Consider the following 288,358-nt stretch of genomic DNA (forward strand, 5'->3'; position numbering starts at 1 on the left):
AATTCCTCTTAAAGTTGGACCCGCATTCACCATTTAAGGACTCTTACTTGATTTTTAAAAATTTTCTCTGTATTGCACAGTTTGTTTACATTTGTTATCTGTTTACAATTCTTTATTTGTTGACATGTATACGCAGTGTAGTTATTTTTGCAGTACCAATAAGTGGTAATCCTGTCTCGCCTGCAGAAGAAGGAATCTCAGGGTTGTACATGTACATGTATGTACTCTGACAATAAATCTGAAATAGATTGAAGGTGAGAGGGGAAAGATTGAACTGAAGTCTGAGGGACAACTCTTTCCACAGAGAGGGTGGTGGGTATATTGAGCAAGCTGACAGAGGAAGTGGTACAGGCTGGTACTTTAAAAATGTTTTAAAGATATTTGAATAGGTATATGCAAAGGAGTGGTGCACAAGGATATGGACCACACAAGTAAACTAGACCAAGTCAGGTAGGCACCTTGGTCGGCAGAGATGAGATAGGCTGCAGGGCCTGTTTCCACGCTGTACAACTCTGACTCTACAAATGTTAAGGGGTGACTTTAATTGAAATAAATTTTTATGACATTTTTCATGACCTTTAAATATTTGAAAACATATTTTTACATTGATATGGATTATGGAATAGATGGATTTGTGGATAAATTTCCAGATGATACAAAAACAGGTGGTAGAGTGGGTGGTGCTGAGGATACCTGAAGGCTGTGGAGAGAATTGGATAGATGCGGAGAACAGTCAAAGAGGTGACAGATGATATGCAGTATTGGAAAGTGTGTGGTCATGCACTTTGGGAGAAGAAATTGACCGGTAGACTATTATTTAGATAGTGAGAACATTCAAAGTTCCGAGGTGCAAAGGGACTCGGGAGTCCTCCTGCTGGATACCATGAAGGTTGACCACCAGGTTGAGTTGGCGGTGAAGAAGGTGAATGTAATATTGCCATTCATTTCTAAAGGAATAGCATACAAGAGCAGGAATGTGATGTTAAGATTATGAAGCCCTGGTGAGACCTCGCTTGGAGTACTGTGTACAGTTTTGGCACCTTTTTTGACAAAAATACACACTGGCATTGGAGAGGATTTGGAGAAGATTTACTGGAATGATACCAGGAATGAAAGGTTAGCATATGAGGAACAATGCATTTTGAAAGCTGAAAGGTCTGGACAGATTAGATGTAGCAAGGATGTTTCCCATGGTAGGGGATTATAGGACAAGATGACATAACTTCAGAATAGTACACTGTTTGACCCATTGAGGTTCTCTAGCATTGTATTTTTACTTCAATCAGAGCATCTGCAGACTTCTGTGTTTTATTCAGGGTGCGTGCGTGTGTGTGTGTGTGTGTGTGTGTGTGTGTGTGTGTGTGTGTGTGTGTGTGTGTGTGTGTGTGTGTGTGTGTGTGTGTGTGTTTCCATACTGGATGCAGGTGCAGGCAGCATGCTGGGTACCTGCTTGACGGTATACTGTCTGGCTCATATCCCTTCCTTTGATAAGGCTTGAATTGTTGTTAAGTGACTGGTGGCAGTGACCCATTCTCTCCGCATCGTGACTTCTCAACTGCTCCCTCGTTGTCGCACACAGACGTCCTATTGAGAAAAAAGGGAGCTGAACTCTGACCCATATCTCCTGATACCCTTAAGGAGTGCAAACCCAGTGACGTCCTCTTTTTTCATGCTTCAGCTGCAAGAAAAAAAAACAGGAAACACGCCTGCTCCAGTACAAGCTTCTCAGCCAGTTGTGTGTCTGCGTGTGTGTGTATATGTGAGGAGAGAAAGAGACCGACAGAGAGAGGGTCAGGAGCTGAACTCCTCTTGCAATGAGCTTGCTAAGTCCTGTCTGTCGCGGCTGTATTGTGAAGAATCCAAGACCGATGTATTGCCATTGACATTTCCTGCTCCAGGGGCCAGCCAATACGCTTGTAGCAGTGCTGGAGCGACGACACATGAAATATGATAATTTGGTTCTTGATAGCCATAGAGAGAAGCAGAGTTCTATTGCGATGGTTTCCCTGACAGGGCCATGTAGATGGGGCTCCTTTTCAATGAATGCCAGAATGCAGGGGTGCTAAGTTACAGTACCTCTGGGAGAGTCCATCACTCACACAGAGCAGAGGACACTGTTATCCAGGTGAGTCGGGAGGGGGGGGGGGGGCAGCTGATGTGTGTGTGTGTGTGTGTGTGTGTGTGTGTGTGTGTGTGTGTGTGTGTGTGTGTGTGTGTGTGTGTGTGTGTGTGTGTGTGTGAGATGTCTTGAATATTTCTCTGCCTGCTGATGTCCCTGCCAGTATGTTATTCGGTTTATTCATCCAATTTGTAATGAATGATTTCTCTCTCTCTCTCCTTTTGAAAAATAATTTAAATCCTTCCGCCCCCTCCTTCCACTGTTCTTTTTTGCCTGAGCTGCTGTTAATCATTTCCACTACTCTTCCCTCCCCACACCCCACTGCCGTCTCCATTCACCCTCCCCTCCTGCTCCCAAAGAAAAATGAAATCAAATATCCTCTCCAGCATGCTGCTGCTGTCTGAAGGCAGGTGCCTGCAGGAGTGGTGGAAGACGTTACAACATTGTGCAGCTGGCAAGATATTACAGTGCAGAGAGGCGGGGGGAAGGTTAGAGAGAGGGTGGGAATGAGAGGGGGTAAAGAGAGGGATTAGACTTCACCCAGGAGTCAGCTTGTGTTGCAATCCGCATTTGGCTAGGTGGAATAAAATGAATGCCGACTCCTGGTGTTTTTCGCTGTCAGTTTCGCTGCCTTTGGCTTTTATGTTGCCTCGCGATTGAGTTCAGCCACTCTTGTATTTGACTGGGAGCATGCTGAGCTAACTCGCTCACCTTAAGACCATTCCAGAGGCCTCGAGTGAACCTCAGAGCAGTGACAGAACAGAGAAAGAGGGAATAAGTATAAATCTGCTTTATTGTAACCCTTAAGGTACCGGTCGATAGTGTTGATACCATAGCAACACATCACTCGTTACATGGTATTGGCCAGTAATCATTCATTTAATAGGAGGATGATGACATCATTGCACAAGTCTGTAGCTTTATTTTAAGAATGAAAATAATAGTGATTTTTTTCTAAACAGGAAAGTACATATTTACACACATCTGTTCATATACCTTCGTCATTTGAAATTTTGAACAAATGCATTTTAATTGAACAAAGTCATCATTTGTATTTTAAATTCTGAAGTATAATGTGGTTCCTGTATTTATTCAATGATCACATTTGCTTTTCCTTTCACAAACCTTAACAAGCCACTTGCTGGGTGAAAGGAATCAGCGCCCTCTGGGCAGAACACTACTTGTGCACATTTCAAGTGTGCGTTGACAACAGATTGGTCAGTGGCAGGTGGGTGTGTGACCCAGTGGAGGTGTTTAGATCGGTGATGGGGTTCATAGACATTGCCTCAGAGATGCATCTTCCATTTACAAGGGAGCAATCAGGGGCCAGGAATGTATGACGTGGCTCTGTAAACAGAGACATAACAGAGAGAATGAGCATACTGCAGAGATTCGTTCAGACAAGAGCATAGTTCTGTTTCAGGGAATATCGATGTGGGAGAAGAGGGTGGATAAAGAAGGGTGGTCAACCTAGTCTTTTGCTCCAGATAAACTGATTTTATGTTGAGTTCTGGAGGTATAGCATTTACAAACAGTGATGCTGGAAATCATCAATGAGGTTTATTTAGTGTGTCTTTGTTTGACCCACAGCTCAGTGATGTGGTCCAGTTCCATTAAAGCCATTAGTCACTCAGGCCCCATTGGTTGAGCTCTCTTGAAGACAACCTATCAACAACTACATTCTGAGTCTGCTGCAGAGGAGCACTTATGGCTTCCTTTGATCCCATTCGTCAGCCTTGCTCGCTGTGTTGCTCTTCTACTTTACCAACCCTGCCCATTTCTTCCATTCTTTAATGTTCCATGCATCAAACATCAAACTCTTTCAGTTTCTGGCTGATCACCATGGCCCTTTGGGGACAAAAAAGTTTTAATCAGTCCAGAACTGATTAGTTTGTTCTCCTTGCTATCCATGGGATTCTCCTAACTCCACATTTCAAATTAGTTTAGTTTTTTCTCTCTCTCTCTCTCTCTCTCTCTCTCTCTCTCTCTCTCATTCAGAGTGAGGACTAATGGCGCATCTCTTCCCTACTTGTAATGGTCATTCAGGCAAGTTGAGGTCACTTTTGCCTGAAGAACATAATAAGAGAGGTAGTGGGCGATTCATTCCTTATCCCCAACCCCAACTCAATTTGAAGATGGTGAATTTTTGGCCTCACTTTCATTTTCCCACCTTATAATGTTGTGATCCAAAAATGTACTCTTCCACAATAACTCAAAATCTACAGCTCTCTGAGGTGTAAATGTCACAGATGCACATCTTTTTGAGAGAAGAAATGTGTCTTTATTGCAATCTTAATCAGGATTCTCTTTACCTTAAGAACATGCCCTTTCATTCCAATCTCATCTCTTAGTGGGAAAAAAAAACAAAGAATGGTTCAAACTGACCATTCAATATGTTACATGGTTTCTCATTTTTCCCATCTCCAGATAATTTTAGATCCAATTTACTCAACTCCATCCAAATTAAAGTATTAGGCCTTTGGATATTCTTTAAAATACAAGGAACTATTTATAGGAAGATAATCAATGATGTACAAGATCTTGAAAATGTGTGAGTGACAGCCTTACCATCCAGTTTTATGACCTTGTGCATCTCATCAAATAAACTCCAGTCCCCAGACGATCACTAAAGGAAGTATTCCCCAACCTGTTATCCACAGATGAGCAAAGGTTCCTGGGTTTGTCATGGGTGGTCTCTGATGGGGCAGTGAAAATAATAAACAAGTAATATGTAAAAGAAGTTTGTAAATTGGACAAACAATAAAAATTCTCAAAGAAGTTTTCCACCAAAGTGCTCTCAAAATGCCATCGCCGGTCTGGGAAAGGTCTTGGCCTCCCGAGCTACCCCAACCCCTCTCACTCTGTGTTCCTAGGGTTTGGTCAATAAAGGTACAGGTATACCCCGCTTTACAGAATTAGAGTATTCCTATGAAACTTTTCATAAGCCGGAATGGCATAAAGTGAAGACCAATTCACTACTATAGAAGGCTATTTGCATAAAACCCATTTATAACTTATTCAAATCCTTTCATAAAAGCCAACACAGGTTTCTTCGTAAAAACGAATGTTCATAAAGCGACTATTCGTAAAAAAAAAGGGTGTAGACCTGTGTACTTAAGGTGGAATACAGAAACTTGCTGGAGAAACTTAACAGGTCACATGAGATCCATAGACAGTAAGGGGCAACCAAGGTTCAGGTCTAGCCCCTTCACCAGGTATAGGTAAAGACAGGGAGGTGAAATAATAAAATGGTATGGGAGGAGGAGAAGAGAGGAGGGAGGAAGGGGCAGGGGAAGAACGGAGGCCAACAGGTATGAGGTCACAGGAGGATACAGGTGGGAGGGTAGAAGAGAAAAGCTGAATAGTGAGAGGGGAAGAGAGTAGTTTTCTTTGGCCTGCCTGTTCTTGCTTATATCTGACAAAGGGGCCAGGCCTGAAATGGTGGTTACTAAGATGCTGCATGACCTGCTGAGTTACTCCAACATGTTTGTGTATTGCGCTCGACCCCAGCATCTGCAGACTTCCTTGTGTGCTGGTCTGCGATTAAGAAATAATGAAAGCCAATATTCAGATATTTAAAAAAATGAAGGCGGGTAAGACAAAAATCCAGAGAATGACTCTCTGATGGGCATTTGTCATGAAAACTGGGTCAGGAATTGACTCTGCTACAGATTTCCCTGCCTTTGGTGAGTAATCAATTGCTACCTCAAAGGTTTGGTGTTGGAGAAGAGTCTAAATCATAGGGTGGTATAGACAAGTGTATCTCCTGGGTCACAGTGTAATTCATGATGCCATTCATTCTCTTTACCTGTCAGCGAACTCTTTCCTTGTGCATTGTACAGTTGAAGACATTTCAAGATAGAGTGTGGGCATTGTAGAGCGCGTCGAAAGAACCAAAGATTCGTTGATCCAAACCAAGGCTTTTATTAACTAAAAGACTGGAGCATATCACAAGTAGGTCGACCAGTCCAGAGTGACCTGGTCTGGCTAGGAGCAATCCTTTAAGACCTGCCAGTAGGTGTGGCTACACTCTCAGCCAATCACAGTCATCCTACACTACCATCTGTACATATGTACATATACACATTGGTGATAGAATCTGTACAATCACATTCACCCCTTCTTTGAGAACCGACCCCAGGGTGAATGAAGGTTAGGGGCTGTACCGGTCAGGCGGTCTGACCATCCGCGTGACCGCCGTGGCACCGGGATTGGGGTCGCCGGAGTCATGTCGCCGGCAGGCCTGTAGGGTGCGGCCACTGCTTTGCTCAATTCCCCAACGCCGTTGTCGACAGTCTGGCCTGAGCTGGTGGGGTTCAAGCACATGATCTGAGGGAGAAGGAATAGAGGGAGGTTAGGTTAAAGGCATTGCTGCGTCTGATCCAACTTGGGCAAGGTCCCTTACCGAGACTGTGTCCTCCCGTCCGTCTGGGTAGTCAACGTAGGAATAATGCGGGTTCGCAGAGTCACTCGGTCAACCAAGGGGTCGTTCTTAGAGTACCGGAAGTGGTGTCGTAAAAGGACTGGACCGGGAACTGTGAGCCATGCTGGTATGGTCGTACCCGACTCGGATTTCCTCGGGAAAGAGAACACCCTTTCGTGGGGGGTGACATTGACTGTGGTGCATAGGAAGGAGCAGATGGAGTGTAGGGCACTAGTGAGCACGTCCTGCCAGCGAGAGGTGGGGAGACCTTTGGACCGGAGGGCAAGCGTAACCGTCACGCCGGATGGTCAAACCCCCTGACCGGTACAGCCCCTAACCTCCATCCACCCTGGGGTCGGTTCTCAAAGAAGGGGTGAATGTGATAGGTACAGATTCTATCACCAATGTGTATATGTACAGATTGGTGATTGAATCTGTACTATCACAGGCTTATATAGAATTTAAATCTGCTTCCTTTTGAAGAGCTACAGCCAAATATGGACAAACATGAAATACTCCAATTATTTTTTTACCACAATCCGCAGAGAACCATAGAGCACTACAGCACAGAAACAGGCCCTTTGGCCCTTCTTGTCTGTGCCAAACTGTTTTTCCTGTCTAGTCCCACTGACCTGCACCTGGACCATATCCCTCCATACCCATTCATGTACCTGTCCAAATTTTTCTTAAATGTCTTAATTTCTTAACTGAGCCTGTATTCGGCTGGCAGCTGGTTCCACACCCCAACCATTCTCTGCATGAAGAAGTTCCCCCTAATGCAGCCTTTAAACTTTTCCCCTTTCACCTTTAACCCATGACCTCTAGTTTTTATTACACCTAACCTCAGTGGAAAATGCCTGCTTGCATTTCCTCTATCTATGCCCATCATAATTTTACATACCTCTATCAAATCTCCCCTCATTCTTCTACGTTCCAGGGAATAAAATCCTAACCTGTTTAATCTTTCCTTGAGGCTCAGTTCTTCAAATCCTAGCAAAATCCTTGTAAATCTTCCCTGTCCCACAATAGGGGTTTTTAGACTGCAGGCATGTAATGGCAAAATCAAGGAATTTTGCTGCTACACGGCCAGTCAAAAAAGGAATGTGCAGGAATTTTGAGTCAATTCCTACACTGCGATTTATCCTGCAGGAACCCTACAACTTCTTGGAGGAAGCCTACAGTGTAAATCATACTGGAAAAATTTGTGGTCAGTCATCCACTCTACTGCACGTCCAAACCAAGACTGTTGCACTCAGGTTTTTGCAGTCTAAAAAGATGCCCAGTGTGAACAACAACATGGGCAGTAATTATGTTAATTTTTTCAGCGATTTTCCCAACATTGCAGTCTGTAAAACATTATTGAAGCTTTTTTCCCTCTGATAGTATCATTCAGTGCGTGCGTGCGTGCGAGTTATATAAACTGTATTGAGCAATATTGCCACATTTGCTCTTTAATGCAAAATGTTTTCTTATTTACAATGATCATTTGCTTGGTCTCACCCACATTATTCAGCTGGCTCGTAACACCCACTGTAATTATCACGGACTGTGATCATTAAACGGGTTGTTTTAGTTGTTTAGTAATTCTGAGGGGTGCAAATGCTGGAGTTGGATCAGCGGTCAGAATAGTGGGATGTATTATTATTATCTGCTGTGATTTGCCACACATTATATTCCGACCTAGTAAAGTCTCTGGTAAAGTCCATGTGGTGGTGTGGTGCATGAGATACTATAAGTACAATCTGTGTGAGATCAGCATTGCTTTGGTTTGGGTGTTAAGACATATCTGTTATATCATCAGAATGTTTATTCATGGTCTGTGCTGTGATATTTAAGTCCAGCTCTAGACATGCAGGAGCATTATGTGGCTGTATGTGTGTGTTTGTCATCAGAAGACCCTGCTATAAGTTAAAGCCGTTGCTGTCTTCAGTGATAACTTGTATCATTAATGCTTGAATGATGATATCCTTGTGTAACATGTGTTGACAAATGACACTCTGATGTGAAGGCGCAATCTGAGTAGATGGTGTTTACTGTTCAGTTTTGTCAGTAGATTATTCGGTGAGAAAGAAGAACAGGAGTCGGCCACAATTTATTTTAATGCCTGCTCTGACACAAGCCAAGATCACGTTTGATCTTCCATCAGTTTCCATTCATTGGTCCCCAAAGTGCTGGTGATTTCAATCTTCAACATTTGCATTTAACGAACACCCACAATTCTCTGGGAAAGAGTGAGTGTTGTAGATAATTGGGGCCCTTGAAGTCTAAACACTTCTTATCTTAATCCTAAATAGCGAACAACACTTCGAAGAAGATGGTCTTGAGTTTTAGCTTTATTAGCTAGGAGAATGCACCTCTCAGCATGCACCCTGTGAAGTTCCCTAAGATCATATTCCATTGAAGTTATTTGGTACATGGCGTAACTACAGCACCCTGTCATCTCTAGAATCTCCCTAGAGTCGCTGAGGGTCCGTGGATTCACCTCCAGCACTCCCACAGTCTCTCCAGCCGTACAAGACACTAGTTTTGTCAAACCATTGGCAACCTGATCCCAGATCCAAACCTACGACACGAGTTTGGGGGTCCACCTTGACCTTTCAAATCCTGGTTCCAGGACCTGGTTGTCATGAGCCAGTCTCCAGCAGCCCACAGTCTAGTGTGAGTCCTTTGACCTCAAGTCCCTGGCTGCCCGCAGCCTGTGTGGCTTCCTCGCCAACAGGTCACCAATTGTCTGTGTCCTTCAGCCACAGAGCTCCTCTCTGGTTTGCTGCTGTGGTCACCATCCTTTTGGCTTATCTCGTCTGCTTCTCCTGTGCCACTCTACTGCTCCCTTAGAGTCGTCATCCCCCTCGAGACCGCTGCCAAACACTGCGGCCACTTTGGGCCCAGACCTCATGGTCGCAGGATTTTAAATAAAACACCATCAGCTCCTTTAACAGGCCGTTTAAAGCCAATACGGAGCTGATGACAGTAGGACTGAGTGGTAGGACCCTGTGGGGGAGCGCTGTGTCTCGGCTTTCCCGAGTGTGCACCAGAGCAGTGCTGCCATCACAACAGCTCCAGAATTGCCACCATTTTGTTTGAGGTTTAAACAAGTTTAATAGCTCAAACCATCAGGGTGCCAGATGACTCTCACAACAGTAACCTCATGCTGCCCTTGCTTGGTATTCACTCTACAAGATTGTGACATGCTCTTTTTCTTCTACTTTGTACTGCAAAGTTGACTTGCTGGATGATTCGTAAAGAAATGGACATAGAACACTACAGCACAGTTCAGGCCCTTCGGCCCTCAATGTTGTGCCCACCTGTATATTCCTACCAAACAAAATAAAAAGGTACTCTACCCTTCCTACCTTGTAGCCCTCTGTTTTTCTTTCATCCATATGCTTATCCAAGAGTTGAATATTTCATTCTCCACCACCATCCCTGGCATTCCAGGCACCCACCACTCTCTGTGTAAAACACTTACCCACTGATGTCTCCCATAAACTTCCCTCCCTTTATTTTGGAGAGAAACTGGTATTTGCTATTCCTGTCCACCATATCTATGTGTCTCAGAATCTTGTAGATCTCTATTAAGTCTCTTCTGCACCCTCTCCATAGGGTAAAAGAACCCTTTCTCACGGTACCATGTGTAGGTGACCATGCATTTGAACTTGAAATATGCCCCAAGAGTGTTTTAGGGTGGTTGACAAAGAGCCAGTTAAATGGGGCTACTTTGTTTTGGCTGGTGTCAACCTTCTTGGGAGGTACTGAATTTATCTTCATTCAGGTAAGTGGAGAGTCCTGCATCATGCTCCAAGCTTGCACCCTGTACGTGGTAGCAGGGTGATTTTCTGATTTCAGGATATTTAGCCTTTGATCTGCTGTCATAGCAATGATGTACATGTAGTTTAGTTGGTCCTGTTCAGTTTCTTATGAATGATTGTGGTGGGGTACTTAGTGATGCTAAGGAACAACTCTTACTTGTGGCAAAAATTCATGTCTGGTATTTTTGCTTGTGAATGTAACTGACTACTTTTGGAAGGTGAGGACATGGTAAATTCTATTGTGTTTTGGTTTGGAGAAGAGGTGCCATTTATAGTGGGATTCTGCCATTTGGACTTGTTGAGCCTGCTTCGCCATCTAATAAGATAATGGCTAACGCGGTCATTGATACAGCTCCATCAATCTTCTATTTCAACATCACCCTTAATTCCCCCACCATGCAAAAGCCTATCCAACTGTGTCTTAAATGGGTTTAATAAGGTAGCCTCCACTGCTTCCTTGGGTAGATAATTTTACAGATTCACTACTCTCTGGTTGTTCGATCTCATCTCTGTCCTAAATCTACTCTCCCAAATCTTGAGGCGATGTCCCCTAGATTTAGTCTCATCTACCAGTGGAAACTTTTCTGGCTCTATTGCATCTATGCCTATCATAATTTAAAATCTTTTTATCAGATCCCCTTTAATTCCTCTGATTTCCAGTGAGTACTGAATATCCCCAAGCAACAGAATCTCTCCTTATAGGCCAATCTTCTCATCTCTGAAACCCACCTGGTGAACCTCTTCTGCACCACCTTCAAAGCCAGTACACCCTTTCTTAAGTAAGGAGACCAGGACTGCATGCGGTACTCCAGGAGAGGCCTCACCAGTGCCCTGTACATATTTGGCAGAACCTCCCTCATCCTAAATTCAGTCCCTCCTGCAAGGAAGGCCAACATTCTATTTGCCTTCTTAATAACCTGTTGCGTCTGTGAACCTTTTGCAATTTGTTCACATGCACTCTCAAGTCCCTCTGCTTAACAACATATTAAGATTTTTAAGATTTTAACATTTTAAGATTAACAATTTTTCACCATTTAAATAATTAATCCGATCTTCTCTTTTCCTTTCCAAAGTGGATGACCTTGCATTTACCAACATCGTATTCCATCTGATTGATCCTTGCCCACTCACTTAACCTATCCATATCTCTCTTTACCCTCTACACAATTTCCTTTTCCAATCAAATATAAAAAAATGTACAATCTGATTTTATATATCATGCTCATTTATTTTCATAATCTATTTTCCCTTTTTTATTGCTTGCTCAGTGATGATTTGTTGCTTTTTAAAGTTTTGCCTCTCTTCCAGTTTCCCACTACTCTTGGCAACTTTATATGCATGAGCTTTTAGTTTTGATTCCTTCCATTATCTCTGTAGTTATCCAAGGCTTTTGGATAATAGGTCCACCTATTATTACTGTCCTTGCTTTTAAGTGGAATCAACTTTTGTTGAGCACAGTGAGACATTTGAACAAAGTTCTTCCACAGTTTCTCAACTGTCCTGTCATATGGCCTGTGCTCCCAGGCTACCTTAGCAAACTGCTCCCTCATCCCACATCGAGCCATAATGCACTGGTTTTAGATCAACCTAATATTCCCTCTATTTGCTTGAGAAATTTAATCATACTGTCATCACTTTTTTTCTGGATGATACCTAACTACCAGAGTAATTTTACTTGTCTCATTGCACTGGACCAGATCTAAGCGAGCATATTCCCTTGTCAGTTCAGAAACATGGTGTTCAAGAAAGTTGAGTCAATTCAAGTTTATTGTCATCTGATTGCACAAGTACAACCCGATGAAACAGCATTCTCCAGTGAAAAAAATGCCGACACACAACACACATACAGACAAACAATACATAATGTGGACAAGTCTACATTTATGCAAGTAAATAAATAAATAATGAGAGTCTCGGATGGTCAGTGTGAGCAGTTCCTTTGGAAGTTCAACATTCTCAGTGCCCGTGGGAAGAAGCTGTTTCTCAGCTTGGTGGTGCTGGCTCTAATACTCCTGTATCTCTTTCCTGACAGGAGCTGTTGAGAGATGCTTTGTGTGGGGTGGAAGGGGTCCTCAATGATTTTTCGTGCCCTCTTTGATGATCCCGGTAGATTATGTCAATGGTGGGGTCGGGTGGGGGGGGGGGTTGGTGGAGGAAACTCCATTAATCCTCTCTGCAGCTCTTAATAACCTGTGGATTGATCCAATCCTTTCCTCTGCAGCAACCATTCCACACTGTGATGCAGCCAGCCAGGTCACTCTTGATAGAGTACCTGTAGAAGGTTGACATGATGGTGGCCGGTAGCCTTTCCTGCTTCAGTGTTCTCTGGAAGTGCAGTCATGAGACTACCTTGGCTAACTTGATTCACCCACTCAATGTGTAAGTTAAGATAACTACTATTTCTTCTTATATTTGTCAGATATTTCTTGGTTTATTGTCTATGCCACTAGAATGTTATTATTTGTGGCCTATAGACAACTACCGATGGAGATGTGGGGGGGCTGGTAGTCATGGTGGGGAGCTGGCTGATGGAGGACTTCAGTTTTCTTCAGGCTGACTTCCAGGCCAAACATTTTGGCAGTTTCCGCAAAGCAGGACGTCAAGCGCTGAAGAGCTGGCTCTGAATGGGCAACTAAACCGGCATCGTCTGCAAAGAGTAGTTCACGGACAAGTTTCTCTTGTGTCTTGGTGTGAGCGTGCAGGCGCCTCAGATTGAAGAGACTGCCATCCGTGCGGTACCGGATGTAAACAGCGTCTTCATTGTTGGGGTCTTTCATGGCTTGGTTCAGCATCATGCTGAAGAAGATTGAAAAGAGGGTTGGTGCGAGAACACAGCCTTGCTTCACGCCATTGTTAATGGAGAAGGGTTCAGAGAGCTCATTGCTGTATCTGACCCGACCTTGTTGGTTTTCGTGCAGTTGGATAATCGGGCACACAAAACTCAAAACGGTCAACCAGTTTACCTATCTCGGCTGCACCATTTCATCAGATGCAAGGATCGACAATGAGATAGACAACAGACTCGCCAAGGCAAATAGCGCCTTTGGAAGACTACACAAAAGAGTCTGGAAAAACAACCAACTGAAAAACCTCACAAAGATTAGCGTATACAGAGCCGTTGTCATACCCACACTCCTGTTCGGCTCCGAATCATGGGTCCTCTACCGGCATCACCTACAGCTCCTAGAACGCTTCCACCAGTGTTGTCTCCGCTCCATCCTCAACATCCATTGGAGCGCTTTCATCCCTAACGTCGAAGTACTCAAGATGGCAGAGGTCGACAGCATCGAGTCCACGCTGCTGAAGATCCAGCTGCGCTGGGTGGGTCACGTCTCCAGAATGGAGGACCATCGCCTTCCCAACATCGTGTTATATGGCGAGCTCTCCACTGGCCACCGTGACAGAGGTGCACCAAAGAAGAGGTACAAGGACTGCCTAAAGAAATCTCTTGGTGCCTGCCACATTGACCACCGCCAGTGGGCTGATATCGCCTCAAACCGTGCATCTTAGCGCCTCACAGTTTGGCGGGCAGCAACCTCCTTTGAAGAAGACCGCAGAGCCCACCTCACTGACAAAAGGCAAAGGAGGAAAAACCCAACACCCAACCCCAACCAACCAATTTTCCCCTGCAGCCGCTGCAACCGTGTCTGCCTGTCCCGCATCGGACTTGTCAGCCACAAACGAGCCTGCAGCTGACGTGGACTTTTACCCCCTCCATAAATCTTCGTCCGCGAAGCCAAGCCAAAGAAATAGACAACTACCACAAGTTACTTTTTTCCCCTTTACTATTCCTAATCTCTGAGTGAAACATAAAAATCTGCTAACGGTATGATTGTCGTAAAAACACACCGAAATGCTGAAGGAACTCAGCCAGTCATTTCAGCGTCCATAGGAGACAAAGATATATCGCCGACGTTTTGGGCCTGAGCCCTTCAAGGAATAAGCCGTGTTGGAGCCAAAGCTGTGTGGTTGATGGCCATTGGTTTGGCTGGGGGCATCGGGGTCCAGAGGCTGCGTGCGTTCTGTTCCTTCCAATGCACATGATTGATTCACTTGGGTGGTTTCCTCATGCAAGGGGGTTTCGAAGGGTTCGAGAGTGGTTAGCCCGTATGGACTGGTATGGTGTGATGGAGACGAGGAGGGTGAGTATGGCTCTGATATTTTCTGTCGACCGTTACCACAGTTGTTCCCACGCTGCATGGACGTTCCCACACTACCATGGATGTTACGAGTGCTTTTGTGTTCATTAATGAACCGTTTAAAACGTATCTGGACTTTGCTATGAATTTGTTCTAATGCATCACAGTTAAGAGCCTCCTTAGTCTCTGAGCAGCCTTTTGATGGATAGTTGTCACTATAGGCAAGAATGAGCCAAAAGGAAGAAATCTCAGAAAGTCTTATAAATCAGACAATGCCGGCTGGGGGTGGAATCCTGACCAGCAAAAGGTGTGAATTGGATATGATGAGGGATAAAGTAAGAATTTACGCTGATGCAAAAGGAGATGGAAGGGAGAGACAGAGCTGGGGAGGGGGGGTGACAAAGGAAGAAATGAGTGGGGGGTGGGGTGGGGTGTGGTTTAACGAAAGCCAGAGAAGTTGGTATTAATGCCATCTGGTTGAAGGGTACCCAGTCGGAAGATGAGGTGTTGTTCCTCCAGTTTGCGAGTGGTCTCAGTCTGGCAGTGCATGAAACCATGGACAGACATGTCAGCAAGGGAATGGGATTGGGAATTGAAATGCGTGGCCACTGGGAACATTGCGGCAGGCAGCACCAAGGTGCTCACAAAGCAATCTCTCAGTCTGCGTCCAGTCTGTCCATTGCAGCACCGGGTGCAGTAGGTGACCCCTGCTGATTCACAAATGTAATGTTGCTTCACTTGGAAGGACTGTTTGGGGCCCCGAATGGTGGTGAGGGAGGAGGTGTGGGAATCTCCTGTGGTCACTGGGGTAAGTCACAAGGGGACGATTGGTGGGAAGGGAGAAGTGGACAAGGGAGTCACAGAGGGAGCGGACCCTGCAGAAGGGGGAGAGGGGAGGAGAAAGGAATATGTATCTAGTGGTAGGATCATGTAATAGGTGGCAGAAATGGCCAAAGAGGATGTGTTGGATTTGGAGATTGGTAGGTAAGGACAAGAAGAATTCTGTCCTTGTCACTGTTGAGCATGGGGGCGGCGGAGGCCAGGGCAGATGTGCAGGTAATGGAGGATATGTGCATATGCACCAAGTTGATGATAGTAGAGAGAAAACTGTGTAATTTGAAAAAGGAAGGCATTTATGATGATCTGGCGTGGATGATCTCATCCTGGGTGTAGATTCGATGGAGACAGAGGAATTGAGAGAATGGAATGGGATCCTTACAAGGGACAGCATGGGAAGAAATGTAGGCGAGGTAGCTGTGGGAGTTGATGGGTTTATAGAAGATGGCTGTTGAGAATTTGTCTCCCGAAATGGAGTCAGAGATCAAGGAAAGGGGGAGTGTTGCTAGAGATGGGCCAAATGAATTTGAGGTGGGGGTGAAAGTTGTCAGCAAAGTGAATGAAGTAAAATAGGTCATCATGTTTACATGAGGCAGCACCAAAGTAGTCGTCATGCAACAGAGGAAGAGTTGATGGGCCTTGCCTTTGTAGTCTTCTTGTTGGCTATGTGGGGCAATCCATGCTACAAGCCTACATAGGCAAGGCCCTGGCACCATCTGTCCCCACATGCAACAAGGACTGGATTCCACATCCTCACCTACCACCACACCAGCCTCCGCATCCAACATATCCTCCTCTGCCATTTCTACCACCTACTACATGATCCCACCACTACACACATATTCCCCTTTCTGCCTTCTGCAGGGACCGCTCCCTCTGTGACTCCCTTGTCCACTCCTCCCTTTCCAGCAATTGTCCCCTTGGGACCTACCCCTGTGACCACAGGAGATGCTCCACTTGTGCCCACACCTCCTCCCTCATCACCGTTCGGGGCCCAAAACAATCCTTCCAAGTGAAGCAACATTTCACTTGTGAATCTGCAGGGGTCATCTGCTGGGTGCTCTCGTTGTGGTCTCATCTGCATTGGAGAGCTTGGTCGCAGATTGGGAGATTGCTTTGTGGAGCACCTCAGCTCTGTCCACCACAATAGTGTGGATCTCCTAGTGGCCACCCTTTTCAATTCCCTGTCCTATTCCCTTTCTAACATTTCTGTCCACCTGAAAATTGGAGGGACAACACTTCATCTTTTGACTGGGCACCCTCCAACCGGATGGCATTAATATCGACTTATAACTTATCGACTTTTGTTAAACCCCAGACCATCCTCACTTTTTCCCCTGTCGCACCCCCTCCTCCCCAAGCTCTGTCTCTCCCTTCTGTCTCCATTAGCACAAACATGATGAATTCTTACCTTATCCCTTATCATGTCCAATTAACATCTATTGTTGGTCTGGATTCCTTCCCTAGCCAGCATTGTCTGAATTCTGAGACTTCCTGCTTCTGCCTCATTCTGCTTATTCCTTGAACAAGGGCTCAGGACGTCGGCAATATACCTTGGCCTCCTATGGATGCTGAAAAGACCCACTCTCCAGCATTTTGATGTGTCTTTAGTTCCTAATCTCTACCGATTTCCCTACTTCGGTCCATTGCATCCGATGCTCATACTGTGGACTCCTTTGCAATAGAGACTCCAAACTCAAATAGGTTGATTGCTTTGTGGTTGCCTCCATTCAGGCTGCAGGAGTGGGCATGAGCTTCCAGACATCTGTCACTTCTGATTTTCCGCATCACTCTGACTGAGCTTTCTGTCTTCAGCTTCTCAGATCGCTCCAGATCTGCCCAATATAAACTCAAGGACAAAACCACATTTTCAGTCTGGCCTTTTGCAACCTTGGGACTTGATACTGAATTTTAAAATTCCAAATAGCCACCTTTTTTTTGTCTCCACAGGTGTGGCTATATTCCTCTCTTTCAACTTGATCTTTTTTTTTTGTCTCCAGCTGGAGCTTTTCCTTAAGATTGTCCCCATGAAAACTGTGGTCTGCACCCTGTCACAGACGTTCTCCCTCTTCGAAGTAACACAAACACTGCAGATGCTGGAATCTTGAGCAAGCAATGAGATGCTAGAGGGACTCAAGGGGCCAGTCAGCGTCCGTGGGTAGAAACGGTTGGTTGATGTTTTTGTCGAGTTCTTTATCAAGACCGAAGTAGGATGGAGGTGACATCAAGGGGAAAAAAGAGAAAAGAGCGGAGGAAGATGCTGGTGAAGAGCTGCGGAGAGACTCTCTTCTCTCTGTCCCTTTCTTCAACTCAGCACCTTCATCTTCTCATTTTTTCAGTTCTGAAGTAGGACATGAACCCGAAACGTCAAGTCTCTTGCTCTCCTTGGTTCAGCAGCTTGACCTGCCAAGCACGTCCAGCAATTCCTGTTTCTCTTTCAGAACTCCAATGTCTGCAGTTTCCTCTTCAATTGAAGGAATGAACGTTTCCAACACAGTCCCTGCTACCATGTCATTTGGAGGCAAGATCAGTGCCCAGCGTGATTCCTTTTTCAGTCCACGTCAGTATGTATATTATTTTCGGAAAGGGCCATTGATCTTCCAAAAATCAAGAAAAGGACGTTTGTCCGGTTTTAGCTTTCTTTGCCTCTTCCCCAACTGAGGTCATGAATGCCATTTACGGTCAAAGAAGGTAAAGAAGTAGTTTAATAGGGTAAATAAGGAAATGTTCCTGTAGAGTTGATTGAGTAAATAAGGAAAAATGCTGGAGATGCAGCATCCATAGGACCTAATGGGTAACCAAGATTTTGGCCTTGAGCCCTTTGTCAGGTATAGCCTGAAACATTGGTTACCCTTTATTTCCAATGAACACTGCATGACCTGCTGAGTTTCTCCAGCATGTTTGAGTATTGTACTCAACCCCAGCATCTGTAGACACTCTTGTTTAACTCCAAATATATAAGGAATTGTTTCTCCAGACACAGGTGAAGAAATACAACACTGGGGTAACTGGAGAAAGAGGAATGCTTTGTAGAGCAAGTAGCTATTACTGGACTGCATGGTTTGAATTGGTGGTGGAACCAGATACAGTACAAATGATCGGAGGAGAGTATTGGACAGGTTTAGAGCAATGAAATGGACAACATTTTCAAGGACCTGGCACAGACATGATGGGCAGAGTGTCCTCACCTTGTACTGTATATTTCACTGACTGAACCACAGGAGTGAACCACTCCAACCATCTTGATGAGCATAGCCCAGTCATCGCTTCTGGGCTCCAAGGACCAGAAATCACTTGAAGGGATCTGGCCAAAAGGTTGACCAGTCTTATTCTCCCACTGATGCTGCATGACCCACCGAGTTCCTCCAGTGGATTGGTTGTTGCTCTAAATTCCAACCTCTGCAGTCTCCTGTGCGTCTCAAGCAGGAATGACTGCCCCTTGTGAAACCATTTCACTGGCATCATTCACTGGAAAATGCACAAGCTTCACTGATGAAGTTACTGGTAATGAGAAAGATGCATGGGTCATTTGCGATCATTTCCAAGTAGTTGCAATTCAAAGTCAAGATGCCTCAGAGTGGGTGTTTGTTTTCTCTGGAAAGCCCAAAATCTTTGCACTGAAGGAGGTGACGATAACTTGCGACCTTGCTGCAATCTTGTCATTTCAAACAGTAGATCAACCGACACCAAGTTCTGAATTAAATATCACGGTTGGTTCTGTTATGAGGAAGTGCACAAGTTATAATTGTTCTCAGTGAAGCTTTAAAATGATGATCATCATTTCATAACTCCTTAGTATTCCAGGAATTCTTTTAGACATCCTGCATGGTAATGGGCATTTCAGGCCCATGAGCCCATACCACCTATTCGCACCCAATGGACCTACAACCCTGGTACATGTTGAAGGGTGGGAGGTAACTGGAGCATCTGGAGGAAATCCATGCAGACATTGGGAGAACATACAAATTGCTTACAGGCAGCGCTGGATTCGAGCCCCGGATGCTGGTATTTTGCAGACAGCGTGATGAAAGCTGGGACATTGCGCTCATGTTTCAGGTATAGCCATGAATTATACTCAGCCATGCATGAGTGGATAGATGAGGGAATACCATCTAGGAATAGGGGACAGTCATTCGACCCCGTAACCCCAGCACATTCACTATCTATTTTGTCATTGTACTTCATGTAACCCTAACTGAATGACAAATTTTTGAGTATAGAATTGATTAATCTCCCCCCCCCCTCCCCCATTAATAACAGACTGAACAGATCTGAGGGAGAGAATGTTCCAGATCTACATACAAAGAGGTGCATCCTGGTATAACATTGTATCTCCTCGCTCTGATTTGATGATTACGCCTCGTCACTCGGAGCTTTCCTCCCCCAGCCCTCCCTGCACGTGAGGAAGTAATTTTCATCCATCTGTGGAGCCGGCTTCAGGGGCTCAGTCACTGGCTCCTGCTTCTGTTTCTTCAGCACGCTGTCCATGATAATCAACTAACACACATTAATTAGATTACTCCTTGAAATTGTGAATTCAGGGCAATGCTTTCATTGCCTAGGAAACCTGTCCTTAATTTAACCCTTGTTGCACATTTCCAACTGCTCGTTTTTTAGCTCTCTTGTAAGCTGCAGCTTTGTTGCTGCCACTTCTTTCGACTGTCATTTTTACTTACTCTGCCCTGACACCATTCAGTCTTTGCACTCACCACCATCCACCCCCCCACTCGCCTACCTCAATGTCTGTGGCCAAGATCAACACTGCATTTCTGGTGTGTTGTTGCTCCCTTCTGTTCCCCATGCACCAATGGCCTTGGACATTGACGCCTCCTCACTTAACTTTTCCTCTCCGTATAAACAGCCAGACTGCTTGTCAGTTCATTCTGACTGGGTAGAAATGTCCGCCGCGGTTTTTGGTCCCCATTGTGATTGATCCAGTCCCTCCCCACTGATACTCTCCCTGGCAAATGTCAGAAGCTGAATTAGAATGTTCACATTTTTGGGGTTGCATTGGAGATGGGCATTGAACCACATTTTCATTCCATCACAAAACCTTACTTGGCATAACTTTATAGCACTTGGCAGTTGTGCCACAGTGTAAAATGTTGTTTGATAGTGCTTTGTGATGCCAATGCTTTGCTGTGTTAACAATACCCCACACAATAATTTCCTCGTTTTTCTACCCTCCAGGGGTAGAAAGTCCTAAATATCAAATCTCCCCTTGTTCATCTACCCTCTGGGGGAATAAATATCAATTCTCCCCTCATTCATCTACCCTCTGGGGGAATAAATATCAATACTCCCCTCGTTCTTCTACCCTCCAAGGAATAAATATCAAATCTCCCCTCGTTCTTCTACCTTCCAGGGAATAAATATCAAATCTCCCCTCGTTCTTCTACCTTCCAGGGAATAAATATCAATGCTCCCCTCGTTCTTCTACCCTCCAGGGAATAAATATCAATTCTCCCCTCGTTCTTCTACCCTCCAGGGAATAAATATCAAATCTCTCCTCGTTCTTCTACCCTCCAGGGAATAAATATCAAATCTCCCCTCATTCATCTACCCTCTGGGGGAATAAATATCAATACTCCCCTCGTTCTTCTACCCTCCAAGGAATAAATATCAAATCTCCCCTCGTTCTTCTACCTTCCAGGGAATAAATATCAATTCTCCCCTCGTTCCTCTACCCTCCAAGGAATAAATATCAAATCTCCCCTCATTCTTCTACCCTCCAGGGAATAAATATCAATTCTCCCCTCGTTCCTCTACCCTCCAGGGAATAAATATGAAATCTCTCCTCGTTCTTCTACCCTCCAGGGAATAAATAACAAATCTCCCCTCATTCTTCTACCCTTCAAGGCGACAGGCTACTGATTCTGAGGTTTGTGTCAATGGTAGACAGAGGCAATGTTACTATAGTGAATAGTGCACCACTCATGGTGTTTGGGAAGACATTGCACTTAAATTCTCAGGATGTCTTTTGTCCATCTGTTTGATTCATGAAACTTTGCTGAACAAATATTTTCCAAGATACCCCTTTCATGAGTCAAAGAATGTCTGCTAATACCAGAAATTATCATTAGGATGGCAAGGCAGTTATCAAACACTGGAAGTAAATAATACAGGGAGTATTGTTTCCAGAGATTGAATTGTGCAGAGGATTCGTGAATTTTCCAGGTACTGTCAAAAACTAATTTTATGTCGTACTTTGGTGATCTGTCAAGCTTCAGAAGGCAGCTGGAACAAATGGTGAGGCAGAAAGTAACAGCTCGTGAGATTTGGAGTTGGGGTAGAGATGGTGGATGATTCTCACCCCTGTCATAGGATTGGGCTCGCAGGAACTGCATCACAAATGGCCTCTCCAGTATGATACCGATGGAGCGAGACACCTGGAGACAGCTTCACACCAAAGTCTGGTCCACCGTTCCAGTCAGGCAAATTTTGAAGAAGAGGAGAGGGCTTATCCCAGTGGAATATTTATTCCTCAATGAGCATCAGACAAAGAGACTTTAGTGTTTGTAGGTGAGTGCTGTGCTAAAATTGGCTGCTGCATGCCTCACTACAAGGAGGGGCAATGATAATGAGTCATTGCCATGTTATCATGTAAAGCCAATTTTTTTTTAGAACTACAGCGCTGTAACAGGCCCTTTCAGCCCATGAGCTCATGCCGCCCAAATACAGGTAAACCCCGTTTTCTGAATACTCGCTTTACACAAATTTGCTTTTTTGAAGAAACCTCTGTTCGGTATACGAAAGAAACTTAAATGGGTTTTTACTTTGATGAAAATAGCCTGCAATGTTAGTGAATGGGTTCACTTTGTGCCACTTCGGCTTACGAAAAGTTTCATAGGAACTCTCTACTTTTGTAAAGCGGGGTATACCGATACACCCATTTAACCTCCCATTCCCGTGTGTTTTTTTTAAAATTTTTTATTTTTCACACTATAAACCATATAGATCAAGATAAACCATATAGATCAATGACACTGTGTCATTTTCTCCCCCCCTTCCCTCCTCCCCTCCCTCCCTCCCTACCTCCCCTCCCATTTATTTAAAGTTCAGAAAATAAGATACATTAAACCCGTCAAACAATGTGTGTTTTTTGAAGGGTGGGAGGAAACTGGAGCACCAGGAGAAAACCCATGCAGACATGGAGAGAATGTACAAACTCCTTACAGACAGTGCCGGATTCGAACCCAGGTTGCTGGCCCTGTAATAGCGTTGCGCTTACCACGGTGCTAACCATGCCGATGAGTAGCATTTCCTTCACTACTTTGCTCTTTGCAACCTGAGCCTGATAAAGCAGTTGTGCGATTAGAGTTCATTTGTACCTGAGTTACATAATCTTCTATTCGCCCCTGGGCTCACAGCTTTTGGAGGGAACTCTGTATTTCTTCCACTTGTGCATGAGCAATTGTTTCCTGAAGGACGAATTCTAAATCTAAGGTAATGACCCAGTTGTAAACTTCCACCACCATATAACTTCACAAGTCCCTTCAAAGAGAAAGAATAATTTCAAATATACATCTCTCACAACCCCAGGAGGCAAAAACAATCTTTACAATTGAACAAGTGCTTCTGAGATGCAGTCGTTATTGTAAAACTAGGCATATATTAACATTACTGTTCAATAAAATCTCACAGGCCACTGTCTGATCGTGACATAATTATGTTATCTTTCTTTGGCTTGGCTTCGCGGACGAAGATTTATGGAGGGGGTAAAAAGTCCACGTCAGCTGCAGGCTCGTTTGTGGCTGACAAGTCCGATGCGGGACAGGCAGACACGATTGCAGCGGTTGCAAGGGAAAATTGGTTGGTTGGGGTTGGGTGTTGGGTTTTATAGAGTATTATTTATAGCATGTTGATTGAAAGATAACTGTCAGCCAGGATACTGTGAAATGAGTCGGTGGATGCTCTCACAATAGTGCGATATTGCTTCTCACATTTGTCAGAGGGGGTCAACAGAACCTTGGACTCGTGTCTCACCCTAGAGGTGGCACTTCCAACAGTGCAGCCCTTCCCAACTACTGCAAGGCTTTTGACTTGGAGGTATGGCCCGAATCTTGGGTATCAAGGAGCAATGTCTTCATGGAACTAGAGACATTTTATGCACTCAAGAGGCATTAGGTCTCTTTCCATCCTTGACAGACTAATGGGATGTTGCAGCCAAAGAATGAATCTCCTGGTAATTATCTTACCACTGTACACGACAGGAGAGCTTGATATGCTAGGGTGCTCTTCATCGACTTCAGCTTGGCATTTATATGATCATTCCCCTGAGGATGGAGAAACTGTCCTCTCTTGGACTCAACACCCCTTTCTGGACTATCTAACAGAAAGACCAAAGGCTGTCCAGGTTGGTAACAGAATATTGAACACCATCACTCTGTGCACTGGCGCACCTCAGGGCTGTGTGCTCAGCCCGCTTCTGTTCACACTACTGACCCACGACTGCATCACCAGATCCTGCTCCTACAGTGTCATCAAGTTTGCAGATGACACAACAGTCGTCGGCCTCATCAGCACCAACAATGAGTCGCACCACAGAGAAGAGGTGGAAAATCTCATGAAAGTCAACCTGAGTCTCAACATGGACAAGATCATGGACTTCTGGAAGACTAGGAATGATCCTTGACACTATGTCAGTCTTCTACAGGAGCTTCATTGAGACAGTCCTGGCTGGCTTCATCACAGTGTGTGACAGTTGCTGCAGAGAAATGGATCAGAGATCAATCCACAGGATCAGAAGAGCAGCAGAGAGGATCACTGGAGTCTCCCTTCCCACTATTGATGTGATCTATTGAAATTATTATTTGAAGAGGGCACGCAAAATCACCTTCCACTCTGCACACAGCATCTTACAGCTTTGGCATAGAGATACAGAAGTATCAGGGCCAGCACCACTAGGCTAAGAAATTACCCATTCCCACAGGCAGTGAGAATGCTGGACAACCAAACGAACTGCTCACACGAACCATCTGAGACTCACATATTACAATTTTAAAAAAATTATTGTGTACATGAATGCTACATACAGTATGGTTTGTCTATATGTGTGTTAGTCTGGTTGTGTGTCCATGTGTTTTGCACTGAGGACCGGAGAATGTTGTTTCGTCTGGTTATACTTGTGCAATCTGATGACAATAAACTTGACTTGACTTGGACTTGGATCTTACCAAGAATGGTGTGATTTCCTTTTTGACTGGCCAAATTTCAAATTTCCTCCTGTATGCTTTGCACCGTGTCACTGATGTATATCCACACTTTTTCTCTTTCCTGCTTTAGTTTCCCAATGTGTATCATCTGAAAACAGCCATTTGTCAAGGCTCATTTACACATCCACCTTTTCTAGCCAGATCTGCTAAAGGATATTTTGCAGCCAGTGCCTGTTTGCTATTAATGTTTGGCTGTAAACCTGATCAATTATTCAATTTTCCCGTAAAACCTGAAAGATGTGTTGAGCAAAATTTTGTGTGCTTTATGTTCTCCACCTGCACGAAGAATTCACAAAACAGATGACGGGAAAACAAATGAAATATGCAGACTTTTGATCTGAGAACCACTGAGTTGGTTGAATCAGCGGAGTGGGAGATGGGGGATTGCTCAAGTAGAAGTGTCTGGTTGGATGTAGAATCCTTCACTGTCCTTTCCCCTAGTCTAAGCCTTGGAAGGAAACTGTGCAGCTCGTTCTTCTTTGCTCTGACTGTTGAGAATCACTGCCTCCAGAAAGGGAGCAGAATTCGTTGAAATGATCCCGCTGGGATGCATCACCGGGTAGTATAGCAGCTGCTCTTCCCAAGTCCACACGAAAGTGCGGAGGGTTTGTGAATGCAGCCCAAACCCCCTTCCCTCCATTAACTCCTGCTACCTCAGAAAAGCAGGCCAACAAAATAAAAGACTCATTCCACCCCGACCACCCTCTTTACTCCCTTCTGCTGTCAGATGGGCAATTCACAAGCATGAGATCATGTATCGCCAGATTCCAATTCAATTCTTTTCCCCCTCATCATCAGACTCTTGATCGAACCTCAGACTCGTTGCATTTGTTCTGTAACTCTGCACTTTGTACTGTGCTTTTACTGGTGTACCATCTATGAGCTGACTAGCCATACATTTGCCAAAGGAACTTTCTCATTGTGGCTCAGTTCACGTGACAACAAACTTGAATTCAGCCAGAAGAACGTACAAGGGAGAGGGGGGTTTAGGATAAGGATATGCTGATGGGTTTCGAACAAGAGTTCTATGAAGCACATTCACTGGCCAGTTGGACCAAGTGATCTGCTTCTGTTTTGTAAATCCTCGGTGACCCTGACACTTTTTGAGACACGCTGAAGGGAACAGAGCAGGAAATGAAACTAGAATTCATATCACCTGCTCTTTGCCACTCATTCATGTGGTCCAATTACTCCAGGGCCAGAGGCAAAATGAGTTGCTTTCATAGGCGACCTATCTGCCTGGGCACACCAAATTTAACAGGCAGACTGAATGGTCAGCTTGAAGTTATCACACAGCTAATACCAATCAATGACATTATTTGAAACTCACGTATAATAATGAAACATATCACTGTGTAAATAGCTCATAAATTGTTGATCGAAGATGGACATTGGAAAGTTATAGAGGGCTCATTAAGTTTGTTTGTCGAGCTGCTGAATCAAACAGGCCTGGAATGAACCACGTTTGATATTTGACCTGTGCTGACAGAAGATACTTTGGTCAAGGGACAAAAGTAAGGGAGCTTTCGTTGAGTTTAGGATGTCTATGCTTCTGGTCCAGGTCACTTTGCAGTGATGATTCTGGTTGTGTGTGTTTGATGATTGATTAATTGATTCAGCTTTGTGTCCATTTTATAGAGCACGTCTCTGAAGATGATCAAATACACCGCAGGAAAGAAATTGATCCTGAGGAGGCATCAGGATATATTCATAGGGTGAAAAGATAAAGAAAGGGAAAGATGAGGAAGAAGGAAACAAGGGATTTGCGGCCTGGATAGGTGAAGTCATGGCTGCTATGAATTGGTGGAAGTGAGGGAGTGGGGCGATGGGGTTATCATGAGTCTTGCATTGAAGGATGGGACTCCTTTCCCAGAAATTTGTAGGGATCATCCAGATCACGGTCACGCAGAGAACTGAAAGCAAGGATAAGATTTTCAGCAGCGATTGCCTTTGCAGTTGCTGGAAACAAAGGGCATGTTTGCTGGGCAGAGAATTAATTTAAGAGTTTTTCTCCTGGCAAAAGTCGAATCCTTCAGAAGGCGGAGGTTATGTTTAAACAAATAAATAAATGCCACAGGAGAGCAAAGAATGACCACATTTTATTCTAAATATAATTTCTCGTGCACTTGTGGGAGGTAAAAATCTGGTGATTTCCATCTTTATGATATTTGCATATCTCTGTTTCCTGAATGCTTTTCACACCTTTTGTGAGCTCCTGTACCCAGTTCAAAACCAGTTTTACAATTCAAACTTCTGGGAGTTAGGGGAGGGGTGGTATGGGGATGAGCAGGATGGGGAGAGAACTTCCTAGTTCAGGTTTTGTCTTGCATAATGTGTTTAAAGCATTGGCCTGTTCTTTTGAAAGCTGTAACAATGTGATTAGTCTTGCTCTCCTGGAGCGCGGTAAAAGAATGAGCCAGCCTGCTAACCTGGCACTTCAAATTTTTCCAATGCAGGGTTTAAACCGGAAACATCAATTGTCCTTTGACCTCCACAGATACTGCCTGGCCACAGAGTTCTTCTAGCAGTTTCAGAGGAGTAAAAAATGAAAGTCTACAGTGACCGTGATTGAAGTAAAAACACAGTGCTGGAGAAACTCGACAGGCCAAACAGTAGACTTTGGACAGCAAAGGTAAAGATTCATAACCAATGTTTTGGGCTTGGACCCTCGATGAAGTGTCATGTATCTTTATCTTTATTTGATAAAATACACTCTATGACCTGCTGAGTTTCCCCAGGTTTGTGTTTTTATTCCAGTAGTTTGTTCCTTGTTCTATATTCCAGCATCTGCAGACTAATATTTCTTCAAATTTTCCATATGGGCTATCAAAATTTACCTTTTTATTGGAGTCAAGGGAACTGATTATCAGAATGGTCAGTGGTTGACTATTCATTAATTCAGTTGAGCCAACTGATCTGTGATGTCCTTGCAGTGTTGTTATGGCAATACACAACAGATTGGAATTGGCGAGAAACGCAAAAGCTGTAGATGCTGGAATCTTCGAGCAGGCAAAGAATTGCCAGAAAAACTCAGGTTTAAGTTTATTATCATCCAATTGTACAAGTTCAACCTGAGGAAATAGCGTTCTCCGGTCCTTGGTGCAACACACTGCAAACACACATCCAGACAAATGATACTTATGCATAGTACGTATGGACATATATTAAAATAAATAAATATTATTGGTGAAATAAATAGTAGAGTCACGGAGAGTTTTTATATGCAGTTCATCAGTCATTTGGTAATCTCACTGTTTATGGGAAGAAGCTGTTCCTTAACCTGGGTTGTTCTGGCTTTGATACTTCTGTATCTCTTTGCTGATGGGAGTAGCTGGAAGATGCCATGTGTGGGGTGGTAGGGGCCCTCACTAATTTTGCATGCCCTCTTTTTACAATGATTCCAATGATCATGCTGAATGAGGGGGTGGAGGTGGGGAAGGAGACCCCAGTGATCTTCTCTTATGGTCCTGTGGATTGACCTTCAATCAAATGCACTACTGTAATTGTACTGCAATCTGATGCAGCCGGCCAGGACGCTCTCAATAGAGTAGAAAGTAGGCAAGATGGTGGCCAATAGCCTTGGATGCCTCTATTTTCTTAGGAAGTGCAGTCACTGTTGCACCTTCCTGACAAGTGAGGAGATGTTTTGAGTCCAGGATAGGTCATTTCTTAAGTGGTCTCTGAGGAACTTGGTGTTTTCTACTCTCTCCACTACTGAGCTATTAATGTGTGGTAGAGGGTGGTCACCCCTGGTCCTCCAGTCTACAATCATCTCCTTCATTTTGTCGTTGTTGAGACTCGGTTGTTTCTCACACCATTTCATGAGATTTTCCACCTCTGCTCTGTGGTGCGACTCATTGTTGCCGATGAAGCCAACTACTGTCGTGTCATCTGCAAATTTGATGACTCAGTTGGAGCTGGGTCTGGCATGAACAGGAGCTGACATGATGGTTTTTGACATTCTGCTGCCAATCGGGGCAGTCTGCGGTGTTTTCGTTAGGAAGACCAGAATCCAGTTACAGAGAGAGGTGTTAAGTCCCAGCGAGTCCCAACTCAGCAGGTCAGACAGCATCCAAGAATAGAAATGGTCAGTTAATGTCAAGCCTTGATAAGGGTTCTACCCCGAAACGTTGACGAACCATTTCTACATTAGAATTATTCATTGATGATTGACCACCACCCATGTTGCCTGCGTGGCTGATGAATATAAATTATTTATTTTTTTCACATTTCCAGCATTAGCAATTTTTTTCACTTTCCAATAACATTTGCATAGTAAAATTCTGGATAAATTTTTGTGATAATTCCAGATCAACCTGTTTGTTTCATAATTCACCACCAGCAGAAACACTTTTGCCTGCTTACTTTTCCCACTGTTCCTTTATTTTAAATCATTTTTTTCCAACCAACTTTACAGCTGCTTTTGCAATTAGTCTAGCTGAATTCTGTCAGTCTGTCAAGTTTAAATAACTTTATTAACTGCATTAGTCAGGAACCGTTTGTCTTTGATTTGAATGTAGATTGGCCAGTCATAATCATTGTACAAAAACTTTTGAAGTCAATTAACTGAGAAAAGCTACAGTCCTGACCCATGCTGAGCCCATTTCACTCATCATACCTGTGTTGCTTTGGCTCCTTGGCAAGCAATAAATCCCTATTTCTTCAGATCTTTACGCCTTGCAGTCTAGCAAACTTCTACCAGCCATATACCTCTCCAGGATATTCATTCATGCTCAGAATGGATCGCTTGATCGCTGTTCAATCACTGGTTGTTGTACTCTCTTCTCCAAGAGAGTTACATCATTCTGAGCTCTTCGGTCTCCACAGCTCTCTCCTTTTCTCAAGCCATCATTCCGTTATCTTCTCCCTTCCCTCCTTCAAAGAGCACTTTCCAATCTATGGCGCTGTATGCGGTTAGTTCAAATGTGATTGCTTCTACGTTGGAGAAGGCAGACAGAGTGGGTGAGGCACCTTTGCAGAGGAGTGCCCGTACTATCAATTGCTTGCCAGTTTTCTTCTCGGCACAATTTCCACTCTGACTTATCTCCTGCACTGTTATAACAATGCCCAAAGTGAAAATAAGGACAGCACCTCATCTTCTGTCAAGGCATATTCATTATCGAATTCTATAAACTTCCGGTGCCACAAGTGCACCAGATTTGGAGCAGCTGCTGCCCTTCCACCATCAGACTCCAACAATAAATTCAATCAGGGACTTTTTAAAGGATTCTTACTTTTGAACCTTATTGATTTTTTTTCTTACTGTATTGCAGTTTGTTTACATTTTCTTTATTTGTTTACACGTGTGCGTTGAGTCATTTTTTCCCTCACAGCCAATAAGTGGTAATTTTTCCTCGCCCGTGGGAAAAAGAATCTCAGGGTTGTATGTGATGTCATGTATGTACTCTGCTTTAAATCTGAATCAGAATCTGTTCTGACTCATGTTCTTTGGCTGTAAAAGAACTGGCCTTTCCAACTGTAAGTCCTCCATATTGGCTCTGTTTCTCTCCACGAAATTAAATCAACATTTTGTGTGTGTGTGTGTGTGTGTGTGTGTGTGTGTGTGTGTGTGTGTGTGTGTGTGTGTGTGTGTGTGTGTGTGTGTGTGTGTGTGTGTGTGTGTGTGAGTGTGTGTGTGTGTGAGAGGGTTCTAACGAGCTCTCACCTCATTTCACGATCTGAAAGTGTAATCTATTCTGACGGAATGTCACACTGGGAGAACATGGCCTTACCCTGACCCAAAACTGGATGAGGCATTAAGCATGTCTTTCAAATTGTTCAAAGGTCACAAACTCTGTGGACATATACAGATCAAGTTGCTACTCTCAAGACTTGATTAATTTTAACCTGATGATAATGTGAGTGAAAAATGAAAAAGGAGTGACATTTTACGTGCAGAATTTTTGCAAATATCATTTGCAAGATTTACAGTTTCCATGGCTGTTGAGCTTTATTACTTCACATATCAGCATCACCCTTTTTGTATAGTATCCTTTCACAATTGGCAACCAGTTCAAATTTGGTGCATTTGGTCCTTGGGAGCCAAAGTGGCTTTGACAGGATTTACATCAATCTCACAGAATGCATTTTTGCCTTCCATTGATGAGATGCATTAGATTCAAGATTCCATTATTGTTCTGGCTCAAGAAATATGCAATAAAGGTTTTTTTTTTCTTTTGTTTGTCCTGAGAAGGAGTGCAAAGACATGCATTGCCACAATCAAGACAAGAAAGAGAAGTCTTTCAGCATCTCCAAGTGCCTGTAGATCTTATCTCCTTCGACGATGCCGCATCCTGCACTCCATTAACTTCTGTGGCTGCACAGACTCCTGTCCAGTCCAACAGTGAACCTCAGCTCCAGGCATCCAAGTCACCCTCCTTGACCCCTGATTCTAAACTCCCTGAGCACTTGCCTATTCTGTAGCCCTGTTTGCCATTGGCACCTTGGCGAATTGTGGTCCCGCTACCCAATTCGCAGTCTGCTGGAAGGCTTGGCTGCTGAGACTGGAGATGAATCATGGTCTACTGCTGTGGTTTCCTATCCTGTTCGGTCCACTACAAAGCTTCTCCTTGGTGGGGACTGTAACAACTGAGGTAGTGGCAGCTCTCAGTTAAACCCGCCAATTGATGAGTGCTGTTTTATCGGATTTTACTTGTGCAATAATGAACTTGAACTTGTGGGCTGAACCACTGATGTACCTTCTTTATGGACTGCTTACCCTCCCCCCCCACCCCCACCATGGCTGTAGCTTAAACGTAGGAAGTGCTGATGTAGTTGTAAGGGATGGTTCAAAGTCACTTTACTTGAGATTTTGAATGCTTGGATTTGAATGCTTGGATATTGTGGGATATAAGTTGATATTCTAATTGATTGTTGTATAAAATAACAGAACCTAAGCATTTTCATGTCATAAAAGAGAGTGATGACAAGCTGGACAACTGAGAAGCTGCAGTAATTTTAGTGAGGATTTTTCAGGTGTACCTGTTACTGTTCTCCTTATACTAACTACAAAATGTTTGGCTCTCCAGAAGGGACACACTTTCACTATCTGTTCACAAGTATCAGTTTGGTGGTTTCCTTCAGTGTACGGGAGCCCCTACGCCTGGTCAACTATTGCGGTACATGGTGAAATAGCAGGGAACAGTGGGTGAGACCCAGCCATCGCTCCAATGGGTAAGGAAGTATTCCTGGAATTCTGTCTCTAACCCCTCCCCATCTCTCTCTTTGAAATTCTTCTGCGTCTGCTTGTCCTTCCACCATTTTAGTCATCTTCCCTCATTTCTCCTTCAGTTCAGCACCTGTGAAGTGCTGTGGGATATAAATAGACAAGATGCTGAACCAAACCTCCAAGTGGAAGTTCTGGGTTTGAGAGCAGAGTTCTGAAGAACTGGGAAGAGAAGTGTGATGGATTGCTCAAATCATCAGCTGATTGTACAAGTACAACCCGATGAAACAGCATTCTCCACTCCTTAGTGCAAAGCATGCAGACACACACCCAGACATAGCACATATAAAGACAAAATAATACATATGCAGGACAAGTATTTTATCTATAAAAATAAATAAATAACTATTGTTTTGTACTAATGAGAGGCTCAGATGGTTAGTGTGACCATTTCCTTTAGTAGTTCAGCATTCTCATGGGAAGAGGCCATTCCTCAGCCTGGTGGTGCTGGCTCTGATACTCCTGTATCTCTTTCCCAATAGGAGCAACTGAAAGATGATATGTACAGGGTGGAAGGGCTCCTCATTGGTTTTGCACACCCTCTTCAGACAATGATGCTATTAGATCACGTCGCTGGGAGAGAGGGAGACTACAGTGATCTTTTCTGCCACTCTTATGGTCCTGTGGATTGACCTCTGATCTATTTCTCTGCACCAACTGTACCACATTGTATGAAACCAGGCAGGATGCTCTTGAAAGAACTCCTATAGAAGATTGACATAATGGTGGCCTCGCCTGTTTCAGTCTTCTCAGGAAGTGCAGTAACTGATGCACCTTCCTGACAAGTGAAGATTTGTTGAATGTCCACAACAGGTCATGAGTTAGAACCATAGAACCATACAACATTACAGCACAGAAACAGCCTCTTTGGCCCTTCTAGTCTGTGCCAAACCATTTTTTTTGCCTTGTCCCACGGACCTGCTCCCAGTCCATAGGCCTCCATACCTCTCCCATCCATGTATCTGTTCAAATTCCTCAAATATTAAAATTGAGCTTGTGTTCACCATTTCAGCTGGCAGCTCATTCCGCACCCCACCACTCACTGTGTGAAGAAGCGCCCCTTCATGTTCCCCCTAAACTTTTCCCCTTTCACTCTTAACCCATGACCTCAGGTTTGTATTTTACCTTCTTTTTCTTTGGCTTGGCTTCGCGGACGAAGATTTATGGAGGGGGTAAAAAAAAGTCCACGTCAGCTGCAGGCTCGTTTGTGGCTGACAAGTCCGATGCGGGACAGGCAGACACGATTGCAGCGGTTGCAGGGGAAAATTGGTTGGTTGGGGTTGGGTGTTGGGTTTTTCCTCCTTTGCCTTTTGTCAGTGAGGTGGGCTCTGCGGTCTTCTTCAAAGGAGGTTGCTGCCCGCCAAACTGTGAGGCGCCAAGATGCACGGTTTGAGGCGTTATCAGCCCACTGGCGGTGGTCAATGTGGCAGGCACCAAGAGATTTCTTTAGGCAGTCCTTGTACCTTTTCTTTGGTGCACCTCTGTCACGGTGGCCAGTGGAGAGCTCGCCATATAACACGATGTTGGGAAGGCGATGGTCCTCCATTCTGGAGACGTGACCCATCCAGCGCAGCTGGATCTTCAGCAGCGTGGACTCGATGCTGTCGACCTCTGCCATCTCGAGTACTTCGACGTTAGGGATGTAAGCTCTCCAATGGATGTTGAGGATGGAGCGGAGACAACGCTGGTGGAAGCGTTCTAGGAGCCGTAGGTGGTGCCGGTAGAGGACCCATGATTCGGAGCCGAACAGGAGTGTGGGTATGACAACGGCTCTGTATACGCTAATCTTTGTGAGGTTTTTCAGTTGGTTGTTTTTCCAGACTCTTTTGTGTAGTCTTCCAAAGGCGCTATTTGCCTTGGCGAGTCTGTTGTCTATCTCATTGTCGATCCTTGCATCTGATGAAATGGTGCAGCCGAGATAGGTAAACTGGTTGACCGTTTTGAGTTTTGTGTGCCCGATGGAGATGTGGGGGGGCTGGTAATCATGGTGGGGAGCTGGCTGATGGAGGACCTCAGTTTTCTTCAGGCTGACTTCCAGGCCAAACATTTTGGCAGTTTCCGCAAAGCAGGACGTCCCTCAGTGGAAAAAGCTTATTTACATTTACTCTGTCTATCCCCCTCATAATTTTAAATACCTCTATAAAATCTCCCCTCATTCTTCTATGCTCCAGGGAATAATGTCCTAACCTGTTTAACATTTCCCTGTAAATTAGTTCCTGAAATCCAGGCAACATCCTAGTCAGTCTTCTCTGCACTCTTTCCATCTGATTGATATCTTTACTGTAACTGGGTGACCAAAACTGCACACAATACTCCAAATTTGGCATCACCAATGTCTTATACAATTTTACCATAACATCCAAACTCCTGTACACAATAACTCTAAGGAAGTGAAATGTAAGGAAGTTCAGGTGTCCTGGTTGGAATTTCTAACTCATCAATCCAACAACAGTTTGCCTGGACGTTATTGCTCTGTAGAACTTGCTGTGTTGAAATCGGCTGCTCTTTTTTCTATGTTTTAGGTCTTCTTGAGTCAGTAGAAATGGAAGTGTGACAGTCAGTTCTGGCAAACAGTCTTTATAATTCTTTGTGACCATTGGGGCATGCGTAAACATTTCTTGATGCTACCATCAATTTGAGGTGTGTTGATCATGGGCAACAATTAAATTGTTGCAATTCAGAAACCCTCTTCTTTGGCTTGGCTTTGCGGATGAAGATTTATGGAGGGGTAATGCCCTAAGGCTGTGATAAATATCGTGGAAGAATAGCCCAAATATCTTGGGTTACACCATGGGCCAAAGGGCCTGTTCTGTGCTGTAATGTTCAATGTTCTAAAAGTAACTGAAACCTTTGAGTTGGTTTGTTGACTTACCTATTTTATATTTTTTGTATAGAACACTCAGCAGCAAAATATTTTCCAACTTGTATTCCTGGCATGAGCATCAAACGTTGAGTTTGGATGTTGCTCAGTGACATCCCAAAACCTGTTCAAAACAGAGAAATTCTGGAGGAACTCATCTGGCCTCGTAGAGTCCATAGGAGGTAAAGATATATTACCAACATTTTGGGTATGAGTGAAACCTTGAAGAAGGGCTCAGGCCCGAAATGTCAGTAATATATCTTTACCTCCTATGGATGCTGCGAGACCGGCTGAGTTCCTCCAGTATTTCTGTGATTTGACACCTATCGCAGCATCTGAAGACTTTTTGTGTTTCACTCCCTAATCCTGTCTCACAAATTGCTCTCATTCTTACTCAGAAGATCCTTGGGTCTGCTGATAAAATTATTCTTCTCCTTCTGTATCAGCTACTCTGTGGAATGTCTTCAGCCAATAATTTGTGTTCCTCCACTTCCTGTCCCTTGCATTTTCACCCCATCTCAGCATGAAATGTGCCAACTGCTTCGGCACTGAGCTCTTGGACCCCAATCCACCTCTTTCAAGAACTGTTGATCATAAATCTTAATCTGTATTTATGAAGCTGAGTGTCAATTTGAAAGATGATAATGATTTTGTGAGTGTATCAGTTACAACACAGGCATGGCATAATATAAAAATTTTGTTGAATGAGGTGCATATTTTGGAGTTGAGTGCACAGGGAATTAGAAGGAGCAGATGAAAACTCAGAGCACAGACCTTAAACCTGTCAATATGAACCAAGGATCCATCAGCTCACTTGCTGAAATGTGGATTATGTAAGTGAACAACATGAACCTGGGACAGGCAGCATCAATGGGTGGAAATGGTCCATCAACATTTGAGGTCGGGACCCTTAATCAAATTTAAAGTAGGAAGGGGTAATAAAATTCACTGACCATAGAACCACAGAACACGACATCACAGACGCTCTTCATCGACTACAGCTCAGCCTTCAATACCATTATTCCCTCAGTGCTGGTCAAGAGGCTACAAACACAAGGCCTCTGTACTCTCCTCTGCAAATGGATCGTTGACTTTCTCATCGGAAGACCGCAGTCAGTACGAATTGGAAACAACGTCTCCTCTGCACTGATTAGTAACACAGGTGCACCCCAAGGATGTGTGCTTAGCCCACTGCTCTACTCAGTATATACCCACAACTGTTTGGCCAGGCATGATTCAAATGCTATCTACAAGTTTGCTGGTGACACCACAGTTGTTGGCAAAATCACAAATGGCAATGAGGAAGTGTACAGGAAGGAGATAGATCAGCTCTTTGAGGGGTGTCACATCAAAAACCTTGCACTCAATTTTAATAAAACCAAAATGATGATTGTGGACTTCAGGATGGAGTCTGGGGAGCACAAACCAGTCCTTATAAAGGACTCAGTAATGGAGAGAATCAAGAGCTTCAAATTTATGGGTGTCATCATCTCTGAGGATCTGTCCTGGGGCTTCCGTGTTGATGCAATCATGAAGAAGGCTCGCCAGTGGTATTTTGTGAGGTGTTTGAGGAGATTCGGTAGGTCACCGAAGACTCTCGGAAAGTTCTACAGGTGTACGGTGGAGAGCATTCTGGCTGGTTGCATTACTGACTGGTAGGGAGGCGCCAAATCTCAGTACAAGAATAAACTCCATAATATTAACTCGGCCCGCGGCAACACAAGCACCAAACTTCACTCGAGGATAACAACATGAGGCAGTGTCTTAAAAAAGCAGCCTCCGTCCTCAAGGACCCCCACCACCCAGGCCATACCGCTTCACTCTGCTACCATCAGGGAAAAGGTGCAAGAGCCTAAAGACGAGCACTGAGAGGCACAAGGACAGCTTCTTCCCCATCAGATTCGTGAATAATCAATGAACGAAAGGCACTGCTTTACTTTTCGTGCACTACTATTTTAATTTTAAAAATATATATATTATTGTTGTAAGATGGTTCTTAATATGAAGGTTTGCTCGATGATGCTGCACAAACACCAAATTTCGTGACAATAAATTCTGATGAAACAGGCCCTTCTAGACTGTGCCAAACTATTTTCTGTCTAATCCCACTGACTTGCACACAGACCATATCCCTTCATACCCCTCTTGTCCATGTACTTGTCCAAATTTGTCTTAAGTGTCAAAATTGACCGTTTACCAATTCAGCAAGGCAGCTCGTTCCACACTCCCACCATCCTCTGTGTGAAGGTTCCTCCTAATATTCCCTTGAAACTTTTCCCCTTTCACCCTGAACCCATGGCCCTCTACTTTTTTATCTCACCCAACCTTAGTGGAACATTTTCTATGTGCTGACTCATCCCAGCTTCTCTTTGCTCAAAATCCCAGCATCTGCAGTTCTTTGTGTTTCTCTGTTGATTAATTAATTTTGATTCCAATTTTTGCCAAAATAATTGTTTTGCTATTATGCTGTTTCCAGTTGAAATAGTCCTAACATTTTTGTTGCATTCAGACTTGAAGTTGCATTCCCAGAAATCTGAGAACACTTGATCTGTTACATTTTTAGCTCCTTAATTGATTTCCCCCCCCCCCCCCCCCTTCATATTAATAGTTTTTTGAAAGTATTTGGGATGACTAATTATTTGCCAAGCATCATGGACAAGAACTACTATCAGTTACCAGTCAACAGTTATGTGAACAACTTGGCCTGCTGGCACATGCTCGGATTAGCTACCTCGTGATTTAACCATTTCACCATCCTTGCTGTGCATTTTAAGTCACATTGCAAGTATCAACATCATCTAAAACGATCAGCCAGCACATTATAACTCAGTCAGGCACAAGACAGGTGAATAGAGCATGGAATTGTTTGCACTGAAGAAGAGCCAAATGAAACTAACTCTTCTGTTCGCACATGAACCATATCCGTCTATTCCCTGGATTCTCCAATGTTCATTCAGAAGCCTCATAAATGCTACTGTCACATCTGGCTGCATCACTTCCCCTGGTCAGTTGTTCTAGGCACCCAATGCTCTCTGTGCGGCTGTAAAAAGAAAACTTGCCCCCCTCACTCTCCACATATTCTCTCCGGTATTTTCTCCAATGTTTCCTTCCCCTTTCCGGTGCACTGGGCTGAGGCACTGCTCCCTCGGAGTCTGCAAACCCTCGTGGCCGCTGCCCAGCACTGGGGGTGCCGTCTTGGGATTTTACTGACCGCCAACCGTCAGCTCCTTTAACAGGATGCTTTGAGACGGCACGGAGCCACCAGGCTGTAACAACGTCAGGAGGTTGAACCCTTCGGAGCAGCATGGTGTCTCCGCTCTCCTGCTCCGCACCGTCGGGCATCACTGCTGCCAATGCAGCTCCGGCAACATACTGAAGTTCTGTTATTTGATTTTTGTTTTATTAAATATTTCTCATACATCCAGCATGTTTCTTCTCTTTTCCTGAAGTATGACAGGCAGAAGGGAATTTCATGTAGTATTACACGTTCAATACTATTACATGAAAATAAAAGAACTCTTGATTCTTGAAATGCCTTCGATGTGATCCAAGCTGTGAATGCAGTTTTCTAACTGCCAGTTATCTCTGGTGAGGTTTTTGGGCTCAATATTTACTGCTGGTGATTTTTGTTGCTGAGATTCACCTTCCTACTTTTGTTTGAGTGTTGATGGTCTCCTTTAAGAAAGAGCCTTCCCTCACTCTGACCTTCTCGTGTTTACACTGCAGCTGGGAGAGTTGGATTCGAGTCCAATTACAATGCTGTATCGACATTTGTCTTTTTTTAAAACTAATCCTTACGAGGTTTGAGATGGATGTTCCACAGATTCGACACCTTCCATCTGAAGACACACAGTGCCAGCATTACCTCCTCCCAGGCATTGGGATTCAGATTAATCTGGCAGTGCATCCGGATTGAAACGCCAGAGGAAAATTCTGAAGCTCAACTGGAGATGGTTTTGTGAGTAATGGCATTACATTGTATTGGGGCTTCTTCTGAACTGGTGTCATTTCCAATCAGAAATGGAGCATCGAGTAAAAGCCCAAGTGCTCTTCCACTGGAACCGCAGGCATGCAATGACTTTGCGAGAAAGGAATCGTCGTGTAAAACCACCCAACTCTCCAGTGGTGTGATGATACGGATCAACCATGCTCTAATTCAACCATTCTCAAAGGGGGCCATGCAACCCCACTGGGGGCCACAGCACTTTTAAGGGAGACCACAGACTGAAATCATAAAATATTTTTTATGTTTTATGTAGTTAGTAGGAGAGAAATGGGGAAGAAACCAAACTAAACTTGACTGCTTCAGAGGGATTTAGGCCCATAAACTTTGAGCAGAGACCCAAGGGGACCAGAGCCGAAAGAAGAAAACAGGCTGAGAATAGCTGTTCTGATTGAATGGCAGAACAGGGACAAAATGCCGAACAGCCTTTGCCCACTCCGCCGTTTCGATCTTAGTGTTGGGTAGATTTCAGCTGTGGCAGCAGCTGTCCGGCAGCTAGTTGCATTTGATTTATAGGGCTGTGGGAGTGAGAAGGAGCTGGAGTGAAGGCAGCAGAAATTCTGTCAGAGAATGTGCAGGTAGCACAGACTTTAACAAATGCAGAAAGTGCTGGAAACATTCAGCAGGTCAAGTGGCATCTGTGGATTGAGAAAACTGGAGTGGAAGATGATCTCTCTCTCTCTCTCTCTCTCTCTCTCTCTCTCTCTCTCTCTCCACGAGATGCTGCCTGACCTGCTCAGTGTTTCCAGCATTTTCTGTTTTCATTATATATTTTCACTCTCTGCTGTTGTTTTAATTTTCAGTTATCTTAGGGATGAGATGATTTTAAAACTTTAAGCCATTTACTGCAAGTGAAAACTTCTGTCTCTTGCTGCTCAAAAGACATCTCAATCCATTTGGCAAGCACCCTCCCCCCCCCCCCCAACCCATGCCACACCAGCTTTCTCCCTGCTCGTAAACCCAGGAAGGATACTGATTTGATAGCCTTATGTTACCAGAGACCAGAGATAATCAAAAATGCCTGAGTGAGATTGTTCCTATTGTTCCCAAAGGTCAGCATGCCCCAGTGATGATATCCAGTTTGCATTTGAAGTGAAATAAGGGCAGTGAAGCGCAGGAGGAGAATACGTTCCCTTCATTTTCAAGCAGTAATTAGTTGGTGGTGTACCTAGCTTTGCGGTTTACCTCCTGTCCCTCCTGTCCTAACAGTTCTACCAATATGAACGCCCTACATTTTCTGAATGTGCAGATAAGTGCACTGACCAGTGCAATCATGATCTAGTACGGGGACACCAATGCCCCTGAGTCTAAAGCCCTGCAGGAGGTACTGGACGCGGACGGACCAGGGCACCACAGGCAAAACCTTCCCCACAGTTGAGAACATCTGCAGAGAACGCTGCTGTCAGAGAGCAGCAGCAATCCTCAAAGATCCACATTGCCCAGCGTACACTTAGTTCTCGCTGCTGGCGTCAGGATAGAGATAGAGGTGCCACAAGACTCGCGCCACCAGCTTCAGGAGAAGCTGCTACCCCTCCACCATCAGACTCCTCAACAATAAACTTAATCAGGGACTCATTTAAGATCTCTTACTTTGCACTTATTGATTTTTTTCGTCTCCGTATTGCACATTTTGTTTTCATTTCTTTCGTTTGTTTACGTGTACATTATGTCCAATTTTTTTGAACTACCTTTCAGTGATCATTCTACCTCACCCACAGGAAAAAAACAATTGGAGGATGGCATGTACGTACTCTGACAATAAATCTGAAATACCTTCAGCAGTTTCATCACAAAATGGAAAACCGTGCAAACGAGTTGGTAGCAATTGGTGGTGTGATGTTGATCTTACTGACGCATTCATTCTCAATGTGTTGCTCATTTACTAAAGGGTCCTGATCTGGATATTGCTACTTGATTGAGAGGGCTGCGATACTTCTGGATCGTAGAGCTGTCAACAAGTAGAAGCATTTATTGTGTTAAACAGGAAAGACTGCAGACACTGTGATTGCAGTGCAATACACGAGAGTGCTGGAGAAGGTCAGTAGATCGCACAGCATCGCACTGGACATAAACGGCAACCAAAGTTTCAGGCTTAAGCCCTTCATCAGCAAAAAGCAGGTAGACACTTGAATAAATATAAATCCTATCTCCCCCGATATTTTATTTAGGCGCCTGCCTGCTTTTTGCTTATAGCCTGATGGAGAGCTCAGGCCTGAAACTTTGGTTACTGTTTACGTCCTGTGGCCTGCTGCTTGACTTGGTGAGTTTCTCCAGCACTTTTATGTATTCTGAAGCATTTATTGTGGCTTAATGTGCTGCACGTTCAGGGAGTGATTCTTTAACATTCTGCTGGTTAGACAATGGAACAGCCATCCCAGTAAATCGAGCATCAACAATGTTTGATGTCCCTGATATCATTCAGTGCTGTGACCTTGATCGAATTTTTTTTTTTTGGATGACCGCAGGTTATTTAGTCTGCTGGGTGTGTACTGCCTCTTGGAATGAGCTGCTATTTCCAGCCATGCACTACTTGCCAAAGTGTTGACTTTAGTTGCAGTTTTCTATCACCGTGTGGCAGCTCGTTGATGGAGACACCCCTTGCTTTGCTGCATTCCTGTGAGTCAGCACGTGCACATAAACAGATGCCCAATGGTTATTCTAACCCAGTGCTTTTCAAACGTTTTCTTTCCACTCACATACTACCTTAAATAATCTCTTACTAATCACAGTGCACCTCTGGCATAGGGATTACTTAAATTAGTATGTGAGTGGAAAGAAAACGTTTGAAAACCAGTGCTCTAACCCAAAGCAGGTAAGGACACCCATCCCAAAAGGAATGACACAAGTTGGAGAACTGCAAGCTACACGTGCCTTTATTGAAGCAGAAAGTGCTGGAAACACTCAGCAGGTCAGACAGCATCTGGAGAAAGAACATTTCAGGTCAAACAGCATTTTCTGTTCTTTCAGACTTCCAGCAGCTGGATTTCTTCTGCTGTACTCTGCTCAATCCTGTTCTAGCACTGCCATCTTCTGACCAGCTATAACAGCCACCAAAGATCACTTCTGATTTTCAGTATTCCCAAGATATCCAGATTTCAGATTTATTGTCAGAGTACGTACATAACACCACATACAACCCTGAGATTCCCTTTTCCTGCGGGCACAACAGAATTACCACTAATTGGTAGCGCAAAAATAACTGTACACAGCATAAACATGTAATCAAATAAAACAACTATAAACAGATAATGAATGTAAACAAACTGACTGTGCATTACAGAGAGAACAAAAGAAAATCTATAAAGTGCACAAGAGCCTTAAATGAGTCCCTGATTGGGTTTGTTCTTGGAGGGGTAGAAGCTGTTCCTGAACCTGGTGGTGCGAGTCTTGTGGCACCTATATCTCTTTCCTGATGACAGCAGCAAGAATTGAGCATGTGCTGGGTGGTGTGGGTCTTTGATGATTGCTGCTGTCCTCTGATGGCAGCGCTAACTGTAGGTGTACTCAATAGTGGGGAGGGGTTTGCCTGTGATGTCCTGGGCTATGTCCACTACCTTTTGGAGGGCTTTACACTCAGGAATATTGGTGTCCCCCCTACCCGACCATGATGCAGCTGGTCAGCACACCTCTGTAGAAATTAGCCAGGGTTTCTGGTGTCATTACCAAACTTCTGCAAACTCCTGAGGAAGTAGAGAAGCTGTCATGCTTTCTTCATGATGCCATTAATGTGTTGGATCCAGGAAAGGTCCTCTGATATAGTGATTCCCATGAACTTAAATTTGCTCACCCTCTCCACCTCTGATCCCCAATGATCACTGGATTGTATACCTCTGGCTTTCCTTTCCTGAAGTCAACAATCAGCTCCTTAGTTTTGGTGACATTGAGTGCAAGGTTGTTATTGGTGCACCATTCAGCCAAGTTTTCAATCTCCATCCTGTATGTTGACTCATCCTTTTCCTTTATACAACCCACAATCATTAAGTTAAGTGTGGAAGTCGACCAGGCACTGAACATGATGTGGGAAGGAGTCTAATAGGGAACTGAGGTGGTCCTGGCCTTGGTGTGCCCAACCATCAGTCACAGCTAGTCTTTGCCTCACACAGCTGGTAGCAGATGGCAGACTATATGACCAAAGCCCTGCTCTGGACCCTTTGCTTCTCTGGATTGTATGTAAGGTTTAAGGAACATTTTGAAGGGCTGTTCCAGATGATGATGTGCTATGAAAATCGTTCTGATCCAAAGACATTTTTATTCTAAACACTAGTTGAGAGCAGTGAGGTGAGAGTCTGTGAGTCTGACTGGTGCTGAGGTCAATAGCTATACCTGTTTTCCACAGGATTTGAAGTTGTCAATTCCTCGTCAAATTGTAGGAAAGGGCACAATAGGCAAACCTAAATGGAGGTCAATCAACAAGACCATAAGGGTGGAAGAAAGGATCACTGGAATCACCCTCCCCCCATCGACATGAACTCCCGGTATTATTATCTGTGGGACAAAATCATTAGGGATCCCTTCCACTCTACACACAGAATCCTTCAGTTGCTCCCATTGGGGAAGAGATTCAGGAGTATCAGAGCCAGCGCCACCAGGATGAGGAACAGGTTCTTCCCACAGGCAGTAAGAATGTTGAACGACCAAAGGAACTGCTCACACTAACCATCCAAAACTCTCAGGTGTACAAAACAATATCTATCTATCTATCTATTTATTTATTTATTTATGTGTACAGATGAAATACTTGTCCTGCATAAGTATTGTTTGTCTATATGTGTGTTATGCCTGGATGTGTGTGTGTGTGTGTGTGTTTTGGACTGAGGACCAGAGAACGCTGTTTTTTCAGGTTGTAATTGTACAATCAGATGATAATAAACTTGACTTGATAATCTCACACCATTCCTTCTCTCTTCCCCTCTCGTGTACACAGTTGCACTCCCACACACATACTCCATCCCACAGACTTGACCCTCCCCCCCCCCCCCCCACCTTTATCACAGTTCCCTTCTGCTCATTGCCAGATCACCTTAACTCTGGTCAAGCAGCTTCCTTGGGAATTGAAGTGAGGCTAACAGCTTGGAGTAGTTTCAGGTATAAACACAAGCTGATACAACAGGGACATTTTTATACCAGCCAATTCGGTTAAATGTACAGCACGGTTGGCGTAGCGGTTAGCACAACGCCTTAACAGCACCAGCAATCGGGACCAGACTGTGGTTTGAATCTCGCGCTGTCTGTAAGGAGTTTGTATGTTCTCACCATGTCTGCATGGTTTTCACCAGGGTCTCCAGTTTCCTCCCACTGTTCAAAATGTACTGGGGGTGTGGATTGGGCGGCACGGACTCATGGGCCGAAATGGCCTGGTATCGTGCTGTATGTATAAATTAAATTAAAATTAAACAATTAAATTAAATTAAAATGAGGCTAACACTTAAGGCTTCAATTAGATGTGATTAATAAACTTAACCTGCTAAATGTAATGATGGGGATATTAATCCTAGTGGAAACCGTAAAGAAGAATAGCAGAAGGAATTGTAAGCTGCTCTCTAGGACTCTCCGCCAGTAACCATCGACCCCACCTGTGATCATGTGTGTGGTTCTCACATTCAATTTCTCAACCACCTCAAAGACTGTAGAAAAGGGTCATGAGTCCACGTTTGTGGACCTCACATGCAAAAAGTGTTGAGATGGGCCATCCATGACTCTGAGGGAGCACCTACAAAAATGAGTGGAGGGTGGGGGGGAATGACCAGATGATTTTTTCAGGCTGTTCTTTTGACAAATATTGGAGCTGATTACTGCACCTGCCTTCGCTTGTAGAAAGCAGTGGTGTACGACCTGATTCTTTCTGATAGTCTCTGAGTCATCAGATATTAGGAAATAAGCAAACCGGTTTTGTTGCATTGCTGAGTGAGGGAAATTTAAGTTTGCTCTGCATCTCTCAGGCTCACCCCAAACAGACTATTTTTAACTTCTCCTTCAAAGATGCCCCTGTCATTGAGGCTCTTGTGATGTCATGGAGCTCCTGGTCTTCTACGGCCTGTATCCATCTGTTCTTTCATTCATGCAAGAATACCTTGAGTCAGTGCAGCACAGGAAGATGTTTGAGAAGCCATCCTTGGGATGGGCATTGAACTGGATGTGTGTGTGTCGGTATATGTAAATTGTACCTTTGCGGAAACTGCCAAAATGTTTGGCCTGGAAGTCAGCCTGAAGAAAACTGAGGTCCTCCATCAGCCAGCTCCCCACCATGACTACCAGCCCCCCCACATCTCCATCGGGCACACAAAACTCAAAACGGTCAACCAGTTTACCTATCTCGGCTGCACCATTTCATCAGATGCAAGGATCGACAATGAGATAGACAACAGACTCGCCAAGGCAAATAGCGCCTTTGGAAGACTACACAAAAGAGTCTGGAAAAACAACCAACTGAAAAACCTCACAAAGATAAGCGTATACAGAGCCGTTGTCATACCCACACTCCTGTTCGGCTCCGAATCATGGGTCCTCTACCGGCACCACCTACGGCTCCTAGAACACTTCCACCAGCGTTGTCTCCGCTCCATCCTCAACATCCATTGGAGCGCTTACACCCCTAACGTCGAAGTACTCGAGATGACAGAGGTCGACAGCATCGAGTCCACGCTGCTGAAGATCCAGCTGCGCTGGATGGGTCACGTCTCCAGAATGGAGGACCATCGCCTTCCCAAGATCGTATTATATGGCGAGCTCTCCACTGGCCACCGTGACAGAGGTGCACCAAAGAAAAGGTACAAGGACTGCCTAAAGAAATCTCTTGGTGCCTGCCACATTGACCACCGCCAGTGGGCTGATCTTGCCTCAAACCGTGCATCTTGGCGCCTCACAGTTTGGCGGGCAGCAACCTCCTTTGAAGAAGACTGCAGAGCCCACCTCACTGACAAAAGGCAAAGGAGGAAAAACCCAACACCCAACCCCAACCAACCAATTTTCCCTTGCAACCGCTGCAATCGTGTCTGCCTGTCCCGCATCGGACTTGTCAGCCACAAACGAGCCTGCAGCTGACGTGGACTTTTTACCCCCTCCATAAATCTTCGTCTGCGAAGCCAAGCCAAAGAAAAGACCTTTTATTTTAATTTCAGTTGACTGCACATTAGGTTCAAGTTCATTATCATCTGACTGCACATACACAACCCAGAAAAAAAACAGTGGTTCTTTGGACCATGGTGCAGACACACAATACACAGCACATGAAGATATAATTTAAAATTAATGTAAAAAGATATTTTACGATGATTTATTCGATTACAGTTCATCTATCTTTCAGCCTGTGGGAAGAAGTAATTTCCAAGCCTGGCATTCTGATTTTGATGTACCTTCTTCATGATGGTAGTGGGTCAAAGATTCGGTGTGCTGGATGGAAAGGGTCTTCTAGAAATATTTGAGCTGGGTTTAAGCAATACCTCTGGTAAATGTCATCAATAGAGGAAAGGGAGACCTCAGCGATCATTGCGGCGATATTTATGATCCTCTGTATTGACTTCCAGATCAATACTTTGCAGCTTTCATACCACACAAGGATGAAGCCAGGCAGGGCCCAGTAGCCTTGCCATCTTCAAACTCCTGAGGTAGTGTAGGTGCTATTGTGCCTTCCTGACTAAAGAGGAGGTGTTGTGGGTCCAAGACAGGCCATCCTTCAATAACTTTGTTCTCTCCATGACAGAACCACTGATATGTCCTGCTCCACAGAGCATTTGTGTTGCTCTTTTAATGTTCTCAATGTGCTTTACAGCTCTTGAAATATTTGAAATAAAACCAAAAAATGCTCAGCCAGACATTGTTGGAAAGGGTGAGACTTCTACAGAATCTGAGAGTGCCTTGTTTTCACTGAAGGTTGAACTGAGACTCCATCTTCCCTCTCTGTTGGATGACCCCATGACAACTTTGAAGAAGAACAGTGTATTTTTCAGCTCTATCCCAGCTACAATTAACCCTTTCACCACAAGTAACATGTTTAATTTATTCATGGCTATTTGTATGTCCTTGCTATGCATAAATTAGATATACATTTCCTATATCATTAAGAATAGTCGCACTGACTGAATTCTACATAATGTGAAAGGCGCTATATAAATGCAATCTTCTTTAAAGTGCTATGAGCCCACCTGACATTATCATTGAGGGTTCAGGGGTCTCACATTGGAGCTGGTTGATGATTATGTGAAACAGTGGATATTCCTTTCAAAGGTCTGTGAACTTTAAACTTGGAATTTTGTCATTTAAGCCTTTGTGACTCGTGTGCAGGAAAACTTTGCTCCATTTCCTGACACATCTGAACAATTTGTAAAATAACACATTTTTTGACCACAACATTCTCCTGCTTCATTTTACCTGGGAAAGAGATTTAGCAGGTTCGAGTGTGTCCAGCACATCACAGACATCAGACATCAAAGCATGAAAAATATTTTTTTGGTTGGAAAGGAATCAATTCAAGCTGTTTTTCTCTGACCTGGTGCCAGAAGTTTTCAAGCAAATTCCAACCCACTAAAACATCCTTCTGCTAAAAGCTACTGGGCTCTTATTGACCTTCTTTATGAAGCAAAGTATTGCAGATGTTTGACTTCAACGGTCAGAGTTGAAGACTGCAAACTCTGTTTAACTAATGTGACCTCTGACAGTGCATTGCTTTGTTGGAAATATCATTCTTTAGATTGGATGGTGAAATGGTAAGTTGACTTGGGGCAATATAAAATGACTCGCAGCACTGTTCAAAGAAGGGGAGGTCCCTCTAATCTGCATCCATCATCAAGAATGAGTTGCATTTCATCAATTTAATTGCTCTTTTCCAGTTTCAGGTGATCCACATTCCCTGTGCTCCTTTCTCTCTCTTTCTGGCCTTTCTCTCCACTCTTTCATCCCTCTTCCCTACCTGTTTCCATCCATCCATCTATCAGCTACACACTATGCACTCTGCTTCTGCTAACCCCTCCCCATCTGGTTCCATCTGCCAATCATCTCACCCTCATCTGACTGCTATTTATTAATTGACTATAGATTTGCCAGTCTATGAGTCTTTGATTATATCTCCACCTTTAGTATATTAATACCAAACAAATTCATCACCGAACTTGGTGTCCTTGGCCTCAGCACCCGTCTCTGCAATTGACTTCCATCCCACAAAAATCCTCCATGATCATCCTTAATACCAGAGCCTCAGAAGGTTGTATAGTCAGTTTCCTACTCTACTCCCTGTACTCCCATGACTATGTGGTCAAACACAGCTCCAACTTCATGTGTAAATTCACAGATAACACCATCGCTATAGGCAGGGTCTCTAACTTTGAAAAGTCGGAATGTCCAATGGAGATAGAGCGACTTAGTGCCAGGCCAGCAGCTTCTCAATGTGCAACAAGAGCAATGAGCTGGTCATAGAGTTCAGGAAGAGAGTTGGGCTCACCCTCTCCCCCAGTTTATGTCAATGGTGCTGTGCTGGAGATAGTAGAGGGCTCAATTGCGCCAGATCCTCTACTTCCTCAAAGGCCTGAGAAATTTGATGTGTCACCCACATCCCTTAACAACATCAGCAGATGCACCATTTTAAGCACCCTGCCAGCGTGGAAAGGGAACAGCTCCAGCCATGACTGCAAGAAGGCAGCTTGCTCCCTCCCTTTGACTCTACCTGCCTTGGGAAAGCAGCCAACATGTTAAAGAACTCATCCAACCCTGGCCACACTCTCTTCACTCTCCCCCCCAACCCCGCCCCCGACTTCCTATTGGGCAGAATATTCCCGAAGGCCAATTGAGAGAAAAAAAGCTGAGCCAACACTCCATGGGGAAGGGAGAACCTATACCAGAAATGGCCTGTTTGACACAAGCAGGGTAAATGAGTCGCCAGATATTGGAGAAGTCGATATCGATTTCAGAACACTGGAGTGTCAGCAGACGGAGTTGGAGTGCTGTTCCTCAAGCTTACTTTGGACTTTATTGCAAGAGTGCAAGCCACAGACAGGTAGGCCAGAATGGGAATGGAATGTAGAATTAAAGTGACAGACAACAGGAGAGTTTGGTGTCTAGTTCCATTGACAAGTAAATGGGCTCATCTTTCTGGGGTGTCTTTCAGACTGTGAGAAATCTGGATGCTGCCAGGATATTCTAACATTTATATATTTGCGCTTAGAAGAACTTTGAGCAGTCACACTGTGAGTAGGATTTGAACCAGCATGCCAAAACCCCTCTGGATTTAAAGTCCAACACTTCAAGCCATTGGCCATCTGTTATAGTTATTGTGTTGAACATTATTTTTTGCATGAAATTATGTGGACTTTGCAGGTACAGACACAGACTATTTGGGCCATTTTGTTGATGCAGATGTTTGTGCTTCACACAAGTTATTTATTAATTGTACTCATACATTCTCCTTCTTCCCTGATGCATTTATTTAGTTTTGCCTGCAAGATTTTAATTCTTTTCTGCTCAATTAATCCATGTGGGGTTGAATTTCACACTAAAGACCATCAGACTGTAAGTCATAGGAGCAGAAATAGGCTATTCAGCCCATTGAACCTGACTGGCCAATTAATCATGAACTGATCTATTTTCCCCGCTGCCCAGCCTTCTCTCCATAACCTATGATGCCCTGGCTAATCAATCTCTGTCTTAACTACACCCAATGACCTGGCATCCACAACTGCCTGTGGCAACAAATTTCACAGATTTATCAGAAATTCCTATGTATTTCTGTTCTAAGCAGATGCCCTCAATCTTGGAGTTGTGCCCTCTTGTCCTAGTCTCTCCCACCATGGGAAACAACCTTTTTCACATCTACTCTGGTCATGCATTTCAACATTCAAAATGTTTCAATGAGATCCTCCCTCATTCTCCTAAATTCCTATGAATACAGGCCAAAAGCTGTCAAATGTCTCTCTTATGATAACCCTTTAATTCCCAGAATCATCCCAGTGAACCTCCTTTGAACTCTCTCCAATGTCAGCACATCTTTTCTTAAATGAGGAGCCCAAAACTTGTTAAAATCTCAACATCATGACTTTGCTGTTGTATTTTATTCCTCTTGAAATGAACATCAGCATTGCATTTGCCTTCTTCACCGCTGTCTCAACATGCAAGTTTACCTTCTGGCAATCCTGCATGAGAACTCCCAGGTCCTTTGCATCTGGTATTTCTTCCCATTTAGTTTTTCCACCAAAGTACATGACCGTTCACTTTCAAACATTATATTTCATTTCCCATTTCTCCACCCATTCTCCTAATCTGTCTTAAGTCTTTCTGCAGCCTACCCTGTTTTCTCTACACTACCTGCTCCTCCACCTACCTTCGTATCATTGGTAAAGAATTCCTTCTTGAATTTGTTAGGGAAAGTGCAAAGGGTTGTACTTTGAAGTTTGTCCAAATGGAAAGATCCTGGAAAATGTTGTAGAACGGAGAAACCCAGGGGTGCAAATAATATCCTTTTTAATTTTTCTTTATGATTGCGATCCCTTGCCCAGGTCTGGCAAATGATATTCAAGATCTACTTTTGCCTTGCCACGCAAAGAATCGTGCCAAGGGCTGTAAATTTAATGTGAAAATGCAAAAACCATCATGTGCTCCGGCAGAAATCTGAAACAAAATCAGTGTGGAAAGCACTGAGCACATCAGGCAATGACTAGAGGGAAAGAAGCAGAGTTATTGTTTCAGGTCAATGACAGTTGGTTAGAATTAGGAAAGAGAGCAAAAAAATGGTTTTAGTGGTAATATTAATGGCATCATGAATAAAGCATGTCAGCGACTCTACATCATTAGGAGTTTGCGGAGGTTTGGTATGACATCAGAAACCCTGTCAAATTTCTACAGATGTGTGGTGGAAAGTGTGCTGACCTGCTGCATCATGGTCTGCTATGGGGACACGAATACCTCTGAGCATTAAGCCTTACAAAAGGTAGTAGGCACAGCCCAAGACATCACAGGGGAAACCCTCCCCACCATCGATAACATCTATAGGGAACGCTGCCATCGGACAGCAGTAGCAATCATCAAAGATCTGCATCACCCAGCACATGCTCTGCTCTGCTGCCATCAGGAAAGAAGTGTAGGTTCAGGAACAGCTGTCACCCCTCGACCATCAGAATCCTCCATGACAAAATCAATCAGAGACTTTAAAAATAAAAGGTGACTTACAATGGCGACTCTTTGTGAGCTGCTCTGATGGGAATAAACAAATATTCCCATTCAGAACTCCTAAAAATCAGACCAAAAAAAATGAGAAACATAAAAACAAACTTACCCAACAGCATGGAGGTCGTAAGATTGGCTGAACCGGCTGAATCGGTAGAAACGGCAGAATCTCTGTTGGGCCGAGAGACCTTTAAACAGCTCGTGCAAGTACCATAACAATTCCAGCAGCTACAACGGCCAGACCCACGAACAAGGTAAAGGAGACCTGACCATGTGAATGCAGAGGTGGGGGGGGGGTCGCGGGTCGCTACAGGCCAAGCTGAAATGCCAGGACCTGAAGCTTCTGCTCCCTATCATCCTCCTGGCCAACGTACAGTCCTTAGAGAAAAAAAAACATGAACTCCAAGCCAGACTTTAACATCGGAGAGACATCAGGGCGTGCTGTGTGATGTGCTATACGGAAACATGGCTAAATGTGAACATTCTGGACATGACACTGCAGCATAAGGGCTACACCCTCCATCGCACTGATTGAACACCGGTGTCTGGAAAAACCAGGGGAGGCGGTGTTTGTGTCATCATCAATTCATCATGGATCACAAATGTGATGGTCACGTCCCAGTCCTGCTCCCCTGATCTGGAACATCTGGCCCATTCTACCTGCTGAGGGAGTTCACCACCATCATCCTGGTCACATAGTAGATTCCACTCCAGGCTAACGTCAAGCTGGCACTGGAGGGACTGAGCACTGTGATTAACAGCCATGCAATGCACATCTGGATGCCTTCCTGATCATTGTGGGAGACTGCAGTCAGGCCAACCTGAAGAAGACTCTGACAAACAACCACCAACACCTCGCTTGGAGACCAGGGGAACCAACACACTTGGCCACTGCTACACCACCACGAAAAACGCCTACCGAGCCATACCACCTCTGCACTTCGCCGAGTCTGATCACCTGGCTATACTTCTACTCCCAGCATACAAGCAGAGATTAAGTCCACAGCATCAGTGGTGAAGGCGGAGAGGTAGTTGAGGGTGGCGGAGGAGTGTCTGCTGGACTGCTTTGAATTGGTGGACTGGAATGTATTCAAAAACTCATCTATAGACTTGAATGAATATGCAACAGGTGTCACTGACTTCATCAAGATCTGCATGGATGAGTGTGGGTCCACGTGCAAAAACTGGGTATTCCCCAACCCGAAGCCCTGGCGAATCTGCAATCTGCTGAGGGTGAGAACGAAGTCATTTAAGGCGAGGGATCGAGATCTTTACAAGAAGTCCAGGTGCGACCTGTAGAAGGCCATCCCCGAAACAAAGTGGCAGTTCTGGAGAAGGCTACTCAGTGGCACAAGGACAGCTTCTTCGCCGCTGCCATCAGATTCCTGAATAATCAATGAACTAAACACCCTGCCTTACTTTTCATCCACTATTTATTGTTATTTTGTTTTATAGTAATGTTGTAAGATGGTCATAATATGTATGCTTGCACTACGGTGCTGGCGCAAAACCCCGAATTTCATGACTTGTTCATGACAATGAATCCTGATTCTGATTTAAGGACTCTTACAGGTGCACTTTATTGATTTTTCTTTGCTCTCTGTGTATAGCACAGTCAGTTGTTACATTTGTTACCTGTTAACAGTTCTTTTGATTGTTTACGTATTTATGCCGTGTATAGTTTACTTTTTTGCACTACCAATTCGTGGTAATTCTGCCGTTCCAGCAGGAAAAAGGAATCTCAGGGTTGTATGTGATGTCACGTGGGTACTCTGACAAAAAATCTGAATCTGAGATATGGGATTTACTTGCATCTGGAAAGGCAAGCACGGATTATGGAAAGTCAGCATGGCTTTGTGTGTGTGAAATTGTGTCTCACAAAATTAATTTAATTTTTAACCAAGTGGATTGATAAGGTCAAGACCATAGGTATCGGACTTTAGCAAGGCTTTTGACAAGATCTCACAGGGGATCCATGTGATGTCAATGGACACAAAATAGCTTAGTCATTGGAATCAGAGGATGGTGCTGGAAGGCTGTTTCAGGTCAGAGGTCTGTAATTGGTGATGGGTCACAGGGAGATATGCTGGGTCAACTCTCCTTCATATGTATCATGTGGATGAGAATGTTGATGGCATAATGCAAATGACAACAACATGGTTGATATTGTGGAAAATGTTATCTAAGATTTCAACAAGATCAGATTTCAGATTTATTTTCAGAGTACATGCATGACATTACATACAACCCTGAGATTCTTCTTCCTGCGGGTGAGGCAGAACCACCACTTAATGGTAGTGGGGAAAAAAACTGTGCACATGTAAACAAATAAACAAATGCAAACAAATGACAGTGCAATACAGAGAGGAGAAATAAAAACAAAGAGTAAACTTCTAAAGTAAGAGTCCTTAAACAAGACCCTGATTGGGTTTGTTGTTGAGGAGTCTGATGGTGGAGGGGTAGCAGTTTTTCCTGAACCTGGTGGTGTGAGTTTTGTTGCATCGATACCTCTTTCCTGATGGCAGCAGCGAGAACAGAGCATGTGCTGGGTAGTGAGGATCTTTGATGATGGCTGCTGCTCTCTGATGGCAACGTTCCTTGTAGATGTTCTCGATAGAGGGGAGGGTTTTGCCTGTGATGTCTTGGGCTGTGTCCACTACCTTTTGTAGGGCTTTATACTCTGGGGTATTGGTGTCTCTATACCAGACTATGATGCAGCTGGTTAGCAAACTTTCCACCACACATCTAGAAATTTGCCAGGGTTTCTGATGTCGTACCAAACCTCTGCAAACTTCTGAGGTAGTTGAGACAGTGAGAGATAAAGTGAGAAAGAGGGCCAAGGAGTGGTTGGTGGAACTTTGAGAAATTAAGCCAGGGCAAAGCTTGCACAGTAAATGGCAGGGTGTTGGCAAATGTTGTACAAAGAGAGACTGGGGTACAAGTACACAGTTCCCTGAAAATAGTGACATGGGAAGACAGAGTGGCGATAGAAGCTTTTAGCATCTTGTGGTGAACTGCTCATTTATCTGGTTCCGAACTGTTTTGTGACTGTACCCGTGGCTCCTCCCTCTTGATCCTGTATAAAGGCTCCAACACCATAACCCCTCCCTAGAAAGCCTGGGTCACAGCACAGGATGACCTTCATGTTTATTGTAAATAACTCCAGTCTTTTGAGTTATTGAAAGCACATCACATCTTTGCCTTCTTCATTGGGGAATTAAATACAGAAGTTGGGACGTCATGTTTTAACACACTCTATTGAGCTCTATTGATAGGGTCCTGGCCAGCTCCATCATAGCGTGATACAAATGCTGCAGAGAAATGGACTGGAAGTCAATCCGTAAGATTGTAAGAGTGGAGTCTTAATACCAACCCTCCCCCCCTTCCCCTACCACACATCAATGTGATTTGTGGGATTGTTGTCTGAAGAGGGTGCGCAAAATCATTGAGGACCCCTTCCACCTTGCGCACAGCATTTTTCAGCTGCTCCTGTCGGGAAAGAGATACAGGAGGATCAGGGCCAGCAAAACCAGGCTGAGGAACAGCTTCTTCCCATGGGCAGTGAGAATGCTGATCAACCAAAGGACCTGCAAGATTCTCATATTCATGAAACAATGTCTATCCATTTATTTGTATGTATGAATGCTTGTCCTGCATGTATATTGTTTATCTCTATGCATGTTATTTATGTCTGCGTGCATCTGCATGTTTTGCACCAAGCATTGGAGAACGCTGTTTCTTTGGGTTGTACTTGTACAGTCGGATGACAATAAACTTGGTTTTTCTTGACACGTCATAGTTGAGACCACACTTAGAGTATTGTGTGCCGTTCTGGCTGCCCAGCCAGAGGAATGATGTCGTAAAGCCAGAAAGAGTGCATAAAAGATTTGCAAGTATATTAGTGGCACTGCAGGACTTCAGTTTTGTGGGGAGATTGCATAGGCTGCAGTCTTTCTCTCTGGAGCATGGAAGTTCAATGGTGACTTTACTGAGTTTATAAAAATAAAATAAGGAGTCTAGATGAAAAGAATGGTCACAGCATGCTTAAATTCACATTCTTTAAATTGCAATTCTCATTTCCATTACAATATTGAGGTTAGAAATTTATTTAGTCATGCCATTAACTAACTTATTTATATTCTGTAAAAATGCCTGAGTCTTCCCAGGACTATAATGTAAACAACTGACTCTAAAACTGTGACAATGAGTGGCTTTTATATCAAGAGAGAGCACAGCACAAAACTGTGTCCCCTTTACATTCCAGTGATCTGACTAATGTAAAGTGAGGGTTCCTTTTGAACTAGGCCGCACAGAGTATATCATTCTGTGTATTACAAGTAGTGGGGATAAAAAAAAGCCTGACCTCATCTCTGTGGAAGGGATGTTGCTAGATTTCAATCTATCACCTTCAGATCGAATGATCTTTTATCACTGGAAGAAAATTTTCCTTGAATTTCCTCAACTCCTGTATTGTTTTGAATATCTTTGTTTGCTCTAAACCTTCTCTGCTTTTAAGAGATCATCACCATTCACCCCCACCCCCCCCCCCCCCCCCCACCAATGCCACCACTCCTTCTGCATTGTCTCCAATATCTTAACATCTCTCTGAAGAAAAGTTCCCGGATGTGGTGACAGCAAGAAAGGTGAAATCATGATTTCTTAAGACTTTGTGTAACTTCTTGTTTTGTTACCCTCTCTCTGAATTTGAACTTAATCTTCATGTAAAGTAAAACCCTGTTTCTCTTATATACACATTCAAAATTTGGTTTTGTTGATTGCAGTGGAAATGTGGATGACAGTCTTCTAAATAGGGCTTGAAGAATTATTGAGGATCCCTGCTATCCATTACACAGCAGCTTTGACCTACAAGTAGGAGGTATTAAGAGCATTAAAATCAGGACTACCAGTCTAAAAAATAGCTTCTTCCCGCAGGCTGTGAGACTGATGAATAGTATCCTGTAACCTTGGGGCACTTAATAATGGGATTAAGTAAATTGTTCCAGAATATAGTCAGTATTTGACACCTCTGGGGGTTGGTAGATGCCTGATAATGACATTTCCGGTAGCTTGAGATTATGTTGCGTGATTGCTGAACTGACAGCTAAGTGGTGCCAACTTTAAACTTTTGTACTTTTTTATCTATTTATTTTCTGCAATTTTTTTTGCCAGTTGCTTGAATTCCGGATGACAGAGATTTTTACTGCATATGCATATTTATTTAATATTATTTTCTCTGTATGCATGTGATTATTATTTGATGTATGAGAAATGTATTGTGTGTGTATGTGTATGCCTGTGGTCCAGAGAAACACTATTTTGTTGGGTTGTATACATACAGTCAGATAATAATTAACTTGTAAAGTTTCCTGTCCTCCAAGGACTCCATTTACACCTCTTGCTGCCTAGGAAAGCAGCCAACATACTGAAAGTCTCATCGTACCCTGGACACACTCTCTCTCCTCCTTTAGGTTGAAGGCTTAAGAGTGTGAAAGCACACACCAACAGGCTTAAAGACAGTTTCTTCCCTGCAGCCATCAGGCTCCTGAATGAACCCCATGCTACCAAGCTGCCCTTGCTTGGTGCTAATTGGCCTTCCTTTTTGCTGTCACCCCATACTCTGTAAATGGTTCTCTTTACTCAGATGTACGAAACCCTGTCTGCTTGCTTTTGTGACCAATAGGTATAGATAGAAATGTAACCATAGCAACCCTCATTCATTTTTATCGATGCTGTCAAACTTTCTGTGACAGAATCAGTCATAAGTGAATTAGCTTGCACTGTGCAGCTTGCTACAAATAATTTACAAGTACAGAAATGGAAAAAGAAGCCATTTATGAAGCCATACCTGAATGAAACTCGCCACTACTACATTCAACAAACTCCAATAATGTAATAACGTTACCTACATTTTAGCCAATGCATTTCAAAGCTGTGCTAAAGTACAGTCGTGCGATGGCAGAGGTTTCATAACAAGCAAAATAAGCACTTTTTGGCATGCACACAAAATACACATTTTTTCCTTTGTTTTCCCTGTAAAGACATGCAAAGAGACACCACCTGTGGGTCCCACCACCTCCTTACAGCTGCATCTTGCACCCACTAACCCCCAGATTCGCACATCCTCCTGCCCAGTTCAGCAGTGAACCTGACTTGAGGCATCCAAGTCTCCCTCCTCAGCTGCTGGTTCCAAACTCTGAAGCGATTGGGAAGCTATCAGCTCCCGAAGCCCTTCAGGAGCACTGTACAGGTTGGAATCGATCAGAGAGCTCGTGCAGGCCTTTGAGGAGCAGATTCTACATGCTGGATATGGCACGTGCCAAAATCTCATTGATGACACTGTGTGTGTGTGTGTGTGTGTGTGTGTGTGTGTGTGTGTGTGTGTGTGTGTGTGTGTGTGTGTGTGTGTGTGTGTGTGTGTGTGTGTGTGTAAACTCCACTTGGAAAACGAAGGTGGCAAGATCTAAATGGACATTTTGCATCACTGATGGAGTATTACATGGCTGTGGGGGCTTTCTCAAGATGTTTGACATCAGTCCTGTGTAGACACTAACAACCACTCACTGCCAGTCTTAATCCCTTAATGACCATGAAGTTCAAGTTCATCATGACATGTACCAGTAGGTACATGAAGGACAGTGGCTGAGATACGATCGGCCATCTCACTCCATAATATTTCAGGGTCAGGTCCTGCATTCATTCACTGGGTGTGTAGTGCAGTGAGCCTCATAGATCCTGTGACCCACGTTCAATCCTGGCCACGGCTAGTGAATCAGAGTCCCCTAACCTGCAAAACTGCATGTGAAAGGCTGAGTCAGATTCCAGCATGCAATGGAGACTTGGGACTCAGCCTGGCAGTGGACTGTGATGTTGATGCAGCCCCTTAGGGAAATTCAAGCTTCATAAGCTTGCTGCCATCTTTTATCTCAGCCTTCTCAATGGGGGCTGTACAGCCTCCTTGGGGGGTCACGGCACATTTAAGGGGAGGGCATAGACTGAAAAATCATAAAATGTTATTTTATGTTTCTATGTAATTGGTAGGAAAGAAATACAGAAGAAATCAACTAAACAATTTCTCACAGGGAAGGGGGCCCGTAAACTTTGGGCAGAGTCATAAGGTGGGGGGGGGGGGGGGGGGGTGGGGGGGTCATAGCCGAAAAATGATTCGAAAATGGCTGTTTTATCTAACACTTGCTGGAACACCATTAACTGATGACTCCTTGTGGTCATCAGTGGTGTAAATTGGACCGGATCTGTCCAATTAGGCCAGTAGGGCTTAGTCACGTCCAACTTCTATCAACCCTCCTCTTTCCTATGTCTCACTGACCTGGTCTCACTGCGCCATCTCCTGCTCCAACCTCTCATGATCTGTTGATCATTGGGAATTTTGTGAAGTTGACCTGAACATGTTTGCCTTGGACTGTTAACAGCCAGTTACTGTATCCTTCTCAGGTTTTGAGCACAGACATCATCGGAAAGAATGGTACCCTGATTAAAATAGCACCCTCAGTGTTTTGCCATCTTGGGATCTCCATGGTCAGCCTTAGCACCTCAGTGACCATGTCTTTAAAACACATTCTTCTTTCCGTTCATAAATTGCAAGCTGCTGCTATAGACTGTTGCCAGAGTTCTGAATTTAGGGTTTATCCATCAATGAACATTTGTTCCAACAACAGCCCACAATATTCAAGCAGTGCAAACCATCAAGTAATTTCAAGAGGAACAGAATGGCCTGTGCTTCATTGGCACAACAGTGAGAACTCACAAACTTGCAACTGTGATGTTTCATCGTTTGGATTCACCAGTCTTATTCGTCCTCTCATAACAATCAGCAGAATTAGTTGTTAATTCACTAGTCATTCGAATCTGTAGCCGCAGGAATGTGACCACATGCTTCAGTGATGTGTTTTGGTTTGGTAGCTAATACTATGCAGTATAGAGAATGATTTACTGTAAAGCTTTCTGGTATCTTTAGTGTGATTACTCAGCTTGGCATAATAGAGGGAAGCTACATCAGTGTCCATTATGCTTGAGACAATCTCATTCCTTGAGGTAATGGTAATCTCAAATTATTTTCCAAAAGTAAGATATAGGAGTAAAACACCCTGGTTGAAGTAAAAACACAATGCTGGAGAAACTCAGCCAGTCAAACAGTGTAAATTTAGTTAAGTCAAGTCAAATTTGTTGTCATCTGATTGTACAAGTATAACCCGTCAAAACAGCGTTCTCTGTTCCTTGGTGCAAAAGGATGCAGACACACAACCAGACATAATGCACATACAGACAAACAACACATATGCAGGACAAGTATTTCATCTATACAAATAAATAAGTAAATATTGTTTCATGTATATGAAAGTATCAAATGGTTAGTGTGAGCAGTTCCATTCTCACTGCCTGTGGGAAGAAACTGTAAGTTAGAATGGCGCTGCTGGCTCCGATACTCCCGTATCTCTTCCCATACAGGAACAGATGAAAGATGCTGGATTCAATGTGGAAAAGATCCTCAATGAATTTATGTGCCCTCTTAAGACAACGATCCTGTTAGATCACGTCGATGGGAGGAGAGAGCTCCAATGATCCTTTCTGCCCCTCTTATGGTCCTATGGATTGACCTCTGATCCATTTCTCTGCAACAACCATACTTTGATGCAACTGGCCAGAATGCTCTCGATAGAGCTCCTATAGAAGGCCAACAAAATTATGGCCAATAGTCTTGTCCCCTTCAGTCTTCTCAGGAAGTGCAAGCATTGTTGTGCCTTCCTGACAAGTGAGGAGATGTTGAGTGTCCATGATAAGTCACGAGTTAAGTGAACTCCAAGGAACTTGGTGCTCTCCACTCTCTCTACTACTGAGTTGTTGATGTGTAGTGGAGGGCAAGAGGATTCCTCTTGAAGTCCTTGATCGTGTTCATTGAATTTTTCAAAGCTGAGATAGATTTTTGTTGGGTAAAGCCCGTAGATCAACTAAAGTAAATGGTTTTAAGTTACAGATCAGCCACAGTCCAATTGTAGAAAGATTCAAGGGGTTAAACAGCCTTCTCTTGAGTTTGTGTTTGCATGCCTTTCTGAAAGTTCCTGGGAAATTACTTGAAGACGAACAGGGGAGGTCTTTTTAGTATTGTAGGGTCAATATTTATCCCAAAGTTAAGAGAACTAGAACAGATTATCCACTTACTGTTTCTGGAAGCTTGCTGTGTATAAATTCCCTCCCATGTTTAATTGCAACACCAACTGCACTTGGAAGGTACAAGGCTGCTAATTGGTTAAAAAATATATCAGGTGTCTATCGATCACAAAAGCCTGAGATCATTATGTAATTACAAATCTCTCTGTCTGCTAGATTTACTATCTGTCTCTCTCCTTTTGGACTTTGTGTGGTGTCTGTCTCTGGGTGATGTGAATGTACCGGTAATCATGTCCATTATTTAATTGCTTTGACATGTTAATGTTGATTTGGAAATTGTATCAAGCCAGGCTTGTCTCAGGATCAGGTGCAGATTTGTTAGTTTTAAAAATGTGACAGGATATTTTAATGATGAAAATGGAGGAAAAAAAAATTTGATGTAGGATTTTTAACCTTTTTTTAAATGATACTGCACAGAAGAAGGCCCTTTCAGGCCCATGAAACCCTGGCCGCCTACCCCATACATTAATAGAGGGTGGGAGGAAACCGGAGCACCCTGGGAAGACCTATGCAGGTCACAGGGAGAACATGCAAACTCCTTCCAGACAGTGATGGATTATATATGGAATGAGCTGCCAGCAGAAGCAGAGAGGCTGGGACAAATCTAATTTTAAAAGGCATATAATCTGGAACATTGAGAGAAAAGTTTCAATGGATTTGGGCTGAATGCAGGCAAATGGAACCAGCTTGGTCAGCATGGACAGGTTGGGCCAATGGGCCTGTTTCTGTGATGTAGAACACTGATTTTCTGATAAGAGACACTTGATGTCTTTTATTCATTTTATCACCTTATATAATCTTCAACCAACCCCAACCAACCAATTTTCCCCTGCAACCGCTGCAACCGTGTCTGCCTGTCCCGCATCGGACTTGTCAGCCACAAACAAGCCTGCAGCTGATGTGGACATTTACCCCCTCCATAAATCTTCGTCCACGAAGCCAAGACAAAGAAAGATAATCTTCAGTCAAAGATATAAAGTTCAGGTTTTCCAATCTTCCTTTCCAAAGGATTTAAGAAGAAAATAGGAGAGACAGAGAAGGAGAGACAAAGAGAGTGATATTTAGACATCAATATTTTTATTAGTTTCTTTGTACAGGTACATTGAAAATAAAATGGAATATTAACAAATCTTATAAAGTAATGCAACCTATGTTACATTAAAAAGAAATGGGAAAAAACCCCACTAAACTACTATTTTACTTATCTAACCCCACCCACCCTGGAGAGGCTATTGGCTTAATACAGACAGACCACTACTGATAATAAACAAAAATAAGGTAACCAATGGGGTCATAAACCATCTAGGCAGGTGTTGCGTGGTGAGTGATGTGGGAAGGAAGGGCAAATGGATAAGTGAAAGGTTCAGGTGGAAAAGGAGATTTATTGATGATGAGTTTATTGACATATGCATGTACAGTGTACAAATTGACTGAAATTCTTACTTGCAGGTGAACAGATTCTTCATAAAATAAAGTGCAAAAATAACTAAAAAATCTACACGTTTTTAATTGAATTAAAAGCAGACAATAAATAAAAAAGGATTGATCATAAAATTCACAGTTATCCTTGTGCAAAACCGTGCCTTTGGGCAATCCTTTTGTGGTTTTGGAGAAGTCCATGGTTAGTGTAATAAGAGGAGGTTCAAGAGCCTGATAGCTTTTGGAAAGAAACTGTTCTTGAACCACGAGGTGCTGGGCCTCAGGTTTCTGTATTTTCTGCTCAGAAGGTGACTATGAGAGGAAGTTGTGACCAAGGTGATGATGGCTACCTTCTTGAGGCAGTGTCTCAAAATGGTTTGGTTTCCCCCACCAAAGGATACCAGTTACCTACCTCTATCCTATCTCTGCCTTTCATAATTGCATTCATTTCTATAAGGTCCCCTCTCATACTTAAAAATTCCAGTGGGTAACCCCCTCAACACAAAACTGAACAGAAGATGATACAACCTAATTATCTTAAGAAGGTCTTCTTCTTTGGCTTGGCTTTGCGGACGAAGATTTATGGAGGGGTAATGTCCACGTCAGCTGCAGGCTCGTTTGTGGCTATTGCCCTTGGAAAAAAACTGCTTTAAAAACACTCATTAATCACACCATTGCTTTGCAACAACGCTGCCAAATCTCCAGACAAGCTGTAGAGTTTAATGAAAGCTTCACTGATAACAGTTGTGGAAGGTTTGCCCCTGCCTCTTTATATATTTAGATGCTGGAGTTCCTCGTGAACCATTCCCCACTCTTTATTTTACCCTATTAATGCACCCTTTAATTCATTACTCCTTCATTTCTCTGCAGCTCCCCTTAAAAATACTCTATGCCACACATGTCAAACTCTGGCCCGCGGGCTAATTATATTTGGCCCGCAAGATCATTTCAAAAATGTATTAGAGGTGGCCCGCCCTGCAGCGAGAGCCGATGCTGTTTTTTGGTAATGTCACCCCCACCATTCTCCCCCTTCATTGCCCATCCTTCCCCATTGTAACACGAGAAGTTTGTCGCTGTCATCAGCCGGCAAGCCAGTTGGAAGGCTCCCCGCACAACCAGTCAGTGCTCCCACCTGTCGAGCGGTGCGGCGGATGGGCGAGCGCCTGTGATTTCCTGTCGGCGCGACGGGCATGGCAGGCTGTGCACGGCCCCCGGGCAGCGCGATCCCCGCGCGACTGGCACCGGACGGCCCTTCCACAGCGCGAGCGCACTTCTCCTGGTCGCCACGGCCTTCAGCGCTTCCACCCGCGTGGACCCCAGGGACGGCTTGTTCGACCCTGCATGTGAAGAGAGAGATGGTGGCTGTCCGCAAAGGCTGATCGGCAGCGCGCTGGGCCTGAGTGGGTGGGTAAGCAGGGGTGGGCAGAGGGTGTAGGTGAGGAGTAATGGGCAGGGGAAGTTATGGTGGTGCGAGGGGCAGTTAGAGGGAGGGATGAGTAGAAGGAGGGGTGGATAAGGAAGCGGTAAAAGGGGAGGGGCAGGGCGAGTAGGGGAGGGGTGATTAGAGGGTGAGAGACGGGTAGAGGGAGGAACAGGTTGAGGGGAGAGGCAGTAGAGGGGAGTGTATAGGATTGGGTGGGTAGAGGCAGAGCGAGTGGAGTGAGGGGTGAGTAGAGGTTGGGTAAAGGACTGGTCAGGTAGAGGGATGGTGGGTCGAGGGTGAATAGAGGCCTAGAGCCTGAGGAGTGAGCAGGAAATGCTGAGTCCTGATGCAGGCCAAAATGGACACAGCTTGTGAATGCTGACTACATCTCCACAGGGACCAAATAGGTTTCCCTCAGGTCAAGCAAAGGGTGAACTTGAGCTACCAACTCCTGACCTGTAACATTATCCTCCTAAAGTTATATCCTAAAGTTTAACATTACATATGTTGAAAGAAGAGAAAACATGCAGATGTTGTTGAAAAATTTCAATAAATATTTAGTTCGGCCCTCGACTTAGTCCAAGTTTTTAATTTTGGCCCTCCGTGAATTTGAGTTTGACATCCCTGGTCTATGCCATTTGTTTCTAATTCTAATTCGTGTGTTTCTTATTCCTCAAAAAACAAGGATAAAGGGAAAGACAAATAGCGAATGATGGCATCGAAGTTACTGGAGAAATTTCTGAGGGACAGAAGGTCAGCATTTAGAGAGGCAGAGGTCAACAAGAACAGTCCGTATAGAGATATTAATGGAAATTGATGGTTAATTGGTATAAAGCAGAAATAAGAGGTTCTGGAAATCTGGAGTAAAAATAGCAGCTGAAAATACTCAGGTCGGGCAGGATATTTGGAGAGAGAAATACTGCAATGTTTCAGGTTCGTGACCTTTCATTGGAAGTGAGAAAAGTTAGAAATAAAACACTTCAAAACGAACAAGGATTGCAGTTTTATTGGATGTAGTTGGGTGGTACGAGCTCGTGGGCCAGAAGGATCTGTTACCGTTCTGTATGACTAAACATGCTCACAGGATCATGTTTCCTTGTTTAGTTTGTCCGGAGACTTTGGGAGAGAGGGGGTTTTCTTTCTTCACGATCTGGAATTCTATCTTGACCTCCCTCATGGGCCAAGCTAGCTTCCCTATCTTATCAATGTGCTCCTTTATTCTGTTTCTGGATTGACTGGTCAAGTGATGAGACCTGATACTTGGCTCATCTGTTCGAAACATGGGACTTGATCATTGTGAAAAGATTAGGGATCAGATCATTTGCCTTCTGCCTTACTAGTGATCATACAATATAACCAAACTGCATCTCCTGTCATAAAAATCAGCCACTCTTCATTACAATAGATTCAGGCCTGACCTCAGGAGATCTGCAGAAAAAGGATAACCGTGTGTTCTACTGGATTAAAAACTATCTGTCCCCGAAGGTGTACTGCAGTTTGCAGTCTTAGATTATTTAAATCTTACAGCACAATAACAGGCCTTTCGAGCCCATGAGGTTGTACACCCAATTAACCTTCAACCCCCGGAAGTTTTTGAATGGTTGGAGGAAACCAGAGCATCCGGAGGAAGCCCATGCAGAAACGGAGAGAATGTACAAACTCCCTACAGACAGCACCGGATTTGAACCTGGGTCACCGGCCCTGTAATAGCATTGCGCTAACCACCATAATAGCTGTGCCGCACATCCAAATTTTATTTTTGAATACCTCAACTTATTAAACCAGTAATTGCTTTGACCTCCTCAGCTTCATGTTTCCACTCTGGGATGGAGAGTCAAGGATTTAAATAAATCATTTACTTCATAGCCTCTGTGTCTCCTGACTGACTAATACAAAACCCTTGTAACTGCCTATAAGCCCATTCATGGCCCAGCTTGATCCAGCCTAATCCTTCAAACTACCCTCCGATCCTGATTGTTCCTCCAATGTTTTGTTATTCTCCGCTGCTGAACAGTGCTTGTGGTATGCAATGCTTGTGTGTGACAAGCCATCTCGCTTCCCTTCTCCCAAAGTTGTCCACAATGTGCAGCTCAGCTGCAATGCACTTCATCCTCTCCAAAGAAGAGTTTCAGCTCGAAATGTTGACCATTCAGTTCCTCCCACAGATGCTGCTTGACTTGTTGAGTTCCTGCAGCAGTTTGTGGTTAGCTTCAGATTCCAGCATCGGCAGTCTCCTGTGGGTCTCCACTTCTATTCCTGTCAAGAATATTATTTTCCATTTTTTTTCTCCCTGGCTCTCCCATAAATATTGACATCTTCCCTGGGATCTTCTCAAGTTGCATCAAGCTTCTGGGGTTCCTTCAGTAAATATTGACATGTTCTTGAGAATCCCACCAAGTGAACCTCTGAAAGCCCGATTGGTGCAACTGAAACGAAGACAGTGGTTTTATTGCTGAAGACTTTTTCTGAGTTTAAAAAGTAACAAAAATAATGTGCATGTCAGAAATAAGTAAATAAAGAGCATTGACCAAACCTGTGATGCTGGATTCCCCAGAGAGCCTCTAACAGATTCCCCTGAGGTTGGACCATCCCGGTTTGAAAGCCTAGGTCTTTCACATCAGAACACGGACCAATTGAACCAAACTTCCTGAGCCACGTTTGTGTTTAATTTAAAGCATGGTGTTAGAAAGATGCACACAAGTAAATAAATCAAACATTGGCTGCACTCTTTGGCACCGTGTTGCACCTGTGTGGATAATGCGGAAGGAAATATTTGAAGAGATTGGCAAGAGAACATTTATACTGGAGCGATGGAATGTGACTTGGATGTTTACAAGTCTGTTGAAACAGCCTCTCTGTCCTGCCACCTTCACTTCTCCCTCTAGATTTTACTCGATACAGGGAAAAAAAAATGAAAGCGGATGATGGAATCTGGAACAAAAACTAACAGAAGGCTGGAAGAACGTTGGGTCAACCAGCATCTATGGAGGCAAAACAGTGTAATTTGATGTTTTGGTTTGAGGACTGAGAAAGAAGAGGAAAGATGACTAGGGTGGTGGGATAGAGACTGAGAGATAATGGATGGAGCTAGATGGGTAGAGGATGATAGGCAGGTGGAACCAGGTAGAAGGAGGTGGATAGGAGAGGTGGAGAAAGGGAGACGAGACTGACGTTGACAGGTGAGTGTTTGTGGGAGAATCGCACTGGGGGCATGGGTACCTGAAATTGGACAATTCATTGTTCATAAGCTACACAAGGCGAATTTGGCATAGTTCTTCCAATTTCGTTTTGGAGAAGGATGATGATAGATGAGCCATTGTGGGAGTGCGAAGGAGGGTTAAAATAATGTACAACTGGAAGCTCAGGATGGTCGCTGTGAGCAGAGTGTAGGTGCTTCACAAAACGGTTGCTGTTTTACGCTTGGTTCCTCCAAAGTCACGGGGGCCACCTCATGAGCACTGAGTGCAGTTAACCAAGTGGGAGAGGTGCAGGTGAACCTCAGGTTCAGCTGGGTGAGTTGCACAGTCCCTGGATGGTAGTGAGTGAGTTGCTAATGTGCCAAGTGTTACACCTCGTGTGTTTGCAGGGAACAGAGAGGGTGGGGACCAGGGTGTGACAAAGATGGTGACAGAAAGCAGAATGGGGAAGGTGACATAGGTGGTGAGATAAACTTGGAGGTGGCAGAAATGTGGAAGAAGGCTGATGGGGTGAAATACGAAGAGTACAGGATTTCTAATGTGTTATGACTGGTGTAAGGGAGAGGATAATGGTGAATGATAGAATCCATGTGTGGGCTTCATCAACGATGGTCGAGGAAAAGCCACGTTTCTGGATTTCAGGTGCGCTATAATGGACAATTGCATCTTGGGTATAGAGGTGGCAGAGACAGAGAAGTGAAGAAAAAGGGATGGCATTCTTACAGGAAGTAGGGTGGGAGGAGATATGGTCGAGAGAGTGGGGTTATAGAAGACATTAATGGAAAGTCTGACTCCTGAGATGGAGGTAGAGCGATCAAGAAAAAAGGAAGGGAAGTGTCAGAGATGGTGCGAGTGGATACATTGGTGACAAAGACAATTATATTGATGGATCCTGCATGAATGCAAGAAGCAGCACAAAGCAGTCTAAAAGGTTGAGGAGAAAGAATTGTGGATGGTGGAGGGAAGTGCCAGAATTGGCTTGGAACATGTTATTTCCACATCGCCAATAATGTGACCATTATTACTCTTTTGATCTGCAGAAAATAAGAGGAATCAAAAGGGAAGTTGTTGTGCACCATCCGTCCTCTCCTCTGTCCTGAGACAGAGCCTGGACCCAAAATGTGGACCAACACTTTTTGTCTTCACTGATGGCAGGTTCAAAAACCTGATCACCGTTGGGGGAAAAATAAGCTGCTGTTAAAACCAGAGGTGTTGAATTAAGGCTTCTATACCTCAGCCTGAAGGAAGCAGTGAAAGAGATTGTGACCAGGGGTCTTAATAATTCTTTATTGTACTTAGAAATAGATTAATTTTTACAGCACTTTTCACAACATAAGGGTTTACAGAATATTTTATAGTCAATGAATTTCTGAAATGTCGCTACTAATAATAATGTTGGAAATCGGAAAGCTACCAAAGACAGGAATATGATTGTTATCACACCGTCTGTTTAAATGTTGATGTTTGAGGGGTAAATGGTGAACAAAATAACTTAAGGCAGGCTACATCTGCCAGCTACCCTGAGCTTCATGATCAGCTCTTCATCCAGTTAATATGCTTGTGACCTTTGTGTTGATCCAAGTGGATGTCTGACACTCCAACAACTGAAGGACAACACTACAGGTAAAGGTTCCATTATTGTCATGTAGTACTACATTTAGAATGTAATATATATGAAATTCTTTTGACTACCATAAGGCAGACGGAGAGCTGCGTTGTCCAACACTCCTCCCAGAAACCTGCAGCATCTGGTGTTCTTAGGCGGTACTGATCAGGCCTGAGACTTCTAAGCTTCCAAAATCAGACAATTTCAGGCGTATTAGGCTTCGCATTGCAATCACTCCTTTGCTCAGGTTTATGTTGTGGGATATGAACCCATGATTTCCTAACTCTGATGCAATCATAGAACCATCTGGGCCTTGGAGATAATTATTTCAGGGAAGTGAATGTAAAAAAAATTGGCTTTTTCCAAAAATTGTGGTGTAAATGCCGCAAATACAACAGACCCAGTGTCTGTTTAGAGGGCTGGATTATCTGGTCTGCACTCAGCTATGAGGAGAGTACATCCCTTCACCACTTCTGGTCAGAAGGTGCACTGATTGGTGGGAGTCTTGAACCTGCCAATCTTTTGACCTTCTGCCTGTTAGGCAATCTTTTCCCCAGCTGGTCTCTCTCTGGAAGCTTAATCTCCTGGTCAAGGTTTCAATAGGTAACCCACCCTTTTGTGATCTAGACTTTGAGGCTTCTCAGCGAGTGAGACCCAAAGAAGGAAGAGGGCCATTAGCTTATTTGGATGAGGCAATGGTTGGGGGAAGAGGGACAGACTCTGGAAGAAGTGTGGCAGACCTTAAGTGGGAGAAGGGTCTCTTGGAGCACCTTGATCCAAGGTCATAGAAAGAGAATGATGCAGAGCCTGGGTCACATTTGAGGTGGACATTGTATAAAGGGGAATCCTTATGCTTCCTCTCAGCTGGTTGAACATGGAAAACATTGACATTTCAAAATCAGAATTTATTGTCCTGAACAAGTCATGAAATTTGGTGTTTTGCGGCAGCGTCACAGTGGAAAAATTCATATTATAACCATCTTACAGCAATAATATATAAAAAAAGAAAAATAGTAGTGCCTGAAAAGTAAGGCCGTGTCTTTGGTTCATTGATTATTCAGGAATCAGATGGCAGCGGGGAAGAAGCTGCCCTTGTGCTGCTGAGTGCTCTTGTTTAGGCTCCTGTACTTTTTTCCCCGATAGTAGCAGAATGAAGAGGGTCTTTGAAGATAGAGGCTGGTTTCATAAGCTACTGCTTCATTTAGATGTTCTTGATGGAGTAAGCTATGGTTTCTAAGCTCTGGTCCTTATTTGAGGTTAGAGTGCAACAAGCACAACTTCAACAAGAAGACACAGCTGAGAGCCTCCTCACAAAGGGATTCCCTTCCTATCACCCAGGTGGATCCTACAGACATATTGAGGCCAGTCGCGTGACTTCTTCCACACTCAAATGATTAATGAGGCCACTTTGCAGTGCTCAGTGGCACTGCCTCATGGACGGATGTGCAGTTAGGTGATCAGAACTTAGAGTAGTCAACAGAAATACTGGTGCTATTTAATTAAAAAAAAATTTGGACATGCAGCATGGCCATTTCAGCTCACGAGCCCGTGCCACCTAATTACACCTAATTGACCTACAACCCTCATACATTTTGAATGGTGGGAGGAAACAGCAGCACCCAGAGGAAATTCCCAGAGACATGGGGAGTATGAACAAATTCTTTTTAGACAGCGCCAGATTCGAACCCCGGTCGCTGGCATTGTTGCAGTGTTGTGCTAACTGCCATGCTAACCATGCTGCCCAATTGTATGTGAAATGAAAAGAAAAAACTGGCCAACAGTTCAAGAGAAGAATTGTTGTCAAAATCTCTTCCAACAGTGTTAATTTCCACTGTGAATAATTGTCTGAAAACTGCCAATGGTGCGTAACATTGGGGCCTCCACATGTTGCTTCACAGAGAGTCTTCACTGTACTTGTTCCATCATTTTAATTTAATCTTCAATAAGTGCAGGGAAAAATGTAGGTGCAGAATTATTAAATCAAAGCCCATGAGCCAGGGTGTGTGGCCAAGGTAGACAAGGGCATTGCACAAGTTAATATTTAGTAATGCAAACAATTAGATTGCCATTTTGGATAAGATCTGCCCAACAGCTCAAATGCTAAATTTGTGCATTGGAAATAATATACCTACTGTTAAATTCCTTTTGCATTTCACATTCAAAATATTTAATATAGAATAATCCCTGAGTTTAGAAAAAAAAAGTTATTATGTACGTTTTCTCCTCTTTACCTGAGGGATCATTTTGAGATTCAGGATAAAGAGCGGAATTCACAACCTGTGGATATCCCACGGCCATTTACAGCATATAAGGGATGTTGGCTGTGTCATCATGTGATAGTGTGAACAAGGTACAGGGCAGATAAATAGTACCATGGTTACCTCTTTTTTTGACTCTGCGAAAGATAGCAACTCCAAAGGTACGACTCTGAAGTTCTTGTTTTGGGGGAGACAGACTAGATTCTGTGCTCCAATTACGAGAGAGCCAAGAGTTCCCAGCTCTCTAATTGGGGATGGAGAGGGACTACCAACAGTGCCATAGTTAACATCGGTGGGATCTCATCACAAAGAAGTTAACCTTTTTCTTTGCCAACACAAAGTTATTTTCCTTTACATATGCCTCACTTCACTAAAGTTGTCACCATTCTAGAACTTCCCTGAAATCAACGGGATTGCAGGGCAGAAATAAACATATACTTGCAGTGGCACAGTTAGTGTAGTGGTAGATGAAACACTAATACAGTGGCAGCAATTAGGACTGGGGTTTGAATCCTGCACTCTCTGTAAGGAGTTTGTGCGTTCTCCCTGCTTCTGCGTGGGTTTCCTCTGGGTACTCCAGTTTCCTCTCACGGTTAGAAATGTACTGGGGGTTGTAGGTCAATTGGGTGTAATTGGGCAGCACGAGCTTGTGGGCCGAAAGGGCCTGTTACCATGCTGTATGCGTAAATTTAAAATTAAAAAGAATATTGTATCATTTCCATTTTCCTCCAAATTCCAAGGTGATTTTTTAGTAATTTTGATTTAATTATCTATGATGGTATGACAGGACTTAGAATATTCAAAAAATTGATGCTTTTTTTGCAAAGATGTTTGTGGAGATAGCAATGATGTTAGTATGGATAGTGGAAGACAAACTATATCCACTTTGGTCCTTGGCCTAATGAATCCCCCTTTTACTCTATTTTTTCTTAAATTGTTCCTGTATTTGGAGAGGCAGTGGCCTGGAAGTTTCTGCAATGCCCAAATTTATTTTGGGACCTCTGTGTGAATGAAACACTTCACTTGGAAGTGCAGGAAATGAGCAGTAGTATTGCCAGGGCAACACATGCACTGAAGTCACTTGGCACAACATTTATCTGTGGTTGTGTGGCCCATGAATGTTCAGGCTTCTTGTGCAGAAGTGGGCTGCCACAGGCCAGGGGAGGGATCCTTCAGTTTAACCTGAAGAGAACCAACGTGGCTTGGTCTTTGGCCATGGGAGTCCAGCTCATGGATCTTCCTGCATCTGAGCCCTGTTCTCAGGTTTTTACTTTCCCCTCGCTCCCACTCAGTGCAGATTCTTGTTGAGTTGTCTTCCCCAAACCCTCCAGAGTCAGTGGTGAAGATCTCTTCCATCCCACAGCTGACTCTGAATGGTTCCTCTTTCTTCCCTCCCTCTGATCACCTTTCCCTCGATCATCCATGTCCTAAGCCTGTCAAGAGCTGACTGCACACATCATGTTTGTGCTAGGTATCAAAAAAGTTATAAAACATGAAGTTCAAGTCTGATTCAGGTTCAGTCAGTTCAGGCTGGGTTTTAATCTGCTACCCAAGCACACCTTTCTCGTTGAGTCCCTCCTTCCATGGCCAACCCGAGTTAAACAATGAGGAAGCTGATGAATGTCAGGATATTGAAGTGTGGAAAGCTGAATGTGTAGGGTTTGAGCTCAGTAGAAAATTATTGCAGGGGTTCATGCACAAATCTCAGAGAGGACTGCATGAGGTGCTGGTGACTTTGATTCATTGAACAATTTCCCAACCACTCTCATTCCAGCTCTGTCCTCTTTCCAATCAGTCACCAAGTTTTAGGCTGCTGTGCATAACTGCGTCCAGAGTTTTTCTCTCTACTCTTCTGCCTGGACCTCAAGGTTATTAGTGTTAGCTTGTACTATACCACTCTGTGACTGACATGGATATCAGCACACAAAATCTACCACCATTTGAACAGGGAATTGGAACAGTATTTGGGAAAGTATGTTGTACCAAATATTGTGGTAAAAGACAAGAAGATAGGGTCAGGGTCACTTGACATAAGGGTGAAATAAAGCGTGTCTGATCTTGAAATTCTACAATTTGGATTGTGGCATCCAAGCCAAGTGTTGTGAACCCACAGGAATATTCCAGACAGCTGCATTTTAATGCTGACTCACTGTTTAGTTGCCTTTTTAAGTCAATGAAAGTGGCATTTCCTCTTTTTAAGGATTAAACCAGCTTTCTTTTGTCGCAGATATTATCAGCACAAATTGTGAAGTTTAAGAAGAATGTCCTGAGGTGCAAGTGATAATTTATTGCTGTGACATCCAGCAAGAAGTTTCACCACTTCCTATGACAGGTAAGAAGATGCTGTTAATTACAGATTGTACATGTATTAATATGGTGCTACCCATTCATCTCGTCAGCCATGTTTGTGCAAGCTCCAACAATATGATGGTGACACAAATCTGCTACAACTATAAGAGATCTTCAGGAACACTTAAATATCACAAGAACACAAGATAAAGGAACAGAAGTAGGCCATTTGGCCCATCGAGTCTCCACCACTCCACCTTGAGCTCAACCATTTTCCCATCTAGTTCCAATTTCCAATCCTTTTCCTCATATCCGTTGGTATCATGACTTATTAGATACCTATAAACTCCCCCAGCGACTTGGCCTCCACAGCTGTATGTGGTAACCCTCTGGCTAAAGAAATTTCTCCTCATCTGTTTTAAATGGGACCCTCTAAAGTACAACCAAGCCACACAGTACAATTCAGACAGACTTCATTCGATTAATGCTAGTGGGAATGAGCAGTCTGTAGTGTTGGGTAGACAAGGTCACGCCACTAAAACTGTTTGGTCTTGTTTGAAGAAAGAAGTCACAGGGTACAATATTTAAGGCATTTTCCTGCATACAAATTGGATATCATTTCTTTGAATATATTGTTACATTTTGCATATCCTCTTCCTAAAGATAGGGAAATGATTTGTCGTCAGTCATTTGTTCTCACGTTTAAGTCATAATTAAGAGATATCTTTCTGGTATATAAAAAACCAACAGAAATCTGGAAGGGTTGTTCTCAGTACACATCAATATCCACTCTCTTCCTGCCTGATTCCTTGTTTCCAATTAACACATGCAAATGGCTAGTTTTACTCTAATCTTAAATTATTGAAGTTAACAATGGTGGCCAAAACTTCTGAGCAAAAACAATGCCATCCTGGGACTGAGTGGCGCTGCCAGCATTACTGGACGTTTACTGCAGCCTTTGACAATCTACATCATGTCTGACGAGTAGTAACTCAATCACCTGCTTTTTTGGACAGGAAACCACTTTATGAATGGGCTGTCTTTTTGACAGCTCATTGACACTTATCAGTAGTCAATTAGTCTTTGGCTTGGCTTCGCGGACGAAGATTTATGGAGGGGGTAAATGTCCACGTCAGCTGCAGGCTCGTTTGTGCCTGACAAGTCCGATGCGGGACAGGCAGACACGGTTACAGCGGTTGCAGGGGAAAATTGGTTGGTTGGGGTTGGGTGTTGGGTTTTTCCTCCTTTGTCTTTTGTCAGTGAGGTGGGTTCTGCGGTCTTCTTCAAAGGAGGTTGCTGCCCGCCGAACTGTGAGGTGCCAAGATGCACGGTTTGAGGCGATATCAGCCCACTGGCGGTGGTCAATGTGGCAGGCACCAAGAGATATCAGGCAGGCATCAGGATATCTGGAGGCTGGGGGTTCTGTAGAAAAGTTGAGAATTGATTCCTGTCTAACTGGAAGCTTCTGACAGACTAAAAATTATGCTGGTTTTCTTATAAACACAACTTTCTACACTCTCATTCTTCTGTACTCCATTGAATACAGTCCAAGAGCTGATAATTGCTCCTCATATGTTAGACCTTGCATTCCAGGAATCATCCTTGTAAATCTTCTCTGAACTCTCTCCAACATCAGTACATCCCTTCTAGGATAATGGGCCCAAAACAGCACACAAAACACTAAATGAGGTCTCACCAGTGCTCCACAGAGCCTCATTAACGCCTCTTTACTCTTGTACATTATTCCTTACTGCTGATTCAACCAGGTAATTAACCTTTAGAGTATCCTGCACGACAACCCCCAAGTACCTATGCACTTCTGAATTTTGAATTTTCTCAAATCACTGAACCACCTGATGTCTGGATGGAGTCTAACTGCACAGCCTTGCTCTAATTCTCCAATTTCCTCACACATCCCAAAAGCACGCAGCTTGGTAGGTTAATTGGTAATTGTCAATTTCCCCTGATGAGTGGGGATGAGTGAAATTTGGGAAAAATAAATGGGTGTGGCTGAAAAATTGATTTTGGTGCAGACGTGGATGAGTTTCTGCAGTGTACAACTCTAATCCGGTTGTTCTCAATATGGGCTCTACAACCCCCCCCTCCTCCTTTGGGACAGCATGTGACAAATGTGACAGCACGTTTAAGTAAAAGCCTTGTTTGCTTTTTATCTCATGTGACATTAATTTTTATTTTTTTTTAATGTAATCAGAATGAGAGAAGTACGAAAGAAACCAAAATTTGACTGCTTTGAGCAGAGTCCTAAGGGTGCCTTAGAACAAAATATTGAGAATGGCTGGTCTATCATGTCTGTGTTTCATTTTTCACATTTACGTGCTGTCTTTAATGGCCTACTCTGGAGTCCGATCAAATTAAAGTCAGCAACTTATGAACAAGAAAATATTGGGACAGAAGACCAAAAACTTCATCAACAAATGAGATGAAGCAGTGACATCAGGTGGAAAAAAGTGGTGAAACCAACTCAGGGAACGAGTTCCTGACCTGATGGCTTCAACATCTGAGGGAATGGTGATGGAATGATTGATATCAAAGTGCGTGAAGGTAGAATTAGAGTAACACAAAGACCTGAGACATGTAGAGTCTTGGAGTCAACTGACGGAAGGGATGAGGTAACTGAGGGATATGAAAATAACACCGCATTTTAAAAACATACATCTTGCAAGATTGGCAGTGGCCTAGATGCAAGCTGGGAGCAGGAAGCAGATTATAGATTAGTTCATCAATAGAAACAGGTGGCTGAGCTGGACTGTAAGATCTTTTCTCACTCTGGATATACATCTTTATTTGATGAAATCCTTCGTATCTATGATCAGTAAAGATACATCACAAAGGCACAAAAACCTCACTACTTTTACCTTACCAAAATGCTTAATATACTTGTCGGGCAAAAGCCAACATAACCACCATCCTCAATACTTGCTTAACCAAAATCTATTTACAATAAAACCCCTGTTATCTGGAATTCAAGCAACTGGCAGCATCAAGTAAATGGCAAAAAAAAATAATGGAAAATAAATAAACAAAAAATACAGGTTTAAAATTGACGCGTGCTGTTAGTTCACCGATCATGCAGCACACAGACGCAAACAACCAGAAAATTTATTTATCTGGCATCCCCATAGGTGGCAGATACCATGAGTTTTATTGTGTCTTGGGTTTAAATTTATTGTTACCCACCTTAACAGGATTGTAGGACAGACAGATCCAGGATTCCACTTGGTGCAAAGAAGTGTTTCTGATGTTGCTCTCTACTTTTAAAGATGCCCCCTGTTCTAGAAGAAACCTTTTCTTTCTGCTCAGGCAATGTTAATATGCTCGAATCAGACTGTCGACCCCCAGGATGCAGGAAAGGACTTTTGGCAAAGTTATCGGGACTTTTCTGAAGCCTCGGTTTCTCTCAATAAACTCCCAGAAGATCTTGACAGATGTTTCGCATGCATTAAAACACTTCTGTTCTTGCTGAATTGGCAGTGATTACACCTTAACCAAGCTCTTGGCTTCAACTGCCACTGATGTCTCTCCTGGGAGTGCTCAATGAAAACGTTACTTTTACACCCTGAAGTAATTCTTTCCTGTCTGCTTTCACTGTGAAAAACTAGATTCTTTAGTTTCAACGTGTTCATTTGCGTTACCGTAGTAACTTGAAAAACTGTAATCCAGTTCAGGGGAGGGAAAGACCAATTTCCACAGGATGCAAATCTTCCAGTGTATTTAATTTCCTTTTTTTCATTAATATTTCACACAAAAATTATATTAAAGGAAAACAATGAAACTGCTTTTGTAGTTTAGTCATCATATTCACTTGAATGTGTATCGATGAACTGTCACCTGCTGGGCTACACCCTAGATCTGGAAGTCAGGATTAAGGTGAGTACATTAAAACCCCTGGTATCTGGAATTCAAGAAAGCATTTGCCTCAAGCAGGCAAATAAATTGAGGAAAATACATTAGAAAAAATAAGAATAAAATAACAGGTAAAATACATACCTTTGGTGAAGATGAAGTAAATATTCAGCTAACTGATTGCCTTGGTTGTGCATTGCTCATAGCAGCTATTTGAATAAAGTGTGAAACAGCAAAGAAATCACCCAGGATAAAGAACTGATTGATGCCTCTTGCTGTTGGAGTGACTCCCTTAAAGTGTCTCCTTATCCTTGCTTTAGTAAGAGTCACCCCTGTCAGAAGCTTTATCTGTAAACTTGGGGAAGGATGAAATGATTATCTATAATGTTATTGTTCATCTTTCAGGAAGCTCCATGGAGGGGGAGGAACCTGCAGATGCAGCAATGGTTAAATGTTTTCAAATAATGTGACTGAAAATAAAGTAAAATGATTTAAGGTTAATATATTCATGCAAGTGTAGTTTGTTCAGTGTAAGTACAGTATAGTATTTGTGTCTTTTAAACTGTTTATTCTTAATACAGGTGTATTAGCTAGGCATTGTAAAAGTAAGTCTCAAACCACCGAAATGTACGCTTATCCGGCATCTACTAATTCCCCATAGGTGTCTGAGACTTGTACTGACATAGACTGAAGAGCCTCTTTTGATATTATAAATATTCACCTATTCTAAGTGAGATTAATTACTTATTGCTTGAACCCCAGTGAATGTGACCACGCAGTCAGAACATGGCCACCATTTGCTGCGCAAAGCCAGATCCCCCAAGCAGCAGAGGTGAATAACCAATTGCAGGTTTGCAAAATACATTGCAATTGCAGGGGGAACTGGCAACGAGTGTGGAAAATACCAGGATCTCTTAGCATGCAATGCAGTTCTCGTGAGGAGTACAACCTGAACACAGCCTGGTTGGGGTGTCATCACCTTCAACGTAGAAATAGAACACAAAGTTGGAAGGGGAAATAAATTTCAGGTTCTTGGGGACAAAAGAAGGTGAATAAGGGGAAAGGGTCTTCAGATTTTCTTAACAGTTGAAGTTGGCACAGGTGTGGCTGCAGGTTAGTTCAACTTCCTGGGTTTCTCCGTGGTTTATGTAGTTGCTGCATTTGTGCAGTGTCTTGTGAATGATGGAAGGTCTTCGGCTGTTCCCACATTCTGAGCAACGGCCAAGAGAGTCTCAAGGAGGAGGTCAGAACTATGGATTTTAACTGAGCTTTTAGAAGAAATACTGCAATGTTGCTGCAGTTTAGAGAGAGAATCCCAGTCTCTGGGGAAAACTTGGCTGAAGGTCTCATCACCAATGTAGAGGCAACAGGGTGGATGGGTGTTAGAAGGAATCAGAGTAGGAGTGGGGATAAAAGGAGAACATGTCTTAAGATGCAATGTTTCTCGGGGGTACACTGTATAATGCACCCTAACCCTAACCCTAATGCACAAAAAAAGCTACACGTGTTGTAAATTTTTATCTGGCTGCTTCCTGTTTCATCACACTGAATACAAACTTGTTTAGTTATACACAAGTCAAGCCTGGTTCAACTTATGGAAGGAAAATGGAATGGTATCTACCATATATACACATGTAATAGTCGATAATATGTAATAGTCAACCCTCCCTTTTTTGGCCCCAAAATTGTGAGTTTTTGTATGACCTATGTAAAAGCCAACCCCCCTATTTTTGGCCCTGAATGCCTGCCTGGGTGAGGATCCCGACGCCACAACCGTAAACCATCACCGCAGCCACCCACCCACCCACTGGAGCTCCCGATCCCCCAGCTGCCCCGAGTGCCTGACCTTGGATCCTTGGATCCTTGCCTTGGTCCCCCGCCCATCTGATGTCCCATCTGTGGATCCTCACCTAGGCTGCCCACCCAAGTTCTTGACCACAGATCCGAGCTCCTAATGCCCCGGCTCCCCACCCATCCAAACTCCCGACCACAGATCTTTACCTTAGGTGTCCACCCACCTGAGCACCTGACTGCGAATCCTCATCCAGGCCATCTGCCCACCCAAGCTCCCAGTGGCCCAGCCACATGCCTGTCCGAGCTCCCAAACGTGGATCCTTGCCCCTGTTGCCAGCCCATCCAAGCACCCGAGCACGGATCCTCGCCCCTGCTGCCTGCCCATCTGAACTCCCGACACCCCAGTCATCTGCTCATCCGAGCTCCTGACTGCAAATCCTTGCCCCAGCTGCTCGTCCACCAGAGTTCATGATGCCCCAGCCACAGACCCTTTCCTAGGCTCTGGCTACCTGCCCATCTGAGCTCCCAATACTCTGCCCATCCAAGCTCCCAATGCCTTGAACGATGCAGGTACTTACTGAAGTCAAATGATGGACCTGTTTAAAAGTAAACTCCCCCTTCTTTGGGGCCAAAAAAGTGGTCAAAGAAATTTGATGATTACACGAGCATATACAAATTTTCCAATTAAAGCCAGTCTATTTTGCAAAGATCTCCTCCACATCAGTTCAAAGCATCAACCCATCTCTTCACTTCCCTCAAGTGTCACCTGCTATGCTTGTTCTTTCAAGAAGAATGGCTTTACATAGATTAACTGACTTTATTTTCCTTATGTTACTTCCACCGCCTCCAGCAACTTCTAACTGCCTTCAACTGCCAATTGTTCACAATCACAGACAATGCTTGCGACTCCCCTCATATACCATCTCCTACAGTTTCTGACCTACCATACACTTTGTATGCTGGGAAATGTAGTTCTTATTACATGCATAATAGCACATCTTTCCACTTTACAAAAAAATCCCACAATACTATGTCTGCATAACACTCATATTTAGAGTATGTAGAAGATACAGTCAACTAGACAGCTATTGCCCGTTTGCACTGGTTTTGCAACAATCACAAAATATATCTTCATTTAACAAGCAAGGCCTTTTTTAAAGTGATACCACTTTTCTTTTTGAGGTTTGGCCGGGACAAATTTCATACCAGCAAAATGTCAGCCAATCACACAAACACTGAACGATATAAATGTTACAGCAGAACTTAGTCTTTTTTTAAAAATCTGGTTCTCGTACCTGAAGTCAATGTTTTTGCTCAGAAGTTGTTTTCTGTTTTGTTCACTGGATAGTTCAAGTCTACTCCAGCAAGTTGACTGTTTTTAGAAGATTCTGACAGAATTTTGCCGAGTGTCTCTTGAGGTTCATATCCTAAGTTTTGTGCAAGTACCTTGGGAATAATCAACAGAGCATCTGCAAATATTTGCACTTCCAACTGTGCTCTGTCCTTTATGTTGGCCTTGTGTTTGATCAAAGCATCTGCCACACATCCATCCTCAATTGCATTCTTCACTGGATGCAGACCATCATGCACTGCATTTTTGATTGGTGTTAAAGTGTGCTTATGTGGACCCTTGAGAAGGAGCGTCCCTGACCGAGGATTGTAGCATTGCTCAACAAAGGTGAGCTTTTCTTCACCCAAGGTATGCTCATATACAAGTCCAGCATGGCCCAGGGATTCTGGGGTGAGGTTCTCCATAGAATTCATAAGCAAGCTTTGCTCTTCTCAAGGCCACAATACCATCTTTTGCAAATGGATCCAATAACAATGGATCAAACACTTTTGGTTAATTACAACAAACCCTTTTTTTGGAGATCTCCACAAACTTTTCTTTTCAGTGCTACAATTTTATTAATTCTGTCTTCAATGAGTGTTCTGCTTGCACAATATTTTTTCATCAGCACTTTTATAGAAGAATCCAGTATTTCTGTCTATTCATACTCCTGTGAAATGCAGCAGGTCAGAATGTAATCTTCCACCCTTTTCTTCATGTCTAGGTGTCAAGCACCATGATCCAATCCTCTTCCCTTCACAAGGTTTGTCATTCTGCTTTTATTTTGTGTTTCATCTCCATAATTTCAACCATGAAGAGATCCATTGGCTTGTTGGCTTCTTCATTGTCAGAACAGCATCGACCACAGCCTCTGCCAAGTCAGCTGCTAATTCGCTGTGGACCTTTGTGTGTAATGAGGTCCTGATAACATTGATAAGAGTCTCTCTCCCCATTTGACTATTTTCACCTGCTTCAGCATTTCCAGGCCCTTCTCCTGATGTTCTTGCAAATGATGAGCTATCCCATCCTTCAAATGACTGATTTCATCCTCAAGCTTGGAAATGGTGTCCTGGGCATTAGTGGCCTCCATATTATACCAGTCTTCCATGTCTTTCCCTTCAGTGCATCAATTTCACAGGTCAATGTCTGGAATTGCCTGCGGTACTCTTTATTTTCTTGTTTTGCTAAATGAAAAGCATAATTGTTAGGAGAAGCAGAATTAGTTATATCGGGAAGCTCCTAATGTAATCCTCCAATCCTATGAAACAGGTTGGAAGATGGATCCCTGTCAACATTCCCTGCAGAATCTTCTCTTTCACTTTCCATTTCTGAAGATGGATCAAAGATGGGACTAGAGGTTATAACACCTGTGTCAATTCGATTAAACTAACTCTCTTGAAGCAGTTTGTACAAGTGACTTCTTTGATGGTGATGAGAAAAATGATTCTTTTGAAGGAGCTTGAAGTAAAGATTTCTTCTCAGTCTTCCGGCCTACAGCAGCCTGTAGTGAGTTCACAAAGAATTTCTCCATTTCCTTGTTCACCATACATACCTTTCTCCTGGTATCTTCTGCCTTGTAGCACCTTGCAAAGTGATTCTTCTTCCCATATTTGTAGCAGAAATTTCCATAGGAAGGACACATCTTTGGAATATGTCTACCTCCGTACCTGCTGCATTTGCTGTTTGAGCTTGCCACTTTGCTTCATTGTTGGTCTGGGAAACTCCTGGTGCTCTGGCTATCTGCCTTCATTGCATGCACTATTGCAGCCATCCTGTATAGCTCCTTAACTTGTGCTCAAATGGTCTCTGCTGCCCTATATATATTCACAATCTTTTCCAGCGTCAAATCTTTTTCACTCAACAGTCTTTCTCTCAGTTCATTTTCTGGGATTCTGTAAACAATTTTGTCTTTAATGAGTGAATTTTTCAAATCTCCAAATTCACAGACTCACTCAATGTATGAAACTTGGCTAAATAATGGCCAAAGCTCACAAGAGAAAAACTTGAATATCTCATATGTGATATTTTTACTTGGAACAAAATACTCCTCAAATCTTGTCATCAGTGTCTCCAATGTGAAAGCTGTCTCATCAATTTGAAAATTGTTATAGATGTCCAAGGCATCTTCACCCATCACGTGTAGAAACATAGACACTTTCCATTTTCTATCGGTATCTCCCATTCCATCAGCTTCTAAATAAATGATGAATCACTGTTTGAAGTGTTTCCAATTATTGGCTAGATTTTCAGTAAACTGCATCGGTGTGGGAGGACTTAACTTATCCATGCTTACGAACTATTGTCTTGTCTTACTCACTCAGACACTTCTGACACCATGCTATGCTTTTTCTTTTAAGAAGACGAGTTTATATTGGTTTAACACTTTTTACTATTTAGAAATACAGCATGGTAATAGGCCATTTTGGCCCACGAGTCTACGTCGCCCAATTTACATCCAATTAACCTACATCCCCAGTAGGTTTTGAGCAGTGGGAGGAAACTGGAGTCCCCAGGGATAGCCCATGCAGACACAGGGAGAACGTACTATTATGAGTTCACGTTTTAGAAAAATGGAATTATCACTGTAAGGGATAGCACAGAAAGGAGGAAAGGAGGAACTGAATGGTTACATTTAACATTTAACATTTCACACAGGCAACATCACAACACAAGTCACAGCCCAGTTACAATTCGATACATTGAAAGAACTGAGGGAAGGTTTGTCCCAGTCTGTTCCAGGTTCGATACATTTGCGATTTTGTGAAGGGAGAACCATTCTGCCAGCTGAAGATGAAGCAGCTTTTTGAAGCAGCTCTTGTGGCCAGCCATTTTGTGGAATTCAGAGCAAAGCCTGCTCTGTGAATGACTGGGCCTTTTCAGTGGATTGACCTGTGCCAGGAGGGTCTTTTGGGAAGCAAAGTGCTTCATTTTGAGTGTGACTAACAATGAAGTTACTTGGAGAGACCGGTGCCAGGGCCTTGGAAGCTTCATAGAGGCCACCCAGTTTGAGTCTTGCCTACAAAATGTCCAGGAGTGTTGTGACAACAGCTCATATGGATGGACATTTCTTCAAAGGCAACATAAGGAGAATTCATGAGTCTGGAGCAACCACAACTCCATTCTTCCCATCAGTTCAACATTAATTCTGGGCATCAAATTTCAACACTGAATTTAAAAGATTGAACTTTGAAGTAACTTTCTAGATTTTTGGCTGTAATGCTGTGGGTAACACACACACACACACACACACACACACACACACACACACACACACACACACACACACACACACACACACACACACACACACACACACACACACACACATATTCTTTGGCTTGGCTTCGAGGACGAAGATTTATGGAGGGGTAATGTCCACGTTGGCTGCAGGCTCGTTTGTGGCTGACAAGTCCGATGTGGGACAGGCAGACACGGTTGCAGTGGTTTCAGGGGAAAATTGGTTGGTTGGGGTTGGGTGTTGGGTTTTTCCTCCTTTGTCTTTTGTCAGTGAGGTGGGCTCTGCGGTCTTCTTCAAAGGAGGTTGCTGCCCGCCGAACTGTGAGGCGCCAAGATGCACAGTTTGAGGCGATATCAGCCCGCTGGCGGTAGTCAATGTGGCTGGCACCAAGAGATTTCTTTAGGCAGTCCTTGTACCTCTTCTTTGGTGCACCTCTATCACGGTGGCCAGTGGAGAGCTCACCGTATAACACGATCTTGGGAAGGCGATGGTCCTCCATTCTGGAGACGTGACCTACCCAGCGCAGTTGGATCTTCAGCAGCGTGGATTCGATGCTGTCGGCCTCTGCCATCTCAAGTACTTCAATGGTAGGGATGAAGTCGCTCCAATGAATGTTGAGGATGGAGCGGAGACAATGCTGGTGGAAGCGTTCTAGGAGCCGTAGGTGATGCCAGTAGAGGACCCATGATTCGGAGCCGAACAGCAGTGTGGGTATGACAACGGCTCTGTATACGCTTATCTTTGTGAGGTTTTTCAGTTGGTTGTTTTTCCAGACTCTTTTGTGTAGTCTTCCAAAGGCGCTATTTGCCTTGGCGAGTCTGTTGTCTATCTCGTTGTCGATCCTTGCATCCGATGAAATGGTGCACACACATATTAATATTTTAAAATTAAACACAATGTGGCTCATTGTCTATTGCTATTCGTTACATGCGGTTTGTAACAGTACCAACTCCTTACATCAGCTCGGAATTCAAACCCTGTTCCTGATCGCTGGCACTGTAAAGGCGTTGGGCAATCTGCTAAGCCAAGCATGCCACCCCAACTTAACTGTCTTTATTTTACTTGTGTTGTTTCCACCTCCTCCAACGATTTTCCACTGTCTTCGACCGTCAAAAAATGACAATCACAGACAATGCTTGTAACTCCCCTCATATACATGGCTTCCAGTTCTGCCCAACCGCACACATTACATGCTGGGAAATGGAGTTCTTATTTACATCACTTGCAATCAACTTCCATAATCCCTTAATCCCTAATCTGATGATTTCACTCAGAAACAAAAGCTGAAAACAACAACTCAGTACCCAAAGTTCATCTGACTTTCTACCTTTTTAAACTCAGACCTTCCAATTATTCAGGCTGATGGACATGAAGAGGTTGCTTGCCAAGAAATTCTGTGGTTTTATCTGATGAATTTCCATTACCAACAGCAATTTGGAAATGTGACACTTTCTGCATATGTACTTACTCTAAATTTACATGATGATTCATATATAACTGCCAAAAACTATTTGAAATTTGGATCTATGGTTTATTTTTTGTTGAATTAATCCACACAGCCTTTCAAGTCTGCATCGACGCCTTTCCTTACTGAATTGATCAATTCCTCATCTTCCATTCACCACCAAAACCACTGAACAATGTTTTATTCAAGCAGCCCACTTTTACTCAGTTCTGCACTCGACTGTTGCAGTCTTGAGATATAAAAGTGAAAAGTGACCAATCACAGCCACCCTCTCCCTGCACCATCAACGTAAAGCCCTTTCCTTTCACATCATTTAAAAAAAATCAATTTATACTTTGTTTTAATTTTGCCATTTTGTTCAAACAATGCATCACCATAGAGTAAAACTGTACCCTGGTAACTGGCATCTATGTTGGATAAGTGTATTTTCCGGTGGGTTGAAATTTACTTTACAATGCCTAATTAATACACTTGCATTAAGAATAAACGTTTAAAGGACTAAAATTCTATACTGTACTTACACTGAACAAATTTCACTTGTGTGAATATATAAATCTTGAAACATTTTACTTTATTTTCAGTTACCTTCTTTGAAAACATTTAACCATCACTGTATTTGCAGGTTCCTCCCCCTCCATGGAGCTGCCTGAAAGACGAACAATAACAATATAGATAATTAACCCCTCCTCACCTAAGTTCATCGATAAAGCCACTGACTGGGGCGAATTTTACTAAACAAGGGTAAGAAGACACTTTAAGAGAGTCATCCCAATGGCATGCAGTATCAATCAGCTCTTCATCCTGGGCGACGCCATTACTTTAATGAAACAGCTGCTACGAGCAAAGCACAACCAAGGCACTCCACGCCTGAATATTTGCTCCCATTATCACCAAAGGTTTATGTGTTGCTTCAGAGAACATTTACTTTCTAAATTTTAAATGTACATATTATTATTTCATACTTATTTGTTTTAAATATATTTTTAAATTTTCCTTGACTTTTTTGCCGGTTGCTTGAATTCCGGATTCCAGGGGTTTTACTATATATTCCTACAAAGGGCTGCCATGATCAAAATCTCTGCGCAGTCACCCATAACAATGCTGAGTGGAAAAGGCTTTCACCTCATCTCTCTCTGCCTCCTCTGCAACATCCAAGTGAATGAATGTCAAGTGCACATTTTGCCGTGATTCTTTCTCTGTCCCATCGATTGGGCTTAAACTTCACAAGCGTAGGTAGTTGATCTGCAGTGCTTCCTTAGGCAGATGTAGAAGAACTTAAAGGAATGGAGAGATATGAGGCAAACACAGGGCACTGTGATCACCTTTGGTAGGCACCTTGGTCAGCATGGACAAGTTGGGCTGAAAGGTCTGTTTCCATGCTGTGCAGCTCTACGAATTTATGCACTTTTCTGAAAATGAGCTTGAGATACTTTTCCTCCTGCCCTGACCATCCTTTATCTTTCAGCCAAGGTGATTAAACAGATGGTAATCTTCATTATCACATTGGTGTGTGTGGCAGCTGCCACATTTTTCCATATTACTGTCAAATGAAAGGTTCTTCATGACTGGAAAGTAGCTTTGACCATTGTGAGGTCACGAAACGCTGTTGTGTAAGTTGGAAGCTTTTTCCTAGTGCTGTAACTTAATTATTCTTCACCTTTTTTATTTGTTCAAGACATACCCTATCTAACCCTAATTCGAAACGTACTGGGGGGTTGTAGGTTAATTGGGTGTAATTGGGCAACACTTGTGGGCCAAAATGGCCTGTTACCATGCTGTATGTCTAAATAAAAAAAAATTAAAGAGAAAAATTAAAAATTAATGTAAAATTTCCCCCTGAACAGAGAAGGCCGTTAAGAGTTGAATGAGTTTATTCGACAACGGGAATGTCATGTGAAAGTCCAGCGTCTTGGTCAGTGGTGTCAGTCCTGATCTTGCAGCTCCAATGATTTTGGACAGCTGTGGGTGAACTTGCAGTGCAATGCCCCCTTTTGTTTCTATCTTTTACATTTAATGAGAGCTGGTCGGCACTGAAGATCAGAGAGACAAATGAAGAGAGCCAATAGAGAGAGAGAGAGAGAGAGAGAGAGAGAGAGAGAGAGAGAAAGAGAGAGAGAGAATAAAGAGTATGGGGGAAATACTAATAAAAGTCACCAATCTGTGTCAATGAGGCGCTGTTCCAACAACAAGTTCTGACCTTACCAACAAGTTTCTCTCCCTTTTGATGCATCTTGACCTGCTGAGAAATCCTGCCATTTTCTTCTTTTAGAAGCTGCTACTGACTTCAAGAAATCTGAAGTTTGGGTGAAATCCTTGCATGACATAAAAGACATAACAGCTGGATCAGTACTGAAGCTTTAGAAAAGTATGAAACAGGGTTTGGATTGGAGCATTGCCAGTGGCCAGATATTTTAAATAATACCTTCATCTCCCTTGAGTAACACGGAAAAGTAGAGCACAGAACCCGGTGCCTCAACCCTGCGTCTGTGCCAGTGCCCAAATCAAACAAACTCTGCTAATTGCATGTGATAGATATCCGTCCATCAGACATGTGTCAGTCTCGAAAACCCTTAAATGCTTCTGTCCTGTCTGCTTTCACCACTACTCCCTGCACATCTCCTTTCAACTTCCTCCCCTTTGCCTGAAATGCTTGACCTCCAGTGGGTGACACTTATACCCCATGAGGCAAAGATTTTTACTGTCTGCCCTATAAATGCTTCTCATAATTTTATAACCTCATCCTCACTTCCTTTTCTGACATTATTGATTCAGATTCAGATTTCAGATTTATTGTCAGAATACATATAACATCACGTACAACCCTGAGATTCTTTTTCCTGTGGGCGAGGCAGAATTACCACTTATTGGCAGTGCAAAAGATCTGTACACAATGTACACATGTAAACAAATAAAAACTTTACACAAACTGACTGTGCAATACAAAGAGAGTAAATAATCAATATAATGCACAAGTTAAAATCTTTAAATGTGTTCCTGATAGACTTTGTCGTTGAGAGTCTGAGAGTGAAAGTGTAGCAGCTGTTCTTGAACCTGGTGGTGCAAGTCTTGTAGTACCTGTACCTCTTTACTGATGGTAGCAGCGAGAACAAAGTGTGTGCTGGGTGGTGTGGATCCTTGATGATTGTCAGATTTCATACATGACAATCACATACAACCCTGAGATTGTTTTCCTGCGAGCGAGGCAGAATTATCACTTATTGGCAATGCAAAAAAAACTGTACACAATGTACGCATGTAAGCAAATCAAGAAATGTAAACAAACTGATGGTACAATACAAGGAGAGTGAAAAAAAAACCCAATAAGGTGCAAAAGTAAGAGTCCTTAAATAAGTCCCTGAGTGCGTTTGTCGTTGAGGAATCTGATGGTGGACGGGTAGCAGCAATTCCTGAACCTGGTAGTGCAGGTCTTATGGGACCGATACCTCTTTCCCAATGGGTTGAGTTGAGGGAGTTCTGCCAAATATACTTTCTGATGATTTCCTTCATCTTTAATTCAGTAGATCAGAGACAAAAAGAGATGACAAAAGAATGGTGGGGGTGAAGATAGCCTCATTAACAAAATTATACTTTTAAATTTATGTTGGTGTGTTTAAACATGGAATGGAATTTGAAATTGTTATAGATACCATTAATAGTTTGAGAACACTATTCAATGTTAAGTGGTTTTCATTTGCTGAGCTTTGAAACATACTGAGGAGCAGTTAAAGGCTATGGATAATGAAAGGGAATGGCGTGCCAATGTACATAAGATACTTGTCATTTTCAAGAGGCCCAGCCACTTCCCTTCACCACTGCACCCTTTCATATGATTGAACTTGTTTTCACATTTAACAGTAAATGAAAATATAAAAGCTAAAAACTCTGGAGATGCTGAAGAACTCCAGATGCTAGAATCTTGAGCAAACTTTGAGATGCTGGTGGGTCTCATGGGTCAGGCAGGATCCATGGAGAGAAATGAACAGTTATCACTTTGGATTGGGGGGGCCTTCCTCAATTTAAAAAAAAACACAGCTAGTGCTGGAACCTCTCAGGGTCTGTGGGAAGGGAAACGGAGTTAACTTTTCAATTTGAAAGCCTAGAGTGAGAAAAAGGGAGCTTATGGAAAGGACAACGGGAATATTTTTATAGTGTAAACAACACAGTAACTGCTGGAGGAACTCAGCCGGTCTCACAGTGTCCGTAGGAGTTAAAGATATATTACCGACATTTGAGCCCTTCTTCAAGGTATAAGCAAAAAGCAGTTAGGCTTCTGAATAAAGATTGGAAGAGAAAGGGGGAAGGATGAGGAGGGGAGGAGCCAAACCAATAAACAAAAGGTGTTAATTGGATATGTTAAGAGGAAAGGTGAGAATTGATTTTGTCTCTGTGAAAGAATTCAGAGAGAAAAGGAAAAAAGAGAGAGAACTAGAGGCAAGACGAAGAAGAGGGGTAGAGGAGATTTAATGGAAATTGGAGAAATTGATATTAATGCCATCCAGTTGGAGGGTGCCCAAATGGAAAAAGAGGTGTTGTTCCTCCAATTTGCAGTTTGTCTCAGTCTAGCAGTACATGAGACCATGGACAGACATGTTGGCAAGAGAATGGGATGGGGAATTTAAATGGGTGGCCACTGGGAGATCCATGCTATTACAGCGAACAGAGCCGAGGTGCTCAACGAAGTGATTTCTCAGTCTGAGCCAAGCCTCTCCAATGTAGAGGAGACCACAGTGGGAGCACCAGATGCAGAAATTGACCAATGCAATACCTTCAGTACCTTTATATTGAAGAAAACGAACCTGGAATTTGTTATTGGGAGGAGACAGGAGAATGGGTTGAGAATGATTTGAATGGTGGAGCAGACTAAGTGTGTCAAATTACCTAATTTTTTTCCTACATCTTATGGGTGATGGCTTACAAAATAACTGTTCAGTCACCAAAGGGTGACCATGAGGTTCTTTCTCTGTCACTTTAATTTTCCATCCGTTTGTCTGTGTATTCCAATGAGGCCCCATTCAAGCAAAGTGAAGTCTTCAGAACTCATTATTAAAGTCCATAACTCTTCTCCCATCCCCATTCTCTTCTTGTCATGAACTTAGCCCAGATGTAACATGGCCAATTTGAGATGTTACCTGTACTTTTTCCTCCCTGCCCAGCTGCTTATCTCCAGTACACTGTTTTTATTTCAGATTTCCAGCAGGAGCCATGTTTCTATTTAGGATGGTCAGTACTTTTTTTTTGGAAATAGAAACAGCTATTCAGAGTTTCTGGATGCTAACTGATTACTGAAACATCCAGACAAGAGGGTTAAAGTAAAAACACAACACTGGAGAAAATCAGCAGGTCAAACAGGGTAGCAAAGATAAAGATACATAACCGACATTTCAAGCTTCAGCCCTTCATCAAGATGTGAGCAAAATGTAGGCAGGTGCCCAAACAAAATGTTTGGCGGAGGAACAGGGAGAGGGGCACAGTCCCGCAGACAGAAGGTAATAGGTGGATAAGGGAGGAAGGGAGGGCATACCAGCAAGCAGGGCGAAAGGGGAAGGCTGTGTGAATGGAGAGGGGAGGGGTGAAGAGCTGGAGGATAGAGGGAATGGGAAAGGATGGAGAACGGGGTGAGGAGTGTGGGTAAGCAAATAGAAACCGGAGAAGTTGATGTTAATGCCATCCGGTTAGGTATTGCTCCTCCAATTTACGGGTAGTCTTGGTGCGACAGTACATGAGACCATGGATAGGCATGTCAATGCAGAAGTGGGGTGCAGAATTGAACTGATTCTCCACTGGGAGATTCCTGTCACTGACATTAGAGTGTTACAGTTGCAGATTAGCATTTGGTTACTTAAGATGATTAGAAATTTCCTTATATAGGAAATAGTGTGTTTGTGGAATCTTGGATGTTGCTCAGTCATTGAGGAAATTCAGGGCAAAGATTGATGGATCCTTGGATATGAAGGGAATTGAGGGATATGACAACTGGATAAGAAGATTGACTTGAAGACTGTGATCTCGTTGAAATTGTGGAATGGACTCGAGGGAACATCTGGCTACCTCCCAGTTCCTCAATGAGACTAACTGAGAGCAGTGGTCCTTTCCTCAGCCCCTCTCAAACATTACTGGGTTCTGGCGGCATTTATTCTCCCTGTTCTTCTTTCTTATGAATCCTCCCAGCCACGCCAACGCCATCTTTCTGAGACTTCACATTGAACTCCATGGAGTGCTCACATCTTTAAATCAGAGTCAGAATGTATTGTCATGAACACTTCATAAAATTTGTTGTTTTGTGGCAGCGTCACAGTGCAAACATTTATATAAATCACCTTACAAAATAAATTAAAATAGCGCAAGAGAAAGAAAAAGGCAAAGTAAGGAAGTGTCTGTGGTTCAGTGTTCATTCAGAAATCTAATGGCAGAGGGAAAGAAACTGTCCTTGTGCCGCTGAGGATAGAGGCTGCTTTCTTAAGTCTCTGCCTCTTGTAGATGTCCTCGATGGTGCCAGCGATGTCACAGGGCGAGTTAACCACCCTCTGGAGTTTGTTTTTGTCCTGAGTGTTGGCATTTCCATAACAGATTGAAGGTTCAATTAAATTAAATTGGTCAAGTTCCTGCTTGTTTCATGTCGAGGATTAATGCACAGTAAGAGCCCTTTATTTAATATTATTGTTGGCTGGAAATGTAACATTTGCAGCCTGACGTAAAATTTGACATTTATGAGGATGACGTGTTTTTTAATAGTGTGAATGGTGAAAGAAAACGCAAGTAATTTTTCATTAAACAGCAGAACATCAAATAAATTGAATTTCAAAATACCCTGTTTGACATTTTATTAACGTTTCCTCACCAGATCATTTCCTGCGGTGTTAGACTAAAGCCGCAGGTGTAATCATTTTCTTTTTGAATTGTGCATGTGGACCTACCTCAAGAGAGCTCTTCAACATGGCGACCAGATTTAGGCTGCTGGAAGATGGTGCTCCATATTATCGCCAGGGGTAAAGAAATCAACCTGCATTCCCCTTCTTAATTACCATCCTGAAAGCAAATATAGTGTAGGGAAGTTTTTTTTGTTGAATTTAAGGCGCACAATGCTGGAATCTGAAGAAAGCTCAATCTGCTGGTGGAATTCAGTGGGTCAAGTAGAATAAGAATCAGGGATTTTTTTTCCTCCACTGATGTTGCTTGACCTGCTGACTTCCTCCAGCAGATGGTATTTGGTTGAATTTAAACCCAGATTCTGGAAGTGAGGAGGTAGCATCTAATACTGTATTCTTCCAAGTTCATGCATTCAGAAGGACTTGAAAATATGACGCCCAGAAGTTGGATATTGATGAGTGAGGGGAGAGGTGGGAGAGGGGAGTACTGCCTGATATCTTGAACAACTTGATGGAAAGATCAGAAGTGTCATTGTCAACAAGTCATTAGAGAGTGAGAGTGATATCACAACATGCTGAATAAATACATGATGGCATATTTATTCCATTGAGCCACGCATTGGGAAAATGAGTCGTCTTGTTTATTTAATCTTTGAAAATATTCCAGCAATGCTGCTGTATCTGCTTTTCCACAATGGCCAGAGAGAGAGTGGACTGTCACACTTACCCTGTGTGGTGCGCTGTTAGACAGAATCAGACACACACAAGGTAAAGACTGTACAACAGGCTTTAATCCACAAAGACTTCCACAGAGCCAGGCTGGCTGTGGCTGCAGCAACTCAGTGTGAGGCCTCAGGAAGCCAGCACAGGCTTATATTTGACACCCGACCGGGTGGGGCTTGATCCATTTAAGCCGACTGATTGGCAGCCGGCCAGGTGTTGTCCTGTCCTCTTACACTCCTGCAGGTACAGAGGTTGCCCCCTGCAGTAAGCTGGGTACCACCACACCCTGGCAGCTGCTCACTGATGCATTTGTTGACATTTTCTCATATGCATGACTGTTGTGTCGAAACCCTAACTCTCATGCATCACTTTTTTGCTGATTGATCTCTATTAGGTCCAAGTGCAGCAAAGCATCAAGTGTAAAAGTCTCATCCAGGAAGATTCCTCCCTGCCTTCACTCCCCTGCACCACCAGTCCAAAACCCATCAAGATCTCTGCACTCCATCTCTGGGTACTTACACACCGCCAATTTCGCACCCGGTCTTTGTTCTATTTTTTTCCCCAAAACATTGCCTTTCTCCCGTCCCCTACCCTCTCCCACCTTTCCCCTCTGCTTTCTCCCCTCTCCCATATCTTCCCTCTCCTACCTTTTCACACACTCCTCTCCCTGCTCCCATCTCCCCTCTCTCCCTTCCACTTTCCTCTCTCTTCTCTCCCCTTTCTCCTCTCCCTCTCCCATCTCACCCTCTCTTCTCCAGCTCCCCCAAAAATTCTCTTTCCCTTTCTATCTCTCTGTTTTTAGAGAGACATTTAAAATGTGTCCAAACACGTGAGGTGCAGGGACCTTGAATTGAGTAGTGCCAAGATTCAGCAGGCTTTACGGCTGTGGGTGTGGGTGTGGCAGAGAGGGTGAAGGTCAGAGAGAAGGCAGGGAAGAATTTTCTGGGATGAGACTTTTACACTTGGCGCTTTGGTATGACTTATTTTATCATTTCAGTGTCATATTTTATCTGTTGAATTGTTGTTGAATGTTTTAGTGGTTTAAAGATACAATATCAATGGAAGTTGTCGGTTTAAGGCCATTATATGTGCTATTTATTACGAGATGTTTTTGAAGTGTGGGCATGTGAGCAGGCCAGAGGATAACGCAGAACTTTGCTTTTTCTCATGTGACCATTTGATGAGTATAACAAAAATGTAAGTTTTCACTATGTGCAGAATAACAAATCCCAATGACCTGTGACGATACAATAATTGGGTGCAGAGAAAATCAACATGTACCTCGTTTAAATTGGTTACAAACCCCACTTTTACATCAGTCCTTCTTCCCCATGACTTACACTGATTGAACATTTTACATTTAAGTTTAGACATACAGCATGTTAACAAGCCCTTTCAGCCCACGAGCCTGTGCTGTTCAATTGGACTCAATTAACTTGAAATCCCCATATGTTTTGAAGGGTGGGGGAAAACTGGAACACTGGGAGGAAACCTAATCAGACATGGGGAGAATGTACAAACTTCTTTCAGACAGCACTGAATTTGAACCTGGTTGCTAGCGCTGTAACAGCTACAATACAGCAAGAAGCATGATTGTTAAAAAAAAATCTTCTTTAATATTAGAAACCCATTTGATTGATTGAAGGGTTGATAAGATCATTCTTGGCGAAAGCTTGAAGTATCTCTCAGCAAGAAATAACTTTGTTAATTGCAAAATAGCCCTTGTCCGTTGCCATTTTTCGATACATGTATAGAATGTGAGTGTTGGTGAATGGTGACAGGGGAAACTCTTTCATCTTTAATTCTTGCATTGTATCAAACCTTTGGAACATGTTCCAGACTTCCATTGGCATAAAGGGGACATTCCTCCAAATCCAAACCAAACTCTAGTTATGGTTAGATTTAATCAAATATTGCCTCGCTTGAAAAAGTGTCACTAATGTCCACTTAATGTTACAAAAAGCAGTGTACTACATATGGTAATGTGTGAGTAAAACACCAAAGTCTGCAGACATCATGATTGAAGTAAAAACACAATGCTGGAGAAACTCAGCAGGTCAAAGAGTGTACTTTATATAGCAAAAAATGTAGGCACCTACTCACACCTTGAAGAAGGACTTGACCTGTTGAATTTCTCCAGCATTGTGTTTTTACACTCTAATGTGCAGTTGCTCTTCTGCTTTGCACTGTTTTATGCATGTTGGAAAGAACTTTGAACTGTTCATGGGATAGACCCTTCTCACTGTACCAGGTATTATGTGACAATAAACTTTTTAATGTTTTTTTACATTTAGACATAAAGGATGGTAACTGGCTCCTCCGGCCCATGAGCTCGTGCCACATGAATACTCCAATTAACCTACAAACCTTTACGTTTTGGAAAGGTGGGAGGAAACCATGGTGTCCGGAGGAAACCCACGCAGACTCGGGGAGAATGTATTCAAATCCGGGTTACTAGTTCTGTAATAGTGACTGTGCAACTTGAACCTGATCTTGATATCAGAATGAAACTGAGAGGATCCTTGAGGGTAGGAGTGACAGTGAACTGACAAGGCATGCAGAAGATAATTTCCTCAAAGGTAGTTCTATTCAGCTGTTTTGGCTTCTCCAGAGGTATGGAGGAAACTTCCATTTCCAGAACTTTCTGGTGAGGTGATCACGGGGTCTGGGAACAGTCCAGAAGAACTTTGGCTCTCTAGTCTCAGTTGTTTAAGTCGTCTGAATATAGTGAGGGGAAGGAGGACCTCACTCTAAGGCAAAACTGGATAGCATTGGATTTTCTCCCAACCACCTGGGGCCAAGGCTGGGGTTAGAGAGGTGAGGGGGGAAATGGCTGTTTAGTCTAGGCCAGCTGGGGCTTGCGGTCAGATTGAAATGGGGTCAGGTGTGCAGCTGGGAACAAGAATAGAGGGCACTGGAGATCAGAGCAAAGCCAGAGGTGGTGAGGAAGGATTCTTGAGAGAATCAGGTTGTGTGGATGGGGTGGTAGGGAATGTTTTGAGGTTGGGGATCTAGATTTCCATTGGAGGCCTTGGAAGATTGCAGGCTCAGGTGTGGAGAATAGTGGATGCAGGAGCGATCAGGGTCATGGCAGATCTGGATCGGAAGGGGGAGGGTGTGGTTCTGGCAAGTTGGAACTTATGGAGTTGGGGGATAGAGGATCTGTGGATGGGGCAGGTCAGCATCTGGGCTGATTGGGGAGTTGTTCGTTGAAATTGGATCGGAGATTAATTTAATGGCAGTTGATTCAAACAGAGGGTTTAGTGGGGGAATGGACATTCGGCACGGTGCATCTTGGTGCCTCACAGTTCGGCGGGCAGCAACCTCCTTTGAAGAAGACCGCAGAGCCCACCTCACTGGCAAAAGACAAAGGAGGAAAAACCCAACACCCAACCCCAACCAACCAATTTTCCCTTGTAACCACTGCAACCGTGTCTGCCTGTCCCGCATCGGACTTGTCAGCCACAAATGAGCCTGCAGCCGACGTGGACATTACCCCTCCATAAATCTTCGTCCGCGAAGCCAAGCCAAAGAAAGAAGAGGACATTTGGCAGTTGATTCAAACAGAGGGTTTAGAGGGGGAATGGACATTGGTGAATTTAGGTGTATAGGTTAGTTTTTTTGGACGGGCATGGGTAGTTGGTTCAGTGAAAGAGAGACTGAAGAATAAGAGGCAATTTGGGATGAAACTTAGTAGGCTGAAGTTGTCACAGGGATGCCAACAACCATTGGTCATAAGACTACATGGTCTAACCCTTCCTGCAATTCCCCTAACTGCAATGCATCGGAAATGCTTAGATTTGATATGCTTCTGACAAGGAAAGTGCATTAGATGCCACTGGGTTAGGCAGATTGGGAAATGCATGGCTGAATTTCCAGAGTGACACAAAGCAGTCAGGAGATTGTGTTAGTGGTTTAAATTTGCAACAAGTCCACCTCAATTGCATAGTGCTGAAATAAACATGTACTTTGCAGGCTTTATCTCTTCCTTAGAAGGAATATAAAGAAGCATTCCTCCCAGAAAATTCAATGGAAAACCAGAATTCTTCTCCCTGTGTAAAGTTGTGGATGTCCAGTGCTCATCAGAGCTCTCAGGGTTGAGCATTTGTTAGATAAAATCACTAAGGATCTTGAAACTAAACTAGATTTAGTACACCCATGTCTACTGAATTACGGAACATGTTTTATGGGCTGAATTGCCACCTCTTTTCTTTGCATTCCTTGTAGTTTTGAGAATGTTTCCATAGCTGAAGCTACTACCCCATTGTTTCTGAAGCAGTTTGCTGATTTGGTGCTAATTTTGGCTCTACTTATATTTTGTGAACTTGCGCTCAATGCCCAGACTTCAGGAACTGAGTGGGAGAATATTCCACTTCTCTTTTGTTTTGAGCTGGATTCAAGAGCAAGTCCAAGAGGGCGTCTGCAAACAAATTTAGGCACTCGGTCCCCTCCATGGACAGAGAATGACTTTCTAGCCTCAGGTAGATAAAGTTCCAGTGCTGGTTGGTGGCTAATATGCTTGCTCGATGTCACTGAAAACCATAAAATTAAACGTGCCGATAATTGGTTGGTGCATTTCCAGTACAATATAAGTGGAAATTATAAATGATTCTTAAGCAAAATGATAAAGATACTGGGAGTCCGGTTTAATTTTCAGCCAAGGTTGTTGTGCCCAAGATGCCCACTTAGATGAGCATTGCAATCCTAGAATAACTTGTCAACCCACTGACAACATGCTCATCTGAAACAAAATCTCTGCTGCCTGATCAGAGGATTAAATTCCATGTATGGAAAATCTGGTTGTTTCAATTGGTTGTTCTTGATGTGACAATTGTCCTTGATGGAATTGATGTTTTTTTTCAAATAATCGTCATTTTTTAAAAATAATTTCTGTTTTTTCTGGGAAAAAAATCCTGAGAATTAATTGAATGCTTAGAACCGTCCAAAAGAGGATGGAAATTAGAAGGGAAATTGAATTAAATGAAATTTGATTAGACTTGAGCCAAAAAAATGTATATTTTTAAGTATTTTATGTGATTTGTATGCAAAATGCAGGAGAAAAGAAAGAGTGAAACTACAAATCTCTTTAATCTTTGTCTGCCCATGGGCATCCTGATTACTTTTGGCCTACAGTCACGGAACACACCAATGACATTTGCATCTCAGCAGAGGCCAGACTTGTCTCCTGGTCAATGGATTTTAGGCTTGACTTTCTTTCCCATCTTCACAAAAATTGAGACTAATAATCCAGTTCGCTACACTCGGAGCATTACTGCTTTGGAGAAAAGCAATTAGCTGAAAGCTAGGTGGATTTAAAACATCATGTGACACTGGTGTAAAGGAGAAGCAGAGTGCCCTGACCAATCTATATCCTTTGATCAAGGTTGTTGAAAATGAAGTACAAATGTTCTGGTAAATATTATGCGGTTGAGTACACATGCATAGAAATTAATTCCCAGTTGTGAAAAATGCACAATGTAGCAGCAACGGGGCATTGTGATTGATTCTGAACATCAGTTCCATTGAAGCCAATGGGATGGGACCATGCACCATATTTAGTGACACCAGCTTGAAACAAATTTCTAGGCAGCAACTCCAACAGAGACTGCACCAAAAAGTAATTCATTTGGCAATAATGCAATTCGGGAAGGCCCCAGACAATGAGAGGAAATATTTCTGCTCTCCTTCCATTTTATGCGCAAATAAAGAAACTAATTGCACACCCGCAAGAGATTAGAGTCTTGTTTTTATGATGATATTTAAAATAGGAAATGCTTGCAGTTCTCAGTAGGTTAAGGAAGATATCAGACTCAAAATTTATTGACATGAACATATCATTCATTGTTTTGTGAGAACGTTATAGTTACAAAATTGCTGTAAATTACATTTTTAAAAAATCAAGTTAGAGCAAAATGAGGGAGTGTTTGTGATTCATTGTCCATTCAGAAACCTGATGGCAGAGGGGAAGAAGCTGTTTTTGTACCACTGGTTGTTCTTCTTCAGGTTCCTGTGCCTCCTACCTGATGGTAGCAGTGAGAAGAGGGCATAGCTTGGGTGGGGTGGGTCCTTGAGGATTGAGGCTGCTTTCTTGAGACACCGCTGTAGAGCGCGTCGAAAGAACCAAAGACTTGTTGATCCAAACCAAGGCTTTTATTAACTAAAAGACTGGAGCATATCACATGTAGGTCGACCAGTCCAGAATGACCTGGTCTGGCTAGGAGCAATCCTTTAAGACCTGCCAGTAGGCGTGGCTAGGCTCTCAGCCAATCACAGTCATCCTACACTACAATCTGTACATATACACATTGGTGATAGAATCTGTACTATCATAACCACCTCTTGTAGATGTCCTTGATGGAGTGAAGACTGATGCCCATGATGGTGTTGGCCAAGCTCACAACCCTCTGTCGTCTTTTCCGGTCCCGTGCATTGGCAGCTCTAAACCAGGCAGTGATGCAAACAGTCAGAATGCTCTCTACGACACACTTCTGGAAATATACAAGAGATTTTGGTAACATATGAAATCTCTTCAAACTCCTCACAAAGTATAGCCACTGGCAAGCCTTCTTCATGATTGCATTGACATGAAGGCCCCAGGATAGATCTTCAAAGATGTTGACACTCAGGAATTTGACATTCTTAATCCTTTCCACTGCTGATCTCCCAATGAGGATTGGTTTGTGTTCTAGCAAATTAACAAGTGGAGATCTAGGGAGGCTGATAGTTAGCGCTGTCTTCACTTCCTCTCTCAGTTGGCATTGCCAACACTGTGGCTGATCTTGCATCTTAACACCATTTTCCTGTCCTGCCCCATGTCCCTTGGTTCTTTGAATATCCAGTAATCTACCCATTCCTGTTTTGAGTGTAATCAGTGGCTGGATATTCACGTCTCTTTGGGTTGGGAATTTCCAATGATTCCAGCGAAGAAAATTCTCCTTATTTTGGTAATTATCTCTCATTAACTCTGGGCTCCTTAGCAAGAGGAGGCTTTTCAGCAAGCGCTTCCCCACCCAGGCCACGCCCTCTCCACTCTGCTACCATCCAGAGAAAGATGAGTTATCAGCGGCACAAGGACAGCTTCTTCCCCGCTGCCTTACTTTTCGTGCCCTATTATTTTTATTTTTTTATATATTATTGTTGTAAGATGGTTCATAATGTGAATGTTTGCACTAAGATTCTGCCGCAAAACACCAAATTTTGCGACTTTTCAAGACAATGTATTCTGATTCTGAGGAGTCCTTCCCCTGCCTGCTCAAGGAATCTTGTGCATTTCAAAGAGATCACCTCTCTTTCTTCTGCAGTGGCAGGATGGGATAAAGTCAGAAGCAGAACCTTGGAAAAACTCAGTGAGTCCTGCAACATCCGCGGATGCAAAAGGGGGAGGTTTCGGGTGGAGACCCAGCATTGGGATTGAAAAGGGAAGGTGAAAGATTGATGGGTAATAGCAATGGAGGAGTTGTGGGAATGGGACAGCTAGTAAATGAGGGGTGGAACCAGATGGGAGAGAATGGTGGCCAAATGGAACCAGGTGTGGGGACAGGGAGGGAGAGGGAAATGAACAAAGGAAGGAGGAAACCAGGCGGACAGAAGTGTGCACGTGGAAGGAGAACGTCGGGTGTATGGATTATCTGAAACTGAATGGGCATGCAAGCTTGTGAAACAAACACAGAGAAGCTCCAATATGAATTGGACAAGTTGAGGGAATGGCCTGATGCTGAACTGGCAAAAAAGGAATGCTGATCTTTCCTTTTCAAACATCAGTAGGAGGAGACACCATGACACTTGGGTGAACTTGTGTACTATTTGTTAAAAAATTACTATGCTGGTGGAGTGGCTGTTTAAGAAAGAAGTGAAACACAAATGTCTGCAGATGCTGTGATCATCGTAAAAACACAGAAATGCAGCAGAAACTCAGTAGGTCCCACAGTGTCCATAGGAGGTAAAGATATATTACTGATGTTTCAGGCCTGAGCCCCTCTTCAAGGTATGGAAAAAGCAGGCAGCCCCTGAATTAAAGAAAAGGTAGGGGGAGGAGTAGAGACCAATAGACAAAAGATGATAATTTGATTTGGAGAAGAGACCACCCATTTCAATTCCCAGCCCCCTTCCCTTGGTCATGGTCTCATGCACTGCCAGACAGGGACCTCCCAAAATTTGAAGGAACAACACCTCATATTCTGTCTAGGCACCTGCCAACTGGATGGCATTAACATTGATTTCTCTTGGGACATCTTGGCCAGTACTATTGACGTAAGGTATAGATGGGCTCAATACAATTTTTTTCACCAACTCTATCTTACACCACAAAAATTACACAAATTAAAATCATAAATATCAATTCAATGTTTTAGATGTGGTGAATAAACAGGAACCTTTTTGCCCTTAACCTGGTCATGTTCCAAGGTGAGACCTTTCTGGGAAGATTTGGAAATCTAGAACAAATCACTAAGATTCGATTTATACAGATACTGGAATTGTTTACATTGGGAAATATAGTAGATGTAAGATCTAAGATGAGGATGTCGAAACACCAATTAGAATATGTGAAGATCGGATTGGCTGTGGTCAGGAAGTGTATGGCATTTACCTGGAAATCTGATTCTCATCTAGATATGACTCATTGAAAGTGGAAATATATGCTTGCATCCCCCTTGAGAAAATTGCAAAATTTTAGGAAAAAATACGATGTTTTTCTAAAAATTTGGAATCCATATCTTCAACACATAGATGTAGATTCTTAACAATGCCCCACAACCACCTCTCCACTTTTGCCCTCGGCCCCCTGTTTCCGGGAACCACCTGGGATTCCATGTAAGTCGGGGTATTTGTCCCTTGGCAGGAGACTGATGAATCCAATGAAACCTTTATCTTTTTCTTCTTTTCTTTTTTCGTCTCTTTTTTCTTTTCTCTCTTCAGTTCTATTGACTTTCTCTCCTTTTTTCCCCTGGGTGGATGGGAGTGGAGAGGATGAGAGGATGTTCTTTTTTTTTGTTTTTTCTTATTCAAAATCAATATCAAATGATAAGATTATTTTTCTTTTATGTAATTGATGAAGTTTATGTTCTCATGCTGATTGAAAATATAAATAAAATAATAAAAATAAACATTAACTTTTCTGGTTTCCATTAGTCGAATCTTGCCACCTCTCCCCCCCTCCCATCTCCTCCTGTAGGTCTGTCTCTCTCTTGTCCTTTTGTCTCCTTTATACCATCTCTGCATTCACATAGCCAAATTCCCCCTCCATTATCAATTCTCACCAACCCTGTCAATTCTTTTCTTCATGGGCTGCCTGCTTTTTCTTATACCTTGAGGAAGGGTTCAGGCCCGAAACCTCAGTAATATATATCATTACCTCCTATGGACGCTGAGAGAACTGCTGAGTTCCTCCAGCATTTCTGTGTTTTTACATTGTTAAAGAAAGAAAATAGCTTGCGTACTTTAATGACAAGAGAATTTGAGTGCAGGTTTAGGGATGAGTTACTCCAGTGTATAGTGCTTTGCTGAGACCACCTTGGGTATCGTGTGAAGATATAGTCTCTTTATCAAAAGAAAGGATTTAATTCCTCTGAAAGAAGTACAGAGAAGAATCTCCAGACTGGTTCCTGGAAGGGAGTATAAACATATATTGGGTCAATAGGCTAATATTTTTTTGAGTTTCAAAGAATCAAGTCAAGTTTATTGCCATCTGATCTCACAACCTGAAAAAACCATGTTCTCCAGCCAAAACACACAGACACAAAACCAGGCATAATGCACATACAGACAGACAATACGTATATATACATATATATATGTATATATATATATACATATATATATATATATGAATATGGTTTCCAAAATATGAGAGTCTCAGTTGGTTAATTTGAGTTGTTCCTTTAGTTGTTCAGCATTCTCATGGTCTGTGATAGTACGGATTCTATCACCAATGTGTATCTGTATATATTGTAGTATAGGATGGTTGTGATTGGCTGAGAGCATAGCCACGCCTACTGGCAGGTCTTAAAGGGTTGCTTCTAGCCAGAGCCAGATCATTCTGGACTGGTTGACCTGCATGTGATACACTCCAGTCTTCTAGTTAATAAAAGCCTTGGTTTCGATCAACAAGCCTTTGATTCTTTCGACGTGCACTACAATTTTATTAACTAAAAAGTTTTCAAGGGATGGAGCATACGCCTCAACATCGACCCGCAGTTGGCTGCAGCTCCGAATGACTTTAAGCACTGGGTGAGGTGTTTAGAAGCTTACCTACAACTCTCTGGCCCTGCCACAGTGGAGGACGGCCATCGACTACTAGTATTGATCTCTATGGTGTCCCTGAGAGTCTATGAGAGCATCCACGACGCAGCCACCTATGCTGCAGCCATGAAGGTGCTGAAAGGACTCTATGAGTGACCAGTAAACAGGGTCTATGCCCAGTACAAACTAGCGACCAGGAGGCAACTGCCCGGTGAGTCCTATAGAGCTTATCTCCAAGCACTAAGGGCACTGGGCAGAGCCTGTGCCTGGACAGACAGAACTGCTGCTGAGACCACTGACAATCTCATTCGGGATTCTTATGTGGCCTGGGTCCAATTGAATGAGGTGCGGCAGCGCCTGCTAGAGCACGGGGGAAGAAAACCTAGAGGACGTGACCTGGATTGCAGAGGCAATGGAGGCTGCAGTCTTAAGTATGGATGCTTACTAACAGGGCTGGGCCCCACGCTATGAAGTGAGTAGGATTCCCTCCCTCAACCCTACTACTCCACAGCCCACTGATGGCCACTACACTGCCTGATGCGACCCCGAAGTGCTACTACTGCAGGAGGGACAAGCACAGCAGGTCCCAGTGTCCGGCGAGGAGAGCCAGGTGCCAGAAGTGCCTTACAAATGGCCACTTTGCTGTAGTCTGTCACTCCAAAATGGCCACCATCAAACACAATGCCTCATGCGAGGCCCAACCCTCACTCTCCCATTCAAACATCTCTTCTCCAGAGCTCTCGTCCAATGAGAGCAAGGGGTCCATCGCGTGGCAGAGCCTGACGTCACGGGGCAGGTGCTGAGCGCAGAAGGTACACTCCACCCTCTCCGCGATGATGTTGGCCTGCTTGGACCTCCTGCATGGAGTAACGACCGCTCGGGCCCCGGCCCCGACTTCAGCGACCACTGCCGCCAACCTGAGAACTGATGCCGCCACTACCATTGCCGCCGCTGCCAATCAGGGATCCACTACTGCTACCGCTGCCACCGACGCTGCCAACCTGATACCCGCCGCTGCTGCCGACGCTACCTTCCCGGTACCCAGTGCCACTACCGCCAATGACTGCCTGACTGACCGCCCCACCGCTGACTGCAAGCAGCGACCCCCAGCACTTACCGTTGGCAGGCCGACATCCCCAGCAGGCTGCAGGCAGCCAGCTACTCGATGCTGACAGCTCCAGCCTGACTGCTTCTGTGACGTCACCACACACACGTAGTGCACTTCAGGCCCGACGCTGCATGACATTATCACGCAAGACTTCACACAGGTCACTGCATCAGTGAACCTGGACCAGGACCGCCTCCATCACCTCACAAAAGCAATGGAACTGATTAAAGTGCATAGACACCATACTAATTGCTTATTTGACTCGGGGTCAACCGAGCGCTTCATCTGTCCAGACCTGGCCCACCGTTGCAGACTGGTCATTCTCCCCACTGACCAGAAGATTTCATTGGCGACCAGATCGCACTCGACTGGGGTAAAGGGGTATTGCCTGGTGACCCTGAAAGTCCAGGGCATCACATTTACCGATTTTAAACTGTTAGTCCTCCCTCAACTGTGCGCTCCCGTATTGCTGGGACTGGATGTTCAGTGCCAGTTCCGAACTATGGGGGCCCTCATGCCCCACTCACTGTCTGTAACCACTCCACCCCAGAGGCCTCCTGCCAGTATCAGCCCAAGCCACTCACCCCCGCCCCCCAGTGCTCCACTTGTAGCCTCTCCACCCTCCAGGTCGCTCCTCCAGTACTCTTTGCAAACCTCACCCCGACTGGAAACCAGTGAGCCGACAATAAAGTTATGAACACCAAAAGCCAACAATAAAGTTATTTTCGCTGGTCTTCCAGCGGGAAATGGGCAGGATGGTGGACCAGAATGGGCTGACTGCTACTTTCCTGTATCTGGACAATGTCACCATCTGCGGCCATGACACGAAGGATCATGATGCCAACCTTGAGAAATTTTTTCAGACTGCAACTCGGCTGAACTTGACCTACAATTTTGACAAGTGTGCCTTCTGGACCACTCGACTCGCTATTCTAGGTTGCGTGGTGGAGAATGGGGTGGACCCTGACTGCATGCATCTCCTCATGGACTTGCCACCCCCCACACCCAAAAGTCACTCAGACACTGCCTGGGTTTCTTTTCATGCTATGCCCAGTGGGTTCCACACTATGCCGACAAGGCATGGCCACTTATCAAGACCACTTCCTTCCCCATGTCAAACGAAGCCAGAGCAGCCTTCAACCACATTAAATCAGACATCGCCGCAGCAACGCTGCACGCCATCAACGAGTCCATTCTGTTCCAGGTAGAGAGCGATGCATCCAATTTTGCACTGGCGGCCACTTTGAAGCAGGCCGGACGGCTGGTAGCCTTCTTCTCCAGGACCCTCCAGGGTCCTGAGAGCCGACACTCCTCTGTTGAGAAGGAGGCCCAGGCCACAGTCGAAGCAGTACATCGTTGGAGGCACTACCTCATTGGCAGGCTCTTTACACTGCTGACCGACCAATGCGCAGTCTCGTTCATGTTTAGCAGCACCCAGCGAGGTAAGATCAAGAAGGACAAGATCGCTAGGTGGAGAATCGAACTCTCCACCTTCAATTACGACATACTGTAATGGCCTGGTAAGCTCACCAACCCGCCAGAGGTGCTCTCCAGGGGGACTTGTGCCAACTTACAATGGGACAGGCTGCAGAGACTCCACGAGGAGCTCTGTCATCCGAGGATTACTAGGTTCATGCATTTCGTTAAGGCTCGCAAGCTGCCCAACATGGTCGAGGAGATTTGCTCCATGACCCGAGCCTGCCAGGTGTGAGCTGAGTGCAAGCCCCACTTCTTCCATCCGGAGAACACCAGTGTCATCAAAGCCACTCGGCCATTTGAACGTCTAAGTGTGGACTTCAAGGGGCCCCTACCGTCGACCAACCATAACACCTACATTCTTACGGTGATCAATGAGTATTCTCACTTCCCATTTGCTATGCCCTGGTCGGACATGACTGCCTCCTCAGTCATAGAGGCCTTGCACAGCATCTTCGCCATCTTCGGGTACCCCAGTTACATTCACAGTGACCGGTGGTCCTCATTTATGAGAGAAGAGAGAATGCCATTGTCTGGAAAGTGGTTACACTTTCCCTCCGGTCCAAAGGCCTCCCCACAGCTCGCTGGCAGGACGTGCTCACTAGCACCCTACACTCCACCCGCTCCTTCCTATGCATCATGACCAATGCCACTCCCCATGAAAGGATGTTCTCTTTCCTGAGGAAATCTGAATTGGGAACAACCACACCGGCGTGGCTCACGGTTCCCGGACCTGTCCTCCTGCAATGCCACTTCCGGTACTCAAAGAATGACCCTTTGGTTGACCGAGTGATGCTGCTCCATGCGAACCCACACTATGGATACATTGAGTACCCAGAAGGGCGGGAGGACACAATCTTGGTAAGGAGCCTAGCCCAAGCCGGATAGGACCCAGCATTGCTACCAACCCAACCTCCTCCAAATCCTTCTCCCCTAGGTCATGTGCTTGAACAGAGGGATCAGCACCACCCCACCAACTCAGGCCAGCCTGTCGACAATGCTCTTGGGGAACTGAGCGAGGCAGTGGCCGCACCCAATGAGGCCACCAGTGACACAACACCAGCGACCCCAATCCCAGCACCATGGCGGTCATACCAGATGATCAGGCCCCCCGACCGTTACAGCCCCTAACCTCCCACCAGCCTTTCCCCCCCACTGTTTTTTTTTTACAGCCCCTCCATTCACCCCGGGGACAGTTCTCAAAGAAGGGGTGAATGTGATAGTACGGATTCTATCACCAATGTGTATATGTATATATTGTGGAATAGGATAGTGGTGATTGGCTGAGAACGTAGCCACGCCTACTGGCAGATCTTAAAGGGTTGCTCCTAGCCAGATCCAGATCATTCTGGACTGGTCAGCCTACATGTGATACGCTCCAGTCTTCTAGTTAATAAAAGCCTTGGTTTGGATCAACAAGCTTTTGATTCTTTCGACGTGTACTACATGGTCCATGTGAAGAAGCTTTTCCTCAGCCTGGTGGTGCTGGCTCTGATACTCCTGTATCTCTTACCTGATGGGAGCACCTGAAAGATGCTATGTTCAGGGTGGAAGAGGTCCTCAATGATTTTGTGCACCCTCTTCAGACAATAATCCTGTTAGATCACATCATAGGCAAGAGGGAGGGAGACTCCTGTGAAACTCTCTGCCATTCTTACAGTCCTGTAAATCGTCCTCCGATCCATTTCTCCAGAGCAATTGCACCACACTGTGATGCGGTCGGCCAGGTCACTCTCAAGAGAACTGCTGTAGAAGGTTGACATAATGGTGGCCAGTAGCCTTGCCCGCTTTAGTCTTCTCAGGAAGTTCAATCGCTGTTGCGCATTCCTGTCAAGTGAGGAGATGTTGTGTGATGAGGAGGGATCTGAAAAAGTCTAAAACGTTTTGACAGATCTGGCAGACTAAATGCAGGAAATGACATTATTATTTCCTTTTTTTCAATGAATAAAAATTTTACAGCTTAGTACAGGCCCTTACAGGTCTACATTGTGCTGACCTATATAAAGCTAGTCAACAATCTAAACCTTTTCTACCTCACACCCATAAACCTTTATTTTTCCACGTGCCTAATAGGCTTTTTAATGTCTATGGTAAACCATTGTATGTATAGATTTGTCTGTTTGTGCACACCTATTAGCTGACTGTGCTTGTAGCTCCTCCCACGGGCTCCAGAATGTTCCATAACTCCCTGCACAGTGCAGAACAGTCGAGCAGCATGGATGTGCTTTTGTTCTAAAGCTAATAAAAGCCTATCGGTTTGTTCAACTTCAGTCTTTTGGAGTCATTGATGGTGCATCAATGACCCTGTCGTACTAGCCTCAATCACCACCCCTGGCAAGTCTTTCCAGGCACCCACAAATCTCTGTATTAAAAACTTACCCCTGATGTCTCCCCTAAATTTTCCTCCCCTCATCTTATACAGATGTTCTCTGGTATTTGCTACTGTCATGCTGGGATAAATCCACCCAATTCATGCCTCTCATAATCTTGTAGACCTTTATTAAGTTACCTCTCATTCTTCTTCCCTCCAAAGAGAAAAGCCCTTGCTCATAAGACATATTCTCCAATCCAGGCAACATCCTGGTAAATCTCCTCTGCACCCTCTCCAAAGCTACCACATCCTTCCTGCAATGAGGCAGCCAGAAGTGAACACAATATTCCAAGTGTGGTCTAACCAAAGTTTTATAGAGTTGCAAGATTACCTCATGGCTCTTGAACTCTATCCCCTATTAATGAAGGCCAATTAAGCCATTAACCTGCACAGCAACTTGTAAGATATATGGATTTGGATACTTTTAAGAATCCTGCCATTAACCATGAACTCCACCTTCAAGTTTGACCATCCAAAATGCTTTTGTGTTAATTTCTATTCACAACGGAGTAGAAGCCAATTCCATTTGAAACAAAAGGAGAACGTCTTGTTCAATCACTCTGCAAAAACTAGACCTGCCCTCCAAGGATCCAGTCTGGTGAATCTATGCTGAACTTCCTTTATTGCAAATAATATAATTTTTTTGGGGGGAAAAAGCACACAATACTCCAGGTCCTATATAATTATAGTAATGCAGTTATACTTGTATTTGCATTCCCAATTGCCTGCTGGAACCACATGTTAGCTTTCAGTGAATTGTGTACAAGGGCACCCAGGTCTTTTTGACGATCAACACCTCCCATTTTCTTGCCACTTAAAAATAAAATTGCTCAAGCGTTTTTGCTTATCTTTGCTAAAAAGGCAATTCTGACATTTTCCTCACTGTACTCCATCTGCTATGCTGTTGCCCAGCTATTCAACTGATCGATATCCCTTGAACACTCTTTGTACCCTCTTCATCAATTGCATTGTCATTTAGTTTTGTATCATTTGCAAGCTTGGAATGATGAATTTGGCCATGACTGAATTCATAGGAAACCTTAGCTAATGGCCTAGTCGTGTGCTTGTGAAACCCAGAACAAATTATGCTCTGAATGAATTGCAAGTTTCCTTCCTCAGGTGTTACTTATTTAGTTTATGACTGCTCATTTGCTTTTTATTGGTTTTACATGTGAAGAACATGATAATGAATCATGGCAGTTGGCTCTAGTTTTGTCCCACAACCATATAAATGAAGTTACTGATGCTGAATTCTTGTTTCATAGCGCAATGTGTTCCAGATGGCCCCAGTGGAGAAACATTTTCTCAGCAATGAAATTATAAAAAAGTTCTTTATAACCAAGTTTATAGTTTGCTATAGAGTGCGCTGAGCAAATCTCCTACGACCCACGCATGTGTTCAAAAATTAAAAAAATTTCAGTTACTGTGGGAGGGATGGTTGTGATGTGTTGTGGCCTTTAACTTTCATATGAACTTTCTGTGGAGCTCAAGTTCAAAGACTGTAGATTAGAGATGGCAACTTTTAGAAATTCTTGTCTTCTTTTTGAACAGCAATCTTCTGCTTGTTTGAGGAGACTAATACTTTTTGTCATTGCATGAAAAATCCAGGTGTTGCTAACCGTTTTTAATAAGCAGTTTTAAAGGTCTGCGAAACTTGTGACTGTTGCAAAGCGTGATTGGAGACCGCACTGCCTCAATGGGGTCTTAATCCCTTTCGAGAAAACAACTCACAAAGATGGCTCCAAACGGGACGCCCGCGCGTCTGAAGTAAAATTACTTTCTCACAGTAACAGCAATTATTGATTTTGTTTATTTTAGTTGTAAAATATCACCACCTTTGGCCTGATTTTTGCTTTAAAGTGGAATTTCTTTGGCTAGTGAGCTCCAGTGGGACAGCGTTTCAGACAACGTTGCTATTTTCAAATGCAGTGTTCAAGACTACAGTGTACTTGGAGAAATTTGAGTTGCAATTTACGGTTTCCTTGCTGTCCATCTCTCCTTCCTGGCACGATTTTCAAAGGGCCCAGCTCGATCACCTCTCTCCTTTGCAAAGGTATTTAGAACCTGAATAGAGACTCTTTTGAAGCTGAATGTGAGCAATAATGGCTGCAAAATCTTGTGCTGCGCTGCATTTGCAGAAATGCTGTGATTTTGCCCATGCCACCACCGGCCCCTAATAATTTTTAGTCAGGTTACAGTCTGTAGCTTGATGGAAATGATTGATGCTGGACTTTTAACTCAAATCATATCAGCCAAGGAGAGAAATTGGTGATTAGAATTTTCTGTAAACCCTTTTCTTTTTAATGAATGACCTCCCTCTTTATCTCTCTGGCTATCACTAAACCGCTGCCTTTGTTCATGACTGAGGATTGAGTCAGCCCCTCAGACCCGACCTGCCATTCATTTAGACTGTGCCTCATCCCTGCCTGTCTTGAGTTCCGCCACCTTCAGTGGCCACCTGACACTCAGCCTCAGGCCTGATGTGCAGGGAAGGGATATTGTTTCAGACACCTATAATGCATTGTTGTGACATCACTTGGGTCCTATATTTTGGATCATGGACTCTCCTCTGTCCCACACAAAAGAAACAGTGCTTCACCCTCTGAACTGCCAATTCACATCAATTATTTCATTCAGATCACACTTTGAATGCATTCTCTGTCAATGTACCAGATGAAGGGCTCAGGCCCAATACATTGGTTACCCTTTATATCTTCTGGATACTGCGTGACCTGCTGGAGCTCTCCAGCATGTTTGTGTATTGCACTCTGTCACTGTAACCTAGATGTGTCATTTAACCCTTTCAACTGGTGAACGATTCTGCCACACATTTTGAGGCCAATATGTCTCTGATGAGATCCAGTGTCTGGAAAAGAATATCCTTTCTTAGATAGGCTTTTTTGAAGTGTGGAGGGTAGAAATTTCCTAGCTTGTGGGTTGTTGGAGCATGGAATTCTTTGCCATACTGTGAATGAAAGCACCAGAGACCATTTCACATTAAGGTTTTGACTCTTGTTATGCAGAGAGGTACACAGGAGGAAGGAAGAGAGAGTTTATAGATTGCAGAAGTATTAGTCTGAAAGGCCTCCTTTCTTGTTTTCATCATCAAATGCTCCAATCACCTGCTCTGGCTAAGTCATGCAGTTGTCAGGGGATTAGTTGGGAGAAAGGTTGTTTCAATGTCATGGAATCTCAGCGCCCTTCAGGGTACCTTGCTCTTAGAGAGAATGGCTTAATCAGTCCGACTCAACTGAGTTCTGAGTGTTTTTGTAATTCTTCCTCAGTACCTTTCAACCAACCAGATTACAGAACACTTCCATGCAGACTGTAAAGGCAACTCTGGGTTTTCACTTTCATGTTACCTATTTCTCTGTTCCACTGTGTGTCGCTTTGCCTTTGCCATTCTATACTCTTCACAATAAAGTGACTTACCTTCTGACTGGGAACACTTCAGCCCTTAAGTCTCAACATTGCATTCAACACTTTGAGATAAACAGCTTTCTAGCTGACATCAGAATTGGCAATTTCCCACGAGTTAACGGTTTTAATTTCTTCACTGGATATTTTGAGCATTTTCTGTATTTATTTCAAATTTCTGATATCTGCATTTACTTGAATGTGGACCAATTAACCAGAAATCAGTCATTGGTAAGGTGCTGTGATCTATTATCAAGTAGTAACATGGCACTTTAAAGACTTTAATAGAATTGGACAGAGACATTTGTGAAAGATAAATTATATCTGACAGAGAATAAGTCAATCTGGTGCAATTTCACTTTCTTTTTTAAATTTTTTAAATTTTTGCACTGAGTCCTATCAATAACAACATCCACAAATGATCATCAACAATGTATACATAGTGACATTTTTTTCTTTTCCCCCACTTCCTCTCTCCTCTTCCCCACCCTCATCAAAAATCAATAAATGATAAAACACTTAAAACAAAGAAATAACCAAAAAAAAAGTTGTATCGTCTACTTTCACCTATTTAAATCTTATTCTGCTCATAATTATGTTGTTTTACCAGATGGGGGTTTGTGGTCGGAATTCTCCGACATATTTTATGTATGGTTCCCAAATTTGTTCAAATAATGTACACTTGTCTTTCAGATTGTATGTCATTTTTTCTAATGGAATACACTTGTTTATTTCTGTATACCACTGTTGTATTTTAAGGATTGTTTCCAATTTCCAGGTTGTCATAGTACATTTTTTGGCTACTGCTAACACAAAACTCAAAACGGTCAACCAGCTTACCTATCTCGGCTGCACCATTTCATCAGATGCAAGGATCGACAATGAGATAGACAACAGACTCGCCAAGGCAAATAGCGCCTTTGGAAGACTACACAAAAGAGTCTGGAAAAACAACCAACTGAAAAACCTCACAAAGATAAGCGTATACAGAGCCGTTGTCATACCCACACTCCTGTTCGGCTCCGAATCATGGGTCCTCTACCGGCACCACCTACGGCTCCTATAACGCTTCCACCAGCGTTGTCTCCGCTCCATCCTCAATATCCATTGGAGCACTTTCATCCCTAACGTCGAAGTACTCGAGATGGCAGAGGTCGACAGCATCGAGTCCACGCTGCTGAAGATCCAGCTGCGCTGGATGGGTCACGTCTCCAGAATGGAGGACCATCGCCTTCCCAAGATCGTGTTATATGGCGAGCTCTCCACTGGCCACCGTGACAGAGGTGCACCAAAGAAAAGGTACAAGGACTGCCTAAAGAAATCTCTTGGTGCCTGCCACATTGACCACCGCCAGTGGGCTGATAACGCCTCAAACCGTGCATCTTGGCGCCTCACAGTTTGGCGGGCAGCAACCTCCTTTGAAGAAGACCGCAGAGCCCACCTCACTGACAAAAGGCAAAGGAGGAAAAACCCAACACCCAAACCCAACCCACCAATTTTCCCCTGCAACCGCTGCAACCGTGTCTGCCTGTCCCGCATCGGACTTGTCAGCCACAAACGAGCCTGCAGCTGACGTGGACTTTTTACCCCCTCCATAAATCTTCGTCCGCGAAGCCAAGCCAAAGAAAAGAAGTCCTAATTTTTTTTCTTTTATATTATTTAACAGAAATTTTTTTGGATCTTTTGGTATATTATTTTTTGTGATTTTGTTTAATATTAGGTTTAGATCTTCCCAGAAAGTTTTAACTTTTGAGCATGTCCAAATTGCATGTAATGTTGATCCAATCTCTTGTTTGCAATGAAAACATCTATCCACTGCTGTTGGGTTCCATTCTTTTAATTTCTGAGGAGTTATATATGATCTGTGTAGCCAGTTATATTGAATCATACATAATCTACTATTTATCGTGTTCCTCATTGTTCCTGTACATAACTTCTCCCATGTTTCGTTCTTTATCTCTGTGTTTAAATCTTTTTCCCAACTTTGTTTGGGTTTATACTTTATTTCATCTTCTTCTTTATATTGCAATTGGATGTACATGTTTGTAATAATTTTTTAAATTATCATTCTGTCTGTGATTAAATATTCATAGTTGCTACTTTCTGGTAATCTCAAGCTATTTCCCAATATATCTTTTAGATAAGTTTTCAATTGGCAATATGTAAACATTGTACTTTGTGTTATTCCATATTTATCTTTTAATTACTCAAATGTTAATAAATTATTTCCCAAAAAGCAATCTTCTATTTTCTTGATTCCTTTTCTATCCCAATCCTTGAAAAATAAATTGTCTATTGTAAAGGGGATTAATGAGTTTTGTGTTAATATCATTTTTGGTATTTGATAATTTATCTTTTTTTCTTCCAGGTGTATTCTTTTCCATAATTTAAGTATCTGATGTAGTACTGGTGAATTGTTATATTGCACCAATTTTTCATCCCATTTGTAAAGTATGTGTTTTGGGATATTTTCTCCCAATTTGTCTAATTCTATCTTAGTCCAGTTCAGTTTTGCTCTTTTCTGATAAAAATCTGATAAGTACCTTAATTGTGCCGCCCTGTAATAATTTTTGAAGTTTGGTAGCTGTAACCCTCCTTATTTGTAACTCCATGTTAATTTTTCTAGCGCTATTCTCGATGTCTTATCTTTCCATAAAAATTTCCTTAGTATTTTCTTCAGTTTTGCAAAAAAAGTCACTTTCAAAACATCCTTGTTATGATGCCACACAAGATTCTTGATGAAAATTCTAGCGCTTGTGATTGGGGTTAATAGAGAAAAAAAAGGTGTAAATAAATAAATTTCAGCATGGAACACACCCTTCAGCCCATCTTGTACATACTAACCAATTTCACATTCTGGGTGAGTCCAATTTGCTAACATTTGATCCATATAAAAGTTCAAAGTTCAGATTTATTGATAGAGTACATGTATGGCAGCACATACAATCCTACTAAATCCTTCCTCTCCATATATTGGTCTGAATTTTTTTTAACATTGTAATGGTACCTACTTCTATTATTGTAAAAACAATTAGAGCACACGTGATTGCGGTTAATGTATTGGGGTAGATTCCAAAGGTTAACTGAAAAGAAAGAGAGTGGAAATAAATAGATCATTTGGGTAACTGTAATGAGTGGGATGCATCAGCTTTTGATTATTAGGCCTTCGTTGTTCATGATCTATAATATCAATAATTTGGATGAGAGGATTTTGTGTCTCTTTTCTGTATTATCTTCATATGATATAGAAGGAAGCTCATTGTCCAATTGAATCAAAGTTCATCTCCCCACTAGTTTTCCCTGTACTTTGTTCTCTGATACTCCTACCACCACCTCATTTAATCATAATTTACAATACTGGGTATATCCAAGACCGAAGTCATTGAATTGTTAGTTATTAGGGGAATCAAGGGCTGTAAATTGAATGCAGAGCAGAGGTGCTCAGGAAAATATCAGCCATGATCTTCTTGAATGACAAAACAGGCATTAAGGGTTGATTCTATTTATTTTGTTTAATTCACTTGTTGAATATCCTGCCACTTCCTTTCAGGAATTGCATTCCTGCTTACAATTCATTTCAAGCAAAAAAATTATTTCACTCTCTCTTAAATATTTATCCCCAGTGTACTAACCACCTTGTCACAAAATATTCAGTCATCACTGACCTTTCCCCAGTCTCTCCTGTGTATGTGGTCTGCCCCATAAGGCACACAATACCATGGTCTGCAGATGATCCATACTGATCTGATTACTTCTTCACGGTTCTGAGATGCTGAAGGTAATTTGTAACTCCCTGCTCATCAACTGATCCAAGGCCAGTGAATTCAGCATTCATCAACAAACCAACCAAGGGCATTGGTAGACTGGAAATACAAGATTTGTAGGGGTGATATTGGAGCTGAGAGATGTTTTCATTCAGGAAAGACTGAAAAGAAAAAAAATGGGTGACCTGATAGTTTGCTGGGTTAAGACAAAGTGAAGATACTGTATTTCTGCAAAACCACACATCATTTGGCATCCACCAGTCCACTCCAAAAAAGAATTTGTTGGAGACATCTTTGTCCAGAGAGTGGTTACTAATTGGAACTCGCTCCACTTGGGATGGTTGAGGCAAATAGCTTGGATCTATTTAAGGGAAGGTAAACACAAACAAGGGAATTAAATGGAAGGCTGCACTGATATGGTAAAGAGAGTGGGTGGAGGCTTGTGTGGAAAATAAAAACCAGCACTGGCTAATTAGACTGATGAGTTGGTTCTGCAATTGGCATTCAGTGTAGTTTTGCACAATTCCTCATTGCTACACAGTGCTGCATATTTACCCGTGTGGACTGTTAGGGAACCTGTATAATGGTGGTAGAATAGTTATCAAAGTCACATAACTATAGATGACACATTCCTTATTCTAATATATCCTAATTTCAAAGTGTCTTCTTCCAAATGCATGAGCTATGATTTTCCAAATTTCCATCTCTTTAATCCAACAAATCAAACTCAGTGGCTATTATTTTATGTAGTTTTAATTCATTGATAAAATGGATAAACATTTTGTGAAGCTTCGCATTAAGACTTTCATGAAGATGAATAACAAAGCATTTACTGTATAATGATAAAAAGCTTGGAGATATGAACTTAAAGAAATGCATAAAAAGTATTTAAAGAGACAAAAAATTCAAAGAAAAATTTCTCGTGCTCACCCCCTCTTCACATCCTGAAGAATAATGAGTAAGTTGTTAGTCTGGGCAGATTACATTATAGTCACTATGGTAACAATACAAACAATAGTCTCTTAAAGAGACAGGCACAAAATTAACTAAGAGTTAAAAAAATACAAGTTGCAATAGTGGTCAGAACACACCCAAGAGGTGTTAAATCCTGCAGGGGATGTGATAGAAAGTCCAGAGTGAAGGAGGAGAATTGATCTAATTAGCACAAAGTGAAGGGAGGAATGTTTAGGGAAGTCATCAGGGCCTGGGTTTTTTTTACACAGTGTTGTGGGTGCCTGGAATGTATTGCCAGGGGTGGTGGTGGAGGATGGAACAAATAAGGGCATTTAAGAGACTCTTAGACAGGCACGTGGATGAAAGAAATATAGAGTTATGAGGTAAGGAGGGTTTAATTTTTTTGAGTAGGTATAAAGGTCAGCACCACATCATGGGTCGAAGGGCCTGTAACGTTCTATGTTCTAAATACAGTCAGCACCAGTGACTTTTGGCCATTATTTCTTACATGCTCTGGCTTTTCATTTCTGAAAACTTTCATCCTTGTGTTTTAGTATCCTGTGTTTAATATTTTTTAGAGTGCATACATTCATCTACTCAATAGCTGGCTCGATGATAACAAATCCAGAAACGACACCCCTTTGAATCATCATTTGAAAGGCATAAAACTGCAGACATTGAAAATTTGACACAAAAATACAAATGTTCAGCAGGTCTAGACATGGAAAGGAACAGATTTCATGCTTCAGGCCAATGACTTTTCATCAGACTGAAACATCAACTCTGTTACACTCTCCACAGCTGATGCCTGACCTGTTGAGTATCTCTGTCGTTTCCCGTCACCAAGTCATTCTTTTGCGCGTGGTTGATTAAAGCAACCACTTATAACAATGTGAAGGATCCCACAACAGAACAGTAATGGTGGTCTGAAGACCTCTTGTCAGTTACAGACAGCAGAGTTTTAACACATTTCATGCGCTTTGAAGGCAAAGGTAGGCTTGTGACCTTTCAGGCAGAGACGTTTGCAGAGATAGTGCTAGAAATCTTTGCCGCCTAGGCGAGTGTAGCATGGAAAATCTCTATCCGCATACAGGAGGGGCAATAACATCAAATTCAGATCATTGGGAAGCACAATGAATTTTAGGCAGTGAGTTGGTGTGATGTGGAATACACTGCCTGAACAAAGGACAGAAGCTTTTTCAAATTTAACATCCAAGAGGAGTGGGCTGTGAGGGAGGGTAGGCAGAATGGGAATTATTAGATCAACATATTATCTGCTGGAGGAACCTAGGTCTTGATGGATGGTCCCACCTGGCCTGAAACATCGACCATTCCTTTTCCTCCACTGAGGCTGCACAGAATGCTGAGTTCCTTCAACAGATTGTTTGTTGCTCCAGATTCCAGCATCTACAATCTCCTGTGTGTCTCCAGAATAATTATTTGGCTGCACAAGTGTGGGCCGAATGGCCATTTTCCATGCTATCCTTCACTTGTAAATCAGCAAATATTCTCCCTGATGAGTTGTGAGGCATCACCAGAAATACCTCCTCAGTTTGGGAACCTAACACATGGCATTTTCTCAGCGATCACCCCCACCCGCAACGCGATTCATTATCATGAATCCACATGCAAATTTCATGGCGGTCTTTCATTAAAGTGGAGGAATTACACTTTGAGTAAAGTTAGCGATGAATAAAATCTGTATCAAACATATCTTTAATGCAGTGCGTTTCCTGTTCTGGGTCATATGCAGTTTTAAAAATGTCCTTTTTTTTTACTCAATTGGGCTTTCTTAATGGAAAAAAAAAGTTCTGCAGCCGGAAGATCGAAGCCACAGTGTTTCGTTGTCAATTTTCACGCTGAGTATGTGCCTTCTATTTTTACTCACTGTCTGTGAACCAGTTTCCTGTTTATACTCAATAACTGGTGGGTGCTCGTTTTACCTGTGGCTGATCCCCAACCATAGACCATTTCCGACAGGCTATTTTTAAATACTTCCTGAAATGCAAAACATTATCAAGCACTCTTATCAGATTTGCCCCGAGAGAAGTGAGAATGGTGTAATTCCTCTGCTTTCCCACAAGTAATCAGTTGGCCCTTGTTCATGTAACTTACCTGTTCCAGCAAGATGGTTTGGCTCTGCATTCCTTTAAGCTCGGTAAAATGGTAACTTTACTCAAACATACAACATCCCGGGAGGAATGACAGTGTAGATGTTCTCCGCAGTGGGGAAGTCATGAAAAAGAGTTCAGAATAACAAAGTAAGTAGCTAGTAATTTAAAATGAAGATGTCTAGAACTTTCTCACAGAAGTAATGAAACTGAAATGAAATATAACATAAAATTGCATGTGAATTCTCTACCTAAAAGGCCGGATCATTGGGAGGTATTAAAAGGTGCTGATGGATGTTTAAAATATCAATGAATTGAGGACTTTGAGGAACTGGCACAGAAGAGTTGAAGCCACAAAGATCAGCTGACATTATAGTGAATGGTGGGGCAGGCTAGAAGGGTGCAATGAATGGTGGGATAGGCTATAGAGGGGTGCAGTGAATGGTGGGAAAGGCTATAGAGGGGTGCAGTGAATGGTGGGAAAGGCTATAGAGGGGTTCAGTGAATGATGGGACAGGCTATAAAGGGGTGCAGTGAATGGTGGGGCAGGCTATAAAGGGGTGCAGTGAATGGTGCGACAGGCTGTAAAGGGATGCAGTGAATAGTGGGGCAGACTATAAAGGGGAGCAGTGAATGGTGGGGCAGGCTATAAAGGGGTGCAATGAATGGTGGGGCAGGCTATAAAGGGGTGCAGTGAATGGTGGGGCAGGCTATAAAGGGGTGCAATGAATGGTGGGGCAGGCTATAAAGGGGTGCAGTGAATAGTGGGGCAGGCTATAAAGGGGTGCAATGAATGGTGGGGCAGGCTATAAAGGGGAGCAGTGAATGGTGGGGCAGGCTATAAAGGGGTGCAATGAATGGTGGGACAGGTGATAAAGGGGAGCAGTGAATTGTGGGACAGGCTATAAAGGGGTGCAGTGAATGGTGGGGAAGCCTATAAAGGGGTGCAGTGAATGGGGGGACAGGCTATAAAGGGGAGCAGTGAATGGTGTGGCAGGCTATAAAGGGGAGCAGTGGCATCCTCAAGCTATTTCCTTGTGTCTTGTAACTCCAGCTTGTTGCTGCCAAAAATATATGGGCAGTTATTTTGCAAAGTGAACGTGAGTTAGATGGGACTTGGTTCTCTAAATGCATCGAACATCTCACCACAAGAGGGAGGTGCTCGGAACCGCAAGTTGCCTCAATTTGCTGAACGTGTTGTGCATGAATGTAGGAGCTGGCTTCCAGTCTTCCCTAACTTTCAATGTAATCATGGTAGTCTCCTCCTCTCTGCCTCTGCCCCTGATCTTTCAAAAATCCATCTTCTTTCTCTTTAAATATCTCCAATGATCTTGCCCCATGCTCCTCTGTGGTTGAGTTTGGATTCCCCAGATTCGTAGGGAACTAGCAGAGTGGAGGAGTTTGCCATGAATGTTTCCCCATGAAGTGTGGAATTAGAAGTCGGTATTTCCTGGGTTCTGTGGTTTCATGTTACATCGTGAAGTAGCAGAAAACAGGGAAATAAGTGTTTATGGATGTTATTGCATTTCCTCTGTGAGGGTTGACATGGATCTGATAGGTCCAGTAGTCTCATTCTGTCTGGTAATAAATAAATGAATGCTTCAGTTTTGTCATTGCTGGTTTATATCTCTCCACAGCCTCACCCATCCGACTTTTGTAAGCACCTCTTGGAATCCTATTATTCCTCCAATATTCCAATAAAACATTTAGGTAATGAAGTAATTAAAGCATTAAACTGAAGCAAAATACTCCATAAAAATAAATATTTATCTTCCTCTTTGCCTTATAATCCACAGACCTGGAACTCCAGGGAGAACAATGGTGTCTCTGTGCTGGGTATCACCTGGCACCGAACTGGCATTCGATCGCTGCAAGACTGTGTTCCAGTGCCTCTTGGATGGCGGTTGAGCTAATAGAGACGCTGCCCCACAGTTCCAGACACGCGTGTTTAATCTTGGTTTCAGGTGCCCTACCCTTCCCCCTCCTGTTCCCTTCTGCCCATCATGCCTCACTGATCAAGTTCAACTCATTATAACACCGTAAGACTTAGGAGCAGAAATAGGCCTTTTATCCCATCTAGTCTTCCCCACCATTTAATCATGAGCTGATCCATTCAGCCCCATTGCCCGGCCTTCTCCCCATAACCTTTGCTGCTATGGCTAATCAAGAACCTATCAATCTCTGTCTTAAATACACCCAATGACCTAGCCTCCACAACACCCATGGCAACATATTCCTCAGATTTACCACCCTCTGGCTGAAGAAATTCCTCAGCATCTCTATTCTAAGCGGATGCCCTTCAATCCTGAAGTTGTGCCCTCTTGTCCTAGACTCTCCCACCATGAGAAAAAACCTTTCTACATCTACTCTGTCCACGCCTTTCAAAATGTTTAATTGAGATTCCTGGTCATTCTCCTAAATTCCAATGAGTACAGACCAAGAGCTGTCATATGCTCCTCATATTATAAACCTTTGATACCCGGAATCATCCTTGTTAACCTCCTTTGAATCCTCTCCAACTTCAGCACATCTTTTCTTAAAAGAGGTGTCCAAAACTGCTCACAATATTCCAAGTGAGGTCTCAGCAGTGCCTAATAAAGCCTCAACATCACATCCCTGCTCTTTTATTCTATTCCTCTTGAAATGAATTTCAGCATTGCGTTTGGCTTCTTCATCACCGTCTCAACATGCAATTTTACCTCCAGGCTCTCCTGCACAAGGACTCCCAGGTCCCTTTACATCTGGGTATTATCAATTTTCTCCCCATTTAAACAATAGTCTGCTCATTTATTTTTTCTACCAAAGTACATGTGTACATCTTCCATTCTTATCAGAATTCATAAGACAACTGCCCCTATTGTCCCCACTTATCACCTCTGTCACTCCACCCTTCCCTCTCCCCACTTAGTTCCATCTGCCCATCAATCCCTCCTTCCCTGAATCCAAGTATCACTTACCAGTTCCTGTCTCATCGCTCCCATCAGTTCACGATACTAGCTACCTCCCCTTCACCCTCTCAGTCATGATGTGTCTTGACTCAAAACATCAACCATCTCTCTTCCTCCAATGAATATGCTCAGCCCGCTGAGTTGCACCAGCAACTTGTTCTTGATGTCGGGAACTGTCTCAACTGACTTTGCACATTTTCTCTGTGGGTTTCCTCTGGGTGCTTTGATTTCTTCTGATCTACCAAAGAGATGCGGGTGGGTTTGATTATTGGCCACTATTAATTGTTTACAGTGTGTGAATGATTGGTGGGACCTAAAGGTGGGGATGGGAGTGGAGTTGAGTTGGTAAGAACATAGGGGAGACTAAACACTAGAGTTAGTGCACAGTGATTTAATGGTTACCGTAAACCTGATGGGTTGATTCTGTGCTGTATAACATTGTTGGAGGAGATTCCCATCAGGACAGTGAGTTGACAAATGTGACTGGCAATTCCAGTTGCAACCACTGACAGGAGTCAGTGTGAATTAGTCTTGTAGCACTTTTATGAAAGGATGGGGGATAAAGTGTAGAATGAAGATTGGAGCTCAAGGACATAACATTGATGAGCATTTGACCCTGACCACACTGTGTGATCAGATTACTGCCGATGGGCTGGTTATTGCTCTCTGCATTTCCTTATGATAATCATATTTCAAAATTTCTTGAGAGAAGTGGATTTTCTTCATTCCAGATTCATTTTGGCAGTAACGACAAGCCTTTGGGCCTCCCTTGGTTCTTGACGACTGATGATACCCACACAAGATAGGGTCTTGACTGCTCCAATGTTACATCAAGACCTGTGGTGTCTTCCTGGAGAATCCTCCATGCAAGGCCTGTCAAATTGAATCAGTGGCAGTCTTTCAGATGAGACTAACTATTTTGTTCAAGTTCAAGTTTATTTGTCATCCAATTGTACCAGTACATCCCAATGAAACAGTGGTGGGAGTGTGCCATGATTTTGCAAGACCCCTTAAACAAAGTTGTTGTTCTTGGAGGTGACTCACAATTTAGACAGGATTCTGCTGTAAATCTGAGCTGAATGAATTGCTTTCTATTAATCTTTTCCTTTTATCTCCTCATTTTCCTTTGCTGTGTGATGGGCAGGATGTTGGAGATGGAAAACAGCCCTTGCTCTGGTTTTGCAGAGCTTCAGAAACGTTTCTACCAGTGTTTTCTGAAAAGCTCTGCAGTAACTCTCCTCTTCCCAGCTTCCCCTGTCCTCCAGCGGTGTAGGCCATATGAAAACAGTGTCCAATTGGTGCCAGAATCTGGCCAACAGTATTTGGCCTGCAGTTGATATCACTTCCTCAGACTCAGAAGGTATTGTTCAAACACCACACGTGTGCCTGGCACAAAATCCAGACTGACATTTTATCACAATCCTGAGGAAGTCCTGCATCACTGCCTGCCTGATTAACCTCAGCCATGTTGTCCTGGTTAATATTTTGACAATCACATATTGATTACCCACTTAAGGTCATCACTGTTTGTGGAACCTTGCTGCACAGAGACCAGACAGCTGCCGTTTCCCTTAAACAAGTGACCTGAAGGTGAGGGGGATCAAAATTATTCCTGTTTGGAGAAGCATTTTTTCTGTCACTAATTTACACAGTTATGAGGCAGCATCTTTTATCAAGCAACTAATTTTTTTAAAGTATTGCATTAAAAATCAATACACTTAATAATAGTACTATAAAGCATTAATTCTCAACTTTCTTTCAGCTACGGCCCTCCTTAGGACTCTGCTCAAAGTTTATGGGCCCCTTCCCCATGAAGCAGTCAAGTTGAGTTGCTTTCTTGCGTACTTCTCTCCTACCAACTGCATTAACAAAATTTCATAATTTTAATCCATTCCCCGCCCCCCCCCCCCCCCCTGAAATGTGCTGTGACCTCCTGAGGGGACCATATGGCCCCTATTGCTGTAAAGTTTCATTAATTCAGCCAAAAATAGGTTTGTCATAGCTTGAATTTACTTAATGGAAAATAATGAGAAGAGCCATTTGCTTGTGAGATTTGAATGCTTTTGTCAGTTTCCTGAAGTATTTGAAAAAACAGATTCACGAATGCTTTAATAAAGGGGCAAACATTGTCCATCTGGCCAATCAAGCTGGAATCTCCTCAACACCATGGAAATGACCCCAGTCAATGGAAGCTCTGAACTTTTACCACAGAAATTGAACTTGCAACTCTCTTGTGTTGGTACAATGGGAAAGGACAACACAGAGACTTTGTTAAGTTATCAATATTCCAGATTCCTGAACTAATAATTATGTTCAAAATTGACCATAGTATGAATGTACATTCAGTTAATTAAGTACATCTGGAAAAGAACATTAGGCATCCATAAGAGTGACCACGATGCTTTGTCAATGCCATAGAAACTCTGGTGGCTCACTAACATCTGCAGAAACATAGTTGACCATTAATTCCTCTGACACATTTCTCGATTTAGGTTTAGCAAGAGTTGGCAATGTGAACAGTTCATACTGTTGGTGGCAATATCTCAGGAATGATCTGAAAGTAAAACTTCTCCATCAAAGCCTTTCAAAAGCATAGTTCACAGATATTGTCCAAACAGACTTGCTTTGTGTCAGCAAAGGATATTTTGGGGTTAACTGTGCACTTGGTTTCTCGGTCAATTCTGTTTTCTTAAAGTTTATGCAATTTTGCCCAATGATGGTCTTTCCATCTAGAAAGGCTCACATGTATCCAACTTCAGGATGTTCTCAAGCACCTCAGACTCGGCCAATTCAAAATTGGCTTGGCCATCCAAAACAGAGGGTTGCAGGTAAAAACACAATGCTGGAGAAACTTAGCAAGTCAAACTGTGTCTTTTATAGAGCAAAGATAAATTACATAAGCGACATTTTGGTAATGGTGGAGGTGTGCTTCTCGGACATGAGGTCTGTGACCAGTGGTGTTCTGTAAGGATTAGTGCTGGGACTCTGTTGTTTGTGATATATAGATGAATGATGTAGGTGGGCTGATGAGTAAGTTTTCAGATGACACAAACATTGGTGGAATTGTAGTTAGTGAGGAAGGTTGCCGGAGGTAAGAGCAGACATAGATCAGTTGGATATAGGTAGTGAAATGGCAGATATTGTTTTATCTGAACAAGTGAGAGATGTTGAATTTTGGGAGGTGAAATGAAAGGAGAAAGTTTAGTTATGGTAGGTCTCTGAAGAGCATTGCTATATAGAGAAATATTGGGATGTGTCCATAGCACCCTATAATTGGCATTGGAAGTAGATAAGGTGCTAAAGAAGGTGCGCGGCATGCATTAGTTTGCGCATTGAGTATACAATCAGAAAATCATGTGGCAGCTGAAAAGAATTTTGATTACATTTGGAGTATGGTGTGCATTTCTAGTTGCTGCATTACAGGAAGGATGTAGAGGCTTTGGAGAGGGTGCATTAGAAGTGCACCAGGATGTTGCTTGGATCACAGAATATTAGACCATAAGATATAAGTTGATCAATAGCACTGTGATAAGAATATAAGTATTTCATTTGAACCATTGAATCTGCCTTGCAATTCTATCAAGAGTTCATCCATTCTCGCACTTCGACCCGCTCCCCTGCCTTCTCCCCATAACATTTGATTCCCTGTCTATTCAGATACCTATCAATCTCTGCCTTAAATACACCCAATAACGGGCTCCACAGCCATCTGTGGTAGCAAATTCCAAGTTCACCCCTCTGGCTAAAGAAATTCCTCCCCATCTCTGTTTTAAATGGACACCATTCAATTTGCTACCACAGATGGCTGTGGAGCCCGTTATTGGGTGTATCTAAGGCAGAGATTGATAGGTACCTGAATAGACAGGGAATCAAATGTTATGGGGAGAAGGCCCAGCACCGACCTCTGTGGCACCCCACATCTGCCAATCAGAAAAACACCCATTTATCCCAACTCTCTGCCTTCTGTCAGTTAACCAATCCTCAATCCATGGCAATATACTTCCCCCGACTCCATTCATCTGTATCTTACTGATGTCTCCTGTGTGGCACTTTATCAAACGCCTTCTGGAAATTCAAATATACATCAACCTGTTCTCCTCTATCCTCTGCACCCATTGTATCCTCAAAGAACTTTTGCCTGTTCTGAATCTATACTGTGCCTGCCTGATGGAATCCCCTTCCTTTGTTCTAAATGCCTTGCTATTTCATCCTTAATGACAACTTCAAGCATTTTCCAGACTACAGACGTTAAGCTAACTGGCCGATAGTTACCCGTCTTCTGCCTACATCCCTTTTTAAAAAGTGGCGTGACATTTGCTGACTTCCAATTTGCTGGGACCTGCCCAGAATCCAGAGAATTTTGGTAAATGATTACTAACACATCGACTATAACGCCCACAATTTCTTTCAGTACCCTGGGATGCATCCCATCAGCACCAGGGGATTTGTCCACCTTCAGTCCCATTAGTTTGCTCTTTTGTAGCAATTATTTTATCAAGGCCCTCACCTCCCTTTGCATCCGTAACACCACTCTTTAACATGCTGGAAGTGTCTTCCACTATGAAGACTGAACCAAATATCTATTCAATGCCTCGGCCATTTCCTCATTAATCAATATCAATTTCCCCTTTTCATCTTCCAAGGGACCTATGTTGACTCTAGCCGCCCTCTTCTGTTTTATATATTTATAAAGACATTTAGAGAAATGCATCAGGGTGCAGGGAATGGATGGATATGGACCATGTGTAAGCAGATTCAGTTAGCTTAATTTGGCATCTTGGTCAGCACTGACCTCATGGCTGAAGGGCCTGTATCTTTGCTGCATTGTTCAATGGACTATGATAGGTACTGAGATTGAGGAATTTCCAAGGATATAAGGAAAAGTTAAGGAAATAGGTTGGAGTGAAATGCTGCTCTAGGAACCAGCATAAACACGATGGTCAGTGCAGTTGCAGCTTTATGGTACGTTGCCCTGACTCTGCCTCAGCGCATCGTCTGAGATTCATCTTCGAAACTGTTATATACATTAGGGTTGCTGCCCCCAACTTGTCCTGAACACACTGGCTCTTTCAATGTTTCCATGTGGGATAAAACCAGCGGCAAACAGCTGAGCACTGAGTAACAGCACACCAAACCTGCTAGAGCTCACACTTGCCACCTGCAGGTATAAAGTCAGGGTGAGGCGGGATGATGGAGCAGTCGTGAACATCGTGATTTCGTTTTATCACATCCAGATCAGTGTGAAATACCTGATGGTCCCAGGCCCCTGCTGAGCAATTGCGCAATGAACTGCATGTCGTGACAGGTTTTCTTTACAAATGGTCAGGTTGGCTGTGAAGAGGGACAGACGAGAGACCTTGGATCTGTCACTGTGGTTCTGCATCCCATAAACCAGTTCCAAGAAAGATCAGTGAGGGAAATCAATAACGTAGCACTCCTATTTAAAGCAACTGATGTCCCAGGGCAAGAGTCTGATATTACAGACCACTGCAAGTGCTGTTATGAAGAGCAAATTGAGATGAACTGTTAATGAAATGTGAAAACACACACACATTGCACAGGTGTCATTCACCAGTGAGCAGCTGATGGAATTGACGCTGGCGAGATACCACAAGGGTTCTCTTGCTGGATCCATAATTGAGAGTTGTTGAACTTTTCTGGTTGCCTCGGGACAGCACGTTACCGCATCAGATTCCACTTACGGCCATAAAGTGTGTAAGCCACTGGCCACTTGTATTTATACGGTGCCTTTCATGTGGCAAACACATTACAAGGAGTGTTCTTCAACACTTATTTTAATTAGGATTTTGTTAAAAAAATATGCCAGGGGTGAAATTGTAGGACTTTGTGGAGTGACAGGCGAATGACAGGTCTCAAGAGGATGTTATGGGCACAATGGCCCTTCTTTGCTGCAATGGTTCCTTGATTCCATTCCAGGTGAGGTTGAGGAAGTTTGTGCTTCTGGTGTTTTATTGTAATTTGGGGTTTTCCCCTTTGGATGTACGGTGATGATCAGGGATGTCAGCAGGAGATCCAAGCGAAGAGGCTTTCCCAGGGAATTCAGTTTGAGTCAAAACTCGGACATTCCATCGTTGTTCATGTCCAGCAGTCCTGGTGGTGAAATAGAGGCAAATGAAAGAATGATAGAAAACAATAATAGTCTCATGGAAGTCTAATGGGCTGAAAGCACTGAAGTGCTGGAGGAACTCAGTAGGTTTCTCAGCATCCATAGGAGGTAAAGATACGTAACCGATGTTTCATGCTTGTGCACTTTTTCAAAGGATGTACAAAAATCAGACAGGCTCCTGAATTAAAAAGCAGGGGAGAAGCAAAAGAAGGAGCACAGACCAACAGACTAAAGTGTCAATTGGATATGGATAGGAAGACAGGAGAGAGGAATGGTGAGAATTGATTGGGGAGGCAGAGGGTTTTGGCTCTGTGTTCAGAGCTGGGCAAAATGAGTCTGAGGGGTAAGGGAATGAGAGAGAGAGAGATCAAGGGAAGGACAATGTGCTAATTTCTGCGTCAGAAGGCAGAGATTGTCGCACCTACTCTGGCTTGGCATACTAAACGTTGAAGTAAGATTTTAAAAGATCCCATTGAAAGATCCCCTGTCAATATTTCAAAGTACAGTAACAATTTGCCTGTGTCCTGGGCAATAATTACCCATCATCCTTTATCACTGAGAAGCAAATTATTTGGTCATTCACTTCATCCCATTTGCAGGACTTGCACTGTGCAATAGCCCCATGGTTACTCCCTGTAATAGTGATGACGAAAAATGATGCTATTGGCTATTCAAGGCTTTGAATTATGCTGTGGCTGTGAAAGTAGCTATACGAATACTATTTTTTGCATTCCCTGCCACACTATCTCTGCAGAAGGCTGACCTTTCATTGAGATTATTTCTCTCTGGGAAAATGTGTCATCCACTGATCTATTGCACTTGAAGTTTTCTATTAACGAGACATCCACACTGCCCCAGCCACACACTCTCTGCAAACCATGATGCTTGGATTCTCACATAACAGGGCTTGTGAATGGAGATTTCCCTTCTGACTGACAGGTTGAATTTTTTTTCAGACTAAACCATGCACCCTCTCATCAGTTATTGAGTGACAGGATGCCTATTCCAGCATCCATGGACAGCTCTTCCACGGCTGATGCACAGACATGAAATGAAATTCATTAACATAAAGTGCCCTTGTCTCTAAGCCACCCTCCAAATCATTTCACACGGAGATGTTTTGAAGTGCAGTGACTTTGCACATGTAGCCATTTTACACCACAAAGGCCACCAATCACCATTCAGGGGTTCTCAAACTTTTTATTGTCAGGACCCATAAACAAAGACTTGGCTTCTCAAGCGCCTTTGTTTGTTTGACGATGTCAGAATTCTTATCCACCTACTATGACTACTTTATGTCTTTCAAAGTTTCAATGACCTCATTGCTTTACAATGTATTCAGAATGTGTCAATTATTATTCACTTTGTCTGCTTTTAACATTTTGAGTATTAGAGAAAATTCTGTTTAGAATCTCAGTTACTAAATAGAAATGCTGTCTGAATATAGACCTGCAGACATAAGTTTTTGGCAGGGGATGAATGGGAAACACCAAAGCATATACATTAAACACCAAAGCATATACATTAAAATGTGGAAGAGAAGACTGTAGACTGGAAGAACTCGCGTACCAAGGTGGTTCAAATACACCCACATTGGCAAACACACATGCACTCATTCTCTCTCTCTCTCTCTCTCTTTCTCTCTCTCTCTCTCTCTCTCTCTCTCTCTCTCTCTCTCTCTCACACACACACACAATCACGCACACATTCACAAATAGATGCACTCATGCACACATGAACACACACACCTCTCTCTCTCTCACCGGACTCCTCATTCTTTCTCGCTCACCTCTTTCCCTCATCTCTTTTTCTCTCTCATATCTCTCACTCTCTCACCTCTTTCTCTGTTTCCCCCTCCTTCACTCCAGCTTCCCTTGCTCACTTAGATGTCCCTCCCTTTCCTCGCCAAATGCCTCCAATTCCTCCCTCTTGGAATACACCAAAGTGCTGGAGAAACTCAGCAGGTAACACAGCATCTAAAGGTAACAGTTTCACTCTTTGCCATCATACTGCAGTGTATTTTCTGCTGAGACCCAGGACCAGAACAGGATCTTGGAACCTCCCTCTATCCCCAAAGATGAGCATGAAATGAGAAGAGTTGCTGATGTACTGAAAGAAGATACCATAGTAGCATTTAAGTGGCTCTGGATGAAGTAGGGAGAGTGATACGTATCATGTGTAAGAAGCAGATACAGTAAAGTCCCTGTTATCCAGGATTTAAACAACCCACAGCCTAAAGCAACTGGGAAAAAAAATTTGAGGAAAATAAATAGGTAAAAAATACCAGTTTAAAATTGGTGGATCTTGGCATTAGTTCACTAATCACATAATGCACAATCTCAAGCAACCAGAAAATTCATTTATCTGGCATCTACCAATTCCCATAGCAACAGGATACCAGGGGGTTTTGCTGTATTTTTCTGTGTTTTGGACATCATGTTTGGCACAGAAATGAGGGCTAAAAGACAGGGCATGTTCCTGGCCTGTACTGTTCTACATTTTTTCCATAATCTTCTCACTATATAAAGCTACATAACGTGCATGAGAGATTGCTAATCACAATTAACAATTCGCTCAGAACATCCTCTGCTCTCGAGAGTTTATGTCTGCACTGGGTGCCATTCTTACCAAGACAAATCATATCATTGCTTGTAAAGTTATTGAAATAAAAGCTCAGTGATCTGATGATGTTTTTGTGATTATAACAAGAAATGAGTTCCCTCCAACCGTGACTTGGAACGATTACTTAGATTGTACAATACTTTAATGAAAACAAGTTCAATCACTTTATACTACAACCCAGCAACTGAGCATAAAATGCAGATTGAAATTGCAGTGGGTTGTCACAGTTCTTTATTCCAGTGCTATAGAGAATCACACGTATAGGAAAGGTGGGTATTCTTCTGGCTTCTCACTAAGCCCTTTCACTTTGCAGGTGAAATTCCAGGGAAGGCAGGACTGCCTGGGCCTTTCACACTGCAGTCCCAAATTCCCTGTAATTTACCCTCCTTGTCAATTTGGGGGGGGGGGGGGGGTCCCCACCCCAGCACTCACAGGAAGTCCTATCAGAAGTCAGAAGACTCTGTGTGTGTGTGTGTGTGTGTGTGTGTGTGTGTGTGTGTATATATACACACACACACATAAGCAGACATATAGGCCAATCAACAAATAGCAGAATGAACTGATTTATTGAAGGCAAATTGAGGTTGACGACACGATGACTCAGCACACAAGCGCTGACATCTCTACGCTTCCCCAGCTTGGCCATTTGCTGATTCAGACTGCAGGGAGAGGGTGACCCAGTTTAATTACCTAAGAGGTAGGGCCACGGACCCGAGTAATTTTCCTGGGCCAACATTTTCATACTGCCACTTCACAGCATTTTCCAAGGCAGTGTGAGAAGGCCTAAGGTGGCATGAGCTCAAGGTGCTGAAACTCCTCCACCCATCCTCCATATAACAAATATTTGTGTTGGAAGCTGCAGTATGAAACAGTGCAACAAGACTTGCTGATGACCAAATACTTTTCGTACAAGCATGCTACACTCAGAATCAGAAACAAAATTTATTGTCATGAACACGTCACAAATTTGTGGCTTTGCAGCAGCGTCAATAGAGCAAATATTACAATAAATTGCATTTCAAAAATAAATAAACAGTTCAAGAAAATAGGTAGTGTCTGTGATTCATTTTTCATTCAGAAATCTCTTCTGATGGCAGAGGGGAAGAGCTGTTTTTGCTCCACCGGGTGGTTGTCTTCCAGCTCCTGTACCTCTTTCCTGGTGGTAGCAGTGTGAAGAGGGCATGGCCTGGATGGTGGGGGGTTCTTGAGGACAGAGGCTGCTTTCTTAAGACACTGCCTCTTGTAGATGTCCTTGATGGAGTGAAGATGGTGCTTGTGATATTGCTGGCCGACTTCACAACTCTCTGAACCTGTTCAAGAGGATCTCACAAGTTTGGTTTTGCAAATGTCGCCAACATCTTCACTGACAGATCAGTGTCAGCTTCTTGTGTCGGGGATCTCCACAGTTGGTGGGGATGTTACACTTTTAGGGGAGATTTTGAGAACACCCTTGGATTATTTCTAAAGTCCATCTTGCAATCGTTTTGCCAGAATAAAAGTGTTCATTTGGGAAGGTTGGTGTTGGGCTCGTAAATGACATGGACTGCCAGAGAGATGGAGCAGGTCAAGGGTATTGAAGGAGGGCTTTAATATTATGTGGATATGTACATTGTGTATAGATTTTTTTGCATTACCAGTAAGTTGTAATCTCAGGGTTGTATGTGATGTCATATATGTACTCTGACAATAATTCTGAAATCTGAATCTGAATGAGATGATTTTGTGAACAGGGGGCATCTTTTCCATGTTTTCGGGAGATTGCTTCAGGTGGTCCATGGCTCAGAGGCAGGGATTACTGCTGCCCAGTAGCACGTTGCACCAGTAAAACTTGAAAGTCTGCCTTTCAAGTCCGCACTGGTTCACTAGAACAACTCCGCTAGCTCAAACCTCCCGCTCACCGCCAATAACCCTCCAACCTCCTCACCTCCATGTACACATCCAACTTTCTCTTAAATGACAGAAGGGACCCTGACGCAACTATCCACACCTTGATGAAGGTCTCAAGCCTAAAATATTGGTTATGTATCTTTATCTTTGCAATAGAAAGTACACTGTTTGACCTGCTGGGTTTCTCTGGCATTGTGTTTTTATTTTAGTACATTATGCCAGTTTAGCGTCTTGATCTTCAAGGACCATGCAACCAAAGCTGTGACAGCATGCTGAATGCAATTTTGTGATAATGAATTTCTTTATCATTGAGAGGTGGTTCCACAGGAACAGGGAGTGGGCCACATTTTCCCAAGTAACTTTGTGGAGGTTACAGCAAGTCTGGTAGAGGATTTTTGTTTTGCATGTGTTAAGCATTCAGTGACCAAATTGATGATGACTTGGAGCTTGCCTTCCAAATGCTCACTTATACAAACCTTGCTTGACGTCAAGCTGCCCTGAGTTTGGGTCTCTTGTGGTTAAGATCACAACTTGCAAGTCTTCATGCTGCAGAAGAAAGTTGGAGATGAACTCTGCAGGAAAGCAAACTTGAAGAGGACGCTCCTGTCCCTCTTGATTGATTAGATCAAAGGCTTTTAAAATACAAAACAGGCCATGTGTTGTGATGGATGCTGCTCCTTGGCTTTTCTCTTGTGTCAGTACAGAATGGTTCATGTCTAAATGTAGTGATACATGAAAGACTGCAGATGTTTTGATTGTAGTAAAAAATAATGCCGGAGAAACTCAGCTGGCCACTCAGTGTACTTTGTATAGTGAAGATAAAGATACATAACCAACGTTTTGGGCCTGAGCCCTTCATTAAGGTATTATCAATATATAGGCAGGCACCTTTGACCTCCCTGCCTGTTACCTTCCTCCTTACCTCCACTGCCCTCTATCCCCCCCCACTTCCTCCCACCTCCAATGTCACCTTAACACCCTCCCTCTTGTGCCCTCCTTCCCATATCCACCTATGCCCTCGTGCCTATGGATCTATGCCCCTCCCCCGCCATTTTATTCAGCCGCCTACATATAGATCATTCCTTAATGATGGGCTCAGGCCCGAAGCATCAGTTATGTATTTTTTTCTTTACCATATAAAGTACACTCTGACTTGCTGAGTCTCTCCGGCATTGTGTTTTTATTACAGGCCAACAGTGTCTCTGGTTGGAACTGAATCCAGACTGAGATTCAATGAGCAATTCTTACTCCAGGAGAAGGTGGTTGAGGGTGATCCTGTCGATGACTTCCCTGTGGCGGGAGGCAAGGCAACACCTTGAGTGGTACTGCAGTCAGATTTGACGCAAGGTCCTTCTCGTCTTCCCAGAAGCTGCAGACAAGGCTGCGAAGTTGTGACTGAAGTTACCTTAGGCGTTGTTTCTCAGTGGCATTTAGCACAACAAAAAACTGCAGCTGCTGTAAATATGAAACAAAGACAGAAAATATTGGGGATAAAAATCTCAAGTCAAGCAGCATCGGTGCAAAAGAGAACAGAGTTAATATTTCAGTTAAGACTGGGAAGAAATTTACAATAAAAATAATTTTAACTATCTCCATTTGGTTCCACCATTTCATTAAACCTCTTTAAACCCACTCCTTTTCTTAATTTCTGCCTAACGTCTACATCCCACACATCTGAGTGCTCTCTCTCTCTCTCTCTCTCTCTCTCTCTCTCTCTCCATATCTCTCCACAGCTTAGTTTATTAAGTTTGTCACCAAATACTGGTTCTATGAGGGTGCTTCTACAAGTGGACAATCAGGTTATCTGTAACATTTCATTTAGCTGTGTAAAGAACAAAATTTTCAAAGTATAGAATTACAATGAAAAGGAAAATCAGTTAACCCCAAGCAAGGGCAGTGTTTTTCATTTAGGAGCCTGACATTACAGGGAAGAAACTATTTTTAAGTGTGTTGGTGTGTGCTTTCACACACTTTTTCCTTCTCTTGATGGGAGGAGGGAGGTGTTCTGGTGTGATGGGTCTTTGAATATGTTGACTGCCTTTCCTTGACAGCTGAAGATGGAGATGGAGTCCATGAAGGGGATGGCAGCTGTTGTTATATTCAGAGCTCCCTACTGTAGTTTCTTCTGATCTTGAGCAGGGCAGCTCCCACTCGATGATCCATGCAGCAAGTATGCTCTCAATGGTCCAGCTGTATAAGTTGGTAGGAAGAAGGCGGGAACATGCCCAATTTTCTTTTTCTTCTGAACAAGTAGCTGTTGGGGAGCTTTTTGACCATGTGAAGAAGTTTGTCCCAAGTCATTTGAAGGTATTTAATCTGAAGAATTTGAAGCTATATGTTCTTTCTACTTTGGCTTAATTCATGTGGACAGAGGTGTGGACTCTGTCCCCTCTCCTGAGAATAGTGATCATTACCTTTGTCGTAATGACAAGAGAGAGATTGTTATTTTGGCATCATGCCACTCAACTTTCAATCTCTTTCCTGGATTCTGACTCTCTGTTATTTGATACCCAGTCTGTTACTGTGGTGTCATCGGTGAATTTGAAGATGGAGTTGGAACGGTATTTAGCTGTAAGGTCATGGGTTAAGAGGCAGTATATTGGGAACAAGTATGCATCCTTGAGGAGCATGATGTTGGATGTGAATGTGGAGGAGATGTTGTTACCCATCTTCCCTGATTGTAGTCTGTTAGTCGAGAAGTCAATTGCTGTCCAATATTCTATCACTCCTAGCCATTCCCCAGCTTCTTTTCCCCTTGATAACACCCCTTCATATCGTTGTCTCAATAAAGGATCCTGACCTGAAATGTTGACTGACCATTTCTGCCCACAGATGCTGTGAGACTGGCTCAGTTCCTTTAGCAGGCCCAGGTTTGCCTCCAGATTTCAGCAGCTGCAATTTTTGCCTTTTTCAAGGAGAAGGGAGGGATGGATGAGCCAAGGGAAATGTCTGTGAAGGGGTGATGGTTAATGGAACAGTTAGACAGTGATTTGGGGGCAAAACACAAAAGTCTGTGGATGCTGTGATTGAAGTGCAAATAGAAAAATGCTGGAGGAACTCAACAGGTCAGGCAGTGTCCATAGATTGTAATGATATTTAACCAACATTTTGGGCCTGAGCCCTTCTTCAAGGTTAGATATCTTAACCTCCTATGGATGGTGCCTGACCTGTTGAGCTCTTCTGGCATTTTTGTGTTTTTAGAAGGTGATTTTGCTTCTTCACCTGTGTAATGTATTGCTCATGGCAGGACTGTGGGACCTGCTCAGCAGGTCAGACTGGGCTAATGGACAGGGAGAAACTTAGCCAAAAACACAAGTGATTGGTGGAAATGGCCTGTTCTGATACGGAAAGAAAAAGTGCACAAAGTATCACCTAAAGTTGGTGAATCTCATATTGAGTGCAGGTATGACAAGCTGGTCTGCGTTGTCAGTAACTGGCTAGAGGAGGGGCGCTGGCCAAGAAACCTGGACGGCCACATTTCTGCTTTACTTGTTCATTCAACAAAATATGTATGGGCTTTGGTGCAATGTTCCAGCTGAGAGGTGGCACCTGCTCTGCACAGAGGTTACGTGGTCCAGACCTGGGGAGGGTCTGAACTTTTGGCCCTCCGATACATTTTGAATGAAACAAGTTGGATGTTAGCAGGACCATCCTGATTCGTGATGCTGTCACAGAAGCTGTTCCTGACTTGTGGCATTTTCTGATGCATGAGATCTGACATGCATAGGTTGCATGTGAATGCGACCCCCCAAATATACTAAGTAAATAGTCATCTATAACTATGTGCAATTACGCCAGCTTGTTGGAAAATGCTCAGAAGGTCAGTAAAATGCCTTCATGTCATTTTATGTTATGGTATTTTTTTACATCCACTTGCAAACTTTTCTGTATAGAGGACGGAGAGGAGTTCATTCCAATTGTAAATGTTTGGAGTCTAATTTAACACAGTGAGAAAGTATTTATTTATGCCAGGGTGCAGATGTTAATGCTTCTGCATTTGGCTCTGTCTCTCACAGATGACTTAAGGAAATATGGAAGTGAAACCATTGCTTTCCACATCATTTGTGGACATACTGTGAATCTAACCAATGTTCACTCATTCTATTTTCTCAAGAGAACAGATCAATTACTTTTATTTCCATGAGAATAGTTTTCCAGAGATTAATATTAAGATGAACATTACATTATTCCAAATAAGGTTTATGGACCTGGGAGAGCGGAGGTCAGAGATAGAATGCTGCTCTGAATGGTTCAACTGCCTGGTCACAATGCTGGCTGCCCCATGCAGGCATTAAAAGGCCTGTTAAAGGTGTTTTTAAACCAAAATCCTGCAACCTTGGCAACTGTGCCCAAAATGGTGGTCCCTGGGCTCAGCAGTGGCCACGAGGGGCTGCAGGCTCTGGAAACAGCAGACCAGCGCTGGGCACCAGTGATGGAGAGAACACCCCCCCCACCCCTCCCCCACCCATTGAGAGGAGAAGCATGGGAAGGTCCCTGCGAGGGGCTCAGTGGCTGAAAGACCAAAAGAGGGTGTGGGTGATTTGTAGTCAGGAGAACTGTCCAGGCTACAGGCTGCTGGAGATTGGCTCATGGGAACCAGGCATTAAAGCTAAGGTTCGAGAAGGTGCTGAAGGCAAGAAGGGCTTTGGGGACTAAACGCTTCCTGATAGTTTTAGAGGTTTGGATCTGGAGCTTGGATTGTTGATGAATTGAATAGAAGCCTGGGCAGCTGAAGAGGCTGTGAGAGCACAGGAGGCGAATCTAGAGTTGGTCATGGAGTTCAGGAGGACCAGGAACGACCATGTTCCACTACACAACAATAACTCGGTAGTATAGAGGGTAGAGAGCATGATGTTTTCCAAGTGACCTATCATGGACACACACCATCTCCTCTTATCAGAAAGGCACAACAGTGATTGGAGTTCCTGAGAAGACTGAAGACGGGAAGACTGCCGGCCACCATCATTCCATCCTTCTACCGGAGCTTTAATCAGAGTGTCCTGGCTGGCTGCATCACAGCGTGGTACATTTGCTGCAGAGAAATGAATCGGAGGTCAACCCACAGGACCATAAGAGTGGCAGAGAGGATCACTGGAGTCTTCCTTTCCCCCATTGATGTGATTTACCAGGATTGTTGACTGAAGATGGCGCACAAAATCGTTGAGGACCCCTTCCATCTCTCACACAGCATCTTTCAGCTGCTCCCATCGGGGAAAGAGACTCAGGAGGATCAGAGCCAGCACCACCAGGCTGAGGAACAGCTTCTTCCCACGGGCAGTGAGAATGGTGAACGATCGAAGGAACTGTCCCCGCTAATCTTCTGAGATTATCATATTTACAAAACTATTGGTTTATTTATGAGTGCTTGTCCTGCATGTGTATTGTTTGTAGACATTTACACATACATACAGCACAGAGGCAGGCCTGTTCGGCCCACGAGTGCCTGCTGCCCAGTTACACCCAATTGACCTATAATCGTCAGTACATTTTTGAATGGCGCAAGGAAACCAAAGCTCCCGGAAGAAACCCATGCAGACACAAGGAGAATGAACAATCTCTTTACAGACAGTGCAGGAATGTGTTATGTCTCGTTGCGTGTCTGCATGTTTTGCACCAAGGACCAGAGAGTGTGGTTTTGTCAGGTTGTACTTGTACAATCTCGGTCGTGTGAGGCAGGCGGAGGCCCCGATACGGGCAGAGAGTGGGAGGCGGCGGCCCCAGTCCGGGCACAGGGAGAGCAGCAGCGGCCCCGGCCCCGGTCCGGGCGAAGGGTAGACGGCGGCGGCCCCGATACGGGCAGGAGCAAGGGGGAGACGGCGGCCCCGGCCTCGGTCGAGTGAGGCAGGCGGAGGCCCCGGTCCGGACAGGGAGTGGGAGGCGGCGGCCCCAGTCCAGGCACAGGGAGAGCAGCAGCGGCCCCGGCCCCGGTCCGGGCGAAGGGTAGACGGCGGCGGCCCCGATACGGGCAGGAGCAAGGGGGAGACGGCGGCCCCGGCCTCGGTCGTGTGAGGCAGGCGGAGGCCCCGATACGGGCAGAGAGTGGGAGGCGGCGGCCCCAGTCCGGGCACAGGGAGAGCAGCAGCGGCCCCAGCCCCGGTCCGGGCGAAGGGTAGACGGCGGCGGCCCCGATACGGGCAGGAGCAAGGGGGAGACGGCGGCCCCGGCCTCGGTCGAGTGAGGCAGGCGGAGGCCCCGGTCCGGACAGGGAGTGGGAGGCGGCGGCCCCAGTCCAGGCACAGGGAGAGCAGCAGCGGCCCCGGCCCCGGTCCGGGCGAAGGGTAGACGGCGGCGGCCCCGATACGGGCAGGAGCAAGGGGGAGACGGCGGCCCCGGCCTCGGTCGTGTGAGGCAGGCGGAGGCCCCGATACGGGCAGAGAGTGGGAGGCGGCGGCCCCAGTCCGGGCACAGGGAGAGCAGCAGCGGCCCCGGCCCCGGTCCGGGCGAAGGGTAGACGGCGGCGGCCCCGATACGGGCAGGAGCAAGGGGGAGACGGCGGCCCCGGCCTCGGTCGAGTGAGGCAGGCGGAGGCCCCGGTCCGGGCAGGGAGTGGGAGGCAGCGGCCCCAGTCCAGGCACAGGGTGAACTGCGGCGGCCTCGGCCCCGGTCCGGGCAGTATGGACCGACCTAGGAGGGGAGGCAGACCCCTCCAGCCCGGGTAAGAAACCTGCATAGGAGAAGGCCACTCCGATATAAAACCTACGACCCAAGGACCTCGCTGCCACGTCCCAGCTTGCTTGGCCACGGCACACGAACCATGGGTGTAAAGGGTGGGGCCAGTACTGCGCGCACTGCACTCCACCTAAAAGCTCCTTTGCGCAGGCCCGAGGACAGGTCCACGTCCTCCCCCTCCACGTCCTCCCCCTCCACGTCCTCCCCCTCAAAAGATGCTCACAAACTCAAGCTAGCATGCTGGAACATCAGAACCATGCTAGACAAGGCTGACAGCCACCGACCTGAACGTCGGTCTGCCCTCATTGCACATGAACTCCTCAGACTTGATATCGACATAGCCGCTCTCAGTGAAGTCCGCCTGGCAGATGTAGGCAGCCTCCAAGAACGCGGCGCGGGCTACACACTCTACTGGTCTGGCAAGCCTTCGGATGAACGACGCCTATCTGGTGTAGGCTTCATGGTCAAGAGCTTCATTGCCTCCAAACTCGAAAACCTTCCGACAGGCCTCTCGGACCGAATCATGTCCATGCGACTCCCACTTCAAAACAAGCGTCACATCACCCTCATCAGTGTCTATGCTCCAACCCTCCAGGCGGAACCAGCAGAAAAGAACAAGTTCTACACCGACCTGCGCAACCTCATCCAGCGTACCCCTACAGCCGACAAGGTTGTCATCCTGGGCGACTTCAACGCTCGTGTCGGCAAAGACTCAGAAACCTGGCCAGGAATCCTGGGCAAGCATGGCGTCGGCAAGTGCAACGACAATGGGCGCCTCCTGTTGGAGCTCTGCGCAGAACAGCGGCTTGTCATTACAAACACCCTTTTTCAGCAGAGGGACAGCCTTAAGACCACCTGGATGCATCCCCGATCCAAACACTGGCACCTCCTGGACTACATCCTGGTGCGAGAAAGTGACAAACAAGATGTGCTCCACACCAGGGTCATGCCTAGCGCGGAATGCCACACTGACCACCGGCTGGTTCGCTGCAAGCTCAACCTTCACTTCAAGCCAAAGCCCAGGAACAATAAAGCCCCCAGAAAGAGGTTCAATGTTGGAAAACTGCAGTCAGACGAAGCGAGAGGAAACTTCCAGGCAAACCTCAAAGCAAAGCTCGACGTTGCAACCCGCCTCACGGACCCGTCCCCTGAAACCCTCTGGGATCAGTTGAAGACTACCATACTGCAATCCACTGAAGAGGTACTGGGCTTCTCCTCCAGGAAAAACAAGGACTGGTTTGACGAAAACAGCCAGGAAATCCAGGAGCTGCTGGCAAAGAAGCGAGCTGCCCACCAGGCTCACCTTACAAAGCCGTCCTGTCCAGAGAAGAAACAAGCCTTCCGTCGCGCATGCAGCCATCTTCAGCGCAAACTCCGGGAGATCCAAAATGAGTGGTGGACTAGCCTCGCCAAACGAACACAGCTCAGCGCGGACATTGGCGACTTCAGGGGTTTCTACGAGGCTCTAAAGGCTGTGTACGGCCCCTCACCCCAAGTCCAAAGCCCGCTGCGCAGCTCAGACGGCAAAGTCCTCCTCAGCGACAAGATCTCCATCCTCAACCGATGGTCAGAACACTTCCAATCTCTTTTCAGTGCCAACCGCTCAGTCCAAGATTCCGCCCTGCTCCAGCTCCCTCAACAGCCCCTAAGGCTAGAGCTGGATGAGGTTCCCACCCTGGATGAGACATATAAGGCAATCGAACAACTGAAAAGTGGCAAAGCAGCAGGTATGGATGGAATCCCCCCAGAAGTCTGGAAGGCTGGCGGCAAAACTCTGCATGCCAAACTGCATGAGTTTTTCAAGCTTTGTTGGGACCAAGGTAAACTGCCTCAGGATCTTCGTGATGCCACCATCATCACCCTGTACAAAAACAAAGGCGAGAAATCAGACTGCTCAAACTACAGGGGAATCACGTTGCTCTCCATTGCAGGCAAAATCTTCGCTAGGATTCTACTAAATAGAATAATACCTAGTGTCGCCGAGAATATTCTCCCAGAATCACAGTGCGGCTTTCGCGCAAACAGAGGAACCACTGACATGGTCTTTGCCCTCAGACAGCTCCAAGAAAAGTGCAGAGAACAAAACAAAGGACTCTACATCACCTTTGTTGACCTCACCAAAGCCTTCGACACCGTGAGCAGGAAAGGGCTTTGGCAAATACTAGAGCGCATCGGATGTCCCCCAAAGTTCCTCAACATGATTATCCAACTGCACGAAAACCAACAAGGTCGGGTCAGATACAGCAATGAGCTCTCTGAACCCTTCTCCATTAACAATGGCGTGAAGCAAGGCTGTGTTCTCGCACCAACCCTCTTTTCAATCTTCTTCAGCATGATGCTGAACCAAGCCATGAAAGACCCCAACAATGAAGACGCTGTTTACATCCGGTACCGCACGGATGGCAGTCTCTTCAATCTGAAGCGCCTGCAAGCTCACACCAAGACACAAGAGAAACTTGTCCGTGAACTACTCTTTGCAGATGATGCCGCTTTAGTTGCCCATTCAGAGCCAGCTCTTCAGCGCTTGACGTCCTGCTTTGCGGAAACTGCCAAAATGTTTGGCCTGGAAGTCAGCCTGAAGAAAACTGAGGTCCTCCATCAGCCAGCTCCCCACCATGACTACCAGCCCCCCCACATCTCCATCGGGCACACAAAACTCAAAACGGTCAACCAGTTTACCTATCTCGGCTGCACCATTTCATCAGATGCAAGGATCGACAATGAGATAGACAACAGACTCGCCAAGGCAAATAGCGCCTTTGGAAGACTACACAAAAGAGTCTGGAAAAACAACCAACTGAAAAACCTCACAAAGATAAGCGTATACAGAGCCGTTGTCATACCCACACTCCTGTTCGGCTCCGAATCATGGGTCCTCTACCGGCACCACCTACGGCTCCTAGAGCGCTTCCACCAGCGTTGTCTCCGCTCCATCCTCAACATCCATTGGAGCGCTTACACCCCTAACGTCGAAGTACTCGAGATGGCAGAGGTCGACAGCATCGAGTCCACGCTGCTGAAGATCCAGCTGCGCTGGATGGGTCACGTCTCCAGAATGGAGGACCATCGCCTTCCCAAGATCGTATTATATGGCGAGCTCTCCACTGGCCACCGTGACAGAGGTGCACCAAAGAAAAGGTACAAGGACTGCCTAAAGAAATCTCTTGGTGCCTGCCACATTGACCACCGCCAGTGGGCTGATAACGCCTCAAACCGTGCATCTTGGCGCCTCACAGTTTGGCGGGCAGCAACCTCCTTTGAAGAAGACCGCAGAGCCCACCTCACTGACAAAAGGCAAAGGAGGAAAAACCCAACACCCAACCCCAACCCACCAATTTTCCCTTGCAACCGCTGCAACTGTGTCTGCCTGTCCCGCATCGGACTTGTCAGCCACAAACGAGCCTGCAGCTGACGTGGACTTTTTACCCCCTCCATAAATCTTCGTCCGCGAAGCCAAGCCAAAGAAGACTTGTACAATCAGATGATAATAAACTTGACTTAATGTAACCTGACTTGACTTGACTTGACAAGGTCTACATACTGGTGTTACAAAGGTCCAAAGGTATATTAACCCTTATTTACCAGAGGATTTGAATATATTTGTAAGGAAATCTTATAATTTTCTGACCTTGTATTTTGACTTTACCTATAGGAGTGCAGAGAAGGCCATAAAATATAGGATATAGGAGCAGAAGTAAGCCATTCGGCCTGTCAAGTCACCTCCACCATTCCATCATGAGCTGATCCATTCTCCCACTCAGCCCCGCTCCCCTGCCTTTTCCCCTTAATGTTTGATTCCCTGACTATTCAGATACCTTTCAATCAGATTCACTCTGGTTCTTCCATGGTTGGTGGGTTTGTTGCGTGAGGAAAGATTGAGTAATCTCAGAGGTTCACCAAAGTGAGAGGAGATCTCACAGAAATATACAAAATTGTTGAAGGTTTTGACAAGTTAGATTTTTTTTCACTCTGGCTGAATCTGAGATCACCAGGCTCAATTTCAGTAGAATCCTGGGAGGAGGAGAAACTCTTCATTTAAACGACTTGAACCTTTGGAATTCTCTACTCTAGAGCACTGTGAAGGCACCATTGTTCTGTTCATTCAAGATAGAGATTTATAGGTAACTGAGCATTAGTAAGTTAATTGGCCACCTGAGTGTATTTGGGTGCCATGGGCTCATGGACCAGAAGGGCCTGTTACTGTGCTGTATCTCTAAATTAAAATTAAGTGAATAGAATTAAAGTGAAACGCTGAAAATGCTGAGAAGTGGTCCAGAGGTAGATGATCACCTGTGATCTTGATGAATGGCAAGCTTGTGCTGAGGGAAGCATAGCCAACTCATGCTGCTGGTTTTATGTATGGGTCTGTCCAGGGCTTTGTTGAATTGAAATTTAACCACAAAACCCTGGTACTTTAAAACTCTAATGGGAAAGGCCTGAATTCTCAGCCTTATTAAATAATTTCTGAACTTGAACATTCTGCGCACGTGGGTCTCCAGATTTGTTTAGACTTCCACTGCCTCATTCCTTTAATTTTCCGCAATTGTTCCAATTCACTTCATCAGTGCAGTTGGATGAAATTCCCTTGACAGTCAATGTCACAGTAATTAATAAGAAACAATGTGACACTTTTACTGAGTGTTACTGAGAGTTTCAGACAGCCTTGCACCAAACTGTGGTTTAACCATAACAAATTCTTTAAAACGTAATTGCTTGTAGGATGTGGTTAATGGTGGCAAGCCATTTTTTAATGCCCACCCTAAATACCCTTGAGAAGGTTCAAGGTTCCATTTATTATCATGTAATAATGCATTAAAAAAAACTTCAAATTTTGTCTGCCTTAAGGTAAACAAAGAGTCACCATGAGCATTGTCTGGCGCCCCCTAACCATAGGAGAAAGAGAAGCAAAAGAGTAATTGAGTGTTCGTGGATTCACCTCCAGCGCTCCCACATCCTCTGCAGCTGCACAGATTCAGACCATTGGCAACCAGAGCTCCAGATCCAAACCTCCAATATGATCAGGAACCTTTCAGTGCCCAAAGCCCTTCAGGAGCCCTTCTTGCCCTTCGCACCCTCCCGAATCCTGGTGCCCATAAGCTGGTCTCATGAAGCCTGCAGCTTGTGTAGGTCCACTGTTTTGAATCACACCAGCCCATCTGGTTAAGGTTGTCTCACAGTGCTGTTGGTTTGGGAATTGCAGGATTTGGACTCAGCCACCTTGAAGAACAGCAATATGTTTCCAAGTCAGATTGTGTGTGATTCGGTGGAAAGCCTGTAGGTGATAGAACTCCCATGCACTTGAAAACCTTGTGTTTCAAGTAGACTCGAATTTTGTAACTTTCCCAAATTAACCTCCAAGTTGTACCCTCCCCAATCTTGCTTTTTGATCTTCAATGGAATGGCAAAACAGATTTCATGTTTCTTTTTGGGTCAAAAAGATGTGAAAGAGGTGGGTGGTGATGGTGAATTGGGTACACAGTATTTAACTAGTTTCAATCCCTTCATAACAGTGTCTTGTTTTCAGCTTTGACAGCAATATAAATACAATGGTTTGTGCCAATAAATTCCTGAGATCGACAGATTTGGGGGGGGGTGGGTGAATGTTTCCAAGATGACGCAAGTATTTGCACTGTATGGCTAGATTATGTGACTGTTGAGATCTCTGAGACAATGCCACTTTTGGGAAAGGATCCCCTTATTGTGGGAAATGCGAAAACCATACCCTTGTTCTTGTAGAGCCCATGATTCAGCTACTCCTGAGTAAATGCTGATTGAGAGGAAACATTCTTACCTCTGAGACAGAAATAATTGCTGCAAAGCCACTTTGGGCAGAGTGGAGGCTGGACCTCTTGTTTTGATTTCATTATTGGCACTAATGGATCCTGCCCTCCAATGGGTTGATAGTGTCCATAAAACATTTCTAACCTATTGGACAAGCAGGTTCTCTATCAGACAGTGATGTCATGGTTTTTCCAATGATTAACCCTGCCTAATGACATTGCATGGAAGAAAGACAGATTTATTTAGCACCTTACATTTCCTCCCAATGCCAGCTAAGTGCTTTTGAAGAGGATCACTGTCGAAATGCAGGAAGTGTAGCAGCAAGTTTAGACACTGCAAGCTTCCACAAAGAGCAATTGGACAATTGTTCTGATCATCTGTTTGAAATTATAGGTTGTGGTCAGAACACATGTGACCTCTGTCTCATTGTTCCTTGGATATCCCATGAGATCTTCGGCTTCCACCTCAGAGGTCAAATAAGTAGGTGACTCAGCCACTGTGTCACAGCTAAAGCTGACCCTGGGTGCTGTCTGTATGTGGATTGCACATGCTCCCTGTGTCTTCATGTGTTCCCAGTGGGTACTCCGGTTCCAAAGTCGTGTGGGATTTCTGGATGTTATAAATTACCCCAAAGTGTTTAGGTGGGTGGGAGAATCTATGGGGAAGGAGGGGAGATTAATGGGCATGTGGAGAGAATCAATGAGATAGAATTAGTGTAAATAGGTGCTCGATGGTCAGCCTAGACTCATACTTCTGTGAAGTATGGTCTTGATTTGACATCATTTCGGAAGCACTATACCTTTGACCATGCAGCACTCACTCACCAGTGCCCTTGTGTGGCAGTCCTGATTTTATGCTGAGATTTTCACAGTAGTCTATTAAAAAATTGCAAAGATGTAGCAACTATCTACTACACCAGTGGTTCTCAACCGTTCTCTTTCCACTCACATACCATTTTAAGTAATCCCTAGGCCATAAGTGCTCTGTGATTAGTAAGGGATTCCTTAAGGTGATATGTGAGTGGCAAGGGAAGGATGAGAATCTGTGCTCTGGACCAAATTGTTACTGAAATAATTTGCTTGAGAAAAATTGTCATTGGCCCATTTCCTTTGGAGTTATGAAACCGTGCACATAAGGAGTCAATTAGGTACAGTGGTTCTCAACCTTTCTCTTTCCACTCACATACCACCTTGAACAATCCCTTACTAATCGCGGAGCACCTATGGCATAGGGAAACCTTAAAGTGGTATGTGAGTGGAAAGAGAAAGGTTGAGAACCACTGGACTACAGGCCTGATTCTCCATCGTTGTTCCTATGGCTTGATGTGATACTCTTTCTTATGTTTCATCTTTTGCCTTCAGCCTCACAGCAATCTGTGTAGAAGTCAGGTTTAATTAATGCTCTGTGAACTTCCAGCTTGGCGTATAAAGTGCTAATGCTTAGTTGTTCTTTTTGCAGTTCAAATAGGTTTGAATAGCAACATGTGTGACACTGATGGAGGCTGCTAGATTGTACTGACTGCTTGCTGCTTGTCTTTCACACCTTGTTATTTCCCCGTACAGATAGCCAGTTCAAAGCACGAAGGATGTTACTGCCTTGTCTCAATCATGCTCTCCATCTTTATCACCTTTACTTCCCCATCAACCAGCATCAAATGTAATTTGATCAGTGTGAGAAGATTTGTTTGGATGTTTAAGTAATTCACCTCAGAATTGCTTAGATGGTAGCTGTCAGCCACAAATAATTTTTACCGCTGTGGTGCTCTGTGCTTTTTATGACAGACAGCATTTTTAATTTGTGTTTTATTTTAAGAACATAAATAAGAGCAGGAGTTGGCCATCTGGCCTGTTTAACCTGCTCCATGGCTAGTCTGGCCATGGACTCAACTCCACTGACCTGCCTTTTTCCCATAATCCTTTATTACATTCTCCTGAAAAGACCAACCAAACAAGGTTCCCTGGGTATTTGTAGCCTCTGATAGTTTCCTTAAGTAACCATCATTCATGCAGGACAATTTGAGGAATAGCATGGTTCTTCACCCTCATTTGACAGCATCCTTTGGATAGTCAACAGTACTCAAATCTCACTGCTGCTTCTCAATTTGCATTGCCAAGGTGCATTGCCCATTTTAGAAATGGTTGGTACATCTTTGCAATGTTCTCTTACAGGCGGCTGCGATTGTCTCAGCATAAAATCAAGACTGCCAAGCAAGAGCAGTGTTGAGCTATTGTGGGTCCCAACGTGTGAAAGTTGGTTCCTGCATCACCAGAGTGAATACTCCTTAAAGGTAGACCTCTACAGCACAGAAGATAGCTGTTGAGTCCATTGTGTACATCCTGGCCAAAGTGAAGCCCACCTACGCACTTTTAGTCTGCAGCAACTGGGACGGGCTCAGATAGGAAACTTGATCAGCATAGATAATATTGGGCTGAAAGTTTCATGTTATATAGTTCCATGACCTTTTGTAGTTTGTCTGAATAAAGAGAGGAACAGAAAGATGTCATTCACTTCCTTGTTGCTCCAGCCTCTTCCCTTATTCAATGAGGTGAATATTCTTTTAATAAAGAACATTGATGCACCATCAATAACTCCAAAAGAGTGAAAGTTATGTAAAACTAATAGGCTTTTATTCGCAATAGAATGGAGCCACATCCATGCTGGTCGACTGTCCTGAACTGGGGAGGAGACTGTGGGACAGTCACCTTTATGCAGAAGTCTGTGGGAGCAGGCACAGGTACAGTCGGCCAATGGGTGTGCACACAGTTAAATATACAAACAGTGGTTTACCTCAAACATGTCAAAGTAAAGGCAAGGAGGCAGGATTAATTTTACATCAAAAATAAATGAAATGAAGAAGCCCAATTGATATAAGCTGGGATAAGAGCTGGAACTGATGCTGCGACTTGAACAATGGTGGACATTTAACCATTTGTGGGCCCCATTTTGAAGTGCAATTCAGGGATGACCAGGGGAAACTTGGTTGAATTGGGCTTAATCCCCTTGCCCAACAGAAATTTACAGCATCAACAATCAGGACCAGGGTTGGAATCCGGTGCTGTCTGTAAGGTGTTTGCACGTTCTCTCTGCGACTGCATGGGTTTTCCCCAAGAGTTCAGGTTTCCCCCCACCATCCGAAATATACCGGAGGTGTAGTTAATTGGGGGGGGGGGCAGACGCATTTATTTTTTTTTACATAAATTTAAATTTTAAAGTATTTTTAAAATTAAGATTAAAAAGAAAATTTTAAAAATCTACAATCTCAGTTTTGAACTTTTCACTGAACCTTTTCTTCCATCTACAAGAGGATTTTTTTCGGGGGCTTGTGGCCACTGGAATCACAGCGGACACAACAAAATAACCACATAAGGCATTTTTAGAGTGAATCAAACGGATTTACTCTTCATCACCCGCGCACCCTTTTAAAAGCCAGAATCGCACGCGCGACCCGCTCTGACGTCATCACGCACTGACGTCACGTGGCCGGTTCTATGCCTTCTGGGAGTTGTAGTGCCGCCATTTGTGTTCTGGGTCAAGGAGCACCTGCTTTGAGGGCAACACTGCTCCTTGATATCATCACCAGCTCTATGTTTAACCAAACACCTCTTAATTTGGATGCCCTCCTTCATAATTTCTCACAACCCTACCTGATCACTTTATTTAATCAGCCTCACTATCCTTTAATCTACTGTACAAGCCTAGTTTATGTAACATATCATCATCGTTCATAATAAAACAGTTTTTAAATATGATCAATGTTTCATTGATTTTGATATAACAAGATCCCACAGATGACAAAGACAAAATAATCTCTTTTCATTGTCATTGAGGAGTAAATACAGTCCAGACTAGTTGACTTAGAACAGTCAGAGCAGCATTCTGATTGTTCAATTCACAAATGTGCAGAGAAAATCAGTAGGTCACGCAGCTCCATGAGTCATCAACATTTTGGGTCTGGGCCCATTGTGCATTTTGGGTCTGGGCCCATTGTGCATTTTGGGTCTGGGCCCATTGTGCATTTTGAGTCTGGGCCCATTGTGCATTTTGAGTCTGGGCCCATTGTGCATTTTGGGTCTGGGCCCATTGTGCATTTTGGGTCTGGGCCCATTGTGCATTTTGGGTCTGGGCCCATTGTGCATTTTGGGTCTGGGCCCATTGTGCATTTTGGGTCTGGGCCCATTGTGCATTTTGGGTCTGGGCCCATTGTGCATTTTGGGTCTGGGCCCATTGTGCATTTTGGGTCTGGGCCCATTGTGCATTTTGGGTCTGGGCCCATTGTGCATTTTGGGTCTGGGCCCATTGTGCATTTTGGGTCTGGGCCCATTGTGCATTTTGGGTCTGGGCCCATTGTGCATTTTGGGTCTGGGCCCATTGTGCATTTTGGGTCTGGGCCCATTGTGCATTTTGGGTCTGGGCCCATTGTGCATTTTGGGTCTGGGCCCATTGTGCATTTTGGGTCTGGGCCCATTGTGCATTTTGGGTCTGGGCCCATTGTGCATTTTGGGTCTGGGCCCATTGTGCATTTTGGGTCTGGGCCCATTGTGCATTTTGGGTCTGGGCCCATTGTGCATTTTGGGTCTAGGCCCATTGTGCATGCCGCCCATTCTGATTGTATGTTGTATTTTGATAGGAAGTCTACTGAAGTTCTTGAAGGATTACAATAAAATCATAATTTATTGATGCAGAGCTCATATTTTAATTATTTAGTTTCAGCCCATTGGGAAAGGTATTTGTGTTTTCAATTGTGGTTGAGATGCCTCTTGATGAAGTTAGTTTCAGAGGAGCGTAGGAAGTTACTGCAAGGCTGACACCGAGGTTATTTTCCATCAAAAATAAGTTTATCGAAGACACAATTAGGTTCAGAGCCAGGCAGAAAATAATATTGTTGCTTTGTATGGAAAAAATTTGCAAGTGAATATGTAACAATAATTAGATTTTCCCTCTCTTAATTATGAGCAGTGGAAAATTGTCTTTTATATGTTGAACAAAAGTGGATCAAAATTTACTGAAGTCCTGGAAATGGAGAAAGAAGGAGTTAGAAAGAAACAGAAATTAGAAGCAGCAGAAGGCCATTCAGTCCTTCGAGCCTGCTCTGCCATTCAATACGACTTCAGCCCCCTATTCTTGCTTTCTCTCTTTACTCCTTGTAGAGTGCGTCGAAAGAACCAAAGACTTGTTGATCCAAACCAAGGCTTTTATTAACTAAAAGACTGGAGCATATCACAAGTAGGTTGACCAGTCCAGAATTACCTGGTCTGGCCAGGAGCAATCCTTTAAGACCTGCCAGTAGGTCTACACTCTCAGCCAATCACAGTCATCTTACACTACAATCTGTACATATACACATTGGTGATAGAATCTGTGCTATCACACCCCTGATCCTTTCAGCCAAATAGGGTCACATTATTATCACCTGACTACATATATAACCTGACAAAAATGTTTCTCAGGACCCCAGTGCAGACACATATAAACACAATATACAGTACATAATAATCACAAGTATACATAAAGGTATACTTTAAGGGTTCCAGTTCAGAATGGCAGCCTAAAATAACAGTTCTTCTGGAAAAATAATTATTTTGGCTCATTAATTTGCCAAATACAAGATTTCTCAAAAAATATATGAGCTGAAAAAGGAGTCAAGAATGGGGAAAAGAAATGGAGATAAATAGGCATCACTGTTGAGCCTGTGGACGAGGGGAAGTGCAATGAACAACTTTCCTACATGGGGGATTGATAACAAAGCTGACATTGGGCCTTGTATAGGCGAAGCAGCAAATCTAATAAGAGATAAGGGAATTTTAGAAAGACATAAGGCAGCAACTAAATGATAACAAGTCAGAGCTCACTAATGCTAATCAAAAAATAAAGGTGGCAGAGACATGAATTGAAAAGGTGGAAGATAGAGTTCAAACTGTGGAACAGATTCTAAGTAAGATGATAACTGTATTAAACCAACAAGAGAAAATGACTCACTCAAGAAGGAAGATCACGACGGAAAAACATTAGGATATATAATGTTCCTGAAGGTGCCGAGGGGTTGTCTATCGTGGAGTTGGAAGAAAGGTTACAATGGGACACACTGGAAATTCTCTCGAATACGAAATCTGAGATTGAGAGAGCACATCGTGCATTCGTCCCAAAGCCTTCTGGAGACAAGGAAGATATACCACAATCAATAGTAATCATATTCCTTTGGTGCAAAACCAAAGCAGAGATTCAGCGCAGGGCCTGGGGAAAGAAGAAGGTACTTTGGAAGGGGAAATTAATATATTTTGATCAAGATTACCCCCCAGCGATCCTGCAGAAGCTATAAGGAATATTCCGAAGTGAAGCAAATATTAAAGCAAATAAAGATTAGCTTCCAGACACCATAACCTGTTAAGCTGCGAGTTTTTTTTAAATGAAGACAGGATGGGGCTGCATCAGATAGTGAAAGAAATGACTGCAGACATGAAGGACAGAGGGATGTCTGTCAGCATGGTCAAACCCAAGCCTGTTGGAGTAGCTATCCTGCCTGCTCTATTTGGGAAATAGTAACAGAATTGAGAAAGCAGGGCGAAAGAAGAATATCAGGAAGAGACTATGAGTTTTCAGAAGACAGACTTCACCCCCTGCAGAAGTGTCATAATATCTGACTAATTTCAAAAGTGTTGATAAGCTAAACAGAAGCAAAAATAGAGGGTGCTGTACTTATCCCAAGAAGTGGGAGAATCTTTATATAACTTAATTATTCTTTCATTCACTCCTCTTTCTCCATATAAATGAGAATATATACATGAGAGGAGTACACATTTGTCTGCATAATGTACATTCACTTTCATTTACTTTTTGGGTACTGCAATGAGGGTCCTCAACTCACAGCTAACAGAGGCTATACCCCACAGCTAGATGCTTTCTCTAGCCCAATTCAGGATAATTTTTTAGAGTCCCCAGCCTTGGATTCACACTTTCGTTGCCTTTTTTTTCACTCACGTTTCTTGGTTCGTATCTGTTCAGGAACTAGATCGATTAAACTATATTCTGCTAATTTCAATGATATATTGATAGATAAATAGTTAAGGATAAAGTAAAATCAATTTCTTTTTCTGTTATTTGGCTGTTAAATCCAACCAAACTTAGTAAAATTCTATCTAAAATGAAGAAAGAACAAGCATGTAGTATATTTACAGGAAACCCATTTAAATGATAATGGGGCATGGAAAACTAAGAATGGGCTTCACTAATTTGCTTTCCTCACATAAATCAGGACATAGAGGAGGAATTACTATTCTCATCTCAAACAAGCTAAATTTTGAAAAAAAAGTATTCAAAATGAAAGCTGAGGAGGGCAGATATATTCTAGTAAAGGGGAAGATAGATGGGAGTCCAGTTATTCTATTAAATATATACGCACCTCTAAGAAGTGATACTAATTTCTTCCAGAAAATTACTAATATTATGGTAGTGGAAACAGAAGGTCTCTTGATGTGGGGGAGACATAATGATCAGTCAGGTTTATACAACAATGCCAAACACAAGGACATTTCACATGGGCCATATACAAAAAGATAAAATTAAAGCAATAGTTATTAGCTTGGACTCTAACAAGGCATTTGATTCGGTTAATTGGAATTTTCATTACAGAGTTTTACATAGATTAAGTTTACATGATACAATTATTAAAACAGGCACTATATGACAATCCTGCTAGGATTAAAATCAATGGATATCAATCAAATAGTTTTTTTTATACTAGAAAGGGAGATGAGACAGGGTTGTGCAAGGTCACCACTCTTTGCATTATATTTGGAACCATTAGCTCAGCATATCAAGCAGAATGAGGATATTCAACAAAGCATAAATAGGCCTGTTATGCAGATGACATTTTGATATATTTAGGTCAACCAATGTATTCTTTATCTAAATTGATGCAATCCTTTGAACGATATGGTCAATAATCAGGATACAAGCTTAACATAGATAAAAACTAATTACTCTCATATAACCATAGCCTACCAAGACAAATTGAAAGTACATATCTCTGTGCTTGGCAATCAGAGTCTGTTAAGTATTTGGGCATCATTATGCCAAATGATTTGGCAAAACAATTAGAATTCAATCATTTACCTCTATATAAAATTTTAAGGAAGATATTATAAGATGGAACCTAATTCCTTTTTTTAATCTCAGTTCAGAGATTGAACCCATTAAAATGAATATATTGCCCAGACTATTGTATCTTTTTGAGACTCTACCAATAGAGATTAACCAAAATTAATTCAATGAATGGGATAAAATGTTATCAAGATATATATGGCAAGGTAAAAGGCATAGAGATTGTATCAAAACTTTGCAATTAGCCAAGGGAAAGGGTGGATGGGGCCTACCATCTCTTAAAGATTATTATCTTGCAGCAGAGATGAGAACTGTGATATGTTGGTGTAACCCATCATATGAAGCGAGGACAAGATACTTTCCATCTCCATACAGGCAATTTTGACTGATAACAATATACAAAGATACATAAATAGTATTAATAACCCATGGGTGAAATGGACTTAAAATATGGAAAAATACTATAAAAGAATATAAACTACTAGAGAGAGATATTGCAATTCTTAAATGGTGTGCGTAATACTCGGATTTCACGCCGAATAAATTGGATGCTAGATTTAAGGATTGGATAGCTAAAGGAATAACAGTTCTTTGTAATATAATGAAAGGATATTATTCGGTTTTGAAATGCTTAAAGCAACACACTTATTAGAAAAACAAGACTTTTATCAGTAGTTGCAGATGCGACATTATGTTAATAGGAGAGTTTAAAATGTAACCAAGGCAAGTGCATGTTTGATAGAAATGTTTAGAAAAGCATATCATTCAGATAATGGAAGTGAAATCATTTTAAGTGTATATAAGAGTCTGTCAATTCTTAAAACACACCTGACTTAATACATTAAAACAAAATGGGGAAAGGAAGGAGGGATAACGATATCTGAGGAAGAATGGACAATAATATGGAGGGATCAATGGAAGTGTATCATTTCTCAGAAATGGAGGGAGTTTGGGTGGACAAACGTGATAAGATATTTTATTACACCCTCTCAGAAATCCCATTATGATAGTAACCTCCCTGTTTGCTGGAGAAATCAAAATGCAAACCATTATAATATTTTTTTGCGACTGTCCTGGTATCAAAGATTATTGGAGTGGAATATGCAATGCACTACAAGTCATTTTTAAATGTGAAATACCCCTAGAAAGTAAGACCATATATTTTGGGTATATACCTCAAGAATGGTTAAAAAGAGATAAATGTTTAATGAATATACTGGCTGGTTAAAAAAAGATTCTTACCAGGAAATAGTTATCACAGGAGATCCCAACTTTAAGCACATGGAAGAAATTATAACAGACATTGATAAAACGGAGAAGATAACAATATCTGTTAATCATAAATTGGAACAAGTTGATTCATACTGGGAAAAATGTTTTAACTACATAATACTTCATAGGCCCAACCTTTTTCTTACAAATCAATGATTATATTGTAAAAAAAAATCACTCCCTGCTTGTACACAGTTTTCTCCTTTTTCTTGTTCTGTCTTTCCTCTCTCTCTCTCTCTCTCTCTCTCTCTCTCTCTCTCTCTCTCTCTCTCTCTCTCTCTAAGTGTAAACCTCAGAAAAATATTAAGTGGAAATTGTGATCTATATGTATAATATCTGGGATACATCTTATGGAAATGTTTGTTTAAACTTCAATACAAAATATATTTAAGAAAAAGTTGTAATTTAAAATAAATATATGTAACTACTTGGAATGATTTGCTCGGATACAAGAAACTGTTCATCAATCTAACAGCCTGCAAGAAGAGGCTATTTCCCATCCTGGGAATCCTGATTTTGATGCTCCTGTACCTCCTTCTTGATAGTAGTGGGTCAAAAATACTGTGAGATGGAGGGAAAAGCTCGTCTATAATTCTGTGAGCCTCATTTATACAAAGTCCGCAGTGAATGTCAACAGTAGAGGAAAGGGAGACGCTAGTTATTCTCCTCGGTTGTTTTAATGATCCTCTGTATCCAAGGCTTTGTGGCTACCATACCACACAATGATGCAGTCAAAATGTTGTCAAGATGGGAGCTGGTAGCCATGCCCTTCTCGACCTTCTTGGGAAGTATAGGTGGTGCTAACAAACCGTCGTCAACAACTTTCTGTTGTAGCGAGATCCCCATGTACAACACTCTGAGTTTTTATTTCCTCATCTCAGTCATAAATGGCTTACTCCTTGTCCTTAAACGGTGAAGCCTTGTTCTGGACTTCTGTGACATCAAGAATGTTCTGCCTGCATCTAACCTAACCTGTGTGAATTTTATCTCTGTCTCAATGAAATCTCCTTACAAATGCCGATAAGTATGATCCAGTCTTCCTTCCTACATTCATTCTACCTTTCCAGAAATTAGTCTAAGGATTCAGTGGAGACCATCTGTCAGCATTTGGAGAAAGAAAGGGGAATTGAGTCTGTGCATGCTTTATCTATTTTTTTGCCCACGGGTTATGCAGAATTGAATTCAGCATTAGAGGTGATGCTCAAGTCATCTGCACAAGGGCATCCATTGAAGTGAGTAGCCTTCCTCATTAACCCATCACCCTGTTCTCTCTGCTTGTTAAAGAAATGCAGTACTTCCATTTTAATGTTCTCACTAGAACACAGAACTGTTCAGAACAGTACAGGTCCTACTGCCCTAGATGTTGTGCCGATCCATATATTCCTTAAAAAAATAAACCCTACCTACCCCGTAACCCTCTATTTTCCTTCCATCCATGTGCTTGTCTCAGAGTCTCACATGCCCTAATGTTTCAGCCTCCACCAACCCTGGCAAGGCATTACAGGCACCCACAACTCTGCATAAAAAACTTAACTTGATGTCTCCCATGAACTTCCCTAACCACTTTGTACAGATGTCCCTTGGTGTTTGCTATTCCTGCCCTGGGAAACAGACACTGGCTGTCCACCCTATCTATGCCACTCATAATTTTGTAGACCTCTATTAAGTCTCCATTCATCCTCCAAAGAGAAAAAGTTCCAGCTCTGCTAACCTTGCCTCATAAGACTTATTTTCCAATCCAGGTAACATCTGGTAAATCTCCTCTGCACCCTCTCCATAGCTTCCACATCCTTCCACATGAGGTGACCAGAACTGAACGCAGTGCTCTAAGTGTGGACTCACCAGAGATTTGTGGAATTGCAATATGACCTCTCTACTCTTGAACTTAATCCCCCTATTAATGAGGCCCAGCATCCCATAGGCCTTCTTAACTATCTTATCAACCTGTGTGCTGGCCTTGAGGGATGCATGGTTTTGAACCCCAAAGTCCTTCTGTTCATCCACACTCTTAAGTAACCAACCATTAACCCTGTACTCAGCCTTCTGGTTTTACTTCGAAAATGCATCACCTCACACTTATCTGGATTGAACTCCATCTGCCACTTTTCTGCCCACCTCTACATCCTGTCTGTATCCTCTTGTAACCTTCAACAACCTTCAGCTCCATCCACAACACCTCCAAACTTTGTGTCATCCGCAAACTTACTGACCCATCCTTCCACCTCTTCATCCAGATCATTTATAAAATCACAAGGAGCTGGAGTCCCAGAACAGATCCTTGTGGCACTCCACTCATCACTGACCTTCAAGCAGAATACTTTCCTTACACTACTACTCTCTGCTTTCTACCTGCAAGCCAATTTTTTTTATCCACACAGCCAAAGTTCCATGGATCCCATGGAATCATGATTTTCTGAACGAGTCTTTCATGGAGACCTTGTCAAATTCCTTTCTAAAATCCATATAGATCACATCTACCACACTACCATCATCAATTTTTATTGTTACCTCCTCAAAAAACTCAATTAGACTCATGGGGCATGACACTACCTTCACAAAGCCATGCTGACTATCCTTGAGTAGTCTGTACTTCTCCAAATGCTCATAGATCCTATCCTTAAGAATTCTCTCCAGTAGTTTTCCCACCACTGATATAAGACATACCTGTCTATAGTTCCCAGGATTCTCCCTATTACCTTTTTTAAACAAGGGGACTACATTAGCCATTCTCCACTCCTCCAGAACCTCCCCTGTGACCAAAGAGAACTTAAAGATCATAGCTACTGCTCCAGCTATCTTTTTCCTCACTTACCACAACAACCTATGGTATATAGCCTCCGGGGACCTATCAATCTTGATATTTTTAAGTGGATCCAATGCTTCTGCTTCCTTAATCTCCACATTGTTCAGCACACAGGCCTGTTCTATTCCAACCTCACCCTGATCAAGATCTTTTCTGTTATGAACACTGAAGCAAAGTATTCAATTAGGACCTTCCCAACCTCCTGCACCTCAAATAACTCAATGACTTTGTCCTGTCCTTGAGCACCTCCCTCACCCTCCCCACCTCAAAAAAACCTCTGTGCCCATCCGGTTCTAGCCTCTAGCCCACCGTCAACCATCTGCATCCATATTGTCCATGCCTTGAGCTTCCAGGCCCTGGCACTTCCCAACCTTTTTACCCTCCCTTCTCATCACTGCTTAGAACCAAACATTATTGGTCACTCATTCTGATATCTCCTCTTGACCACATGCCAAAAGTGCCTGATAACATTTCTGTGAGGTATCTTTTGTCATCAAAGACTCTGTCTAACAATATTTTATTGGTGTCAAGCATCCTTAAGTCTTAACAAAATGTGAGCAGTTACTACACACACTTGCTTCTTGCTGGGTCAGTGACGTCAATAGTGAGAGCGTCCACTTCCTACACTTAACCACATCCTGGGGTTTTCTTTGTCATTTTGATAAAGGCTAAATATTGCACAGAGAGGCTAAATTTAGATTGTCGCCCACCTATTCTGACTTGCGTGGGCCGCAGGGGCAGGGAAGTGAATGGGCGTCGTGAAATGCCATTTTTGGTTTTGCACTTCCACTGTTGTCGGCTGAATAGGCAAATTTGTTTTTGCTCTTTCTCTTGGCTCGGTGAAACCCAAAACTCATTGTGTTTCCTAAGTGAGAAGGAGAGAAGCATAAACGTATTGAACAAAGGCATTGTTTTTTCTAACCTCACCCACCACCTCTTGCAGACAATGTTTCAAAGCCCGTCATTGTGAATTAGATGAACTGCCTTTTATTGATGTGACAGTCCAAAATGGAAATTACAATGGATCATTTTGATGGGCACTGATATTGTGATCTCCAACCTTTCCACACTCGGCGGTCACTGCCTTGGTTGTGTCCTCCCTTAGTTGGGGCGGCACAGTTTGTGTAGCGGTTAGCGCAACGCCTTTAGAGCGCCAGCGATCGAGACCGGGGGTTCGAATTCCGTGCTCTCTGTAACGAGTTTGTACATTCTCCCTGTGTCTGCGTGGGTTTTCCCCAGGGGCTCCAGTTTCCTCAAAAACATACCCGGGTGTACGGAAGTCGGGTGTAATTGGACGGCACAAGCTTGTGGGCTGAAATAGCTGAATGTCTAAATTTAAAAAGTTACATTTTAAATTTCCAGTTCATATTCAAATTGGTTCCACCCTGGTGGCTGAATGACTAGAATGGTTGAAGTCATATCTCACACAAAGAAAGACAGTAGAAGTGATTGGAGTTCAATCATCCCTGCTCCACATTAACAGTGGGAGTGCCCCTTAAAGCAGTGTCCTTAACCCAGAATCTTCTGATGTCTGTTGATATTTTTTTTACCCCAAGGCCTTCTAATGTATTCCATAATGCTTCCATCTTTATGATTCATAATTTAGATTGTTTCCAACACAGTGCATTGGAACCTATGGTGAGTGTGTGGCTGTCCAAGCCCAGAGTTCAGTTCATATGGTTGGTGGCTCGCTGTGCTGAGATCTGTGGATGCTGCACCACCAAAGAGCCATGGTGTTTGACCTACAATTTTAATTACTTGCTTTACCTTTTGCACAAAGTGAACCCATCAAAAGTAGCCTAATTCTCATCCATCTTTTGTAGTTCAAATTCACCCTTTTAAAAATTTGTCACACTTTCTCTTTCTTACCCTTTATAACTCTACTTCTTTAAAAGTTTGCATGGTCTGGAATCAAACAGTGTTGGAGGAAACTTCCTTGAAGTCTTGGAACTTTTTTTTGCTCTATAAATTCAATTCAAGGACAGGAAGTGATCACGTAGCTCTTTAAACACGTTCCGTTAATTCATCGAGATTGCGGCTGGTCTGTAGACTAACTCTAAATTGCATTTGGTCTATAATCATTGAATACCTTTGGCCAGGTATTCACATGTTCCATTTACAGCTTCTTGTTCAGCGTCCTATGGGGGAAGTTGGTGGACAATTAGTCTGAGGCAGCTATTTGCAGCTGGTGCACTGCAGAAGGCTTGGGAGGGGATCATTCTTAGTGCCAGACCATGGTCATACTCTGAGCCATTAATGTAAGGATTCTAGCAGGAGTTCAATGGCAATAAGAGGAAGAAATTTGAGTTGTAGTTTAATTCTGGTGAGATTTGTCACAAACATTGAAATTGTGAAGAGAGGAACTTCAAAAGGGTGTCATTTCTTACAGATGTTCTGAACATGGTGAGCAAAATTAGAGACCAGAATATTAAGATAATTTAAGATAAAAAGAACAATAAGAAAATGTGATCTTGCTACAAGTAGAAATGTGGGGATAGTTTATCCAATAGGGACAACTATCAAACACTTAATTTTATCATTATTTTGTATCCGCAGATAAAGTAAGAAATCTGAATGAATGTTGAGAACCTATGCAAGGAAAAAGAGGAAGAATCTGAGTTAATTCCAGGAAAAGTCGAAAGGTAAATGAGTTCTTAATTGGTGTTTGAACAATGAATTTATTGGCTTTTGCTGCTACGTTGAGTTGTCAATCTTGGCAGTATCTCTTTGATCTGTTGTACTTCTGATTTGGAACCTTGTGAATTGCAATGTCTTTGGTCAGACATTGCCAATTGGTTGTTGCCCTCTTTCACAGTTGTTATTTTATTTATGAATTTTCCTTTGACATGCAGATGCTCACAAAATCCACATGTCAACATGAACATGGTTCTTTGTTCTAATTGGAGATTGCTTAAGCTGTTGGTGTAACTGGGTACAGCAGGATTTGTGTTACAGGTAGCAACGCTACTAGGATTGTTACTGAAAATATAGAGTCCTGAATTAATGGGTCAACTCGGAATATAGTTGATGTAACTGAGGAGCTTTGAAAAAATATTATTTTTGTTGACACCCATTTCATTATTGGAGTTGAGAGTGAAAACAAAGCTGAAGTTTTAACTAATAAATGACCCCGGCAGAGGATAACCCTGATTGGCTGTGGATGATTGAGACTGTTGTCAATAATGGTAGCAGCAATTAGTGTTGCTGCCTCACCTCCAGCAACCTAGGTTCAATCCTGACCTCTGGCGCTGTCTCTGAGGAGTTTTCTGATTTGTGCAACGGCACGCTGGATGCCTCCAAGGATGTGAGAGTAGGTTAATTAGCTACCATGAAATCACCTCTTAGGGGGCAATGGTAAAATAATCAAAAAATGCGAGAGAATACATTACAGGACCACAGCAAATAAAGAGGAGAAGGAGGCTTAGAAGATTGTTCTCCTGGGAGCCAATACAAACCTAAAGGACCATTGGGGCCTCCTCTGTGGTAATAAGAAAATAAAAGCTCTTTGATGTTGTCAAAGTTCAATGTGACATAGAAAGATCATGAGATTAATATTTCCCAATGTGCATTTCAATTTCCTTTCATTTCAGAACTTTGTTACATTCAAGTTACTTTCTCAGACTGTAGCCATGTGGGGATGGGTAGAATTATAAAAGCTGTCACTCAGAGAAAACTTCAGTGAAAAAAAATTCACTGACCTAGGATTCAGGTTCATGTAAAGTGCCTTGTGCCTAATACAGAAGAAAAGGACTCCTGCTTTCTCTGATTGCCAAAGTATTGATCACCCTGTTGGACATTTATGTGTTTGTTTTCTTGCTCTCTGCCCCTTCTCTTTTTCGTTTCTGCCCCCCCTCCACATTCTGTATGATGGATAACTAGCATTTCCTCAACTAAAATAATCTATAAATCTGATTTTTAATTTAGACATTCAGCACGGTATGTGGTCATTCTGGCCCAGGAGCCCATGCATCCCAAATACACCAATTAAACTACAACTCCCTACTACCCCTGTACGTTTTGAAGACTGGGAGAAAACTGGACAATTTGGAGGAGCGACTGTATAAAATCCTTACAGGCAGTGCCAAATTCGAACCCGGGCTGTTGGTACTGCCATAGCATTGTGCTAACCACTAATAAAACTCTACTGAAGGAAGAACTCTCTAGATATAATCTTGTGTAATAGTCGAACAAATCTTTTACATTAAGAAATAAAAAAAAATACTTCAAATGCTCTTGCCACCACATAGAACCATAGAACATTATATTACAGCACAAAAACAGGACCTCTTCATCCCCTCTAATCTGTGCTGAACCATTTTTTTTTTTGCCTCGTCCCACTGACCTGCACCCAGTCCATAGCCCTCCATACCGTTCCCATCTATGTACCTGTCCAAATTTCTCTTAAATGTTAAAATTGAGCTTGATTTCACCACTTCTGATTGAAGCGTGTTTCACACCCTACCATTCTCTGTGTGAAGAAGTTCCCAATCATGTACCCCACTAAACATTTCCTCTTTCACTCTTAACCCGTGTCCTTTGGTTTGTCTCTCACCTATCTTCGGTGGAAAAAGCCCATTTACTCTGTTTAACCCCGTCATAATTTTAAATACCTCTAGCAAATCTCCCCTCATTCTTCTATGCTCCAGGGAGTAAATCCTAACCTGTTTAACCTTTACCTGTAACTCAGTTCCTGAAGTCCAGACAACATTCTCGTTAATCTTCTCTGCACTCTTTCTATCTGATTGATATATTTACTGTAGTTGGGTGACCAAAGCCGCACACAACACTCCAAATTTGTTTACACCAATATCTTACAAAACTTTAATGTAACAGCCCAACTCTTGTACTCAATAAATTGATTTATGAAGGCCAATATGCCATATGCTCTCTCTACATCACTTTCAGGGAATTATGTATCTGATTCCCAGATCCCTCTGTTCTACAATACTCCTCAGTGGCCTACCATTTATCATGTTTATCCTTTCTTGATTTGTCCGTCCAAAATACAATGCCTCATACTTGTCTGCATTAAATTCCATTTGCCATTTTACAGCCCATTTTTCCAGCTGGCCAAGATCCCTTTGCAAGCTTTGAAAACCTTCGCTGCTCACAACACCTCCAATCTGCAGTGTCATCTGCAAACTTGCTGATCCAATTTACTACATTATCATCCAAATTATTGATCTAGATGACAAACAACAATGGTCGCCGATCCCTGAGGCCCACCACTAGTTACAGGCTCCAATCTGAGAAGCAATCATCCACCACTCTCTGGCTTCTCTTGTCCAACCAGTCTCAAAAATCCAGTTCACTACCTCACTATGAATACCTAGTGTCTGAACCTTCCTGACTAATCTCCCATGTGGGACCTTGGCAAAGGCCTTAATAGTCCATGTAGACAACATCCACAGCCTTTCCTTTGTCAACTTTCCTGGTAATCTCCTCAAAAAAACTCTAAGATTTGTTAAACACAAACTACCACGCACAAAGCCATGTTGACTATCCAATTTCTTAGCAAACCTTCCAATAATTTACCTACTACTGGCTCACTGGCCTATAATTTCCATGGTTTCTTTTGGAGCCTTTTTTTAAAAACTGAACAATGTGAGCTACCCTCCAATCCTCCAGCACCTCACCCGTGGCTAAGAACATTTTAAGTATTTCTGCCAATTTCTACACTAGCCTCCCTCAGGGTTTGAGGGAATATCTTGTCAGACCCAGGGGATTTATCCAACCTTATTTGCTTTAAGGCAGCAAGCACTTCCTCCTCTTTAATCTGTATAGGTTCCATGACCTCACTGCTCATTTTCCTTACTTCCCACGACTCTATGCCCTTTTCCTAAGTGAATACTGATGAAAAAAAAACATTTAAATTGTCTCCCATCTCTTTTTGCTCCATACAAAGCTGACCGCTCTGATCTTCAAGGGGACCAATTTTGTCCCTTGCTATCCTTTAGCTCTTAATATACCTGAGGCTCGTCATGGGGCACATCAAGCTCCATTGCCCCCATTACTAGACCCCCTGCAGTGCGCATACAGATAAAACTGCTCTAAGAATGATGCCATCGCCACTCCAGCTAGCCCTCACCCACCAGGAAAACAACGACACATATATTCGAATGCTGTTTATTGACTTCAGCTCAGAATTCAAACCGATCATACCATAGTACCTGATAAGGAAGTTGGGCCTGCTGGGTCTAAACACATCTCTCTGTAATTGGATTCTTGACTTCCTGCGGGAAGCCCTCAGGGAATGCAGATCAGAAACAACATCTCTAAGACCATCACACTAAGCACAGCCACCCCCCACCCACCCCCCCCCCCCCACCCAAGGGCTCTGTGCTGAGTCATCTGCTGTTCACTCTGCAGCTAAACACAGCTCAAATCACATCATCAAATTCGCTGACAACACAACCATGGTGGGCCTGATCAGTAAGAATGACAAGTCAGTGTAGAGATGAAGTTCATTTGCAAACAGACTGGTGCACAGCCAACAACTTGTATCTGAATATAAAAAACCCCAAAAGAGGTGGTTGTCAACTTCAGGAGGGCCTGGGGGAAACCATACTCTGCTGACCATTGATGGCTCCACCATTGAGGTCATCAAGAGCATCAAGTTTCTTGGAGTGCACTTGGCAGAGAACCTCACATGGTCCCTTAAAACGAGCTCCATAGCCAAGAAAGCCCAGCAGCGCCTCTACTTCCTGCAAAGACTGAGGAAAGTTCATTTCCCATCCTTCATCCCCACTATATTCTACAGAGGATGTATTGAGAGCTTCCTGTGCAACTGCATCACCGCCTGGTTTGGAAGCTGTACCCCCTAGGACTGCAAAACCCTGCAAAGGATAGTGAAATCAGTGGAAAAGATAATTGGGGGCTCTCTTCCTTGAATGAAGGACATCTACAACACTTGATGCAGGCAGAAGGCAATAAACATTGTGAAGGACTCCACACACCCCTCATGTAAACTGTTCTCCCTTTTGCCATCTGGCAGGAGGTCCTGCATCACTCGCGCCCTTAAGTTCAGATTAGCCAACCGTTTTTCTCCCAAGCCATCAGACTCGAACTCCCAGAACATTTGATGATCGGGTACTGTGCACTGTTAATGGATCAGTCATAATTTTTTTTAGATATTTTATTTTTGTACAAAGTAAACTTTCCAATATCAAAGTGTGTGTGTATGTATGTGTGCGTGTGTGTGTGTATATATATATATATATATATATATAGATATATATATATATATCTATATATATATCTATAGATATATATATAGATATATATATATATCTATATATATATAACTTTTTCTTACAAAAAACAAACATAACAAAACAAAACAACCCCTTCTTCCCCCAGCTCCCCCACCCATTTTCGTAATATAAATCCACACACCATCAGGGCTCTCATTTATATTAATCGTAAAAAATTCTATATGAGGATGTCACTTGTATTTATATGATAGCACCATCTATTATTGATCCTTATTATTATTCTTGTTTCACTTGGGGCCCTATATGATCTAAATATGGCTGCCGCATACGTCATATTTGTTCTTTAAGTTTTATTTAAATAGTAAAATGGAATGAATGATTTGGCTGGGGAATGCACCTAAATTTATAACTAAGTTGTACTGTGCTCTCCAGAATGAAAGTGCAAAACAAGGTTTACAGAGATCGAGAGAGAGAGAGATGGGAGTCGGATCTAGGTGTTGCTACAATGGAAAGGTGTTGGTCTGATTGGTGTTTGGAGAGCATGACATCAATTATAAATGAAATTATATCTCACATCCTAAGAAACATACAAATTGACCGAGTCAAATATAACTGCTGGTGAGCCTTCTTCATGGCTGCAATGACTTGAAGGACTTAGGATAGATCTTCACAGATGTTGACACCCAGGAATTTGGGTGTCAACATCTGTGAAGATGTTTACCTTTCTGACCCAAGCTCCAATCCGCAAATAAATAAAAATGTGGCATAAGAATTTAAAGACATTGCTGTTTTTAACTCATGGAGTTTGCTGATAGTAATGGCAAGAAGATTAATCTTCCATCTTCCAGAGTCGCTCTGAGCTATTGAGTTGTTAATAAGCTATTATTCGAAAACAGTACCTAATCTGTCCTACCATTGAAAATAGCATGGAACAGAGCCATCCTGCATGTAATTCATTGATTCCAGGTTGTTTGGTTGGCATGTGATGACAGGAAAGCATTGTTCATGTTGTACATGGGATAGCAATCTGTGGTGGTCTGTGAGAAGGGCCAGTGTAGACCAAGAAGTTATGCTGAAGGAAGTGCACACCCAGTGCCAGTCAGTGGGACTTTGTTTCCAAGCTAACGTGGGGAGAAAGGGGTGGCTAAAACTGCAGTAATTTTAGCCAACTCTGCGATTTGTTGATGTACAGTCCGTCCTCCTGAGGCAAGCCAACTGAAGTGATTGCAACATCTGTTTTTAATATCTGCAATTTTCAAATCTAAGAATAATTACTGTATTGTGAAAAAGCTGACAAACTGTTTACTTGGACATTGTGATTCTGAATGTTCCAGGAAATTTCTACCTTAATTATTGATGAAACTGGAAATTCATCTCCAAGCCTGCTTTCAAAAATTGAGTGGAAGAAAACCTTCTCAAGAAAGTTATAATCCCCTCAGCATTAGTTTTATATTTCACACTGATTCCTCACTCACTCACTCTGTGGTCATGCCCCATTTCCTTTCAGTCACCACTCACATGATTCACTCATCACTCGCTCATTCCTCATCCATGCTCAGTACCCCCTCACTGCACTCACTCCTCACACTCTTGGACTTATTTTCTGATTTCAATATCGCATTACCATGATGATACATTTCAAGGAGAGATGTTTCTGACATAAATCCCATTAATGGCTTCACTTAAATACAAATGCCCCAAAGTCCAAGTTTCTTTCCCAAACATCCATTGTTCACTGCAAGACATCAAATCACAGGTGATGCAAGATTTGGAAACTCATTTATTTGGTCTCGCTGTTCACTCCATGTCATGTTTCCAATTTTGTCTCATGTGGGTGGGGCAGAAATAGATACTTCCATGATTTACTAGGATGTTGTCAGGTCTTCAGGAGTTGACTTACAGGGAAAGATTAAACAGGTTAGTACTTTATTCCTTGGAGTGAAGAAGAATGACAGGAGATTTAATAGAGGTTTATAAGATTTTGAGAGGTATAGATAGAATGGATATGAGTAGGCTTTTTCCATTTAGATTGGGGGAGATAAATACATGAGATCAGAGTTTTAAGCTGAAAGGGAAAAGGTTTAAGGGAGCATTAGGGGAAAGTTCTTCACTCAGAGAGTGATGGGAAAGTGGAATGAGCTGCCATTTGGTGTGGTGAATGCAGGGTCAATCTTAAGTTTTAAGAATAAATTGGATAGAAACATTAATGGGAGAGGTGTGGAAGGATATGGAATGGGAGCAGATCAATGGGACTAACGAAATAATGGTCATCACAAACTAGAAGGACCAAATGGCCTGTTTTCTGTGCTGTTGCATTGTATGGTTCAATGAAGCCTCCCTGCACATCATCAGAATGCAGCCAGTTGTCCACTTGGGTTGTTATCTCTCAGCTCTGTCGTTGGACCAGTGTGTCAGAACAGAATCAATCATTTGTGATTTATCATGAAAGGAATTTCCAACATTCAAATAGCATCTCCTATAAAATTAACATTCCAAAGTTCTTTGTAATGGATGAAGCACTTGTTGTGGTCAGTTATAATAAGGTAACAGATGAAAGACAATCTTCACAGAGTGTGTCCATAAACACCAGTGAATTTTTGATTGGAATATCTAAATACATTAAAACCTCTGGTATCTGGCCCCTAAGGGGATCGGTAGATGCCAGATAAATGAATTTTCCGGTTGCTTGAGATTGACTCTTACAATGCCTAACAATGGACCTGCATTAAGAATACACAGTTTAAATGACAAAAATACCATACCGTACTTATATCGAACAAACTTCATTTGCATGAATATATAAACCTTAAAGCATTTAACTTTATTTTCAGTCATATTCTTTGAAAACATTCAATAACATCATAATTAAACTCTCTACCCTACTTTTACAGATGAAGTCTTACTAATATACTTAATAATATACTAAAAACAGTGGCAGATTAACTATCACCTGGGCCCCTAGGTTGAGCTTTATTAAGGCTCCTCCTGACCTTGCCCCCTGCCTCACACTTCATTGAAAAGGATAAAGTGATGTTCACTTGCATTAAGTAACATATTAGATGTCTCCAAAGTGGTCGATATCGACCCCTGGGGCTCGATGGGACTATCCAAGGGGTTGAAAAATGCCAGGGGGGGTCAAAAGAATTGAATGCTGGGGGTCGATTGAACTTTTTGGGTCGAAAGAATTGTAGAGCCCGAGGTCCCCGCTCCTGCCTGGGAGCCTGAGGTCCCTGCGCTTGCTGGGATCCCACGGTCCCTGCTCCTACCTGTTTGGGAAAGAAACTTGGGCTTTGGGGCATTTGTATTTAAGTGAAGCCATTAATGGGATTCATGTCAGAAACATCTTTCCTTGAAATGTATTATCATGGTAATGCGATATTGAAATCAGAAAATAAGTCCAAGAGTGTGAGGAGTGAGTGCAGTGAGGGGGTACTGAGCATCGACGTGCCCCTCGGACTGGGAGCCCAATGTCCCTGCTCCTGCCAGGAGTCTAACGTCTCTGTTCCTGCTGTGAGCCCGACATCCCCGCACTGGCTGGGCCCCCTCCCTTCCAGGCCCCTAGACTTAAGCCTATTCATCTTAATGGTTAATCTGCCACTGACTAATAATGATAAAAACTCTTACTAATCAAGGTTAAAGAGACACATTAAGAGAGTCACTCCAATAGCAAGAGGCATCAACCGGTTCTTCATCCTAGGCAATGACATTTTATTCAAACACAACTTTATTCAAACAGTGGCTACGAGCAAAACATGACCAAGGCAGTCTGCTGGCTGAATAATTATTCCTCAAAGGTTCATGTGTTACTTCAGAAACATTTACTTCGACAATTTTAAACTTTTATTTGAATTTTTATTTATTTTATTTTTTTAAATGTATTTATCTTGCTTGATATTTTTGCCGGTTGCTTGAATTCTGGATAACAAGGGTTTTACTGTACCATTTATTCAAGAGTTAAATGTTGGTCAGGACACAGAGTGAAAGCCCCTGTTCTTTGGAATACACCTTTGGATGTTTTACATCCCGCACAGAAGATCAATCCAGAGAAGTGTGAGGTGATGCATTTTGGAAGGACAAACCAAAAGGCTGAGTACGGGGTTAAAGTTCGGTTACTTACGACTGTGGATGACAGAGGTCCTTGGGGTCCAAATCCATGCATCTTGAAAAGTCATCGCCCAGGTTGATAGGATAATTAAGAAGGCCTATGGGATACCGGGCTTCATTAGTAGGGGGATTGAGTTCAAGAGTAGAGAGGTCATGTAACAACTCTACAAATCTCTGGTGAGACCACATTTTGAGTATTGTGTACAGTTCTGGTCACCTCATTATAGGAAGGATGTGGAAGCTATGGAGACGGTGCAGAGGAGATTTACCAGGATGTTACCAGAATTGGAAAATAAGTCTTATGAGGCAAGGTTAGTAGAGCTGGGACTTTTTGCTTTGGAGCATAGAAGGATGAGCGGAGACTTAATAGAGGTCTACAAGATTATGAGAGGCATAGATAGGGTGGACAATCAGTGTCTGTTTCCAAATGGAGGAATAACAAAGACCAGAGGACATGTGTAAAAAGTGGTTTATTGGAGACATCAAGGGGTGTTTTTTTTATGCAGAGAATTGTGGGTGCCTGGAATGCTTTGCCAGGGATGGTGGCGGAAGATGAAACATTAGGGGCATTTAAGAGAATCAGACAGGTGCATGGATAGAGGAAAAGTAGAGGGCTACGGGATAGGGAGAGTTTAATACTTTTCTTAAGGAATATATGGGTTGGCCATAGGACCTGTACTGTGCTGTAGTGTTCTCTGTTCTATGCTCTAAAGCAACGTTTCAGTATTTTATTGGAAAAGCAGCTGTGCAGAGAGCCCTGAGCGGGATTACATAACCGGGTCTCTGGGGCAGGACTTGAACCTTCAGCATTCTGACCCAAAGGGAAGAGTTCAACCAATCAAGACACAGCTGACTCCTGTGACAGAGCAGCAGGGAAGCACTCCCTGTCATGACTCACACATAAAGAAAGGCTTCTCGATCAAAGCCCTGGAGAGCAAGAGAGGTCTGTGAAACTAGCAATCAAACTGGAGAGTGGGGACTAGTGAAAGATGATGCTCAATGCTGTGTGCTATGTGTCACTTCAGCATCTTCTGATCACATCAATAAAGACAAAAGGTAATCATATGCTCTGGTTTTCTGAAAGTACCTAAGCATTTGTTGTCAAGCCTCCTCTGCGGTTTGGTTGCTTTCACCATTGCGTTTTATGGTGCCCAGTATTTTAAAAAGTTATTCACGAGAAAAAGTCCACTTGGAGTTTACATGTGAGACAATTCATGATTAGTTTTTGAATGAGGCATGGAAGAAGATTCAATTGAAACTGTGTGAAACATGAAAGTCTGCAGACTCTTTGATTCTTGTATAAGTATAGAAATGCAGGTCTCACAGTGTCCATAAGATGTAAAGATATAGAACCAACATTTCAGGCCTGAGCTCTCCTTCAAGGTATGAGTAAAAAGCAGGCTGGGGCCTGAATTAAAAGGCTGGGGAGATGGAAAGAAAGGGCAGTGGGGTGGGGGGGTGGGAATGAGCACAGACAAAAAGGCAAAGTCAAGAGTTTGTCTCTTGTGATGCAGACGGAGTAATCGAGAAGGGTGCAAGTGTTGCTAGAGATGGACCACTGAGAGTTTGTCTCCTGAGGTGGAGACAACAGAGAATGTGGTCTGTGCTCTTCCCCTTGCCCTTTTTTTCCTTCTCCCTACACTTTGAATTCAGACACTTGCCTGAATTTTACCCATACTTTGATGAAGGGCTCAGGCCCGAAACCTCAGTTAAATATTTGTCCTTCCTATGGAACCTGCGAAACCTGCTGAGTTCCTCCAACCTTTCTGTATTTTTAAATGGATCTGTGAAGAGATAAATTACTGAAGGAATCTTAAATGAGTATTCACTTTAAATAACAAAAATAAAATGTTGTCCATTTAAGACACAGTCAGCGTTACTTTATTATTTCTCAGAGGGCTGGGACTCTCTTCCTCTCTTTCTGAGATAAAGGGGTTTTAAATTGTTTTTTTGCAGGCAGAGTTAACATTACCACCAAATCAGCATGGCCTTATTAAATGGCAGAAAAGGCCATAGGACACAATTCTCCTGACTGGAAATAATCGAAAGATGGAAATGCATAGGAGAAAGAGTAAGAATTGTGATAACTTCAATGTTTCATATCTCTCTCAATGTAACTCCTTTAACTCCACATCATTGAGGTTGATGAACTCCTAAAAAACTTACTTCTTGCTCACCTTCCATTTTAATTCCTTCATTTTCACCACCTTACCTTCAGTTACCTCATCCCTAAATTCTGAAAATCCCTCCCCAAACCCCTTTGCTGCTCATTAAACCCCACCCCCCCCCCACACCCCTCCTTTAACTCAACCTTTGGTAACCTGTTCTATCGTGTCTTTATCCCATAGTTTTGCTTGGTAGCAGCTTTGTGATTTTTTTTACAAAGTGAGAAGTGAGTGCTAGAGAAGTATAAACAGTTGATTTTTCTGTTTAAAAACATGGTGGAATTGTTTGAGAGGGGATGTAAATACTGTCCAGAATAGCCACCTGTACTTCGATGCCTGTGGGGAGAATACTGTACGTATCTTCATTCTCATTAACTTTTACATCAACTTGGTGCTTGCAGTGTAACACTCCTGCTGCTCAAGTTTAGATAATTTGTATGGGCTCTTTTAGTGCCTTTTGGTCATTACAAAAGCTAGGAGAAAGGACAAAGCAACCTTGCAAGATAAAACCAAGATGGAGAGAAAGATGGGATGAATCAGAGAATAGCATCCAGAGTTCTTGTATTCTGCACTCTCTGCTCCCTTATTACTTCTCTTTGTCTCATTTCAGACATAGTTTGCAATCATACCAGGGTTAAAATAGTTACATTGTGAGAAATGTTATGGTCCATGGACTGTGGACTGTCATTGTAAAGGATGAATTTCTGCTCAGAACTCTGTGCTACTTGTCGTACTGCTGAGTTCTGACTTGCCAATTGGTTGGAACTTTTGAGAACAAAGGGAGAATCCAGCTGTGAAGCTGAGAGCGGCAGTTGGAGTGGCAGAGGGCAGCTGGAGAGTTGTGTGAAATGCACATGCCTCGTAAGTGAGGATTCATAAATTGGCTGCAATGCAACATCAGTCATTTTTCTCTCCAACGTTCAATATCGCATCCTTTGTTATCAGTTAAAGAAGTGAACTTGGACATTGAACTTTGGGATTGAATTCTGTGGACTGTGTTTTTTGGACTGACTTACTTGACTGAATGGGGTTTTTGGGGATTTTTCCTTTTTGAATATTGGGCACAGACTGTAATGGTCTGGGTTTTCCTCATACACACCATTTTAATAAATATATGATATCTGCGTATTTGCTTGAGATGCTCATAGTGGGGTTAATTATGTTAAGACATTATATTGTCATTAATGAATGTAGAATTAAATTTTAACCCTTTTGAATTGAGTCTTCTGTGTGTTACTGGTTTGGGATGTAACAGAAGACATGTATTTCCTTTCCTACAGAATCATTTATCATTTATAAATTTAGTGCTCAGAAACCTACCGGAGGTGTAGGAAAATTGGGTGGCATGGCCTCATGGATCGAAAGGGCCTGTTGCCATGCTATATGTCTAAATTTAAATTTAATCTTTTTAATGATGTAGCAAGGAAGAAGGCTCTTCCATGAAACCTATGTCACCCAATTACACCTTCTTTCTTTGGCTTGGCTTCGCGGACGAAGATTTATGGAGGTGTAATGTCCACGTCAGCTGCAGGCCCTTTTGTGGCTGACAATTCCGATGTGGGACAGGCAGACACGGTTGCAGTGTTTGCAAGGGAAAATTGGTTAGTTGGGGTTGGGTGTTGGGTTTTTCCTCCTTTGTCTTTTGTCAGTGAGGTAGGCTCTGCGGTCTTCTTCAAAGGAGGTTGCTGCCCGCCGAACTGTGAGGCACCAAGATGCACGGTTTGAGGCGATATCAGCCCACTGGCGGTGGTCAATGTGGCAGGCACCAAGAGATTTCTTTAGGCAGTCCTTGTACCTCTTCTTTGGTGCACCTCTGTCTTGGTGGCCAGTGGAGAGCTCGCCATATAACACGATCTTGGGAAGGCGATGGTCCTCCATTCTGGAGACGTGACCTACGCAACGCAGTTGGATCTTCAGCAGCGTGGATTCGATGCTGTCGGCCTCTGCCATCTCGAGTACTTCGATGTTGGTGATGAAGTCGCTCCAATGAATCTTGAGGATGGAGTGGAGACAACGCTGGTGGAAGCATTCTAAGAGCCGTAGGTGATGCCGGTAGAGGACCCATGATTCAGAACCGAACAGGAGTGTGGGTATGACAACGGCTCTGTATACGCTAATCTTTGTGAGATTTTTCAGTTGGTTGTTTTTCCAGACTCTTTTGTGGAGTCTTCCAAAGGCGCTATTTGCCTTGGCGAGTCTGTTGTCTATCTCGTTGTTGATCCTTGCATCCAATGAAATGGTGCAGCTGAGATAGGTAAACTGGTTGACCGTTTTGAGTACAGTGTGCCTGATGGAGATGTGGGGGGGGGGGGGGGGGGCTGGTAGTCATGGTGGGGAGCTGGCTGATGGAGGACCTCAGTTTTCTTCAGGCTGACTTCCAGGCCAAACATTTTGGCAGTTTCCGCAAAACAGGATGTCAAGCACTGAAGAGCTGGCTCTGAATGGGCAACTAAAGTGGCATCGTCTGCAAAGAGTAGTTCACGGACAAGTTGCTCTTGTGTCTTGGTGTGAGCTTGCAGGCGCCTCAGATTACACCTAATTAACCTACAAACCCCATTTTTTTGGAGGATGGGAGGAAACCAGAACTCCTGGAGAAACCCATGTAGGCCACAAGGAGAACAGACAAGCTCCTTTCAGATAGCTGCGCTAAGCATGCCACTGAAGATTAGGAGGTGATCTAATCAAGGTGTTCAAAATGAAGGAGGGTTTTGATGAGACCAGTTCGTCTCGTGGGAGACGTAACCTTCAAAGTTTGAGTGAGGGTGTTCAGAGGGACGTCAGATAAAATGTCATTGCACATAGAGTGGGAGGAACCTGGAACTCTCTTCCCCCACAAAATGTTTTTGATGGGGTTAATTTCAAAATAGCAATTCATGTGTCATCAGTGAAGGTTGGATGAGGTTAAGAAACAAATTGGCTGTGACCTAACAGAATGACATAAACCTGGTGGTTTGATTGTTGGCTCACACTCTTACATTCCTGCTGTGAGGGAAGTCCCCTAAGGAGAACTTATCATCAAATTTAACCTGTTTTCAGATTTTATCCAACTGTTGGCATTAGTTTTGGCTACTCACAAGCAAAGGCTGCATGTTTTTTTTCCCCCCGTCTCAGTTAGAGTTGTGGGCAGATCCATTTCTCACTTGTATCTGATGGCATGTTCCAACATTAGTTGGATTTGACTGCATGTGGCAGTCCGATAGTGTCAGGGGCTTTCCCTCACCTTTTGATGGCTACTTCACAGGAACCTCACAAACCAAGTTTAAGTGCACAGTGTCAGAAGAGCTAGTACTAAAATGCTTTGTCCCTGCATTGCTCTCATTTTTAACATCTTACCTGATCTATACTTGAAGATTTTGCTGTCAGTGTGAGAGTGGGGGAGGAGATCAGGTTTCTTCTCATCCTTTTCCGATTGTCTTTCACCAAGAAAGATCTGTCTGCAAGCTTCAAAAACTGTCCTGCCTCTTTTCAACTAGCTCATTCACCATCACTGAGTGTTCATGCTGATTTCTGGTCTAATGCTTGCAATGCCTTTCATTTTTCATCATTGTTTTGGTATCTCTTTATATCTTCAACCTCCCTTTAACAACTCTAATCTCTACCATCCCTAAAATATGTTGAGGTCTCACCTTGCCACATCCATGATTTAATTGATCTATGAATGAAGCTCCTGCCCTTTGCAGACCATATCTTAAAGAATATGATTCCTGTCCTGAAACACTCGACTGTTCGTCTTTCTCACTTCGGACAATCCTTAAAACCTGGCTTTTTCACCACCTTCATGTCCACTTGTTAGGCTCAATCTCAGATATGCTTTGAAAGGACTCCTGTGAAATAACTTGTAATCATATATTTAAAGGAGCTTAACATTTATGTTTGTTGCTTTTGCTTTCCCATAACCTGAAAGATTTATTTATGTGAAAAAAAATGCTAATCTTGACTGAGGGCTTCTAAAATTGACTTTCTAATCTAGGTTACCGATAGGACATTGAACTCTTATTGCTGTCAAAAGCCAAATCATGATTAATCTTAAATCTTTCTATCCATTCAATGATATTGCTCCTAGGTTCAATTTTGGTATCCATCTGAAAGTTTCTCCTGATGCCTATTTTAAAGAAAGCAGTTGGATTGATAGACTAATTTTTTTTTAAATGTAATTGAATTGATATTTCAGGACAAAACAAAACAGTAGATTTATTTTTAAGAGTTTGCCTTTAAAACCTATTTCTCTGTTTGAACTATTCCATTGCTCAATGCCAATAAAAAGGTGATTTTATATTGAAAATATTTTTTAAAAATTCAGAGCTGAAATAAAACAGAAATTCTGGAAACACTCAGCAGGCCAGGCAGTATATATAGAAAGAGAAGCAGTGTTGGTGTCAGGTTGAAGACCCTTTGTCAGAACTGCTTCTTTTATCTACTATCATTCTCAAGATGGTGATACTTCCACCATCGTCTTCAGTTGGAAGTTCCAGATCCTGGACAGTGGAGAAATATGGGGCCATCAACACTCGAAACTCATTTCTTAGTGTTGCAGTTGGAAGAAGTGAAACATGAAAGTCTTCAGATGCTGTGATTGTAATCAAAACACAGAAATACTGGAGGAACTCAGTCAGTTTCGCAGTGTCCATAGGAAGTAAGGATATATTACTGATGTATCAGGTTTGATCCCTTCTTCATGGGTATTAGTGAAAAAAGACAGGCATCTGAATTAAAGTCTGGGTAAAGGGGGAAGAATGGAAGGGGGAAGAGTACAGAGAAAAGGTGTTAAATGGACATGATAAAAGGAAAGGAATGGAGAGGGGGCTAGAGGAAAGGAGATGAGAAGAGAATGGTGGGGGGGGACGGGCAGAGAAGTTTCTAACAGAAACTGGAGAATTCAATGTTAATCCCATCCGGTTGGAGGGTGCCCAGACGGAAGATGAAGCATTGTTCCTGCGATATGCAGATAGTCTCAGTTTTGCAGAGCACAAGACTTTGGACCAACGTGAACACGTCAGCAAGGGAATGGGACAGGGAATTGAAATGGGAGCAAGACTAGGGAATCGAAGCACTTTGTCAGCAACCTCAGTCTGCTGGGTAGGGTGGCAGAGTAAGTTCTGACATTAGGTCACCAAACAAGAGTAAGTGTCCGGGATGTTGCTGCAAATTCCATTATTCAAATTGATTAGTGACAGCTTTTAATTATAATTTAGGCATGGTAACAGGGCCTTTCCAGCCCATGAGCCCATGCCTCCCAAATATCCCAATTAACTTGCAACCCCTGTACGTTTTGATAGGTGGGAGAAAACCAGAACACCCGGGGAAAACCCACGCAGGCACAGGGAGAACGTACGAACTCCTTACAGACAGCACTGGACTGGAACCCTGGACACTAGAGGTGTAATAGCATTGCGCAAACCATGCCGCCCAATGTTCTATTCTCCTGAGTGGAGCTGAAGACTTGCTACACTGGGATTGCAGTCACTGTCAAGGATGAACTTGCAATCATGTATTTAGTAGACAGATTCGAATTATTTGTTCTGGTTTCCAAAGTGGTGGCTGGGCTGGGGGAAAGAGATATCTGAGCTTTGCCTAAGTTCCCCTTCTTTCTCCCAATGTTTGGCTGAAGATCTCACTACAATCTTTGAAGAAGGATGAAGGCATAAGATCTGAGAAACTGCCAAAACCACATTAAATGCATGAGAATCTCAGTGTTTTTACAAAAGGCCTAAACAAAAATTCGCTAACATTCAATGTTAAATGCTTTGGAATATTTTTTAGTTTTATATTATCTTAAAGCCAGCAAAATGTATCCAGATATTTGAAACAAATCCCTTCAAAGAGCTCTTTCTGGTGATTGTTTAATGCCAAGGCTGACTTTTTTTTTAAGTACCTTTCACCGCAGCAATGCTATGAAGGAAAAGCTTTTTATTTTTGAAATATACTGGATACTTTAACTCAAAGTGAACCATAGAGCACTACAACACAGAAATAGGTCCTTCAGCTCATCTTCTCTGTGGCTGAACTATCATTCTGCCTGTCTCATTGATCTGCACCCTCCATCCAAAGTTTTCTTCGATGTTATAATCGATCCCGCCTTCACCACTACAGCTGGCATCTTGTTCCATGCTCTCACCACCTCTGGGTGAAGTTCTCCCAAATGTTCCTGTTAAACATTTTCCCTTCACCCTGAGCCTATGTCCTATGATTCTTGTCTCACTTCGTAGAGAAATCCTGCTTGTATTTACTCTCTCCACCATTTTGCATGCACTTTGTACCATTCATGGCCACCCTCCACTACACAGTAATAACTGTAGTGGAGAGAGTGGAGAGTACCAAGTTCCTTGGAGTTCACTTAATTAGTGACCTATCGTTGACAGACAACATCTCCTCACTTGTCAGGAAGGTGCAATAGCGATGGTACGTCCTGAGAAGATTGAGGCAGGCAAGATTACTGGTGGCCGTCATCATGTTAAGCTTCTACGAGAACTCTATCGAGGGCATCCTAGCTGGCTGCATCACAATGGGGTACGGTTACTGCAGAGAAATAGATCGGAGGTCAATCCACAGGATCATGAGTGGTCTCCCTCCCACTACCATCGATGTGATCTACCTGGATTGTTGTCTGAAGAGGGTGCGCAAAATCATTGAGGATCCCTTCCACCCCACACATAGCATCTTTTAGTTGCTCTCATCAGGAGTATCTGAGCCAGCACCGCCAGGCAGAGAAATAGTTTCTTCCCTCGGGGAGTGAGAATGCTGAACAACCGAAGGAACTGTTCACACTAACAATCCAAGACTCTCATATTTATGAAACAATATTTATTTATTTGTTTATGTGAATACTTGCCCTGCATGTGTATTGTTTGTCTGTATGTGTGTTATGTCTAGTTGTGTGTCTGCATGTTTTGTTCTGAGGACGCTGTTTCATTGGGTTGTACTTGTGTAATCAGTTGACAATAAACTTGACTTCATTATGTCTGCAGAAAGACTTCAAGGCAAGAATTCTCTTTTGGTTTTACTCCTGATTAATGGGAGCTTGATGAGCTGCGTCAACATTTGCACAATAGGGCAAGACCCCACATAAAGAAGGTGCCCTTTGTGATCATCTTCTGAATTCCCAACCACCTCACCCAATACATACCATCACTTCCAATGACCATTCCCACTCATACTAGCACAAGGAATGGTGCTCACAACTGGCCTTTTAATCATACACTCTGGTACTTTTGGCGACTCCAGATCCTGGATTCTGGAGCAGAAACAACTGCTGGAGGAAAAACAGGTCAAGCAGCCGGTGGTGAGGGGAGGAATTGACCACATTTTGACCCTACATGAGGAACAAGGCCTTCAGAAGAAGTGGAGATGCACTTGGTACATTTAAAAGAAACATTTAGTTGTGTGACTGGCAGATCGAACAAGTAGCCAATCACCGGGCTTCTTAATTGAGTGAGCTGTTAGCAAAGTGCGTGTTGGAGGAGGGGTGGGAATATGCGCTGCATGCTTAATTACACAAGACATGAAAACAAGGCTGGAATGCTCTTGTCTGCCTGAATTATGCCGAGGCCATGACCTCAGTGGTGATGGGGTGGGGAGGGGAGGTGAGGAGAGCGAGAGAGAGTGGAAGGGAAGGAAAAAAGAATTGGTGAATCTTCCCCTGCATGGTAAAACATTGAATAGTTGCTATTCATTGAGTTCCCATTCACTAAGAGGGAGAACGAGAGAGAAAGGAGACCAAACTGGGATACCTGGCTTGAGACCATTGCATAGATGCAGCCAGCCGGAAGGATCTCCGACTGGGAAAATCCTTGTGGCTGAGAGCTGCCAAAAGGCACGTCACAGAGAGGGGACCAGTAGCATTGTAAATCAAGTTGTCAAGCAGACAGCATATGTGTGTGTGAGTAATGTTCCCTTACAGAACGTTTCTCTCTCTCTCTGCCCTACTGGACAACAAGTCAAAAGCAGAGGCAGCTTTAACACTTTCACTGCATCGATTTAAAAAAAAACTATTTTACCAGCTTGGCATTTTCTGATGAAATAATAGCCTGAATGTTCATTTATCCCAATCATAAATTCTGTTGCTCCTTTGCTCAGCCTCTATATTTCTTGCTCCATCTATCACCTACTTCTTTCTGAAAGGTGGCTCCTCTTACAGTCCCCCACAGGAAAAACAAAAGCGCTTCACAGCCAGTGAGTTTCATTCGGAAATGTTATCACTTGTAATTTCAGAAGAATTGAATCATAATTGCACAGAAGAGCAAAGGCTTTGATCTGTCCAGTCTGTGAATCTTCTTAAAAAGCAATTCCATCACTACCGTTCCTCTATTCTTTCACTCAATTGCCTATCCAATTCCCTTTCAAAAATCCTGATTCACTTGTATCCCCAAATGGAATCAAATTCCAAATTTAAATTCCTAATAGACTGTAAGAAAGGCACATGGATGCAAGAACAATAGAGGGCTGTGGATGTAATTTAGGGAAGGTTTAGATTGTTAAATAGGTTTATATAGGTCAGCACAAGCTTTTGAGCCAAAGGGCCTGTACTGTGCTGTAATGTTCAGTTCTGCTTCCTGCAAGCTCTGCAAACAACAGTGGAGTAAGAGCTGAATATTACTTACCTCTAAATCATACACCATTTTTCCGGCCATTTGGTCTCTGACCTCAGCCTTTACCCATCAATCCCTCTGAGCGTTCCCCCACTCCACCACTACCGATGCTATCTCATTCACTCTCCTTTACAGAAAGGGCATCTGGAGAAGGAAGATAATGCATGGGTGAGAAAGAATGAGGCTTGGTGTCCAAGGGAATGAATGGCTTGTGCTTAGCACTGCAGGCCCAGCCTATAACATAGCAATAGCGGATTAAAATACAAAAGTCTACACCGTGATTGAAGTAAAAACACAGTGCTAGAGAAACTCAGCAAGTCAAACAGTACACTTTATATAGCAAGATAAAGATGCTAACCAACGTTCTGAACTTGAGCCCTTCATCAAGGTATGAGCCCAAAACGTTGGTTATGTATCTTTATCTTTGCTCTATAAAGTATATGGCAAATACCTACATTTTGCTTATTCCTTATGAAGAGCTCAAGCCCAGAACGTTGGTTATGTACTTTTATCTTTGCTTTATAAAGTATGACGCCTGCCTACATTTTGCTCATACCTTGGTAAAAGGCTCAAACTCCAAACGTTGGTTATGTATTTTTATCTTTGCTCTATAAAGCACGGTGATCAACCTGCTGAATTTCTCCAGCATTGTCTCTTTACATAGCAACAGAAATCTAAAATTGTTGTTCCACAAAATTGCAATTTAGATCGAGTCTTTACGTTACAAGTTATTTCCATGATTGTAATCCTGATCCCTCATTAATTCAGAGGAAGTGGTCCTCATCTACTTGCCCTTTCATCCATTTACATCCCATATTCCTCTCTCTAAAGCTTTTTGTTTCTTTCCCTCCTTTTGTTTTGTCATCTTGAGAATATTAACAGATGAGATGCTTTTGGAATTCTGCATTTTTATGAAGAAATGGACCAAAATATTGACTTTCTGTGCAGAAATCATCAATGATGACAATCTGTTCAATTGCTCCCCATTCCACTTCATGACACTGCGAAGTGCCTTTACCATGTAGGGTAGAATCAGCCTTAAAAGAAGGACTTGTTGCTTTGGCTTGTGTTTGGCTGGTTTTTCCATTGCCTGCTTTGAACAATGGGCCCACTGTTGAATGGAGCCACAAAGCTGCCATTCATCCAAGGAGTTACAGTGACATCAGGCCCACTGGAATACAGTTGGAGCTGGTATGCACATTCGCAGGTTTATAGCACAGCAGTTGTTGTATTGTATCCAATTGTTTTGTCCCCTTCCTATAGGAGGATAGACTTGCTGCAGAGGGAGTGCTGTGAAGATTATGCCAGAATGGTTTATAGGGTCGTGAATTTGGAAAATGACTGAAAAAAGCAAGGCATCTTATACTCTAGAGAAAGAAGAGATGACCTCACTGAAAGGGACTGACAAAGCAATAGCAGGGAGGATCTTGCCCCAACTGGGTTGTCTACAACTCGGCGTCACAGTCCTAGAAAAAGACTAAGGGGAGATCTATCTATCTATCTATTCAACTATCTATCTATTTAGCTATCTATCTGTCTATTTATGTATCTCTTAATTTATTTATCTCGGTTTATATAATTATCTGTCTATCTATTTATTTATTTATTGTCATACAGCCCTTGAGCCCATGCTGCCTCGTTACACCCAATTGACCTACAACTCCAATACATTTTGAAGGGTGGGAGGAAACCGGAGCCCTCGGAGAATACCCGTGCAGACACTGGGAGATCATGCAAACTCTTTACAGACAGCACCGGATCCAAACCTGGGTCGCTGGTGCTGTAACAGTGTTGCACTAACCGCTATGCTAACTGAATCAAAATGTTTGGGGTTCTCTATCCCCCAATGCTGTGGAGCCTCAGTCATTGATTGCAGACACCGGTAGTTCTTATACAGGGATAAGCTGGAAAAATGGTATTGAGGTAGAAGATCAGCCACGGCAAATGCTCCATCCCTGGTTCTGTTTCTTACATTTCTGGGTGGTGTTTTTAATTGCCTTTTAATCTTTAAAAGCACAGAATCTGACATGGTGTCAATTGTCACAGTACTTTACTTCTGAAGTGTGGTTCCACTTCATGAAAACTCACTTGAAAGAATCTGGCTTAAGATGGAAGGAGCTTGTATTCCTTTCACTATATCCAAATGTACTTGGCAGGCAAGTGTACTTGCTTTTGTAAGGTCGAAAATGTGGAAGCCAATTTCTACACAGCAACTTCCCTCAAACAGCAACACTATCGTAATTAGTAGTACCCTCTCTGAAGATACCAAACATGTTAGGAATGTCCTTTCTAAAATATCCCTGGGAGGTATAAACACAGTAAAATGCTGGAGGTCTCACAGCGTCTTTAGGATGGAAAGATATATTACCGTCGGTTTGGGCCTGAGCCCTTTTTTATTTTAAATTTTTTATTTTTCACACTATGAACCATACTCACCAAAATACACACAAACATTTCCCTCTTGAATATACGCAGTGTCATTTTCTCCCCTTTTCCCCCCTCCCTTCCTTCCCTCCTTCACCCCCCCCCTCCCCATTCACTCAACATTCAACATATATGATACATTAAACCCATTAAACAATGTAATCACGGGCCCTTCTTGAAGGTAAAGTAAAGAGTAGTCAGGTGCTGAATTCAAAGGCTGGGAAGAAGCTTCCCCTTAATCGTATCAAATTAACACCATTTTTTCATTGGTCTTTTCTCCTCCTCCTGTACTTTCTTCCCTTCTCCCCAGCCTTTGAATTCAGACAGCTGCCTTAAAGTAAAGCTCAGGCCTGAAAGGTCAGTAATATATTGTTACATTGTACAGATGCTGCGAGACCTGCTGAGTTCCTCCAGCATTTCTGTGTTTTTACTCCAGTCAGAACGTCTACAGTCTTTCGTGTTTCACTGAATGGTATGACCCCCATGTCACCAATTGATTGGGTGACGATGTGTTGTTACCTAACAGTTGCCAGGGCTTCAATATAGTCCTCATTTTCATTTACATCTGTCAATTTTTACACATACAATCATGTGTCACTTAACATCCACATTACGTTCTGTGAAGTAGGACATAATGTGATTTGGACATTGTGCAAACACCATATTATATACTTCATAAACATATATGGGACTGTAGTGAAACTGTAGTGCACCTGTAAACTTTTTATTTGTAAGTAGGGATCAGAGTGGGGACTGACTCAAGGCTGTGGGGAGAGAGCGGGGCAGTGGGATCAATGTGGGGACGGACACGGGGCTGTGGGGAGAGAATGGGGCTGTGGGATTAGTGGGGGACCGACAAGGGGCTGTGGGCAGAGAGCGGGGCAATGTGATCAGTGTGGGGACTGACGCGGGGCTGTGGGTAGAGAGCGGGGGCAATGTTATCAGTGTGGGGACTGACACGGGGCTGTGGGGAGAGAACAGAGCAGTCAGATTAGTTTGAGTATACAGTATACAATTTCCTATAGCTAGTGATCACTTTTTCTAAATTGCTGCGGACTTGCTCACGGTAACTGAATAATTATGGGACCACAGACGTATATGTGGCTGATGTTGCCCAAACAGACGTTATGCAACGCATGACTGTAATTACAAGTGTATGCACTGGTTGAGGGGTGATGGAGGAGAGGAAGGGTTAATAATTCTGAGGAAGCTCACATTAGCTGCAAATGCAGGAGAAAATAAAGTTGCTAGTTAAGAGTATGAAACGTTGTAAAAATTGTGTTCCCCAGCAATTAATTTTTTTTTACCACCATTGAGATCTGTTCCAAAATTTTTCAAAAGGGAAAATTTGCCCCAAATGCATTTGTGCCTTTAGGAAAGAAAGAGTGGGTAAAACTATCACTGTCCTGTATCTTACCATTGGTTTTATCCTGGACACATCATGGCCTGGACTAGGCTGACTGCTGTGCAAAGAAGAAAGACACACATTTATATAGTCCTACCACACAGTTCTCGGTCAGATCTCCAAGTACTACACACACAGCCAATGGCCTGTTGTTTTTGGCAAGCACTGTACGTGCAAACAAACTGCTCAGTGACTGGCCAGTGACTGGCTTTAGCAGTCCTTGTTCATTGGAGGCATCTTTGCTAGGAGATGGGAGGAAAGCACTGCTCCACTCCAAGTGACACCAGAGGATGATTTTTACCTGCTTCATCTGGGCCTGGTTTAACATCCCAGCAGGAAGACAATGCATCTGACTTTCCTGCACAGGTTAAACCCCAAGAGAAATATTCCGTTTGAGCCCACCGCCTCATGATTCTAGGGAAGGGCTATGACCAGCCCAGCCAAATTGTCACAGGATAAAGCCGAGTTAAGAGCAAAGCAAACAAAATAAATCAGAATATTAGGCACATTCACAGCAAAGAGCAGTTTTGACCATTGAGATCAGTATTCCTGATTCATTTTATTGTAGGCATTCAGCATGGTAACAGGTCCCTACAGCCCACAAGTCCGTGGTGCCCAATTGCACCCAATTAACTTGCAAGCCCCTCGTATGTTTTGAAGAGCGGGAGGGAACCGAAGCACCAGAAGAAACCCATGCAGAAAAAAGGAGAACATATAAAATCTTTACAGATATTGCAGGATTCGAAACCTGATCCCGGACGCTGGCACTGCAACAGTGTTGCACTAGTCACTACACTAACTGTACCACCCTTAGTAACTCTGCAGCAAACTATTGAGTCAACATGTTGGCAGGACTTGCCTTTCAAAGCTCTGGACTTCTTCATCAACCAATGAAGTACTTTTTGAGCTGTCATCACAGAATAAACTCGACAACCGGTCGAAATACTCTTTTGTTTTCCTACCAGTACATTTTCATTTCTTTTTGCCTTTCGGTAGCGAATCTGTAAGATCACGCATCACCAGATTCAAGAGCAGTTTTTTTTTTGTTATCAGGCTCCTGAATGAACCTCACACTTGCAAAATTATATTACCTTTGCTGTGTACAAATGGAACTCTCTGTAACTCTTCACTCCTGTTGTGTGTCTTGTTCACTGTACTATGTAACTAGACTGCTCACAAAACCTTCTCACTGCACATCGGTACGTGGGAAAATAAACTTGAATTTTAACTCCAGTATCCTTCTAGTTCAGTGGCTTTCAAGCTTTTTCTTTCCACTCACATACCACCTTAAGCCATCCCTATGCCATAGGTGCCCTGTGATTAGTAACAGATGGCTTAAGGTGATATGTGAGTGAAAAGAAAAAGTTTGAAAACCATTGTTTTAATTGTACCTGATTGACGTTATGTGCACGGTATCATAACGCCAAAGGAAATGGGCCATTGACAATTTTTAATCAAGCAAAATATTTCAGTAACAACTGGGTCTAGAGCAGTGGTTCTCAACCTTTTTTTCCCCCACTCACATACCACCTTAAGCAATCCCTTATGAATTGCAGAGCACCAATGGCATAGGGATTAATTAAGGTGGTATGTGAGTAGAAAGAAAAAGATTGAAAACCACTGTTATTTTTTAATTTTCAATCAACATCAAGATAGAAAACAAATATATACAATAAAACATCAAAACCAAAAATGCAAAGAAGAAAGAGTCAACACATTTTCACATTGATCAAATTCTGCACTAATGTTTATAAATACAAAATTGCACACCATGCCAATCCTTAAAAAGAAAAGTAGGAAACGGAAGAAAAAAAGAAAAGAGAAAAAAGAAAAAGAGAAAGATTCCTCTCTTCCCCAAAGGAAAAGGAAAAAAGAAAAAGAAAGGGTGATTCTCCCATATGATGTGACAAAAATCATCTGTTTTCCAAAAGCATTAATTATATTCAGATGAACCACTGATCTAGTGTTTTCTAGGTCACAACAACAGTGTAAACTGCATACACTTCTATACCTCCCTGCTGTTTCCCTTGGTTTATGACCCCTCATTGTTGGTCTGAAGGTACATTCAGCTGTGGAAGGTAATATAGATGTTAGCACAGTGCTGTTCGAGTATTCAGACCTTCTTGGCGGACCGTATATAATCTGTTTGTAGTACGGTATTTGCTGTCTGGAATTTGTGCCATGGTAGAGCTGGGTAAGTCTTCTCTCTTCAACAGTTTCATTTCACTCAGTTACCAGTGAAAACGTGCCAAAATTCTTGCTTGGGCTCCACAGTTTCACCTGTCAGATAACAGACGAGAAAGGTAGTTTTGCCAATCTTCTGCCCATATGTTCATTGTAATAACTGAAGATGCATGGTTCACATTGCTACTTAGTTAGATTGGGAGATATCTCTTCCCACATGGAGAGAATCCAGAACAAGTGCATAGAATCTTTAAAGTGGAGCCAGGCTGCTCTGGAGGATGTCTAGAAACACATTTACATAGTAATGGAGATGAAAGCCTCAAACCCACTTCCAAAAAATGAAATTTAAAGCCACAATTTTATCAACTATATTGATCAATTTTGAGGACTATGGTGGTATTGGCATCAAGAAGGCTTAATGGAGAGAGGGAATAGGCTCTTCTGACACTGACCATCGCTTCCATTCTAACCTTAATCCTAACCTCACCCATTTTATTCTGCTCACTCTCTCGGTAATTCCTTCCCTTCACTCACATACTGGAGACAAGATACAGTGGCCAATTAACCTACCAAGCTGAAAGTTTTTGAGATATAGGCGAGTGGACACCAGTGCAGTCATAGGGAGAGTCAATGCGACATAGAGAGCACTAGACTCATCAAGAGACAAAAGCTCTACTAAATGCACCATTGATTTAATTGAGTTGCAAAGCAGGCTCAGGGACTCGATCATTCTCGATCCATTCCTATTTACCCTAAGTGAAAAGTTTTATTATTGAGCTTCTCCCATGTCTGATGCAGGTGCGGAGTCCTACAAACCATGAATGTCCAGGAGTTAATTGCAGATCCATCAGCTGAAGTGACCAAGATATTATAAATAACATGGAGCAGAATTGGCAAGGGCCTCTTTCCTTTCCTTTTTCACAACTATGTGATGAATCCTGCTGAATGATACCCAGCTATCCACCTGTACAGCAAGTCAGGTCAGGGGCCAAGCCCACCAACAATGCCCGTTAGGTTCTGGGTCTGTGACCATTCACATGAGAAGAGATTTTAGGATTGTGCCCAACATAGATCTTCAAAGAAATACCGAGGAGACCATTAAAAAAAAGCACGCAGTGGTGGGGAATAATGTGGAGGGGAGAGGCAGATTTCCATTCTCCATGCTAGAACCATTTCTTTCTTCGCTGTATTCAGGTTGCTTCAACAAAATGTGACCATTCCCTGTACTTATCCTTTCAGAATACTGCCTTATCTGATCACCTTCCTGCTGCAGACCCCAAATGTTTCCTCAGTCTTTCTGTCCAACAACCACAGTTGTGTATAGGATTTCATGTCATTTGTCCTTATCTCCTAATTTCTATTAAACGTTAGCACAGTGAACATTTTCCCAACTTTGGTAGTCCTGAGTCGACCTGAGGAAGAGGTCAGGAGAGACTGAGGATACAAAATAGGAGCAAGAGTAGGTCATCTAGCTTCACGATCCTGCTCCATTGAATTGATGAAAAGATACAGCATATGGCGTGGAATGAATTCTAGATGTATCTACGACTCTCTGTAGGCTCTGGGTCACCACAACCCACAAGTACTCGACTAAAACCAACACGACACCCTCGTAGTCCTCTATAATTCATTGACCAAGCACCACTTTGCTTGAGTCCAAGTAGGACTTGTTATTACTGTTGTAAACCTCAAACAAGTTCATACTGTTCACTTTGATGGATGGTTTGTAAATGATCCCAAAATATGTATTTAATGTTTGATGTTTACTTGACATAAAATTTTATATTTATGTACAAAAACTCCACCACTTCCATCATCCTAGTTTGCTTTTAAGGAAAATGATGCTATCCATTTGCTGTTACTGTGTCAATTACAAGGGCATCAGCTTTATCCCTCCAGAATGGGCAGAGTACCAGTAAATTTCTTGGCTGAGATCTTGACTGAGGTGGGTCCAGGCAGATTGGGATTGCTACGGACCACTGGAGCAGGTCTCCTCCGCATGGTTTTAAGAGTGTCGTCGAGTCATTGATCACTTGAAGGCTCAGATGTTCCCTGGAATGAATCTCCTTAGTACTTGGTGCAGGCAAATCAAGGAGATAAGGAAAGAAAAACTTCCTACGCAGTCTGCTGCAGCATGAGGAGGAGATTTACCAGTGGTGACTGATCCACGACAATGCCAACCCAAGGTGACACTGACCCTTGGTGACACTGACCCTCGGTGACACTGACCCACAGTGATGACGACCCACAGTGATACTGACACACAGTGACACTGACCCATGGTGACACTGACCCATGGCACACTGATCCACAGTGACACTGACCCACAGTGTTACTGACCCATGGTGACACTGACCCTGGCCAAACTGACCCACGGTGATACTGACACACAGTGACACTGACCCATGGCTAAACTGACTCACAGCACACTGACCCACAGTGACACTGACCCACAGTGATACTGACCCATGGCAACCCTGACCCACGGTGACACTAACCCACAGTGATGACCCACGGTGATACTGACACATAGTGACACTGACCCTCGGTGATACTGACCCACAGTGACACTGACCCACAGTGACGACCCACGGTGATACTGACACACAGTGACACTGACCCATGGTGACACTGACCTACGGTGACACTGACCCACAGTGACGACCCACGGTGATACTGACACACAGTGACACTGACCCACGGTGATACTGACCCACAGTGACACTGACCCACAGTGACGACCCACGGTGATACTGACACACAGTGACACTGACCCTCGGTGATACTGACCCACAGTGACACTGACCCACAGTGACGACCCACGGTGATACTGACACACAGTGACACTGACCCATGGTGACACTGACCCAGAGAAACACTGACCCACAGAGACACTGACCTATGGCAACACTGACCCACAGTGGCACTGACCCACAGTGACACTGACCCATGGCCACACTGACCACAGTAATGACGCAGTCAGACAGGATGGTGAAGAAGGCATTTGGCATGTTTGTATAGGATTAGGGAATTCTTGATGAATTTATTCAGGACATTGGTGAGCCTGCTCTTGGAATGATGAATGCCATTTTGGACACCAACTTAGAGGAAAGATATCTGGAAAGGGTGCAGAAAAGATTAATGAGATACCAGCATGGCGATGGGTGATGGTGGGTGGGGGGGGGGGGGGCGATGGGGGGAAACTGCTAGAATTGGAGTCCAAGGGGAACCTAATAGAGATTTATAAAATCATGAAGGGGCAAAGATCAGATAAGTTCCCACAGCCTTTTCCCTGAAATAAGTGAATATAAAACTAGAAGGCATAAATTTAAAGTGAGAGGTGAAAGATTCAGAAGGTCCTGAGGACCATCTTCTTCAGACAGAAGGCAATGTGTATATGGAACAAGCTAGCAGAGTAAGAGCTGGAGGTGTCACTGGCATACCTCGGGCATCTGAGGTGCTCACACACAGAAATGCTGGAGAATCTCAGCTGTTCTTCCAGCGTCCATGTAAATATATGTACGTAAAGATATATTACCGACATTTTGAGCCTGAGGCCTTCTTCAAGGTATAACACTCTCCTGTTTTTTGTTTAGTCCTTGAGGAAGGGCTCAGGCCCGAAACATTGGTAATATATCTTTACTTCCCATGGATCCTGCGAGAATGGCTGAGTTCCTCCAGCATTCTTGGGTGCTTTTACTACAACCACAGCGTCTGCAGATTTTCGTGTTTCTCTGCAAACTGTAATGTGCGAATGGCATGTAGATAGGTATTTTGTGCCAAATGCAACAAGTAACTTTCTGTCTGTTGCCTTTCCTTGTTTCTATTATATTGTTGAATCTCAACAAAATGTTATTTAGTTTCTCTATGTCTTCTCCTCATTGGTCTTCAGCCTGTTCAGTTTTTTTTAATATACACTAATCTGGTTAATGATGCACGAAAGTGTGGTGTGTTACTTCTGCTTTGGTCAGGTGCCTTGTTGAGTTAAGTGCCCTCAAAATGTCTCTGAAAGGCGGTGACTGTAACTGACTCCACCTTTGCCGCTGACTGGAAGCTCCAAATATCAACCACTTGCAGGTTGAGACAGAGGTGGAGAAGGCATACTGTATGCAATGCTGGCATTCATTTTGAGAGGAATAGAATACAAGAGCAGGAATGTGATGTTGAAGCTTTAAAAAAACACTGATGGGACCTCATTTGGCGTATTGTGAGCAACTTTGGGCTTCTCATTTAAGATAGGATGTCTTAATATTGGAGAGGGTTCACAGGTAGTTCACTAGGATGATTCTGGGAATGAAGTGTTATCACACAAGGAGCGTTTGACAGCTCTTGGCCTGTATTCGTTGGAATCTAGGTGAATGGGGGGGGGGTGGGGGGAGAATCTCATTGAAACATTTTGGATGCTGAAGGCATGGACTGAGTAGATGTAGAAAGGTTGTTCCCCATGGTGGGAGAGCCAAGGACAAGAGGGTACAACTTCAGAATGAAAGGGTGTCCAGTTTGAACAGAGATGTGGAGGAGTTCCTTTAGCCAGTGGAATTTGTTGCCTCAGGTGCTTGTGGAGGCCAGGTCATTAGGTGTATTTAAATCAGAGATTAATAGGTTCTTGATTAGCCAGGGCATCAAAGGATATGGGGAGAAGGCCGGACAGTGAGGCTGAACTATCCATGCCCCTTAGAATTTGATATACCTCTTTTATGGTCACACCTCAGCAACCTTAGCTGCACACTGAACAATCATAACAAAAATCCTCCAATCCAGGGAACAACCTTGTGATTCTCCTCTGCCTTCTCTTCAGGGCAACTAAACCCTTTCTAGAGCATGAGAAACAGAACTGCACACAATGCTGCGAATATTTATTTATTGGTGTCTCCTTTTCTATGTATTATCTGTTTTTTTTTTGTCCCTTTGTGCATAATGGTAATTTAATTTATACTAGATTATAATTTTTTTTGCACTACCAGTCTGTAGAAATTATGCCTGGTCTTCAAAGAAAAGAATCTCAGGGTTGTACATGATGTTATGTATGTACTCTGACAATAAATCTGAGCTTTGAACTTTGCTGTAGGTGTATCTACAGTGTTGCTGTAGCAAGTAAGAATTTTTTTGAATATTTTATTTTTTAAAAATTCCATACATGTAATTAATCATTATTTAATAAAATAAGAGACTCTTCAATCTGAGGCGCCTGCAAGCTCACACCAAGACACAAGAGAAACTTGTCCGTGAACTACTCTTTGCAGATGATGCCGCTTTAGTTGCCCATTCAGAGCCAGCTCTTCAGCGCTTGACGTCCTGCTTTGCGGAAACTGCCAAAATGTTTGGCCTGGAAGTCAGCCTGAAGAAAACTGAGGTCCTCCATCAGCCAGCTCCCCACCATGACTACCAGCCCCCCCCACATCTCCATCGGGCACACAAAACTCAAAACGGTCAACCAGTTTACCTATCTCGGCTGCACCATTTCATCAGATGCAAGGATCGACAATGAGATAGACAACAGACTCGCCAAGGCAAATAGCGCCTTTGGAAGACTACACAAAAGAGTCTGGAAAAACAACCAACTGAAAAACCTCACAAAGATAAGCGTATACAGAGCCGTTGTCATACCCACACTCCTGTTCGGCTCCGAATCATGGGTCCTCTACCGGCACCACCTACGGCTCCTAGAACGCTTCCACCAGCGTTGTCTCCGCTCCATCCTCAACATCCATTGGAGCGCTCACACCCCTAACGTCGAGGTACTCGAGATGGCAGAGGTCGACAGCATCGAGTCCACGCTGCTGAAGATCCAGCTGCGCTGGATGGGTCACGTCTCCAGAATGGAGGACCATCGCCTTCCCAAGATCGTATTATATGGCGAGCTCTCCACTGGCCACCGTGACAGAGGTGCACCAAAGAAAAGGTACAAGGACTGCCTAAAGAAATCTCTTGGTGCCTGCCACATTGACCACCGCCAGTGGGCTGATAACGCCTCAAACCGTGCATCTTGGCGCCTCACAGTTTGGCGGGCAGCAGCCTCCTTTGAAGAAGACCGCAGAGCCCACCTCACTGACAAAAGGCAAAGGAGGAAAAACCCAACACCCAACCCCAACCAACCAATTTTCCCTTGCAACCGCTGCAATCGTGTCTGCCTGTCCCGCATCGGACTGGTCAGCCACAAACGAGCCTGCAGCTGACGTGGACTTTTTTACCCCCTCCATAAATCTTCGTCCGCGAAGCCAAGCCAAAGAAGAATAAAATAAGTGTTTAAATTGAAGAATTGTTAATTTGTTACATGATGGTTAAATCCCACCCCTCACCCCCCCATAAAGAATAAAATATATGTGTATAAAGAATTATATACATTATGAAAAGAAGAAAAAGTGAAAGAAACAGTGTAGTATCGTGGATTGTCCAGAGCATCATCTCCCCCAAGCACACTGGAACTCAACAGATTTTATATGAACATTTTCATTTAAGGAAGAAAGTTAGCACAGGTCTTAAGAAGCTGGAATAACATTTCGACATGGGCTCCAAATTTCTCAAATTGTATGTAATCTTCTCTAGAGGAATACAGCTTTGAATTTCTGCATTATTTTTCCATTATCTAAATATGAGTCTGATTTCCAAGTCACTGCAATACATTCCATGGTCCCGCCTATGCAATTTTAACAAATTTTATTTTATATGTTGACAATTTTAATTTGGGACTTGTTCCTTTTATATTTCCCAATAGAAATAAATCTGGGTATAATGGAAATACTGTACCAGTAACTTGTTCTAAAAAGGTTTCATAGATCCAGCCAAAAAAGTTTTACCTTAGACCATGTCCAAGTTGAGTGCCCCTAGATCAGATATATCAGATTTTATTCTATTCAATTTTTGTGGTTAAATATAGATGATGCAAAAAATTATATTGATCTAATGTAGATCTTACATTAATAGTATTAATCATTCTTTCTTGACAGAGATCTAACCATCTTTGCTCATCAGTTGTAATATTCAGATCCAGATTTATGCACTCCCTGTTTAATGGTTCATTTTTGCAATAAAAGATAAATCGCAGAAGTAAATTTTTTGGAATTTCCTCTCCTAATAAGTTTCCACCTCATTGCAAATAGGAAACTGCATTTCTAAACCTAACTTTTCCCTTAAAAATGCTCTCAGTTGAAAATAAAACAAAGTGTTCCTAGGTATTCCATATTTATTCTTCAATTGTTCAAATTATATCAATTGACTTCGTTCATAACAAATCTTCAATATTTTTAATCCCCTTACTAAATCAGATAGTTAAAAATCGGTTATCCTTTGAAAAAGAAATAAGTTGATTTTGAATCAAGGGCATCTTTGGCGATATATTCCTTTTATTCCAGCTTTATCTTTTATCTTATCCCAAACAGTAATCATGTGTTTCAACAATGGTGTCTCTTTAACTCCAATTAATAATTTTGAACCCATTTACTGCATATTTTGGCTCATAAATCGAGTCATGAAACCCCCAAAAAACTTTCAAAAAATGGGGGTTGACTTATACGCCAGATATACTTTTGAGACCCTAAATTCAGAACAAAATCCAATCTGCACTGATCTGGTGTATGTTGACCCTTGAAAAATTGATTCGGTGCTTAAGTCAATCCTTGAGAAATCGAAAAAAAACCTGACTGTGACAGATTTTCATTGAGATTTTTATTGAAAACAACAGCACAATTAGAACCCTTCAAAATCACTCTCTCTATCATGGTCTAAAGCAAAGACGTCAGCAAGCACATCCATATTTCCGCTGTTTAAACAGTCATCATATGGGTCCCGATCTGTATCTGATGAGACAGTTTCAGCTTCATTGTCAGTGTCCCACAATAAATCATCTTTCATGTCATCCATTGTACTTTTTAAACAATTTTATCACAGTCTCTACTTTAACTTTGTCCCATACCTTGAGCATGAAGATACGCAGCGCATCAAGTGATGCAGCACACATTGTCCTGCCTTTTGTAAACGACTTGCTGCATTCGAGATCCATGTATTCCATTCCTTGTGCACACGGTCTTTGAATGGCTTGTTCAAGCAGACATCGAGTGGTAAAAATAGAGACGTCAAACCACCCAGGTTAACTGTCATGTAAATATTATATAGTGCTAATCTACTGTTTGTGTTCTAGTTAAGTGGCTACAAACATATCCCAGACCACAAAACACCGTTCTTTGCGTCAACTGCCTGTTCCACACATTGTCTAGCCATAGGCAGGGAATTTCATTTTCAGTTTAATTTTGCATTTGAAGATTACCATGGGTCTTAACTTAGTTCTGTTGGCCATGCACGATAACATCACGATAAACATGGTCCTTTCATGGCCTGTACTTCTGGTTTGTACAGTTTTAACACTTTTCCATTATACTGTTCTATTGCCTATCATGTCAAAATTCATTGGGGTTTCGTCCATGTTTCCGATATTTGCCAAGGCAAACTAAGGTTTCTGCCGGTTCCGTGTAATAAACCGGTGAAAACTTACAACTTTATGATCAAGATCTTTTAGTAGTTTCTGTGCAAATTTTGTTTTTAGGCATAATACCAGATATTTTACTTTTCATTAAACGATTGCACCAGCCTCAAAATCATTACTGAGGTCTGGGTGTGACTTGGTCCACTGTAATGCAAATGTTCTTATTTTATTTCTGGTGACTATGTAACAATCTTGCCTCTGTTCACCTACCCATTCTGCAACATGATTTTCCAACTCTGACCAACAAGTAATTCCTTTTCTTGCCTTTTTGGTATATTTCTTAAAGTCTCTTCTTTCTTCCTCTAATCTCTTACCAACTTCTCATACACATCAAATTTTCTTGCAACAGAGCAGTTGTTGGTTTTTGTAGCCATTTCTATCACTTTCAACTTAAAGGTCACTTCATGTTTTCTTTGCCTACTGCATTGCATTGATCGACCCTCCATGATAGCAATCACCTCCAATTAATGCCCAGCAGATCAATCCATGTGATCTATGGGGGTCAACATATATGCCAGTCAATGGCCCATCTCAGGCATTGTGAGCTTTGGGGGTCGACTTGTATACCAGTTAACAGGGCACCTTAGTCAACCAGACAATGGGGGTCAACTTATACGCTGGATATACCATAAAACCCTTAAAATGAGCCTGAGGGGGTCGACTTATACGCCAGTAAATTTATATGCTGAAATATATAATATATGTAAATTCCTCTGCTAATCTCTCTCCTATGTTATCTAACTGTATTTGGACCCATGCTGCTTTTACGGCTCCTTCAAAGAGAGAGGTAAGCAATCTCTTTTGAGCCACTTGTAATAATTCTTAAAGCTAGGAAGTTGTAAGCTTCCCAATTCACATTTCCATGTTAATCTTTCTCGAGAAATTCTTGACATTTTACCCTTCTAAAGGAATTTCCTGAAATATTTATTTAGTTCTTGAAAAAATCCTTTATGGCCATAATATAGGTAAAGTTTGAAAAAGATACTGAGTTCTTGGAAATATATTCATCTTTACAAAATTAACCTGTCCTATTAATGTTATAAGTAAAGTAATTCATTTTTTAAAAAGTCTACAACTTTTTAAGTAATGGCAAATAATTCATTCTACAGATATATGGTGGAAAGTGTGCTGGCTCACTACATCATGACTGAAAAGCCCTGCAAAATGTAATAGAGTAAGCCAGGACATCAAGGGTAAAACCTTCTGTACCATTAAGAACATTTATAGTTAATGTTGCTGTCAGAGAGCAGCAGTAACCATCAAGGATCCAAACCACCCAGCACATGCTCTGTTCTTGCTGCTGCCATCTGGAACAAGTATTGGTGCCACAAAATTTGTACCATCAGACTCCTCAATGACAAACTCAATCAGGGACTCATTTAATGACTTTTACTTTTGCACTTTATAGATTTATATATTTCACTCTCCTGTATTGCACAGTCAGTTTGTTTACATTTCTTTATTTGTTTACATGTGTACGTTGAGTCCTTTTTTTGCACTGCCAATAAGTGATAATCTTGCCTTGGGCTCAGGAAAAAGAATCTCAGGGTTGTATGTGATGTCATGTATGTACTCTGAAAATAAATTTGAAATCTAAACTTTCATTTATACACAAATGCTGGAGAAACTCAGCAGGTCAAACAGTACCTTTATGTAGCAAAGGTGAAGATACATCGCCAATGTTTTGGGTTTGAGCCCTTCATCAAGGTGTGAGGGGGAACGTGAAAGATTATCCAAACTAAAGGGGGAAGGGGGAGGGGGTAGTGAGGGTGAGAAATGATAGGTGGAGAGGGGGAAAGAACCGCAGGAAGTATGGGAGAGAGGGGAGGGAAGAGTCTAGGCTGGGTGGAGAGAGAAAGGAAGTAGGAACTGAAATGGGGAAAAGAAAGCTGATTAGTGGAATACAATGAACTCAATATTCATGCCCTGGGGTTGGAGAGTGCCCAGATGAAAAATGAGGTGTTGTTCCTCCAATCTGCACTACACGTCCTCACACCCTGTCCCCTGCATGGACTCCATCCCCTTCTCTCAATTTCTTTGTCTCCGCCGCATCTGCTCCCAAGATGAGGTCTTCCAGTCCAGAGCCTCTGAAATGTCTGCCTTCTTCCACAAATGTGGCTTCCTCTCCACCACTATTAACTTGGCCCTCACCTACAACTCCTCCATTCCCCACTCATCTGCCCTAGCGCCCCCTTCCCCCAGAAACAATAAACACAGAATCCCCCTCGTCCTCACCTACCACCCCACCAGCCTATGCATCCAATACATTATCCACCGGAATTTCCGGTACTTACTACAGGACCCCACCACCAGACACATTTTTCTGTCTCCTCCCCTCTCAGCCTTCCATAGGGTCTACTCCCTCCGTGACTCCTTTATGCACTCTTCCCTCCCCAACCATCGCCCACCACCCCACCCCCACACCTTCTTCTGGTTGTAGGAGGTGTCATACCTACACCCACTTCTCCTCCCTCACCACATTTTGAGGTCCCAAACAGACTTTTCAGGTGAAGCAAAACTTCACCTGTACCTCCAAAGAACTCATTTACTGCATCTGTGGCCTTCCCAACATTGGAAAGACCGGTCACAGATTTTTCATCTGAGCACTCTCCAACTCCAGGGCAAGAACATTGAGTTCACTGCATTCCACTAATCAGCTTGCCTTCCAACCTCCCCCCCACCCCCAGCCTTTAACTAGTTATTTCAGTTCCTATTTCCTTTCTCTCTCCTCCCTCCCCTCTCTCCCCTCTCTCACTCCCCTTCCTGTGGTCCTCCCCCCCTTCACCTATCATCTCCCACCCTCACAACCCCTCCTCCCCTCTTCCCTCTTTTGTTCAGACATCCCTCATGTTCCCCCATACCTTGATGAAGGGCTCAAGCCTGAAACGTTGGTGATGTATCTTCACCTTTGCTATATGAAGGCACTGTTTGACCTGCTGAGCTTCTCCAGCATTTGTGTGGTTTTTTTTCTAGTGTCAACAGAATCTTTTGTTTTACCTCATTAATTTATATATTACTCCAAGAGCAGTGTTACCAGTGTTTTGTATGACTGCAACATAATGTTCCAACTTTTATATTCTGTCCTCTGACTTATGAAAGCAAGCCTGCAATATGTCGTCTTCACCATGCTATGTACCTCCATATGGACTTGAACCCCATGGACTCCGTTCATCAATATTCATATGCACCCTTCCATTCACTGAATATAGAACATAGAACTTTATAGCACTATACAGGCCCTTTAGCTCTCGATGGTGTTGCAACCTACACAAACTGGCCCTACCTTACACCTATAACCCTCTATATTTCTTGCATCCATTTGAATGTCTGAGTCTTTAATGTCCCAAATACCAGCCTCCAACACCACTCCTGACAATGCATTCCAGACACCCACTACTTTTTGTGTCAAAAACTTACCCCTGTTGTGTCTCCCAAACCTTCCACCCCTAATCTTGTACAAATGTCCTCTGGTGTTTGCTAGTCTAGCCTTGGGAAAAACATTCTGGCTGTCCACCCTATCTATGCCTCTAATCATTCTGTACACCTCAATTAAATCACCGCCCATCCTTCTCCCCTCCAACAATTAAAGCCCCAGCTCTACTAAACTTGCCTCATAAGACATATTCTCCAATCCAGGAAACATCCTAGCTTCCACTTCCTTTCACATTATGACATACTGTATTTGATTTCCCAAGATACAAAACCTCAGACTTGTTTGGATGAAATTCCATCCACCAATGCTCCATCTCACTTTCCATCTGACCTCCATCCTGCTGCAGCCTGAGAAAATATTCCTTGCTACTTTAAAAGAATGGGGCATTTGGTCATTATCACACGGATGCTTGTGAGAACCTGCTTTTGGGTAAGGCTAACTATTCTGTTTGAGGTGAAACACGGAAGTCTGCAGAATTCTACAGATCTCACAGGGTCCAGAGGAGGTAAAGATGGATTACTGACATTTCAGGCCTGAGTGCTTCCTCGAGGTATGAAAAAAAGCAGACAGCCCCTGAATAAAGGAATTGGCAGGGGGAGGAGTACAGACCAACAGACAAAAGGTGATCATTGGATTTGGAGAAAAGACCAGGAGATGGGAAATGGTGAGAATTGATAGTGGAGGGGAATTTGGCTATGTGAATGCAGAGTAGAGGTAAAGGAGACAGATAAAAGGGAAGAAGGAGAGAGGGGGGCTCAGAGCTACAGAAAAGGAGACTCGGTGGGGGTGGGGGGATGTGTTTGGCTAACAGAAAACAGAGAAGTCAAAATAATGCCATCCAGATGGAAGGTGCCCAGATAGAATATGAGGTGTTGTTCCTCCAATTTGCGGATGGTCTTAATCTGGCAGTGCATGAGACCCATGGACGGACATGTTGGAAGGAAATGGGACAAGGAATTGAGCCATTCCACTTTTTGTGCTGACTGCACTTTAGGGGGAATTCATCACAAAGAGTTGTGCAGTTGCTGAGGCAGTGAAGGCCCTTCATAAAAGCAGATCGTACCTTTGATGCACATCAATGGAGAATGGTTATGAATAAATGAGGCTAGTCAGTTGTCAATTCAATTGCATCCAATCCAGGTCTCCTTCTTAGTCATTACCCTTCTAGAGTGGAGAATAAGCTGTCATTAGTCTACTTACAGATTGAGACTGCCTGCATGTACTGTGTAAAAGCAAGGAGCTGCATAGGTGTTCAGAAAATCAAGTGGAGGATTACTAAACAGATAAGTAAGTCTGTTTTATATTTGGTAGGGTGGGGGTTGCTGTAATATCTACTGTGCTAAAGTAATCGATTGCTTAGCAATTTTTTTTTCAATACATTTTCCTTTCATGATTGTTTTATTTTTTTCTGGCTTGTGGTTTCCCATTTCTTGAAAGGGCACTGAATTAGTAGACAATCTGAATCAAGTTACCCCGAAGCTTTCTTGCACTCCCTGCCCCTCCCATCTCTTCTTAAGAGGATCCCTACCACAACTGAATGAAGAGGGGAAGCCATAATCGAGCAAATCAATCAGATGAGACATGGGAAGCAATTAATCTGTGTTGTGCACGTGTTGAACGTAGCACAGAAGAGAGATTTAGAGTGTTGGCAAGACATTGCGAGAAATTGGAGAATAAAGTAATTGTGGGGATGAGGTGAGTGTTTGAAAGAGGGACAGTGCAGTCAAGAGAGACAATCCCTCACCAACTTCTATTTAACAGTGCAACAAGAACAAATTGTGGAGGAAATGCAGCATGCTTATGTGGCTGTATAACCTTCCAGGGTGACAGGCCAAGTTAAAGTTAACCAAAATCGGCCTTCAGAAGATTAACGGATAACAATTGGAAGGGGTGGGCCAAGAGAGCTCCGATGGCCTTTGCTAGGTACGGGATGTAGCAAAGCTTGTAGTGGAGACATTAACAAGGGAATTGAGTGAGAAGGATAGGAACAGAGAAACAATTTTTATTTAAATGAGCGCTCTCCCCTTCCAGATGCACCCTTACCCCCCCCCCCCCCCCCGAACCCCCGCACTCCCTTTTCCCTTGCATCCCGGTGATGTAAAAGGCACCAGGGCATATGTTCGCCAATTGCTGATTCAAAAGCTGTCCCTGGCTCCCTGTGAAAATCCTTGAATTAAATCACATGACCCAGGCCCTATTTTCAGCCTAAGGTACTGACATCAGCAACAACAGGCTGATTCCAGACATGGAACCACTGTCCCTTTGTTGCTTGTTTCTCATTGCCCCCTGCCCTCCTCTCTCCTCCTCCTCCTGATGGAGCTCCATTATTTCCTGCCACTTGCAGCTCAGCCCTTACTGCCAGACCCAAGGCCATGTTTCAGCCCTGGCACTGAATGCACTTGAAGACTTGATGAAGAATGAAAATGCTGCAGTTTTAACCACTTCACTTGTTCTGCAGCTGTTTAAGGTCTGCTGCCTGGATGGCTTGTGCTTTCTCTCAGCCTCTTGCTTCTCTGCCACTACGGTGAAATCCATGCAAGATTCACACTGTCAAACTGTCCTTTTTTGTAACAATTTCCTGTTTTACAGCATGAAATATAATTTTGGTTATTTTACAAATATATAATACTTAAAAAAAACTTTTATAATAACTGGACCCCACTGATCAATTTAGCTTTCTAAAAAAATCACATTTGGAAATCAAACCCATGTGGTTGTCTTAGTTTCTGACGTTGTTGAATTCATCATTTGTGTTCTGTGGGCTTGCCCATCAGAGACTTGAACCTGTTTGTTTCATATTTTGAGAATTTCTGATAAAACCCAAAAAGGGTAGATTGGGTCTTCTTCAATAGCTCTGATAATGCTATGCAGGTCTCATTCAGAATGGTGGTAATTTGTAGCACAGAATCTGATGGTGGAGGGATAGCAGCTGTTCCTGAAGCTGGTGGGTGCGAGTCTTGAGGTACCTATACCTCTTTCCTGATGGTAGCAGCAAGAACAGAGCAATTGCTGCTGCTCTCTGACGGCAATGTTCCCTGAAGATGTTCACAATGGTGAGAAAGGTTTAGCCTGTGATGTCCTGGATTGTGTCCACTACATTTTGGAGTGTTTAGCATTCAGGGGTATTGGTGTCCCCATACCAGACTGTGATACAGCCAGTCAGCACACTTTCCTCCACATATCTATAGAGATTTGCTTGGGGTTCTGATGTCATACCAAACCTCCACAACCTCCTGAGGAAGTAGAGGCACTGATATGCTTTCTTCATGATGCCATGAGTGTGTTGGCTCCAGAAAAAGATCCTCCAATATAGTGACACATTTGTTTCCTTTGGAAGTCCTCTGACATCTTTACAACTTGAGGATTCAGGTGATACAGAGGTGTTCCTGTCACACATGGGCTTTTCCCAACCTTAGCTCATTTGCTGATTCAGAGTAGTTTCAGGAGGATCACCCAGTTTTTGGGCAAGCACTGCCTTTGTATTTTCTTTTGTAATGCAATGCCTTGAGCCTCATTCTTCTGTATTTATGTACAAGCTCAGGAGGCTCTTCATTGCTCCCTCAGGCTTTCGTAAAGGTTGCCTTTGGGTTTGTAGTGTTGCTGGCACCAAGAGGCACATCGCAAGCCTGCAAACATATTTGACAGTTTGGAATGATTTGATGTTGCTGTGTTCTAATCAGCAGGCTCAAGTCAACAGAAGTATTAAGCATCACATGAGAAAAAAATAGGAATTTTAAATCAAGAACTGTGGCAGAGGTAAGGTCCACGCCTGGATATGACAGACATATCCTGTTGCATTCTGTTTTCTTATAGCATAGTGTTTCTCTGAACATGTTAAGGAGGGCAGGGGTGGGTGGTCAACTACTTAGGCCCCAACCCCAGACTCAACCAAGCTGAAGAGAAATGTTTCCAACAGAAACTCTTAGCATCAAGCAATGAAAGTTTTGAGTGAAACACAAAAGTCTGCCAATGCTGTGATTATAATAAAAGCAAACAGAAATGTTGGAGGAACTTGTCCCATCTCACAGTGTCCACGGGAGGTAAAGATACATTACACAGGTTTTTGGTCTGAACTGCAAAAATACAGGCATCTGAATTAAAGGCTGGGGGAAGAAAGGGGGATGAATGGGGGTGGGGGGGGGGAGGAGGGGGGGGAGAAGGAGGCCAGGCAAACAGACAACAGGTGTTAATTGGATGTGATAAGAGGAAAGGTGAAAATTGATTTTGGTTCTATGAAAGGAGACAGGGAAAAGGGAAGAGAGAGTCAGACCTAGAGGAAAGGAGATGGGGTAAAAAGATGGGAGGGGTTTGAAATGGAAACCAGAGAAGTCAATGTCAATGCCATCTGGTTGGAGGATGCCCAGACAGAAGGTGAGGTGTTTATTCCTCTAGTTTGCAGGTGGGCTCAGTCTGGCAGTGCATGAGTCCATGGAGTTTGCTTACTGTGTGAAGGAGATTATTACATAAGGAAAGGGTGCTGGAATGAAGAGTGAGCTTGGTTTGTTTGCAGGGATACTGGAACCTGGTTGGCAGCTTCCGTGAGTTAGTTCATGAGGCAATTCAGTCAGGTGAGGGATGAGGTCATCCCATCATCCTTGGCTTCCACCCGCCTGAAAATCTGAAAGTAAGGCTGTTAAAAATAAATAGAAGAGTCCCTGGACACCAGCAGATTCAGATCAGGCTTAAGATATTCAGTGTTAGATTCCTGCGGAGCTCGCCTTGAGTAATTGAGGAGCTCGCCTTGAGTATTTGAAGCCGTTCACTTTAAGAAGAAAAACACAAAAATGCAGATGCTGGGAATCTTAAATAAACAAAGAGAAGCTGAACGGAAAGTCTCAATATAAAGGGTTTCAATCCAAAACATTGACTGACTATTTCAATCCATAGACACTGCCTGACCCAGTGAATCCCATAGTTAAGAAGAGTTCACTTGAAATGGGGATAAGGAAAGCTGTGAAGCACATTAAAATACTTTTAAATTTAGACATTCAACACAGTAATAGGCCCTTTCGACCCACAAGTTCTTCTGCCCAATTATACCCAATTGACCTACACCCCCATACGTTTTGAGGTGGGAGGAAACTGGGGTGCTCGGAGGAAACCCACAGAGACACAAGGGGCATGTACATACATTCTGAGGTCCAAAATGTTGGCTGTTTACCTTTACCTCCTTGAGACGCTGCCGGACCTGCTGAGTTCCTCCAGCATTTTTTGTGTTTTTACCAAAATCACAGCTTCAGCGGACTTTCGTGTCTCACTCGTGATGGTGAAGAGTTGTTTTTGTTATTGGAAGCCTATGACCAGTGATGCACCACAAGGATTGGTGCTGAAACTCTTACTGTTTGATAGATACATTCATTAATGAATTGGATATGAACGCAGGCAGGATGATGAATGAGTTTGCAGATGACACGAAAATTGGTGGCAGAGTTGATAGAGAGGATGACAAGCTTAGCCTGCAGAACAGCTGGTAAGTAGAATGGAACAATGACCAATGGAATTTAATCACAATAAAGTGTAAGCTGCTGTATGTTTATGTTGTGAGCATAACAAGATGTCAGAACCACTGCACCTCAACTTAGTACCAGGTTTCCATTTTCTAGAATGAGTTAGATACTTCTGCAGGTAGGTTTCAAATGAGATGGTCATAATCACCAAGGAACTCAATTTCAGATTTATGGTCAGAGTACGTACTCGACACCCCTACTGTAAAAGGGCTGGATGGGTTGGAGTTTGTCAAATGTGTTCAGGAAAATTTTCTAAATCAATACATAGAAGAACCGACTAGAGAGGGGGCAGAATTGGATCTCATATTAGGGGACGAGATAGGTCAGGTGACAGAGGTTTCTGTTGGGGAACACTTTGGGTCTAGTGATCATAATACTATTAGTTTTAGGTTAATTACGGAGAAAGATAGGGCTGGGCCTAAGGTTGAGATTCTTGATTGGAAAAAGGCTAATTTTGAGGAGATGCAAAAGAATTTGGGTCATTTATTTTCTGGGATGAATGCAACAGATAAAAGGAGGATATTCCAATGGGAAATTTTGAGAGTACGGTGTCGGTATGTCCCTGTGAGGATTAAAGGAAAGCGTAGAAAATATAGGGAGCCTTGGTTTTCAAGGGATGTTGGGAATTTGGTTCAGAGGAAGAGGGATGCATGCAACAGGTATGGACAGCAAGGAATAAATGAGGTGTTTGAGGAATATAAGCAGTGCAAAAAAAAGTCTCAAGAAAGAAATTGAAAAGACCACCAGGAAATATGCGGCTGCTTTGGCAGGCAAGGTAAAAGTCAATCCAAAGGGTTTCACCAGGTACGTTGAAAGTAAAAGAATAGTAACAGATAAAATTGGGTCCCTTGAGCATTGGAGGGGTAGGGTATTTGAGGATTCAGAAGAAATAGGGAGTATTTTAGATGATTTTTGTTTAGTAAACACTAAGGAAAGGAATATTGAGTCAGGTGAAGTAATGAAAACTAGTAGTGAGATTAATGATTTAAAATTAATTATTTTAAAGAGAATAAATCTCCAGGTCCTGACAATATATTCCCTAGGACCTTGAGGGAGGTTAGGACCTTGAGGGAGGTTAGTGTAGAAATAGTGGGGGCTCTGACAGAAATATTTAAAATGTCATTACCCACAGGGGAGCTTCCGAAGGATTAGAGGGTAGCTCATGTTGTTCCACTGTTTAAAAAGTCTCTATAAGTAAATCGGGTATTTATAGGCCTGTGAGTCTGACATTGGTGGTAGGTAAATTAATGAAGACTGTACTTAGAGATGGCATATACAATTATTTGGATGGTCAGGGACTGATTAGGAGTAGTCAACATGGTTTTGTGCATGGTAGATCATGTTTAACAAATCTTATAGAATTTTTCAAAGTGGTTACTAAGAAGATTGATGAAGGGAATGCTGTGGATGCTGTTTATATGGACTTTAGTAAGTCCTTTGACAAGGTTCCACATAAGAGGTTAGTTAGGAATATTCAATCATTAGGTATTAATGTTAAAATAGTGAAATGGATTCAACAATGATTGTGTGGGAGATGCTGGAAAGTGCTGGTAGAAAATTGTCATATTGAAAGCTGGTGACTAGTGGAGTGTCTCTAATGCTCTACAGCAGGGGGGTCCAACTCAAATTCACCGAGGGCCAAAATTAAAAACTTGGACTAAGTCGAGGGCCGAACTAAATATTTATTGAAAATTTTCAACAACATCTGCATGTTTTCTCTTCTTTCAACATATGTAATGTTAAACTTTTTCTTATTAAAATAAATGTTTAATAATAGTTTTGGATAAACTCTTTCCAGAAGCATTAACAAATGAGAAATAAAATATTCAATAAATAATATTTCTCTACAGAGGATTTGTCAAATGTTGCTAGTGTGCTGTCGAATAGTAAAATCTGAGGGCTATTGAGAATGTGGAAGAATAACATGATTCCTGAAACAAGCAAATGGGTGACTGATTGTGGGCATGAACTCTAGCAGGGTTATTTGCCATGCCCTTTTTCCATTGGTACAGATATCCTTTGATTTACACACTTTTCAAGTTTTATGCCTAATGAGCTTGTATCCAGGTGCAGGACCATTTTTAACCAGGAATATATTTATCACTGTGACATGAAACTATTGGAAGATCATTTTATCCTGAGATTAAAGTTCATAATCCTTACTCAGGCCTGTGTGCGGGAGGGCGGGGTTTGCGGGCGATCGGGTTGGACAACGACAGTGCGGGGGCATCGGCTCTCGCTGCAGAGCGGCATCTCGGCGGATCAGCGACCCCGTCACCGTGAGTCGCGGGTCGGCCTGCGGCAGGGAGGGGGAGTGGGCAACGGTCCTGGCAAGGTCAGGCCCGAGGCCTCCGGTTCCGGGCGCTGGGAAGCGGCCTTGGCTTCCCCTGACACCGCCCAGGCCGCGCTGCGGTGGGGGAGCGGGCGGGGGGACATGACAGTGCGGGGGCATCGGCTCTCGCTGCAGGGCAGCATCTCGGGGGATCAGCAGCCCCGTCACTGTGAGTCGCGGGTCGGCCTGCGGCAGGGAGGGGGAGTGGGCAACGGTCCTGGCGAGGTCAAGCCCGAGGCCTCCGGTTCCGGGTGCTGGGAAGCGGCCTTGGCTTCCCCTGACACTGGCCAGGCCCCAAAACCAGAGTCCACGGTGAGACCCTGCAACGAAAACAGAGGAGGTGGGGGCGATTAGCGGGCTGACGCCAATGCATTCTGGGATTTGTTGTATTACTGTGCATGCGCTATACTGGCGCGGCGGCCAGCGGGCCACCTCTAATACATTTTTGAAATGATCTTGCGGGCCAAATATAATTATATCGCGGACCAAATTTGGCACGCGGGCCAGAGTTTGACATGTGTGATCTAGATGATAGGGTGGTAAATTGCATTTGTAAGTGTGCAGATGATACTAAGATTGGTGGTGTTGTGGACAGTGAGGAAGGTTTTCAAAGCTTGTAGTGGGATATAGGCCAGTTAGAAGAGTGGGCTGAAAGATTCCAGATGGGGTTTATTACTAATAAGTGTGAGGTGCTACATTTTAGTAGGACTAATCAGAAAATGTCATACATGTTAAATGGTAGACAATTGAGGAGTGCAGAGAACAAGGGGATTTAGAAATTCTGGTACATAATTCCCTGAAAGTGGAGTTACATTTAGATAGGTGGTGAGGAAATCTTTTCATATGTTGACCTTCAAAAATCAGAGTATTGAATACAGGAGTTGGGATGCCATGTTGAAGGTGTATAAGGCATTGGTAAGGCCAAATTTAGAATATTGTGTGCAGTTTGGTCATGAAGGCTATCATCAATATAGAAAGAGTGCAGAGAAGATTTACAAGAATGTTGCCTGGGTTTCAGGGTTTGAGTTACAGGGAAAGGTTAAACAGGCTATTTATTCCCTGGAGCATAGAAGATTAAAGGGTGATTTGATAGAGGTATTTAAAATTATGAGGCGGACAGATAGAGTAAATGTGGATAGACTTATTCCATTGAGAGTTGGGGAGGTTCAAACAAGAGGACTTGGATTGAGATTGAAGGGGGGGAAAGTGGGAAACCTGAGGGGGAATTTCCTCGCTCAGAGGGTGGGGGGAGTGTGGAATGAGTTTGCAGCCAAAGTAGTAGATGCAGGCTTAATTTTAATCTTTAAGGAAAAGTTGCATAGGTATATGGATGAGAGAGGTATGGATGTTTATGGGCTGGATGCAGATGAATGGGACTAGGTGCTCGGCATGGACTAGAAGGGCTGAACTGGCCTGTTTCTGTGCTGTGATTGTTATATGACATCACATACAACCCTGAGATTTTTTTTCCTTCAGGTGAGGCAGAATTACCACATTGACAGTGCAAAAAAAAACCTGACTCACCATACACATGTAAAGAAATAAAGAAATGAAAACAAATTGACTGTGGAATTGAGAGAGAGAAAAAAAAATCAATAAAGTGCAAAAGTAAGAGTCCTTAAATGAATCCCTGCTTGAGTTTGTCATTGAGGAGTTTGATGGTGGAGGTTTGCAGCTGTTTCTGAACCAGGTGGTGCGAGTCTTGTGGCACCTAGACCTCTTTCCTGATGGCAGCAGTGAGATCAGAGCGTGTGGTGTGGGTCCTTGATGGTTGCTGCCCTCTGATGACAGTGTTTGCTCTAGATGTACACAATAGGGGGGAGGGTTTTGCTGTTTTAACTAACTTTTGCAGGGCTTTATGCTCAGGGATTTTGGTGTCCCCATACCAGACTTTGATAAATGAGACCCATTCTGCATCAGATAAAGAAAGAAGAGTATGTGCTTGCCCATGGTTGTGGCTGAGAAGGAAAGAGAAAAAGAATGATTGAATTCAGTGAAGATATTTTGTGCAGTAACACTCCATGTTGAAGGTAGGACATATTGTATGACCTGGTTTGCAAACAGCTTCACTGCAAGATCCTGAGAACTTTTAGACCAGAAGGAGCTGGAAGTAGCTCGATTCTCACATGAGCCTCTCGTGGTTTACCTGCCATCCACTTGCTTTTGGCCATCACTCATGCACACCCAGTGTCAAACTGTCACTGACAAGTTGCCAAATATGAAAACAGTTGACAGACACTTAACTTAACTGCAAAAAATAAAAATAATACATTCAGGTAAAATCACGTGGAATTTTTAAATTAATTAAGAACTTTAATATTGATTAAAATTAGTTGAAATGCCATTTTTTTAGTGAGGGTCAGGGATCCTTTTCAAATGGACAGGACCATGTTGTTTGGTTGGTGTAAAGTTTAAGGACCAGAAACCGAGCTCCTCCAGCCCTTAAGAACATCACTTCATGGATCTATGTCTGGAGTTGCTGCTAAATTCAGTATCAGCACTTGTCTGTCAAGCCACTGACTGGCTCGGTTAATGCAATCTGATCCAGTAGCACAGGAACAGGTCAAAAAGACCTGAGGGGCAACCTTTTCACACAGAGGGTGGTGGATAGGTGGAACATAGCTAAGGTGTGAAGAAGGGCTCAGGCCCGAAACATCGGTTACATATCTTTACCTTCGATGGATGCTACGTTCCTCCAGCATTTCTGTGTTTTTACTTAACTTTTAATTCTTTTTCAGGGAGTATTTTCAGTCTGTCTCAAGTTCTCAGAATCAGAATCAGAATTTCTTGTCATGAACTAGTCATGAAATTTGTTGATCTGCAGCATCATCACAGTGTGAACATATAAACCACCTTACAAAAATAAATAAAATAGTGCACGAAAAGTAAGGCAGTGTCTCTGGTTCATTAATCATTCAGGCTCCTGTACCTTTTTTCCCAATGATAGCAGAGTGAAGAGGGGATGGCCTGGGTGATGGGGGTACTTGAGGATAGAGGATGCTTTCTTAAGATGTCGCTTGTAGATGTCCTCGATGGAATGAAATCTGGTGCCCGTGATGTCGCAGGCTCAGTTAACGACCCTCTGAAGTTTTTTCTTGTCCTGAGCGTGGCACTTACTTACCAGATAGTGAAGCAATCAGCCAGAATGGTGTCCACAGTACACTTGTAGAAGTTTGCGAGAGTTTTCAGTGGCATTCCATATCTCTTCAATCACCTCACAAAGTATAGCTGCCGGCAAACCTTCTTCATGATTGCATCGACACGGAGACCCCAGGACAGATCCTCAGAGATGTTGACTTTTAAGAATTTGAAGTTCTTGACCCTCTCCACTACTGAGCCCTTGATGAAGACTGATTCGTATTCTTCAGACTTCCTCCTGAAGTCCAAAATCATCTTCTCAGTTTTGCTAAGTGCTGCTTTGTAAAGTTTAAACAAAGTACCAATACGATTCCATGGAACAAGCATCAGATGAGGGCTCCTTGGTGTCGAGGCTAATATTAATTTGTCAGCCAGTGCTACCAGATCTAACTTTTGTGAGATTATTTCTATATTTCCAACAATGCAATGATAACAACAATTCAACTACTTCTCATTTGCAATCTTGATGTTGTGAAAGACTCTCCATAAATGTCAGTTCTTTCTTCTTCTAAGCTGCACTGGTACGCCTAGATCTGTGTAAACATTAACCAATTTGGAAGAAGATCATAATTTTCTAGTTCATTGGGCAGGGATATTTGCTTTACATTAAAAAAAAAGAGGAGGAATTCAAGGAATGAAAGAAAAGTAATGGGATAGCTTTTGTCAGGTTCAAGTCCATTATGGGGATGCCACCTATTAAGTTTTGTGTTGAAACTCCTGACCCAAGTGTAACCAGACAGCCATGTTCTATTTATCTTCTGGAAACTCCAAAGAAGCCGTGCTTTAAGCTAAACAAGAAAAGTGGTGTTTGGCTCTTGGCCTCTGCCTCAGTCAGCTTTGAGTATTGACACTGGAGGGGAGTAATCCTGCAGTATGCGTGGGTGGCACATTTAAAGTGTGTGCTATATTTTTAAATAGGGTTTTTCTTCATTGAGCGCCAAACCTACACGAAATGGAAAAGTGTAGAAAATAATATGGCACACTCAAAGGAGAAAAACTGCTTTGTGAATTCTTGTTGTACAACACCCAAGGTTTTGTATCATAGGGCATCTTTCCAGCTACTCCAGCACGAAGTATTGGAATACTAAAACTAGTGAAGAGAGAGTTAGGCAGTGCATAACAGCTCTTGTATTCTGGTCAGAAAGTTGTGGCTTTGCAGAGCGAGGCAGGACCTCGCTCCTGGCTGATCAGTTGGATTCTGTTGGCCTGTTGTAGAACTTGTGGAAGAGGGCAGGATTGTTTTATGTGGAAGCAATGAAACAAATGAGAAATGCATCTTCATTGAAAACACTGTCATCTTGTGAATGAGATACCACCTCTGAAAGTTTTATGAGTGTCACAGTAATGATGCTTGGCCAATATTTCTCTCTCCATCACAGTATTAACAACCAGATTAGCTGTTGGCAGTTACAATGCAATGTGTGAGACTTTGTACACTAATTAGCATTTTGGAGAGCTGTGAAAGTTGCTTCAAACTCTATACACTATTGACTGAAACAATCTGGAACATTTAAGATAGGGCGAAGCAGATGTTTTTATTCGAACAGCAGAGTTTTACTTTGGCTACACATTGGTTGGACAAGTGATGGAGCTGTGTGACACAAAAGCCAGCCTTGCTCCTCTCACCCATTGTACTTATCTACATGAATCCCATTCACCCACATCGGGTCTATAGCCTTCTATGCCTTGGCAATTCAGGTAGTTGTCTAGATGTTATCTGCCCGCTCTCCCCACCACCACAAAGACAGCGCAATCCCAGATGCCCTTTGTATGAAAATAATTCCCCTTTCAATCCCCTTGAAATCACTCACCTCCAACCTTATTTGGGGAATGATGTTGCGACTTTAGAGGCAGTTCAGAGGAAATTCATCAGGTTGAGGTGAAGGGGTTAGCCTATAAGGAGAGATTGAGTCGTCTGGGATTTGTACTTGCTGGAATTTAGAAGAATGTGAGGGGATTTTATAGAAACATATAAAATTATGAAGGGCATAGATAAGATAGATGTAGTTAAATTGTTTTCATTGATGGGGAGACTAGAACTAGGAGACACAACCTCCAGATTCAGGTTAGTAGATTTAGGACAGAAATGAAGAGGAACTGCTTTTCCCAGAGGGTGGTGATCTATGGAATTCACTGCCCACCTCACTACATAAATTTAAGACAAGGTTGGATACATTTTTACATAGTAGGGAAATTATGGGGAAAAGGCAGGTTGGTGGAGATAAGCCTATTATTGGATCAGCCATGAATTGCAGAGCTGGTTCGACAGGCCGGATAGCCTACTCCTGCTCCTATTTTGATGTCCTTATGATCATATGTTCCAACCATGTCTTTGATATCCCACCAAAGGGATAAGGATTGTTCATCTCCACCTTATTTATCCCCTTCATATAACTGTATCAGGTCAATCCTCACCATCTCCACTCCAAGGAAGACAAAGCTTATTCAGTCTGTCCTTACAACTGGCATGCTCCAATTCAGACAATATCCTGGTGAAGCTGGAGCAATTTTTGTACCAGATATCAGTTGTGCATCCTAGTGAATCTCTTTGACACTCTCTTCAGTGAAATCACATCCTTTCTATAGTATGGAGACCATAATCCAGCTGTGGCCAAACAATGTTTTCTAAAGTTCTAATTAATTGTTCAATTTAATAAACATTAATTTTACTTTCTGATTACTTAGTCGATTTCCAAATCTTTTGATACTCCGCAATGAAAATTCATGATATATTTCTGCAGGTAATAACAAGATTGCAGACTCAGTATCATTTGAAAGTTCCATGTTAAGTATTTGTGGATCCGAATGCTCCATTTCACCTATTTGTTTTTACATAATGAAACTTCTCCCTTAAATTCATAGGTGATTAGATGTTGCTAGAAAACATAGATCAAGCATAGTGATAGGTAAATTTCTGTTCTGGAAGCATGTTGGATTTTTATGACAGCGATTTTATGGTTTCCATCTTTTTTTATTTTAATGCTTAATTATATGAATTTGAATTCCTCAGCTGAGGGAGGGATTTGAACTCATATCTCCTAATCACTGGTCTAGGTCTTTTGAGATAAATCCACTTATTTAACCACACTGCTCGTCACCACAACTCCTTTGTGTGGTAAAAGGTTCCACAATGTTACCACTCACCGGGTGAAGAAACTTACCCTGAATTACCTACCAAGTTTGTTAGTGATTTTATTATGTTTTCGGCAACTCCAGGTGTTCTGTTTTAATTGTGAGTGGGACCATATTTCATCAGGAGCTTGTGCTTCAGTTGTTCTTGTTTGAACGGTTGTCAGTGATTCCTTCTTGCAGCATGGGCGAAGTTATAGTAAAAATACAGAAATGCTGGAGCTCGAGAGCAGCAGGGATTGTAGAGGGAGAACAGAGAGAAAGGAATTTTCGAGAGCTGGCATAAGAGATTGTGTCCCTGGTATTTAGCAAGCTAATCAGGTTAAATCAAATTTATTGTCATCTGATTGTATGAGTACAACCCGATGAAACAGTGCTGCTCTTGGTGCAAAATGTGCAGACACACAACCAAACATAACACACATACAGACAAACAATACAAATAAATAATTTTTTTTTTCTTTTTGATGGTCAGTGTAAACAATTCCTTTGGTCGTTCAGCTTTCTCATTGCTCAAGCAAAGAAGAAAATGTAATCCATGTACAGCGAGACGTGCAATGTTTATCTTGCAGAAGTGCCACTAAATGCAACTCCTCTATCAACTGTGCAAGACTGATGTATCAAAACTCTGCCTGTAGGGATGCACTGACCCATTCATAGCCAGTAAGTTAAGAACACAATGCTGGAGAAACTCAGCAGAGTACTTTATATAGCAAAGATAACCAACATCATAGGCTTGAACCCTTCATCAATGTATGGAAAAATGTCAGCTGGCATCTAAAAAAAGTGGTAGGTGGGTGCAGAGGAGTGGAGGGAGGAGCATGGTCCCAAAGGCCGGACATAATAGATGGATAAGAAAGAGAGGGCACAGTAGCAAGCAGTGGAAGGCTCCCCTAAACTTCCTTCCCTTCACTTTGTATACATGTCCTCCGATGTCCTATTCCTGCAAGAGGTATTTAAAATTATGAGGGGGATGGGCAGGATAAATGTAGACAGGCTTTTTCCATTGATGGTAGGTGAGATAGAAACCAGAGGACATGGATTAAGAGTAAAAGGGGAAAAGTTTAGAGGGAATATGAGGGGGAACTTCTTCACACAGAGAGTGGTGGGAGTGTGGAATGAGCTGCCAGCTGAGGTGGTGAATGCAGGCTCAATTTTAATGTTTGAGAAGAGTTTGGACAGGTACATGGATGGGAGAGGTATGGAGGGCTATGGACTGGGTGCAGGTCAGTGGGACTAGGCAAGATAAAGTTGTTGAACTCAGACTAGAGGGGCCGAAGGGGCCTGTTTCTGTGCTGTAATGTTCTATGATTCTATCTGCCTGTACTGTACCTGGTCTCTATCTCTCTGCTCCCTGCCTGTCTAAATGCCTCTTTTGCTTCCACTATCTCCTATAGCAGTGCATTGCAGGAACCAACCACTTCTTGTGTGAAAAAAAATCTTGCCTTGCTTCAAGCTTTCCCCATCTAAACTGCTGTCCAGTATTTGACATTTCCATCCTGGGAAAAAGACTCTGTCCTATCTTTATAATTTTAGTATCCTGTATCAGGTTCCCCTTCCGTTTTTGGTCCTCCAGAGAAAGCAGTCCACGTATGTCCAGCTATGTAGTGAATGCTCTAATCCAGGCAGCATCCTGGTGAACAACTTTGAGACCCTTCCCAAAACCTTCACATCCATCCTGTAATGAACCAAGCAGAACTGTACGCCATATTCTAGATGTGGCCTAACCAAGGTTTACACAGACTTTCAAAGATCAACTTCACCTCTTTATTTTTGCCCTTGCTCTGAGTTTGATTATCAAGTAATTAAGAGACCAGATGTGCACTTTGAGGCCTGAACTGACCTCTGGAAACTTGGGTCCAACTCCTATGGTGACAGCTGGGGACTACAACTAATTAATTCTATTTGGAATTAAGAAACTAGGATTAGAAATGGTGGCTGTGAAATGACATTGTCCTTCAGGGAAGAAATTCCATTAACCTTCCCAGTTCAGCCTACAGGCATCTCTAGACATGAAGCAGAATTGTTGACTTCCAACTGCTTCCTAAATTGAAGGCATTTGGCAATGAACCATCAGGCCATAAGACATAGGAGCAGAAATAGGATATTAATCTCACTGAATTTGCCCCACCACCCCACAACCCAACCTTCTCCCCATAACCTTGATGCCCTGGCTTTCAATCTCTGTCTTAAATACACCCAATGATCTGGTCTTCACAGCCACCTCTGGCAACAAATTCCACAGATTCACCACTCTGACTAAAGAAATTCCTCTGCATCTTTGTTCTAAGCGGATGCCCTGAAGTTGTATCCCCCTTGTCCTAGACTCTCCCACCATGGGAAAGAAACAACCTTGCTGTGTCTATGCCTTTCAACATTCAACATGTTTCAATGAAATCCCCCCCACCCCACCACCAATTCTCCTAAATGCTGCAGTCGCCCATATTCTCTGCAGGATCAAATATTTGAAAATAAATTTCTCTTTGACACTCTGATCACCATTCCTCGTGGAAGAGCATCCACTCAGGAGGTAGAAGCGTTCTCTTGTCATCTTCAGTTATAGGAATATCAGCTCTGTTGCTTGCGATGCTGTCGAGTTATGATCCAGGTCAATTTCAGACCTTACGTGCAGGAAATCTAGCATTCTCAATCAGTGAGACACTGGGCAATGACATCTTCATACTTCATGATGTTGATAGGTGGGATCTTTATGACCTGTGACTCATCTTGGCCCCCGTTTATCAAAGGGTTCAGCGTGCTGAAAACCAACAGCTGGCTCACTGAGTTCAGTCCTTATACCGAGTGATAGATAATGTGCAATGGAAATACACAGGACCCTTCAGCAGCTGCTTGACCTACTGGGCTCCCCCAGTAGATTGTGTTAGATAATGTGCAAATATTCTTTTAAGATCAGGAATCCTCCGCAGGGGGTGTTTTGAGGAAGAGGCAGGTATCTCTTGCTTTGCTTTCATGTTTGGCCAACTCAGTCATCTCCTCCATGTTCAATGTGGCTTTGAATTGCCATGTCGTGTGATTGTCTCTGTTCCATTGGCAGACTACAACTTAACACACACACAGGCTTTCTCTCATTCACATTGAAGGTAACTTTGAATTGAATTGCAATAATGCAATTTGTCTCTTGTTCCTTTGGCATGCTAATAGCTCCCCTGCCACACAATTAAAACAAGAGGTTTCCACCCACTTAATAGTGGCTAAAAATATAAAGGTTCATAAATGAGGAGCTGAGAAGGAAAAAGATGTAATTATATGCCAATAAGAATAGCTGAGTTCCCAGCATTAGACTATTGAATTAATAAGATTTACATTTATACATTACATTTCTCACTTCTCAAGATATTTCAAAGACACCTCACTAATTTATACAGCAAGATCCCAAAGCTAGCTGTAGGAGTGTGATCAGATAACAGGTTAAAGGAATAAGAACACACAGAAATGCTGGAGGATCTCATACAGTTTTGAACCATCCGTCAGATGAAATGATATATTACCAATGTTTTGAGCCTGTGCCCTTATTCAGGGTATACACACAAAAAAAAAACAGGAAGGTATCTAGTTGAGTGCAGGACACAAAGGACATCTCTTCTGATCTTTGAATAGCATTTGGGTCCTTTTACCTCTATTACAAATATTTTAAGAGTCCTAGGTTAGATGGTCATACCTGAAAGTGCAGAGCAGGTTGTCAACCAGTAACCAGCTCCAGTCTCCTGATCGCAAATCAAGTGTTCATCATTGATTAGATGAACAATCTGCTCCTTCATCCCATCTCCAGTGGCAGAAGATATCTGTGTTTTTCTATCCACCTGCAGAACTCTGCCTCAACCCATTCCTTAGCAGAGATTTCATTCACTAGTCTGATTTTGTCATCGTACCTCATTGTATATAATTCTGTTCAGAAGAATCTCAACGAAGTTAAACAAAAATGCACTAAAGTGCTCCATCCTAAATCTCGGTCTCTCGCACGCGCACACGCACACACAGTCTCTCTCCCTTTCTCACTCCCTCTCTCACCCCTTCTTCCCTTCTCTTTCTCTCCATCCACTGATACGCTTTCAAGCTGATCTCCTTAGCCAAAGTTTTGGCCTCATGATGTAACCTCTCCCCATGTGGATTAACATCAGTATTACATACTCGCAGTTCATTTTCAATTGACTTTAAGAGAACAAATCAAGCTGCAAGTTTGGGAGTTTGACTGTGAGCTGGCAGGCTGAAGACAAATGTGTTCCCATAATGGATACATCCGAAGTGCAGGTGCAGAAACTATGTGACCAACAGATTCAAGAGTCTGTACGCAGTTTGCTCAGGGGTCATTTTAGGGGAGCAACAGCTCTTTGAATTATAATATGGCTGAAGAAGCTTCGTGTGGCCAAATGAAAGGTCTCTTTGAAGGGGACTTGTTAAATCCCATCATGGCCAAAGGGGACTTGTTGAATCTCATCATGGCAAAGGAAAAGTCACTTCTGAAGGGGCTATTTTAAGCAAGCAGTGCTGTGGAGCAGAGCTCTGGGAAGTAATGCAGTACTGAAGTGGCCTCGTGTGTGGTTATAGACAATTTGTCTGATTTCTCTGTGTTATAGGGGAATACCACTCTGTGACCAAAAGTGAAGGTTACTGTGAATGGCTGTCCCATGGAAAGGGTTCTGGAAGCAGAAGAAATACTGAAATTTGGCTGACCCACGGAAAGGGTTTTGCGGAAGATTGGTGAAAATCATTCGTTTTGGTTGGCACTCATCTGAAGAGGACATTGGTCTGGAAGTCTCAACACGGATTTTGTGAGTTTACAAACGTCTGTCTAAAGACCGGTCTCTCCCACCTACTTTTTTGTGAATGCGTCAATTTCAAGCCTCCGTGGCAACACTGAACTTCTGAAACTGAACTTTGAACTGCCTTTCGAGAATAGTGCCTTGAGCTTGGAGTATTCCACACACACATAAATATATTCGTGCATAGTTGGGGGTTAAGTGGACAAGTTTAGATCAAGTAAATACGGTATTATATTATTGTTAATTAATCATTTAAAAATATTATTTTAAATATAACACTGCCTGGGTTCATTTCTATTGCTGCTGTCTGGTACCTAACAATCAGTTACTTTTCCATTCACAATGCTGCTATGACACACCTGGGATATATTTTCTTATTAAAATCGCCATATAAATGCATTGTGATTTATTTTGCAACATGCACCTTTCCCTTACGTCAGCAGAAAAAAAACAATCTGCCCTGGGAGAACTATCTGCAGATACTGGAAGTGTGAAACTAAAGCACAAAGGGTTGCAGGTGTTCAGCAGGTCCGACAGCATCCACGGTGAAGAGAATGTAGCAGGTCAACGATCTTTCATGCAACATGACCTACCCCTCGGGGCAGCATGGTTGGCGTAGCGGTTAGCACAACGCTGCTACAGCGCCAGCGATCAGGACAAGGGTTTGAATCCCACGCTGTCTGTAAGGAGTTTGTACATTCTCCCCATGTCTGCATGGGTTTCCTCCGGGGACTCCGTTTTCCTCCCAGTATTCAAAATGTACTGGGGGGGGGGGGTTGTAGGTCAATTGGATGGAATTGGGTGGCGTGAGGTCGTGGGCCGAAATGGTCTGTTATTGTACTGCATGTTAAATTAAAATTTGAACCATGTGTGACCCTGTATGTGGATCACGAATCCAATTTTGAGAAGGAAAATCAGAGGAGACGATCCGACAAGACAGTCACCATGGCAGCGGACCAGTTAGGGGCTCTTTAGCTGATGAATACACAGCTAGCGGGCTCTTAGTGACTCGAGATGAGGAAGCAGGCTGCTGGCAACTGCGGTTAAAGAAGGGACCCCAGGCTGCGGACTACTGGAGACTGGCTCAAGACTGGATGAAGGGGTACCAGGTATCGGAACTGGAATGTGAGAGGGTGTTGAGCTTGCGGAAGGCTTACTGATCATGTCAGATGTTCGGATCTGGAGCTCGGGTTGTTGATTGTTTGGACTGAAGTCTATGTGGCTGCAGAGGCTGGAGGGACTCTCTTTGGCTTCCCTTTTTCTGTCTGTAAGAGGCACCCAGCAATTTCTGCTGATGGCGAGTCTTTCTGCCTTACAGCGGACTAAACCAAATTTTGTATAATATTACACCTGTTTTATTACAGGACAATAAAGGAATATTGAATGTTGACAGTTCAGGGTGTGATATGCCAGCTAATTTCCTCCAAGTTCAATGTACTGAAGCACTTGGACAGAAGTTGCATTATTTGCCTTAATACTCTGGAGAAGTGTGCAGTATTGTGGAAGATGGAAGTCCTGATGTAAAACATATTATTTATTTAAGTTGGATCCTGTAACAACCAGAAACAGTATTTTCTGAAATGTTATTGCGTTAAAATACTTTGATAATTTCTGAAGTTGTTTTGGCTTTTTTTTGGGGGGGGGTATTTTTTAAATACCAGAATGGATGAACAATTGACCTGGTTTTTGTATTTAGATGAATGCAGACTTTTTTTTTCAATGTTTTTCCTCTCTCTCTCTCTCTGTCTCCTCTCTCCATCTTGCTTTCTCCCTCTTTCCCCCTCCCCTTCCTGTCTTTCCCTCCTCTCTCCCTCTTTCCCTCTCTCTCTCTCTTTCTACCTTCTGCTCCCTCTCTCTCTTTTGCCCTCTCTCCCTCTCTCTGTTTGATCTCCAGTCCTGCTGTCCAATATTTGCATGCTGACATCAGTCTAAGTTAGTTATTGTTGGAACAAAGAATCTGGGTGCACAGGCAATTATAAAATCTTGCTTTTCATAGCCCTGCATTTTATGAGTTAAGCTTACTACAATTATCTCCATTCCTTTTTGATTGTTTTCTGGAGCATTGACTCAATTCATACATGACTTGTTTTCACATATTTTTCATCCGCAGTCATTGAGCTGTGGCAGAACCTTGCAAACTACCTTCTAAAATTCACTCTTGGGTAAACCTTTACAAAATGTGTTGCTTAACACCCTGGCTTCTTTGAACAGACAGTAGATTGCTTCAATGCATGTGGGAACCACATTGTTCATTCTACATTCACAGTAGGGTGGAAGCTGATGACAGTTTGGAGTCAGCGATCAGGACAAGGGTGCCAACCAAAACGAATGATTTTCACCAATCTTCCACAAAACCCTTTCCGTGGGTCAGCCAAATTTCAGGCTGTTGGGACAAATATTTCACTGAATAGGAAGAGGTGAGGTTATGGAGAACTACCTTAGAAAAGGAGGTAAGGCTAGCATTGATCAGCCCTGATTAGATGGAAGGGTGAGATAGGCATGAAAGGCCTGATGACCTTCTCCTGCTTCTATTTTCTCATGACTTGAGCACATAATCTATTCAATATACCTGTTAAAGGCCCAGGCCTGAAATGTTGGTTACCCTTTAATTCCTATGGCGGCTGTGTGATCTGCTGAATTTCTCTAGCACATTTATGTTTTGCATTCAACCCAACCCCCTACAGACTTTCCTGTTTAACCACATAATCTATTCTCCCTGTGCAGAACCATGTGGATCCAGTTCCATATTTCCAAATGACATTGGTGACCACTCAGCCCCTCAAGTCATGGAGCAATCCTCTTCTCTCATAAATTATTCTCCTTATATTCCCATCAACTCTGTCCTGCTTCTACCGTTTACCCATACCCTTGGAGAAACTTACAGTGGCCAATGGTGTGAGCATGCACATTTTTGGGAATTGGGAGAAACCAGGGCACCCAGAGCTCATTCAAACTCTGGGTGCACATGTAAATTCCACACAATCGGTACCTCAGGTCAGGATTGATCCCAGATTGCTGTCACTGTAATGCATCTACAATTTGTGACATTCAATGGGACCATCGTAATTAGATCATTCAGAGTTGAGCAGCTACTGAAATATTTGGGAACATTGCTTTTTTTTGGAGAGCTGTTGAAGTCAGGCAGGGAAAATGACAATGGAAAATGTTAAGGTGTTTTCCCATTGTGCTGGTGTGATGGGTCGTGGGGAAACAGAAAGGATGCAGATGCTTCAGTAAAGTGTTAAATGCTGGAGGAACTCAGTGGATCAGACGTCATGATGGGTAGAAATGATGAGTCAACATTTTAGGCTATGACCCTTGAGCAAGAAGTTGATAAAAAAGACAAAGTTTCATATATAAAGGGGGAACGAAGCTGGGCTTGGGTCAAGGTGAGGAAAAAACTAATGGGGAGGGGGAAGTAAGGTTTGAGTGAAAAAAGAAGGTACAGGAATAGGTAAAATATCAAGCAGTAGAACCTTTTGGGATGAGATGAAATAAAATTGAAAAAAAAATCATATTCAGTATGTTAGGATGCCTGGTCTCCCCACCTCTCATTGCTTCTGTCCTGTACTCTGCCACTGTCTGTCCTATACCCTATTACTTCTGGGCCCTTCCTCAGCTTTTTCCCCTCTTAATAGGTACCATTTTGCCTTTTCTTTTACATCTTAGTCTTGATAAAAGTTGACAGACCTATGGATGGCGCTGACCCACTGGGTTCCTCCAACAATTCCTTGTTTGCTGATGAACCTCCCAACCCTGTTGGAGTCACAGGGTCTAGCAGCAGTGGTTTTCAAACTCCCCCCCCGCCCCCCCAAACTCACATTCCACTTTAGCAATTCCTATGCCATAAGTACTCTGTGATTAGTAAGGGGTTGCTTAAGTTGGTAGGTGAGTGGAAAGAAAAAGTTTGAAAGCCACTGTTTTAATTGTTCCTAAATTACCTAATTTATGTGCACGGTTTCATAACTCCAGTGCGATACATGGCTTACCTGACACCCCAGTCTTTCCACCACCTGCAAGGCACAAGTTAAGAAAGAAACCACTGGTATATCTTCTTTGTGCGGCTATACACATGTTGGAGCTGATTTTCTAGACTGTTTGTACAAGAACTCTTCTCATTGCCAGGTGTAATATGACAATAAACTTGAATGTGAGACTGAGTATTTCCCACCCCCAGTGAGTGCAGTTTCAACAACACTCAAGAAGCTGACTACCATTCAGAACAAAACTACATGACTGGCTCCCCATCCAAAATGCTGAACTTGCACCATGCCCCTTCTTGGGAACCCATAACCAATGATGGCAAGCAGGGGAGGGATCTTGTCCTTCCTGACAATGGCAGATGGCACACTTTGACCCAGCCCTTATTTCCTGCCTGTCAATCTGTAGACTTCACAGATGACATCCCACTGCCTCTAAAACAAGCACATTAACTGGGCCAGTGACAATTTTTTTCAAACAAAATATTTCAGTAACACTTGGGTCTAGAGCAGTGTTTCTCAACCTTTCCTTCCCACTCACCTACCACCTTAAGCAATCTCTTACCAATCACAGAGCACTTATGGCATAGGGATTGCTTAAGATGGAATGTGAGTTAGGGGGGCTGTCCTCTCCATTCACCTTCAATATGTCTACAGAGCTGTCAGCATTCATGAACCAGAACTGAAAAAAGCCTTCAATCACAGGATGGTCCAAAATATCCTGACCTCTGAAGTTCAGTCTCTGTTGTCCTTTGGAAAATACAGTAGTCAATGGGCTCACACCATTTGCCCATGAAGTAGTTATGCCAATATAGTCAGATAATTTAAGTGATATTAGTCAATGGATTAATGCCAGTCAGGATTCTACAAATAATTTGTGTTCTGGGAGTTTCACATCAGCTAAAGTCTCATCCAGAGAAGCCACTTTTCACACCCCAAATTACCCTAGATATGACACTCTGAACTTAGCCACAACATAATGCTCAAGTCTCTCGTGTTGGACTCCATTCTCCTGACTCAGATGTGAAACTACTTGTTTGTGAGCCACAGTTGATAATTCCAAGTATTAAAATTTCATGTTCTAATGCAAAGCAGCTGACAAATCTCTTGACGGGAATTGAATTCATTTGCAAAGTGTCTACTTTTGCATGATTTTATCAAAAGAAGTACATTCCCAGTCAAGAAAAGACTGCTCAGTTGATGTAAGAATTGCGCATTTCAGATGCATCAAACTATCTCAGATCAGCATGCCTCAGTTTATCGTGCGCACGACTCCCGTTGTCAGTAATATCTCAAATAAGCAATTCAGTTGTAAGGCATGTCATGTCAAGTCAAGTTTATTGTTATCTGACTGGACAAGTACAACCCGATAAAACAGCTATCTCCAGTCCTCGGTGCAAAACATGCAGACAACCAGACAAAACACACATACAAACAATCCATATGCAGGACAAGTATTCATAACTGCAAATAAATAAATAATTTTTTTTGTAACTATCAGAGTCTCGGATGGTAAGTGTGAACAGTTCCTATGGTCATTCAGCGTTCTCATTGTTGCTCAACCTGCTGCTGCTGGATCTGAGACTCCTGGATCTCTTGCCTGATGTGAGCAGCTGAAAGATGCTGTGTGTGGGGTGAAAGGGGACCTCATTGATTGTGCGTCCCCTCTTCAGACTACGATGCCAGTAGATCATGTCGATGGGGTGAAGGAGAACTCCAGTGATCCTCTCTGCAACTCTTGTGGTCCTTCAGATTGACTTCTGCTCCATTTCTCTGCAGCAATATTGCAAATTTAAAATGGAGATTAATAGTCCCTCCCTACTCTTCTCTGTGATGAAATCCTACTGCCTTCTAGTCTTTGATATCCTTTCTTATCCTTTCCAATGACGATATAGCAGAGGCAGGAAGTTATCCGAGTTAATGCGCTTGATTTAGAGGCAGCAGGATGTCATCTGTGAAGTCTACAGATTGACAGGCAGGAAATAAGGGCTGGGTCAAAGTGTGCCATCTGCCATTGTCAGGAAGGACAAGATCCCTCCCCTGCTTGCTATCATTGGTTATGGGTTCCCAAGAAGGGGCATGGTGCAAGTTCAGCATTTTGGATGGGGAGCCAGTCATGTAGTTTTGTCCTGAATGGTAGCCAGCTTCTTGAGTGTTGTTGAAACTGCACTCACTGGGGGTGGGAAATACTCAGTCTCACATTCAAGTTTATTGTCATATTACACCTGGCAATGAGAAGAGTTCTTGTACAAACAGTCTAGAAAATCAGCTCCAACATGTGTACAGCCGCACAAAGAAGATATACCAGTGGTTTCTTTCTTAACTTGTGCCTTGCAGGTGGTGGAAAGACTGGGGTGTCAGGTAAGCCATGTATCGCAGGTCTCTTGGTCTCTAATTTGTTATTGTGGATGCAGAGTGGGTGCCCCAGTTAAGCTTCTGGTCAATCTGATCACGCACACTCTGTATCTATCTCCATGATGTTAATAGCAGGGTTTCCAATGACTTGATGTCATGGAAACTCAAACAAGCAGTACAGCCAATCCTATCAATTCACCCTCTGTCATAAACTACAGGATTGAAGAGCCTCTGCTAAGAACAGAGATGAGAAGAAATTTCTTTTACCAGAGGGTGGTGAATCTGAGGAATTTCTTACCACAAATGGTTGTGGTGGCCAGATCATTGGGTGCATTTAAGGCGGGAATTGACAGGTTCTTGGTTAGAGAAACTGAGTGGAAAAATGGATCAGCTCATGATTAAATGTTGAGGCACACTAGATGGGCTGAGTAGCCTATTTCTGCTCCTATCTCTTATTATCTTATTGTCTAAACTACCTGATCTTTAGTTATTTATCATACTTAATAGGCTTTCTCAATTTATCACACCAAGCTAACAAAACTCAAGGAAATATTAATAATTAGCCGGACACCCAGTGTGGCCCTGGAAATAAAACATTAACTTGTTGACTACATGGTTGAAACAAAATAATCAAAAAACTTAATGGAATTTTGCGTAAATATATTTTCTCAAACACCACATTTATATTCTTTTTAACACGTGGCAAAACATAGACAAACAATTCTCAGCTAAGGGCTTCATAATAAACTGAGCACTGAGATGGGCATATCACTGCTGTTCTATTTCCTGCTGCCTGCTCCTTGCATGTCTGGAAGCATCAACAGTGAGGCGAGACTGATGTTCCTCTACGGTCTCTTGCTTTCTCCTTTGTCTAACTCTTGTAAAGAGCTTCTGCCAATGTTGTTTCTTTTGTTTTAGCCCATATTGAATTGGGGTTTGGCCACTTGTTTTTTTATCCTGAATGTACATTGATGGACAGCACTGTAACTAATTGAGGTGTCCCCGCAAACTGGAGTGGTGTTTGCAGCAGCGTTTCCAGCGGCGTGGGGGGGGTTAAGGAAGACGGCCATTGCCCCTGCACACTCGCGTTGAGACGTTGCCACGAACCAGAGCAGCTTTCAGAGCAGCAGCACATCGCAACCCCCCTCTCCCAACTGCGACAACGATGTCTCTCCCTATGATCAATTTTTTTTTAATTTTTGAATTTCTTATGACAAAGCTTAAATTCCATGTGGTCATGACTTCCAGGATCAAATATTACCACAATTATAGTATAAACTAATAAAGTCAGTGCTAGTAAATACTTGTATAATAAACAGTAATGCAAGACAGTGCAAGCTGCTCAAAAAACACCGTTGAACTTCAAATGACCTTAAAGGCTAAATTCAATGGGGTCATGACATTCAACATCAAATGTTACCCCTACTGAACCTCTTTGGACATTTCTAGAGAGCTCCATATTGATTTGCACGGACAACGGACAAGCAAACAATCAAACACGCACAAATATATATATTTGATTTTGAGCTTAGGTACATCATTTACAAATTCATTTCATGTTGCCTCATTTAGTTGGTCTCTTAAAGTACCTGGTCAATGATAATGAAGATGGAGGCCCAGGAGACGCAGTCACAAATCATTAATTATAATCTGGATTAACAAAATGATGAAAAATAAGACTACCAAAACATCCAGATTACAAAATTAATCACCAAATGAAGATAATTGAAAAGCAGCACAATTATGATAACTCCAGTTAAACCACAGTTGGTTTTGGGCTTGAACTCATGGCTTTTGACTCTAACCTTCATTGTAGAATATTGCAAACAAATCAGACTCTTACATATTGAATGTTGCTGTGTGGCCTGCAAACTGCCACGGTCGTACTTTCCAATGACGATGTAGCAGAGGCAGGAAGTGTTGCCTCATCTTATTTACAGCCATTGGTAGTTGTGCCAGCACAAGATTTTACACCCTCGCAGATACCTGAACTTGGTGACTCTGGGGGCCCCTCTTTTGTTTCTCTTTCTCTGATTGTAAGAAATGTAAGAGGCGCTTAGGCAATTTCTGCCAGTGGCAAATCTGTCTGTCTTGCAGCAGGCAGAAAGAAATTTCATGCAATATCATACTGTTTTATTACTGTGACAATAAATTGAATCTTGAATCTTAACTGAAAACAGAATCTGTGCAACTCGCATATTTAATTGATTAAGAAAATGAGTTCACTGCCGTCTTGGAATGATTGGCCATTATGCTGAGATGAAAACAGTGCTTCTTCTTAACTGTTTTACCACTGCATTTTTTAAAGTGAATAAAAGAAAGTTTGAGTTATCAGTAGTAAAACACTAAAATCTGCAAACCCCGTGCTTGAAGAAAAAACACAATGGTGGAGAAACTCAGCAGGTCAAACAGTGCATTTTATATAGCAAAGATAAAGATACATCGCCAACGTTTCAAGCTTGAACCCTTCATCAAGATATGAGCAAAATGAGGGCAGGCGCTCGATTCCTATATAAAGTCCCCGGCACCTGCTCACATTTTGCTCATAACTTGATGAAGGGCTCAAGCCCGAAACGTTGGCTATGTATCTTTATCTTTGCTACAGTAAGCCCCTTCAAACTGCCATATAAAATAGGGTTAACCAGGCAATTTGCATGGTTAGTGACCCATGTACATGGCACTTTGTCAGGGAACCCAGTAAAACTTACTTGGGCATCCTGCTCCAGCGGTTTGAAAAGGGAAATGGCCGACCCGGTTACGCTGGTGATGCCAGCACTTGCATGCGTGTGAAACAGGAAACCCTTGGCTGAAGTGCTGCTGCTGTGATTGGTGGGGGGGGAGAGAGTGGTCCCTGCCACGAATGGGGGGGGGGTGGAGTGGTGTCCATGATCGTAGGGAGAGACATCGTTGCTGCAGTTGGGAGAGGGGGGTTGCGATGTGCTGCTGCTGTGAAAGCTGCTCTGGTTCATGGCAACGGCTCAACGCGAGTGTGCAGGGGCAATGGCCGTCTTCCTTAAACCCCCCCCCACGCCGCTGGAAACGCTGCTGCAAATACCACTCCAGTTTGCGGCGACAGCTCAATGCAGGAGTGCGGGAGCAATGACCATCTTCCTTACCCATAATCCTTCCAGTAGCGTGTAGTATTATGGGTAAGGAAGACGGCCATTGCTCCTGCAATCCTGCATTGAGCCATCGCCTAAACCAGAGTGGCATTCGGAGCAGCAATCACTCACACACACTCCCCCAACCCGCTCATGACAGTGGCACGTCGCCGGGGGAGTGCTGACTGACGGGGGTGCCAGCTGATTGGGGGGGGGGACTGACAGGGGTGGCAACTGATGGGGGATGGCGACTGATGAGGGGGCGACTGAAGTGGGGGTGACTGACGGGGGAGTGGCAACTGATGGGGGATGACGATTGATGGGGGGGTCGACTGAAGGCAGGTGGGGTGGAGGAGACTGAGGGCCGATACTTCCAGTGTGTGCGTGTCGTGTCGCTCTCTGTGTCGTCACGGAGTGAGATCCCCCTTAAATCACCGAGTTTGCAATTGAACAGATAGGTCCGCCTGCAATTTGAAAGGTGCATCCTGCACCCACGACCCAATCACAACTGGGTCCCAGGAGGGCTTCCTGGGTGCTGCAATTCAAAAGCACCTTCTGTTTGACTTGCTGATTTGCTCCTGCATAATTTGAGTTATCAGTAACTTGAATGTGGGTCGCATTGTGGAATGACTTGCATTACAGAAGCAGAGGAAGAGCCTGTTTGGCCTGTCACACACATATATGCTCATTAATGGAGCTATCTGGTTAAGCCCAGGCATTTTGCTTTTTTCCTCCATGGTCTTGTAATTTTTTTTGGTTCCAATTCTGTATCCGATTCCCTTTGAATGCTTACAGAAGGATCTGCTTCCACAACTCTCACAGGTAGTGAATCTTAGAGCACAATATGAGGTGGAACATAAATTCTCATCTCGTCTCTGGTTCATTTTCTAATGGAGTTTGAACAATCGTGTGACCAGGAAGCTGTAGCCCCCTCCCTCTAGTGCCCCAGTTCACTCCCAACCACTGGTGCTGTCTGTGTGGATTTACATTTATTCCCAAAACTGCAGAATTTTACTCCGGGTGCTCTAGTTTCCTCCCACATCCTGATGGCATGTAGATTGATTGGTTAATTAGTTGCTGAAAATTTTTTTCCTGGTGTGTCCTAGAATCTGGAGGGGGTTGATGGGAGTAAGAGGAGAATCAAATAAGATTAGTGTAGATGGGTTGTTGATTGTTGGTGCAAATTTAGTGAACCAGTGGACCTGTTGTCATGGTGTTGGATGGAATGGAAAGTCTGCAGATGCTGTGATTGTAGTAAAAACACACAGAAATGCTGGAGGAAGTCAGTCAGTCTCACAGCGTCCACAGGAGGTAAACCGACCTTGAAGATGGGTTAGGCCCAAAGTGTTGTTTACCTCCTATGGAGACTGCGAGACCTGCTGAGTACCTCCAACATTTCTGTTTGTTTTTGTCATGTTGTTTGATTCTCAGGTTCAGGTTCAAGTTTCTTTTGTCAAGTGATTGTGCCACTGCAACCCGAGGAAAAGGTCTATGTCTCGATGATAAATGAAACCTGTGTGCTCCAGTCATTCTGTACACTGGAGGTTATTGCATTCTTCGTGTGGAGTTGGCTTGTGCTTAGCCGTTCTTCTATTCAAAACAGTTCTCACTGATTCAATCAAAATCTATCATGAGTTAAACAACTCCTGTTTATCTGGACTCCCTGAGATAGCTGACATTCGCATTGAAAAGTGATCTGGCTTTTCGAAACTAATGAAGTTGCAAATGGAATTTTCCCTTTTCCACAGTGAACGTGGAATCATTGGGGATGGTTTTCATCGATGTTTTCTCTTGCAGTGTCGTGAACTTCAACCGGGTCTCAGATGCATGGCAAATTATTCCTTTGAAGTTTACTCACCAGGGTGCCAAAGTAACAGCCCAAGAAAAATAACGGATGCTGGCTCATGATCTCTCGTGAAGCTCTCTGCCTTGTGTTTGCAAAATGTCAAGCTGAATGAACACAGACATCGTGTAATCCCTGAAGAGAGCAAAGATAAAACTACTCAGAAATCTTAAATGTCTTTTGTATCGATGCGTTGCTATGTGCGGTGTCTGTTCTTTTAGGCAACACGCCAGTTAACTATAGACTTCACAGTCCAGTGCATGACATTGGCTGTTGAGTGACCTTAAAGTCTGCACATGGGTTCTATTGCAGAGGCAAATGTTATGAATAATTTAACAAATAAAAATTTACTGCAGTTGACAGATATTTTGCAAAGGACAATATAGAGGCTCTGTCAAATTGAACTGCACAATTGTACAGAATTCTGCAATTCTGCTGCAGGCAGATTCAATGGTAATTTACAAAGTGGAATTTAATGTCAAGACTACAGAAGACATGCAACTATTCATGTAATTCTTTTACATTTGGGTCAAATGAGCTCTTCCTTTTCTGTAAGAATCAATATTTCTGCTACATCAAGAATATCCATAATGGTGAACCACACTGAAAAGTACTAAAAGGGCAGTTCATGAACTTTTCTGTTTGATTGCTATACAGTAAGGCATCCTGGCTCCATGCTGCATGACTACTCCTACCACTGGTAATGAACAAATGCAGGATGGCCACGTCAACCTCATGGTATTTGGCAGTCGCTAAAGCTCACACCAAGACACAAGAGAAACTTGTCCGTGAACTACTCTTTGCAGACGATGCCGCTTTAGTTGCCCATTCAGAGCCAGCTCTTCAGCGCTTGACGTACTGCTTTGCGGAAACTGCCAAAATGTTTGGCCTGGAAGTCAGCCTGAAGAAAACTGAGGTCCTCCATCAGCCAGCTCCCCACCATGACTACCAGCCCCCCCACATCTCCATCGGGCACACAAAACTCAAAACGGTCAACCAGTTTACCTATCTCGGCTGCACCATTTCATCAGATGCAAGGATCGACAATGAGATAGACAACAGACTCGCCAAGGCAAATAGCGCCTTTGGAAGACTACACAAAAGAGTCTGGAAAAACAACCAACTGAAAAACCTCACAAAGATAAGCGTATACAGAGCCGTTGTCATACCCACACTCCTGTTCGGCTCCGAATCATGGGTCCTCTACCGGCACCACCTACGGCTCCTAGAACGCTTCCACCAGCGTTGTCTCAGCTCCATCCTCAACATCCATTGGAGCACTCACACCCCTAACGTCGAGGTACTCGAGATGGCAGAGGTCGACAGCATCGAGTCCACGCTGCTGAAGATCCAGCTGCGCTGGATGGGTCACGTCTCCAGAATGGAGGACCATCGCCTTCCCAAGATCGTATTATATGGCGAGCTCTCCACTGGCCACCGTGACAGAGGTGCACCAAAGAAAAGGTACAAGGACTGCCTAAAGAAATCTCTTGGTGCCTGCCACATTGACCACCGCCAGTGGGCTGATAACGCCTCAAACCGTGCATCTTGGCGCCTCACAGTTTGGCGGGCAGCAGCCTCCTTTGAAGAAGACCGCAGAGCCCACCTCACTGACAAAAGGCAAAGGAGGAAAAACCCAACACCCAACCCCAACCAACCAATTTTCCCTTGCAACTGCTGCAATCGTGTCTGCCTGTCCCGCATCGGACTGGTCAGCCACAAACGAGCCTGCAGCTGACGTGGACTTTTTACCCCCTCCATAAATCTTCGTCCGCGAAGCCAAGCCAAAGAAGAAAAAGAATGATAAGGTAGTAATTACCATTGGCACTCATACTAACTCTGCAGATGTGACCAAAGAATTGGTCTCAAGACCAGTAATTTGGCCAGAAGTCAACTGCTTCTCAATGAATAAGTGCTTGCAATATGACGTAGGCATTGGGAATAGAAACTTCTCCTTGTTTTGGCAAAATGTTTTCTTTCGAGGACATTGAGGCTAGTTAATGATAGGGCACTTCAAAAGAAGTTCAATATGAAAGCTGGATTTAATGGATAGTGCATTCTTCTCTTCAGTTCCTGCAAGTATACAAAGTCAACGTCACACTGTTTTAGTATGTGGGAGTTTTCTACAACTCATGTAAAATCGTTATCTGACCTTCATTTGGAATGTACTGGTTTCTGGATTGTTAATCAAGGTTGTCACAGACTTCTATAGCATGGTAACAAGAGGTTAAGGGAAAGAAGGTTGTCACTAACAAGAATGTAGGACTCAACCCTGTGAGGTTGAGGGTTAACTTTGTGTATGGATCCAGTTTAAAAGACTTCAACCAAAACCAAATCTCCCATGAAGGATTATCTCAGCTCCGCAGTCTCTTGTCGGTCCTGATCTTCTGTCAGAAAATGTGCCAATTTGGAGTCACCACAACCCTAAAGGATGCAGCCCACAATCCCATTTTACTGCCCACAGAAGGAGATCAGTGAAGGTCCAAACCTTCATTCGGCAGACAGGGACCTGATGCTATTCCTGAGTTCCACAATGATACTTCAAAAAAAGATGAGCTGCATTGGCACTATATTCCTGATGAGATCATAGATATGGAAAATCTTGATCTTATCCATTGCTCTTTAAGGGTTTAAGGTAGTGGTTTTCTCTCTCTAGAGAAACATTGAACTATGGATGTGTGAGTGTGTGCTTTGGAAATTATGAGCTGCTTTTCCATACTTCAGAATCTCCACATCATCTCCTCCAACCATTCTCAATGGAGGTCATTCGGGGAGCCACTGCATCGGTCAGTATTTACCAACATATTCTGGTTTGGTTTCTGATTTCCAGCATCTACCATTTTTTATTTTCCGTTGCGTTTCATCCGCTTTGTCACCCTTGTATTTTTTTCCCCTACTCCAGAAATAATGTGAGCTGTCATCTTATTCCAAGGAAATCCCTTCTAAGCTTTTCTGAGGATTAAAATCTGACCCATTCCATACTCCTTTATATCAACCATGGATGAAAAAGTATCAGGAATTAAAGGTTAATTTATTTGGACAGTTGCACAGAAAAGACTGGTGTTGCCTGGGACAAGATTAAGAAGGCTTTTGGGCATAGTGGTAAAATGGTTAACTTTAGATTCAGATATATGAGTTGGTGTTGTTGTGATAGTACAGATCTATCACCAATGTATATAGTATCTAGACTGTGCTTACAGCGATTGGCTGAGAGCTTAGCCACGCCTACTGTCTGGGCCTTAAAGGGTTGTGTCCCTAGCCAGGTCGGATCATTCCGGACTGGTTAGCCACCTGTTAAGAGCTCCTGTCTTTTGCTAATAAAAGCCTCGGTTTGGATCAACAAGTCTTTGATTCTTTCGACGAGCTCTACAGTTGTATAATGGCAGCTAAGGAACTTAAATTCAAGAATAATGAAATAATGATTTGTAGTGATAACTATGAAGGAAGCAGATTTGTTGTAAAACCTATTCATTGATGTCCTTTTTATTTTTTAATTTAATTTAGACGTACAGCAAAGTAACAATCCTTCTGGCCCACGAGCCTGTGCCACCCAAATGGCCCCCATTAACCTAGAACCTCCATATTTTATTTTAGAGGAAATTTTAGTACCCGGATGTAGAGCGATCAATAACCACAAGCAGACTCGAAGCGAGTGATTAAAGGCTTTAATATCCCTAAACATCAGGCATGTTGCTACATGCTGCTGGCCCGGATCCAAGGCTGATATGGAGGAAGGAGACTAGGCCTATCAACCTTTATTGGAAATCTTACAGGAGGAGTAGGAAGGAGTTTCAGGATCGGAGGTGGGCCAGCCTGAACAGTTGAGTGATGTTACACCTGCACTTCTGTATTGCCCCACATTCACCTCTTCTTTTTAGATAGAGTCTGGTGAAGTGGGACAGCATTCATCGTTACTGGTTGTGCAGTCTTTAATAGTTCACAGATTCACAGATGCAGCACTGCTTGCATTGTTATTGGCTCCTGCAAGACAGTAACTTGCTTGGCGGCCTGAATGTCCGGGGGCTGAATTGTGTTGGTCTGAACGGGTTCTGGGAGGTGTGGGGGTGTTGGTGGTTCAGTTTGTGGCTGAATGGGACCTGCAGAAAATGGTAGAGGCAGCCGTTGGCTTCAAACACTGTGTATGGATGGTTCTCTGGGTGGATTGGGATCTGGTGAAACGCCAATTTGAGATTGATGCTGGAGAAGACCCGCTACTGGGCAATTCATTCACCATGCCAGCTATGTGGGGGAGGGGATAGGCATCCAATAAAATGAACTTGTTGATGTTCTGGCTGTAATTGCTTCTCCCCACTCTTAATCACCACCACTTGTGCCCTTCAGGGCTGTTACTAGAATCTATGATGTCCTCTGCTAGCAGTTCCCTTACTTCAGCTCTTATAAACTCTCTGTCCCCGGGGCTGTATCGCCCCGTGGCTACTGGTTTGCAGTCAAGAGTGACGTTCTAGAATGGGGGGGGGGGCCCAGAGGGATCGGAGGGTCTGGCAGACTGGACGGCGCTCCAGTGTCAGATTGGCTGCATTCGGAGAGATGGGCAGACCATCCAGGAATTGAATTTTTCTGACCGTAAGGGGAGGATAGGGCCCATCAAACTGCATCAGCATGCTCTTAAATCTGGCCTCAGTATGACTGACATGCAGAGGTGGGGGCATCACGAACAGTTTGAAGTTTTTCTATTGCATGCCCATCATAGATAGGGTCACTGTGCAGCACACATGGATTTCCATGGAGTGGGATTTGGATGCTAGAGCTACCTTACACTTTGCAGAGAACACTGGAAGGGAATAATGTTGGGCCGTGCCCAGGTGTATAAAACTTTCAGTGCTCCCCATGTTGAATAGGCAGCCTGTGGTGCGAATGTTTACCTCAGTGTCCATCACGGATTGCGTCAGTTGGTGTGGCTCATTGTCGGAATCGGTACTGCTGTAGTGCCGCCACAATAGACGCGCTGGAGATCCCGAAGATGGCCGCCGCCATGGATCACACATGCTAGAGTCCGGAAGATACGCCATCCCACATCATCTTCCTCCTGTTCCCATCATTTGGTTCTCAGCCACCAGAAATGATGCCAGAAGTGGGCCGATCCATGATGGCGACATGGGTCGCGGTCCGCACGTGGCACTGCTGGAGGGAGGTTTTGAATGGTATACTTTGGTGTAGTGCCCCTTCCTCCTCCAGCTTGAGCAGGTTGTGCTAGGGGCTAGGCAGTACTTCCTCGGGTGCTTGGTCTGGCTGCGGTAGTTGCACCTCGTTTGTTCAGTGGTGGCGGCAGCAGGTCAGGGTCCCCAAGATGGTGGCACCCGTGGTCCCCACAGTGGCCATGTGGCTTGCAGAGTAGGCCTCCGCATTCTTCTGGGCTGCCTCGAGTGATCGAACCAGCTGCATGACCTTCTGTAGGGGTCTAATTGCCCTTCACCAGGAATCACTTGCAGGTGTAGTTCGAGCGGAAGCTGGCCACTCGCACATCATGGATGAGCTCCTCTTGATAGACCCATCGCGGTCCCCCGTGGCCCTCACAAAATCGTCGACGAACTCACTGGGGGCCTGGCGCCGGGTTACCAGCAGGTAGCATTCCTAAAAGCCCAGAGGACCCCAAAACACAGCAGCAATAGAAATTCACCAAGGCAAATGGTTACTTAAACAAAAGTTGCTTTTAATTATCTTTAAGCATGAAAGCAGGATCAAACTTTCACTTATCACTATTAACTAACCTAGCTTAGCCCCCTTCTAACTCCAAGTATGCAATGTCTATATAAGTTCAGAAAAGTTCTTTGGTTCACAGTCCAGTCTCAATTCTCATTCCTCCAGGTTCACTGGTTGCAGGCCATTCTTAGACTGTGCACAGAATTTAACATTTATGAAGTTCACCAGGATCTGGTGCTCGAAAGGTAAATGGTCACTGCTCAGGAGGGCTCTTGTTGGGTTTCAGAGAGACATTTGTTGTTCGCTGGACACCCACAACTGATTCCTTGTAACTTGCCACTTTGGTGTCTTGCTGAAGAAACTTGCCCCATCAGGGTTTTCCAGATGAGAACCTCTTTCTTTCAGGTCTCCACAGAGTTCCTTTTTGTTTCACTTATTTCACGTGAAACATTAGGTAGCCAGTTCTCTCCTCTTGTATGATTCACAAGGGCTTTGACCAGGCTCAACTGAGCACTCACAACCCAGCTTTCCAGCTTGTCCTGTTCCAGTCCCAGCTGCTGACTGTAAAACTGCAGAACTGAATTCTCTCTCTCTTTCTCTCTCTCTCAAAGAAAACCCTGTTTTATTCTCTCTGCTTGCAAAACCACATGACCCCCTTAAAACAGCAAGTTGAACTCCAGACAGCCTGCAGCTCCGTCAATTTCTTTCATCTGTTGCCTTTTTGTAAATAACAATCCATTAGTGAAATCTCTTGGGCACTCTTCAAAGCTTTTGCAAAGGCTCACAGCCAGCCCGTCTAGCATGAGCAGAGCTCCAGTATTTTAAATAAGATCTGATTTAAAGTATTTGTATGTTACCTGCACTAAAAAACATGCCCCAATTTATCTCCCAAAAACGTATCTATAATCAGTCACACGTGCATACATAGAGTTCATGGAAGCACCATATTGCTGCTGCAGTAGGGCTATTCCATCATCGTACTTCTTGCAGTCCCATATTATTTGGCAAGCTCAGTGGCCCAACGATGAAAAGAGCAGATCGTACTTGTCTTCATCTATGGAGATCATGGCGCCTCATGTAGGCCTTTAAGCAGTGCTGCCAAATATAAAACTTAACAGAGGCCTCTGGATCCCTGGAGTCAGTCTCCAGCTTCTCCACTCAGATCGCCTTGTCCATGGCAAGTAGTCAGGATATTAAATTGTAGCACGATCAATAACCATAAGCAGGCACGAAGCAAGTAATTAAAGGCTTTAATATCCTGAAACATCAGGCACATCTGTATATGCTGCTGGCTTGGATCCAAAGCTGATACAGAGGGAGGAGACTAGGGCTATCAGCCTTTATTGGGAATCTTACGGGGAAGAGTTACAGCGTCGGAGGTAAGCCAGCCTGTACAGTCAAGTGAGGACACATCTGCACTACCATGTTCCACTACACTGGAGGAAACCATGCACACAAGTGAGAACATACAAACTCCTTACCGACAGCGCCAAATTTGAACCTGGATTGCTGGCGCTGTGATAGTGTTGCTCTAACTGCTACGCTAGGTTACATCTAACCTATGCCTGGCCCAAGACTATCAGTCTGGTTAGTTCTACTGCTCTCTAAAATCGCCTGTAAGCACACTTGGTTCAGGAAGCAACTAACTTGTTGGGTTTCTTCCCCTCTCCCCTTTCCAACTGCATCCCTTGAATACCTAAAATGATGGAGCTAAAAGGGTAGGTTAAAAAAAGTTGCTATTTACTCTGGTGTGGAGAGGTATGATTTTAAAATTAGAGCCAGGCTTTTCAAGGGCAATATAAGAAAATGGGGAGCTTGTAACTGCACGACCTTCAAGGCTCCGTTGAGAGGCAGAGGCTCAGATGACAAGTTAAAAACTCAAACTATTTTCTGCCAACTTAATTAAGAGGAGCTAGAGATTGAATGTGGGTAAATAGAGTTAAGATACAGATCAGCCATGATCAGGGGTGCAGTCCTGCCCGAGCTCACCGGAGCGCCACTCCAGCACCTCAGGGGGCCGCTCCGGGCACATCATGGGGCGACTCCGGCACCTCCTTGTCACCATTTTTGCTGAGCTCCAGCACCTAAAAAAATTAGCAATGCACCCCTGACCATGATCCAAATCGGCCTTTCTCAATGAAGGCCCTGCAGCCCTCTGGGGGCCAAAGTACATTTTAGTAAAAGTCTTTTCACCTCCCACAACATAATTTTTAAATATTTTTTTTTACATAGTCGGTCAGAGAGTACAGAAGGAAAAAAAATTCATGGCTGCTTCACAGGGAAGGGAGCCCATAAAATTTGAGCAGAGTCCTGAGAATGGCTAATCTAAATGATTGGCATAATGGATGAGGAACTGAAAGGTTTTCTTTCACTTCTCCAATATATTCATCATTTTGCTTTGACTAACCCAGAGTCAATAGACAATAGACAATAGACAATAGGAGCTGGAGTAGGCCCTTCGGCCAGTCGAGCCAGCACCGCCATTTTACAGATCATGGCTGATCACTACCATCAGTACCCCTTTCCAGCCTTATCCCCATAACCCTTAACTTTCTGCTTTCTGATTAATTCTTTCTTCGATATAATTTTATGACTGTTTTGTTTAATGTTCCTATTTGTAAAATCAAGCATCACGAACAAGAGTGATATTGAATGGCTCATCTCTCCTTGCCTTGTCATCTGTGTGGATAAGGTGTTCCCATAATGTGATCGGTACAGTTCCAAAATCTTGACCTAAAGAACTGAAATACAAAGTGACGTGCCCAAGTCAGGTTGAAGGTCAACTCAGAGCAGAACTTAATGATGTATTGATGTTCTGGCCAATTGCCTTCACCTCTTTTTGCTGGTTGAGGTCATCATGTGGGTGAATGCTCTTTCGAGACTTTCATCAACACTTCCTATAGATATGATAGACTCTAGACATGGTGTTGGGCTGAATGGGGCAATTTCACATTCCTTGATGTTTATTGCAGCTACCAATCCAATATATAGAGAGGTATCGCACTTCGATGGCCACTCAATAGTGGAGGTACTAGTGTCCCCACCCATCTGATTGCCAATGCGTTAAGCAGATCATGGGATTGGGCAGCCTGTGGAGAAGATGAATACAAAGAGCCCGGAGCATGGGGGAATGGAGGCATTTCTTGAACCCTTGATCTTTATCCAAATGGCCCAGTATGTGTTAAAGTAAACCAAATCCTGGAAATACAAGCAAGTTTGTAGGCTTTGGCACCGATTTGCCCGCCTGGTAATATTTTGAAAGTGAATTTCTTAGCCAGTAATGCAGTCACAGTGACCTAACTTGGGCCCTATACCTTATCCTTCAGCCTTTTCCTGCTGTGTTTTTGCCCATAATGTGCCCGTCTCCTTGAACTTACAGGGCTAGGATTAAATTGTAAAAATATTTTTTCCTAGATAGGTATTTTAAAATGTTATTCCAGGAAAAGCATTTCTTTTTTGAAGAAACAAAATCTTCAAGTTAAGTCTAGGAGATGAGAATCAATAACAAACTTTATTGTGTGACATTTTCTGCCTTTCAGCTTTAATGCCCTGAATATTCAGTCATGGTTAAGTTTATTCAGACAGAAAATGTCTGAATTTCCAACTGCTTGGATTTCAGTAACATGCAATAAAATTTGCCACCCAAAATGAGACTGCTTGATCACTGCAGCAGAGGTTGAGAATTGGTGTATTCCTCCTTTTGCACTGCATGTGAGACTCTTTACTTGAGATAGTTTGCTTCATTCGGTGCCTGTTACTTACTTGCTTTTATGCACCAGAAGGAGGCCATTCAACTCATCAGATCCATGTGTATATCCAGCAGAACCATTGTCGTTACCTATGCAAACATTGCAACCACTGTGTGCCCCAAACTCTTCGCAGTAGCAAAGTACTTTTCAGCCTAACTTCAATGTCTCACAAATAATAATCTGATCAAGGCCAAATAAAGGTTTGATTGCAAGATATTTACTCGTTAGAACTCATGAAGGAATTCCTCTGTTCTTGTACAGTGTTCTTGCCCAACCTGACACACATAGCCTATTTTTCTTGCATCCATGTGCCTAGCTAAGAGTCTTTTGGACATCCACTAATACTCCCGGGAATGCATACCAGGTACCCACCACTCTCTGAGTGAAAAACCTATCTGTGACATCTTCCCTGAACTTTCCTACACTCACCTTAAACCAATGTCATTTGGTATTTGCTTTTGTCGCACCAGAAAAAAAGATGCAGGCTGTCCACCCTATCTAAGCCCCTCTTAATCTTACACATCTCTATTAAGTTGCCTCTCATCCTTCATTGCTCCAAAGAGAAAAGCCATAGCTCTGTCTTATGTGATGAAACCTCCAGGAATACACTCAGTCAGAGCTGGCGGACGTGCTTTCGTTGACCTGAAGATCTTTGGATGTGGAATATTGATGGTTTCTAGTCCTGACAGTGAGCTTGGCCTGTGTGATGTAATCCCAGTCTGTGTGCTAAAGACAGGGAAATACCTCCCCATAAACCAGACGCATGGACTGAGAATCAACTAATGACCCTCTTAAACCCCTCACCATCCCACTCCCCACCCCCCCCCCCCCCCCACCCCAGCCCAGCCCAATCTTTTCCAAAGATTTCATGTTCAACTTTTGCAATCTCTGGTTCTTATGATTAATTAAGAGGGTGGCACGGTTTACATAGCGAATAGAGGGTGGCACGGTTCACATAGTGAATAAGAGGGCGGCACAGTTTACATAGCGGATAAGAGGGCGGCACGGTTTACGTAGCGGATAAGAGGGCGGCACGGTTTACGTAGCGGATAAGAGGGTGGCACGGTTTACGTAGCAGATAAGAGGGTGGCACGGTTAACGTAGCGGATAAGAGGGTGGCACGGTTAACGTAGCGGATAAGAGGGTGGCACGGTTTACTTCACGAATAGCACAGTGCTGTCAGAGAGCCAGCAACCCAGGTTCGAATCCAGAGCTTTCAGTAAGGAGTTCAGAAACATAGAAAATAGGTGTAGGAGTAGGCCATTTGGCCCTTCAAGCCTACACCGCCATTCATTTAGATCATGGCTGATCATCCACTCAGTACCCTGTTCCAGCTCTCTCTCTATACCCCCTGATCCACCTAGTTACCGGTATGGAACCGGCCTCAATCACTTCCTGTGGCAGAGAATTCCATAAATTCACCACCCTCTGAGTGAAATAAATTCTTCCTCATCTCAGTCCTAAAGGACTTCCCCTTTATCCTTAAACTGTGACCCCTGGTTCTAGACTTGCTCAACATTGGGAACAATTTTCCTGCATCTAGCCTGTCAAATCCCTTAAGAATTTTGAAAGTTTCTATTAAATCTCCTCTTAATCATCGAAACTCCCGCGAGTACAAGCCCAGTCATTCTAGCCTTTCTTCATATGCAAGTCCCGCCAAGCCTGGTATCAATCTGGTAAACCTTTTCTGCACTCTCGCCATGGCAATGATGTCCTTCCTCAGATAAGGAGACCAAAACTGAACACAATACTCCAAGTGAGGTCTCACTAAGGCCCTATACAACTGCATCAATACCTGTACGCGATTCCTCTTGATATGAATGCCAACATACCATTCGCCTTTTTTACTTCTTGCTGCACCTGCATGCCCACTTTTAATGACTGATACACAGTGACACCCATGTCTCTTTGCATCTCCCCTTTTCCTAATTGGATACCATTAAGATAGTACTCAGCCCTCCCATTCTTTCCTCCAAAGTGGATAACCACACATTTATCCACATTATATTGCATCTGCCATGCATTTGCCCATTCACCCAACCTGTCCAAGTCACCCTGCACACTCTTAACAGCCTCTACACAGCTTACAATCCCACCCAGCTTCGTGTCGTCTGCAAACTTGGACATGCTGTTCTCTATTTCCTCATCTAAATCATTAAAATATATCGTAAATAACTGGGGTTCTAGCACTGAGCCTTGTGGTACCCCACTAGTAACTGACTGCCATTCCAAAAAGTACCTGTTTATTCCCACTCTTTGCTTCCTATCTGTCAACCAATTCTCTATCCACCTCAATACCATAATCCCCTATACAGTGTGCCTTAAGTTTGTATAGTAATCTCCTGTGTGGGACCTTATCAAAAGCCTTCTGAAAATCCAGGTAAACCACATCCACTGATTCTCCCCTATCCATTCTACTAGTTACATCCTAAAAAATTCAATAAGATTAGTCAGACATGATTTTCCCTTCATAAAACCATGCTGCTCTGACCAATGAATTGACCACTTTCCAGATGTGACGCAATGACATCTTTAATAACTCACTCCAACATTTTCCCCACTACCGATGTCAAGTTAACTGGTCTATTTCCTGATTTCTCTTTCCCTCCCTTTTTAAAAGCCACCCTCCAGTCCTCAGGAACTACTCCGGAATCTAAAGAGTTTTGAAAAATTATCAACAATGCATCCACTATTTCATGGACTACTTCCTTTAGCACTCTGGGATGCAGACCATCTGGCCCTGGGGACTTGTCTGCCTTTAATCCCTTCAATTTATCCAACACAACCTCATAACTTACACTTATTTTCCCCAGTCCTTCTGTCACATTAGCCCCATGATCCCCTATTATTTCCTGAAGATTATTCATATTTTCCCTAGTGAAGACCGAACTAAAGTAGTTATTTAATTGGTCTGCCATGTCCTTGTTCCCCATGAACAATTCACCTGTTTCTGTCTGCAAGGGACCCACATTTGTCTTTACTAGTCTCTTTCTCTTTACATATCTATAAAAACTTTTGCAGTCAATATTTATGTTCCCTGCCAACTTTCTCTCATAATCTCTTTTGCCTTTCCTGATTAATCCCTTTGTCTTCCTCTGTAGAACTCTGAATTTCTCCCACTCCTCTGGTATTCTGTCTTTCCTGGCTAGTTTATACGGTTCCTCTTTACACTTGATACTCTCCCTGATTTCCCTGGTTATCCAAGGATGTACTACCCTCCTTGAGTTATTCTTTTTCCAAACTGGGATGAACAAACACTGTATTTCATCCAGGTGATCCTTAAATGCTTGCCAAGGCCTTTCTACAGTTAATCCTTTAAGTAACATTTGCCAATCTAACTTAATCAATTTGCATCTCATACCCTCAAAGTCACCCTTCTTTAAGTTCAGAACCTGAGTTACAGAATTAACCCTGTCACTTTCCATCCTAATGTAAAATTCCACCATATTGTGGTCACTCTTACCCAAAGGGCTTCGCACAACAAGATTGTTAACTAACCCTTCCTCATTACTCAGAACCAAGTCTAGAATGGCCTGTTCCCTCGTTGGTTCTTCAACATTCTGGGTTAGAAAATTATCCCGTATACCTTCTAAGAAATCCTCCTCATCAGTACCCTTACCAGTTTGATTCATCCAGTCTATATGGAGATTAAAGTCACCCATTATAACTGCTTTGCCTTTGTTGCATGCATTTCCATTTTCCTGTTTGTACATTCTCCCCATGTCTGCATGGGTTTCCACTGGGTGCTCTGATTTCCTCCCACCGTTTAAAAAGTACGGGGGTTAGATGTCATTTGGGTGTAATTGGATGGTACAGGCTCGTGCTGTATGTCTATTTTTAAAAAAAAACACATTTTTAATTTAAAATTAAAAATTAAAAAGAAATATTTTTTTTATTTTAAGGTTTTCTCTCAGTTTGAGGTTTCAAAGTGAGAAAAACAAAATACGAAAAGCATGGTAAACTGATGGTGTTTGTGGAGACCTAAATTATTGCCCTGATCTGTTTAGGGGGTGGTTAAAATAATAAAGGGATTTGCTGGCAGAGTTATAATAAAACTGTGTCCTCTGTGAAGGGAATCCAGATTGAGTGGGCGTAACCTTAAAATTAGGGCCAAGTCATTTTGTGCTGGAAGAGGACAGCATTCCTTCCATATAAAGCTTCTGAAGATCTGAAACTATCTTTGAAAGGGCTGTTGCATTGATCCCAACTGTCCCTGCGTTTCCCCAGAATCAAACAATATTACGTAGTTCCCTTTTAAAAGAGTATCTACTTACTGCCACCTTTATCTGGAAACATTCCAGACCATCATAACAAATCACTGGTCAGGATGGCCATGCACCTTGCATCTTTTATAAACCTGAATTTGCTCTTGAATTTTCACACAAAGTTCCATTCACCCAATGTTCATATATCAGGTATTAATGGAAACAAGGGATGTGGGTCAAGGTTTTCAAAGTTCACATTTATTGACCAAAGCCCTTACGATGACATCAAATACAACATTGAGATTCTTTTTCCTGCAGGCCAGGCAGAATTTTTCACTACCGGTAACAATAAACTATACTGAAGAAAGAAATGTGAATAAAAGAAAGGAATGTAAATAAACTAACTGTGCAAATACAGAAGTATGTACTAGTATCCAGTGATAAATAACGAGCAAAATACAGGTCCTTAATGAGTCTGAATGAACCTATGGCTCAGGAATCTAGTGGTTGAGGGGCAGTAACAATTTCTGAACCTGGATATACCAGTCCTGTGGCACCTGTGCCTCCTTCCTGATGGCACCAGTGAGAATAGAGCATGTTCTGGGTGGTGTGGATCCTTGATGATTTCTGCCACTCTCTGACAGCAACGTTCCATGTAGATATTCTTGATGGTTGACCAGAATTTTGCCTGTGATGTACTGGGCTGTCCACTACCTTTCTCAGGCTAATACTCAGGGGTATTAATGTCCCTGTACCAGGCCACGATGCAGCCGGCCAGCACACTTTCCACTACACATCTGTAGAAGTTTGCCACGGTTTCCGATGACATATCGCTGATGCACAAAAGTGAGACCAAGGTAGACAATCGGTCATGAATGGTGCAGCAGACATGGTCCATTCATGTTTCTACTTCTTGTATTCACTTACTTCCATTGCCTCCCAGTTCAGCAGCACGTTGATTTAAAACTGCTTTAAATCTTTCCATGGCCTCAGACTTTTCTTCCTCAACCAAATTTTCCGGTTGTACAATCTCCTGAGATCTCAGCCCTTGTCCATTTCTGGGTCGATGATCACTGATTCTTGAATCCTTGGGCTCACTTCCCTACTACTGGCATTTGTCCATTCAGTAACCTTCAGGTTACTCCTCCCAGACCTTTAAATACTCAAAAAAGGCCACCTTTTTGACCAAGTCTTCACTTGTCCATTTTTCATACCTCCTTTGGCTCAATGTCAAGTTTTGTTTGATGACATTTGTTTAATGACATGCTCCTCTTAAAATTGATTCCATGAGGATATATATTTTTGGTGGCAGAACTAAACATTTCTACCCAACAACTAGCAACAAAGCAATGATCAAAACAAGAAAAACAACCTAGGGAAAACAACAAAATAATCCACAGCAGGGAAATTTCTTTTGAGCACCAGGGCCACCTGCAGCATTGTAATTTCTTGAGTTCCACCCATCAGCAGTGTTTCCATGCTGTTTGTGGGTGTGTAGAGTGAAACTTTCCTTCAATTAAAAGTTCTACCCATCTATTTCTCATACAACCACTCAGCATTTTCCCTCAAAAATTATTCTTTTAATTTGTAGCTACTGTTTTCTGAGCCATTGAGAAACATATTTCCTGGACATGGCTTCAATAAATGCGTGTGTTTTCAATTATGCAACATCTGCAGGAAAAAAAAACACCATTTGACTCAATTCTTATAATTCAATAAAGCTAAACAAGGGTTATTCGTACAAACCCACAGGAATAACCTTCAACAGATTGTATTCATAAAGTGGTTTTAATGTGCACTGGAATGTCCCAAGATATTTATTGGAAGAGTTCGCAATCAAAATTTGATTTCTCTGTCAAATTAGGACAGATGTCCAAATGTTGGGTCAAAGAAAAATATTTTAAATAGCACTGTAAAGGGAAGAGAGGGGCTAAAATATTTCACAGACATCTATCACCGTTTAGGTCTCCAGCAGCTGAAAGCACAACTGCTGACATTAGAATAAGACCATAAGACTTAGGAGCAGAATTAGGCCATTCACCCCATCTAGTCTGCTTTCCCATTCAAATCATGGCTGATGGTTTACTCTTCGTAAAATTGGAAATAATGGCGAGATCCAGGGAGCCATTGGAAGAATTCTCAAAGCAGTCCCTTGAACTGGCAGCCTTGCCGTTTTCAGGATTTTGTTTGGTTTATCTAAATATATTAAAAAAGAGCTGTGAACATGTAATGGGAAATTGTCAATATGGCTCTTCAAGCTGCAGCCAAATTTTTAAGGTCAAAGAAAGAGGACCATAGCTTTAGTTAGACCTCAGGCGAAGTGCTATGTTCAGTTCTGAGTACCTTGGAAGTGGTCCAATTCAGGTTCACCAGAATGGTGTAAAATGTTATATTCAAGACACTGATAATTTTTGTTTTAAAATCGAGTTTTGTTAGGTGCTTTGTGATTTAATTCTTCTTTCTTTGGCTTGGCTTCACGGACGAAGATTTATGGAGGGGTAATGTCCACGTCAGCTGCAGGCTCGTTTGTGGCTGACAAGTCCGATGTGGGACGGGCAGACACGGTGGCAGCAGTTGCAGGGGAAAATTGGTGGGTTGGGGTTGGGAGTTGGGTGTTTCCTCCTTTGTCTTTTGTCAGTGAGGTGGGCTCTGCGGTCTTCTTCAAAGGAGGTTGCTGCCCGCCGAACTGTGAGGCGCCAAGATGCACGGTTGGAGGCGAGATCAGCCCACTGGCGGTGGTCAATGGGGCAGGCACCAAGAGATTTCATTAGGCAGTCCTTGTACCTCTTCTTTGGTGCACCTCTGTCCCGGTGGCCAGTGGAGAACTCATCATATAACACGATCTTGGGAAGGCGATGGTCCTCCATTCTGGAGACGTGACCTACCCAGCACAGTTGGATCTTCAGCAGCGTGGATTCGATGCTGTCAGCCTCTGCCATCTCGAGTACTTCGATGTTGGTGATGAAGTCGCTCCAATGAATGTTGAGGATGGAGCGGAGACAACGCTGGTGGAAGCGTTCTAGGAGCCGTAGGTGATGCCAGTAGAGGACCCATGATTCGGAGCCAAACAGGAGTGTGGGTATGACAACGGCTCTGTATACATTAATCTTTGTGAGATTTTTCAGTTGGTTGTTTTTCCAGACTCTTTTGTGTAGTCTTCCAAAGGCGCTATTTGCCTTGGCGAGTCTGTTGTCTATCTCGTTGTCGATCCTTGCATCCGATGAAATGGTGCAGATATAATGAAAATTGCACATTTGGATTTATTTGATACAATTGTTTTAGGCTGGATGAGTCAAGTCAAGTTTATTGTCATCCGATTGTACAAGCACAACCTGACGACACAGCATTCTCCGGTCCTCAGTGCAAAACATGCAGACTCACAACCAGACATATCACACATACAGACAAACAATACATATACAGGACAAGTGTTCGTTTCTATAAATAAATAAATAGATATTGTCTCATGAATATGAGAACCTCGGAAGGTTAGTGTGAGCAGTTGCTTTGATTAGTGTGAGCATTCTCTCTCCCCGTGAGAAGAAGCCGTTCCTCAGCTTGGTGGTGCTGGCTCTTGTACTATTTTCCTGATGGGAGTAGCTGAAAGATACTGTGTGTGCAGGGTGGAAGGGATCCTCAATGATTTTGCGCACTCCCTTCAGACAACGATCCCAGTAGATCACGTCGATGAGGATGGGAGGGGGGTGTCTCTGCCACTCTTACAGTCCTGAGGATTGAACACCAATCCATTTCTCGGCAGCAACCATACCAGGCTGTGTTACACCGGCCCAGGATGTTCTCGATAGAGCTCCCGTAGAAAGTTGCCAAGTGAGGAAATGTTGTGTGTCCACAATAGGTCACTCGATAAGTGAATTCCAATGAACTTGGTGTACTCCACTCTCTTCACTACAGAGTTGTTGATGTGAAGTAAAGCACAAAATCTGCAGACACCGTGGTTGAAGTGAAAACACAATACTGAAGTGTGATAGGTTGTGTTTTATATTGTATATAGATAGGATTTTGGGAGATAAAGTGTGGCAGGGATTTTTTTTTTAGTGTAGGTCACATACAAACACTTCAAAACAGATCTAATTTAAAATACTGGAGCTCTGCTCAAGCTAGACAGGCTGGCTCTGAATACCTTTGCAAAAGCTTTGGGGAGTGCCCAAGGGACCCTACTAATGGTTGTTGTTTTGAAAAGCAACAGATGAAACAACTCGGAGGATTAGGTCTGGAGCCGCAGTCTGTCTGAGTGGAGATTGCTGTTCTAAGGTGGTCATGTGGTTTTGCAAGCACGATGAGTAAAACAGGCTTTTCTCTGAGAGAGAGAATTCAGTAGCAGCTGCAGCTGGGACTGGAATCTGACGAGCTGCAAGCTTGTGGAAAACCCTATTTTGAAGACAGGTTGTGGGTACTTAGTTCAGCCTGGTCAAAACCCTTGTGGTCCATATAAGAGGAGAGTATTGGCTGCCTGATGGTTCACTTGAAATAAGAGAAACAAAAAGGAACTCTGTGGTGACCTAAAAGAAAGAGGTTATCATCTGAAAAACCCTGATGGGGCGAGTTTCTTCGGCAAGACACTGATGTGGCTGATTAAAAGGGATCATTTTGTGTCCAGGAACAACAAATCTCTCTCTGAAAACTGACAAGAACCTTCCTGAGCAGTAACCATTTACCTTTCAAACACCAAAACCTGGTGAACTTCATAAATGTTAAATTCTGTGCACAGTATAAGAATTGCCTGCAACCAGTGAACTTGGAGGAGTGAGAAGTGAGATCGGACTGTGAATTAAAGAACTTTTCTGAATTTGCACTTAGAATTAGGAGGGGGTTAAGTTAGGTTAGTTAAGTCAATGGTGTTAAGTTAAAGTGTGATTCTGTTTACATGTTTAAAGATAATTAAAAACATCTTTTGTTTAAATAACCATTTGTCTTGGTGAATATCTAATGCTGCTGAGTTTTGGGGTCCTCTGGGCTCATAACAGGAGAAATTCAGCCTGCCAAGTTTCTCCAGCATTTTGTTTTTACTGCTGGAGTTTGTGTGAAGTGGACAGTGGTCATTCCTGGCCCTCCTGAAGTCCAGGATCATCTCCTTCGTCTCATCCACATAGAGATTCAGGTTGTTACTTTCCCACCATTTCACAAGGTTTTCCACCTGTAGTGAGACTCCTCATTATCACTCATGAGGCCAACGACTGTTGTGTCAGGCTACAAACTCGATGACAACCATTGGACCTGGATCTGGCGATGGAGTCAAGGTTCAGTAGTGTGATCCGGAGCAGGCTGAGCACACTGCCCTGAGGTGCAACTTTGCTCGACGTGACGAGGCTCGATATTCTGCTGACCCCAACAGACTGTAGTACATGAGCAGGTAATGCATTCAAAGAAAGTTCATTAAAATGAGGTCATATTGGTAATTAATAATTTGTGCTATGCTTCTCAGACAAAGTGCGGGAAGGATTTTCTTTTACACCAGAGGCAATGAAAATCGAGAAATTGCTCCCACAAAAGGCCACTGGATGCTGGGTTCAGTTGAAGTACTGACGTGATGGACCTTTGATGGAAATGTGTATTGAGGAATATGGAGTCAAGGCTGAGTTGGGACAATGTTGTGTTCAAGAATAGGCTTGATGGTTCAAATAAAATCAAGGCTGTACACATGTTATGAATAAATAGTGGTCTTTATTTCCACACAGAGGAATTTACGAAAAAGGTACACACTCGCAATCTTACAACAGTACACAAATAATTAGATACCAGCTGCAAATAAATCACTGCTAAACATTCTAGACTCTGGATTGGGAATGCAAAATTAAATGCACGAAGTCCATCTACCCACAGGCACCCCACAATAATGAATAGTAAATTAATTACAACTAACAAGTATATCAAATGAACCTGGCTTCTAGTATCAACCATGGCTGAGGATCCTTCAGCGCCTGCCCATGGTTGGCAGTCTGGACTTTAGTGATCTTCTTAAAGAAGCAGCAAATGAGAGAGAGAGACCAGAGAATTGCCACATGCTGTTCCTTTTCAACGCAGGTCCTGTCCACATGACCTATGAGGACCAATCATGCATCAGCCTCCCCTCTGGACTGGTCTAACCATTGATTTGCACCTGGAGGACCAATCACACATCAGCTTCCACAGGTGGCCAGATCTAACTCTTAATTAGCTGATGAGGTGACTTCTGACTCGGTTCCAGCTGGAGAGGTTATATGACCCCCCACAATCCATATTCTGACCAGGTTCCAGACAGAGAAGTCACCTGATAATCCACACTACAGACAACCAATTGAACCACAGCACCATTGTAGTTTCATGTTTCTTCTCTTGCATCTAAGACTTGGAGTATTCATTGGAGAAACATGACTTCAGATCTCTCTGTGGTAAGTGGGACATTCAAATTCAATTAAGTTATTCAAACTGGGATTAAAAACTGATGAATATAATGGAGGGAAAAGTCTGTTATGGAGTTTATTGGCCAACTTTTTCTAGTGAGGTTCCATGGATGGTATGCCAAACAGATAGACGTAAAGTGCATGTGAGAGTGAACTTCTCTCAGAAAAAGTCAGTGGGGTCCTCGGCATGAGGTCTTGTTACAGGCAACCTGATCTTAGCCGCATCCACAGTCCTTGTGCGCACATTTCCAAGGGTCACCGGATGAGGCTCTGAAATAGAAGAGCCAGATTTCTTCAGCACTTATGTGCAAATTTCCATATTACGCATGAGGAGTCCCGGCTGCAGATTGCAAACTCAGTCAAGGAACTGCTTTCTTTTCTAAATTTAGGAAAGCACAATATAAAATTTAATTGATATTATAAATGGACCAATGACTACTTACAGAGTGCAGGTGGCTTTATAGTTTATCTCTTGGGGTTAAACATACAAGATTCATAGACTGAATCTAAACCAGCTACAGCTAAAATAACATTTCCCATACAACACTGTAGCAAGCACAGAGCGCAACATACTGAGCATTTCTTTCACTTGAAGTTTTCAGTTCCTTTATAATAACAAGAATCATAAGGTTTGTGGGAAAGGTTTTGGAAAAAACAGGCAGACTGGAATGGTGCAGTCTTATTGAGAATAGTTAAAGGAAACAAGGTCTATGTTTGGTGCTTATGAGATCCTGCTTTACTTGCAATTATGTTTTAATTTTTACATGCAGCCTCATACATCTGTTCCTACTGGGTTGTTATTACTGTCCCATTAAAATTATTGAATTTTTTTTGCATTGAGTGTGATTTTTATTTGTAAATGGGCCAGTGTTGGGAAAGTGGAATGCAAATTAAATCCACCTGATGCCTTCTGCCTGGCTCCACAGGTGGGAGTAAGGTGTTCAGCCTGGATAGGTGTAAGTGGATAGTCTCCAATTTATCATGACGTCTGGAGACCCACAGAGAAAACATCAAGATTCCAATATTCTGAAGTGTTCCAGAGATGCTAATTTTCAAGTACAGTCTGATGAACTTCTATCATTCTTCTGTCTAATATTCTCCCTCAACCACTACCAACAAGATAAGGGGTTGTTCTTCTTATTTACTAGATATGGGCATCATGCTGGATTTAAATTTGTAGGTGTGTTTGGCAGGGACTTAATGTGCTTTGGGATGACCAGAGATGTGATTGGTGCATAGATTTCTACCTTTCCCAAATGCAGTTAGTGATAAAAATACCAAAGGCATTAGTGCAAACATTGGCAGTAATATACAAGGCATATTTTAATACTATTTCCCATAAGCACATGTGTGTACTGTATCCATGAAAGCTAAGAAACGTAAACAGAAAGAATACTTGAAAAGACAAAAAGATTTCTTGATCTTGTCAAGGCTGCTTTGTTGAATTTTTAGAGATACAGCACGTTAACAGGCCATTTCAGCCCACGAGCCCCTGCCACCCAATTACACACAATTAACCTATAATCCTGGTATGTTTCAAACGATGGGAGAAAACCAGAGCCCTTGTGGGGAAATCCCATGGAGATATGGGGAGAATGTACCAACTCCTTGCGGACAGCATGGGATTCGAACCCAAGCCCTGATCACTGTGCTAACTGCTACGCCAACCATGCTGCCCTAAAAGTAAAAGGTTCATTTATTCCAATTGAATCTCATTTCTTTTAAGTGTGTTAGACCTCTGCTCCAATAATACTAGGTTGTCATGCGATTTCTCCAAGTGGAAAAGTAGTGTCTTTAATACCTTTGTCACCCTCCAACATACTTGCTCACCATTCATCAGATTTCCTCTTAATTCCATCCTGTATCAGCTTATTCTCTGACTGCCTGTTCCAAATGTCATCTTTGGCACATTTAGAGCAGATAGTGCCGGCTTCGAACCTGGGTCGCTGGCAATGTAATAGTGTTGTCTGAAGAAGCTTGCTAGATCGGTGGGGGGGGGGGTGGCAAGATGGCGTAGAGCAGGGGTGTCAAACTCAAATTCACAGAGGGCCAAAATTAAAAACTTGGACTAAGTCGTGGGCCAAACTAAATAATTATTGAAATTTTTCAACAACATCTGCATGTTTTCTCTTCTTTCAACATATGTAATGTTAAACTTTTTCTTATTAAAATAAATGTTTAATAATAGTTTTGGTTAAACTCTTTCCAGAAGAAGCATTAACAAATGAGAAAAAAAATATTCAATAATATTTCTCTATAGCCTTTAAGCTCCTTTTAAATGTATTTTTTTTCACAAGCCAACAAGTCAAAAAAATAACAACTTGCTTCAATGACAAACAGGTTTGTCTTTTAAAATAATGAACATATAGTCTGCCTCCCAGCTGTCTTGAAAGGTCCTGTTTTCTGTCTTTTGTTTGGCCATTTTTCGTAAGGGGTTTATTACATGTGAGTTAGGCGACAGGTCGCACATGCTAATGAAAGTAAAGAGAGGAGATGGGGTCGATTAGCAGGCCGACGGGCCGGCGCCAACGCATTTGCAAAGCATTCTGGGATTTGTAGTATTAGCTGTGCATGCGCTATACTGGCGCGGCGGCCAGCGGGCCAGCTCTAATACATATTTGATATGATCTTGCGGGCCAAATATAATTATATCACGGGCCAAATTTGGCCCATGGGCCTGAGTTTGACATGTGTGGCGTAGAGGGAAGACGTGCAGTTCCACCTTTCCCCAGTTAGACATAAATACCCGACTTTAAAACTTGTAAAAGTGGTTAAAAATAGTATTTACAGGTTTTGGAATAGTGGAGGATTGAAATGGCAACAAACGTGAAGAAATCAAAAACTCAGTTACAAAAGAAATTACTTTATAAAAGTGTTGAAGAATTGAGTCCTACCTACAAAGTTGAAGCCTTGGAGTTGTTGACTGGAGCTCCCAAGCTTCAAAGGACCCCTGCTCGGCTGAGTGTTACGCCGGCGCTGTTCGCGTATCTGCAATATGGCGCCGGTTCTGTGATGAGCTCACCTGACCCTGACTCCCTGGGTGCGTGGGTGGATCGGCGAGCCCGCAGCAGTGCCTGGTGGTCTAGGGACGCACAGTGTAGCGTCGGAGGACGCACCTGCACAGTCGGTGAATCTTCTGGGCATGCACGGTGCATCACGAGTTCGGGAATTATTAGAGGTGTGGGCTGTGGGGGAGCCCGAAAGATGATGGGCTGATGAGGTCAGCACGCTGTTGATGGGTATCCAGACCCGCAGCTGCACTGGAAGAGGAATCATTGTGTCAGAAGAGGAAGAGAGCCCAGCGCTATTGGAACCAACACAGGAAGAATATATGGGGACTGGGACCAGAGAAGGTCGGCCTCACGGGGAAGTGATGGAACCTGGACTGGATTCTGTATTTACAATATTGGAAGGGATTGCTCATCAAATGGAAAACATGTCAATGCAGATGTCTACACAGATAAATCAAGGATTCATGGAAGTGAAATTTAAAATGAACAGTATGTGTGAAGAGATGACTTATATGAAGAAAGATATGACTGTAGTTAAAAGTGATGTTAGTAGATGTATAAAAACAGTAGACATTGTACAGGATAATTTTAAAAAAATTGAAGAAGCTTTTTTTGAATGTAAGGACCAAGTGGATCATGATAGAGAAAAAATGGAAAAAGTGGAGGTTTCTTTCGTGGATTGGGAAATTCAGAAGAAGGAATTATTGAAGAAGATTGACTCATTAGAGAATCAATATTGAAGAAATAATGTAAAAATGGTAGGTCTTCCAGAAGATATGGAAGGTTCAGATCTGGTAAAGTTTTTTAAGAAATGGATTCCTGAGGTACTGGGCAATTAATTTTTTCCAGATGGTTCAGAGCTAGACTGGGCACATAGAGCATTGAGGAAAAAACCATTTCCAGGACAACCACCATGAGCAGTTTTGATTCGTTGTTTGAAATATCAGGACAGAGAAATTATAAGGCGTGGCAAAATCAGACTCCAACGATGAGTTTAATTCAGCTTAAAAAGTATTGTGGTGAAAGGATTATAAATTTGCTTTTCGTTACCTGGCTGTATTGAAAGTATTTTATAGGAATTTTCAATCTCAATTTTTTGAAAATGACCACGAGGCATTAATTTTTACTAATTCATTGCCAGATTTGCGGGGAAGTGGACAGTTGCCATCGTCGTCGCCTAAAAGTAGGGTAAATTGAAATGGGAATGGGAAGAAAGGGAAACACGGAAAGAATGGAAAGAAAGTTGAATTGACCCAAAGTCCTCTTGATATTGAGGACCCGGAACAATCATTGGGACTGGGTTGAATATATTTGATTAAGTACTTTGTGAAACTCTGACTGGGGGGAGTGGATGACACTGAGACCTTATAGTCATCTGCCACTAGTGGGTTTTATCACACCCAGATTTTTAGGGAGTTACTACTTTCTAGTAGTTTGTTGGGGGGTAGTATATTTTTTTTCTATTTCTTTGACCTTTTGGAATTTTTATATGGGGGGTGGGTTTAGAATATTAAGGGAATTAGAAAGGGGAGCAATATTTTATAGTAGTGTGAAATATATAATTAAATTAATGAAATGTCTAATTTGAACTTTGCAACTTTTAATGTCTAGGGATTGAATAATCCAATTAAGTGTAAACAAGTATTGGCCTACATTAAAAAAATGAAAATTGATATTGCTTTTTTGCATGAAACGCATTTGACTGAAAAAGAACATTTGAAATTGAAGAGAGAGTAGGTTGGTCACGTGTTTTTTTCTTCTTTTAATTCTAAGCCAAGAGGTGTACCGATTTTAATTCATAAGAAATTATCGTTTGAATTGGAATCATTTGAAGGAAATGCTGGGAAGGTTTTGATGGTGAATTGTAAATTTTTTTCTGAATCATGGACCTTGTTAAATATTTACGCACCTAATGTTGACAATGAATGGTTCATGTCGGAAGCTTTTTTATTGTTAAATCAGGCTAATGAAAATATTTTGATCGGAGGAGATTTTAATTATGTTTTAGATCCTTTATTGGATAGATCTCCGAAAAGTATAAGGAAGTCAAAGATTGCAATACAAATAGGAGCTCTGATGAAAGATTTGAATTTGGTTGATATTTGGAGGAGATTAAATCTTACAGAGAAAGATTTTTCTTTTCAATCATCGAGACATGATTCATTTTCTAGAATAGATTTTTTTTGGTATCGGCACATTTGCAAGGTAGAATACTACAGGCTGAATATAGAAGTCGGGTTATACTCTATGTTGTTTTTCTCCTGTGCAAGTCCAAAAGTGATGCAATTGTCTTATAGATGGAGGTTTAACACAATGTAACTGAGGAAACCAGAATTTATTACTTTTGTTAAGGAACAGATTACTTCATTCTTGGCTGAGAATATTAATTCAGTAAGAAGTAATTTTGTACTGTGGGACGCTTTAAAAGCATATTTGCGTGGGCAAATTATTAGTTACACTACGAAAGTTTAAAAAAACAATATGTGGTGGAAAGTTTAACATTGGAGAAACAAATTACTGAGTTGGAAAAGGAATTTCAGAAAGACGTTACAGAAGATTTTAAAAAACTGTTTTAATGATGTTGAAATTATGTTATAATACATTACAAACTTACCAGTATGAGCATTTAATTCACCGATCTAATCAACATTATTATGAATTGGGTGAGAGAGCTCATAAGGTATTAGCATGGCAATTAAAAATGGAACAGACATCGCAAACTATTAATGCTATTAAAAAGAATTCAGCAATTACCTATAAACCGCAGGAAATTAATGATCAGTTTTATTAATTTTATCAAAAATTATATACTTCTGGGAGAAAGCAGGATGTTGGTTCTATTCAATTTTATTTATCTAAATTAAAATTACCTGTTTTAGGGGAGGAGGAGGTTAAGGAATTGGAAGCTCCATTTACAGATTTTGAGATTAAAGAAGCTATACAGGAGATGCCGAATGGAAAGTCACCAGGAGATGATGGATTTTCAGCTGAATTTTATTAAGTATTCTATGAAGATTTATCTTCTGTATTTGAAGATGTATTGCAGCAAATAAATGAGGATCAGTCATTACCAGAATCTTGTTCGAGTGCTATAATTACTGTGATTCCAAAGAAATACAGGGATCCATTGAAAGTATCTTCGTATACACCTATTTCTTTATTAAATGTAGATTATAAAATTATAGCGAAAGTGTTAGCGAATAGACTTGCTAAATATTTACCTCAGTTGATACATGTAATAAAATAGGTTTTATTAAGAATAGAAATGCATCTGACAATATTCTTAGATTGATAACACTGGTCAATGTATCAAGACAGCAACCCAACCACAGGATGTGGAAAAAGCTTTTGATAGGGTTGAATGGATTGGATTTTTTTATTTAAGGTGTTAGAGAAGTTTAATTTTGGCCCTTATTTTATTGGTTGAGTTAAGGCTTCATATAAAAATCCAATTGCTAGGGTGGTGACAAATGGTGAAACTTCTTTACCATTTAAATTAACGTGATTGACTCGGCAAGATTGTTCAATATCACCAGCTTGTTTGCATTGGCTATTGAACTGTTAGATCAGATAATATGACAGAATGATAAGATTAAAGGGATGAGAATTGCAGATGATGAATATAATAAGCTTGCTAGATGCTAAATCCTAGGTGGCTATGCTCAGAATACTCACATCATTGTGAGACACTGCCTCAAAAAGGCAGCCAACATGATAAAGGACCCCCATCACCCTGGTCACAATCTCTTCTCGCTGCTACAATCAGGCAGAACGTATAGAAATACGAAGCTCAGCACCTCTAAGTTCAAGAACAGCATTTTTTGCCAATAGCTATCAGACTGTTGAACTTCCCCAACTACTCTAGTTTCATCAAAAGATCTGCCTCCACAACAGAATAATGACTTCTTTTTCACTAACTGTGAATATCAGAATTCAAAATCAAAATTTATTCTCATGAACAAGTCATAAAATTCTTTTTGCGACATCATCACAGTGTAAACATTCACATAAATCACCTTACAAAAAATAAATAAAAATATTGCACAAAATGTCAAAGTAAGGCAGTGTCTTTGGTTCATTGATCATTCAGGAATCTGATGGCAGCAGGAATAAGCTGTCCCTGCGCTGCTGAGTGCTTATCTATAGTATCCTGTACATATTACATATTTATGGAACATCCTTTTATATTTATTTTCTCCTTTTCAGTCCCATGGTGCACCGTGGTAATCAAATTTAAACTATTGCAGTTGGTGTATGCTATATACCTGTTTGGCTGCAGCCAGAAAGACAGTAAACTCTCTTCATCATCACTGGGTACAATTTGAGTGGTCCATTTCCTGACAAGACTTCAAATAATAGTTCATGACTATAAAGTGCTCTAGTTCCTTCTGAGGTGATGGAAGATGCTTTAGAAATGATACTCCTTTTTCAACTCCATTTGCAGCTGCCTCCTGAGAAATCCAAAAAAGCCAAATTGTCAGGCAAGGAATTGATTGCAATCCCATGGCATACTAGTAGAGCTGTCCCTCACATACCCGATCCTGATCTTGATGCTGTCTGTGTGGAGTTTGCATGTTTTCTGTATTACACACAGTTCTGCTCTCTGTTTCCTGTGAGAACTCTGGTTTCCTCCCTAATTTCAAAAATGAGTGGGTTGCTGGTAAAATGTCCAGTGTGAGTTGCCCTGAGTGTCTAGTTGAGTGGTAGGATCTGAGAGGAATTAATGGGAATGTGGGGAGATTAAAACGGATTAAGGTAGGATTACTGGGTGCTTGATGGTTGTCTTGATGGGCAGCAGTCTCATTTATCAGACTTAAGAACCTTCAAAATTAAACAATTATCACAGAAGAAGCCATGGAAAATATTCTGAAAAGAGTGGAGAATAAGTCTGGAGTGAAAAGAGGATATAAAGAAATGAGCATTTCTAAAATATTGCAATAGAGAAATTAATCAGATTAAAAGGTGACAAATCGTCATCTAATGACCAAAACTGAACTGCTTTAAAAGAGTTTGCTAAGTGATAGCAGATGCACGGCTTGTCATTTTTCAAAATTCCATATAGTCTCGATCAGTTCACCCAGATTAGAATGTAACAAATGTAATTCCATTCATCATCAAAGGAGGGAGCGATTTTAAAAAAAAAAGAATCAGACCAATGAGAAAGATTCTTCGAAAATTATGTTTGCAAACTTGTGGATGTTTTTACATTGTAATTAACAGAATAGAAAAGAGCAAAATCATTGGTATTGAAGATCTTTTGAAACCCCGGTATTCAATAAGATTTTACCCAGGATATTATTAAACAAAACTGGAATACATGATGTGGGAGGTAACTTTGAAGAATGAGAAATGATCTTCATGAAAGATATAAAAAAAAACAATCTTAATGTAGGGTTGCGGCCCAAGATGTCGACCATTCTTTGTCTCCCACTGATGCTGCTCGACCCATTGAGTTCCTCCAGGAGTTTGTTTTTTTGCTCCAGGTATCAGCATTGGCACCCTCTTATGTGTTGCCTTTTTTTTTAAAAAGTCATTCTCGGCCGATATGTTTGATGCAGACTTGATATTCTCCCTAGCCAACGAGTTCAGATGGAAGGGCCATGACTTTGTGCAGAGGGCTCATCGTTCAGCATGGATGAGTAAAGACGGTTCTTCATTTATTAGGTGGTTGTAATTCTTTACCCAAAAGAGCTGTTAAGGTTCAGTTCCTGAGAAATATTCACGACAAAAATTGATAGTTTTTTTTAATATTCAGGGTATTAAGGGATATGGGTATTAAGGGATATTCAGGGTATTAAGGGTTATGGGTATTAAGGGGTATTCAGGGTATTAAGGGATATGGGTATTAAGGGATATGGGTATTAAGGGATATTCAGGGTATTAAGGGATATGGGTATTAAGGGATATTCAGGGTATTAAGGGATATGGGACTTCCTGCAGGGAAATTGCACTGATGTTCAATGATTACCCATTATCTCTTTGAATGTCAAAGCAAGTGTAGGGTCCTTATAGTTTAATCTTGCTCCATTTCTTTGCTTTTGTACTTCAAGACAGAAAGAAAGACTTGTATTGAATAAGGCCTGTCATTAGCACAGAACACTTTTCCACCAAGTTGAACTTTTACAGCCCTTTGGCCCTCAAAGTTGTGCTGACCTATATATTCCTACCAAACATAATATTAAACCCTTCCCACCTCATAAACCTCTATTTTTCTTTCATCCATGTTCCTGAGTAAGAGTCTCTTATAAGCCCCTAATATTTCAGCCTCCACCACCATCCCCAGCAAGGCATTCCAGGCACTCACAATTTTCTGTGTAAAAAAAAAAAAAAAAACCCTGATGACTTCCCTAAACTTTCCTCCCTTAACTTTGGACAGATGTCCTCTGGTGTTTGCCACTCCAGCCTTGGGGGAAAAAGCGCTACCCATCTACCTGATCTATGCCTCTCAAAATCTTGTCAACCTCTATTAAGTCACCTCTTATCCTTCTTTGCTCCAAGGAGAAAAGTCCCAGCTCGGCTAACCTTGCCTCACGAGACTTGCTTTCCAATTCAAGCAACATCCTGGTAAATCTCCTCTGCAGCATCTGCCTAGCTTCTATACCCTTCCTTTAATGAGTGACCAGAACTAAACTAGAGATTTATGGAATTGCAACATGACCTCTTGATTTTTGAACTTAATTCCCCAAATAATGAAGCTCAGCATCCCATAGGGCTTCTTAACTATCCAATGAACCTGCATGGCAACCTTGAGAGAGGAATGGAATTGGACCCCAAAGTCCCTCTGTTCCTTCACACTGATAAGTATCTGACAATTAACCCTATACTCAGCCTCCTGATTTGATCTTCCAAAATACATTACCTCTGGGATTAAACAACATCTGCCACTTTTCCACCCAACTCTGTATCCTTATGTAGCCTTTACATCTTTTTGTAACTATGTAATACTTTGGTAGGTGTAGCATCTAATTTAACTGCACAAAATTCCTTCAAACAACATCAAATCAACATCTGTAGAGAGTTATCTTTACTTTCATGGATGCTGCTGGGCTAGTGAGTTCCTCCAGCAGTGTTTGTTTGCTCCAGATTCACAATTTCCCAATTCACAATTCTAGATATTGATTGAGGAATAAATGTTGACAGAGTTCAGGCCCCATGCTGCTTTGAAAGAGTGATGTGTGATCTTTGATGGCCACCTGAGAGTGCAGCTGGGGCGTCTGTCTAAAGTTTCAATGGAAAGACAGCAGTTCATTCAGTGAATTACCTCTTCAGGGCAGCATCAACTTACCATCTGAGACCACACCAATTTTGACACGACTGACAGAGTCAGCTGGACTCTGACTTGGAAGGTCATGGATTCATGTTCCACTGCACAAAGTTATCACATCAAAGTTCTTGTTTGTCTTTAAACACCCTACGGTTGTAAAAGGTGCAAAATGTATCCGAATGTACCTTAGCTTAGTCAACGAATTTCTGCAGGTTGTGTTCTTCATGGGCCACGGAGGATCAGTCTTTTTAGAGGAGTATTTCCATTTCCACACACCCTGACCAGTTGCAGTGATCCAAAATAAAAACAGTTGACTCACAGCCTCCAGTTATCATGACACAATGGAATTGTAGCCAGCGGAAACTGTTTTAAAATTAAGTTGGAAAATATAAGAAAACAATGCCAAAAAATCCCACCAAGTTCGATTAACATAACTAGTTTCACACTCTAAAAATTAAAGGTGACATCTCCAAGCTACTAAATACTGTATCATCTCCCATAAAGTATTTCTTCATTCATATCACCAAATGATCTATACTTTCCTCACCACCTGTAACTCTGCAAATTTTTGTGTCACCTAATAAATTACAAACCAACCCATCTATATCTTCAATCAAGCACGCACTCACACACACACACTCACACTCACACACACACACACACTCACACTCACACACACACACTTTCACACACACACACACACACTCACTCACTCACTCACTCACACACACACACACACACACACACACACACACACACACACACACACACACACACACACACATCTGGCATCTATGGGGTTGGTAGATGCTGGATAATGTATTTGCCAGTTTCTTGAGATTGTGTGTTGATGATTGGTGAACTGACTCCTAGAGGTGCCAATTTTAAATTCCCTATTTTTTTATCTATTTCTTTTCTGAGATATTTTGCCAGTTGTTTGGAGCCTCTGGTTGCTTGAATTCTGGATAATGGGGATTTTACTGAATTATATAGATAGATGTTTACATTTATTTTAACATATAAAACTCTAAATCTCTAAGGAAGACTACAAGTTCCTGTCCTCCAGTCAGAATAATACTACTCCACCACGACCTCTTCATCTATGGACAGGCCAATTTGAAACCAATCTACCAAATTTCCATAGATTCTGTGTATCTTAATCTTCTGGATCAGCCTACCATGAGAGATTTTGCCAAAAGCTTAACTGAAGACCATGTATGCAATGTCTATTGCCCTGCCTTCATCGATGATCTTCGTCATTTCCTCAAAAGATTTGAAAGATCTCCTCTGCACAAGGCTGTCCTGATTGTCCATGATAAGTCTACATTTTTCATGATGTGGGTAGATCCTATCCCCAAGAATCTTCCCCTACCACTGAGTTCACCAAGACCTCAAAAAGACTAAGTTTAATGTTTGGGATTTGGTGACATTAGTCTTGATTCTGATCCTCAACCAACATGACCTCCCGGTGACACACGAGAAACTTTAAAAAAAAATGCTGGAATCTGGAGAAACACCTACTCTGCCAGAAGAACTGCATTGGTCAAGCAGCATCAGCGAGAAGAAAGGAAATATCAATGTTATGGGCACCCTTCATCGAGGACTGATAGTGCAGAGGAGAGATTGCTGCTTAATAAGGACAGCATGGGAGGGGTTAGAAGGGGGGAGAGAAGAGGATAGGTGAACCATGGAAAGGTGAGGGATGACAGGCAGAGGCTATTGACTGGCAGATGCCAGATCTTTGGTGGGGGGGGGTGCAAAGAGAGAGAGAGAGAGAGAGAGAGAGAGAGAGAGAGAGAGAGAGAGAGAGAGAGAGAGAGAGAGAGAGAGAGAGAGAGGGGGAGAGGAGAGAGGTGGGAGAGAGAGAGGGGGAAGAGAGAGAGGGGGAGAGAGAGAGGGGGAGAGAGAGAGGGGGGAGAGAGAGAGGGGGAGAGAGGAGAGGGGGAGAGAGAGAGGGGGAGAGAGAGAGGGGGAGAGAGAGAGGGGGAGAGAGAGAGAGGGGGAGAGAGAGAGGGGGAGAGAGAGAGGGGGGAGAGAGAGAGGGGAGAGAGAGAGGGGGAGAGAGAGAGGGGGAGAGAGAGAGGGGGAGAGAGAGAGGGGGAGAGAGAGAGGGGGAGAGAGAGAGGGGGGAGAGAGAGAGGGGGAGAGAGAGAGGGGGAGAGAGAGAGGGGGAGAGAGAGAGGGGGAGAGGAGAGAGGGGGAGAGAGAGAGGGGGAGAGAGAGAGGGGGAGAGAGAGAGGGGGAGAGAGAGAGGGGGAGAGAGAGAGGGGAGAGAGAGAGGGGGGAGAGAGACGAGGGGGAGAGAGAGAGGGGAGAGAGAGAGGGGGAGAGAGAGAGGGGGAGAGAGAGAGGGGGAGAGAGAGAGGGGGAGAGAGAGAGGGGAAGAGAGAGAGAGAGGGGGAGAGAGAGAGTGTGAGTGGGGGAGAGAGAGAGAGTGAGTGGGGGAGGGGAGGGGGACAAGAGAAGCAAAGACGTCAAGTGGAGGAAGACGAGTCACACAGGGTGGGGGTGGGTGATAGATGAAAAGGCCGCCAGTGCTGCTCTCTGATTTGAAGAGAAGGTGACAATAGTGGTCCAATGAGAGACCAGATGGAACTGAATGGGGAAAGGGAGAAGAAACCCAAGAATAAAACAAGCCTAGGATATCCATGCATGTACAAGCAAATGTTTGAGAAATTACATGATTCAATGTGTTTCATCAATGAAACTCCCACAGAATTCTGTAGACAAGCTCAATCTTGCAGATATTTCCCAATAGTTACTCTGAAGGATTGCCTGTCGGATCCTGCATCAGGTTAGACTGGGCACTAGAATTATTTATTTCAGTGGGTCTCAAGAACTATGGAGAAAAAAAAGCAGAGGGGAAGGCAATTTACATTTTCCATAACATTATATTGAGGAGCTGATTATTGACTTCAGGAAAGGAAAGCCAGAGGTGTACAATCTAGTGATTGTTGGGGGATCAGAGATGAAGAGCATGAGCAAATTTAGGTTCTTGGAAGTCTTTCTCAGAGGATCTTTCCTGACCTATCACACCAATGGCATCGTGAAGAAAGCACGTCAGGGCCTGTACTTCCTCAGGAGTTTGCGGAGGTTTGGTATGGCGAGAGAAACCCTCGCAAACTCTACAGAGGTGTGGTGGAAAGTGTGCTGACCGGCTGCATCAAAGTCTGGTCTGCGAACACCAATACCCCTGAGTGTAATGCCCTCCAAAAGGTAGTGGACACAACCCAGAACATTACAGGCAAATGTCTCCCCGCTATTGAGTACATCTATAGGGAAATGCTGCTGTCAGAGGGCAGCAATAATCATCAAAGACCCACACCACCCAGCACACACTTTGTTCTCGCTGCTGCCATCAGGATAGAGGTATAGGTGCCACAAGACTTGCACCACCAAGTTCAGGAACAGCTGCTACCCTCAACCATCAGAATCCTTAACTACAAACTCAAAGACTAATTTAAGGACTCTTGTGCACTTTATTGATTTTCTTTGTTCTCTCTATATTGCACAGTCAATTTGTTTACATTTGTTATCTGTATACAGTTCCTTTATTTGTTTACATGTTTACGCTATGTACAGTTTATTTTTTGCACTACCAATTACTGGTAATTCTTCTATGCCTGCAGGAAAAGGAAATTTCAGGGTTGTATGTGATATCATGCATGTACTCTAACAATAAATCTGTTTACCGTTTTAATCTTTTGTTTTTAACCATTGTAGCTAGATTTTTGTGTCGTTTTATGTCTTAATGCTCTTTGTTATTTAGTTTAATGTTAGGGGTCTTGATAAGTCAGAGCATTCAGAAAAAATGTTATTCCTTCAAACCTTTGACAGCCAGCAAAGCTCAGAGTGGCATTTCCATTTGTCAATTTTATTGATGGTGATGGTCACTGATGCAGACTGCATAATTATTCAGTCGAAGATGCTTTTGGTCAGCAAAATAGGTATTACACAAAGCAGGTTGAGGCATGGTGTCATCATTAATGTGACAGCTCATTTAATAAGCTGTGTTGATAGAAATCTTTAGTATTAAAGATGAATAATTTGAAGCTGCTGTCATTCAGAAGAAGGGACGATATCAGGCCAAATGGGAAAAGTAGACAATTAGTGTGAGAAAAGAATTTTCTGCATGCCTTTCATGTCCCTTTCAGGGTGATGCAAAATATTATATAACCAAGGAAGTAGAGTTGAAGTTCTGGAACAAAATACTGTTGATGGTGGAAATATGGTTAAAAACAGAAGAATTTAGAAAGACTCCGGAGGTCAAGCAGAAATGAGAAATAAAATGAGAGTTTATTGTCATAAATACAAGTACAGTAAAACCCCTGGAATCTGACACCAATGGGGATTGGTAGATGTTGGATAAGTGAATTTTCCGATTGCTTCTGAATGCATGTTGTGTGATTGGTGAACTAATGCCGAGGTGCACCAATTTTAATTTTCCATATTTTTTACCTATTTATTTTCTTTGATTGTTTTTGCCAGTTACTTGAGGCTGTTGGTTGCTTGAATTCCAGATAACAGAGGTTTTACTGCCCAAGTGCATCAAAATTTTAACTTGCTGCAGCCAAACAACAGTATAAGATACACTAACTAATAATAATATAAATTCAATTACCATAATGCATCATGACACAGAAAAATCTATAATAAAATATATTAAATAAATATTTACAGTCAGTGCAAAAAAATGCCATGCTGCACTATAGTCTCCAGGTTTACACACTTGCCCATTCTTTCGTCATTTGACAAAGCGGTGAGTTGACAGGTATAGGGTAAGGATGCTAAAATGGTCCTGGTTTGGTGAATCAATATTGCACTGAAGCCAGTGATGTTCCTTGAGAATTTTAAGATATTTTTAGAAAGATGGTAAGGCTGAGGTAATGAGCTGTTTGTTTAAAACATTTATTTAACAGGACTGTGACTAGCATACTCTCTGCTTCTGAATCTCCAATGCTGCCCTTTCCAATGGTTTAACATTGCACTTTCACGGGTTGGGAACAGCTTGGGTGCCAGCCAAGCACAATGTTGTTTATGGTTCTTAAGTAGCACTTAACTGCTCTGTTTCAAATCAAATTCTGAGCCTGCCTCGGTCCATGCTGTCTCTCTCAATGTTAAGGTTAAATTGTTGAGAGGAGCAGGGACTCCCTGCCCTCTCGATGTTTAATTTAGGTCAGGACTGTTTGCCAAATAACTCAGAAGCCCAACAACAGACCACTGAGCAGCGTTTGAATCAGGTGACATCCCTCTGAATGTGGGCTTTGTACAATGTTTCTCTTAGGCCATGTGACTCCACCCACTCTACTTCAGGATGTCCTCACTGAGTGGACAAACAGCTACTCACCTCTTGGCAGGAGATGGGCAACCTAGGTACATTGTGCAGGACATCATTCCAAAATAGAAATGAAGTGCATCAAGATGCATTGTTGACAGGTCTGCATTTTAAAATACCATAGATCATAGTTAAAATAAAGATGACTTAACATCATCTGAGGCCATAGCGAAAAGGGGACAGTATGATAAAGAAGTGAGGAAAACAGGTTTGCAAAATGTCTTTAAAACTCAGAAGGGAAGAAAACTGTTGGAAACATCAACCATAAAAGTCTGTAAGGTAGAAAATAGTTGGAGATCAAAAAAAACACCAGCTGGTAATCACATTTTATGTCCATACATGGAAGAGGTTTCTCTGCCTCAAAGCTCAGGGAAGGCCAGTTTCATATTGAGGTTGCTTTGAAGTTTATTCTGAAGCAATGAGGATTCCCTTTATACTCTAACACAGAGGCTGGTGGCTTGTCATATCCGCCTGGAGGTAGGATTCCCTATTGCCATGATTGATTGTATTGTCTACTTAGTGGTGATTTTTAAAGTCGATGATGTGCCAGAGGCCTGAAAGATGACTGATTAATTCCTATGATATCAATTTACCCTCATGGTAAATAAGCCCACAATAATTCATCAGTTCATCAGTTTACAGGTCGAGACCAGTGCAGGGAATGATTACCTTCCAATTTGAAGATGTGTATGCCACAAAGTATTATATATCACCTGTCACCTCTTCTGCCTTATCCCATCATTCACAATAAAGTACATTCTGAGGAAACCCAGCCATTGAAGCTAAGAGCATCTCATGAACACCACTGGTCCTTTCAACACTAAAATCTGTCATCTTCTATAGCAGATCCTTTATTTGCACAACTTTGCGAACTCCTGGAAAATTCAAACCTTGATTATTCTCAAGAAGTGTCTAGATTCCTAAACGTTCTCTCCTGTGTACAAATATGCTGTTCTCATTTTCACACTTTCCCCTCACACAAGTACGCACGTGCACATGTGCAGCACCTACACAGGTTAACATGCACACACGGCTCGGAGAAGTAGTTGCTTGACAGTGGTATCTTTGTGACATAACTAACTGGGGAACAGAATGGTTGTCGTGTGGAAGTGTAGAACTTCAGATGGTTGGGTGCAGAGGATTGACCCGCACTCCATGCATATTGTGGTGATCACAACAAGATGTGGTCATTTTAATTTACACTCTTGTTATTGGTGTATCTTATGTAGCTGACTGGCTGAAGTAAGTAAGAATTACAGTACATCTGTCCATTGTGCTAACCTATCTGATAATAGGCTCTTACCCTAATATAAGATAAAAAAAAGAACTCAAATGTATCTAAACCTTGTGGTGTTCTAGAGAAACCAACACTTAATGAAGGTCAATAAAATCTTGCCATACAGAAAACCTGCCACTCAAGCCAAGTTTTGACATAAATTAAAATGTACCATTCTATCAACACACAGTATGATCCCATGAACAGCCATGAAAAAGTGGGCAGATAAGCTCAGATCATATACTATTTATTGTCATGTAATAAAACATATGTAATATTACATAAAATTGCCTTTAATTTGAAATAAGGAAGACATAGATTTGCCATTACCATTACCTGATTATGGTCAGAGAAAGAAAAGCAAAAGAGAGATCCCGAGACCATGGATTGATGTCTAGCGCTCCGGTAGCCTCTGCAGCCACACAAGACTCTAGTTCAGTTCAAACCATTAGAACCCCAAGCCCAGATCCAAACCTCCCACATGATGAAGAACCCTTCAGTGCCATTTGGGAGCCTTTCTTGGCCTCAGCATCCTCTCGAATCCTGGTTCTCATGAGTCAGTCTCCAGCCGTCTGGTGTGAGTTCTTTGCCTCTTAATTATTGACTCTAATTATTGCTGTTGGCTGAGAGATACATCTTGAGTATGATCCCCTGCAAAAAAAAAACTGCTGGCGTAACTCAGCAGGTCAGACAGCAAGTGTGGAGTTAGAGGGATAAATCTATGTTTCAGATCAAGACCCTACATCAGAAGTGTGGACTAATCCCTCTGCTCCACCCACTGATTTCCTCCAGATTGCAGCATCTGCCGACTTGTGTCTCCAAAAACCTACTGTTCTTTTAAATAGTAACACGGGATTTTTTTTTACATGTATGCACCTGGTAAGGCAGACAAAGTCTCAGCGTCTTTCCTTCAGCACCAACACTTGAGTCTTGTGCTTCAGCAGAGACAATGAGGTTCACTTTCTGGCAAGAATCTTCAACTTTTTAATGCATATATTGTGGCTGTTGTTTTTACATCATACCTGTTTGGCTGCAGCAAGTAAGAATTTTGGTGCATGTACATTGTAGAATCTATGCAACAATAAACTCATTATCATGATCAAATACATCCATGAAATCTTTTACAACGGGACAAAGTCTTGGTTTAAGGTTGCACTTGGAAAGCAGTACCTTGGACAGTGCAGCAGTCACCCTGCCTTCATCTAAAGTGAACACCCAGATTTTTGTCAAACTTGAACTCTCTGGAGTGGGACTCAGTGTGGGAAACAACATTTTAACAGTTGAGAGTGCTACCTGCTTGAGGAAACTTAATTTTTGTAACTCTTTCCAAAAATAAACCCAATTCTATCCAAAAGGGTCTTAATTTTGAACAGTCCCACATAGAATCTAATTCTTGATTACATCTAAAACATTTATTTGAAAAATTAGAATTTAATTTCTGTGGAATAAGATATATTTTTTTATATCTATTTCGTGCTGTAATTGTTATGTTATGTTATGGACTAGAAAGGGGTGTTTGGTTTGGTGCAGACTAGAAGGGCCTAATGGCCTGTTTCCGTGCTGTAATTGTTATGTTATATGTTATGTTATATATTTTTTTAATTTTTCACACTATGAACCATATTGACCAAAATACACATAAACATTTCCCTCTTGAATATACACAGTGTAATTTTCTCCCCTTTTCCCCCCCTGGAGTAAGATCTAGTTGATATTAAAAAAATTATATTGTACCATTCTGTACCGGACATTAATTGTATTAGTAATTATAACCTGACAAAGTTCCAACCAAGTTTCCTCTTGAAAATTCATTTTTAAATCTTTCTTCCATCTTTGTCTTGACTTATGAACATCCGGTTTACATATTCATATTTGCAAAATTGTTTACATAATTGAAATAAACTTTATAGTTAACCAAAAAAACAATTTTTTTTATCTTGGAAATATCTTTGATGCAATTGAAATTGAAATTAAATAAATATCAAAAATAATTTATTAAAATAGTGGTAGCTAGAAAATATGTGGCAGTAACTTAGAAGTCAGATGCATACCTGGGAATGAATAGATGACATACTGAAATAGGTAGTTGTATACTACTTGAAAAGATTACATATAATTTATGTAACAAATTTGAAATTTTGAAAAAATTTGGGAATCATATTTACAAATTGTAGTAATTAAGTTGTAATCGCCCAACCTGAATCTTCTGACTAAAAATTAAGATATGTTAGATTTTATTTGATAGTTTTAGTAAGTTTTTATAAATAATATCCAGATGTTCTCTTTTTCTTCCTTTTTTTCCTTTTCTATCAGTGTTGGGGGGAAGATGGGAGGGAAAAATTTTCAAAATCACTATGTATTCAGTTTTAGTATTTTCGAACAAGAAATTTATGTACAAGTTATAATGCATATGTGAAATTAAATTTTCAAAGCAAAAGAGTATGCTACTCGCTGAGCCACAGCTGGAATACTTCAATGTTGTTCGTTCAAGATAAGAAGGAACAGCCTTTTCAGAATCAGAATTTATTGTCATGAACAAGTCACAAAATTTCGTGTTTTGTGGCAGCGTCACAGTGCAAACATTGATATAAACCACTTTTACAACTATAAATAAAAAAAAAATAGTGCACGAAATAGTGTCTGTGGTTCATTAATTATTCAGGAATCAGATGGCAATGGGGAAGAAGCTGTCCTTGTGCTACTGAGTCCTCTTTAGGCTCCTGTACCTTTTTTCCTGATGGTAGCAGTGTGAAGAGGGCATGGCCTGGGTTGTGGGGATCTTTGAGGATAGAGACTGCTTTATTAAGATACCCCTTCTTGTAGATATCCTCGATAGAGTGAATTCTGGTGCCTGTGATGTTGCAGGCCGAGTTAACAACCCTCTCGAATTTACTCTTTTCCTGAGAATTGGTGCCTCCATACCAGAAAGTGATGCAAGCAGCCAGAATGCTCTCCACGGTACACCTTTAGAACGTTTCAAAAATCTTTGGTGATGTACCGAATCTCCTCAATCGCCTCACAAAGTAGAGCCACTGGCGAGCCTTCTTTGTGACTGCATTAACATAGAGACTCTAGGACGGATCCGCTGAAATGTTAACACCCAAGAATTTGAAGTTCTTGACCCTCTCCATTACTGAGCCCTCGACGAGGACTGGTTTGTGTTCCCCTGACTTCCTTCTGAAGTCCACGGTCATTTCTTTGGTTTTGCTAATGTTGAGTGCTAGATTGTTAGCATGACACCATTCAACAAACTGATCTTTCTCGCTCCTTTATGCTTCCTCATTGCCATTTGTGATTCGGCCGACAACTGTGGTGACATCAGCATATTTGTAGGAGGCATTGGAATTGAGCCTGGCCACACAGTCATGGGTTTATAATGAGTAGAGCAGTGGGTATTCTTGAGGTGCTCCTGTGTTGATAGTCAGTGAGGAGGAGACATTGTTTCCAATTTGTACTGACTGTGGTCTTCTGATGAGGACGTCAAGGATCCAGTTGCAGATGGGGGTGCAGAGGCCCAGAGCTTGAAGCTTCTTGACCAGCACGGAGGGAACCAGTGCTATTCACTTGCCATCCACCGTGGCTCCACAAAAATGGCAGGTGATCATCCAAGGAGACCAGATTCCAAAGCCTGTATATCTGGGATCCACTGATATATCTTTGGTCATTCATTCTGACCACACTTACTCTTTGCCTGTCATTGGCAGAATGAGCTGATGCTCATTCTGACAATGCCTGGAATCCCAGAGCATCAGGCCACAGCTTTTAAAGTTGCTGTGTTGACTGGGATATTTTTATTTGACAGGCAGCCACTAATTTTTTTGAAATCAGTCATAATATTCTACTTAAATTTCAATGATCAGGCAATGAGAAAATTGGCATGTTCTGATCCAATGGCAAAGTTCTCTGAGTTTTACCTGTCTGGGAGGAAACTGATAGAGAGGGGTTACAATGGAAGTAGATCGAGTGGGGGTTACAGTTGAACCACTTAGAGTAGGGGTTACAGTGGAACCAGTTAGAGTGGGGGCTACGGTGGAACTAGATAAAGTGGTCATTGCAGTGGAACCAGTTAGAGAGGTGGGGGGGGGGGGGGAGGAGGTTACAGTGGAACCAGATAGTGTGGGGATTATGATGGAACCAGTTAGAATGGGGGTTACAGTGGGACCAGTTAGAGTGGGGGCTACGGTGGAACTAGATAGGGTGGGCATTACAATGGAACGAGTTAGAGTGGTTACAGTGGAACCAGTTAGAGGGGAGGGGGGTTACAGTGGAACCAGATAGTGTGGGGATTACGGTGGAAGCAGTTAGAATGGGGGTTACAGTGGGACCAGTTGGAGTGGGGGCTATGGTGGAACTAGATAGGGTGGGCATTACAGTGGAACAAGTTAGAGTGGTTACAGTGGAACCAGTTAGAGAGGGGGGGGGGTTTACAGTGGAACCAGATAGTGTGGGGATTACGGTGGAATCAGTTAGAATGGGGGTTACAGAGGGACCAGTTAGAGTGGGGGCTACGGTGGAACTAGATAGGGTGGGCATTACAGTGGAACAAGTTAGAGTGGTTACAGTGGAACCAGTTAGAGGGGGGGGGGGGTTACAGTGGAACCAGATAGTGTGGGCATTACGGTGGAACCAGTTAAAGTGGGAGTTAATAGCAGAGGCAAATTATTTGAGTCTTCAATGATCAAAGAGAGAATCGGATTGTGGCAGTTCTCCTTATCCCATGAGAGGGAGGATGTGCAAGTTTTGGAAAGGGTGCAGAAGAAATTTACCAGGTTGCTGCCTGGATTGGAGGGTATGAGCTCTGTGGAGAGAGAAATTGATAAAATGACAGGCATTGAAAGGGTGGATCTTTTTTCATGCAGAGTAAAATGTCATAAAGTAAAACCTGTGCCTTTTAAGGTGAGGGGCAAGATATTTTACCCAGCGGTTGCTGCCCGGAGTAGCGGTGAAATCAGAGTTTTCGAGATGGTTGCACGAAAAGGCAGGGATTAGCGGGATTTGTATCGTGGACGAGTTTTCGTTTAATTTGGGTGATCCTGTCCGGCCCCGACACAAGGGCCGTTGTGCCGTGCTGTTCACTACCAGCACTGAAACAAAGCGGACCCTTCTGGTCACTTCAGAAGGGAAAGAATGAAAGACCAGGAAGTTCAGGGGTCGCCCCTCTCTCTTTGCCCCCTTGCACACTTCACGCCCCCCCCCCCCCCGGGGGCCGTGCTTTGCCGCTTCTGAACCGTGACCCCCCCCCCCCCCCCGTTGAACAGCAGCCAGAACTGCCCCACCCCGCACAAAACCTACCCTGCCTGCCATCTCCGAGAGAAGATCCCCCCCCGCCCGAACCAGGATTCCCTGCCCGGTAATTGCAGGGCTGCAGCAGAGCCAAGTCAGCGAGTAGCTTCATTGAAGTGAATGGGGGTGGGGGGGAGGAGGCAGCGCTGAGTGCAGGACTTCCTCTTGCATCATTGACCATATAAGGTGTGGTGAAGTTACTATCAAGCCTGTCGGTGTCTTGTTGTCATGTTTCTCCCTCGTGGATGTCTGCATCGTGCAGAGTGGCACAGACACGAGCGAGTGGGCTGGGGACTCACGCTGATCGCCCCACATGCCACACACACACACACACGCACACGCCTGCAGGTACCAGCAAGCAGCGTTGGACGCTTTTGTGGCTGAGGTGGGTTTTTTTTGAATGAAATGACATGAAACTTCGTCAAGTGCTGACACCCAAGATGAACGTGGAAGCGTGGCGGTGGCGTGAAGATGTTTCCGCACTGGGGGTCTCGCCTGTGCCCGTGAGTAAAGAGACCATTGGAAAGGCATCTGCAATTTCCCCATCTGCCTGCCAGCTCTCGGAGCTTGTTGGGGGAGTTTGTTGGGGGGGGGGGGGGGGGGCTGAAGGATCTCCCTCCCTCTCTCTCAGGAAGGTTTGATTTCCTGCGAGGCTTTTGAACACGATGCGTGTCAGAGCAGGGGAGTATTTCCATGCGGTCAGTGCAGGTTGTTGGAGCTGCCGTCTCTCCCAATGCTTTTCTGGTTCGGAAGGGTTTCACTGACCTGTGCACTGCTCGGTGCCCATTCATTTCCTTCACGCGGTTGATCTTGGATACATAGGTCACGAGGACTGACAGTCGCTTGATGTGGAGTTCCAGGTCGCAGTGTATTATTTTATTCCTTTATTTCTGTTACCTGTGCATTTTCCGGGTTGGGTTTTGCTTTAATGTGGGTTTTGTTTCAAAAGATTTGCTTCCTGAAAAAAAAATTGGGGATCATGAGAACTGAACACAAAGACAATTTCAGATTTTCTGTCACATGTCGAAAGTTGGGAAACATTAAATTGATTTTATTAAATTTAACTGACATCATTGCGTTAGGTCAACTGACCTCAGTGTTTTGCTGATTACTTTCGGTTGGACTCAGCATCTGATGCCTCTCCGGTCAGTGCCCAACAATAGCTGGCCAGCATTGATGGATCCCCGTGGCCCTGATATCCCCCTTTTTGTTTTAAACAATGATCCGTGAAACCTTTCAGCATGTTGGTCGCTGACTGCACCAAGATCAGCAGGGGAGAGGTCCAAGTGCGAGTGCAGAAAATGATTTTTCGGTGGACATGTTGCACTTTGTCTGCTTGAAGTAGATTTAAAATATGATAGGAAATCACAAAGAGAGGTTAAATCTAAACAAATTATGCAATAGGAGGACTTTAAAGTGATTATCGTGATCAGCAGCCCCAAATCCTTAAAATACACCCAAAAGTGTTCAGCAAGCAAAATCTTTATGGTCCAGTGTAATTGGCCTCACCTGTCAAACTTGTAGTCAGCTTGCGATTTTAAGTGAGTCTTGCTTTCCAGCTTCAACTTTTAAAGGAGTACCCATGTTTTTTTTCTCTTCTTCTCTTACCAACTTTATTTTACGACAAAGGAACCCAACTGACTTGCTAAAGGGTAGCGCACACAACAGGCCCCTTGGCTCAACTCATCCAGACTGATCAAGTTGGCATTCTGGGCTATTCCTGTGTTTGCTCCATATCCTTTCTGCCCAAGTGCCTTTTGAACATTGGAATTGTATTCTCCTCAGCACCTTCCTCTGGAACCTCAATTACTCATACAAGCTGCAGTACCACACTAGGTTCTCCATGAAGATATCAGTGGGGACAGGTTCAAGGGGTTTGGTTTGGGATGGAGAGGACAGCACGTTCTATGGATCAGGGATGGAGCAGGAAGCATCATGCAAAACTGAAAAGGCTGAGTTAACTCTTCTTGCAACACTTCACATCTGCTGTGTTTCAGTTCACAAAATGCAAATATATATATATATATATATATATTTGCATAGAGCAGAGCAGGACTGAGCACACTTTGCTGCTGAGTGAAAATAAATCATTGTACTTTGAAAAACTGTGCCTGCCAATTTGCACCAACAACAATGCCTCTGTGTGTGTGTGTGTGTGTGTGTGTGTGTGTGTGTGTGTGTGTGTGTGTGTGTGTGTGTGTGTGTGTGTGTGTGTGTATGTGTGTGTGTGTCTCCATCTGTCTTAAAAACACATGTATATTTCATTAATTTGCTCCCGTCTTCACCAAAAGTTTGTATGTTGCCTCAGGGAACATTTACTTTTACAATTTTAAACTTGTGTATATTTTTACTTTTTATTTTATTCTTATTTTTCTTTTAAATATTTTCCTTTTTATGCTGGTTGCTTGAATTCTGGATAACAGGTATCAAGTTTACTTTATCAAGTTTTAAAGGCGACGATTGAAGTTTAAAAGATGGGGAAGAATTGTGTTTTAAGGTGATAAGACATCAGGCCTTGTCGTTCTGCATATGCTAGATGATATAAAGGAGAGCAGTTTCCAGTAGTTGGCCTCCTTATGTTGCAAGGTTTCCCTCTTATAGCCATCTGCTGTACTTGTCCTGCCTCAGAGCTTTCCCTGAAGCGAATCAATTCATTCAGAATGGTTTTTTTTAAATGGAAGTTGGAGAGGCACATTCACTTTGAAACTTAATTGTACCTGAAAATGAACAGCAATTAAACAGAAGTGTCGGGGTAGAGATTGATTCCTCCTTTGTGCAGAATGTGGCAACTTGTAATTGATGTGTGTTATACTTGGCTTTTGCCATTCAGGTCCATTTTGGAAGCAAAGTATGATGCATGACAGTTCTGAGAGGATGAGGAGGATGAATTTCCTCCTCAAAATCTCGGAATCGAGCAATTCCTAACCAAGTGGTTGTTGCTCTCACATTCTGACAAAAAAATAAGCCACTGTCAATGAATTCACTCTGAAAATTTGCCTGTTGATTTCCCTCTCAAAGGATGTAATGAGATATTCCAATTAAAAAAAAAATCCATCATGTTTTAATCCCAGTCACCATAGCCTGACTGGGTGCTCAAATCTTAACAATGAATAATGAGACAAAAAAAAGGACCAAATACCTAGAAATTCATCCTGATCAATCTCCAAATTCAGGGGTTCTGCCAAGGGGACAGAAGCTACTGTATGCTTTTACTCTCAAGGACTAACAAGAGGGAATGAATTTCTCGGCACTTGGCATTTTACATTTTTGGAATGTGGGTAGATTTCAGATTTACCGTCAGTATATCAGTAATGCAGCCGGTCAGCACACTTTCCACCACATATCTGTAGAAATTTGCCTGGGTTTCAGATGTCATACCAAATCTCCGCAAACTCGTGAGCCTTGACACTGAATTACATCTGCTTGTTCATTGTAGAAACATTGCAGATGAACAAAATTGTTTGCTTCTGTGCAATTCAATACAACACAGCTAGTCCATTCACAAAGTGGGCATGCATTTCCCATGGAGCCTTTGTCACAAGGTGATTCAGCAAACAGTTAAATCTTCTAGCATCAGAATATAAGGGTCACTGCCCCGATTGCTGGAATGGGGTTTTGATACCCTATCAATAATACCAAAAGACTGAAGTTGCAGGACGACGGGCTTTTAATACCATAAAACTTGGACCATGCTCCTGTTCTGGCCGATCCCAGGACTTGTACTGAGGGAGGAGCCATTGCTTAACTGCCTTTATTTGGGGATTCCAGGAGGTGGAGTCACTGAGGGAATGCGGGCCAGCCATACATACGAAGCGTACACATACACACTGACAGTAACCAAGCAACAGTTTACAGTGGTGATCACAGGCTTGGAACTTGGCATCAGTGCTATTCTCCCTCCCCTTAACTTATCAGAAAGAAAAATTCACTTCCATCCCCGAATGTCCTCTGGTGGAAACTCACAAAAGTAGTGTTGAATGTGGGACAGATGGTGTCATGATGTTATGGCATTATTACAAATGATATGCTCTTGGCAAGGCATCGGGACAAGACCAATGCAGATCCACTGAAGCCTTAGCCAATCAAAGAGAAGGAGAAGGTTTAGTGTTGGAAAGATAGGAAAATTGTCCAGAAAGGAAGCATGCAGATTGTTGCTACTCTATGTAGTACCTCTCATAACACCACTTATTTGGGATTTCCCAGGTGTGAACTGCACTGTAAACTTGGAGGGGGGGGGAGAGAGGGGGAAGGTCAGGGTAGATGAGTCCTTGGATTTATTATACCTTCAAAAAAGTAAATAACCCAAATTTCTTCTTAAAGGTAAAAATGGCACTGAGCCAAACATACAAGAAGAGATGAGCTAAAACGGTTAAAGAAGATTCCTAAATTTGAGCAAAACATGGCAAGTTTGAGAGGGAATTCCAGTGTATGAACCAAAGGAAGGGCAATCTATAAAGGGGCAAAAGACAAGTGTTCAATACTCAGTTGTTACAGAATCAGACCATTTGTTGTTTGCGAAGATTTTAGACAAGAAGAAAACCCTATCTGTAGTGCAACACAAAGAATGCCGTTTGTGGTAGAGCAGCGTAGGCTGTTGGTGTCAATGGTCTGACTCCACAGACTCCCTTCACTCTTGAGGGTCACTTTGAGTACTTGAGCCTTGGCTAAGTCTAGAGCCTCAAGGTAAAACTGCAACTTTGATAGCAGCCTATCTGCCTTGGACTCCTATGAGGGAACACAAAGCAGTGAAGAATGTCAGGGAAAGAATTTACAATTTAGCATAACGTGTAGTGGAGATCTTGAAAACAAACATTTGAGAGTTAGGAATATAAACATTAGGAGTATAAACAGAATCTTCAGGTAACCTACAAGAAGATCTTTATGGGGTGGTTAATGATGGAGACGCTGTTTACATCCGGTACCGCACAGATGACAGTCTCTTCAATCTGAGGCGCCTGCAAGCTCACACCAAGACACAAGAGCAACTTGTCCGTGAACTACTCATTGCAGACGATGCTGCTTTAGTTGCCCATTCAGAGCCAGCTCTTCAGCGCTTGACGTCCTGTTTTGCGGAAACTGCCAAAATGTTTGGCCTGGAAGTCAGCCTAAAGAAAACTGAGGTCCTCTATCAGCTCCCCACCATGACTACCAGCCCCCCCACATCTCCATCGGGCACACAAAACTCAAAACGGTCAACCAGTTTACCTATCTCGGCTGCACCATTTCATCGGATGCAAGGATCGACAATGAGATAGACAACAGACTCGCCAAGGCAAATAGCGCCTTTGGAAGACTACACAAAAGAGTCTGGAAAAACAACCAACTGAAAAATCTCACAAAGATTAATGTATACAGAGCCGTTGTCATACCCACACTCCTGTTCGGCTCCGAATCATGGGTCCTCTACCGGCATCACCTACGGCTCCTAGAACGCTTCCACCAGCGTTGTCTCCGCTCCATCTTCAACATTCATTGGAGCGACTTCATCCCTAACATCGAAGTACTCGAGATGGCAGAGGCCAACAGCATCGAATCCATGCTGCTGAAGATCCAACTGCGCTGGGCAGGTCACGTCTCCAGAATGGAGGTCCATCGCCTTCCCAAAATCGTGTTATATGGCGAGCTCTCCACTGGCCACCGTGACAGAGGTTCACCAAGAAGAGGTACAAGGACTACCTAAAGAAATCTCTTGGTGCCTGCCACATTGACCACCGCCAGTGGGCTGATATCGCCTCAAACCGTGTATCTTGGCGCCTCACAGTTCGGCGAGCAGCAACCTCCTTTGAAGAAGACCGCAGAGCCCACCTCACTGACAAAAGACAAAGGAGGAAAAACCAAACACCCAACCCCAACCAACCAATTTTCCCCTGCAACCGCTGCAACCGTGTCTGCCTGTCCCGCATCGGACTTGTCAGCCACAAACGAGCCTGCAGCAGACGTGGACATTACCCCTCCATAAATCTTCATCCGCAAAGCCAAGCCAAAGAAAGAATGATGGGAGTGGTATTGAATGTAGAGGATTGGCTCTACTACCAACTTTTAGTTAACAGCAGCATGACATGCAGGTTTAAATGTGGGTCAGTCGTTCAATCCTATGGGGTTCACTATAATTAGCAACTTTGCATTGCATGGAGACAGGATTAACACTGAAGCAGTGTTTGTTAAGAGTGCCCCCTTGTTACAGCAACAGTATGAACTTCCTCATTCGGAAAAATGCTGGAGGATTACACAAAATATTTTTTCTATGATCTATTTTCTTTAAGGCAACCATAAAAGCCTTGATTATAATGGCAGGGTGTTGTCCTTATGGGGCTGTGATACTGATCTCTTTCCCCCATGTACTTTTGAATCAAACTCCCTCCATTCCTCACATGTGCCATCCACCTGTTTCCTTGTTGATTGAGCAAGTGGGATGTTCCCAGCTCTGGAATCTCCTCAGATCATATTAGTGTTGCTCCCTGGTCAACCTGGCTGAAGGCTTGCTTGTGCAATACACTGAGGAATTCTTCCCCATCTCGTTTCTCATTCCCACCTCCAGATGACCCAGCAATGATCTGAGCAGAGGCCCCGAGGGGTTCGAATGTTAGCCAAGTGCGGGATTAGAACTCCGGCTACATCTGAGCTCCCAGAGATGAGGGATTTAGGACTTGCAACATACAAGGAGCAGTTGGGATATCTCCTTACGTTTTCCCATGATATTCAAAAAGAATGTCTGGGTGATGTTCAGGATCGTGCATGTCTTTTCTAACCCAATTCAATGCTGCACCCACACGTAGAGAGTGTGACCAGCTTACTTGAAAACCTTGCTTACAGCTCAGGGTTTTCTTCTTCACATGGCAAAGTCCCTAGCCAGTGGCAAGGCAATAGAGGAATGAGAGAGCAGTCTCACAGCTTTGTGCAAGCCAAGCCTGTATTCCTTTGAGGACAGAATACTTGGAGTTAATCTATTCAGATATTAAAGATGAATTAAGGGGTTTATGTATGAGTAAAAACTGAATTCTCTGATGGTAGGGTGGGGGGCGGGGCCGGCATAAGGAGCAAAACTGTAAAAATAAATGTGGCATTTAGTGAGACCTGGTTACAGGAGGGTCAGGACTGGCAACTAAATATTCCAGAATACAAATGTTTTAGATGTGATAGAACAGGGGGTAAAAAAGGGGGAGGAGTTGCTCTGCTTGTTAAGGAGGACATTACTGCGGTGAGGTGGCAGGATGGTTTGAAGGGATCATCCAGTGAGGCTGTTTGGGTGGAATTGAGGGGTGGAGGAGGCATGAGGGTACTAATAGGAGTGTATTATAGGCCACCAAATAGGCCAAGAAAATTGGAAGAACAAATTTGTAAGGAGATAGCATATATGTGTAATAAACATAAGGTAGTGATCATGGGAGATTTTAACTTCCCTCACATTGATTGGGATACCCATACAGTAAGAGGACTGGATGGGCTAGAGTTTGTCAAATGTGTGCAAGATAGTTTTCTTAATCAATATGTAGATGAACCGACTGGACGGTGTAATACTGGATCTCCTGTTAGGGAACGAGATAGGTCAGGTGTCTGAGGTTAATGTTGGAGAATAAATTGGATTTAGTGATCACAACTCTATTAGTTTTAGGGGAGAGCAAAGAAGGGCCTAAAGTTCAGGTTCTGGATTGGAGAAAAGCAAATTTCAAAGGAATGAGAATGGCTTTGGGGAGTACTGAGTGGGACACAATTTTTTTTCAGGAAAGGATGTAAATGAAAAATTGAGAATATTCAAAGAAGAAATTTTGAGAGTACAGAGTAGATATGTCCCAGTGAGGATCAAAGGAAAGGCTGGAAGTCATAGGGAGGCTTGGTTTTCGAGGAATATTAGAAATTTGGTTAGGAGAAAGAGGGAGGTGTACAAGAGGTATAAACAGCAGGGTGATGAGAAATTGAAAGAGGACTACAAGGAGTGTAGAAAAAATCTTAAGAAAGAAATTAGAAAGGCCAAAAAGAGGCACGAAGAGGCTTTGGCAGGCAGAGTAAGAATAAATCCAAAGGGTTTCTATAGGTACATTAAAAGTAAAAGATTAGTGAGGGATAAAATTGGACCCCTTGTAGATAGCGAGGGTAGGCTATGTGAAAAGTCAGAGGAGATGGGCGAAATTTTAAATGATTTCTTTTCCTCGGTATTCACTAGGGAAAAAAATATTGAACCAGTTGAAGTAAAGAAAAATAGTGGGGAGGTCATGAAACATATAAGGATAACTGAGGAGGTAGTGATGCCAGTGTTAAAAAAGATAAAGGTGGACAAATCTCCGGGTCCGGACAATGTATTCCCAAGGATACTCAGGGAGACTAGTGTACAGATAATGGGGCCATTAACAGAGATATTTAGGATGTCACTGGTCACGGGGGTAGTGCCAGAGGATTGGAGGGTGGCTCATGTTGTTCCGCTGTTTAAGAAAGGGTCCAAATGTAAGCCAGGAAATTATAGACCTGTGAGTCTGACGTCTGTGGTGGGTAAGTTGATGGAAAATGTTCTGAGGGATGGCATTTACAAATATTTGGAAGAACCGGGATTGATAGGAAGTAGTCAGCATGGTTTTCTCAGGGTAGATCATGCTTAACAAACCTGATAGAGTTTTTTCAGGGGGTTACAAAAAAGGTTGATGAAGGGAAGGCTGTGGATGTTGTCTTTTTAGACTTTAGTAAAGCTTTTGACAAAGTTCCCCACAGGAGGTTAGGAAAAAAGGTGGAGGCTTTAGGTATAAATAAGAAGGTAGTGAAATGGATTCAGCAATGGTTGGATGGGAGGTGTCAGAGAATAGTGGTAGAAAATTGTTTGTCAAATTGGAGGCCCGTGACTAGTGGAGTTCCTCAGGGATCGGTCCTGGGTCCACTGTTGTTTGTTATATATATTAACGATCTGGAAGAAGGGGTGGTAAATTGGATAAATAAGTTTGCAGATGATACAAAGATTGGTGGGATTGTGGACAGTGAGGAAGATTACCGTAGCTTAAAAAGAGATATAGGAAAGCTAGAGGAGTGGGCTGAGAAATGGCTGATGGAATTTAATATGGATAAGTGTGAAGTGTTGCATTTTGGAAAGGCAAATCTAAATAGGTCATATACATTGAATGGTAGACAATTGAGGAGTGCAGAGCAACAAAGGGATTTAGGAGTTATGGTAAATAGTACCCTCAAAGTTGATACTTAGGTAGATAGAGTGGTGAAGAAGGCATTTGGAATGTTGGCCTTCATAAATCGGAGTATTGAATTCAAGAGTTGGGATGTTATGATGAAATTGTACAAAGCATTGGTGAGGCCAAGTTTGGAGTACTGTGTGCAGTTTTGGTCGCCGAATTATAGGAAGGATTTAAACAAAATAGAGAGAGTGCAGAGAAGGTTCATGAGAATGTTAACAGGATCTCAGGGTTTGAGTTGCAGAGAAAGGTTGAGCAGCCTGGGACTTCTTTCTCTGGAGCGTAGAACATTGAGAGGGGATTTGATGGAGGTGTTCAAGATTTTAGAAGGGACAGAGAGAGTCAACATGGATAGGCTTTTTCAATTAAGAGTGGGGGATATTCAAACCAGAGGCCATGGTTTGAGATTGCAGGGGGAAAATTATAAGGGGAACATGAGGGGAAATTTCTTCATGCAAAGGGTGGTTGGGATGTGGAATAAATTCCGGCAGAGGTGGTTGAAGCAAGGACGTTATTTACATTTAAGGAAGACTGGATAATTACATGGAGGGGAGAGGATTGGAGGGGTATGGACCAGGTGCTGGTCAGTGGGACTAGGAGGGTGGGGATTTGTTCCAGCATGGACTAATGGGCCAAACTGGCCTGTTGTGTGCTGAATATGGTTATATTGTTATATATGGTTATATGCTAGGCTATCACGGATAGTTCAAACTTCAGATTTGTTACATGACAACACACACAGCCTTGACATTCTTTTATTTTCTGCAGGGGAGGCAGAATTATCATTTACTGGTGGTGCAAAATACTGATCTCAAGAAGATTCTACACATGCCAACAAATAAAGAAATGTAAACAAACTATGCCATACAGAGAGAAAAAAAATCAATGAAGTGTGTTACGTTCCAGACCAGCAGCGATAGAAATTCACCAAGACAATTGCATCTTCGATAATTTTTATTAATAGCCATTAATAACATAACATTTCTTACTTAACTCTAAACCAATGGTTCTCAACCTTTTTCTTTCCACTTACACACCACTTTAAGTATTCCCTATGCAATAGGTGCTCTGTGATTAATAAAGGATTCCTTAAAGTGGTATGTGAGTGGAAAGAAAAAGGTTGAAACCCACTGTTTTAATCATATCTAATTGACTTGTTATGTGGATGTGTTCATTGCCAAAGGAAATGGACCAATGACAATTTTTCTCAAGCAAAATATTTACAAAACAATTGGGTGTAGAGCAGTGATTCTCAATCTTCCCTTCCCACTCACAAATCACCTTAAGCGATTCCTTACGGAGCATGAATGGCATTGGGATTACTTAAAGTGGTATGTGAGTGGAAAGAAAATGTTTGAGAACCACTGCTCTAAACCTAACTCTAACTTAATCCCACTGTGCGCAAATGAATTTATGTGTGTGTGGCAGGTCCCAAAACCATTACAGTTTAGGCATGAATGTAAAAAGTATCAATTTTTAAAGTTCAGTCAGTTTTGTGTTGAAACTCGGATTCTTTAAATTGTTGCTCAACAGTAATTATCGAGTAGGTGTGAGGCATCAGACTTCTCTAAACTCGCAAAATTCTTGTAGAGTTGTTTTCAGAGAATTGTTTCTTTATGTGAATGATTTCCCTCTTTTGCATGTAGGTTTCAGAACTTATGTTTTCTTCCACAATGATTTCACAAACCCTGGCCATGTAAAAATGGTATCTTCCATGATAAACAGAATACAACAAGAACAGTACCTCTCTAACCAGAGGCTACTGCATTTCTGACCTCAGATGTTTCTTGTGCAATATTAAAATGCTTTTAATCACGTGACACAACATCACTGCTGACTTCTGTTTCTTCAAACCACTTTAAAAGTATGAATCATGAGCAAATGACTCTGGCCTGTCTGCACAGGTCATTCAAGGAAGAACTTGCTTGTCTGAACTGATGCCATCTCTCAGCAAACACTGTTGTCTTAGTTTCAATGAAGAATCACTTAAGTTTTTATGGCTGTTTACACTGCTTCAGCCATTGGTTTTGACTCTCAAAATAGTTTGTGTGTAAGTTTCTGTGTGTGACCCTGTCCACCCACAAAATGATCTATTTTGTAACTAAGGATTAATAATAATAGTAATTTTGTCACAAGTGCAAAAATAAAAGTACTTATATGAGTCTCTGCTTGTTGTTGAGGAGAACATTCATTCATGCATATAATGTGCATAAATTCATAAATTGTGTAAAAATATTTTTGTATAACATGCATGGGTGTAGTATTCTAAATTCTGACTGACAAAAGTAATTTTGGGACATGAGAAAAGCACATTCACACATACCAGTATCTGCCACAGTTAATCTCCTGCAATTAACACCTAATCAACTTCCTCCAGAGGTGTCAATCACCCATGATATAGACGATATCTGCTGCCACACATTAATTGATTGCTCTCCAAAGTTAGTTAGATAGATTGAAGACAAGTTTCAGAGTTGAGCAGAATTATAATTTGAATGTTGTCTCAAATTAGTGGCACTTGATCTATTAATCTCCTCCCTTAGGGACGGGTCTAGCCAGAATGACCTGTTTATAGGAATACTATAATACAAAGAGATATTCCAAAATTCAAAATTTCCCATGTCTGCTATAAATTGTGCGCATTCTTTCATTTGAAGCTATTACATTCTCATGTTGGCTATAATATTCCCATGCTCACTCGAAACTGCATCTTTCCCACGGCCACTATAAATTGTGCGCATTCTTTCAATGCCATTATTATGTTCCAATGCTTGCTTTAACTTCCTATGCTTGCTGTAAATTTCCAGTGTGTCCTTCCCACGGACTCTATAAATTGTGCACGTTTTTTTAATGCCGCTATTAGATTCCCACTATAAATTGCTGGTTTGATGCATTATATGCGTAAAAATATGGTAGTATTAGAAAGCACAGATAAGGTACAGCAGGGAGCCATTTGTCCCATGATGTCAATACTGGACCTTTACAGATCAACTGGGTCTGTTCCACATACTGAAATCCTTCCTGATAGAGCTTGCAAATGATTTTTCTCCAGCGCCTATTCACTTCTTCTGATTAACTGCAAGCAGCATTCTCCAAATTAGGAAATCTCAGAAAATCTTTGTATTAAAAGAGAGGTTTTTTTTCTCTTGATCCCCCAGCATCTTTTGCCTGTGAAATTGAGTCCGTATCCTTGAACATCTCATGACGTGGTACAGCATTTTTCCAAGTTTTGGATTTCCAAACCTATCAATGATTCTATCCATATCCATCAAAACTACCTTCAACCACTTCTGTCCAAAGGAGGACAAATTCAGCTTTAGCAGTCCAACTGTTAAGTTAAAATTCTCATTCTGGGACTGATTTTTTGAAGTTATTGCTGCACCTTTCTTGAGTTGTCTTGTCTTTCCTGAAACGTGGTGATATGGACCTCCAGTGTTTTATAAAGTTTTCCTTTTTCATTTGCTGGAGAACTTTTCCTAAAAAAAAGAAGCAGTTGAAAAGTTTGATAAGTTTACAAAATCAAGGCAAATAAATAGAGATAAGATAGTGATTATCTGTGATTTTAAAAAAATCGCTACTTTAGCCTGCACAAAATAGACCCATCGTGTTCCTATTGGTCAAAATGTCTTTGCAGGTCAGTCATTAACTTGGTCAGTTCTTAATTTTGTAGCTTGGCCTTTTCATTGACAAGAAATCCAGAGCATTTGACCCCTACTGGGCACTTTTCCTGTCAGCTGCTTGCTACGAGCTGACAGCAGAAGAGATTTTGAAGTCTCTCCAGCTGCCTGCCCTGTATCACAGTGTATAACTGATGTTCTAGGTCATCAAAGATCAGAATCAGCCAGATGTTCATATCGTTTCACCTTGCCAGATCTTTAAATAAGATGAGGAAAGACTGAGACTGACAAGGTCATTGTGAGTGAACTTGGAAAACTCTTTAAAAAATTTGAATTGCGTTTCAAGCTATAGGGGCCCCAAAAGTGTTTTTTGTCTCATTAAGCTGGCAATGCCTCAATTTTAAATTCCCATTCTTCTGTTGAAATCTCTCCATTGCCTCATCATTGCCTATCTCCAGAGCCTCCTCCATTCCTACAATCCTCTGGGATCTCTGCAATCTCCATTTGTGGTTGCTGGCCAATTTCAGCTTCTCCATCACGAACAGACAAACCTCCAACAGCCAAGGAGCTAAGCTCTGGAATTCCCTCATTGCATAACACCACCCCCCTCCCCACCCCAAAAATGCCAAAATCACATTTTCTGTCTGAGATTTTGGCTGCCTGTCCTATTAATTTAATGTGGCTCAGCATTACATTTTATTTCGTAACATTCTTGCCGGGTTGTCTAACTGCATTAATGGCTGCATGTCGTTGCAGAGGAATAAATACTTCTTCCCTTAAATGATGCATGTATAGCTTCATTGAGCTCTTAGTATAATATCACCAGCTGTTATCTGTGAATGGTTACATCCTATTAAGTGTAAATCTGCAAGTGAGGGGTGGCACGGTTGGCGTAGCGGATAGCGCAAAGCCTTTTCAGTCCCAGCGATCGGGGCTGGGGTTTGAATCCTGCGCTATCTGTCAGAAGCTTGTATATTCTCCCTGTGTCTGTGTGGGTTTTCCATGGAGGGGGGGTTCCAGTTTCCTCCCACCATTCGAAACCTATCGGGGGTGTAGGTTAATTGGCTGTAAATTGGACAGCATGGACTCGTGGGGCCGAAATGGCCTGTTACTGTGCTGTATATCAAAACCTAAGAAAACAAATTGGCCGTGAGTGATTGAGACACCAGTACATCCCAGTGGAAAAGATTGCAGCAAACTGTCTGTATCTATCAATAGACTGTGGTTTTATTCATCACGGACCTTGCCTTGTGTGATTAAACTGCAGTAAATCTGTTCTAAATTATTTTTGTCAACTGTGTATCTTCGTAGAAAGGTTGTTTCCCATTGTGGGAGAGTCCGGGATAAAAGGGCAGAACTTCAAGATAGAAGGGCATCTGCTTAGAACATAAATGTGGAGGATTTTTTTTTAGATGGTGAATCTGTGAAATTTGTTGTCACAGGCAGTTGTGGAGGCCAAGTCATTGGGTGTATTTAAGGGAAAGATTGTTAACTTCTTGATTAGCCAGGAAATCAAAGGATTATGGAGAGAAGGTCAGGCAGTGAGGCTGAGTGGAAGAATGGATCAGCTCATGATTAAATGATAGGGTAGACTCGATAGACTGAATGGCCTATTTCTGCTTCTGTGTCTAATGGTTTCCCTTGCTGCTGCTTTAAGGTGTTTTTTTTTGTGTTAAGTAGTTTCTACTTAATGATAGTTGATACAGTGAAAACAACTGAAGTTTTATTTAAAGACACAATTAGCATACAGACATCATTGCAAGTTCTCAATGGCACATGGCAGGCCAGACCAGGATTTCATGGCTATGACCCTTCATGCATTGGTTATGTTCTCTCCATTCACCTCGATAGACCTCAAATCTCTCAGTCTGCGTTCCCTCATAGAAACCACACCAGTCAGTTCTTGCATGCTTGCAGACTTTCCTCAAAGGTGATATGACTAATTGTGGTGTGACAATTTTCATATCATGTATGTCAGCTGTAACCTGTCAGGTTGTGGCATAATCGTGAATCAGGTTGTGGGTTAGCATTGATACACATCAGTATCAGAGATGACATCTTTTTAACCCATCTGCCCACCAGAGGGGCAGCAAGTAAAATATCCCAGGGCATATTGTAGGAAAGAGCTTCAAAGTCCACCTGGGTGTCCTGGGAAAAACCCTCCAGTAACCTATTCTTCTGTAGCACATTGACTGTAAAATGCTTTGTGACGTGAAAAGGTGGTGAGAGGTGCTCTGCAAATGCAAGACTTGATATGTCACATAGCAATTAAAGGCTGGCTAGTTTACAACAATGACATGATATCTTTTTGATTCATTGATGCGGCCTTTGGTTACATCAGCAGTGCCACTTATTAATGTTTGAGCTAGCAATCCTCTATCTCACAGATTGAACTGAGATTGGATGCCAACAGATCATTAGATTTGGCAAAAACTCCAAACCAGATATGCATTGAGGACATGTTAGGTTGAAATAGGGGCATGTTCTCATAGTACGTAGAACATTACTGCAGAGTACAGGCCCTTCGGCTCACAATGTATATACCAACAAACAAAAAAAAAACCTTCCCTTTTTCATAACCCTCTATTTTTCTTTCATCTATGTACCTGCCTAAGAGTCTTTTAAAAGATCCTATTGTTCCAGCCTCCGCCACCACACCTGGCAATACATCCCGGGACCCACAACTCTCTGAATATATTTTTTAAAAACTACTCCTGATGTCTCTTCTAAACTTCTCACTTCTCTTTATATAGATGTCCTTATGCATTTGGTAATCCTGCCCTGGGAAACAGGACTGATGGTCTACCTTATCTATACCTTTCAGAATCTCTATGAAGTCTCTTATCCTTCTTTGGTCCAAAGAGAAAAGCCCAAGCCCTGCTAACCTTGTCTCATAAGACATATTTTCCAATCCTGGAAATATCCTGGTAAATCTCCTCTGAACCCTCTCCAAAGCCTCTGGATCCTTCTTGTAATATGGTCTGATCACCATATTCTAAATGTGGTTTCACCAGAGGTTTATAGAGTTGCAATATTACCTCATGACTAATGAAGGCCAGGTCCGGTCTTCTTAACTATCCTAACAACCTTTGTGGCAACCTTGAGATATGATGGATTTGTACCTCAAGGACCCTCTGTATTTCACTATTAACCCTGTACTTAGACTTTTGGTTTGACCTTCCAAAATGCATCCCCTCACATTTATCTGGATTGAACTCTATCTGTCACTTTTCATATCAGCTCTGTATCCTGTCTATAATCCGGTTGTAACCTACAACAACCTTCAAAACTATCCACAACAGCTCCAACTTGCGCATCATCATACTGACCCATCCCTCTATCTCTAACGATTGCAGTGATTTACAGCATCATTCAATTCTAAGACCTAAGGGTGATTCAGCATCTTCAGGAGAGAAGATGGCAAGTTCTCATGTTGCACGGACAATTGTGAGAGAAATGTTTGGAATGGGAATTGAGACTGGATTCTGCATATCATTTTGCCCTCCTGTCTTCATTTCATTCCTGTCTTCATGTGGGAGTTAAAGGGTGAAAGGTCAACAAATGAGCTCCAAATGAAGGGTTGTCTGGCAGAGATTCTGCATTGAGAAGTTGCCGACCTGGAGAAATACATCCCAGGAGATGCATAAGTTTGTCACAAACAATAAATCTCAGGTGGAGCTTGCATCGCAAGATTATTGAGGGAAATAGGCTCAGCATTCTGTCATACATGTTGTTGTTTTCCCTGCATCCCATCCCACATTGTCTGAGGGATTACGATCCTTCTCTTCTTCCCCTTTTACAATTGTTATCCAAAATTAAAATATACTCCTGAGGCCCTCTGTATTTGAAGGCATGAAGATTTGAACCACACCTTGTTAGATATCACAGTGCACTCTACTGTTGTGTAGTGGTTAGTGCAATGCTATTATATCGCTAGCAAGTTCGAATCCAGCACTATCTGTAAGGAGTTTGTGCATTCTCAGTGACCTTTGTGGGTTTCCTCCCACCCTCTAAAACCTATGGGGTTGAGAGATTAATTGGATGGCATGGGTTTCCTGGATGGAAGAGCCTGCTAACTTGCTATATCGTTAAAGTAAAAATAAATTTAAAATAGAATAATTTTTGAACTTGAATCTCTCTTGTAATGAAAGAAACACTGCAACTAGATTTTGTGCAGCCATTGCCACCTGACTACATTTTATGATGTTGGTTTAAGAATTAATATTAATGAGATTATTAGAGCAGAACCTCTTGCCCTCTTTCAAAATAGTGCAATGGCGCTTTTTTTTGCATCAAGCTGAGCAGACTGCTTCACATTGGGCCACACAAGCCCTCCGTTGGTCCATCGTGTGTTGTTTGTGCTTGCCTTTGGAGATGGGCTTCTACATCAAAGAGGAGAGTTCTACCCAGTGGGCCGCAGCAGAAACCTGCAAAAAGATGTCTTGCCTCCACCCCTCATTCTTCCATCTACTCTACTGCCATCTCCCCTTTATCCCGATTAACCTAGGAGATGCTGTAACGTCGAGCTTTTATCGCCTTTTTGGAATGGATTTGGTGCCCCCAGCCACTACACTCATTTTCTGTAGTGCTGAATCTCTCCTCATGAGGTTAAAAAACAATTGGGCACAGCCTGGAAATAAAGAAGCAGTGAAGATTTAAAAAAAAACATGTAGGAGAGACAGGGTACAAACTGGGAGATCGCTTTGTTGAGCACTTCCGCTCTGTCAGCCACAATTGAGTGGAACTCCCAGTGGCCACCCCTTTCAATTTCCCATCCTATTCCCTTTGCTGACACGTCTATCCATTACCTCATGAACTGCCAGACTGAGACCACCCACAAATTAGAGGTACAACACCTCATCTTCCATCTGGGCACCCTCCAACACCCTCCACCCTCCATCAAGTTCTCCAGTTTCCTTTTAAACCCATCCACCTCTCTCTCTGATTCCTTTCATAGAGCCAAAATCAATTCTCACCTTTCCTCTTATCATATTCAATTAACACCTTTTGTCTGTTGGTCTAGACTCCTCCCTCTCCCATTCTTCAGTGTTTATTCTGACACCTTCCTGTACTTTGTTTATAACTTGAAGAAGGGCTCAGGTCTGAAACGTCAGTAATATCTCTTTATCTCCTGTGGACGCTATGAGACCGGCTGAGTTCCTCTAGCATTTCTGTGTGTCTTTAGATAAAAACGCAATACTGGAGGAACTCAGCAGGTCAAACAGCAAACATAACGATACATAATCAATATTTCGGGCTTGATCAGTTATGTATCATTACTTTTGCTAAATAAGGTATACTTTTTGACCTGAGTTTCTCCAGCATTGTGTTTTTACTTCAACCATGATGTCTGCAGATTTTCATATTTTACTACAAGCAGTAAAGATAGCAGGTTATACACATCTCCTGGAATTATTTTTTCTTAATTTTAAATTCCACAAACTCAAAAAAAAAGCCTGGCAGTTTGCTGTAAAGAAGTATGGTTCTCCTTTCACAGTTTAATAGTGGTTTCTATTTTGGCTAAAATATCCCAGAAATTCGGGAGAAACTCAGCTGGTCTTGGAGCATCCAGAGGACGAAATATCTATTACTGATGTTCTGGGTTTGAGGCCTCCTTTCTTGAAGAAGGGCTCAGGCCCAGAGCGTCGATAATATATCTTTTCTTCCTATGGACGCTTCGAGACTGGCAGCATTTTTCAGGGATTTCTGTGTGTTTTTTAACTACAATTACAGCATCTGCAGACTTCTGTGATTCACTCCTTTCAATTTTGGCTGCCGAGTTCTAGGTTTAGATTTCGTAGAAATTGCAGTTGTTGCTTTGGCTTCCATGTCAGACAAGCGCTGCAGTCACAGGCCCAAGGGAAACTGTGATATTCAGCTCTGACAGGGCCGCTGACATTAAACCAGACTGCCTTATGAGTGATACTGAGTTCGTCTCACACGGACTGTGCTTTGAAACATGAATCTGTTTCATTATGGCAACTTCAACATGAAGAATGAAAGAGATCATCCTTTTTCCCCCCTTTTCAGGCCAGTCCCAATGACGTCACAGTCAATGATCTACTTTTGAAATGAGGTTGCTGTTGAGATAGAGGAAACCTCTGAGTTAATTTATATATAGAAAGCTCTCCAACAGTAACAACATAGAACACTATAGCATAGTACAGGCCCTTCGGCCCTCAATTTTGTGCTGACCTATATATTCTTACCAAAAAAAAACCCTTCCTACCTCGTAACCCTCTATTTTTCTTTCATCCATGTCTAAGAGTCTCTTAATTGCACCTAATGTACCAGCCTCCACCACAAGGCATTCCAAGCACCCACAACTCTCTGTGTATAATTTTTTAAAAAATTACCCCTTATGTCTCCCCTAAACTTTCTTCCGGGCACTTTGTAGAGATGTCCTCTGGTGTTTGCTACTCCCACCCTGGGAAAAAGGCACTGGCTGTCTACCTTATCTATTCCTCTCAGAACCTTGTAGACCTCTTTCATATCACCTCTCATTTGTCTTTATTCTAAAGAAAAATGTCTGCAAACCTTGCCTCATAAGGCTTATTTTCCAATCCAGGCAACATCCTGGTAAATCTCCTCTGAACTCTCTCTACAGCTTCCATATGGACCAGATATTCTGTTTCAGTAATATTGACTGAAGAACCAATATTGGTCAGGATAGCACATCCAACTTTACTGCTCTTTAAAGTAACAGCCATAGGATTCTTCTGTAACTTTAATACCTCAGTCTAAAGACTCCATCTTTAATCTTTCGGACACTCCACTGAAGTGTCATCTTGGAAATAAACACCTGAGTCTCCTGGGATTTGAACCCACATGCATCTTGTAATAGATACTATGTATTAAATGAAAGAACATGTTGGAATTGGAGGGAATTTACTGGAATAACTGCAAGACACTTCAAGGACAATTTGTCTGCACTCAGCTTGTATTGCCTTGAGTGAAAAGATGTTATTAGTCTATGGTACTAAAGTGTTTAATATGATTAAAGGATGAGGTGGGGTGAGAGTTGGTGGGGGTGGGGGGGGGAGGTGGGGGAGAGGAAGTGGGAAACATTTCCTGTTCTGACCAGTCCAAAATGAAAGTAGTGAAGTTAGAGTCAGGTTTGTGGGCAGATTTTGGGAAAATCTCTGCAGATAAATGTCCACTGAAGCTTGAGATTAAATGGAAATTTGGTACATTAATGCAACTAAAGTGAGATCCGTGGATGAGCAATGAAGAGAATTTTAAAATCAAACTTTTGCCAGAGCCAACATGAGGTGTAACAAGTGTAGGGTACAGGTGGCAGTGTTTTGATGACCTGCAATGGACAAACTTTGAGGTTCATTCCAACATTTCCTTTTGCAACCCCAGACCCAAGCAACACAGTGGAGCTCCAAGCCACTTACAATCCAGGCTTCTAACTTCAAACCAATTGGCATCAAAATTTCACATTTCTGGGTATGCCCTAAACCTCAGGATTTTTGTTCAAGCATTTTAGTGGATAAATTGACAGCAATAACAATTAAAAATGGCAAGAAACATTTGATAACCACTTAGTTCTATGCAGAGGTTTAGAAGTCTAAGGCACCGAGGCAGATTGTTTGTCCTTCCTTGCAATATCTTGATGTGTGGCTGTAAGTTATAAAACTTATAAAGATCAGAAGCTTGAACATGGCAAAGTGGAGTCAAGAGATTGGGTGGTAACTGCAGGATTCCTCTAGGACTGCATCGAGTGGCTTTTTTTGGACCACTGCTAAAGATTTGGGAAAATAAAGCCATTTAGGAACAAATCTGCAAGTTGGTGCACAAATGGCTTTTACTCCACCTTCCATTTCCTGTTGAGGGAGATTTTATTTTTAGCTTGCAACCAAACGCTGGTAATAGAAGTCCACTTCCTCAGTTTCTGTTGCAATACAAATAGTAGAGAGCATCCTAGTCTCACGACTCCAAGTTGGGTGTTGAACTTTCACTCTATAAAGAGTTGAGCACTTTAATGTAGGCTGCCCAGTCACCAAAGCAGGAATGCTGCACTGCTTGAGATGCCACCGTTTAGTCAAGAGAATAACCTAATGCTACTGTTCTCCGAGTAGAATATCAATGGCACAAAAAGAAGCCATTTGGTCCATTGTGTCAGTCAGTGCCAGTTTTTAAAAAAAGA

General features: G+C 42.9%; 1 long non-coding RNA gene and 1 pseudogene across 2 annotated transcripts; one reads left to right on the plus strand and one right to left on the minus strand.

The window, feature by feature from the left end:
- Window positions 1–1,756: 1,756 nt before the first annotated feature.
- Window positions 1,757–214,338, plus strand: LOC138741892 (uncharacterized). 2 transcript variants are annotated; one of them, XR_011343852.1, is made up of 5 exons: window positions 1,757–2,125; window positions 27,040–27,174; window positions 72,091–72,195; window positions 157,635–157,720; window positions 213,773–214,338. It is a non-coding gene; the product is annotated as an uncharacterized lncRNA (long non-coding RNA). The 2 variants fall into 2 exon arrangements; XR_011343853.1 differs by lacking the exon at window positions 27,040–27,174.
- On the minus strand, window positions 79,125–80,248 carry LOC138741638 (T-complex protein 1 subunit zeta pseudogene; annotated as a pseudogene).
- Window positions 214,339–288,358: the final 74,020 nt, after the last annotated feature.

The sequence above is a fragment of the Narcine bancroftii genome, chromosome 8 (genome assembly GCF_036971445.1).
Source record: "Narcine bancroftii isolate sNarBan1 chromosome 8, sNarBan1.hap1, whole genome shotgun sequence".
Lineage (NCBI taxonomy): Eukaryota > Metazoa > Chordata > Chondrichthyes > Torpediniformes > Narcinidae > Narcine > Narcine bancroftii.